Source organism: Diabrotica undecimpunctata, chromosome 3 (genome assembly GCF_040954645.1).
Source record: "Diabrotica undecimpunctata isolate CICGRU chromosome 3, icDiaUnde3, whole genome shotgun sequence".
NCBI lineage: Eukaryota > Metazoa > Arthropoda > Insecta > Coleoptera > Chrysomelidae > Diabrotica > Diabrotica undecimpunctata.
In genome coordinates this window covers 14,562,370-14,850,727 of record NC_092805.1, presented here as the reverse complement: position 1 = coordinate 14,850,727, position 288,358 = coordinate 14,562,370, and the positions used below count along the sequence as shown (strand labels likewise).

The 288,358-nt window shown below is 33.9% G+C and overlaps 2 protein-coding genes across 4 annotated transcripts; both read right to left on the bottom strand.

Moving 5' to 3' along the window:
* Positions 1 to 16,674: 16,674 nt before the first annotated feature.
* LOC140436475 (RNA-binding protein RO60) lies at positions 16,675 to 52,234 on the bottom strand. The gene is made up of 7 exons (XM_072525327.1): positions 52,175 to 52,234; positions 47,514 to 48,050; positions 46,619 to 46,818; positions 45,877 to 46,082; positions 37,564 to 37,907; positions 36,275 to 36,509; positions 16,675 to 31,446 (listed from the first exon to the last, which is right to left on the bottom strand). The coding sequence occupies exons 2-7, from the start codon at positions 48,046 to 48,048 to the stop codon at positions 31,314 to 31,316; spliced, it is 1,653 nt and encodes a 550-aa protein (XP_072381428.1). The 5' UTR covers positions 48,049 to 48,050; positions 52,175 to 52,234; the 3' UTR covers positions 16,675 to 31,313.
* A 6,195-nt stretch (positions 52,235 to 58,429) lies between these two features.
* milt (trafficking kinesin-binding protein milt) lies at positions 58,430 to 231,505 on the bottom strand. Of its 3 annotated transcripts, XM_072525329.1 has the most exons (15): positions 230,957 to 231,114; positions 131,827 to 131,931; positions 120,382 to 120,486; positions 116,008 to 116,084; positions 113,896 to 114,145; positions 98,873 to 98,989; positions 97,132 to 97,262; positions 95,765 to 96,066; positions 95,424 to 95,705; positions 91,998 to 92,126; positions 91,697 to 91,906; positions 91,323 to 91,636; positions 87,456 to 87,715; positions 70,672 to 70,858; positions 58,430 to 68,361 (listed from the first exon to the last, which is right to left on the bottom strand). In XM_072525329.1, exons 1-15 carry the CDS (start codon positions 231,051 to 231,053, stop codon positions 68,114 to 68,116), a joined length of 2,814 nt encoding a protein of 937 aa, XP_072381430.1. In that variant the 5' UTR covers positions 231,054 to 231,114; the 3' UTR covers positions 58,430 to 68,113. The 3 variants fall into 3 exon arrangements, with proteins under 3 accessions (XP_072381430.1, XP_072381431.1, XP_072381432.1); XM_072525330.1 differs by lacking the exon at positions 91,998 to 92,126 and having other exon boundaries at positions 230,957 to 231,196; XM_072525331.1 differs by lacking the exons at positions 58,430 to 68,361; positions 70,672 to 70,858 and adding an exon at positions 76,465 to 81,235 and having other exon boundaries at positions 230,957 to 231,505.
* Positions 231,506 to 288,358: the final 56,853 nt, after the last annotated feature.

Genomic DNA, 288,358 nt, shown 5'->3' with positions numbered 1-288,358 from the left:
AACATCCTACCTCGCTGATGACTTTGAAGAACTAGATACATTTAAAAACCAACTCCAAAAAAATACAAGATCATCGGCAATTACCTTGTCTGTGCAGGAACGGAAAGAAAAAATTAAAAATTGGACCGTAAAGAAAGCGTACAATGCGCCCATTCCCATTGGTCCAAACAAAAAAAAATCTCATGTACTTGGTGAACAATAACTACATTAAAAGAACCTACTACGAATTTTATAATAGTCTTAAGGTATAGGACAAAATTTGTGATGATTTTCAAGACTGCATCGCTTTTTTTTAGAAATGTGTTATTTTTGTACCTTAAGTTTTTATTTAAATTACTCGTTACAAACGACTAAAGTTACTTGTTAAAAGGTATGAAAAAATTGTGTGTTGCCATTTTTTAGAATATTACTGTTGTTTTTGTTCCTCAACTTATATCCATAATAGTTTTTCTGTTTTGTTTATTTGTTTACTTTTATCAAAAAAAAAAACAGGGTGTGGAAGTTACACTTCTATATACGCATTCGCCGTTACAAATTTATTTGGGAGTCAATCTGCACAATCATTACATATGTAATACTATAGGTAAGACATAGCAGAAAGAGAAACAGAATTAATAACAACTTACTAACAATAAACAGCATTTGACCTGTAAAAGGAGTATAGTAAATGAAGGATTGAATCAATATTTTGATGAAAATGTATATTTTTATTTTCATACATGTATGAAAGGGGTTGAATGCAAAAATTTTTTTAAAAATACTCTGCAGTAACATTCATTGTTTATTTTGTTATTAATATAAAAATACAATACAATACACTGTAACATAATTCAATATAATAATACAATACAAATTAAAATGCAATATTCATAAGTATTTAAAAATGACAATAATATACATAACTTTTCTATTTACGCATGTGTTTAATTTACCATGTAATAATATTAATAAAAAAGTCCTTCCCAACTGGGAATCGAACCCCGGTCTCCCGCGTGACAGGCAGGGATACTGACTACTATATTACCGAGGACATGACACAAACGTATTTCAAAATTGACAGTTCTGGGTCATATAGTAATTTATTGAGATTATTATTTTGAAATACAAAAGACTAACATAATTATGAACATTTAATAAATAATACAAAACATATCACATAAATAATAATATTAATAAATGTTTTATTATATAAATATTATATGTATTGTGACGATTGGGGTTTATAGAAAATAATTTATAAGTTATATACTACATAATATTAGATATAAAAAAGTATTTGATTATTTTAAATAAGTTATATACTAGAGAATTTAATAAAAATATATTTATGTGAGGGCATTTTTAATAAATTAGCATATAATAATTGTAAAAAGTTGTATTTTAGTAATTTTAATGTTGTAAATAGATTTAAGTGAGCCATGTGCTTAGGCAACCAACTATACAGTGGATTGACAGATAGAAATTAATCATAATACGAATATAAGTGGGGTTATAATAATAATGTTGGTTTGAGGTGTTTAATTTATATATATTTGATGATTTAAATGTTTATTCTGATCTGAAAAGCCTAAATGTCAACAAAATTATCAATGGAACATTAACGAATTCTTCAGAGTGCAGAGTGTGACCATTGTTTACAGTCGAACATTCTCGAAATAATGATTATGGCGGTGGATCGAACAGATATTTTTTTCGAGAACATCTATATAGAAGTGATAGAACAAATTGGAACATGATTTCTTACCAGATGGTTCTGGAAGATTGAAAAGATATAAATACCCGTGATTTGGATTCAAGATGGCAGTTTTTAAGTTTTTAATCAGAAGTCAAGCAGTTTATTATGAAAGTTAGTAGAAGATAGACACAATTAATTAGTGAAGTCAATTGTTCACAGTTTTAGTAAGTCAGTCAAGCAGTTTTATAAGAAATATGAAAGTTAGTTGGAGATAGTCCAATTGTTTAATATAGTGAGTTAAATGAAGATTAAAAATTATGCATATAATTTAATGCACATTTATAATTATACACAAATAATTATTGAAGATAAAAAAAGGTATATTGGAAGAAATTAAATTATATTATGGTTGGAGATAAGTATAAATCAACTTATAATAATTGGATATTGGTATATTGAAAAGAAGAATAAATATAAATGCTGTTTGCTGGTATGGTTGGTGGTGTATAAATGCTGGTGAAGAAAACTATATCTTAAATTGGTAGAAGCTGATAATTGGAAAAAGAAATTTCACAAAAACAAGGATAACCGAAGTACGAAGACATTCAGTGGTGATTAGAATATATATAGTGGAAAACAGTTCATTTAGGCATTCAGTGAAAGAAAGGTACAAAATTTTGTTAATATAATTTAGTTAGTGTTATAACAATTTCAATTTTGAAGATAGTTTGTTTAAATTTAACATTGTCTATAGAATTTAATTAGTTTTATAAGAACATCAATTTAAAGATAGTTTATTTTAAATTTACATTGGCTAGGTTAGATATATATGTGTGTTCCATAATAGTTATAATAAAGATAATTTAAAAAAGTACTTACAAACTAATTCTTTGAGAACCGCGATAAAAACCCTATATTATTAAAAATACTCATTGCTCATCATTCAAACAAAAAACACATCATAACAATTTGGCACCCAACGCGGTGGCTCTCTATTTAAAAGAATTAGTTTGGGAAGATAAGTGCTCTCATATAATTAAATTAATCATCAGTAGAAAGGAAAAATTATAGATTTTATTTTTAATTATATTTGAACAAGTAAAGTCTCAAAATGTCTCAAGGAAAGAAAGGTACAAGAAGCAAAAAGAATGAAGAAGATGTGGAAGTAGAAACACAACCTATACAAGAGGAGAGTTTAGTTCAAGCTCCACAAGATACTGCAGAAATGAATCCAGAAAGAGAGGAAAATGTCAATATGGCAGCTTTGATGTCATTAATGATGCAGATGAACAAGACAATGGAAGAGAATACGAAAAAAATGGAAGAGAATTCAAAAGAAATCAAAGAAGACATAAAAAAATTGGAAGAGAATTCAAAAGAAGTCAAAGAAGACATAAAAAAATTGGAAGAGAATTCAAAACAAGTCAAAGAAGACATGAAAAAAATGGAACAGAAATTAGAAGAGAATTATAGAAAATTAGAAAAGAAAATAGAAGATAATAATAATAAAATTGTAAAACAAATAGAAAAACAAATGGATAAAAAACTTGAAGCTGCAGAGAAAAAAGTAGCAAATGAAATAAAAAATATAAGGAATGACTACAAGAAAAGGATAGAAAATGAGAGGACAGAAGTAAAGAGGATTATTCAAGATAATAAGATAGATATAGAACAGAAAATAGAGTTACAGAAATGTAACTTAGAAGTAAAAATTAACGAAGACAGGAGAAACACAGAAGAAAAATTAGATGATATACAACAAAATATCCAAATAAATTGTAATCAAATAAGAAATGTGGAACAGAGAATAGATGATATTTCACAAATGAGAGACATAGGGAGACCTTACTTAAATTTAACAAATGAGACTGGGATTAAATTCTCTGGTAATATAAAAAATTTGCATCCTAGAGTATACATAAATAAAATCCACAAGGAAAATAATTCCTGTAGCTGGCTGTATACCACGTATAACAAAAGAGGTTAGTCTTTGTATGTGGGTATATTTTATTTTATAAAAACCCTTAAAAGGGCAACATTACAAGCACGAACGTTTTCGGAACAACTGTTCCATCATCAGGTTAAAATGCAGGTTAACATGCCTGAGCCACCAAAATATTTGGGTAAAAACCCTTTAAATTGAAAAATGTTACCGAAGAATGTACATGATTTTTATAATATTATATGATGTTTAATATTTTAATTAGATTTTACTTCAGGTAACATACACCCATGCTTAAGTGAGTTCCAGTGTCCGGAGAGTAAACCTCTTCAAACGGACTACGGTTGGCAACTGTTGCCAACCGTAGTCCGTTTGAAGAGGTTTACTCTCCGGACACTGGAACTCACTTAAGCATGGGTGTATGTTACCTGAAGTAAAATCTAATTAAAATATTAAACATCATATAATATTATAAAAATCATGTACATTCTTCGGTAACATTTTTCAATTTAAAGGGTTTTTACCCAAATATTTTGGTGGCTCAGGCATGTTAACCTGCATTTTAACCTGATGATGGAACAGTTGTTCCGAAAACGTTCGTGCTTGTAATGTTGCCCTTTTAAGGGTTTTTATAAAATAAAATATACCCACATACAAAGACTAACCTCTTCTTTTATACATAAATAGTTTAAAACATAAATTAAGATTTGTGAATAATATTAATGATATTAAAGATTATATTAGAATGACATTAAATGACAATGCAGCAACTTGGTTTGCTAGTATTGAGAATGATTTAGATAATTTTCAAACATTTGAAAATAAATTTTTAAATTATTATTGGGGTGAATTAGAGCAAGCCAAGTTTAGAGAAATTCTATATTTTGGAAAGTATAATCACAATTTAAAATCAAATATGGTAGATTATGCATTGAAATTGATAACAGTTGCAAAATATTTAGAACCACCACTTAGAGAGGATGAAACAGTCTTAAATGTATCTAGACATTTTGATGCTGATGTTGTGCAAACCGTAACTGTACAAAATATTCAAACAATAGATAGTTTTATTAATTTTATTCAAAGAATACAAAGAGGCAATATGACAAGTAATAATAACAACAGAAAAAACAACAATAACTTTCAATATAATAAAAATGATAATCAACAATATAGACAATCATATAACAATAATACTAGGTATGGTGATAATTTACAAAATTTTAATAATACTAACACTAATCCAAATAGACAGAACTTTAATAATAATACTAATTATAATAGACAACATTTTAATAACAGTACTAATAATAATAGACAAGATTTTAATAATAGAAAAAATACAGAGCGACCTAACTATAACAGACAGGTAAATTGTGTTCGAAGGAATAGAAGCTGCGAAGACAGGGAACGAAGTAGTACAAGGCAGGAAAATGTGAGTAGAAGTAATAGTAGGGAAAGACATAGGACATCAGATCCAAGGGGTCAGATACAATCTGACAATTCTAATAATCAAAATTTTGTGCAGTAAACTTTCTGAATTACAAGTTAGGCCATTGCTATTATGAAAAACCTTCTGAATTTATTTCTTTAGATGAAGATAAAATTATTGAATCTATTAATTTAATTTATATAAATGCTTTGGCCAAAAATAAAATGATTAAAATTATGATAGATACTGGTTCAGAAAGTACATTAGTCTCGGAGAATTTTATTTTTAATACATTAAAACTATCAGATATAATAAAGATTCCAAAAATTAAAATTATTGGTGCAAATAATAAGAAGTTGGGTGAAATTGATAAACTAGCCAATTTTAAAATTAATATTCTTAATAAAGAAATTAATATGCAAGGATTTATTGTCAAGGATTTATGTGTTGATATATTAATGGGAAATGATGAATTGGAAAAGAAGAAAGTAAAGATAGATTTTGAAGAAAAAATGGTAACTTTGGAAGGGCAAATAATTAAATTTATGCAGAAAGATGAGGTAGAAGAAGGTATAAGAGTTGATAGGATATTATTAAAAGAAAATAATGATGTTTATGAAGAAGAAATGTATTTTGATGATAGGGAAATGTCCCAAAAGAATGTAAAGAATAATTATTGTAGTGAATATTTAAGGAATGGAAATTTTAAGCAGATGGATGCATACGTGGCGGAGTGCGTAAAATTGGAAGCAAGGAATAATGAGTACATAATGAAGAATAATTTTATTTGTAAAGAAGAAGATGTGATAAAAGTTTTAAATTGCCCTGAAGAATATAAATCAATAGTCATTTCCATATTGCAACAACACAAGGGACTTGTCAATAAAGAAAATAGAATTGCACAAAATTATATCCATAGTATAAAAGTTAAAGAAGAAAAAGATTTTAAAACAAAATCATACCCAATACCATATAAATACAGAGAAGAAGTAAACAAAACAATTAATAATATGTTAGAAGATGGGATCATTGAGAAGGCAGACACACGTTTTATTAACCCCATAGTAGTAGTACGAAAAAGATCAGGTGAAATCAGGTTATGTTTGGATGCAAGGAATATTAACAAGATTACTGAAAAGCAATTTGAAGCACCAATGAGTATAGATGGAATATTAGGAAGAATTACAGGAATGTCATTTTTCACTAAAATTGATTTACAGCATAGCTTTTGGTTAATACCTCTAGAAAGAAAAAGTAGACAGTATACAGGATTTCAGATAGATGGAGTAGTATATCAATTCAAAGTAGTACCATTTGGACTTCAATCATCTTGCAGTGCTCTATGTAGATGTCTTCATGATTTTTTGGATCAATATGAACATTTTGTAATTCACTACATTGATGATATATTAATTTTTTCTAAAACGGCTGAAGATCATGAGAAACACCTAAAAATTATAATAAATAGATTAGACAAAGTTGGACTAAAAATAAATCAAGAAAAATGTACATTTTTTCAAAAAGAAGTCATATATCTAGGTTATAAACTTAACACTAAGGGAATCGAAATGGATCCAGAACGGACACAAGTCATTCAGGAATATAAAACACCACACAATTTAAGAACTTTAAGAGGATTTATTGGAATAATTAATTATTATAAAAGGATGATACCAGATCTAAGTATAAAAGAAATTCCATTACTTGAACTACTGAGAAAAGGTGTAAAATGGAGATGGGATCAGAGAAGAGAACTAGCATTCCAAGAAATTAAAAACATTTTTCTGTCAAATTTGAAAATATACTATCCTGACTACACACAGCCATTCATATTAAGAACAGATGCATCAATAGAGAGATTATCAGGGGTATTATTACAAATACATGATGGGGTCGAATACCCAATACAATTCATTTCAAGAATTACAAAGCCACATGAAAAGGGTTACTCAGTTTCAGAATTAGAACTAGCAAGTATAATACACTGTGTCACAAAATTAAGATTTTATTTGTTGGGTAATGAATTTACAATAGAAACAGATCACCAAGCTTTAACGTCTATATTAAATAACAAATATGGAAACAGTAGAATACATCGGTGGAGTCTAATACTTAGTGAATACTGCTTTGAAATCAAATACATTTCTGGAAAATCCAATATAGTGGCAGATGCTTTATCAAGGTTAGAAAATACACCACAAAAAGGGCAGCGAACAATAAAAATTGGATTAAATCAATTAGTAGAAAGTACTGGATTATATTCTAAAGAAGAAATTATAAGAGATCAGATCAATTTGAGTGAAAAACAAAAAGTCCTTAGGAAAGATGGGGTATATTATAAAATAATAAATGGCATAGAAGTATATGTAATAACTAGAACTTTAGCAAAGAAAATATTGAAAAATTTACATAACAATTATATGCATATTGGTTCAAGAAAGCTATGGATGCTATTTAGGAACAATTATTTTGCAAAGAATGACATAAGTATAGCAAAAGAAATTACTACCCAATGCCCAATATGTCAACTAAACAAAGAAAAGAATTTAAAAAAAACTTACTGATAGATCCATTTCATAGATAGATGGTAGATTTCTTTGTTGTGAATAAATTTGACATCATACTTGTTGAATTTTGTACATATGGAAATTGTTTGGTACCCTAAAAATCATAATTTGGGGTTAGATACAGAATTGATTGTGTAAATGTCTTTATAAAAAGTGTAAAACTTACCAATTTATATTGATGAAAGTTAATTTGAATAGAAATAATTCCTAGATTTTGTCTATAAATAAACAGAACACAATATCCATTATATTTTTAATTAAAGTTATATTTTATTCTCTGATATATACATAGCATTCATTGCTCCATTTGACATGACAGTTTGACCATAGAATAGCCGAACTGTGATCTGTTGTTCTCTGTTTTGATATAGACAGCGAACAGGGATGTATTTAACACATTTTAAATAATAAAAAAAAATTGAATTATTAATTTATTAAATTTAATAAGGTATGAGAAAATTAATATTTAAAAAAATAATAAGTAAATTATTTATTTTAAATATTATTTTTGGGGTATTGTGACGATTGGGGTTTATAGAAAATAATTTATAAGTTATATACTACATAATATTAGATATAAAAAAGTATTTGATTATTTTAAATAAGTTATATACTAGAGAATTTAATAAAAATATATTTATGTGAGGGCATTTTTAATAAATTAGCATATAATAATTGTAAAAAGTTGTATTTTAGTAATTTTAATGTTGTAAATAGATTTAAGTGAGCCATGTGCTTAGGCAACCAACTATACAGTGGATTGACAGATAGAAATTAATCATAATACGAATATAAGTGGGGTTATAATAATAATGTTGGTTTGAGGTGTTTAATTTATATATATTTGATGATTTAAGGGATAGGGTTTTTATCGCGGTTCTCAAAGAATTAGCTTGTAAGTACTTTTTTTAAATTATCTTTATTATAACTATTATGAAACACACATATATATATCTATCCTAGCCAATGTAAATTTAAATTAAACTATCTTTAAATTGATATTCTTATAAAACTCTATTTTCTGTTCTATATCTATCTTATTATCTTGAATAATCCTCTTTACTTCTGTCCTCTCATTGTCTATCCTTTTCTTGTAGTCATTCCGTATACTTTTTATTTCATTTGCAACTTTTTTCTCTGCAGCTTCAAGTTTTTTATCCATTTGTTTTTCCATTTGTTTTACAATTTTATTATTATTTTCTTCTATTTTCTTTTCTAATTTTCTATAATTCTCTTCCAATTTCTGTTCCATTTTTTTCATGTCTTCTTTGACTTCTTGTGAATTCTGTTCCATTTTGTGTTCTATTTTTTTCGTATTCTCTTCCATTGTCTTGTTCATCTGCATCATTAATGACATCAAAGCTGTCATATTGACATTTTCCTCTCTTTCTAGATTCATTTCTGCAGTATCTTGTGGAGCTTGTACTAAACTCTCCTCTTGTATAGGTTGTGTTTCTACTTCCACATCTTCTTCATTCTTTTTGCTTCTTGTACCTTTCTTTCCTTGAGACATTTTGAGACTTTACTTGTTCAAATATAATTAAAATAAAATCTATAATTTTTCCTTTCTACTGATAATTAATTTAATTATATGAGAGCACTTATCTTCCCAAACTAATTCTTTTAAATAGAGAGCCACCGCGTTGGGTGCCAAATTGTTATGATGTATTTTTCAATAGTATTTTCAATAATATAATATATAGGGTTTTTATCGCGGTTCTCAAAGAATTAGCTTGTAAGTACTTTTTTTAAATTATCTTTATTATAACTATTATGAAACACACATATATATCTATCCTAGCCAATGTAAATTTAAATTAAACTATCTTTAAATTGATATTCTTATAAAACTAATTAAATTCTATAGACAATCTAAAATTTAAACAAAACTATCTTCAAAATTGAAATTGTTATGACACTAACTAAATTATATTAACAAAATTTTGTACCTTTCTTTCACTGAATGCCTAAATGAACTGTTTTCCACTATATATATTCTAATCACCACTGAATGTCTTCGCACTTCGGTTATCCTTGTTTTTGTGAAATTTCTTTTTCCAATTATCAGCTTCTACCAATTTAAGATATAGTTTTCTTCACCAGCATTTATACACCACCAACCAAACCAGCAAACAGCATTTATATTTATTCTTCTTTTCAATATACCAATATCCAATTATTATAAGTTGATTTATACTAATCTCCAATCATAATATAATTTAATTCCTTCCAATGTCCATCCAATATTCTTCTACTATACTTTTATAATCTTCAATAATTATTTGTGTATAATTATAAATGTGCATTAAAAATATGCATAATTTTTAATCTTCATTTAACTCACTATATTAAACAATTGGACTATTTGTATTTGATTCACTGACTCCAACTAACTTTCATATTTCTTCCTAAACTTTTCTGACTGACTTCTTGAAAATTCTGAACAATTTACTTCACTAAATGTGTCTACTAACTTTCATAATGAACTGGCCTGACTTCTGACTAAAAACTTCCTAAAACTTCCATCTTGAATCCAAATCACGGGTATTTATATCCTTTTTGATATTCCAGAACCATCTCGTAAGAGATCATGTTCCAATTTGTTCCATTAACTACTTGTCTGAATTTTCTGGAACAAACCATTTCGCAAACATGGCCATCTCCGGAGATCCAGAGAATTCCATTCTTTTCTATTAATAATTTTGTTGACATTTAGGCTTTTCAGATCAGAATAAACATTCAAATTAGTAACTAACACTCTAATTTAATAAAATATACATTTCAAACAATATAACCCCACTTATATTCGTAAAATTCTTAAAATGACACTTAGGAATGGAGGGTATAGTGTGTTGCCTAGTCACATGGCTCACTTAAAAATATCTACAAAATCATAACTACTAAAATACAACTTTTTACAATTATTATATGCTAATTTCTTAAAATGCCCTCACATAAATAATTTTTATAAAATTCTCTAGTATATAACTTATTTAAAACAACCAAATATCTAATATTATGTAGTATATAACTTATAAATTATTTTCTATAAACCCTAATCGTATCAATATATATATATATATATATATATATATATATATATATATATATATATATATATATATATATATATATATATATATATATATATATAATATTAAATATATATACAAAAGGAACATTTTTATATTCGAGAGAGGAAGAGAGAGAAAATATGTGTACCTCGGAGGTAAAGGACACTATGTCCATTTTTATCGAAATTTAGATTATTGTACTTTTGAATATAACTTTTCTGGCTCTACACATAGGTAAACCATACTATGTCCAGAGACAATTTTACGGCAAGTTACCGACTTTTTAATAAACACCAAGTCCACTTCCAGTCAGAGGTAAACAACACCATGTGGACTTGGTGTTGTTTACCTCTACTATATGTGTGCATCGTCATTTACCATCCGGACATAGTGTTATGTACCCTTCTACACATCCCGTCATATAGAAATGGTACACTTTTTTTTCCCAATGTAAACCAGTGTTCAGACCAGAGATATATAAGAGAGCCTCTCTTACATATCTCTGGTTCAGACTCGAGACAATGGTTCGTGAAACAATTCATTGTTGCCATCACAGATAACGAAATTGCACTAAATCTAAATAAAAAAAATAATGTTCAAAAATGTGTTTAGATAAATATTATTTTTATTATTAACAACAAAAAACGGTATCTAATAAATTTAATAACCAGAGAGACGGTTGAGTTAATGTCCAAAATGTTTGAAGAATTTTTTAATAATGAAGATATGACAAAATACTATTTATTATTTCAGCAGTTTCGAATTATAATACATATATTTAAATTCCAGACTTGTTCACTGTAAAAGTTAGTCATTTTGTATTAATTTCAAATTAAATTTTTAATTTTTCCAGTGTGTTTTATTTATTCTAGTATGCCACAACTCAATACAGTTTTGTGCTACACTTTACGAGAAACGAATGACAACTCTCGATTTGAAATTAAACATAATAATTTAAAGTCATGTCTAATTTTTTTATTTTTTAACAATATTTTTGAATTAAAATATTTTCATAAATTATAATAAAACACGATTCAAGTCCTTCTTTTAGCTGGTTTGTTAGCTGGATATTAATAAAATCTATGAGCCTCTAAGTGGTGAAAGCTCAGAATCGGACGACAATGATATGAGACGTATAAGTAAACCAGCGAAAACAAAGGTAAAAGAGAAAGCTATTATTACTTCTACGATTAGCGATTAGTGGGGCAATAAAAAAATCTTCTTTAGGACGATTTATCCCTAAGCAGTGATGCAGGCAATTTCAATGAACATAATGAAGTTATTTTAGAAGAAGAGAAAAGTGTTAAAAGAAATGTACAAAATATAACTAAGTGCAAACAAAAAGGTAAAAAATGTGTAGTAAATGAACAAAATTTGGCCTGTAATCTTCGCAAACGAAAAATAGCTGGTGGGAAAGAGTATCTCAGTAAAAGAGGCAGACATGCCTGCAAAAATGTTAAAGCCCCCTTGCATGTGTCGCATGAAATGCTCTGAAAGATGGCCAGAATACGAAAGACAAAAAATTTTCAACTCATACTGGACTGAGACAAACGTTTCAGATCTTAAAAAGCAATTTATCTTCCCATGTATCGACATCCAACCTACTCTTCGATCAAGAAAAAAAGATCTAAATTCTATCAAATCTAAAAATAATACACTACACTACCATTTTACAGTGAACAATCAGCTATTGAAGGTGTGCAAGGTTATGTTTGTAAACACACTTTGTATATCTAATTTAGTAGTAGTAAATATGTTGAAAAAAATTGAGCCAGGAGGTTTAATAAAAGCTGATCAAAGAGGTAGACACACGCCAACCAATAAAACTCCTACCGAAACTATAAATAGTATACATCAACATATTAAATAATTCCCAAAATACGAGAGTCATTATTCCAGAGAAAGGAGTAAGAGAGATTATCTGGGCACAGAACTTACAATAGAAAAGATGTATCAACTGTACATTGATGAATGCAATGAAAGACTTCTAGATCCAAAGCTCAGAGCAAAAAAGTGGTTGTACGCAGATATTTTTAATAAAAACTTCAAGTTGTCGTTTAAACCGCCCGAAAGAGACATTTGCGATACATGCAGTACATTCACCACTCAATTAAAAAATAATCTTACTGCAGATGAACTAACCAGTGTACAGGCTGATTATGATGCTCGCCTAATTGAATCTAAAACTCGGTATAACTTAAAACAATTGGACTTTATAATAGCTAAAGAGTCACCAAAATACAAAGTACTATCTGGTGATTTGCAAAAATGTTTGCCTTCACCACTAACAAACAATTGCATTAGTTTCTACAAAAGGAAGCTTTGGATATTAAATTTTACATTACATGATGCCAGCGATTCTTATGTACAATGTATAATGTGGGACGAATCGAAAGAGGCCCGAGGTGCAAATGAAATTGCCTCGTCAATTTTGAAATGGGCTGAAAATACAATTCCAGGTAGTTATGGACAAAATAAAAATATAAGTATTATAATGTGCTATTTTTGAATACTGCAAATAAAGACGATCACTCAAAAGTTTTTACTGAAAGGGCACACACATATGGAAGCAGACACTGTTCATGCTTTATTTTCTTCTCTCCAATTTGGCCATTTTAACACCATGGGACTGACAACAACTAGTTAGGCAAACATCAGGTAAATACACAGTGCACAATATGGAACTTACAGATTTCAAAAACTTCAAAACGCTGTTTGATAAGAAATTGTCATCTAATCCTTCTTTTGTAAGTAGAAAAAAAAATCGGTTGCCTGTAAAGTCGGTTTTACGGGCGAAGATTTTACGTGACAACGTCTTTTTCTCGGTAGAATATTTATTGATATGAATATTATTAAATTGCACAATAGGAACAAGGAATTGAATGAAAATAAGAATTGCACAAATTTTAACTATAATTTATTTGAAAATGTTTTCGATATATCAATTAGTTGCGGAGATATCGATCATTGAAGTTATTGTTTGCTACCAGTATTTTATATATTTATTTTTTTCCGTTATAAAAAATTACGATTTCCAATTGTGTCTACCAAGTATGGTCACATGTATTTGCCTACATATTAAATAATAATAAGTACAGATAATGTTATGTGACGTTCACTTCTGATTATATATATTTTAATATTTTTAATTTTAAAGAATCAATTTGAAAATCAAAACACTTATTCAGATCGAAGGTTCAAATTTTTGCTAAATAAATTTGAAATTAATTAAAATTTGTAATTGTAAATGGTAAAGTTGAAAATTAAAACATTTACTAAAATTGGAATTTGAAATTCTTGCTAAACACAGTTAAATTCTAACTCCGCGCGTGGTGATTGGTCGGTTTAGTTCGTTTGTTTGGTCGCCCTGTTTTGACAGGTTAGAAGTTATAATTTGTTATTTTAAATGTTTGACTAGCAATACGCGCTGTTTCTTCTCAATCGACTGAATTACGATTGATTGTAGAGTGATTTAAACTAATAATTTACTTAACACTATCAACATTTGTCAATAGTATGACATAACCTATAAACTCAGTTTCTCAACTTTTGTGTCAATCTAACAATTAATCAATCAATCATAGTTTACGATAATGAAATATTAGTGTACAATTATTTACCTTTATTGTTGTAGTTGTTCTAAATGACGAATCTAAGCACTCCACATTTTCACTACAGACACAGCTGACGATACTTTAACCACACGTGTGAACTTGTATTATGACGCTTTCTCGGTTTTCCAACGCCAAGCACGCACCGATTCAACGCGCCTAATTCTCTAGTGCCGCGCGCAGCGGACCGATCATGTTTGAGTGGGAGAGAGACGCAAGGCATTCGCCGGTCCGGCGGGCCTCTCTCTCGTTCGGTGACTCACTGTAACAGACGTGAGCGGGCGTTACACTTTTTCTTGAATGACTCCGAGCCACAACCTAATTTAAGACGTTGTCACGTCAAAAAATGTTAATAAAGACCTTGTTCTACTGTCAACATGTATTTTCCTACAAGTCCAACAAGAACACATTGGAAAGTGCTTTTATAAGACCGATTTCAATAATCAAAATATGTACGAAGTGGACTTCATGAGGTATCGAAGACAGCAAGTAACGTTTCCAGCCCAATTAAATCAAGTCTCAGTAATCCCATTACCAATCACAAAACAAAAGTACAATGACTTAATTGCATTACTGCCTTTTGTTCCGTCAGTTTGTCATGCATTTTATCCAAATTTAACACATAGCGATGTAGTCACAAACGATTACCCACAAGAATATGAAATGGAGCATCTTTAACACTTTTGAAACTTGTCGTCTATAATTTTACTTAATTATTATAACATTATAATATTTACCTCTAATAAAATAATAGCATAGGCTGTTTAATGTGTTTGTATTGTTTATTTCGTAAAGACCTTAACATGCAATGCCACATTATTTAAAAAAGTTGTTAGAGGTAGACAACACTATGTCCAACTACACATTTTTAAAATTTTTTTAAATAATGAACAGTAAACCTCAGGTATATAACACTTCATGGAATGAAAAACGATTATACACACCACAATAATAATATATTAATCTTGGTTAAATATAAGAAACATTGGAGTATTTACTTATTACAAATTTAAAAACTGCTCTCCTGAAAAAGTAAGAAAATGGACATAGTGTCCTTTACCTCCGAGGTACCGATATATCTTCTGTCTCTCTCTCTTACTCATTATCTTACATATGTAATGATTTCACAGATTCACTCCCATACAAATTTTCAACGTGGAGCGCGCGTATAGAAGTATAACTTCAATAAATTCATTTTTTTTAAATATCGTTAATTTTTATTACGTCATTCAATGACAGAAATGACTACTATTATTTGATCAATGCGCATGATAACTTAAAAATAAAATAGAGACGTCTTAGAAACACCATAATATCCCAAAAACAAAATAAATTCATTCAGAGAATACTGTAACAACTACGAAATTTGAAATAAATCTGTCAAATTTTATCATTTTTGATTAAAGACAATTAACTAATATTCATTAGCAAACCAAGAAAAGAATAATTGACACTTTAAAATAAAATTCAGGTTAAAAATCAATAACAGTAACTATTATACACCTTAACTAGAAAAACAAAATCTTTAACCTTAAATTGTCTAAAAACTACTTTTTGGAGATGTTACATTATTCCGCGACGTGTGCGATATCTGATGAAGCTAGGACAAACTAAATCCTATATCAGATATGTGTAATGATGATTGCCTACTTTTAATTTAAATATCACATAAACTTGTTACATTTATACATTTGTGGGAACGTAAAATTCTTTGAATGATATATGGCCGTTGCAGAGACTGCGTGACAAACGAATGGAGGGGCAGATACAATAACGAGCTAGAGTCTTTATTCGGAAAAGAAAATCTAATCAGATATATAAAGGCCAATAGACTCAGATGGGCAGGGCATGTGATACGCAGTAACGACAATCGCCTTATAAACAATGTGTTCTGAGAAAGGCCAGAGGGAAGGTCTGTAGGGCGGCCTAGAAAAAGGTGGAAAGACGCAGTCAAAGAAGAACACATTATTGGCTAGTGTTACATTAAGACAGACACCTTCAGTTACATTATACACTACATAAATAAATAATATCAATATACTTGAAGTACAGATAAACGACATAGATGCAAGGTGGAGAACATCAAGGACTGGGTACGAAATAGAAAACTAGAATGGAATGATGATATAAGCCGAATGACAACAAATAGAGTAATAAAGACGACAAGAGACGGTTCCACAATAGTAGGAAGACCACGAAAACGATAGAACGATAACTTCAGACAGTCATGTCTACATAAAAAGAAAAAGTTGAATTTTGTCTTTTGAAATAATGTGTTAACAATCGTGTTGCCGTGTCTTGTACTCTTCTTGAATGTCAACTAGAGAATGGTGTCAGGTAAGGATCGAACATTGTAAAATCAAAACCAATACAAATACATAATCGTTTATTAGTCAACCTACTCTATGTTACATTATTAAAATAACACATACTTGTCCATTAACAAATACAAAACTAAAATATAAATCCCTAAAAGATTAAAAATAGTTACCACAATGCTAAATAACAGCCATAACTTCAACATAACGTTTATTAGTGACATACATATACCAGACCATAATTTTATGCGAACAGGATGATTACAATTAAATTCTAAAACTGTTGTTGAGCAAACGTGTTAATTGACAAAAATGGAATTTGATTTCCTTAAAAATAACAACTCCCTTTTTTTAACAAAAGAGTGAAGAAGAAAATCATCAGAATCAATTACAAACCGTAATTTTTATTTTCTTAATTTCATCAAAGGAGCCGTCCACTAGATGGCGTCATTGATGAATAAGTCCTTGGTTACAATAGTGACATAAAACCAGTTTCGCTTTTAACTATGGTTTTTCATCTTAACCCTTAACCGACGTCATGGAGTCCCTCGGACTCCGCAGTCATATTTTCCCCGCTATTGATCCAAACGAGTGGTATCGTACAGTACCTTCAGGTAGTAGGAAGATCTCCGTTATGCTTATGCGAAATCGAGATCAGTTGCGTAGAAGTTATCGAATAGAACACATTAGAGTCCGAGGGACTCTACGACGTAGTTTGTGATAGTTTTTATTTCAATGGCGGTTTCTAAAAGTAAAAAAAGTGTGCATCCAGACGATGCTAATTTTGAAGAAATTGTTGAGCGATCGCACGAAGAGGCCGATAGTGATTTTTCCGACCAAGACGATGAGGACACGCGAAACAGTAAACACGAAGAACCAATTTTGAGTGACCATAGTTCTGAGAGCGAATTTTATGCTAGCGATACTAACGACGGTCAATCGGACGAAAGTCAGGAGTCTGATGAAGATTCAATGAATGAAGTGGATCCAAACAGACGATACTTTTATGGAAAAAAATAGGTAAAAATGGACATGAATTGAACCTACTCCCAATATTAGAACACCTGCTTCTAATTGATTGAGATTACCTACTATCAAAGGATCTTTGACACAGATGGAACCAGTGGTGGCGTGCTTAAAATTTTTTCTAGAGATGTTGACATAGTTGTATATTACACAAATGTCAAACTGAGGGAATATCGCGACAATGACGGAAATCACAACCGCACAGAATTTAGAGACACCAATAATACAGAGATCAATGGATTTTTGGGCCTTCTGTTATTGACATCAGTCTTCAAGTCTAACCGTGAAGACATCAACGCACTGTTTGCTACTGTTGGTACGGGGAGAGAAATATTTAGAATGGCATTCTCAGCACGTAGATTTGCTCTACTGCTAATATGCCTACGATTTGATACATGAGAAGAAAGAGCGAATCGAGCTAAAACTGATCCAGCTGCCGCAATTTCGCACATTTTAAAGATATTAAACCAAAATTCTTACGTACTAGGTGCTAATACTGCAGTCGATGAAAGGCTAGTCGGTTTTCGTGGGCGACGTAGGTTTAAAATGTATATACCTAGTAAACACGAAAAGTATGGAATAAAGATTCAATGTTTAGCAGATGCTCGAACCCACTATGTATACAACACTTATATCTATTCTGGAAAAGCATCTGATGCATTAGAGGATTTAACTGCAGACTAAAAAAAACTCTCTATTCCCTCCCAAGCAGTGGTTCGCCTTTGCAAGCCGATCTTAGACAGTAATAGAAATGTTACAGGCGAAACTGGTACACTGGTACAAATATATCAGTGGAACTTGTAGATGTTTTATTAAATAATAATTTAACATATGTTGGCACTATAAAAAGGAATAAGAGAGAGAAATTTCTAAAGAGTTCCTACCATCTAGATCAAGATCTGTAAACTCAACTTTATACGGATTTACAAAAATTAAAACTATAATCTCTCGAGTGCCAAAGAAAAATAGGGATGTGCTTTTAATATCCTCGCTGCATCACACGAAAGAAGATGATATCGAAACTGGGTTACCGGAAATAAATGCCTTTTATAACAATACAAAAGCAGGCGTAGATTCAGTAGACGAAAAATGCACAAAATACTCGTGCAGTCGAAGAACGAAGCGCTGGCCAATGGCCATATTGTTTAGAATAATTGATATGAGTGCATATATTATTCACCAGGTTTGTGCCAACAGAACAAAATATACAAGATTAGAGTTTCTGAACATTTTGGCACAGCAATTATATGAACCACTTCTTCGAGAACGAGAAATTAACCAACGTCTTCCAAGAGAACTAAGACTCAGCATTCAAAAGGTGCTAAGAATAAATCCAACCGAAAATGACAAAACATACAGATACCTTACCCAGGAACGCTAGGAAGTACTGCTATTTATGTAACCCAAAATTGAAAAGGAAGACAAGTTTTCTGGGTATACAGTGTAAACAACCGATATATTTGCAATGGAGCAAAAAAATGTGTAAATAAGCGAGAAGAAATGTGATCAACTGGCCAATATTCAGGACTTGCACAATTTTTTTTAGAATAACTTTCTGTATGAAAAATATTATTTTAGTATTCAATATAGTTTTAAAAAAGTGTTTTTGAAAAAAAAAATGTTTATATAAAATAATTTGTTTTTTTATCGACGCAAACGCTGATAGCAGATTTTTCGGTTCATTAAATTTTTATTTTCCTATAAGTTGGCATTATTTTGTATTGTTCAACTTTTTATAATAAATATGCTTTCTTTAAATGTCTTTTTAACTTTCAAAACTCTAACATAACATTCAGAACACAAATTGTAAATTTGACAACATGGACTCCGAGGGACTCTACCACGTTGTTTGTGTAAAATTAATTCACCACGTTGGTTAAGGGTTAAAATGCATTATATACGTGTATTATTTATTACGCGTTTCTATAATAAAACAATAAAACGAATTCAGGTACTACAGAACAAGTTTCAATGAGTATTAAATGATTTTTCGTGTTTTCATTTCTTTATTTTTTTTTTGTAGTTCATAAGAATAAAGAAATTCGCTTAAATTAAGTAAACTTAAATCATCCTGTTTTATTGTATGTTTTTGCAGCTGCATATTCGTAAGTAACATATTTACCATAATCAAGACAGCTTTTTAATTGTTTTGACAAAAAACTTAATAGGACATATCACAAAATAAATGAATATATTAAGGAAAATGAAATAGGTTTATAAAGGCAAGAAAGATACTTAGAAGTTAGAAACGATGGAAACAAAATAAGAAATAAACAGGAAAAAAAGGAGATGCACTAATAAACTTTTTAGCTGTTATAAGAGAGAAAGAAAGAGAGCAAACTACGTATGTAGCAGTTTACTCCAAAGATAATCTCTATTTTTAGGCAAAAAATTATGGTATTTGTTTTATAATGTCAACAATAAGTTGCCAAAAGAATTATTACTGATCATAAAAAACATAAAATAATATAAAAAATAGTAATAATTCTTATTGTGCTAATTGTGTCCTTCGGTCGTAAAAATATCCTTGTTAGACCTGCCGAAAATGTGTCAACAGTTCATTAAACATCACAGTTATCTTTTTATTGAAATAAAAAATGCACCTTTCATAGAAGGTTTACTACAAACTAAAAAAGTAGACTTTTTACGACCAAAGAAATCATAAATGTTAGTTTCTTAATCTAAATCTAGATTATTACATGTTAGCTACATACTTATGAAAACTTGAAAAACATACGTTATGGCCAAAAATCCCTGAAAAATATTTTATTACAGAGAGATCAGTTGTCAATACATTATTTAAACTTGACAAATCTAAGGCGATTGAATTTTAGACGTGCGCTAAAACCAAAATCTTAAAAGGGAGCAAATTGAGCAAATATTTTTCCAAGCTGTAGCTTCTGTTCGTTTTGTCGAGCAATAAATAACCCGAGAATCAATTGAGATTAAAGAGCGTCCTGAGTGGTTTAACAAAAAAAACTAGCCCATCATTTTCAAAATGTAGAACCTTGTTAAATTATTACAATCATCTACCAGTTACATCAAACAATCTAACGCACATATGTGCAATACTTGCTCGCCATCTGTGTTCTGTGCCCAGAACTTTAAGCAGACCACATATCCAAAACCAACGTGGTTTCAACATTTTTTATTAACAGATTTCTACAGGAAGAAAGATTTTATTCTGTCAAGTACGGTTATGATTTAATTTTGACACAATTTCAAGTGATTTGATTTTGTCCCCGTTGCCGCCAAAATTTTTTAATTTTGATATTGATTTATCTTATCTGAGTTGTTTGGATTTTATAAATTACAATTGCTTTTTATCTCGAGACCTTGATCAAGATGTAAATGACTTAAAAAAAACATAAAAAAATTATGTAAATGAAGGACATCGATGTAAAAAAGGCAAAGAAAATTGGTGTAAATGTGAGAAAGAATGATCAGTTGAAAATTGAGTCGGTGGTAGATTGGTATTCACAGTAAAGGGACGAGCATAGCAAGAATAGAAATATTACCATACAAACTATGCTGCTACAATACGAATGTAAATAGGTACATTTTTACAGTGGTGAGACGTGAACTGTCACAAATACAACAATTCAGAGGTGGTAGGCATTCGTTACCAGATGTTTAAGAACAAATTTAAATGTTTATTGGCTAAACGTGATGGATGGTGTTCACAAATGGTAATAAAATACGATCCAGCAATGAACTATCATTCCCATTCGCTTTGTCCGAGATTATCCGAGAAGCGTTTGAGATCAAAAAATATCCTGAGTGTCTTAACCGAAAAATATTTATTATCTTTAAAATAAAGACCTTAAATGACTACAACAGTCTATTTTTTACACCAAACCAACCAGCCTTCAATCCTTGGTCGGTATTAGCGTACCTTGCGCAACCAGAGTGACCAGCACCAGAAGTATAAAAAGGCATTATTAGCACTATACAAAGCAATGTTCCTGTTTTAAAAACGTTTGGATCCAACAAACTAAGACCTCACATGAACTGACTGCCTAAAACCACTCCACATAGCTAAATAAATAGATATATATTCACAAAATACAGATTCGCTTTATTGTGGTTTGTTTGTTTGTTAAGTGTCAACAAAAAACTATCAGAATGACTACCAGATCATCATCAAAATGAATACCACTTTCAATCGCTACATTTACTACACTTAGTTGTTATCGGTTCCTCGCATAACCACAGCGACTACCACCTCTACCTTAAATGTAAAAGCGAGTCTCGATAGGAACGATCGATAGCCACGTTAGGACTGAGATCCTAAGCCAATACTAAGTTTTGAAGAAGATAAAACAGAGGATGTCAACAGAGGATACAGCTAAAATTGAGTTAAACGTGACTATTATTGTTGAATCGATCAATCACCTCAAACGTCTAGTAGATATGTCAAGTAGTAAATAGATTCACAGTATACCAGTTTTGAATTGAACCTTTAAACGTTGTTGAATAATGAAATTTGTAAATATCATGAAACGACAGCATTGTTAATAAAATAAAAAATAGCTAACAGTTACATAAGTGTATTAACCGCTACCTAAATAGTCTTATAGTAGTATTTTGCAGAAATACCTTCACAAATAATAAAATAGGTAAAAAATCATTGCTATTTCTGATTTACGGTATTCTAAATATTAATTTGAACTCACAAACATTATTCAAGTAATAACACCAAAAGGAAACTCATCAGATCATTGTAAAATGTTGGCAGAGAATATCCAAACACAGAGAAGCGACATAACGGTCCAAAAGCGTGTACCATTTTTGTATACGCATGCCCGATTCTGGTTGTTTAACTGTCAAAAACACGTGCTTATTCTTTAATTCTGGTTGTTTTCGATAGTCCTATGGTAAATACTCAACACAACAAGTGCATTTGACCATTTATATAATTTATTTATAGTTAAAAGTTTATAGTTATAGTTAAATATATAAGTTTATGTTATAGTTTATAGTTTAATTTATATTTAAAATGTCTGGATATATTTGTGCGATTCGCGGATGTTCATCTGTGACAGGAAAAGGAATAAGTTTATTTAGATTTCCTAAGAATAATAACAGGTAATTACTATTGCTTTGTAATTATTATTAGTTATTACATAATAGTATTGGTTAGACTTTCGAACAGTAAGCCCACGCCGACGTGTCTGTCCGAGCTATAAAAAATAAACTTTGGTCTGCCAAGGAATCGTTCAAAATGAAAACATTAAATTTGGTTTCAGTGCTATTTCTTTTATTGAAAGACGCAAGTCTCCGAAGGCTCAGGTCAAAAAATCAACAGATGGTGGCCGGGCTCGAAGACAACAATACGAATATAGTATTTTTAGGAAATAAAAATATATAGAGGGTTTTATACACGAGAATATTTGATTTAAGAGCGTAGGCGCAAAATTTCGGGCCAATGCTTTTTAAATGCATTCATTTTTTTAGAATCCTGAAAAAACTAATAAGTATTTTTGAAAAATTTAAAGGCAGAATGAAAGACTACATTATTACTGAGGGCCGAAAGGCCCTGAAAACTTCTATAATGTTTATTTTAATAAAATACAGGGGTGAAAAAAAAAAGAGAAAATTTAATGTAATTTTTAATTTCAAATATCTTATTCAAAAAAACTTTTTGTTTATTCTAAGGGACTTTCGACCCTCGGTAATAATGTAATCTTTCATTCTGCGTTTAAATTTTTCAAAAATATTTGTTAGTTTTCTCAGGATTCAGGAAAAAGTAACGCGCCACAAGACATACCTCTGGGGTGGTGTGGAAACTGTCTTCAAATTTGTTTTAAAAAAATTTCATTGTGTAACTCTTTAAGGACGGGTCACGTCAAAAGACGTTTTAGCGTAACTTCCGCGACAGCCGGGTGGCATCAGTAAATTACCTTTTGTAAATCAAAAATAATTTCCCCATTAAGAATGTCAACAAAAGCCGATCCTGCAGGTAACTATTTTTTCAGTGCAATATTTCATATTTATTGAAAGTCGACATAAATGCTCAATTTTATATAGTGTGATATGCCCACTGACTATTAATTTTCTGGTTGTTAGCCGTCATTGGCGGCTTGGCCACGTAACTTCAAAGGATTGTCGCTTCTCTGTGTTCGGTTATTCTCTGATGTTGGTAACATAATGTACACTCTCTAAATACCTTGTAAAAAGAACTGTTATAAGTGTAAATAAATTTGCAGTTTCATTATTTCTGCGCGTTCTGTTTTAGAATGAATTGATTGACTCGTCCATTGGGTAAGTTTGCTTTATATAATTTTGTCCTTCAGTGTCATTAAAAATTATAAGGCCCGATTTATCAGCGGATTTAGTAGTCAACCATTTTATAGGCCAGTGTATTATATCCGTATTAACCTAATAACTGTTCTTTACATAAGAATATATAAAAAAATACTATACTTCATTCCAACTAGTGATACAGAACATTTAAACATGGTCGATAAAACTTAAAAATCTATAGTCGATATAGGTATGTAGTATATTGTGACAATAAAGCAAACTGTTCTTCAAACAAAGATTCTCAACTGAAAAATCTTATAATACAGACACAAACCACGAAGATATTTTACTGGTCTCGCCAGTAAGGTGAAATGTCCTGCATTTTGTGTTAAATGATAATTAAAAATGGATAACTCATACAAAATAACACTGCAGTCTTGTGGACATTTTGAAGGCACGTGAACATTTTGTTACATGTTTTAATAATAAATTTAAAAGCATATTTGGGTTATTACCATACTTAAAAAAATATGAAAATAGCATTATTGTTATTCGAGTTATCAGATCATCTCCCTAGTGCTTAGTTTTGGACGAATCAAAGTTAACGAAATCCAAAGACCGAGAAGTTTCAAGATTCTTTTATAATAATAATAATACTCTCCCTATTAGTATGCACTAGTATGTATAACTAGACAAGTATACTAAATATAGTCAGAGGAAAGGTTTAGCCCGGAGGTTTCGATATGCAAGATGGCCAAAACATCGAGGTAATGGAAATAAACTAATGAAAACCGAACTAAATTCTGAGTTTGTGCGAAGAGTAAGACAGCTAAATCGGTCATATCTTAACAGCAAAAATGTGTGTAAGGCATTAAATACGTATGCCTGTTCCGCCCTTAGCTACTCATTTGGTATTATCAAGTGGTCAAAAACGGATATAGAAAGTCTCCAGCGAAAAGTAAGAACACTTATCACAAAGGCGCAAAAACACCATCCACGCAGTGCAGTAGAGAGAACAACATTACCGAGATATTTAGGGGGAAGAGGACTTAGGGACATAGGTGAGCAACTGAATAAACAGATTGTTACTTTAAGAACTTATTTTAAGGTGCAGGCTGAGACAACTACTTTGAGACGATACAACGCCGCTTAAATTGAGGGAACAAGAACAACCTCTGCATGGGCGACATCTCAATGAGATCAGCCAAGAATATGTGGACAATAGAGCGTCGAACTATTGGTTGACATCAGAAAAGATCTTTCCCGAGACTGAGGGTTTCCTACTTACCATTCAGGACCATCTTCCTTACTATCAATACGTCCCTGACAGAATACTTGAAAATGACAGCTACAAGCTATACTGGGACCGCACTGTGCTCACAGATCATTCAGTGGCACATAATAGACCGGATCTCATAACTTCCTAGGCAAATAACACTTATTGATGTGGCGATACCTAACACCAATAATTTGCGTGTTAAATACAACGAAAAAATCGCCAAATATAGAGATCTAGAAATACAAATCAGGAGACAATGAGGAATGGAAAGTACCCAGACAGTACCTATTATTCTATCTACTATTGGTGTTATTCCCAAAAACCTCCTAGCGAAAATAAAACAGCTGGGTCTAAATAAACATATCTATAAGGCCATGCAGAAAGCTGTACTCCTCGCGACGTCCAGATGCGTACTAAAATTTTTGGGAGATACTCCAACAAACCAAGTCACCTAGGGCTCGATAATACGGAAAGAGTCCCACCAGAGCTCAATCCTTTTGATACCGTAGGTATCTGGGATGAGTGAAGTTTCCCCTTAGAGGTAGTGTGAGCCGTATGGCTAAATCTGGGGCCTCCCTTTATACAGCCAGCACAGCTTTGGGATTATAGCAAAGTAATCTGCAATCGTTTGTGCCTACGGTAATCAAGGAAGATAACAAGGTCGGTGCTATGCTTCAACCGCCTATTTTTACCTTTAATTTTACCCAAGGTACTGATTTAATTCAGGCTGATTCGACATGGGGCCTGTAGATATTTTAAAAAATATCAAGATGTTTTCGCGGGCGCTGGGGATCAATCCTCGACCTTCTGCGAGATAAGCATACACTCTTCCGCCTGAGCTATCCAGCCCTAAGATTCTTTTATAAATTCTGCAAAAACGTATGTACTTATACTCAGCGAAGTGAGTGAACAACAGTTTGGATTCTAAAACAAACTGGAAACCTGGGAGGGTTGTAAACGTACAATCTACATGCTTGTTCTTCTACACAAAAGTTACGAATTTCGAAACAAAAAATTATCTCCGCTTTACAGATTTCGAAAAGGCGTTTAATGGCTTTAATGCCCACTAACCATAAAAGTGGACAATCTTTGAACAAGGATTAGAATAAAACGAGGAGTGAAAAAGGAGTTGAAGTTATTATTTAAAATTGAAGTTGACAGTGGTAGAGTCAAGGCGAGGGAAAATTTTTTGTAATCAAAAATAACGGTGTTTAATTAGTATATTAGTTAAGAGAGTGATGTAAAAATTGTGAATATTTTAATAAGAGTTATACCAAGAAGCCTACTTTCAGGACTCTTTTTAACCAAATACCCACATTTAAGCCACTCCGTAAACACTAGAGAGATATACCCGATTTTTGTGTGACTAGACGAAATTTTTTGTTTAAAAATAAACAAGGAAAGCATCTTAAAAATGACCCCAATTTTCTTGGGAGAAAACTTTAAATTGGGAATAAAAACTACATTATATCATTAAATAAGTAACAGTAACATAGATACTCATTTTTGACTAACTCGGTAAAGTTACATCCATTATTTTCTGTAGATTTTATTTCCAAGACATTTACAGTAATACTAGCGTAAAGAAAAAATTAAATAAAACTTTTTTGATACTATCACATAACCAAGAGTGTGCGTATAGATAACTTTATAAATATTTTAAGCATTTCCATCAGATTCAAGAAACGGCATAAAAGTTAGAATATATTATTTAATCTCATATTGTTAACGGCAGTATTCCGTCAAGGAACTAAATTATTTCAGGAACTGAAAAAGTGTGTGATAAACAATAATATTCCATATTATTTATTACTTATAAATTCGTTTCTACATGCTGAGAGATAGCGCATAAATTATTAATTTTTCATCTGTTTATCTTTCACACCGATGGACAGATATTTACAAATAATCATCGAGCAAAAAGACAAAAGAGGGAATCTAATCGTTATGAAAAGGAGACCAAAAAAGTGGCCTCTGATGGCGGACATATCCGGAAATGCGAATGCGCCAAATTTAAATTTTCTGACACTTTATTAACAGTAGCTATAAAATAGTTTTCAGAATGTGTCTTAGACGAGAAAATTTTAATTAAATATTAACGATAACAGTGTAAAATGTGAAACAATTGTTAAAAAACTTCAATATAAATAAGATTTCATGTGACAGTTGGGACAAATAATAACATAACCCAACTAAATTTGATTTCTTAAACAAGGAAAGACTCTCTTTCCTTGTTTAATTTGGCCTCTCAATATGGCACTTCCTGTCTAATATTTTTGCCCCCACTACCTTTACATTCCCTCTTTTGTCTTTTTGCTCGATGCAAATAATACACACCTTTAGATCCAACAAAAGAGAACGCCAGAAAAAAATAAAAAACGTGGGATCAGAGGTACAATCAAATATAGAGGATTTCGAAATAGATAGAGCTTTAAAAGATCTAAAAATAATAAAACGTCAAGAGACGGCCGTACAATTGCTGAGCTTTTTAAAACAAGCACGAGAATAACAATCCCACTACTAACAAAGCTATTTAGTAGATGTCTCCATTACAGCATAATCCCTAAAGACTAGAGCAGAGTCTAGTAATACTCCTACACTAAAAAAGGAACAAATGTTACCTAAATAATTATAGGCCTACATCGTTGCTCAGTAAAGTGTACAAACTGTCTATGATAATTAACAACTCAAAAAATGGATAATTGGAAGTTGTCCTCCTAATATATGGGGGACAATACTGGGGAACAATTTGAAACTCAATTTCTGTCGAGTTAGATTTTTTAGCTGTTTTCTATAGAATTAGGCGTGCTGATTTCAAAACTGTTTTTACTTTTAATATTAAAAGTGAAACTGGAACAAACCATGAAGTGGAGATATCCAGGAGTGGCTAGTATACCTTTTGAATACAAAGCACGTGGTGTTCGTGTGTATTAAGGTATAAAAAATGCTTTTTTAATAAGCATTTTTTATACCTTAATACACACGAACACCACGTGCTTTGTTTTTACTTTTCTTCTATCAAGTCACATTCGTTTTCTATGTGGGTGGGGCGCATGTTGGTGGGGAAATGACGTGCTGATAACTGCAACTGGTCTAGACTTGACTTTTCACGTGCTCACTTCACTTCAGTTACGTCTGTTATACCGTGGCGAAACTTTGTGTGTTAGTTACCAGCATTTATTATTTCGTTACTTAAGTGTGTAGAAATACTTAATGAACTTACTTAAGTGACCTACTTAGTGTGTTTGAACTGAAACCTTTCCTTATGGCTACCTCTGCTCCTACACGTCGTAAGTGCGAAAACAGCCCCGATTCGTTTTGTTATATATGTGGCAGTTTTATCATCCCAATCAAAGGACAAACATCAGTACATTCGCCAGACAAGCATATTTTGCCTATTTTAAAGTGAGACTTGGTGATCAAGATAAAGCATGGGCACCTCATAAAGTGTGTAAACAGTGTGTTGAGGATTTACGGGTGTGGACCAAGGGAACACGTGCTAAACTTCCATTTGGTATACCTATGATTTCTCGCGAGCCCAAAGATCATTCAAGTGATGTATAGTGAAAACATCAGGATATAACAAGAAAAACGAATGTAAGATAGAGTATCCTAGTTTACCGTCAGCTATACGCCCAGTGCCGCATTCAGCCGAAATCCCCGTGCCAGTTTTCAATGAATTTCCCTCTTTGGAAGAAGGGGAATACGGATTTGGTGTAAATGAAAGCGACTCCAACGATGAAGATTTCGAAATTGAAGATGAATCCGTACGTAAGGGATTAGAGCAGCAAGAGCTAAACGATTTGGTACGAGATTTGGGACTATCCAAAAAAGCTTCAGAGCTCTTAGCATCACGACTCAATGAGAAAAACTTGCTTGAAAAGGGAGCCAATGTATCCTATTTTCGAACACGAGAAAGGGCATTTCTGCAATACTTTCAAAGTGATGGTGGATTTATGTTTTGCCATAATGTAAGTGGTTTAATGGAGGAATTGGAAATTTCAAACTATAACGCAACCGACTGGCGACTGTTTATAGATAGCTAAAAGCGGAGCTTGAAGTGTGTTCTCCTCCACAATAGAAATTTATTTGGTTCAGTTCCAATTGGCCATTCAGTCTGTTGCAATATCACATGCACCAATGGATCATTTGTGTTGACCTTAAAATGGTCTGCTTTTTTCTTGGTCAACAACGTGGATACACAAAGTATCCCTGCTTTCTGTGTATGTGGGACAGCAGAGCTCGTGTGCAACATTGGGTTGCACAGCCACTTGTCGACAGAAATAATATTATATTTCCACCTCTGCATATAAAATTAGGTCTCAGAAGCAATTTGTTAAAGCTTTGCCAACTGAAGGAGACTGTTTTAAGTATCTCGTATCGAAATTTCCTAGCCTGTCATTTGAAAAGATAAAGGCCGGTGTTTTTGATGGTCCACAGATTCGACAGCTTCTTACAGATAAACATTTCGTGGTAACACTGTCAGAAATTGAAAAGAATGCGTGGTTGGCATTCAAAAACATTGTTAAAAACTTTCTTGGAAATACACGAGCAATGAATTACGCAGACATTGTCCAGCAACTCTTGGATAGCTTCCAAGAGCTAGGGTGCAACATGAGCATTAAATTGCATTTTTTACATAGCCCCCTTGCTAATTTCCCGGACAATCTTGGTGCGGTGAGTGATGAGCAGGGTGAGCGTTTCCATCAAGATTTGAAGGTCATGGAAGCACGATATCAAGGTAGATGGGACGTACATATGATGGCTGACTATTGTTGGAGCATCAAGCGCGAATGTACACAAACTGAACACTCCAGAAAAAGCTGTAAAAGCAAATTTTTGTCTTAATTTGTAAGTACTCTTCACTAATTAAACAATTTTATTTATACGAACTCGATTTAACTTGCATTAAATGTTTCGTAAACTGTAGATTTGGTACGTTTTATTTTATGTTCTTTTATATGCATGATTTTTGAGGATACCCTGTAGTTTAAAAAGTTGACGTGATAGACAAGATCTGAGGTTATTCTCAGATTCAGAGGACACAAATTAGTGAAAAAAAAGTGTCAGATCTAATTCAACAAAAAATGTGTTCCCCAGGGTAATCCTACTCCTCTCTATACTCATTTTTGATTCCTCCTAATAATCCTCCTTACACTCACGTATGGTTCACAAACGTGGACACTCACCAAGTCTAATATGGATAAAATAGTAAAAGCATAAAGAGCGATGGAAAGATCAATGCTCGGGGTGAGACTTATAGACAAAAAACAAACAAATGGATTAGAAGCAAAACCAAAGTAAAAGACGCAGGAGAACATGCTGCCAAATTAAAATGGAACTTGGCAAGACACAATGCCTGACTGAAGGATAAAAGATGGAACCACGAAATATAACATGGTTAGGAAAGAGAAGCAGAGGAAGACCACAAATGAGATGGACTAATGACATTAAGAAGATTGGAGGATATAACTGGAAGCACGTGGCGCAAAATAGAAGACACTGGATTAATTTGGGGGAGGCCTATGTCCAAAGTTGGATTACTTAAGCCTGAAGAAAAAACAAAGAATAAGCTGGCTTCCGCAAAGGATATAGTACATCAGACCACCTGATGACAATGAGAAAATTGATAGAGAAGGCAAATGAATACCAACTACCAATATTTTTTGGCTTAGTAAACTATGAATATGCATTTGAAAGTATCGAGATGTGGGTCATGGTAGAAGCTATTAATAATTGTAGAATAGATTAAAAAATTGAATAGATTAAAAAAAAATGAATTTAGAGATGACACATTTTAAAAATGTTTTTATAAATATTTAACTAATTCTGATGCCATTACCCAAATCTCTCACACTAAAAATAAAAATTATCGATTAAACAGAATGAAATCTAATAAAAAATGTATATTTCTCGGTGCCAGAGTAAATTCTCTACTAATTCAACTACTGTCTGATACAGTAAAGAAAATAGAACGTTACTAAAATAATACACCTGTCTCTTAAATCTCATGGAAATTTCCATATATCACTATCAGGTTTAATGATTATTAAATGTTTTTTCGTAGTAACAAAAATAGAAAAATAATTTATGAACACTTCTGAACGGATGGATGTACTCAGTTTTGATTCGATTTAATCGAGTTAGCAAAAATGTCCACGGCTGAACGCTTCTATTACCTTGGGCATTTCTGAGTCCAATCCTGCGATGTCTAAAATATTGGCAGAGCCATCGGCTATAGTCAGCTTAGTCGACGTAAAGCAAACGTTAATTAACCTGAAATAAAGCATAGAACATATTATCTTATTGCAATTACTATTTTTACTGGGAATAAGCCACAATTTAAGTTTAAAATAAGTTTATTTTTAGCGTTTCGATTTCCAGTTCGGAAATCGTTCTCAAAATATAAAACATTAATAAATTAAACAATTTTTTTGTTACTTGGTCCAAAATTCTTCTAATAATTTAATTTTATCTACTGTCAACGCCACTTAAGTTGGCGAGGCACACAAACACAAAATTGAAGTCCGCTTAGGGTGGATTAGGTGGCTGTCATCAGTCTCCTCCCAGTAATCAGGTCAACAAAAAAGTGAAGTGCGGCTGTTATTTTTCAGACTTCTTTTTATTTTGCATAGTCAAGTGTGTCTGTGGCAGTTTCTTTAAATAATGGCGTTAAAAAGTACAGTAGACTCCCTCTATAACGAGAACTGAAATGGCAGACTAATTACCTCGTTATAAGCGGATCTCGTTATATCCAACAACAATAATACTGTGCATACATATGAATATGTAATTTTCTAAAACATTAACTTTCTATCGTGAAGCCATTCGGAGCAATATAAGATGCCAATAAATATTGTTTGAATGGCGTTTTTGAAAAAAAGTTGTTTACTTTTATTGTCAATGAAATACATTAAAACAAAAAAGAGTTGTTTACTTTTATTGTCAATGATATACGTTAAAACAAAAAATCTGTATTCTGTAAATCTGTATAAAGCGTATTTTCAAGAATAACATAATGCAATTCTGCAATTGGAAGAAGTCTGTCATTTTTGACTGCTTTAAATTGTCCAGTATTCTATCTATCATATTTTCTAAAGATGTGAAACAGTTTTATGCTTCTTCATTTGCGTTTTTTCTTTGGATAAAGTTTCTGACAACCTTTAAAATACTTTCCACATCTTGTCTATTAGGACCTATATTATTAGGTGTGAATGGTCAAACCCCTACAATGACACTTGTGAATCATAAATTGTAAATTTCCGACTAAGAATCATAAATTGTAAGAAGTTTATTGCGGACGGCAATTAAAAAGGGTATTTATTTATAGCTACGGTCGGGCCAAAACGTAAAAAAAACACGTTTTTCAATCTTATTTTCTCTCGTTATAAGCAAATTTACCGCGCTATAGAGGGTTATAGTTCAATAGAAATTTCACGTTACATCTAATGTACCTCGTTATAAGCGAAAACTCGTAATAACCGTGTTCGTTATAGAGGGAGTATACTGTAATAGAAAGACTAATTCTGTTATTAATGGACAATATCGTGAGATCATGTATAATATGTTTAATTATTTCAAAAATTTTAAGCTCGAAGCAAATACCTTGAAAACTGTGAAAGAACAGCTAAAGCAACAGGTAAGTTTGTACAATAAATTAATTTTAATTCGCTATCAAATGAACTGAAAATAATCGAGAGTTTTTAACTTTTCCTTTATATTTTATTAGTCATATCTGCTTAATTCATTCTCTTTTAGTTGTAGAAAGTACTTTCGTGGTTGTATCATATGGCATTCTTCTTTTTCATGTGCCGTGCTCGATTATCGAGCGTTTGCTATCAAATTGGCTATAGTAATTTTGTTGACGGCAGCTCGGAAAAGGGATGCAGAGGATCTGTTAAACCATTCTCTCTACTCCATGACGTTCTTCTTCGACCTGTCCACTCTTCTTCCATCTACCTTGCCTTGTATTATTAAGTGGAGTATATTATATATCTCTGGGTGTCGCATAACATGGCCAAAATATTCAAGTTTGCAACGGCATAGCTTTTTAAATAAACATATTTGCAAAAAATTGTGAAATTATAATTATTGTATGTACATCGGTCTTACTCTCGATAATTGAAAGATATTTTTTAACATACTTAAATTATTACACCTATTAGCACATGAATATATTGTGTACTGTCTTTCGGTATGGCAGTAAATATAGACTTTTTTATACTTACATACTAGATAAAATGAATCACTATAGTTACTTTTACAGGAATTTCCATCAGAACAATCGAAAGGATAACAAGAGAGGCAAAATGTTCTTTGAAAAATACCGATAGAGTTCAGTTTGCCAGTTCAGGCAAAAAACGAGTAAGGAGATAAATCATAGATTTGCCGGAATACCAAACAAGAGACATTCGCAGAATAATCTACGATTTTTATAAAACAGTCAAATGTCGGGTTACGGTAAAAAAAATTAAAACAAAAAATTCATAGCGATTTGGATATTACAATTGCACAGACATCTCTAAGGCGACTTCTACGCAAAATGCAATTTCGTTGGCGGAGAACCGAAAATTGCTTATAGAAAAAAGTGAAATACGAGCTTTGAGAATAAAATATCTCAGGCAAATCAAACATTTTCGTACTCAAAATAGGCCAATTGTGTATGTTGACGAGATTTACTTACACAGCGTGTAAGTGTAGTCATACTTCTTCGAAGAACTGGACTGACGAATCAACAAAGGGATTATTTTCTAATATTTCCAAAGGTCAACGACTAATAATAGTACATACCGGTGGAGACATGTGATTCATTAAGAATGGATTATTAAATAAATATTAAAAATATTAAATAAAATTTCTTTAAGTCGATTATGCTGCACTCTGTCAAATGCCTTCTCAAAATCAATGAAACAGGCATATACTTCCTGATTTATATCTAAGCATCTCTGCGAAAGAACACTTACTGCAAACAGTGCATCTCGTGTTCCCGGTCCTTTCCTAAATCCCATTTGTGTATTACTTATGCCTTCATCTAATTTCTTATGTATTCTATTGTGAATTACTTTTAAAAACAATTTCATGACATGACTCATTAAGGTTATGGTGCGATGTTCATTGCACTCCGTACCATCCTGACTTAAACCCGATTGAACTTATATGGGCTACAGTCAAAAATAATGTAAGCCAGAAAAACGTTTCATTTAAAAAAGAGATATTATAAACCAGTGGCTTTCTATTTAAATTGACTAAAAAAATAATAACAATTTCATCTTTCTAATGATATATTAGCTTGCGAAAAATATTACTACTTTTTTAATTGTGTAATAATTATTTGAATTATACTGTTACGCCACTGAAACTACTTATCAGAAATAGTAAACCAATAGGAGAATCATGGGGCGTAAACATAATCTATTTCTCAGTGCTCAATTACGACGCTATTTTCGTCGCCAAGTTAACTGGCGTTTGCTGTATGCATAGATAAAATCCATGCCAGGTTAAGTTATATATTATGTTTTTATGAGATTAAGCCACAATTACTGGTTGTAATTGTAATGAAAAACACATTTTTAATTAACTAATATTTGACGTGTGGATTTCCACTCCGGAAGCTGTGAGGTATGGCCACTGAAAGAAAGAACACTGGCAACGCTGAAAGCGACGGAAATGGATTTTTGGAGAAGAGCTGCAGGAAGATCTAGAAGAGAAAGGATTATTAACGAACTTTTTTTTTTCTTCATGTGCCGAGCTCGGTTATCGAGCGTTATCAAATTGGCTATAGTAATTTTGTTGACGGCAGCTCGGAAAAGATGCAGAGGATCTGTTAAACCAATTTCTCAGGTTTCTAAGCCATGACGTTTTTCTTCGACCTAGCCCTCTTCTTCCGTCTACCTTGTCTTGTATTATTAAATGGAGTATATTATATCTCTCTGGGTGGCGCATAACATGGCCAAAATATTCAAGTTTGCGTTTTTTAACTGTTTGACGACTTCCGTAACTTTTCCCATCCGATGCAAAACAACTTCGTTACGAACTCTATCCACCCAACTTATTCGTAGGATTCTCCAGATTTCAAAGGCTTCCAGTTTCTTGAGAAGTGTATCCGTCAAAGTCCAACCTTCGACACCATACAAAAGAGTAGAGAACACATAACATCTCACTAATCTAATTTTCAGACTTAAAGTAATATTCGTAATATCCGTATTCTAATTTCTTTGCTCATGTCCCAGTTCTCATTTAGATTACAACCAAGGTAAGTGATACTGTTAGTTCTCTCCAGTGGTTCACCATAAGCTGTTACCACTTCCGGTTGTATTGGCGTTTTACTGACGACCATCACCTTTGTCTTTGCTGTGTTTAGCTTAAGGCCATATTCATCACACGTTGTGGTAATCCTATTAATTAGATGTTGAAGTTCTTCGTAATTGCTTGCAATTAACACTGTGTCATCCGCATATCTCAAATTGTTAATATTGACGCCATTCATTTTTATACCACATTGAACGCATTAGAGAAATAATGGGAATCAAACGAACAATCACAGATGATTTAACAACAAAACAACTTATCTGGTTCGGACACATAAACAGAATGGATGAACAACGAATACCAAAAGAAATATTAAAATCCACTAGGAAACTAAGTTCCTATAGCTGGCTGTATAGCATGTATCACAAAATTTTTATTTCAAATCCTTTATAAAAGTTATATAAATATACCTTTATTTTATATTAAATTATAAATAATTAAAATATAAATTATTTATTATATACTTACCTTTTATAAAGGATTTGAAATAAAAATTTTTTGAAATATTAAAATGGAAAGAGAAATCGAGGCAGAGCGAGAAAAAGTTGGAGCGAAGGAATAAATAAAAAACTGAGAGAGACTTGCGCACCGCAACTCACAGTTGCGGTGAGGTGTTGCGGGTAATTGCAAAACCAATTGACATTAGCCAGAACACGGTGAAAAATAATGTTTACCAATGTAAAAATATTGAAAAAGTGGTAAAAAAATGTTGACACATTAAAGAAATATTTAAGATAAGATCTAACATTAAGATTTTTAATAGGGTTATAAAAGTACAAAAAAGATAAAAACTTACTTTGCATCTGGTAACGCAAGCTTTTGTCTGTACTTCTTTAAAACGTCGACAGGCTTCTTCATCGTGTCCTTCACGTCCTTTGGAATGGTAGAGTGGTACTCGTAGTGATGTATGAAATTGATAAACACATCGAATTTCTTTTTATTTTTACTGGCCCATTCGATTGGAGAGGACACAAGTAAATATTCGTTTTCGTTCTCTTTAATCTTCTGAACATATTCGTGGATTTGCGATTCTACAAGATATATTATAACAGATAAAAATATGACTTAGACTCTATCTTTAAAACGAGACTACTTATGTTTATAAACAAATTAGCTGGGAATTAAAAAAAATTACTACTTTTTACATAATCTTCCCAGAATATCAGTTTTGAATTGACTACTTCTTATCACACGGTGTGCCTATATGTTTTTGCATTGACTCGACTCAATCTCACCCGTCACGAAACGCTTACAGTTTTATATGTACGTAGCCGGCATTTAACTGTGTAAGCTGGATAAATTTGTGGTCCGTTTTAATAGAAATGGGCACACCAATGCACCTTGAGACACTTATTAAAAATCTGTACCAGTCCTATATAGCAACAGTACGACTAGATCAGAAGTTCTTAAACAAATTCAAGACCGAGAGAGGTGTTAGAGAAGGATGCGTGTTGTCACCTAACTTAAGCAACATTTATGGTGAACATGTCATGAGGATAACTTTAGATGGATGGCCGGTGGAGTAACAGTGGCTGGTAGGAAAATCTCCAATTTAAGATATGTTGATGACACTACACTTATAGCAGCAAATGAGCAAGAAATGTTTAATCTCCTGCGAAGAGTTAAGTATGAAAGCAATAAAGTTGGTCTGAAAATCAATAAAGCTAAGACATAAATAATGGTGGTTGACAGATTCCACACTATTTAAGTGACTAACATGTTACAGGAATATCACATCCAGAATACAGAGAGAGAGAGAGAGAGAGAGAGAGAGAGAGAGAGAGAGAGAGAGAGAGAGAGAATAGAGGGAGAGAGAGAGGGAGAATAGAGGGAGAGAGAGAGAATAGAGAGAGAGATAGAGAGAGAGAGCAACAGCAGTACTTCATATGATCGCCACAGAAAATGGAAACTTCTTTCCTGTAGACTTCAAGGAAATTTAGATAATGGAAGACATTCTCTAAATTATTTAAATTAAAAATCAGGTAACGAACTGCACAAAAGTATTTCTATAAAAGGAATAAGTTCCAACTAAAATCTCACTTAAAAAAATACCATTTGTTTTACGTTTACTAAATTTTTACTTACTTTTATCCATGGGAATAACTTCAATATCAGTCTCTTTGAAAACAGCCACAGTTACATGGTTCTCTGTCCTCAAAAAGTACCAAAGAAAAGCGGCAGCAGCTTCCACACTTGATATGTTTCTATTGCCAATACATGCAGTATCCATCTTGTTAGTGGCGTCTACAGTGATCAAGAATCGCTTATTAACACCTTTAACGTTATTGATTGATATGTTCATGCACTTTTGTATGGTATTGATGAAGGTCGGGCTTTTTATTTGAACCGGTGCTTTATATTTCGCTAAATCTTCTTCGGATACATTTTTTTCGGCTACCAAGTGATGCAATAGTTTCGGATCTAAAGGTCTGTAAAATATGTAATTAAGTAAATCATATTTAAATCAAATTGCAAAGATAAGTACAAGGCGATATAAGCAGGGGGATATTAAATACGGCATTTTTACCATAACATCACATTTATCATCATTATAACAAATCTGATCCGGCACAGTGACGTTGTATTGTCATGTACTACATAAAAGTTGTCATAACGCGGTTTTTCGTGAACTTGATTTCAGAAATTTTAGTTGGTATATATGCTTGGTATAAATCACATGTTAATTGCAAATGTCAAATGTCAAATTAATCACATGTTCTTCTGGTAGACTCGACTGTCGTATTGACATTGTTCAAAATCGAATTATTTCTTACAACATTTGCTGGGAATAGACATTAAAATGGATGGACTGGATCTGGACAGTTTACGAAAGATAAGATTACTATGTATTACTCGTGTAGTGACCCAACAGATAGACATCACCGACATGGAGTGGCTATTGCTCTTGACAGGTAGATCAGTAAATCGGTGACAGATTTTGTTCCAATTTCCGAACGAGTCATGTTGATCAAAATGACAGGCAAACCAGTAAACATAAATGTGACACAAGCATATGCACCAACAGCAGATAAGTCAGAAGAAGAAATAACTAAGTTCTATAAAGATCTAGAAAAAGCAATAAGACTAACAAAGAAAGAGGACATAAACATAATAATGGGCGACTTTAACGCCAAGGTGGGTAAAGGAAGATATGAAGACATAATTGGAGAGTACGGCCTTGGAGTTAGAAATGAAAGAGGCGACCTGCTGTGTGAATTCTGCCAGGAGAACGGTTTTGTCGTCATGAACACATGGTTTCAGCTCCCACCTCGTAAGTTATATACTTGGAAATCACCAGGAGACCGTCCAAATCGAATAATTAGAAACCAAATTGACTACGTTTTAATAAACAGAAGATTTCGTAACGCTATCAAAAGAATCGCAGCATATCCAGGTGCTGATATTACATCCGATCATAATCCGCTAATAGCAGATGTGAGGTTAAAACTAGCAAAAATTAAGAGAACAAATACAAACACCAGCACGCCTATAAATACAAGAGAACTGATGAGAGACGAAAATCTGAAGAAGAGTTATGCAAATCAAATTAATAAAAGAATGCGAATAATAGAACAAAATGATGATATCGAAGAGATGGTCAATGATATTAAAGGAACGATTCTGGCAGTAAACAGGGAAGTTAAAACACAGATCAGAAAGAGAAAGCATAACGAATGGATGACGGACGAAATTATGGATCTAATGGAAAAGCGAAGGCAACATAAACAACAACGTAATCAAGACAAATACAAACAGATACACAAAGAAATTCGCCAGAAAATTAAGAAAGCAAAAGAACGTTGGATGGTGGAAAGGTGCAACGAAATATAACAATTGCAGGAAAAAGGAGATAGTTTTGGACTACATAAGAAGATCAAAGAAATATCGAATATACACAAAAGCCACCACAGAACAAGAATACGCAACGACAGAAACGAATACATAGAGTCAGAAGAGGAGATAGCAATGGCGTGGAAAGAATACGCAGAAAGACTTTTTAATGAGGAAAGACCAACACAACCAACGCGCAAACTTCCTTCCGAAAACTTATCAGGGCCATCAATAATGCGAAGTGAAATAGAATATGCAGTTAGAACCACAAAGATGCATAAAGCAACAGGTCCAGATGAAATTAATATAGAAGCAATAAAACTACTAGACGAGGAGAATATCGAAATCTTGGTAAAGCTGTTCAATAGAATTTATGATACTGGTTACATTCCGCGAGAATGGCTGCAGTCATCCTTTGTGATGATCCCAAAAACAGCTAATGCCACAAAATGCAATGAACACCGCTTAATCAGTTTAATGAGTCACTTGCTGAAACTCTTCCTTAGGATATTACACTCAAGAATGTACAAGATACTAGAAGAACTTAGCGGGTCAACACAATTCGGTTTTAAGGGAGGACTAGGAACAAGAGAGGCAATTTTATGTTTGAACACCTTAATACAAAACTGTTTAGATCAACGAAAAGATGTCTACCTCACCTTCATCGACTACGAGAAGGCATTTGACAATGTTAAACATGATATCATGATGGAACTACTACATAGGGCCAACATGGACCAGAAGGAGATCAGAATTATTCAGAATCTATACTGGAACCAAATGGCAAAGGTGAGGATTGATAAAGACCAATATACGGATGAATTTGAAATCCGGAAAGGTGTCCGCCAAGGCTGCATACTCTCTCCGATGCTTTTTAATTTATATGTTGAAAATATATTTGCGGAAGCATTAGAAGACACGGAATTAGGCATGAAGGTGAACGGCATACCAATTAGCAACCTACGCTATGCGGACGACACAGTGATTATAACTGATAATTTGGAAGATCAGCAGTTATTACTTGATAGGGTGAATAGCATAGGTAAAAAATATGGCCTCAAAATCAACATTTTGAAAACGAAATATATGGTCATTAGCAGAAACCCTCCAGACAACCCGATAATATGCATAGGTGACGATCGCATAAAACGCGTGAAAACTTTTAAATACCTTGGCACCACAATCAATGACCAATCGGATCCACAACAAGAGATAAAAACCCAAATACAAATGGCAAGACAAGCTTTTGTGAAATTCAGACCGCTCCTATGTAATCAAAACCTAAATTTCGAAATACGCTACAGAATGGTCAAGTGCTACATATGGTCCATCTTGTTTTATGGCATGGAAACGTGGACTTTGAAAAAAACATCTATCAACAAACTTGAAGCATTTGAAATGTGGTCATTGAGAAGAATGATGCGCATACCTTGGGTGGATAGAGTTCGAAACGATGACGTCCTTAAGAGAGCCGGCGTGGAAAGAGAACTCTTTGAATTAATTAAAAAACGCAAGATTGGTTACCTTGGGCACATATTGAGAGGAGCAAAATATGAAATACCACAGTTAATCCTACAAGGGAAGATCGAAGGTAGGAGAGGAGCCGGCCGCAAACAATTATCCTGGTTAAGGAATATTAAAGAATGGACAGGAATACACAATACAGGCGAGCTGTGTCACGCCGCCAAGAACAGAATTCTAGTAATGAGATAGTCGCCTACGCACTTTGGTGTATGGCATCTTAAGAAGAAGAAGAAGACATTAAAAGGAGTTAAATCTCTGGAAGTGGATTATCTCTAGTAATAAAAAAAAGGGTACATAAAAAATATAATAATGGATGATTAACAGAATTGTCCACAAAATTGTTGAAGCAATTGATTGTATATGTATAGTAGCTGTACTAGCCTGTATAACCTTTCCGTTATACAGGCGGGCGCGTTATTTATAACATCAATTTAGTATTCCGTCTTTTATCACCTGCTATGCGAGGTTTCCACAAGGCGCAGATACTCTTAGCTTGCCTCCTTACCAATTCTCTCTCTCTCTCTCTCTCTCTCTCTCTCTCTCTCTCTCTCTCTCTCTCTTGTAGTTTCCCCATTATTTAGGATCGTGACTTCTTTCAATTTTTCTTCATTGGCCTCTATCTTCAGCTGCTCTGAGAGCTTCGCAGAATGAGTTTCCAGCTGAATTCTTAATTTGGTCGGACCATCTAGTTGGTGATCGTCCTCTTGATCTTCTTCCCAGAACGTTTCCAGAAACAATTCTTCTTCTTGATGTGCCTACCCGTTACGAATGTTGGCGATCATGGTGGCAATCTTTATCTTATCTGCAGCAGCGTGAAAAAGCTGCACAGATGTTGTATTGAACCAGATTCTGAGGTTCTTTAACCAAGATGTTCTTCTTCTTTCTGGACCTCGTTTTTCAAATATTTTCCTTGCAGGATGGCTTGAAGGAGAGCATATCTGGATTAATTTCGCATAATTAGAAGCGAAACATTGCGGATTCATTTCGCATAATTAGAAACAATTAATCTCTCCAAACTATCGCCAACTCTGCGAACCACGTGACCGAAAAATTTCAGAATACGTCGCAAACATATTGTGGAATGCCCTTTTCTGAATCTCGAGTTGCTTTAAAATGGAAACGTTTGTTCTTTGAGCCGTCCAAGGTATGAGCAGCATTCTTCTCCAGCACCACATCTCAAAAGCATCAATTTTTTAGCGCTCGCGTCTGCGAAGAGTCCAAGTCTCTGCCCCGTATAGAAATAATGAGAATACAAGGGCATTCACCAGTCTCATCTTGATATTTTGGGAGATATCCCAATTTTGGAGGTCATGTGAATTTCAACGTGGTCGCTCCAGTCTCGGCAACGAATCCAAGCCAGGACAACCCAAAATAACAGTCACACAGCAAAACATTGATGCAGTTCGTCAGCTAATTAAGGATGACCACCGTGTAACATACCGTGAAATAGAAGACTCTTTGGGCATTTCAAAGACCTCGATCCAAAAGATCCTACACGAAGAACTGGGTGTTACGTAGTTATTTTCTCGTATGATCCCCCATTTGCTCATAGATCAAAAAGCGGTTCGCGTCAATTGGTGTCGAAAAACGTTGAAACGGTTTAACAAAAAAAGCTCAAAACACGTTTACAGTATTGTTAGTGGCGATGAATCTTGGATTTACTCCTACGAATCGGAAAATAAACGCCAATCCGATGTGTGGGTGTTTCAAGATGAGGAAAACCCAACAAAAGCGATCCGTTCTCGAACTGTGTGAAAGGAAATGGTCGCAACTTTACTTCTGATTGGTATATAACCATTTGTTTACGAGAAGTTATCGCGAAACTTCGACAAAGCAACACACAACGGCGAAACATCCTACATCAGGACTATGCAAGTGCTCACACTGCCCAAAAGACAATAGTTTTTGGAGTTTCAAAACATCGAATTGTTAAACCATCCACCGTATAGCTCCGACCTAAGTCCCAAGGACTTCTTTAAGTTCTCAAAAATAAAGAATTCAATGCGTGGGCAGCGATTCCAGTCGCCAGAAGAAATCATTGATGCCTTTAAACCATCGATTTTACAGGTGTCAACTGAAGACTGGAATAACTGTTTTACCAATTGGTTTGACATGGTAATTATGGCTGAGAGTATAGAAGAACTACAAACTTTATTAGATGCAATAAATAGTGAATGGATTCAAATGGGACTTGACATCAACACAGACAAGACCAAATTTATGATAGTATCAAGGAGTCCAATAAATAATGAACAACTAACTCTTGGTGGACAGCAAATAGAGAGAGTGACAAAATATAAATATCTGGGAGCTTACATCAACACAGAATTAGATCCAGACCAAGAGATCAGGGTACGAATAGAAATGGCAAGGGCAGCGTTCTTAAAATTCAAGCAATTGTTCTGTGACAAAAATCTGAATACTGCGCTGAGACTGAGGTTTGTTGAATGTTACGTCTGGTCGCAACTATTGTACGGGGTAGAAACATGGACAGTAAAAGCGCAAATAGTTAAGCTTGAAGCCTTTGAACTTTGGATATCCCGGAGAATGTTGAGAATTCCATGGACTGCCAGGGTCACTAATGAGGAAGTGCTGAGAAGGATGGGTCGAGACAAAAAATTGTTGAGAACAATAAAAGTACGCAAGACTGCATATAAATATGGCCTTCTGCAGGTCATCATGCAGAGTAGAGTCGATGGCAAAAAGGGAATAGGTAGAAAGAGGAAGTCATGGCTGCGAAATATTCGAGACTGGACAAACATGACTGTAGACGAATTATTCCACGTTGCAAAGAGAAGAGAAGCTTTTAAAAATGTGGTCGCCAACCTCCGTTAATGGGGACGGCATAGGAAGAAGAAGAATTGGTTTGAAAGTATGCAACGGTGTATCGATCTTAATGGGACATATTTTGAAAAGCAATAAAGTACTTTAAGTCTATATATTTTTTGGCTTTATGGCTATATGCAAAACTAAAATGACAACGAAACCAACTGCCTGTGTAGGCGGATTCAAGTATATAGTCGGTTCGCTATATTTACGCGGGTTTCGGATTAACAAAATTATGCTAATGACTCATTGAGAACCAGTTGCAGTAAACGACTTCCCAGAAAATTAGGTAAAAACTGCATTAATGATCATATTTTAAAATACATTAAAATAACATTAGGGTAGGTATAAATTTGTTACAATATTGCAGTTGAATTGATTCTTTGCCAGTGATGACATTGTATGTTTGGTGGAAATATTTAAAAATGCTTAGACGTGTGTTAGATGTAGATAGTCTAATTTGTAGTGTACATAAGTATTTTACGGATGAAAAAAAAAATGGCGGTCCTTTAAAATCGGTAATATCTGTTCAACAACGCGTATGTGATGCTCTAGGAATTGGTGAAACCAAACTAGGAGGAGTATTACAAAATCGCAATAATGAACGGCCGAAAGAAGATCACCGAAAAACTCGCCTATCATTGAAAACGAAAGATATTCCAGATGGAAAAAAATTTGAAATTCGTGATACCATTTATCGAATGCGAGCCAACAAGGAACATGTGACCTTAAATACAATTCTCTCGGAATTAAAAGATAGAAAATTTGACGAAATTGGCAGAACAAGTCTATGGCAAGTGATACATAATTTGGGTTTCAAATTTCAAAAGGAGGATAACAGAAAAGCCCTTTGTGAAAGAAGTTCTGTTGTGCATAAAAGAATTAACTTTCTAAGAAAATATTCTAAATTAAAAGAAGAAAGGGCAAATTTTATATATTTAGACGAAACATGGATATTTTCTAGGGGTGCAACTAAGAGAATATGGCAAGATGATAACGTAAAGTCTATCAAACATACTGATGGAGAAGGGAAGCGACACATAATTTTACGTGCAGGAGGGAAATCGGGTTTTATAGAAGGTGCTGATTTAATATTTTCATCTAAATCAAAATCAAGTGACTATCACGATAATATGAACACAGAAATGTTTGTAAAATGGTTACATGAAAAACTTCTCCCAGGTTTAAGTGAGCCCAGCGTAATTATTTTAGACAATGCACCTTTCCATTCTGAAGTATTAAACAAAAGTCCAACGAATTCTTGGACTGTTAATAAAATTAAAGAATGGTTGACAAAGGAACATATACCATTTACACAACATATTTTAAAATCAGAATTATTACGCTTGGCAAATATCCACGCAAAACCAAAAACCTTTGTTGTGGATCAGATTATTGAAAGTTACGGTCATCAAGTTTTACGTCTGCCACCGTATCATTGCCAGTTTAATCCCATCGAATATATATGGGGAATAGCAAAACAATATTATGACAACCGTATTGGGCCTAACGGTTATAGTGACGACGCAGTTCGGGAAACTTGGCGAAAGGCACTTTCAATTGTAACTCCAGAAGTGTGGTGCAACTGTATATTCAAGTGCGAGAAACTAATAGAAGATTGGTGGACTCGTGAAAATAAAATAAACGAAATAAGTCCAATCATAATAACAATTAATGATGATGACAGTGATGATGATTACGATTATGATATTTTTGATGATAATGACTGATTTTCATTTTTGTTGGCAAGTTAAATTTATTTATTTTTCATTAGAAATTCTCTCCATGGAACAAATATACATAGACCATATTTTCTGTGTGAAGTGTAATATAAAATTATTATTAGGTTTATATTAGCCACATTAGACTCCATTAATGAAGTAATTCTCCTTATTATACTGTCAATTATATAAAAGATTTTCCATTATTATTTAATTAAAAAAAGTTATGGATTATTTTTCATTTCATTTGACCAGTTGATATTTCCCGAAAGTGCAGGTAATTAAAACTGGGTACTTACAATAAAATTTTTAATCCGAAGTCCGCGTAAATATAGCGAACCGACTATAGTAACTCAATTGGACAATTTAACCAATAGTAACATAAATCCGGTAACACCACTCTGCAACCGCCATCAATCGACAAAAAAATCACTGGATTAAATTAAGTAGGAACACTCCATTTCATATAATAACAAGAATCTACGGTTCTACTTACTTTCCTCCGCTTTCAAAATTCTTCATCTGGATAAATACTTCAATTGGATGAATTCCGCATTCTATCACCTTGCTGGAGGTCGTTAAAATTTCTGAGACTTTGACATAAAAGGACTTGTCTTTCTTAAGAAATCCATACTTGTACAATTTGGGAAGCATTTGTAGTATCTCTTTGATGGACATATTCGGAACTATGGCGATCCATATCTACAATTTATTTAATAACGAGTCTTAACTAATAAGATTTTTTGTATAAAAAAAACATAATAGGTTCATGTATCTAGAATGGGTGCTACAATGGATTCACAGAGCTTGGGAATATTTTTATAGTCATTGTCGGAAGCATTTAAACAACATAAAAATTCCTACCACTCCTTATAGTCCGACAGCAGGGTACCAATTTTTTCAAGAATTCGTTCTGAAACGAATAACTTTACTTTTTACATGTATTACAATTTTATGTGACTGGTCTAATAATCCAAGATTTATATAATATATAAGAAATTTTGTATATATTTAATTTGTTTCTAAAAACATTGTTATAACAAAAAAGCTAATTTCATGTTCATAATTAAACGTTTTTGCTTGTCCATTTTTGCTGGCACAACGATAACATACAGAATTGGTAAGAAAAGAAAGCATAGATATTAAAAGTACCCTTCTACAATCATGAAAACGAATAAGAAGTTCGGTAGGAAAAACTTCACATTAATGAAAATATAAATTTGATGTCGAAAACTTACCGCTACTGATTTCCGCAATAGTCCATCAACCAACTTCATAGAAGCTTTTAACTCAGTAATCAAAGGAACAGCCAATTTTTTATCGCTAGTTTTCCTTAGCTCGTCGCATTTTTTCATAAGTTCCAAGTTCTTCTTGTCTTCGTCCTCGTCTGTGTCGATACATTTCTTCTTCATGATGTAACTAAGAACTACCTCGTGCGCTAAAATTGAAGATAAACATTGACCGATGTAATGGCAATAACAACAAACTTAAAGAGTTTCTAAATCTCTGACAATAAGGGGTCTCATAAAAAGGAGCCGTCCAAGAAAACTAATAGGAGCAAGGAATAGGCCTTCTACCACAATACTAGTTTTGTACGTTACGGAAAATACTTCCACGAAGACGGAATTTGGTGAAATTAGTAGCTGAATTAGTGTAGTTTATAAAAACGTATTTGTGTAATTGGAAAAAAGATGTTTTAAATCGTTTGTAATATGAAAGCTTAAATTCGACATTTTTTATGCATATTTCATTAAATCTATAAACAATTATTGTTTATTCTAGCCATATAAAACCTAATCGAACATGCAATGGCAAAACTGTAACATCATCGTGAATAGTACAAATGTACAGGCTGCCCAAATCCACTTTGTCTCTGACCTTGAGATGGGCAGTAGTTTTTGATGAGCCAGGGTAGTGAGACTCCTTTTCTCTCAGCAGCTAGAGCTGGACAATATTTTCTATTTTTGTTGTCATGTTCTCTTATTGATTTCCGCATAGTACTACTAAAATGACATTGGGACATCTGTACATATAATAAACTAATTTATTTATCATAAGATATATTACACCACTTCGAACTTCAAGTTTGTATTTGGACAATTAATGGTATATTTATTGTACAAAAAAACTTACCTGGAGATTCAGCTTTTACGTGACATACTGTGATAAGTCGCTTGTGCGTCCAGCCATGAACGCTCATTGTATTAGCATAGTACCGAGCCAGTTGAGAAGGTGTTTTATCTTTGTAATACAAACGTACAACCCGTCTTGCAGATTTTGAAAACCTGTGTTTATTAGACACAGACATGCAATGGACATAGTCGAAAAAATCCTCATCATATTTCATAATTTTTGGAATTAATGTACTTATATCTGTTTTACATGCTTTTGTAGCTTCTTCTAATAACATAGATGAACATAACACATTAAAAATTTGTTTTCGGTATGGTATTAATGGGTCGTCATTGACTGATTCTATTGTCTTAAGCAACAGATTGTAATCACTACCGATGATCTCTTTCACGAATTGCAATTTTGCAGGTTTAATTTGTGTATATTTATCTGGACCACCACAGTAATATTTTGGGCGAACGTTAGCTATGTAGATCAAACGTTTGCATGTATCTTCATTGGAAAACGGAGACAACGTTTGTCTGTCTACCGCCATGTCTACAAAAAAATATATTTTTTATATTCATGTAGTGAAATTTAAGAAGTATTAAAAATATGAACAAACTGTAATTTCTAGTTAGCCTAGACATGTTCCATGAATAGAGAAATTATTGCATTACAAGGGCAACAAAAAACAACTTGGTTATATAGTGGCACTGAACATATAGTGACATACGAGATATCATAGGGCACTATAGATAAAAATAGATTTACTAGAAGACAAATTTTGATTTATTGACTTACAGAAGGCCTTAGGCTGACTACAAAATAAACAACTGGTCGAATCCTAACATGCGACATAGCAAATAAAAGGGGAGGATATAACGAATATATTCAGATAGAAAAAACAAACAAGGCGACTACCAAAAGGGCACTATATTTAATTTATGATTGAGACTGCACACCTTCCCTAGTATGTGGCGTGACAGTTATGTAACTTCAGTATTTAAAGACTGTGACAGACAATATAACAAATTATAGGCCTGTTGGTATGTTATCTGCCATCCCTAAACTTTTTGAACTAATTTTAAACAAATATCTCACTTGGCATTGTAGAAATCTCTTGATTATTGAGTAATATGAATTCAGGCAGGGTAAATCTACATCTACAAACCTTCTTTTGTATCATGACCATATTGTCTGGGCTTTCGAGGGTGGGTAACAAGTGGACATTTATATCAATTTCTCGAAGGCCTTTGACACAGTAATCCATTCTTTGTTCATTTTTAAATTAAGATTGATTGGCTTTCCTGAGTAGTTTATTTCATGGTTAAGCAGTTATCTTGATGAAAAATTTCAGTTTGTTTTTATAAAGGGTTCACTCTTGATTCCTATGTTGTTCAGTTCATAGATCCTACAAGGTTCACATGTGGGTCCTCTTCTGTTTAACTTATTTAGAGTAGAGTAGAGTAAATTTTGATTTGCATAAATTTTTAAACATGATTGAGCAAATAACGTCACATTATTAATTACAGATTAAAAAAATATATAAAATATATTGACATCACACATTAAAATATATTAAATATGCTGATCCAAGGAGAAGGATAGGCCAGGCACTCCGCCACAGTATAGGGCTCAATGTCAACTAGGTGTTGAAAAACCTCTCTCTTAAGACTATAGACAATGTTTGAAGTGGCAAATTCAAATTAAGGCTTCTTGTATTATATTCATGATTGGAAAGCAGGTGATAAAACAAAGAAAAATTTTTAAAAAGGAACATAATACATTCAAATATATAGATGCCTGAGAAAGTGAGTATATTGAGTGATTTGAATCAGCCTCTACAGGATTCTCTCGCCTTTAGTCCTAAGATCACCCGGACTGCCTTTTTTGGACTATAAAGACAGTTGAGCTATCTACTGCAGCACCCCAGAAGTTTACTCCATATTGCATAACAAAATAAAAGTTTGCATAATATACTGATACTAAAATCCCCTGGTCTAGATAGCTCTTTAACACTCTTAATGAGTAGCAGGCTCTATTCAGTTTTTTTGTTGTATTTTGTATTTGTTCCCCCCAATTCAGATTCTGGTCAATATAAATACCAAGAAATTTAACTGATCTAGCAGGTTCCGTGTTTTGTGATAGAAAATTAACTGTATCTGGAAACTATTCTCGTGACTGGCTGGTTCTAAAGTAGACAAAAACTGTCTTATCAGTAATAAGCAACAACCGATTTTCACTGAACCACTGTTCAGCCTTGCTTAGAATTTGCTCTGCCACTACGAGGAGTGTTTCTGAAGTTTTTTCCCAAAAAGCACATTTGAGTCATCAGCGAAATTTACAAGGTTTGAGGAACTACTAACCACCACATTTGGAAGGTCGTTTATGTAGACCAAAAAGTGAAAAGGCCACAGGACACTAGCCTGTGGTATGCCTAATTTTAAATTTATTGGTTCAGAGTAAACCTTACATCCCCTTTTCTCCAGGCATACCTTTTGCGACCTATCTGGGAGAAATGATTTTATCCATTTTAATGCCGGTCCCTGTATTCCATAAATATGTAATTTTTGTAATAAAAGAACATGATCTAGGCTATCGAAAGTCTTAGATAAGTCCAAAAAAGCACCTATGGTTTTTATCTTTGCCTCCAGTTTTTCTAAAATTTTTGATAAAAAATAATAGGTAGCTGTCTCAACAGATCTCCCTGAGAGAAAACCATGCTGTGAACCTCTAAATAAGTTGTTTGTAGTAAAAAAGTTTTGTAGTCTGAAATATATTCCTTCTTCGAATATTTTTGAGAATGATGGACGAAGGCTTATTGGTCTATAGTTCTCCATCTTAATAACATCACCTTTTTTATGTAGTGTATTTATTAATGATATTTATGAAGTAACAACGAAGACCTAACTTCCAAAATGTGGTTTTACAATTTTACGATGCATATTACAACAAAAGACCTAGACAAAGGATGTTTTTGTACCTGGACCGAAGATCTTGCAAACAGAGGAAGTGCCGAAATATGCAGTTCCCTACTCAGATATTATTGAAGTTGACAAAAGCATCACCAAAAAGGATTATCTGATCATTATTTGCCTTTAGCAGTATCTTATTTGAAGCGATACTTCCGTTGTATTGACCACAAATTTCCTGAGGTTGGCCATACTTACTTAGACTGTGACACAGATTTCAGAAGAATAGAGAAGGTTTTACGAAAACATAACACAGTATACAGGGAAATAATTTCAAAAGCTAGCCGAATAAATCAACTTATCGATATGACTCAACACTTTAGAAGGATTGTAGATCTACCTCAAAAACTTCATCTTATTAATAGAAAAAATGATGAACTAAATGAAACAGTCAGATTTAGAGACGGAATTAAATGGATAAGAGTAGATGAGTATGGTTCCTATTTGTATAAGGAATCATATGACGAAACAGTTCCATTTAGAAAAGTAAATATTCTTCAAAATAAGAATAGAACAACAGCGCGCCAGAGAATATTGAAATCGAAAGAATTCGGGAGAAATATTGAACTATCTCTGAAGAAAAAAGAAAAAATCTCCAAGAACAGCTTAAGTTTGTAAAACCAGAATATTGATATTTCTATGAACCAATCTTAGAAAACAAACAATGTATCATTAAACTGTTATTACCTTATATTAAGCAATAATATCTTGTTAACCAGTTAGATAAGTTATTCTTTTAATACATTATTCTTGTATAAAACAGTAGTTGTTGTTCTACTTTTTCTATACTTCTACAGTGGATGAAGGTGTTTGGACTGTTTTTTTTTCAAATTTTTTGATACATAATTTTTTTGTTGATATTTTTTTGTCAATAACATTCCATATATTAGTAACGACAAAGAAAGTTTTTGTCTAATAAAAGTACATGTGAGAAAAGTTTACAATGAAAAACTTTAACCATAATTTTCTCAAAATCTGAATTTTGTAACATAGCTTATTATTGTTTATCAAAGTTTATAAAATAAAAACTGACTCATAGAAAGCATTGTTTTGTCATAGCTGTAAATTATACAGATATTTTATTACAGAGTATGTTGAGAACAATTAAAACACCAATAATAGTGTAATAAATCATTGGTGCATTACAAATCTATATCAAATTGAATAACCTTTTTGCATACAGAAATATTCTACAAATGTCACTTCCTTCATAATCTGATGTTTAAACTTTTTAGAGACAATTTTGAAGAAGGTAAATGACCTAAATACACTTTCAAAAATGTTATGTATCAAGTTATTCAATACTGAATTAGCCACTTGATGTCTACCTACTTTCCAGTTTTTTATATTATTACTATAATAATCTATATAAAATTATGATTAACTGTTTGCTATGACTCCATAAATAGAATTCAGAATTTTATATTTTTTTATTATAAAAAATGATATTCTCGGAAATTTAATACAGCTGCATAAATTCAATTTATAAATATAAAAGTAATTTATAAAGTAAAAAGTGATTATGCTATATCAGCTATTTATTTATAAGTACTTTTTAGGTGATTCACTCCTAAATATTTATCTCATTTGAACTAACAGTACCTTAGATAGATAAGATAAATGTTCAAAACAAATTAATGTCATTATGATAAAACAAATAAATGATTAATCTAATCAAATCTATTAAGGGAAATCACATATATTTACCTGAATATGTTAAAATATTCTTATTATCGTTTACCTCGATATGTCAGTCAGTGTCAGAGTACATAAGCATAAGCACATAAGCAGATAGCTCTCTAGTAGTAAGGTACGTCCCATAGAAAGATTTAGGAGAGTTTCTAGCGCCGAATGCGGACGGGCCGAAACTAATTTTATTTGGCAGCAAATTTAAAACATAGGTTCTGAAATTTAGGAGTGCAATTTAAAAAAATGCTCTGAATTTTAGGCGGCAACATTCAAAAAGTAGGCTTTTAGTAAAATAAATAAAAACTTATTTTATACCAATAAGAAATATAGTATACACTTACGCATTTTTATATATAAATGTATAAGGTAATATCAGATAGAGAGAGTATATAATATGGTACACGAAAGTTTTTACTTATTATTTTATAACTATATCTGTTTTCCATTACATTAACAAACCGGAGTTCCGAAAACAACAAAATAAAACACAGATATCTTGGCACTAGTTTATTTTTACTTTGATAAAATGAAAGGCAGATATCGAGCACAGTTTTATTAATTAAATCTTGCCCAAGTACTTTCGTTTCCTAGAACATCTTCAGGCATTTCGTCAATTATGGTCTAAAAATAGTCGAAGCTACATTCTGGTCGGCAACAGGAGAGAGAATAAGAGAATTTTATCAAAGTTCATTTATTCGAGCATTCAACCTTATATCAACTTGTTTATTTGTATAATTTTCTTTGGTAAAGTATTGGCAACAAATATCCTCCTTGTCCTCAGTAACTAAGACCTTGTCAGGGCGTGGATGGGGACACTCTAAATATTGTTAGCTTGCTGTCTCCATTGGCTGCGATCCTGTACGAGATGAACAACTTCATGTAGGGATTTTTCCACCAATCTTCATTTAATCTTCCAATCGTGTGGAAGATCTTCCTATTGATAAACAAATATAGATACCTCTATATTCATTAGTAGTGGTTTGTTATAAGTTCCATACCTTCTCAAATACTCTTCCTTAAAGGACCATCTGTAGATAATAAAGTGTAAACTCTAGCATTTCTGCGATCTTATTCTTCAGGATCATCACAAATTAATATGTAACTATTGCTCAGAAGTAGAAGGTTCATGAAAGTCTATAATAATGAAATATTAAAATTAAGAATGTATGACTTTTTTATAAAATAAGGCAACTTTTAGGAATGCAATTATAAGAGTTTTAATGATTTTAAAATATATATAGTATATAAATAAAAGATTTATGTTGGTTAAGATTTAAAGGTAATTTAACTACAGAAGCAAAATGTACATTAGGTGCTGTTCTTACCTCGTGCTTGTAAAAATAAACTCCTAATCCTCAGAATGTTTAACAGTCCTTCGTAAAATATCTAACTTTAACTAACTTTGACCCATCCACAAAAAATATGCTTTTGATTTTTGCGATTTGGAATACTATACCATTTTGGTATTGTATCTTCTTCTCTTTTAGTAATGTTTATTAGATTATCTATCTAACGAAAAACAAATGTGTTAGTGGCAGCATTGTAATCCACGCCTTGGCAAACTAAAAGCCAAGGCGTGGATTACAATGTTGCCACTAACACATTTGTTTTTCGTTAGATACCCAAAATTCTTTAAAAATAAGTTATTGTAAATTTAAGTTGTGATTTTAGTAGAATTTGCTACATGCTTTTGCTTTGCTTTGTTTTTTTTTTGGAAAAGAGTGTATGATATAATCATTATTTGGGTAAATATGCAAAACTAGTGAAACTATGGCAACATCACTTACATCAACGTCGTACGCCTCTTGGTATGTCAAGCCCCTACTTAACGTCTAGAAGCGACATCGCCATTACAAACGGCTGGACTTATGCAACTCACTCTCCCCACCTTTCTTATTCCAGTTACACTACTATTTGTGGTATATACTGTGGTTGGTGTCAGATCATGTCAGATGGTGTCAGACGAAACCAATTACGTATAATATCGTCATTGGACGAGTAGAATTCCCTACTCCCTACCAATCCCTATTTTAAGGACGAAACCAAAATAAGTCCTGTCTTGTCAAACAATTGTCAAATTCACAGCACATAACCACGTTGACATAACTCTCAAATTCGTTCAATTAACGGAATGTATGCCTAGAATAGGAATTGTTTGATACACTGACGAAAATATAAATAAGATTTAGTGATAGAATTAGTGTTTTTAAAGAACTGTTAGTCGACCTGGCGAAATTAGTACCGCCACAGAATGAATAACAATCAGAATGCCTACTCTCAGAAAAGTAGGAATAAAATAGTGCATATTATGTCTATGGTTGCCGTAAATAAATTAAACCGGGTTAATTTTTTTATGCACATCATTTAAAATTTCACTGAATAGCACTGGTTCCGTTTAAAACGTGGCTGATTCCGCATGCGCGAACGAGATGCGCGCACTTATCTTGACAAGCAGAGTGGGTATTCTGATTGTTTATTATTCTGTGGTACCGCTTTAGAATTAATATATATTATGTTAAATTATTAGCTATTAACTTTTTTATGTTAAGATCTGGGATTCCCATGTTCAACTTGCGTACCAGCGTTTGAGGAGTCTTCCGGGTGGTCTCTGGTATTCGGTTTCTCTTCCTTTGCAAGTCTATTATCACCCATTCTATTAACGTAGTCTCTCCATGCTCTTTTTCTCTAGAGCATTTTACAACGTTTTGGATGTTACACAGGATATCGTTGCTTCACACTTTATCTCAATATCTCCAAGTATTTTGCCAGTAGGTAAATGATCTTTGGATCTTAATATCTGTAGTTCTTACTATTTGTGTAGTAGTGGTTGTAGTCTCTAAAGATTGTCCTCATCTTTTAGGTATTGTCACTGCATCATCAGCATAGAAAAATTCTGTATCACCGATTACCGAAGATAACTGTGAAAAACCTAATAGGCTCAGTTCAAAACTTAGGATTAAATTTTATGCTTCAGCTCATTTACCACAAGAAACTTCTCTCAATAACTACCTCTTAATCGGCCCCAAGATATATTCATATTTTATTGTAATTTCGCTTACATCGCTATATTCTATACACAGATATAAAACACATGTACCTACCGCATGATTCTTGTTGACCACTCTCATTGTGATTATCAGATAATTCTCGCCGTTTCTTAACTGTTGATGAAATTCGAAATTACCGCTTAACTACTTACATATGGGGTTAGAAGCTCCAAGATTCCCAAATTTTAACGCTCGTTGTAATAAAACATTAAAATTTACCACCAACTCAATGAATGTTAGGTCGTATACTTAACCATAGACCCATAGACAATAGACTTAATATATATATTAACACAGACTGAGCAACCTATAGAGCAAAGTGACGACACCATTTTTTTTGCGATGCTTTTATGCGTTGTATTATTTTCTTTTTCTATAGTAAAATGCAGAGCGGATAGTCACGACACGAAATAGTTCGTGTCGTGACGAAAACGTCATTACTATTTATACTGGCGTCATATTAATTTTTAACGTTAATTGTTAATCAATTCATTTAAAGTATACTTAAATTTTATTTTTAAACATCTTATATTTAGTTTATATAATAATTAAGTTTATAATATATAGTTATAATATATTTCGTCATATATATATATATATATATATATATATATATATATATATATATATATATCAGAGATTCTACAGTATTCACTGTCTTCCATCGCTCAACTGTTTCCATCTCTCTCTGTTGTCCCATTCTCCATCGTCTAAACCTCTCTTACTCATGGCATCGTCTACTTCGTTTCTCCAGGATCTTCGGAGTTGTCCTCTTTTCCTCCTTCCTATGAGGCTCCATTCGGTTATTCTCTTTATCCATCTGCTGTCGCTAGCTCTTCTTACATGTCCATACCAGTTTAGTCTTTTTTGTTCTATATGTTAGTATGTCTGTTTGTATTGATTTTCTTTGCTTTATTTCGTCATTACTTCTTCTATCCATTCTTGTTACTCTGGAGCATCTTCGCAGGGATTCCATCTCTGTTGCTACTATCTTACTGCTGTTTTTCTTGTTTATGATCCAATTTTCAGCCCCATGTCATAATACTTCGCACTAATGTTTTATAAATCTGTGCTTTTGTCTTCATATTTAGGTGTCTATCCCACCATACTGAGTTAAGATGTCGGATTGCTGTTCTTGTTTGTCCTAATCTTTGTGTAATTTTTTCCTCTGTTGTTGCCTTTTTCGTGATTATAAATCAAGTATTTGAATTTATCCTTTCCTTTGATTTTTTCACTTGTAGATAGGTACTCTATTTTCGCGAGGTTAATATCTAGACCAGCCTTAGGGTATTCTTCTTGTAGATTTTTCATCATGTAGCTGAGATCGTCTTGGTCTTGTACAATTACTACTTGATCGTCTGCAAAGCTTAACGTATATAGGTATTCGTTCCGTACCGGTACTCCCATGCCTACGCATTTTCTTTTCCATGTAGTCAAGGCATTCTCGTAAGTATATTTTGAATAGGGTTGGAGATGTGGAATAACCCTGCAGGAGCCCCTTTGTTGTGATGAAGTCTCCTACGATTCTTGTTCCCATTTTAATGGACACTTTATTTTCTTTATACAGAGCTTTTGTAGCTTCTATGAGTTCCGTCTGTATTTCTAATTTGTACATTGCCTCCCATAGTTCTGACCTTGGTACAGAGTCATACGCCTTTCTCAGGTCCACAAATGCTAAATGTATATCTCTAGTTTTTGTTTTTTTCTTTTCCAACAGTTGTTCCAGTGTGTATATGTGGTCTATGCATGATCTTCCTGCCGTGAAGCCTGCCTGATCCTCCCCGATTTTGCCTTTTATCGCTTGCTCTATCTTTTCTCGCAGTATCTTCCCATATAATCTTCCTATTGATGATATTACGCTTATTCTGTAGTTTTTTCACCGTTTTCTATCTCCTTTCTTAAATATAGATGTCATATATGCTTCCGTTCATTCCTTTGGGAGCTGTTCTCCATTTATGACTTTCTGGATTTATGGTATTTTTTCCCATATCAATTTTGAGTTTTCTTTATAAACTAAAATTTGGCTTATATTTGAATGAATGATAATATTTCAATACATGTTTTTGCTTATTAAAGTTGTGTATGAACAGTTGTAAAGTTTTTTCCCCCGAAAGCATAAATTGTCGTTTTCCCACCTTACTTATGAAAAGGCTTATGATTCTATTTGTTATAAACCTATAGGGTATAGAAAAACAATATTAATTTTTGTATATATTTATTTTAACCTGCAACAAAACTATCGATTGTTCTCAATATTTCACTAAAACAATACTCGAAGCAAAATATATATACACAACATTTTAATAGTAATACCACTAAAAAACCTAAGATTTATCTTAAAACTAATCAAAATAAATACTTTATACATCGTTAGGTAAACTTTATTCCTATACTTTATTACAGTCCCTATATATCACTTTTGACGTTCATTGAAATATTTTTGACATCACAGAAAGCTACGCAGTTAACAATTTTAAGATGAATTTTTTATACAGTACCATTAAGACTATAACGAATTCGTACTATTTTTCCAACAAAAATCGTTACTTCAGTTATTGATCAGTTAAAATTCCTTTTAAGCTATGAAGAGCGAAGAGTGTTGATACTTGTCGGGACTCTACAGGAATTATAACGAAAATTATAAAAAAAAAAACATGCGCTCACATGGTTAGGGTCAAATTCAGTCACCATCACGTCTCAGCTGCTGACTATTTTTCCATGAGCTAGAATATGTGCGTTAATACAATACAAACGAGATTTTGAGATGCTTTAATCATAAACAAAATGTTACGTGTCTAGATTTTTACACATTTTACAATCCAACCTTGACTGAGTATGTTATTACTAACAAATCGTTGGTTTTGTTATTGAAATGCACCAGTTTATATTTATATGTATATGAAAATAAGTAATACATAGGTGAATATATACTCCGAGAATGTGTTGTTAGGAATATTTTAGTTTGAAATATATAACCCTTTCAGAACCCAGGTTCGTAAAATGTATAACATTTTTGATTAAGAGAAACAAAGAAAGACCCGCTAAATAGAGAACACTGTCACATAACTCCATTACTCATAGCGATATTGAAATATTTAATGTTAATTAATGAAATATGGCCAAGATATTGACAAGACAATGTAACGTCTAGATCTATACTACGTTCATTTCCAAGATAAGCTAAAGGTCACACTGATCAGTGGGTGTGTCCTGTAGCCGTGTCATCAAGTTTTCGGTCATGCTGTCGAATTATTCATGCCAACTGTTATTAAATATTATCATGAATAACCTCGGTCAACTTTTCACCTCGCTCACATTAATTTGAGAAGAAAGTGCGACTCTGGTTTAATGTTTACAGTTTTACATGTTTTAATCAAAGTTAATTAATATTTCTGAGCCAAAAAGATGAAAACAACTTTGTTTAATTCCCTAACCACTTTAAATAATGAGATCAATCGGTTTAAATACATATTTTTCGCATTGCTTTATGTTGATTCCATAGGGAGATTCTTTTCTATTTACCAAACTGCTCTAAAATTACACTTTATTCTTCTCATTTTCGACTTTTTCACAATCTTCATCCAAACGAGTAGATAGCAAGCTTAAATCTGAAAAAATTTAACGATTTTACATTGACTAAGGAAAAAAGACACATGATCGACTGAATGTGAGGAGAATATCTCGGACCGAGATCAGATCAGAAAGAGAGACATGGACAGCGGATCTCTGGTGTGTACCAACCGGTAATATTACGGTCAAGATTACTTTAATACTTAAAGTAGCAAATATTTATGTTTGTGTTTAATTTCTATGTACAGTAAAACTAATTTAATCAATATTTAATAACCTGAAGACTACTTCACAAATTTTGTTTTAATAAGAAATTAGTAATCAATAAATAGTAACGAACTTTGTAAGAAAAAACTATTTCTAGAGATTCCAACTATAACTATCACTTCTTTTCAACAGACTGTACAAGTCAGGAAAGTTTTCACTTATTTTCAAAAATATTTCAAGGATTTTTCCAACCACCTAATACTTGAAGGAGTAATGTTATTTATATTACTTAAGGTTACACATATTAAAGGGACGAAATGCATTATATGTAATTGAGGTCGAAAGTGAAGAAGCAATTAGTTGTAAACGGTTTTTTAAGTAGTATATCAAGGCATGCTCCAAGTATAGTCTCATGTAATACAACATAAATTATCAATGTATATATATATATATATATATATATATATATATATATATATATTATATATATATATATATATATATATATATATATATATATATATATATATATATATATATATATTATATATATATGTGTGTGTAGATTATATTCCACAGTGACAGTTGAGAATTGCTGAAATAATTTTTTTTGTTAATTTTTTGGGAACTCTATTAAATTTACAAGTATGTAGAAAACATGTGCGGAATTCGTACTTTTTTACTTTATCAGGTTGGTACATATGAGGAATAGTAATAGTAAATGCATCATAATTTGTAACGATCCAAAAAAACGATGTTTTAATTCACGTATTTCCAACCCCATTCTGCACAGGGCTTTAATTTACGTTTTAGAATTTCGAACCAAAAGACATATTATGAGTGTTTTGTTTATACAATATTAAGTACACCGAATAACGATTTCTCTGTAATAAATGCGTCTTAGAATCGTCACATGGAATAATATTTACATCGAAAAAAATGTCGATGCACTTAAGATTAAAAATTGTGTGAATTACACCGCGGAGACGCGCATTTTTGATTTTATTCTCGCTTAAGATCTGATGGTGGACCGGTCAGCGGAGCTGTCAGCTGGTCGTTACCGGCTTTTCGTCGATAGGGCGATGTTTGATCATTTTTGGATATGGACTAAAATAGTACGAGGTAAATCAAAACTAAAGATTAGTTTACTGCATAATGGGTAATTTTTAATTGCAGTGGGTATACAAGCCCACAAGCCACTGTAAGTTTTTACCTTTTTTTATGTATCTTGTAACATCAGATTAAAGTACTATGCTGAATATTTCAAGATCATGTTATCGAAACTATCGCAAAATCTAAGTGAGAATGGGCGGAACATATGACAAGAGAGAGTGAAGAGAAGTAGACAAAGAGACTAATACAATGGCGACCAAGAGAGCATAAACGAAACATAGGAAGACCATAAAAAATATGGATCGACGACATGAAAGAAAAGGCAGAGAGAAACTAGCACCAGATGGCTTAAGATACGCGAATATGGAAAATACAAGGAGAGACTGCCAAATAAAAATTACGTACATGATATTAGATGTTAAAAAATAGTTTGCTTTGTGCGTAGTACTTTTTTTCTACCTATAAAACTATAACTTGAAGCCTACTACGTAAAAATATGAGGTGTTTATAAAAACATACCTCTAAAATATTTAAAAATGTTTTCTAATGTTCTTTCGTTACTTAAAACATGTCTTCTTCAGTTTGGACCCCGTTATTGATAGCTTATATACATAAAAAATTATTTACACTTTTTTATTAAACATAAAACAGCACCAAAAGCAGAGTATAATAATCATAATTTACGTAATGATATTTGTGCTATCTGAAAATGTTGATAAAATACACGAAATTAAAAAAAAAACGAAAACGATAAAAGTGATGATTTTTTCTTATTAAGTACATATGAACAGATCAAAACAAGATCACAATAAATTGCGGATATTTATATACATTGTAACATCTAAAAGTAATCAGTAGAAATGTTTGATAATTATCACTAGTAAATCTCGTCATCCTAATATAGTATATTTGAAACAATTAATCGAGGCTGTAGCTTTTTTCATATCCAAAATTTCGGGAAGGTTTCCAGAATCGACATTGCGTGAATATATGACAAATCGTGCATATGTTATAACATTATAATCGTCACGTGTTTGTTATTTTTTTCAACTAATTATTTTATACCAATTTCTTTTGATTTTATTCATTGCTTTCTCTTTTATTTTACTATTTTTATTCTAAAAATAGTTGGCGCTCAACTCTTGTATCAACTAAATTATTCTGTTTAATCTTTCACTTATTTAGATTCTATACTCCATACTATTCTATGCAATAGACATATATAAATGCTCTACTCCAAAGTAGCGACAAATTGTTTGTCTGTTGTCAATTTTGGCTTCTGTCATTGTCAGCAATTTTAGTTCCGCTTCAATATGAGTGGGAATCTTTTTTTTAACATGTTTCATCTACTTAAGCTGATGTTTTAGTGCATAAATTCATTTACATCGCTAAATCTCTTCTCTGGGGTGAAAAACCGAACATGTTGCCATCCTACAATTATAATTTTGTATAGCCGTCAATTTTGAATGATATCACTGAAGACGGATAATCCTATAACTCATTCGTCATAAACATACGGCCTCTAGTGGGGTTTAGGTATTCATAACATCGTATTGGTGAAATATCCATCTTATTTTGGCACATAGTGACTTTTTTCCATCTATATTTATAACTGATTAGAGAATTAGTTATAAATTATTGTAATATACTCCAAAAACTGTACTTCTATTTCATTCTTTTTACCAGAATTTTCTGTTTTTTGGCTTTGCCGTTCAGGTGGGAGATTATCAAGAATGTAAATTAAAAAAATATGAAGCTTCTAGTGATAATATGATTTTGTATTATTCAAAAATGAATACAAAATGCAATAATGTATATCAAAAAGTAATGTGATGATACCCGCAATTTATAAAATAATTATCAAGTTACATTTGACCAAAACCTTCTCCAGTTATAATTGAAAATCATATAAGTAGTTGGTTAAACCAAAAATAACGATATAATGGCATCACAGTTTCTTGGAAGAAAATTTTGGCGTGATGATGAACATTTTCATTCATATTTTGAAAATATTGATGTGCTTGTACGTGCAACAAAACAGTTAATTGAACCAGAATTATGTTATAACATTTATTTAATTAGGTGACCAAAAATCGTAACAATTCTTTGGTTGCAGCTACATTCTGTGGTTGCAGCTTGAGATTATTTAAAGATAACCAAATAGTTATGTATTTGTAGCTCAAGATTTCATTTCACTTTAGCCTCGATAATGCCTTACGGTAATCTAAAGTTACACAACACCAGTGGCAAGAGTGCTCTTTCCCTTGCATTTTTATTGTTTCAGTTTAATTGGAATTGAGGGAATGAAATTTCTATGCAACCTACAGAAAACGCCAATTTTGACAATGTCCTATTTTCGCCTCGAGTTACTCGCGAAAGGATTCGAAGTTTGGCAAATGCCACTAAAATAAGGCCTTATAAAACCTGCCCAAAAGAATTTCATTATAATTGGCGTTTCCTGTATCTAAATATAAAATACCTCCAGATATTTAACGATGAGAAGTTGCAGCTTATAATTATAATAAGGTGGTAGCCGGCGAAACAATTGGAAGATCAGCATTCCGTAAGTGGCGTACGTGCAAGATGTTAGTGTTATCTGCTATACCAGCAGACTCCACTGTTCAATTTCAACATTTACTTAACTAATGCCGTTAAGATGAGCATTTTTAATACCTGCGCGAGAAGCTTGGTTAATAATTGGGTAGTCAAAGTATTTAAGATATCTTTATATTAGTCATCAAAATATCAGTCTTCTCGAATTTCTTTACGACTTTTTTTTGTTTTTCGCATCATAGACAACACTCGGTTCACTGTCTTGTTGCAAATACGCACAACTTTGTTTTAGTATAAGACATAGATAACAATGAAAAAAATTAACCTTGTCACATCTGAATACCTACGAATTCAAACTTATTGATACAATAAGCAGAGAAAAAAAAATTGACTAAATCATTTCTTGATGAGGTTCACCAAGACTTATTATTGCATTTCTTCGTTGAGTAATATTTAAATACAAGTTGGTAGAAGTTAACATTTAAATAAGTTTGTCAAACATTAATAGTATATAAATACTTTTGTCAAAATTGACTAAATGCAATACTTCGTTATAGGCTTAGCTGACATCATTAGTTTGGGTACATTGTGTAAATATATTCAGATGGGATATAAAATTATTTCACAAACATGATTTGAGAATACAAAAATGGGTGGATTAATCTTTTTTCTGTAGTTAAATGGTATGTTAATAGGTGTACAGTTGATTACTATGAAAATTTACAACAAAAATAATAATTTAAAAATATATTAGAACCCCTGACCGTATCGTATCGACTAGAAGGTAAAAGAAATGCTCCTTTTTGATTTTTTTATATATATTTATCTTTATACCAGTTAAAATTTGATTGGGTCAATGTTATTTTTTAAATATATCATTAATAAATTAATATACCTTAAATATACAGGTAAATAATGGCTAAGTTGATCACTTATTTAAAAATGGTGTACGAGAAGTGCTTAAATTTGAAAGAGATTGTGCGATGAGGTAAATCTGCACCTTGAACATGTTAAACCATACCAAAAGTGGTACCGACATGAAAAATAGTACAGTTTTTGGAAAGGAAATTAAAATAGATTATAATTTGATTCGCCTGCTGCAGATGGACCGCAAAAATCCTACCGTAGATGGACAAAAGAGAATGGCTTTTTCTTGTTAACTTACTCATCAGATGTTTCTGCCTAGTGACTAGAGAGCAAACAAGAAGAGAAGTTATCAGCTATTGCTGAAGACCAAATTCGGAGGAAACATCGGTATTGTTACGATAAATTCTGACCCAAAACCGTAAATATATTTATTACTAATATTTTCATTCATTCACGTATTTTTTAGGTAATGCCTACCTGACACACGATGGGTCCCCCTTTGTAATAAAAACAACAATTCGAACCTTCTGGAGACAAGCCGATTTAACCATACCGGTTCTGAGAACAATTCGCCGCTCTGTCTAGAAGGCCTTTCAGCAAAACAGCGGTCTATGTTCGATGTGTTTCGAGAAACAACTGTTTTCATTCTCGAATAACAGGACTTTATATTTATAGAGGAATTTTGGTTATGGAGGGACAGTTAATAAAAAAGATTCGCGCTCGCGATATTGTTGTTACGCTCGCCTAAATAAATTATGTGTATTATTCGTTTAAATAAATTGATATAAATTATTGTGCCTTTTAATGAATTAAGATAAGAATAAGACATTATAAATTAAATAGACATTGAAATAAAAATCATAACAGTATTGAGAAGGTGGGCCTAAATTGTGATTTGGCAATTACAATTTCCTCATAACATGCCGTATTTCCAGATATACAAAAATTTGGTTCGAATAGAGCAAAATAATAACCATTGTGTGGCGTGAGAATTCTCTTGAAGTAAGATAAATTGAAATCATTCTGGAAAGTCGAAATATAATGTGTAGGGACTCGTACTTGACCCGATTTAGTGCCAATTATTTTTAGAAGCATTTTTCTTTATTATGCAAGGCAGGCAGTAAAGAATATTGAATGAAATTTACTTCCGGCGCCAATACCATGATAAATATAAATGATTTATTCATTTTTGCATACAAAAACTTGCTAGATACCTATTAGATTTAATTATATATAACAAATGGCGAACATTTTGTGGCTAATCAAGTTGTTGAACGATACATTTTCAGGGAAAAATAAGGGCAAAAGAAACAGGAAAAATATACATCTAAAATTGTATCACCTTTAATATGATTCATATCGATGACTTAATTATGTGTTTTTCATTTTTTTTTTTTGAAAATAACAAATATTTTAGTATCCAATGGACAAATTTCAAACCTTCCTACATATTAGTACATTTTCTGTAAATATCTCGTTTAAATCTGACACATTTATGTATTCTCTTTAAGAATTTCGTAGATGAATGACTTCGTAAATAATCGTATCGCTTGTGCTTAAAGTCTACGCTCTTCAAAGAACAAAATACTGTAAACTTTCTACTCAACTTCGACTACTTTCAAAAACATATCAACCTCACAATATATTAAAAGACACTGTTGACGTACTGGCATAAATCACTGGATATGTTCCACAATAACATCAAAAACGCTATGTTTGGTTTATACAACGTCCTTTATCTCCTCGTCCTTTCATTTAAGTAATGAAAGTCAAGTGTATTTGGTTTAAAAACTAAAAGGAGTAAATGTTTCCTACCTGATTCTTCTAATTGTTTGACACATTTGAAATTAAAGACTGAGAAGTCAATTAGAATTTGTATAATTCAATTTCAAAATTGAATCAAGTGTAAAGTTCGAGAGGAAATTGTTAGGTTATGTTTCTGACATTGACAGCAGCTGTCATTCTTTCTGTCAAACCCAAAACTGTTGTATCGAAATATTCTATTAAAAATATAAAACTTAAGTTAAAATTGTTAACTGAAAGGTACAGCAGCTGTCATTATTTCTGTCAAACCCAAAACTGTTGTATCGAAATATTCTATTAAAAATATAAAACTTAAGTTAAAATTGTTAACTGAAAGGTACAGCAGCTGTCATTATTTCTGTCAAACCCAAAACTGATGTCGTAGCGAAATATTCTATTAAAAATATAGAACTAAAGTTAAAATTGTTAACTGAAAGGTAATAAATCTGCGGCTAAAAAGTAGGGGAGCACGGGACACGTTGAAACACACATTATTCGTATTTCAAATTCTGGCGGGTAAATGAGAACCTGTTACTGTCAGTGGCGCTTCGGCCGACACCAGAACTAGTCATCTTTGTTTCGTTATAATCTCAGTTGTAGTTTGGACGCGGCTGAGGAAATTGTGTTTCTGTGTGACAAAACTAAATTGTTACGTGCAGACATCGTTTGATTTTAAGGTAAAAATTGCAATATTTTATCTAGTTGAGTAGCATTATTCGAAACGTTTATATTTACTGAAATGCTTTTATGCATTTTGTATTCTATAATTGTTTTAAGAAGAAGATGTAGTCAATTATATTGAGACTGATGACTACTTGGACGCCATTGAAGACATTTTCATTCATAATGAAGACAAATATTCATAGATCTGGATAGGTCACCCATTAAAAATGATTATGTACTGGTGGAATATACTTTAAACAGCCATAAGAGTAAGTTCTACGTTGGACTTATTATAAAAGAAAAGAATACGAGCGGAGATTTCAAAGTGAAGTTTTTCAGAAAAAAGATCATAACACCTTTGTAGAGCCACCAGTTCCAGATGTATTAATAGTCGCTGAGAATAGCATTAAGATGATTTTGGAGAACTCGGTTTTTGCGGGATTAACCCAATGCCAAAAACAATTTATGTCTTTTGGAATCGACTTCACTAATTTAAATATTGGTTAACTACTATATTCAACGTTTGAATTATTTTCCCTTTGATTTTATATTATTTTTTTATTGGAATAGAACTATAGCATAGCACTTTTATTGGACATACTTCTAAAGCAATCTCATCAGTTTATTGTACAACTTGGTTGTTTTTATATATGTTACATTGTACCCCTATGTATGTTACATTGTGCCCCAGTGGAGGGGCACAAGGAAAATTTTTTTTTTAAACTTGAATTGATTATTACTCGAAATAGTTAATAATAAGGTTTTTGATGCTACTATAAGTCTGCTCCTAGTACCGAAGGGCATCTTTTAAAACACATTTCAAACTGATATACCTACCTGCAAAAACAGGAAAAATAAAAAAGAAATTTGTTTTTCATTGTGCCCCGAGCTCCCCTACTGAGTAGCGACTACGAAAGTAACTGTCGACGTAAAAAACGAGAATCTAAAGAGATTCAGTAAATCTTGGCTGTAAATCAAGCTTTTTTAAATTTATTCCGCTTAGTTTTTAAACCCACTATTCTTAAGTGTGGAAGTTGTAGAAACATTCGATTTAGATCGCATGGATAATTTAAAAACATGTATTTTTTTAATTCCTAACCTATTTACAGATAAAATACAGTTGTGTAATTTTTTGACATCCATATGTACCAACATAACTGTGATTTTTGACATTTCATAATGGAATTAATTTTGTTGTAGTATTACTGTAATGCGATGTTGCGCGTGATATAAAAACGAAATTATCCATACCTACTTTTAATAAAGGCCATATTTACACCAAATTTTAAATGGTATTTAACAGGGTTGATCATTAGTATATTTGTGAAAAAACTTTCTTTGATGAGTTTAAAATTTTATTTAAAATAATTTCACTAAACAACAGAGAACATTATATTCAGTGATAAGCAATCGGTGTAAATGTGACGTACCTTATGTCAGATTCTTCTTTTTTTTCATACTGAAGTATAAGTCAAAGATTTGTCAACAGAAAACAGCCTAAGCAATCCGGAAAGCTTGAGTTGTATTAGTGAAATATTGATTAGTGTTCGGCGATAATGAAAAACTATATTAAACAGATGTTTTAAGTAGGGAAATAAAGGATTTACGACAGATATTTTGAAAAATAAACAAAATAGTCAAAATCCAAATAATACATCGTATATTACTTTAGCCGTTCTGGTCACGGCATTATCTTTGTTGGTACTAGAATGTGAAATACAGACATTATTTATATTTTCCTTTACGGATTTACTATATCAAAAATATTTTCTTCCTTAACATTATGGTTTCCTAAAATCCATTTTAGAAAAAATGGCAAAAAAGCCAAAGAAAGCAAAAAAATGATAATTTTAAAATCTCCGTTAGCTATACCGATACAATTGTTCATTTTTTGTTTAGTTCTGTCTCTCTGATTTAATAATATGCAAGTATGGAAAAATGTCTACATAATTAATAAAATATAATAATATTTAAAATATATAGATGACGATTATCTTACTAACCTCTACAATACTCAAAAATAAAATCAATCACATCGATAATCGAAATTAAATCGTTGCTGTAATCGAAAATCGATGTTCACAAATTTGGCACCAAACGTCAACAGTGTCGAATTATTTAATCACCTAAGATTTTAGAATAAACCTCCTTTTCTTCCGAACAGCAACGAGCTAAGTGTTCCTAATGTTGATGTATGCTGTTCTGTCTTTTCGGCTGGTTTAGATACAGACACTGTGCCCAAATCTGGTCTCGTTATACCTCCTCCCTGTTGCTGTCTTCTCTGTTTCCGTGAATTGAGCTGCTCTAATCTACGATTAAGGGCGCCAGTGCCTGGCTTTCCGGGAACTCCCAAACTTTTCTTACGTTGTGATATTGTGGACGCTAAAACATAAGGAATTTTAGTATAAAGACAAATAAGGAGTAAGAAAAAATAAATTTAACTGTTCAAAAATAACACTTAATTTTGTTTTATTTCGTCTTTCTTTATTCGGCTTCTCGTTCATAGTTTTCGTTTTTTTTTTGAGTGGCATAATCATGAAAACGGGGCCTGCGTAGCGCAAGCGGTAGGATGCTTGCCTCGCACGCCGGAGGTTCGGGGTTCGAATCCTACCGCCGGCAAGAACAACTAGACATTTTTAATTCTTCAGCCTGAATAAAATGAGTACCTTGGGTAAACCCAGGGGTAATAATAGGCGGTTGAAGCGTAGCACTGGCCATGTTACCTTCCTTGTATACCGTAGGCCCTAGTTATAGCAGACTACCCTGCTATACTCCCAAAGCCGCGAAGCGGTATAAAACGGGAGACTATTATTATTATTATAATCATGAAAACCAGTAGACCAGCGCCATGTTGTAAAATTATTTTCAATAGGAATTCATTAGGAATATTTCATTCAGTTTATTTGTTATCACTTTGGTTGTTAATTTTAGTGTTGTGTTTAATACGTTAATTCCTCTGTAATTTTCCGGGTCCGATTTGTTTCCCTTTTTGAAGAGAGGTATGCTTGATCTCCATTCTTCAGGAATTCTGTTTTGTTCTATTATTTTTTGGATTAGTCTTAATAGTTGTTTGGTCAGATATGGTCCTTCGTACTTTAGGAGTTCGTTCGGTATTCTGTCCTCTCCTGGTGATTTTCTATTCTTTAATTTCCTTAATGCTTTCTTTACCTCTTCCTCCTCAATATTTATTTCTTCGTTTGTCGTCACCTCTGGTGTTGGTGGTTCATTATTATCACCTTTAGCAAACAGGGATCGAAAGTAGTCTACCCACGTTTTCTTCTGAATGTGTTTCGTTTTTATTAGTTCGTTCATCTCTTTTCTTTGTCCTCTGATCATTCTCCATATTTCTTTTTGTGTTCCGTAGAAGTCATGTTCCATCTGTTTTCAGAAACTCTGCCAGTCAACATCATCATCAATGGCGCTACAACTCTTCGTGAGTCTTTGTCGCGTTTATTATTGCTTTCCATGTTTGTCGGTCCTGTGCCAGTAATTCCCATTGTCGCACTCCCATTTTCTCTAGATCTTCTTTGACTGCATCTTTCCACCTTTTTCTAGGCCGCCCTACAGACCTTCTTCCCACTGGCCTTTCCCAGAACACATTGTTTATAAGGCGATTGTCGTTACTGCGTATCACATGACATGCCCATCTGAGTCTATTGGCCTTTATATATCTGACTAGATTTTCTTTTCCGAATAGGGACTCTAGCTCGTTATTGTATCTGCCCCTCCATTCGTTTGTCACGCTGTCTCTGCAAGCTATGCCAGTGTTCCTTTTTTATTTATCTAACTAAAGTATTAGTTTCATTTCTGATTCGTTTATAGTGGTTGTATGTCTGTTGTGTTCTGTCTTGTAAAAAGGCTTTCTTCTTTTCTTCACATTTTGTTTTCACTTCCTCTCTAAACCATATTTTCTTTTTTGATATATTAGTGTTCGTTACTTTCCTCTCTCCAAGTGATTCTGTTGCTGCGTTAATTATGTTACTTTTGAGTTTTCCCAGCTTTCCTCGATGTTATCGTTGTGAATTCTCGAGTGCAGTATTCTTAAGAAAATTTTCAGTACACGGTTCATTAGACCGATAGAGCGATGATCGCTATATTGTTTAGCTTTTATTTTTTTCGATATCATTACAAATGTTGACAGTAGCAAGTCTGTTGGTATATGCCCTGTTTCGTATATTGTATTGAAGAGGTTTAGAAAAGAATATTTGCCTTTATCGTCGAGAAGGTTGATTATTTCGTTGGGAATCTAAGATACCAGTCTCATTAAATGTCTTTATTATTGTCGATACTATTAATCTACATTTATGTGTGAGTTTAAATAATTGAAAAAATATTAGAGATAACACTGTTCAAACTTATTTTGTAAAATGGCAACCGTGGCAACACTGTGCTTGTCAAGGTTTGCGCATTGACAGATACAGTATACAAAAGATACTCATTACTTAAACATCAAATGTTTAATGAGTGTGTAAATGCATCAAACCAGTCATGCAACTATTACAATTCAATTACAAGAAGTATATACGGTCCAAGCATTATTTCTATTTTAACCAGCTCACAAACACCATCAAACTTCTAAATCCTCTAAAAAAATACAGAAGACTTTTTCGCAACCCTGTATATTAAGTTACTTTGTAGGACCACTGTAAGTTTACTAAGTGTATGCTTAATGTTGGGTGGAATGTTACTTACCTTCTTGATCTGAAATTGTTGAAAGAGGACTGGCCAGTTTGTGACCGAGAGTTGTATCACCCCCATGGCTGGGCAAGAGGCACGTCAACTGAGCCATGGGGCTAGTTAGCGCAGTTCGGGAGTAAAGAGCATTGGGGTTGGCCATGAGATTGTTGATGCCGATTCTTTCGATTCTGCCTACAAGACTCTGTAAGAAAAGTTATAATGTATAGGTTAAATCAATTTTGAAAAAATTTCAAAGTAAAATTGAAGTTGTTCCGATTTATTTTGTACTTTCCTATCAAGATAAAATTCGATTAGATAGTAGTTAAGAGCTTCTTATATATTTTGTGTATTTAAGTCCCTTATATGTTATCTCATAATTATAATGACCTGATATGGCTACACAGTCAAATGAGGATATTTAAATAAATTATAATATCTAGGCAATATTTAAATATTGCCTTAACATTCTATAAATCCTTAAGATTGATACTTTGTCGATAGGCAAGTACATAACACAATTTTTGTTTATTTGAACATAATTTTGTTTGTATAGCAAGAGGACGAAATCTTGTTTGCAATCACATGTTTTGATATACCACGTGATCTGAAATTAAAGTTAGTAAAATGTATAATAAACGAATACATGCGGGGGATAGACCACGAGAAAGAACACCAATCCAAAACAAAGGCCAGGTTTTTACGCAAATTGTGAAAGAAAAGTATCATTATACTGTTTAACGACTGAGGTGGATCTGTTCGTAAATTTGGCTAAATTTAGTAACTGACTTTAGTTTTCTTGTTGTTATAGGTATTGCTGTTTCTTGGAAGTACTTAAGTTATTTTATACAATTTTTATTCTACCGTAGTGGTGTGAACAAACTAAGAAACTGACCAAGCACATATAATACTGAAGAAATGAGTAGTAAGAGTAACAGTTTGACAGTAAACAGGAACAAGATGGCCTACCGGTTTGTATGACAGAAGTGGAATAAATACTAGATGAATGAAACACTAGTACCCTAGAACATTTGTACAAAAACAAAGGATATTTGTTCAATAAACAATAAAGAAGCAAAAGATGGCGATGACGATTGACATCGTCCCAAACTTGACAATACTGTCTGTTGACGTACTCATTCATTCAAAAAGAGCCCCATCGTTGAAGGCGATTTATCGATGAAAATTGCTGTAATGCTGTAAAGCCCATTCAGACAACACCCTTCGTTGTCTTCCAAAGGTCGTTTACCTTGAGCTTCTGGTTCAATTGAATTTTGTACAGTTACAGGCGACGCAAATTTGCAAAAGGTGGTGTGTGAAAGGCCAAATTTTGTAAGCGATGGCATCTTATTATAAATTCAATATTTTATATATTTTATTTTATATAATTCATCGAACCATTCTTCATCTTCTAGTAATTTTTCATCCACTGTTCTCTCAAATCTTTCTTGTACCTCAAAGACTTTTAGGTTGTCTAAGTTTAGTTTTTCTTGTTTTGTATATTTTTCCTTTACCTGTCGACTGATTTTGCATCTAAACCGTGCCTGTACTAGCAGATGGTCTGAGTTTCCTCATTACTATTAATAATTTCTAAGAGCTCATCATCTACTTCCATTTCACATGTTTCTGTGTTGCTCAATATTGTGAAAAATAGACATTGTAGATTTACCGACATTTCTCGGTTTTTTAAGGAAATGAAAATTCCTGGGAAGGTCCAGTTATTAATATTTCGTCGAGTTACTCCTGTTTAAAAAAAATGAAGGTTTTACGTTTTCCAGAACGAGAGATATTGCCAATTTTTCAGTGATTTCCAATTTGAAGTTCAAATTTTAAAATCTGGTGGACTCCCAGGCACCTCTTCCTTGATAGGAGAACCTTCACTTTAAGGGGCTACTACTTATTGCAAATTATATAAATAGCATACTTATCAATTGCATAATAAAATATAGGTAGGTATTCATTGATAATCTGCGAAAATTTTATCTTTTAGTTTTTATAAACAAAAGAAAATTACTAATTTGGCTTCTATCGGTCGTAGAAGGTACTTTTTTTTGTTAAATGTGTGCTTTTTTACTAATTTTCGGTCCACGAAATTAGAAAGATGTACCATAAAAATTACAAAGTTATTCTATTTGTTGATTAGCAAAAAAAAACAATATTTTTAACAGCTTATAAGACATTTTTTTTAAAAATAATTTATTTTTTTCACTTTTCTTTTAATTCTTCTCATTAAAACTATAGTTTTAATAATCAAGAATCCATTTCTCTCTGTTAAATAATTGTAGAAGCATTCCGCATATGCAACAAGTTTTTAAACACTTAACTAACAATCCGATCTGTTATGTTTTTCCAATCCAAATTTTGCACACTTATGTAGACAGATAATACTATTAAGCTATTATATGTAACTTACGGCCAATATTGAAAAAGTTACTAACATTTATTAAGCAATTTACTATTTTTGGCTATTCCGATAGTCCATTTTCATTTCCGGCCCCAAAAATCTTTCGAAGTATTGTCACCATATATGTTATGAGATTGGACCTAATGCGCATTTTGGTGCGCATCGGTCTCCTCTCGACAATATTAATAATTGCTATTGGCGGTTTTACTGAAAGTGTCCATATATCTTTGTTTTTAAAACAGATAAACATGCAACACCTCCAGACAATCGCTTCTTGTCAAAACCGAATATAACCGCCTGTCTGAGGTAATCAAACTACAGATTAATAATTTGCAAGCCAATCAATGGCAAGCAGCCACCTCTAGTCTTGATTATCGTTACGGCGGTACATTCTGGTCCAAATTTTAAATCCTAGCAAAACAGAAAATCAACAACCCTTCTCACCTTGTGGTGAATAATCAAATTATCAACTCAATGACCCTAGATTTGACCACGATTTCCGTGTAAGAACCGAGAAAGACATAGCAAGAAGACTCGCGACCCCCTTCGATCCACAGTAACCGCATGAATATCCAATCATGACACACAGATATTCGAACAATTCTGCCACATCGGCAGTTCGAATTCACCGGGACCTGACAACATTGCCAAGTACTGCGTCAAACACGTTCCGCCGAGCGGTACACTCTACCTGACAAACATTGTCAATGCCACTCTCAGACTCTGCTACTTTCCATCTCCATGGAAAGAGGCAAACACAATTATGCCCAAAAAAAAGGGCAAACCCAGGACCGATCTAAACTCTTATAGGCCGATTTCATTACTAAACGTCTTGGCTAAGGTCTTCGAGAGGATCCTTAAGGAGAGACTCGTAGATTTTACCACAGAACATAATATCATCCTTACATTCCAATTCGGTTTTCTGGAAGGTCATTCCACCTCAACGGCATTGAGAGAAATCGTCACACATCTCACTCAAAGTCTAAACGACGGTAAACTAGCATTAGGCATTTTTCTCGACGTTCAAAAAGACTTCGACCAAGTCTGGCATGCTGGACTGGTCAAGAAATTACTGATCATCGGCCTGCCATTTCCATTCGTTATTCACTCAACGTAAAATCACGGTAAAGATGAGAGGTCATTTCTCAGCCTCTTTTACTTCTACAACACGAGTTCCGTAAGGTTCTGTGTTGGCACCTATACTCTACAGAATATACAATAGCGACTTCCCTAACCCACAAGACACTCGCACTCTCACTTTACTCTACGCAGACGATACTGCTCTCGTAACATCTCGAGGTGCAGATGCTCCATGTTGGTTTGCTCAAAATCACCTTGCCTTGGTCGACAGGTGGTGCGGGAGATGAAGAGTAACACCTAACCCTAATAAAACACAATTGATTCTCTTTAGACACCCCAATCTCAGCAGACACACTACACACAATTTAGTAGCAAGAATTGACCTCGGACTTTGGGGCGATCGACTCCAGCTCCGTAACCAGATTGAGTACCTCGGTGTGGTGTTCACAGAAACACTTAACTGGAGGGCCGATCTGGCTGGAACCTGTAACAGGGTTGAAAAGAAGAGTCGGTTTACTCAATGCCCTTACCCCGTACCCTTACACACGTACAAAACCTTTATCAAGCCGGTGATTGAATGTAGAGCAAATCTTTATGTCATGTTCACCGCCTTACACAACAACTGCTGGGATTGAAACGGGGAATCCTGCGTAGAGTAAACAACAAACGACACGACTACCCCTCCGACCTTATAAATCAACTGTCGAATATCCAGCCCATCAATGAGAAGCTCTCCTCTCTGAGCAGGAGTTATACAATCAAAACCATCATGGCTATACATTTGGCAATATATTCAACAGACACCCCAAACGCAAACTCCCCATTCCTACCCACTAAATTGCTGACCCTTGCAGCAACAAACTCCCAGATGAATATATTGATATCCTGGAGGCAACTCCACTTTATTTTCGCCTCAACAATTATACCTGTCTATTGTTGAGGCTACAGAAACAGCTGCCCTCTCCGCGATTCATAACTTGAATACATTTATAATTAAATCTATCCACAATTCATAACTATATAATTTTTATAATACACCACCTCCCCCGCAGGACTACAGTCACCGACGCGTACCACCAGTGGGCACAATGCAGCGACGCAGCCGACACCAAACAAAAACAAACGACGTCCTAAAGAGGTGTCCCACCTAAAGTAGGACAACGAAACCAACCATAAAGAGAAACACCAACAGAAAAAGAACAACCAGACAACGATGGACAATCGCTCTTTTCAGTCTCGGAGCACAGCGTATCCATTGCCTGGCCATGCACCCTCCACCATAGGGCTTTGTGCCCTGGAGGTCTCCTTTCGGGACTGCTGTTTATAGCAAGTGCTACTTTACTTTCATTTTCTCGTTATGGGCTTGTTAGCCCGAGAAATAGACTCTTTTTGGTGGAATATGGTTGTCCACGCCAAATACAGTGTTTTCTTACCATCTACTCTTCCTCCACCTAAGAAGAAGTAGTAGACGATGGTTTGATGCTGGCATTCTCATTGCGAGAATGTATATTTAAACTTTTTACATCGAATACAACTTGGAAAGAATATAATAACAATAATAACTTTGAATGAATAAATAAATAGATAGAATGGAAATAGAAGATAAATGAAAATGGGATTAAAATATGGAAATGGATTATTAAAATAATAGCTGGATGACTTAGTGTCAGACCCAACCTCATCGGCCTGAACTACTCTACTTTGGATTCCTCCCGGTGATGGACCTTTAAAACACCCTCGAGGATGAAATTAATATTTTGTCCGAATGTTTATCCACGACGTGGTAATAGTATTTTCTCTCACATATACTCAAAAATATGTTGAGTTAATTCTCTATTTTGTCGTCATTTTCAATATAGTTTAAATTGAGATGATCTCGAAAATGATGTGTCCATCCAAGCAGTTTGTACTATCAATAAATAAATATCTTTTTTTAAGATTGCATCCTTGAAAATTATTGTTCTCTTACTTTTCCTTCCATCCACAAAAAGTAGCAAACATGCCTACATGTTGAATCTACCTAAATATTCCTAAACTTATACTTTTCTCCCACACTATATACAGTAAATGATAAAAACATCGCCGTAAACAATTTTTCTGATAAATCGTTATCTATAAATTCATAACACCGCTACGATTTTTTTAATTATATTTTCTATATTTAGTTCAAAGGTAACGGTTGAGTTGTTGTCACGTTTTAACAGTTTCTGTATCTAAGGTCCAAAGTCCAAAAATCTGTTAATTAGTTTATTCCAATTAGGTCTAGTAACCGTATGGTAATTATGCTCTCATAATTAAAGCAGGAGTGAAATAAAACACAATCAACAGATCTTTGAACTCTTTATTCGAGACATTTAAAGTGCGTTACATATCCACCATCATATAAAAAATATAAAACTTTTACGGTAATTATTGACTGATCAAGATCTGTTTCGAATAATCAATGTAAATAGGTGTTTCTTCGTTATCTTTGGAGATATGAACTTTTGTTTAAATTCATTTAAAACCTTTCAATAAGTGTATATAACAAATATGGTAAATTATTTGCATGTTTAAATAGTTATAGATTTATACTTGTAAACAATACAGTAGCCATATCATATCAATAAAATTTAGTTACAATGATTGTTTAGTGATAAAAGATTCTTTTGACGATTTAAATTTAGGAACTGTGTCATACAGAGCGTTAATAATGAAGAAAATGTTTCTGAGCAGTTTAACCTATAAACCATTCAATGTAGCCAGATTATCAAGGAGCTCCTTGGGTCAAAAAGGAAAATGAGATGCACCTTTTGTTTTTACTTCGAATAATCGCTGGAAATGTGCTATTTTTGTCTCTAGTTATATCTACAGTTATTGAAATTTTAATTTATTTTTCATTAAAAACCATCTTTATTGTAGAGCTTTTAAAAACACATAAAACAACTTTTAGCTTTAGTTATTAATACAATTTATTTTACAAAACTTTTCAATAAATGTCAAGCTATTGTTAGCTTTATGAACTGATGTCAAAATCTCAGAATTCTATATTTACTGAATTACTTCAAAACTATTTGGCACTGAGAAGTATTATTTATTTAAGACCTTCCTGACTATGTTACAGTCAAACCTCGAAACTTCAGCGCTCCTAGGTTTGACTAGTCAATCCTCAGGTCTGATTTACGGTCTTAGTCAAGCCCCGAAATAAATTCCATTTTCGGCCTTTGACTAAAGAATTTTAGTCGAAGTGAAACTTAATTTCATGAACTCGAAGTTTGACCGGTCAAACTCCGATCAGGTATTAAAAACGTCCAAGTGTTAGATATTGTTGAACTCGTATTGAACTGAGGATTCCAATAATAACACAATATAAAGAGTGTTGTATTTCAGATAGATCAGAAAAATGGTAAAACTGGCAACATTGCAAGCATAAAAAATTTGAAATCTTTATATTGCAGAATAGGTGTATCCCGGTTTTTGTACAATTCGGACCATCCATTTAAGAGATAACTAGACCTTTCCAGACTTTTGGTCGACTTTGTATTCATATATAAACAGGGTACGATGGCTGTAGCCCTGTTGCGAAAATTAACGGGATGGAGTCTTCAAAACTTACATCTAAGCCAACGCCAGATGGACGAAAATGAGAGGTAGACTCAAAATCGGTACTTACGCGACACGCCTTAGTCAGATTGACACACACACTACACAAAATAATTGCACTTAAAAGATCTTATTGGATGGTGGAGCAGAAAGGCTGTTAAATAGCCATCAAACCCATTAGTTATAGATTCCAGGATGATGATGACTTTAACCTTTCAGCGCGCGCGCCTTCTTAAATTTTATGACAATTTAACAAAATAGTGTAAGTCACTGTTATTCTAAATTTAGTTGCTGCCTAACATCTCTCTATTCTTTGAATGTTCCGTTAGGTACGATGTGGCAGTTAAATTTGGTTGGTTGGATACTGAATTTAGTTTTGAGATATTTGAATCAAGAGGAACGGTCATCATAAATTTTATAGCGCACGAGTTTTGGAGTAATTATTTTTATATTCTTCATACCCAGGTACTTGTATTCATCACAGTTTGGGTATGAAGTGGGTATGAAGATAACTCAAGATGGAACACTCGATGCTGCTATAAAAGACAGAAACATACAGGGTAGAAAAGCCATATCCATGATGAACGGAATTCTGTGGGACCAAACAATATCTAAAGCGAACAAACAACTCATATACAACACCATACTTAAAAGTGTAATCACATATGGCAGCGAAGTTTGGCAAATGAAACAAAGAACAGAGAAACTGTTACTAGCAACAGAAATGGACTTCTGGAGAAGAGCAGCAGGAAAATCAAGAAGAGATCGGATACCAAATGAGAGAATACGTGAAATGATGGGAGTCAAGCATACAATAGTTGATGACATAAAAACAAAACAGTTAATATGGTACGGCCATGTACAGAGAATGCCAGATGACAGGATTCCAAAACAGATTTTGACGTGGACACCACAAGGGAGAAGGAAAAGAGGAAGGCCGAGAAAAAGCTGGAGAGAGGGAATTAAAAAAGAACTAGAGGAAAGAAAAATCCCTCCAGGCCTATGGCTGAATAGAGAAGAATGGCGGTTAGGAGTCGGAAGGCGTCGGAGAACGCTGTAAACCGATAGTAGTAGTAGTAGTATTTTTATATTTATGTAAGTATAATGATTTTAAACAGTGTTATTTCGCTTATTTGCATTATGTATCAGATTCTAAGTTTAGAAATTAAATAATAATAATAATGTCGATATTTAATTTTGTTTTGTCTTTTTAGATAATCACGGAAAATGTCTAAACGTCCTTTTTCAACAGAGAGATTGCTCATTTAGCTGAGCATTTATGGGATGAAAATGAAAACGAATCAGATCACGCTGTGTCTAGTGATAGTGATTTGTCTGAAGATTATAGAAGAATCTGACTATTATGTAGCAAAAGATAAAACTGCCAAATGGTACAAAATGAGAACGGCAACTTCATCTAAGACAAAAAAATTAACATTGTAAAAGAGCAGCCTGGTCTCACTCACAGAGCCCGAAATATCAAGAATGAGCAAGAAGCCTTTTTCAAAATTATAGACACTAACATGATCGACAAAATTATGAGCTGCACTAATGGATATATTGCGGAAATAAGATTACGTCAAGTGTATTCTAGAGAATAAGACTGTAAGGATATAAACAAAAACGAGTTTATGGCGTATTTAGGGTTGCTGATTTTGATTGGGATAAAAAAATCGCATTTTGCAAATCTCAGAGAAATTTGGACAAGCGACGGAACAGGAATTGAGATAACAAGGGCTGTTATGAGTTACAAACGATTTTTGTTTATAACAACTTGAGATTTGATGATTGCACAACCAGATTTCAGCGCCACAAAATTGACAAATTGGCTGCAATCCGTGACTTTTTTGATGCATTTGTGATCAATATTCAAACATCCTTTAAACTTGGTGCATACGTTACAATATAAGAAATGCTTCACCATTTTCACCATTTTATGTGATGCAAAGACATGTTATACTTCAAACTTAGAAATATATTGCGACAAACAGCGCGATGGTCCGTACATTACATCCAACTCACCAACTGACATTGTAAATAGACTTGTTTCTTCGATAAAAAATAGCAATCGAAATCTTGCCACCGAGAACTACTATACTAGCGTTCCACTTGTTAATTATTTACTGCAAAAAAAATCACCATAATTGGAACTTTGATAAAAAAAATAAGGCAGAAATTCCAGCAGAATTTTTACCTAACAAGGAAAAAATTAGTAAACGTTGTCTTTTTGGATTCCAAAAAGACATGATGCTCGTGTCTTTTGTGCCTCGAGCTGTAATCCTGCTTTCAACTTTACACGTTAATGACGAAATTCATCCCGACAGTCAAAAATCACAAGTAATTATAGATTATAATGCATCTAAGGGGGGTGTTGATACGGTGGACAAAATGTGTGCAACATATTCAGCGTCTTGCATCTCCAGGAGATGGCCTTCTGTTATATTTTACAGTTTATTGAACATAAGTGGAATAAATGCCCAAGTTTTATATAGATTTTCAAGTCCTGATAGTTGCCCAAAAGATCGAAGAATTTTGTTGAAAAATTTGTCGCTGAGTCTAATGAAAGAGCACCTTGTTTCAGGGGGTCAGCTTAGCAATTTACCCTCAGATGTGGGCGCGTTTCTAAAAGTCAGATATGAACAAACTGTAAATGAACACGAGGAAACAGTTCCCACGTCTTCCAAAACGTGGAGTTTGTCGTTCGTATAACGCGGAAAGAAAAAGGACAACGGCATTCATGAAATGCATTAAATACATTTTTTTTTACTTGCAAAGAACATTCAATTACTACAATTATGTGTAACTAAACAAAATTTGCAAATAAATTAAATATGTTTAGTCATTATTATTTGTAATATATTTATGTTTTAAGATTTACATTCAAGAAATATGAGATAACTCACATTTATCCAAAATATATAAAAATATGTCAAGCGCGCTTTGATGTAAAAAATATGGGCGCGAGCGCTAAAAGGTTAAAGCTCGATCTGAAAAATATGTAGTATTTGGTACTAATAGTCTTGAGACCAAATATAATTCATAAAAGAATAAACTAAAAAATTGCGGCAAAAGAAGCAATGGTAGGCAATGTAGCAATGTGATCCAAGGAGTACATGGAATAATGCCAATCATGAGATTTTTTTAAGAAAACGAATTAAAGAAACAAAATAATAAAATTAAAAAAAAAAAACAAATCAATTATATATTAAAACTTATCACGAACAATCTGGTTTGAGGATACAGGATTATAGGATGGAAGTGCAAGCAGCAGTAAGTTTATTTACGATACTTTTCATATACGCATTATTGTTAATTTTTAATCTAACCTTTATTTATAAAATAAAGTAATAAGATAAGTATCTACAATAATATTTACAAAATAAAAACAATACAAAAACCGGTATAATATAAAACGTAGCAGTCAAAACTTATTTAACATCAAAATTAATAAAACTACACAAATATCATGCAGTACTGTATATCTACTTGTCGCCATTATTGGATAAGGTCCTCGTCCTAAAATATTCAAAGAAACAACACAAACATATAATTAGTTTGTTATTACACATTAAACAAAAATCGTTCGGGTTATGGCTTAAAGCGACTTAAAAGTTTGAACTTTTATCTAAGATACGGAACAGATCTTGATCATACTATTACACAAACAACAATAAACCACTTCATATTAAATTCAGTCGATTTTGAAACGTATTCTTTATTTTCGCCATATTAATATTCAATAACAATAATGTACAAGATTTATTTAACAAAAAGTATACAATATACATTTAAGATAATGACTCATAAAATTCTGTTGCCAATTACATTTAAGATAATGACCCATAAAAATTAATTTTTTTGAACAAAATTTTTTTTGTTATTTCTTAACATAAACCTTGCACTATTTTTTAAACATAAATTGTAAATGTTAGTTTATTAGTATAAAAATTTTGGACACAGTAAATTAATAAAAATATGGCTTTCTTCATCACAGATAGAATTCACAATACAAAAATTGAATAAAAAATCTCAGAAAATATGTTAATTAAAGAGGAAATAAACTTAAGAGAGAAGGGTAGATATATATCATAGGGTGAGTAGATTTTTGTGTCGCTTAGTGTTTTATGTAGTGTGTGAATATCGAGTAAATACCTTATTACTATGTAAAGTTTGTCGTTTCCTATGCAGTGCAGTTTATTACATCCGAATGACTGAGGCGCCTCGAGATATAGACAAATCACGTGCGCAAGAAGGCTTCGATTGGAAAACAGTTTAGCGACTATGCTATTGAGGCACGGCGAAAGAAATAAAATCGGGAAATAAACGATAAAATGGGTAAATTAAACAGGTACTTATCATAACTCATAGATAGCCCCGGTACAAATGAAATCAGACTTCCTCAAATAGAAAATACTAAATTTTGATCAAACAAATACTCACTGTCTTTATCGTCGTTATCGAAGGAAAAAATGGGGAAAGTTGTTGAATTGTCGTCATATATCGATTAAAGATGGTCCATGTACAGTGGTTTATGTAATGCACGAACTTAAACCGGATTTTCATTGAGAAATAATTGTTTTTTTTAATCAAAAACTATTTTTGATACTCTTAGACTAATAACTGTTCCAAGTCCTAAATAAATATACAGCAATCTGGTACTAGCTGGAAATGGCATTCATTCAAAAAACTCACTTTTTGTCATTAAAAAAACCTCTTTATCTTACTATTATGGATGAGACACACATCATGCATTTAAGAAAAGAAATACCATTGATTCACGTCGTTAGGAGGTCAGTTAGAGTATCCCGCAGAGAGTGAATTGACACTCTGAGAAGAAGACACTCTGAACGATGACGAATGGAAGTTAAATATTCAATAACGACATATGTGGGGAGAAGGCAACTGATATGGTACGGACATGTCCAGACGATGGAAAATACAAGACTTTCCGAAAAAGATTATGGAATGGGTCCCACCAAACCGCAGAAGCCTAGGATAACCTTAAAAATCCAGAAGAGAAGGAATAAGGAAGTTGATAAGCGCAAGAGAGGGCCGATCGAATGATCGAATATATATATATATATATATATATATATATATATATATATATATATATATATATATATATATATATATATACATATATATATATACAGTTAATTGTGGAGTAGCAGTCAATGGTTTTGACCTAGGAATTTAGTAAAACTCTTGGACGTATTGTCTAGCTTTCGAATTTACTTAATTCTTCTTCAAGACATCTGAGAAAATGATTATATTAGTAAGCAAACTCACTTATATAAAATTAATAGTCTCTGAACTTAGGTGGCGAGATGGTAACTCTCTCATTTGACTACAATTAACAATTTGTTAAGAACATAATAAGGTCAGAGTCAGAGAATATAATGGATAAAAAATTTGAGACAATGGTTTGGCAGCATTAGACCACTTACAAAGAGGTAAGAAAAGTATCGACCTGTTTACCCTCTGTCGCTCATAGGCAAATTATAATAGAGGCTTCTAAGAGGGCGAATCGACACAGTCATTGAAGAGTCAGGCGAGCTGTCACCCAGGCAGTAAAATTTCAGAAAGAACAGGAGCATTTCAAAGGTTGATGCGGTGATGGAAGTCTTCCGAGAGTTGCGCAGAGTGGGGGTGGACCAGAAGTGGACGATCCTACTGGGAAGACCCAGAAAATAAGAACTAAATGGAGGAAAATTCCAAAACCAGCGAAAAAGAAAACCTAGAAGAAGACAACATTGACCTCAGCAAAAAAACTAATTCTGACACTGAATGTGATTATGATTTATATTTCTTAGGAATGGACAAATGTACAATATGGTTTAAGATATCAGCTGCATCAAGAAAAGCTGTAAAAACTGGTTCTGACATAATTATTCATTTGCCAAGTGTTCTATCTAGGAAGTTTAATAAAACGAAGACACCTGGAATTTGTCACAGACGATATGATACAAGAAATTCTGCTTAGGACTAATGAAAAAATTGGGGAAACAGCATCAGCATTATTTTGGTCTGCTATATTTGGCCGGATTCACTCGTTCAGGAAGGCAAAACTTAGATGATCTATGTGCTACAGATGGTACAGGTATAATGTAATTTAGAACAGCAAACGTAAAGAATAAATAATCTTCCAGTGCATCAAGTGCATATCTGACTCTGGGGTCACATATACCCCACCACGGGTTAGATATCGCTCCATTTTATGTGTGTGTATGTGTGTCGTCTAGAAATCTCATGTATTTTTGTATAATTTTTTTATAGTTATGATAAAATTGTCGCAAAGAAGTTTCGTTAAAATCATATTTTCTGAGATTTTCTAGCAACTTTAATTCAATCCTTAATTCCTCTTATTTATCACCGATTACTAATTTATATTTTGATATATTTTCAATAAACCCCACTAACAAAATAGTACCCCGAAAAAACTTCACTGGTTATTTTAACAAATAAATTAAATCTGAAAATATTTAAATATATTTAAGATTCGGTTCCATTTTTCATAAATTATATAAAACTGTTAAATGAGTATAGAGAACGAGCGAACTAATTCTACTATTCGAAAAAGGAGATAAAACACAGCCAGAAAACTACAGAGGTTAAAAAACTTACAACAAAAATTTTACAAGTGCTAATAAATCGGAGGATAAGTTTAGCAGATGAACAACAGGGTTTTCGTAGTCGAAAATCGTGTACAGATGCAATATTTGTTATAAAGCAAATTACTGCGAAATCACTAGAGAATAGTCGACCAGCATGTCTGTGTCTTATTGACCTAAAGAAAGCGTTTGATAGAATAAGACTCAAAGATGTGATCCACTTTCTGTATAATAGAGATTTAAGTTCCCTTAAATATTATAAAAACTATCGAAAGCATCTACCAAAACAACAAAATAGATGGACAACTTACAGAACCTATAGAAATAACCAGCGGAATAAGACAAGGGGATTCATTGAGCCCCATGCTCTTCAATTTAATCATGGATGAAATCAACACAAGCATTAACAAAGGAAGAGGGTACAGAATGGGAAACAAAGAAATAAAAATAATCTTTTACGCAGACGACGCAATATTGATAGCCCAAGATGAAGATAGTCTGCAAAGACTGGTCCATAAATTTAAAATAAGAGCAAAAGAATTTAATATGACAATCTCACCTCACAAAACTAAAACAATAGTAGTCAGCAAAGAACCAACCAGATGTAAAATAGAAATTGATGGCATCGGTATTGACCACATAGCAAAAGAGGTCTCAGCAAGGATGGCTGCGGGAAATAGAGCATTATACTCCCTTTTAACATTACTAAGTTCGAAGCTGCTAAAGAGAAAATCTAAATTAACACTGTACAAGTCGATTATTCGCCCAATTATTACATATGGCAGTGAAACATGGACTCTCAACCAGCGGGAAATCAATAAGCTTCTAGTATTTGAAAGAAAGATTCTCAGAATAATATTTGGCCCTCAAAGAGATGAATTCACAGGGGATTGGAGAAGACGCCGCAATGCTGAATTAGTGACTCTGTATGGAGCTGAAAACATAGTTAGGTCATATCAAGGCAAACCGAATAAGATGGGCAGGTCACGTGGTACGATCAGAGGATGGCAGAGTGTAAAGGTGCGTTTTCACCAAGTGCGCAAAATGTTTGCAAGCGTTTGTAAATGATTGCAACTGTTAGCAAACAATTTTATTTGGTTGGTGTAGACAGATTTCAGAACGCTCCCAAACAATTGCAAACGTTTGCAATTGTTTGGCACGGTTCCGTCAGCTGTCGGTACTTCAAAGGGATTCGTTGTTCGTGCGTGTTTGGTGGAGACACTAGGTTTTATAGTCTGTCATAGTAGAAAGGAATAGTTTGTTTTCGGTGAGCGATTAGTCGAGACTTATTTGTTTTTTACAAAAAAATGGAATGAGATAATGGGAAATGTTTAGAATTAATTGAATTTTACAAAATGAAACCAGAAATATGGAATGCCAGTCATAAGCTATACCTACTACAATGAATTTAAAAAATTCGTCGCCTGGTGTGAAATAACAACAGAAATAGTGTGAACGAATCATTTAAAAGTTCTATTGAACTTCTACTTTTTAAAAAATTTGACATCCAAAATCTACGATTTCTTCTTTTTTTTATATTCTCGTTTTTTACTAACTCAAACATGATTATAAAACTAGTCGCACATATAACTTCTCTTCTCGGAGCCATTTTGTACAAACAAGACGGAACGATGGCAAATGTTTGCAAACTTACTCAAATTATCGAGTTCTTGTTTTTGACAAACTATGCCAAACATGTGTTGGCAAACGTTAGCAAATGTTTGCTAATGTTTATGTGTAGATGTTTGTAAATGTTTTTTGGTGAAAACGCACCTTTAAAGACAGTGTTTTTTTGAAAGACCAGATGGTATAAGATCAGTAGGTCGACCGAGAAAAAGATGGAAGAAGATGTTGAAGCCGATTTATCTAGAATTGGGGTACAACAATGGGAAATAGAAGCGCAAGATCGTAGAGGATGGAGGGCGATAGTGGATGTGGCAAAGACTCACCCCGAGTTGTAAAGCCAGTGAAGAAGAAGAAGAAGCATCAGTATTGAACAAGTAATGGAAATAAAATGTCCAGCTATGGAGACCTAGACAAAGAAGTGAGATATCAAGTACAAAAATAAAATAGACTGGCAGGATCCATTAATAACACTATATGGCGAAACAGACACATTAACACTGAGATGAACTCAAGAATTTATAAAGCTGTAAAGGTGTAAGACCAATAACGATATATGCCTCAGACACAAGACCCGACACAGCAACAACGCAAAGGCTGCTGGAAACGGCAGAGATGAGAGTACTGAGATGAATTACAGGAAATACGCTGAGAGATCGAAAGAGAAGTGAAGACATTAGAAGAAAATGTAACGTACAGTGTATAAATGAATCAACACAAAATAGAAAAAGAGAATGGAATAACCACATAAGCGGAATGGAGGAGACCCGTGTCGTCAAAATAGCAAAAGATAAGTCACAAATCGGTGGAGTAAGTATCGGACGACCGCGCAAAAAATGGAGTGACAACATTCCATAGAGGTATTAATCCGCCAATGAACAAGCAGAATTGCTTATAAAGAGGAAGAAGAAGAAGAAGACCAATTGAGTTGTAAGTTTTTTATTTCGTTGTTTGTTTCGTATAGTTTTTTTAAAATATAGTATACAGCCAACCATTGAGAATTATCCCTTTACAAGTCTTTTCTATACGTTGCGTGTTCAGTTTCTATTTTTTTTTTTCGTTAGATGTTCACAAAATATGAAATATTCTCGAGCTTGTAAATAAAATAGAGAGCAGATAATAATGAAAGATACGGGAAAAACAAATAATGCCTTTAATGTATGCTAGCTTCAGCTGTATATATTATTAAATAATCAGTACAATTTTAAAGTAATCAATTCAATGAATATCAGAGATTCAGCAAATAAAACAATAGCTGCATAAACAAATAAAAGTCAATATCACTTTGTTTAAATTAGTATTTACATCATTCGGCAACGGTCAAAGTTTAAATGATAACAAGACTTACACTAAGCTCAAATTTATCTACTACTTTATTAAATTAAAGTGGAACCGAATCTTCAAAACACCAAAAACAAAACAAATTAGCAAAAAAATCTAGAAAAAAATTATCAAAAGAAATAGAAATGTAAGCAACATCTACTCAGATCCATTATTACCTCGTTTTTCTCAAGTTTTTCCCTCTTGTGCTTTGGAAGAGGAACTTTCTTCTTGGCCCCTCCGCCGATAGTGTCCCTGAGGAACGTCGGAACCGAACTCAAGATAAGTTGTGGCAGGCTTAATTCCTCGTAAGGTTCCGGAGAACCAGATCTTGTTGACATTGGGCTACTATCAGGGCTGTTGTGTGGGGTGGCTGTTGGCGTAAAACTATTGGGGCCGCTCGGAGTCGGCACGCATGATGGGGTTATTGCTTTTATACCTGAAATGGGGAAATATTTTTTTAAATGAGACTTGTATGAATCATATTGTTGACTTTTAACTTAAACTACTATAAGTATACAGTGTGTCTGCGTAACTTAGAATCATATGGGAAATTTTTTTGTTATTAACTTTACGAAAAAAAGATATTCTTCATGAGAAGATGTACAAGGTCTAAACCTAAATGAATGTAAAATACAATATCAGTTTAAACCGTATTTTTGTTGGTCTTCGACAGTGCTTCAAATGTTGTTAGAATTTGCTATTAACTTTAACAGCACAGCAGTGGACCGTTTAAGTTCAAGCTTTCATCCCGAATCCATCCCTAATTAGTGATATATACTATAGGGTAGTTGGGGGTAAAAACACGCACGGGGCAAAAAAATACACCTCATTTGAATTTGCCGCTAATGTCCAGTTTGAACCCATTTAAGTTACAAACGTTTGGCAACAGTGTGCCATATGTGTTGTTCCAAAGTTCCAAGTTTAAAGCTGATTCAAGGCGTCGTTTACAAACTATGAGGTAAATATTATTTTTTTAAATCATGAATGTTTTGCTTGTGTGAGTCCATTTCAAAAGGTAAAAGAAATAATAAATTAGACTTACTCACAATCAATTTAATTTAACTATCCAGACGACCGGTTTCGCTTTCTACAATATGCAAAGCATCTTCAGGTCTCGATACAAAGTTAAATAAATGCTGAAATAATAAACCCATATTAGGGTGTTGTCTAATAAAGATAAACAAAGATAGATGATATAAATTATATAAATTACAGTAATTATGCCAATATTACATGTCTGTGGTTTTTCAAAATAAATAAAAAGTTTAAGCAGACAAGGCAAATTGGTAAAATAGTCTATTAAACTGTAATAAATTGTAATAATTTATTACAGTTTAATAGACTATTTTACCAATTTGTGGGTCTTACCTTGTCTGCTTAAACTTTTTATTCATTTTGAAAAACCACAGACATGTAATATTGGCATAATTACTGTAATTTATATAATTTATATCATCTATCTTTGTTTATCTTTATTAGACAACACCCTAATATGGGTTTATTATTTCAGCATTTATTTAACTTTGTATCGAGACCTGAAGATGCTTTGCATATTGTAGAAAGCGAAACCGGTCGTCTGGATAATTAAACTAATTTGATTGTGAGTAAGTCTAATTTATTATTTCTTTTACCTTTTTATTATTTTTTACTATTACACTGTAATATTGGCATAACAAAGTTAATTTGTGATAAAATCAAATTGGCATTTTTCGTTGAATTAGTTTATTCGGATGTTTTCTTGGCTTGATTATGGGTTATTATGTTAACAGTTTTCGATTGAGGTTAGGTCCTTAAAATCTCAACAGATGGTTTTGACAGTGTTGCTGAATGGGGCAAAAATATGCGAGAGTTATGGGGTAAAACTACGAATTCGTATTTTTCCCTCATAAATTAATTTTGTTTCTACTAATTTCGGAATTAAATATTCAATTCATCTAAATCTTGGTTTACAAAAGAAAATCAGAGCGCAAGCCTTTGACAGAAGTTATTTTGTGCGAAGCTCGTGAACTTATTAATACTGGCGTTTCTATACGTCAGACAGCAAAAGCTCTGGAAGTGTCCAGTCTTTAGACAGATTTAAAGCAGTTCTAATCAAGATCCAAGAAAACGAAATAGTTCAGCATTGCAACTCAACAAACGATTTTATGGAATGACGCTGAAGTCATTGCGTTTTTTAATATACTCTTATTGTGTAAGAAACCGTATTGGGCATCCATTTCCACGAGGGTAGATTTTATGCGAGCGGAAATAACAGAGCAATATTTAGGTGAAGATTCAGACAATGAAGGTCATATTTTTATCCAGTTTCAGCAAGAAGAACTTGTTACTGATGCTATAGAGCCCCAGCCGTCATCAAAATCAGAACAGTCAGTAATTTCACCTTCACGACATTATTGCCTTCCCAAAAATTAAGATAAAAAGGAAACGAACCAGGAAAAGTTTGAAGCTACTAACATCGACACCTAAAAAGGAGCGACTTTTAGAAGAACAAGAAGAAAAGAAGGAAGCAGAAAAACAGAAGGAGAGGAAAGCATTACTGAAGAATCAAAAGATATCTCAAAGTGCTAAAGTTCTTGCTGCCAAAAGGAAAGTTTTCGACGAATCATCATCTGATGAATCAGTAGCACTCTCCTAATCTGATGAATCAGTAGCACTCTCCTATCAAGAAAGTATTGACTCTTGTGGCATTCATTTCTCCGATAACGATGAAGAGCAAGACATTGATGTTGTACCAAATATTTTAGCTGATGACTTTGTCGTAGAGAAGGTTTTTGGAAAAAAATCATACAGATTATTTGTCGCCAAAGTCCGCCAAGTAAATGATGATGGTTATGAAGGCGTATTTTTTAAGCGACTACCCACAACATTTCGTTTTCGTGAGACAACGGAAGCAATAAAAACCAGCTCTTTCAGATTTTCAAATTCAGTAGGATTCTCTGACGACCTCGCCAAATTAACTTCTCTTTTAGATTAATGAACAAATTCCCCTTCGTTGGCTCAGTGAAGATGTTCGTTCAGTTGTAATGGAAACACCAAATAATAGTAGCAGAGTTTATTGATGAGACGTACACTATGGGTGTTGACCAAATGTGTATGTAACCTGATTAACTACGTGTGTGTATTTAATAACAAATAAATTCATTCGGTCTACTGGGTGATAAAATTATACTGTCCAATTTCGGATATGAATTCTGAAGATTTGATATTGGACAATTAACGTTTTGTATTTTACGTTTGGTTTTTTTAATACAGATTGGTTTCTTTTAAACGCCTATCATCTCCTTTTTTATTTGGGGTTTTATACATTTTAGGTTTGGGGCAAAATACGCACTTGCGTACTTGTAGGGGCAATAGTACGCAAATGAAGATTTTTTAAAGTTTTTTTTTCATTTATTAGTGAACTTATAGAACTACTGTCGAGAAGAAAACGGTTGGATCCATCAATGTTTAGGATCTAACAATTTTTAATTATAGGAAATATATATTTTGTAAATATAATCATCCTCAATCTATGGCTTCATCCCTAAAACCTTAAATATAAAGGGACATTGTGTGACTTATCACTTAAAGGTTATTTATTTATCTTTTCAATGGCACCTTGTATTTTAATTTTTAGATGTTCGTTCATCAGTAAGAACAAAACCTGGTGGTGGAGTTTACGATGACCACTCTGTAAATTGTCATTTAATAAAACTGTCGATGACGTCACATTTTTGACAGATGTCAATAAATAAACAGAATATATAAAACTGGTAAAATAAATTGACCTGTTCGAGCATTTACAATAAAAACTAAACAAAATCATATTATTAGTACTGCTATACTTTTTTTTACACAGTCTTCATTGAATATTGAACGGTTACCATTTTGAAATAGCACTGCAGGATCGCACAAAACCCTTGGAAAATAATGATTAATACAATGAATGTTGAATGAATTCAACTAATAAATTTATTGATTAAATATAATGGTTCAGAATACCATTATGGGGGAAACTGTATACTGTATCAGCTGAAATAATGACGGATATAAAATAAACTAACCTCTTTCATTCAACATCTTCGCTAGTCCCAGAGTGGTAGAGAATGTGCTACAAGAATTGCGCCTACTCGAAGCCATGGGTGTTTGTGGAGGCGATGGCTGAACGCTGGAACATATTGAAGCCATCCTGCTGCCTCTCTGGCTGTGCGTCACCGACGTAGTACCATCATCGGGATGCATTATGGTGCTATTAGTATAGGTGTATGTGTGCATTGACGTATCGAAGAGTTTACCGGGATTGGAGTATTCCTCATCTTCTTCTAAATCACTGAGGGCGTACGATTCTAGGCCGAGTTCTTCTAATTCTTTTCCTCCTCTAAAAATAAACATGTATAAGTAGATATAGACACTCTAATTTCGTTAAACTTTGTGTTACCTTATTTTAACACCGGGTCTTTCGTCTAAAATACCACCGAAGGTTGGTTGAGCTAGCTGCGACCACTGGTGTAGCGTCTTTGAACCTTCCATTGGCTTAACGATCTGAAGTTTCTCAGGTAACTTCCAACCAAGGTAATGACAGGAGCCCGTTGACATTAAACTGTCGGGTGTTCGACAACCGAAGGGAAGGTACGAATCGCCTTCGTAACTGGAAATAAAAAAATATTTTAATCAAGAGATAAACCTTAACAAATATGAAATTATAATATAAACTAATATAGTTCTATGAAATAATTTACCCTCCATATGTAGGTCCATGTTGGAGATTTGCTCGTCGCGCCAGAATCTCTGCAGGCGTTAATCTCTTCAATGCAGCCTCCAGCTCTGTAGCACCAGGTACTCCGGGAATACCCTTCTGGGGGCCGCCTCTATGTAAAACAAAGATTTCTTTTATAGCACAGAAATATACATGGCCGTTAGACAAAGCCAAGCAATTATACGTGCAGTTGGTTAGTGCATTAGTTGCCACATTTTTTGACAGTTAGTAGCTGAAAAATATGTTACAGCAAGTGTGATAATATGAGCAAGAAAAATCAAAATAAAGGTAAGTGTAGTAAAAGCAAGAGAATGCAGCTTATGAGATGATGTACATAATAGTATGAAGATATTAATCAATAACTCATAGTGAAGAGGGAAATTAAAAAACCACGACGGTCTAATGAAAACAAAAGGATGTGGGACAACACATATTTTAGAATATATGTTTAAAGAAACCGAGAAACGGAATCAATTCATCAATTAGAAACATAAAAAAAATACAAATATTTTTGGAAAGACTGAAAATATAACTAATCCTTAAGAATACTAAGGCACAGCGCCCACTGTAGGGTATCCTCCACGTGTTCCCATAATCGGGAACAAAGGATTGTAAAATGAGGTAGTTACATAATAAAAATGCTAAGTAAGAAATAGTTAAAAGACACGTGACATTGAGTTCATAAACACATGTATATAAATTTGATACAATCCAATTCGCAAAGGTTGTTATTTTTAGAATTGTTGAGGTACTGCTTGACTGTTTCGTAGCATTCAGTATTTCTTTGTTTCTTTTTGGTCAAACTCTTATCTTTCTATTATCCATATACATACCCACTCCCACTAACACTCCCGATAATGAGCAACGATCCCTTCGTATTGTTCTTGTATTACGACCGGCTTATTACCACCTGAAATCTCCTTTTTTTGCGTTACAAGGTCACATCCAATGAGAACCAGATGACCGACGACCACGCAATAAGTGGAGAGCTAACCATATCGCTTAATATCTCAATACCATGGCCTTAGAGATGGATAAAGACCTCATAGTTCTATACAGTATGTCAATTTTAAAACTTACAATGGGCTATATCTCACGAACAAAAGCTGATATCGAAAAATGCTTGAAACTGTTTCCAAGATAGTACGGGGGAACTAAAATGACATGAAAGACAACTCACCCCTATAAACCTCTTAGGCTCCACTCACCACAACCTCCTCCTTCTCTTAAGTGCCTTCTCTGTTGAGGTTAGCGATCAATAAGGCAAATTTCTCTCTCTTCTGGGCTTGATGAATTAATTCATTTCCTCTTGTGTGGATCCAATCTCTGACGTTTCGTAGCCAAGATTTTTTCTTTCGTCATATGCCCCTTTTACCTTCAATCTTGCCTTCTAATATTACCTGGAGCTGCTCAAACTCCCTATGGCGCATTATGTGTCCTTTCTAATTTTGATAGTATTGACCAGATGAGGGCGTGTGTTCACCACAAAAAGTTTAAATTGCCAACCCCTATTTGTGATACATCATTGACTATAAAAAATGCTATCCAATGGTATAAATAATAATTATACAGGGTGAAGCAATAATTGTGAAACTTTCTTTGAACGGAAAATTTAATGAGGTTTTTGTTGAACTACAAATTTGTTAAAAATGTCAATTAAGTAAATGTTCCGTTGTTTTATAAACAATAATACAGCCTAGTTTCAAATTCTGCACGAACTTTGGCAATTGTTGTTCTAGTATATATATATATATATATATATATATATATATATATATATATATATATATATATATATATATATATATACGTTCTAGTAACATGCTTGCGTAATTCTTTCTTGCAATTCCCCAAGTGACGCAGGTTGAGTTTTATAAATAACTGACTTGAGGTAACCCCATAGAAAAAAGTCAGGTGGCGGTAAGTCTGCTGACCTAGGTGGCCACTTCCAATCCATTTGTTCGGATAATTAGTATCCAACCATAATAGTGAGGAAGTGTTGCATCTTGTTGGAAGTGCAGCAAATCTTCGTCTAGAGCTAGGTTACCTTGGTCGTCCCTTTGATTCTCTAATTCATGCACAATTAAAGGTTCGATGACGTTTTCCAGCGTATCGAGATAAATGTCGCCACTTGCCTGGTATGAACAAGGGGCCAATTATAGCATCGCCTAATATTCCTGCCCAAACATTCATTTTTTCAAGATATTGAGTGTGACCTTCTCTGAATCGATGCGGGTTAGCATCACTCCAGTACCGACAGTTTTGTTTGTTTACATTATCGCTCAGCATAAAAGTACATTCATCAGTGAAACAAATATTTTTTAACATTCTCGGTTCAACGCGCATTATTTCAGTCATGAGTTCAAAAAACTCAATTCGTCGGTCTGGATCATCATCGTCTAGTTCTTGAAGAATTTGTGTTTTATACGGGTGAAACTTATTGTAATTTCAACACCTATCTAACCGACTCATGTGAAAGTCCTGTCATTGCAGATACTTGACGTGATGATACAACAAAACCTCATTAAATTTTCCATTTAAGCCAAAGTTTCACAATTATTGCTTCACCCTGTATAATTATTATTTATACCATTGGGTAGCATTTTTTATAGTCTTTTCACAAGTAGGGGTTTGCACTTTAAACTTTTTTGGTTGTGGTGGGTGGGGCCTAGGGGGTTGATGGGGATGAGTTCTCTTTCATGTCATTTTAGTTCCCCCTTACCTACTATCCTAGAAACGGTTTCAAGCATTTTTCGATATCAGCTTTTGTTCGTGAGATATAGCCCATTGTAAGTTTTAAAATCGACACACTGTATAGTCAGCAAAGGCCCACGATGGGTTATAGTGCAAAAAATAAGAGTAAGTAAATAAGACCAGGCTGATGCAGTCATCTCCATCTTTTGTTTTACTCTCTGTCAGGTAGTCAACTAACCCTAAAGTCCCTAAAAATCTCAATATATCCTATTCATAAATTTTCTACCCAATGCAAATCTCTTTACGTTAGTTACAGAGACATCTGCCTACTGGGTTTTTAGAATTAATTATATTAATCGTAGCAAATTGGAACAAAAAATTGGTTGAATCCGTCGTAAAGCAACCAACAATGAATTTTTCTTGTAAATAAAAAGTCGAAAATGAAGAATTAGACTAAAAAGAGAACAAAACACTTGACATTTACTTTTTAAAACAAGTGTGCCAACACACTAAACTAGTATTTCGTTTTCGATGACAGTGCCACCTATACAGCGTATTTCCCCTCACTCTCGTGTGTAAACCGTTTATTTTTTATCCTGAAGAAAAAGACAGTTAACTAAGTAGTGGCATACTGCGGAGAAGAAGGCAGAACAAGCAAACAGTGATATATGTGATGTAAATATTTAAATTAAAAATAAGCATAAACGCTACTTACGGATATCCTTCTTCCGAGTCTGTATGACTAGAATCCGTATCGGAATATCCCGTGGAATCTATACTAGGATAGCCTAAAGAACTGCTGCTATATATAGAACCAGAAGATCGTCTTAGATCGGCACCAGTTTGCATCCTCGACGACGTCCGAGGTCTAGAGTTAGCACCAGTACTGCTGACGTAACCGCCCATGCCAGAATGGAAGCTACCGAGGCTGTCACTGCCGCTTAAGGAGTTCTGTGAGGCACAACGTACTGTTTCGAAGACTTTCTTGTATTGGGGCCTGAAGATACAAAATTTGTTTAAAATGTTCGGTGCTAATTTTATATAATCTATACTTACATCATATCGGTACTGGATATTCCGGAATCAGTACTGGGTTCAGAATGCATCGACATAGACAGTTCGCTCTGTAAACTGTCAAATGGTCCGAGGGCCGTCTGTCCGAGAGAGGAAAACATGTTAATTCTGGCACCGGGCGTTTGTTTCTTTCTGAGCTTGCGCAGTTGCTCTTGCGCATCGCGGAACAACGCTTCGACTTCATAGTAGCGCGCTTTGAATTCTGACAGCTCTACCGCTAAGCTACCTTGATTTTCTTTGGTGATTTGTAAAAGGCCGTTGGCTTCTTCATTTTCAGCTAATACCTAAAGGACAAGAAAAGCACTATAAAATTAATTGTCTAAAAACAAAATACGAAACAAGTGGAAGAAAAAATATGTGAGCTTAGTTTACATATTAAGACACAACTTAAGTACTATTGGAGTTACTCAATTTATTATGTTCCAACATGGCATCATTTCTTGCCATCAATGTCATTTACTTAAAATAAAAGTCATCAATGACTATAATTGCAAATATTACAGAAAACTGGCTGATTTTTGTCATTTCGTCGGCAAAAACGATCCAGTTTTGCGGTTCTTGTCTAGTACCGAGTGGCGGTCTTGGGTGAAGGATCCTCTGGTATCAATTCATCTATGGATGGATGTGTGCTTTATTTTATAGATAATCTTAAGCAAGACTATCTTTTCTCACATTAAAAATAAAACAAAATTTGTTAATACACCCAATCAGCCTCAGAGTCTTGGGTGAACTGGAAGATTGGACCCGAGTTGGAATGATCCCAGAGGGAGACTGGATCCGAGTGATGGTGATGAGTCAATGGTAACGTTTTCGAGGCGCAGTGATGCACATCGGCGCACGTATTAGTCCGCCAAGATGCCATCTTTTTTGAATGTCCCAAATTTCATCTGCATTCAAAGGCTTTCTAACAATATATAGTATAATTATAGATTTTTTGTTAGACAAATGTATAGTTGTGTACAAGTTGTTCACTTTGTGTATCTTAATTATGGACTTATCCATAGACCAGTATTCTTTGTCTGTTATAAATGTATTCATGGGTCCCTAGACGAGAACCGAGTAAAATTGTACATTCCTTTGAGTATATCATCTATTAATTATTATCACTCATTCACACTTATTCCAATCGCCTCTTAAATTGAATCATACAGCCGGAAACTGATCCGAAATAATCTAATTGTAGCAAATTACTTTAATAGTTATGTATTCTAACAGTTAAATTAACATACAATTTACTGTTACTCTTCAGAAAAATAGCCAAAATCAGATTAATTTCCTAAAGTTATAGTGTTCGTTTGAACATGTTTGATTTTAATTCGGACAATTGAATTATAGTGTTTAAACCTTACCTTCTGTAATTTGCCTTCAGTATCTTGTAGTTGAGATTGTAGTGCCAAAATTTGCTCGTGCTGGAGTCTGGTTTCTTCTTTTAATCTGTCCAATTCGTCCTCCAAGTAATTCATACTTGAATTGGCACAAGCTGTAACAGAAAATGTAGCCATGAAAAGATAGAACGCCTAAAAAATAATTTGAATAGTGGAAAAAGTTATGGTTGAAAATTGTAACAAAAAATGGTAAAATTAAGAAAGAAGTTGCTAAGGGAAATGTACATGTGAGCTGGGGCACATCCAATGTTGCTGCAATGAAAATTGCCCAATGCAAAGAATTTCTGGTGGAAAATTCTCAGAAGGGCTGAGTAACTGAGAATATTTTGAGAATAACACAAAAGGGGTAAAACCAAAGGGAATAATGAACTAGTTATACTTAAACATCGGTGTGAACAGTTCATTCTCTTGTTCCAGATCTTACTAAGTTACAAAATACTACCATATAACAATCGCAGTCAAGAAATAGTATCCGTGTCAATCTGAGACTGTGCGGGATGAGGATGTTCTAAACTGACTAAGATTCCGCCAAGAGGTGGCGAGTTACTTCTCATCTCCGACACTGTGCGTCACAATGGCTAACAGGGAATATCCTTCGGATATATACGCAGATGTGAATAAGGTGTAATAAAATAAAAACCCGCGGATCAACTGAGAACATGACATTAATGGTAAATTAAACATGACACACACTTACACATAATGTCAAGCAGAAACACAAAGTACACACACATACCTAGACGAAGAAAGAAAAGAATTATTATCGTTTTAAAGCTGATAATACAATAAATGGAATCTATAAAATAAGGCACTGTTTAAAAAAAATCTAAAGATGGCAAGTTCTTCTTGCTTCATTAATAGACGATGATATACAAGGATATTACCGTTGCAAAATTACATAAATATGTAAAAAGCTATACACAAGGGGTGTGATTTATTTGAGCGGTAATGCTTTCTCCCAGAAAGGGTCTCGTTAATTGATAACTTTTTATCTAGGTAGACGAATTCTTAAAGGACTTAGTTGGTGAGATCCATGAGAGATGTATGGGTAGATCCAGAGGAAGAGACTCCATCATGATGGTCGAACCAAATAAAGGACACGATTGGTTATTCATTCTCGGAAGCAAGGCAACATACATTCGAGAGAGACAGTATTTAACCAAATGGCTTGATACCTCTATATCCTTACGAATCATAAAATTGTGAAGTATGTTCAATGAGATTGTGAAGTATGTACGTGCCTCTTCATTATCGGGACCAAGAAACCTTACATAATTTTCTTGTTATAAAATAATTGTTTGTGTAAATTATTTATTAACCCACTTATAACACATTTCACAGTGACCTAATCGAAATCTGATAACAAAGCAGCAATATGTGTCTACAACCGTGATCCAGTTTGTTAGATATAAATTGGACTTTTTGCATTTGAAGTGAATCGCTGCTATATTTTTATACTTTGTTGGTGTCAGGTCGACGGACCTGCCTCAATATTTTGTAACGAGTAATGTACATAGTCGTATTACCAATAAATATATCCTTTCAATAGTGTGCTAAATCAGTCTCCGAAAGAATGAATTAAAGAAGTTCTAACCATATGCCTGTGTCAGATTTCTCCATAACTCTAGTACCAACATCACAAAAGACAGAGATGATTGCTTAAAATTAGAAATTCGTAAATAATTTAACATATATCTTCACTTACTTAATTGTCCTGTAAGATCTTTGAGTAACCTGGCTTCTTGAGCTTCAATATCGTCAGCACAGGATGCTAACCGGCAATATTCAGCTTTTAAGGCCTTGTTTTCATCTTCCAAAGAAGCTGGAACAAAAATATACAGTTATTAACGAAAAGATAACAACAAAAGTGAATAAAAAAATATTGTTGTAGAAATCATTGCTAGCTAGAACCACTTACTACGTAGTAAAGATATTTGTTTAGTGCTTGATATACCTCATGTAGTACAGAAAACACCATCACTGGTACATTTATTAGATGAAAAGCAGAACTGAATTCGTGATAAAATGTTGTTTTCAACGGGAAAGGGCGTAAGTGGGGTTTTTATTAGTTTCTCAATAATTTTGGATAGGACCGGTAGTAAGGTAATACGTCTATAGTTGTAGACATTCGATTTTTCACCACTCTTATGAAGAGGAATAATAATTTCTGTCTTTAGGCACACATATACCTTTTTCAAAGGAATCATTAATTAGTGAGACCAGGACTTCCAACACATTTTTTGGTAAATTTCAGAAAAAATTTATGGATAGTACATCAGTACTACAGGAAGATTTACTTTTGATACTACTGACTTTTGGATCAGTTCAGATTTATCAACTGGTCTTATAAAGAATGAATTCGAGACCTTTTTTGAATTGGGGAGATAGGAAATACGATCTTGTTGTAACAAAATAGTTGATGTTATATTTTTACTCATATTAACGAAGTATTCATTTAGATTTTCAGAGTTTGGAAGTAAGTTTTAGATAGGTTCCTCTGTACTTAGAGGAGATATATTCAGTGACAAAGACGTTGGTAGTAAATTTCTTGATGTACAGTAGTGAACGTATATTCTTGACTGATATGCGGATACCTTTGGTAGTCCAGGTTTTGTGATGCTTTGACTTAATTGTAATTAAAGGAAATGCCTTATTGAAAACACAGATAAGCCTATCTAAAAATCACTGAAATTATAGTCCATGTTCACAGAGGGAAAGTGCCACCCAGAAGTCAAGCACAAATTTTGAAATTTACGAAAGTTCTGAGCGGAAAATCCTACCTAAATGGTGAGAAATCTGAGACAATATAATTAATTATGGTAGATGTTGTTTTAGTAATTCTTGTAGGAGAATTAACGTGCATTGTGAAACCATACGATTCGAATATATTGACCAAGGATGAAGACTAGTAGGAAGAGTCCAATAGGAAGAAACTAGGAACCGGAAGGCGTAAGACAGTTTTTTGAAAATGATTTAGCTTTACCAAAAGATAGATAACCTCATAAATATTGGATTGAATTTTTGATTGAGGACGCCTAAAATAAAGAGGAAAGAAAAAATCAGATTTATTTTTAAAGCTGATTGTGCTTTTAGCTGTGTTAAAAACAGTTTTTTGGTTTTAGTCAGCATAGATAGAAAATTTCTTAGTCTCTGTAATTTTTATAATCCGATACCCTAGCAGGTCAAAGGAGTTTAGCGAAGGAAAAGAATAATTAATTTTTATATTAAACAGACTTATACTTTATATTTCATTTATTAATATCGTCAGAATATACCAAAATTTAAAATGATAATTTTTAGATATGTTTTGTGGTGCAAACTATCAACCCAGTCGCTGATATTCTGATATATTTGTTTTTGTTAGCACATATCCTAGACCCAATTTTATTAATAAATATTTTTCTTTCAAAAATCGTTTTGATTACATCATTAGATCAATTAGAAAAAATTCCATTGAAAACATGGGTCATGACACGAACGTATTGAATCATTATAGAGGCAATAAAAAGAACCAGTATTTTCCTACCTCAACTGGTGCAATTTATGATAAAGATCTATTTATCTGAGGAAATTTTAGTTATTACAAAGTGTCAAACATGAAACATTTAACCTTGAATAGAGTTTAAATATAATAGTAACTATGGTAAAAGGTATATTGAAAGAAAAAACACAGTGTAGGCAAGGCAAGTGAATGATTAAACACAAAACATTCAGCAAAGTTCTGAAACTACTTGCTTGTGGCATGTTTAATGCTACATATATGTTTATTATAGGAGATTAAGCCACAATTATTGGTTGTAATAAACGTCACAATTCAGACCTAACTAGTGTTTGACGTTTCGACTTCCACTATGGAAATCGTCCACAAAAGATTATTAGATTAATTATGCGAAAATGTATAACCAAAGTTATTTGTTATAACCTAATACCTAAAAACAAATAACTTATACATTTTCCCAGAAATGGTTATACATTTTCCCAGAATTTTTTATAACAATCTTTTTTAAGAACGACTTCCGGAGTGGAGTATAAACATACTATTTAAAATAAAAAAGTCAGTGTAGCTATCTTATCTCATAAATTGTAGATCTTCAACGATAATAAAACAGGCCGACATGATTTTTGGTGTTTTGAGTTTGACATGTGTCCTTAGCTGATTCTGAATATGAATTTGGTTTAAGCCCATCACGTAAAAATTTTTCACAAAATTAAAAAACCTTGTGAGATATTATGTACCAGCGCAAACAAATACCTTATTGATATTTCGTAAATTGCATTAAAATTATTTCTTTAAAATACTTATATTTCGAAAGAAAATATTTTAATACATTATTTTAATTTCACTGCCGATACCGTCAACTTGACTTGACGGCAGTGTCAGTTGTTTGTAGCATCGAGTTGTATTTTGTTTTATGAATATTTATCGCGCCATAATGTCATCAACAAAAACGAAACATAACAGACTTTATAAAGAAAGCTTTCAAGCTTACTTCAGTGTAAAGCTTGCTGATCAGGACAAACCTTGGGCTCCACACAAAGTGTGAGTTCTGTGTGTCGAACTACTGAAAAAATGGACAAAAGCTACATGTAACTCTTTACCCTTCGGCATTCCTATGGTATGAAGGAAACTAAAAAACCATGGAGACGACTGCTACTTTTGCTCCTGCGATATCAAGGGTTTCAATTCAAAAAATAAACACAAAATTCAATATCCTGATTTACGTTCTGCTAAACGACCTGTATCTCATTTCACTCCACCTTTTCTTCACACCATCCAACAGTAATCATCAAATGAAAGTTCAGACGAAAAAAACCAATGAAGACGAATTCAATCCTGAAGTCAAACTAAAACTTGGATAAACTTCAAAAGTTTATCCAAGCTAAATTAAATGACTTAGTGATAGACTTGGGCCTATCGAAGGATACTGCACAAATCTTACGATCACGACTGAAAAATAAAAATCTATTGGCTCCAGATACCGCATTTTCGTGGTATAAGCATCGTGAAAAAGAGTTCGCGGAATATTTTTCTCAAGAGGGCTCACTGGTGTATTGTCATAATATTCCTGAAGTAGTCATGAAACTGGGAGCTGACAATTACGACTCCACACCATGGCGTTTATTTATTGATTCTTCTAAGAGAAGTCTGAAGGGTGTCTTGTTATACAATGGTAATACCTATGCCTTAGTGTCTGTTGCTCACTCCGTGCATCTCAAAGAAACATATGAGAATCTTGAGCTGTTGCTAAATAAAATAAAGTATAGCGAATATTGTTGGCAACTCTTTGGAGATCTCAAAATAATATCCATGCTTTTGGATCAGCAGTCTGAATTCACAAAGTATCCATGGTTTTTGTGCGAGTGGGACAGTCGAGCACGAAATTTACATTACGTTAAGAAAGAGTGGCAACTCAGAAAAAGTACCAAGACAAAAAAATATAATACACTAGTTGACCCAAAATTAGTTCTTTTCCCTCCTCTTCACATAAAGTTACGATTGATGAAGCAGTTTGTCAAAGCTTTAGATAAACAAGGTGACTGCTTTAAATTTCCGTCCGACACATTTCCTGCACTTTCTGAATTTGTTGTCTCCGGTGTAATTAATAAACGTATGAAAATGCTGATTGCAACTTGGTGCAAGTTTCCATGTTTATTAATTTGTCCAACTATTGCGCAATATGGTGTAATATTGCGTAGTTGGCCGGTACGCTCTTATTGTGGCATTATCTTGAAGAGACAATGCCATTATGGTTTTATTAGGTGGTTGAAATAAAACACATTCTTTCTAAGAAGAAAAAAACTCAGCTTCAGAGTCTTAGAAAGAAACAGAGCCCTTCGAGCAAAGTGCTCTAGGGAGCTACCCTACACGGGTAAAACCATGAGTTAGACACTACTATCACAACTGTCACAACTCACTTGAGATCCGAAAATGTCCCATATTTAAAGATAAATTAACTTTTATATGAAACTTTTTCATTTCTCAACCAATTAAATTTAGTTATATGTTCCAGAAGGAAGGGCGATGAACATCGAAGTGCGTGATTGGTGGCACTTGATGACAAATTAAACTTAAAGAAGGAATTTTTGTAGGCCCTCAAATTCGAATTTTAAATTCCGACAGATTGTTCCAGAATACAATGACCCAGGATGAATATGAAGCATGGAGTTATTTCTTAGAATTCATAGACGGTTTCCTTGGAAACAAGAAGTCTCCAAAATATAAAGACATTGTAGCCAACATGGTCGAAAATTATAAAAAACTGGGATGCAATATGGGCGTCAAACTTCATTTTCTGGATTCCCTCGTTGACTATTTTCCCAAAAATCTTGGAGCTGTCAGCGAAGAGATGGGAGAGAGGTTCCATCAAGATATAAATGAGATGGAGAGACATTACTAAGGAAAATGGGATATAAGAATGATGGCTGATTACTGCTGGACAGACTTGATCACAAAAATCCATAAAAAGAAGACCATAAAACGCAGTTTTCATGGAAAAGAGAACGGTTTTATTAAAAAAAAACCACATATTGCCTAACTGTAATTTTGTATTAAATAAAGTTTCAATAAATATTTTCTCAGTATTTTTGCAGTTTCTATGAAAAATTTAAAACACACTTTTCTTGAAAACCTGACGTGCTTGAAAAAAACTAAGTACAGATTCGTAATCAGTACATCCCATTCACTACAGGACACCTATTAACTTACAACGACTACTTATTACTTTTTCATGAAAAAAAAATTTAGGCCTGTGATAATTGTTAAAGGTCCTCTAATTTTTTTAAGGAAAAACACTATTATTTTTATATTTTTAATAAAATCTTCATTTTTAAAGGACAAGACTATCTCAAAGATTTATTCAGACTATCGCTCCGCTCTCGATTCGACACCGTTTCGATATAATCTCCTGGTGGTCACATTTAAGACACGTTTACACTTTACGATGAATGCTAGGAATTTATCGTAACAATTGAATTGTTATGATTTATCGTTGTGTAATCAGGTCATTGTAGCGATTTGTTGGAATTAGATTGGATGGTTGATAGCGGTCCCCATCGACATCGCCGGGCCCGATTTGACTCAGTTCGCATTGACTATTCACGGGGCTAGTTTATTTATTTGCATTAACTTTTTTTTTATTTATTGTCTTGTTTTTACTCAATTAATGAAATTACAACATGACAGTTAGTCCTTGAGAGAACTTGAGTGAATTTATTAAACTATAAAAAACTTTTCCCTGCTTGTGGCTTATTAAGAGCAAAGAATACTGCGACAGTAATAAAAAAGACTTTGCTTATACAGCACTCGTCGAAAAATACAATTGGTGACCTTTCTAGCTACATAAAACTACAAAATGTTACACATTGGAACACCATTGTACGAGAAATTTCCGCTTATTTTTCCGATTATTAGATCGAATATACGAATCTCGCTTATCATACAGGTGAGATATTACAACTTCTCTCTTTGACCACCCAAAGCAGTTTTTTATTTTTTTCCATTCGTCTAAGAATCCCTACATTGATATTATGTGCTACGAAGTATCGTCTCTTGGCCTAAATTTGAAACGCGCAATTTTGTTTCCTGTGTTAGTGCGCAGAACATCCAGATCTAACATTCTTAGTGAAAAAGGTTAAATAACAACGCAATAATCGAAACCTAAGTTCCAGGTGAACATCAATCATCATTACCAAAAGCCATATAAAATAAAAACTTTTATAACATCTAAAGTGCTTTACGCAACATTTTAAAATTATTCGTAATTGATTTACTATCTTTATCTTAACGTTTAGATTTTCCCTTCAGAAAACATTCTCAAACTACTCGAGAAAATGCTAGAAGAAAATGGCTTACGAACAATATCTTTGTTGTAGTTTAATCGAAAAAAAAAAAAAAATTATATATTTGAAAATAATGAGTGATTCTCATTTTCCTCCTTTCGCAAAGCACGGTCAAATAAAAAAAAACGCCTTTTTTGTTTCAACAAATTAAAACGTCTATAAAGTGAACGGTCAGATGTACCTTTAGGTTTTACTATATTTATAAGTAACTTCTTCTGCACTGTAATCTGGAAGCTTAAAAATGTATCTACGAAGCTCTCAGTGCAATTGATATACCGGAAAAGCAAATAAAACAAAAATTAGAGTAACCGTAAAGAAATGTCCGCGAATTTGGTCAAAACCAATTCAAACCGGCGAATTTGATGTCAAAATTATTCTACCTATGTTAATTGAAGGATAATTGGAATAATAATACAAGGAATTGTCTATGATAACAGAAATATTTGCCTACAACGATGACTAACTACTATAACGAGAGATGAACTCTTGAAAATATTAAAAGTATTGGACGTAAAAGCTAGTGAAGACAGAATTATTATAATAAACATCTTTAGCAAAGAATATATTTTTATCTACGTACAAGAATTCGAATAGTTCGTGGTAACCGAAACTGAAGAAAGTGATAAAAAATCAAGATTAAATAAGTTTTCTCTTGTTTTCGTCACCAACTGTTGGAGGTTTCCGCAATTTTTTTAAATACAATACCTAAAAGGCCTCATAACTGAGGTAATACTCAATTGTATTTATGTTAGTGATAAATACGAAAGACAAAAAGTAAAAGGGGTCAAAACTGGACGAATTAGTGGATAAGTAAAATTTTTTCGAACACCGCAAATAAAGAACTGTGTGGAGAGTCCGTCATAGTTAAGACAAAATACTCCGGGGGTTCACAGACTTGTGAAGAATCTCAGGAAACAGGCTATAAGATATATTCTAAGGTGAAAGAAGTAAAATAAAGAGACTACAACTAAAAATAGCTAGAATCGTGCAACAATAACCTACAAAGAGCAGTAATTGTGTAATGTACTACAATAGAGACAAACAAGTGTCCAAGGCACTACAAAATATTGTAAACCTAGGTTTCCTAAAGACATCAAAACTATAGTTACAATGTGAAAATTATTAATTTTCTTAAAAAAAAAAACTGATTTATTGAGCAGTGTTTTTTTAATAACTTACCAAAAACTACTTTAGTAATAAATAGGTCAAGAATAGTACGTTCTTTAACTAAAACACAAATTTTAAACAAAACCAAGCACTAAATTCCGGTAAAACACAAAATTAATAGCGGCGTCGCAGAAATAAACACACCAAACGGTTTCACCACCTACATTCAAACTTTTTTACGACTAGAAAAACCGGCGAAAACTCAATTTAAAATACATTAACCAATATATCGTTAACGGTGATCGAGATATATATTATATAGTGCATACTACAACTAATTTTAGACCGAGAAAATGTTGACTGAATCGTTGTAGATGTTGAATCTCTTATAAAATCGAGCACAGGCGCATAGTATATCGGGTTTATGTAATTACATTGTCATTCGAAGACGATGTAAACAATATATTTAAGGCTATCTTATTTACATACGGTGGCAGTTTATTTGCTAATAAATCTTTTATATCATATCATAATACAGGACTAGTAAACGTCTGTTGCTTAAGATAGGTCGATTACGCAGACATTTTTGCTTAGAGATAAGATCTATTTTTAGAACTCGGATGTAATTATTGTATTTAATATTGTAATGAGAGAAATACATTTTTCATTGACGGTTCAATTTCCTGTCACGAAATCGCTTTCAAAAAATTCTGAAATAAAAAATTATGAATTTACAACAGAAAATTCACAAAGTAATGTACCCTTCAGACCAATTTGCAGCAGCAAGAGTTCTCCCTGGAGCAAACTGTCTATGTTCCTTCTAGATCTAGATCATATATTCCCAAAGGGGTTTATATGCACTTCTAGGTATCCTTTTCGACTTAAAGGAGAGGGTGTCCACGACAACGAGAAAAGAAATTAGGGGATATACTTAAAAAAGGACCATTAAAATTATTTAACCCTTGAGTAGTCGGGTGGGGCCTGTGAGACCAGCGACAATTTATTTCTAATGAATCACTGCTTATTTTATGTCGGAGTGCACTGCGTTCGTTTTCGTCAGTACCTTTCCGTCCACATGTCGATCAACAGTGAACAACGGGGTTTGCATTAGTGTATAATAGTTCGCTAGTTATTTGCACTTCTGGTATGTCAGACTCTACCCGACTATTCGAGTAACTTTTGTGAGTTCGACAAGTAAATTTATTTTCCTATTTTTTGTGAAGTACCTATAACCTACATAGAGTAAGTATTTTAATTGCTATGGTTATTTATAAATATAGTAATTTTCCAGCCTTTAATTTTTGAAGAAAGTGGCCACAACACAGACACAAAAGAAGAATGGGAGGAAGAATTGGAAACAGAATTGAAAGAAGGATTGGCGGAGAAACCTGCAACTTCAAAATATTTTGGAAAACCGGCGGCTCTTTTATTATGCAAAAGATGGGGTATCCTGGTGAAACCATGCGCCTCCAAAAAATGTTCGGACAAGAAGTTCTAATTTAATTTCATACTTACCAGGTTCAAAAGGAAATTCTTGTCAAGTAGTTAATTCTTTAGAGTGTTGGAAATATTTTATTGATGATAATATTCTCGAAACTATTGTACAGAACACAAACATATTTATTTCTAAACTAAGAAACAATTATGCAGATCCGAATGAAGCTAGACCTACAGATACTGTGGAAATTAAGGCGTTAATTGGTCCATTATACCTAGCTGGGGTTTTCAAAGCAAGCCGCCGAAATTGCAAAGAATTGTGGGCTACTGATGGAACAGGCGAAGAGGGGTTTCGAGCTACTATGGCTCATGGGCGATTTGTATTCTTGCTACGTTGCTTGCGTTTTGATGACGTAAATACTAGAGAAGAAAGAAGAACCATAGAAAAACTTGCACCAATAAGAAACGTTTTTGACCAATTTAATTACGTTCATGGATCTTACTTGACAACTTAACATAAGCCAGCCAAATATGGCATAAAAGTATTTTCCTTAGTGGACGCCAAATGTTTGGTAAATATGAAAGTATACTTTGGAGCTCAGCTTCCAGGGCCTATCGCGTTAGTACTAAAACCACCGATGTAGTGAAAAGAATGTGAGCCTGTGTTTGGATCGTCTAGAAATATAACCATGGATAATTGGTTTACAAGTTACGAAATTGTAAAACGCATGTTGGAGCAGCACAAAATTACAATTGTTTCAACAATTCGCAAAAATAAAAGGCAGATTTCAAAGGAACTTCTTGATCTCAGCAGACCTCATTACTCGTCTATGTTTGCATTTTCCAAATCCATTACTTTGGTGTCGTATATCCCAAAAAAAGTCGTGACGCTGTTATCATCTTTTTACTATGATGACTCGATTGATGAAGATTCTGGAGATGCTTGTCAGCCCAATATTATTACTTTTTATAACATTACAATATCGGACGTTGACTGAGTTAATCAGAAATGTGCGGCTTATAATGTAGACAGAAACATCCGAAGATGGCCAATGGTCATTTTTTATAATTTGCTCAACATAGCAGGCATAAACTCTCACGTCATACATGAATGTAATGCAAATGAAAACGACCTAATTCCGGAACGAAGATTGTTTCTGAAATCAATTAACTTAGCCTTGACAAGAGAGAACATGCTAATCAGAATAAGAGACCCTTATTTACAAAAGGATATCAGAAATATCGCCCAAAAATTAGGCGAAGTACATGCAGATCCAGAGCCTCCGCGTCCAAACACACGAGGTCGTTGCGTCTATTGTCCAAATCGTAAAACACGATATTTTTGTGTCAAATGTCAAAAATTGAAATTAGGATTAGAATTTTGTTTATTAAATGTAAGAGAAGTACATTTTTGTTAACTTTTTTTTGCATTTTCTTAAAGATGTTGTTTATTTTTCATTGGGTTTAAAGGTTAAGATGTATTAAAAATGAAATAAAAAAAAAAGATTGTACATATATTAAATAGTTTTATTTTAACCCTTTCTAATGTATTGTGTAAAATAAAAACTGGGCCTCACAGACTCCACCCGACTGTTCATGTAATTAGCATGTTTAGGAGGCATTGAGTATATCTTACATGAATATGAATTGTCATTCATGAAATTGTTCGTATTATTGCTGTATTGTATTCATCCCGTTTTATCTAAATGAAACTTTATCCCATCCACGCCAAACCAACATCTGCCCATGTGCCTTTTTTACACCAAAATCTTGTACAAGCTATGGAATCAATCAATCAAGATGGATGATCCATTAAGATGGTGCCACCCACCATCATAAAGTAAGTAAATATTTATTTAGTACTTTAAAAATCGGAAAGAAAAACTTTAGAAAAGAAGTACCTACGGAAGAAAACATATTTGCTTCAATTTCAAAAAGATACAATAATGAGCTGGTTCACTTCTCCTAGCAAAATCAGAAAAATTTCATAATACCGGAGAACAACTGATTTTGCAAGCAAGTGACTGGGTGTTAAAAACTATTTTAAACCAGCCTATACATTCCTTTGGGAATATTTTCTGAACACGGTTTAAAAATGTACTGATGAAATGAGCATGATGTTGAAGATTTCTTGTTAGTCCTATGTTCGTTTTGGTATTGATCGAGAAATCGAAGAGGAACTTCTGTTTGCGAGAACTTTGATAGCAGACACAAAAGGCGAATCAATGTTCAATGTTTTGAAAGACTATTCTACGGAAAAAGTGATTCCTGTATCACGTATAATATCGGCAGCAGCAGATGGAGCACCAGCCTCGTTTGGACATTATCGCGGTTTTCTAAGCTATTTGAAACAAAATGTACCTGGGTGTCTGAAATTTATTGAGTCATTCATCGACAACATTCATCATCATCATTCTGATCAAGGAATCTTCTCAGACCCATTCTGGGTCTTCCATTTCTTCTCTGACCAATGGGTCTATCAAGGAACGTTTTTCTAGCTGGGTCAGTTTGTTCCATCCGCATTACATGACCCCCAGACGTCCTATCTTAATGTGTCTTAAAATATTTCGTAAGTAATAGACCAGCACTTCTGTGTCTGATTGACCTAAAAAAAGCGTTTGACAGAGTAAAACTCGAAAGATGTAATCCATCTTCTGTATAATAGAGAAGTTCCCCTAAATATTATAAAAACTATCGAAAACATCTACCAAAACAACAAAATGGAAGTCAGAATAGATGGACAACTGACAGAATCTAAAGACAAGGGGATTCATTCAGCCCCATGCTCTTCAATTTGATCATGGATGAAATAATCAAGAGCGTTAACAAAGGAAGAGGATACAGAATGGGAAACAAAGAACTAAAAATACTCTATTACACAGACGACGCAATATTGATAGCCCAAGATGAAGATAGTCTGCAAAGACTGGTCCACAGATTTAACATAAGAGCAAAAGAATTTAATATGACAACCTCATCTTAGAAAACTAAAACAATAGTAGTCAGCAAATAACCAACCAGATGTAAAATAGAAATTGATGGCATCATCATTGAACAAGTAATGGAAATAAACTACCTTTAAATTACACCGTCTAGGTATGGAGACCTGGACAAAGAAGTGAGAGATCAAGTACAAAAAGCAAATAGACTGGCAGGTTGCCTTAATAACACTATTTGGTGAAACATACACATTAACACTGAGATGAAGTCAAGAATTTATAAAGTCAGTGTAAGACCAATAATGACATGTGCCTCAGAAACAAGACCCGACACAGCAACAACGCAAACGCTGCTGGAAACGGCAGAGATGAGAGTACTGAGAAGAATTACAGGAAATACGCAGAGAGATCGAAAGAGAAGTGAAGACATTCGAAGAAAATGTAACGTACAGTGTATAAATGAATGAACACAAAATAGAAAAAAAGAATGGAATAACCACATAAGCAGAATGGAGGAGACCCGTGGCGTCTAAATAGCAAGAGATAAATCACCAATCGACAGATATTTCGTAGCTAAAAATCTAAATGCCAAATGAATCTCTTCAATTGGTCATAAATGCAGTAAACAAAATTCGTAGCAATGCATTAAATTCTAGATTATTTGCTCAGATGTGTCAATAAATGACGAGGAATTTCATAGATTCTTCATACTGAAGTGTGCTAGCTCTCAAAAGAATTATTTTTGTCAAGATTTTTTCACTTCTTGGAAGTGTTTAATAGTTTTTGGATACTAAAGGTCTCTGGTAAAAATCTGGCAAACCGGAAATGGCTATTCTTTGCAATTTCTTTTTTCGACTTGGCCAAAAAAGCGAAAAAAGGCTTTTTTTATGAATTTTTTTTTCGGAAACTAAAAAAAGTACAAAAACTTTTAAAAAATGAAAAAAATTCATAAAAAAATCGGAAATTACAACAAAAAGTATTATAAAAATATAAAACTGCTTACAAAATAATATGAAATCCAGTTAAATAAATATAAATATCAATATTTATGCTGTTAACCATGCAAAAATAAAAATATCGGAAAATGTTTACTACATGGCAAAAAAGATTTAAGAAACACTGATCTAAAGGTTTTATGTCAGTACCTACACAACAAAAAATCTACTTACATTATTGTTATATCTCTGGATATCACAAATAAATCACGTTATTCATAATACTTAATACTAATATTAATACACAAATAGCGCTACATTAATATATCTTAACGAAAGTAATTTCAGTTTCAATGAACTAATTATGTTACGTATTCTGTTCTATTTTTGTTGGTTGCTAATCCATCCATCTATGAATGTTTTGTTGTACTAAATTTCGGGGAATTCCTTGATACCTGTTGTTAATTTCATACCACACAGCAGTGAAAACTGTGGTATAAATTAGATACCTTCTTGTTACAAAATCAATATTCCACGTCATTTTAAGGTTTTCATCAATAGATGGCACACCAGTGTATATTGTAAATTTACATTTTACATTTTATACATTTTTGATTAATTGAAGAATAGTTGAATTTTTTACCACGAACCATGATATTAGATTACCCTTTTTAAGCAAAACACATCACTCACTACACTTTCATCTACAATTTTTGTGACATTAACAAATTCTAAATTCTTGATCCCGAGTGTATGTTAACAAGTTACAGCGACATCTCGAGATCACTCCTCCTACTATGGGGTTGACTAAAACGCCAAATATATATAACAGCTATAACGATAGATGGCGCAACATACGTATGCATTAAATATTTAAATATAAAATCAAAATGTATGGCATCTATGCTTTCTTTGAGTTGTGATCGATCCTTTTTGTGGTGATTTTGTATGGTTTATATGGGTTTTTATGGTTACCAGTTTCACGCTACCTAAAGCTTTATAGTAAGCTATAAAAAAAGGATTTTTCGAATTTGTTGGTAGTCACGGGTTTTATATCGCTTTCTAAATCCAGTCTGTTTTTCTAGTTGGTATTCATACAATTTTCTTCTAAGCAAAACTATTTTTAATTGCATAAAATCGTGTATAAATCTCATCCTGATAGATGATTCATTAGTGTATGTTCAAACACCAATTAAATTGTTTCATTGATCTCTAAATCATACATCTCTCCCGATTTCTTAAGATGCTGTACATTTCTCCACTTCTGCGTAGGCGTATACCATTCGTCTTCCTGTCAGCAGAAACGTTTTGTAGTCGGGAAATTTCACAGATAATTTAAATTAAGAATAGAAAATTTTAGCCGGACAACTATAAAGTATGAAATACCGTATTAACAATGCCGGAAATATGTTATACAGGCTTTCTATTAATAACTAAAAAATATTAGGGAATATAATCATCGGATATAAATATCATAACTATTTAACAAAGCAGTATATATTTTATACACTGTTAGATAAAAAGATAACGTGAAAAAAAATATTAAATCGAGAATGAAACTCATAGTATTTAATCCTTTAAAATAATTTATCTACTGCAACTGAAAATAATAAAATTTATATCTAAATCCATACATTTTTGCAGATCATGCCTTCCTCTAACGATTAATTTATGATTTATTACGACAGTATTTACTGGCTATATTAGGTATAATTGTGTTACATTGAACCAAATTTTGCATTTGGATTATTTTATTAAACCAAATTAGTTAAATGTAGGTAAGTGAAAAGTCAGGACAGTTTTTTCACGTGGCAGAGGACCATGAAGCTTTGCTAGAGATAGGAAAATCTTGTGTGAACTTTTCAACAAAATTTATGACATCGGGCATCATTTGTTATTATTCCTAAGAAGCCAAATGCCAAAAGTGAAGAACACAGATTTATTAATTAGCCTCATGAATCACGTTCTTAAAGCATTTCTTACAATTAACAATCAGAGAATATATAAAAGATGTGGAGAGGTTAGTAGAGAATCGCAGTTTGGTTTTAAGGGTGAGTTAGGTACCAGAGAGGCACCATTTTATATGCAACTCCTGGTAAAAACGTGCTACGATCAGAGAAAAGATGTATTCATTTGTTTTATCGACTACTAAAAGGCTTTCGATAATATGGAACAGGTGTCGACGAAACAGACATTTGGATTTTTAAATCCATCTGTTATATTATTATATAAATATTCGGCAATTTGAAACCAAATGGCGTCTGTCCCAGTTGTTGGACAACATGTTTCCCGTAGAAAAGCTAATAAAGTATTGAAGTGTATAAATAATGTATAATAGTCGTAAGTTGTAACCCTAACTTAGGTAATCGCTAATAACCATAGGTTGGTACAAAATTTTCGTTCAATCAAAAAAATACAGAACAGAATCTGTTTTAAAAAGACACGTCTACTGCTGTTTTACAAATACTTACATATTTTTTTGTTCATCACGTCCAAATTTACTTTTCCCGATGATCCATTTTCGAATCCAGTATCCTCCATATCATTGGTAAGTATCTGAATGAGTTCCGTCTTCTTGTGAATTTCATGACTAAGTTGGGTAATTTTCTCGTGAGCCGCTTTCAAGTCCGTTTCTAACGAAGCTACCGTATTTTCTAGCTTGTTGTTGTTTACCAGAAGTTCCTTACCGATCCTCGCTGTCAGTTCTAGATCCTTTTCTTTCTGTCACACATATAATTTGTCATTAGATACACAGAAAAAAATTAGAAAAAAGTAAACAACATATTTTTTACAATTCTTGCACCTCTTTCAGCCTTTTCTTTATCCAAATTGGAGACTGCAGTCAGGTTAGCACCCTACGATAAACTATAAACTAATTAGGCTCAGAAATAGGACCCTGTCTCGGGATAAGAAATATTCAACGATGACTACCAACGCGAGAAAGGGGATAACCAGTTTATGGAAAGCGAAAAGCGTATTTCAAATCGGTAATTTACAAAGAAAAATATACACATATATGCAATAATTGATGAATTCGACCGTTACTTGATGGAAATTCATTTTATCTAACAATAAAACACTGAAAACTTTTGTTTTTAGCATTTCCACAAAATTTACTTTATTTTTGTTTGAAATCTTGTCTGTTATGTAATAGAGTAGAAGGTATTGGGTTTTTTCTCCGGTGGGGGAAATGCAAATTTCAGAGCTTTCTTATGTAGTTTTTGATTTAAAATTTTATTTATTGTGTGTTCGTTGTACCCACTGTTGACTGTTATTTGCTTAATGATATTCAATTCCATCTTGAAGTTGTTTTTACACATAGAAATTTCTATTAATCCATGTAATATACTATGGTAGACTGCTAATTTATGATGTGTAGGATGGGATGATGAATTATGTATAGTCGTGTCAGTATGGGTAGGTTTATGAAATACGGAGAACTCATGTTTGTTTTTAAGTCTGATAATTTTTAAATCTACAAAATTTATGGATTGATTCTGTTCTGTTTCTATTGTGAATTCAATATGACTATGGAGTGAATTTATTCACGATAAGAATTGGTCAAGTTGTCTGTTAGTTCCTGTAAAACATACTAGTACATCGTCTACGTATCTCGACCAATATAAAAACTGTTTGAATACGGGATATTTTGAAATCTTTATTCCTAGATGATATATTATAAGCTCAAGGTTTATGCAAATTTCAAGATGTAAAATTTCAAATGTAATGATTGGATTTGTAATAAAGATTTTTTACTAGAACAAAGCTTTCTGCACGAGGAATACAACATTTTCAATTATCTAACAACTCCAAATTAATTTCATTTGACGTAAAAAACCTTTTTTGTGTATTTACACGACAAAATATAATTTTCAGTGTTTTATTGCTAGATATATGCCCTACAAAAGAAACACTACTATGGTGTTGTGAAAGACACCACAGCAAAAGAGGGAGTGACCCTGTTAGTATATAGAAAATTTATACAAGTACAAGAATATAATTATCTCTGAAAGAATAGTTAAAAATTAAACTAGATGTCAAACCTGTAAATGTGATAGCAACCTATGCATCTGAAATAACCGAGATGACAGTACACAAGAAAAGCTTCTATGAACGCCACCAAAGTACAATAAATAACACCTCTCAAAATAAATATACAGTGTGCCCAAGAAGAGAAACTTTTTTATAATAATGGAAAAAAAACGCCAAACAACTCCATAAGAAGTGCCGATGGACAGGCAGTTGTTACAGCTACTTAAGTCTTAGAAAATGGAATGGATTTTAAAATGAAACAATTAGAGAAAGAAAACAAGTGATGAAAAAATAATTTTGAAGACTTTGGATTTGATAATATTCCAAAGTACAAAAAGAGTGAGATCACAAATAAGAAAAGTATACGATGAGTCAGTTTGGTACCAGATGGATGAAATCCAACTCTAGACAGAAGAGATACAGATCGAGAAATTAACGTACAGAAATTGATGTAAAATTCTACGTATCTAGTTACATCTACACACAAACACACCAAACAATGTTTTACTTTTTGACGTTAATAAATTAAATAGAATGATCTTTGTACTCACCTCTTCCAGAAGCCTAGTGACCGCTTCAATGTCATCGTAGGTCTTTGTCATTTGGCTCACGCGATTGCTACATAGAACTAAAACAGATATCGGTTAAGGGGCTGAAAGCCAGACAGACCTACGACTAAAAGATGACCACCACGTCAAATGTACGTGTACTCTGGCAAAAAAATACTGAGTAATAATCAATTCGCACATATTGTTTTTTCATAAACACTCAAGATACTTATTATTCGATAATATTGATAAGATAAATGGATTTTGTACGAAATTTACTTTAAAAAATTATAAAAAGTACAGTCACATTCGTGTGATTTAAGTACAGGTATTTTTTGTGGTAGTCAGATATTAGTTGGTGATAATGGCCTGCTCATCCACCAACATTGTATAAACTGGCATCAATCAGAATTTCCAAAGCATGTATTTCATTGTTTACAGGTTAAAATAAATAATAACAATCTGTCCATTACAGCAATAGATAAAAATGGTGTTTAGTTCATACTTTTTTATCTAGCACGTTTAATTTTTTTTGTGAAAAAAACCACTTCAGTTATCGTCTATATTTTTTATTATACACGTATGTCTCAGACAATCAGTCAATCAAGAGAGTCAAATTATAATAAAATATGTATGTTGGAGTTGATTCATATTCAAAAAACATCAAAAATGCATGAACAATAAAACAAATATATATTCTTGTTCTTCTTTCTTTACGTAAGCAATTTTGCTTGTTCATTGGCGTGTTGTTGCCTCTATGGAAGATTGTCACTCCAACTCATATGTTTGCGCGGTCGGCTGATACTTCTATCACTTGGTAATTTGTCCCTTGCTATTTTAACGATTCTTTTATCCGCCATTCTTCTGATGTGTTTGTTCCATTCTTTTTCTGATCTCGTCTCTCCTTATTCGGTCTTTCAGGCGGTGTCTTATAACTCTTGAGTATTCACATTTGTGCTGTTTGCACTCTCTGTTTTTTTACTGTGTCAATTATTATATCTGATGTATACCCCATTATTGCTATTATACTGGCCTTAGAGTGTAGCATTTGTAAATTTCTTGAAATCCCCTTATATATGCATTGTAATGTAAGTTTTTTAATGTTTCTTAGTTCGTATCTTTCAATTCAAAACCCAAATAATATTTCGTTCTTTTCACGTCGCCAAGTCGATAATAAACCATTTTAGAGTTGTTTATTATTTAACAGATGTGTACTTCCTCAGTATTTCTTTTAATGTTTTATTCGAACTGCTTGATATTGCGTTTTCTAATAAATGATTTGCGTTTCAACCATGGTTTGTTTATTCCAACTTATGCGATCAATTTTTAAAGATAATTTCGTCACTCTCAGTGGAGCCGCTGTCAGAGGCAGTTGGTTTCGGTGTTGGTCCGAATTTTCATCTAATTCTTAATGGTTTTTCCTTATTGTTTTTTTTATCGGAATTAGTGAAGTTTTTTAGTATGTAGCAGTTCAATGTGTAGTTACAGAGGTTAGGTTTGAAGAGACCATCGAAGGGAACGGGTCATTGTTATGTGGTGAGGAGAAAGCCGGTATAGTTTGCCAGAAGTAAGTGGAATTTTACTTTATGTAATATATCAAATTTAGAAGAGTAACCACTTGTTTCGATGTTCTAAAGATTTGTGTTAACATCTGAAAAGTGAATGAGATGGTTCCGGTTTCCAAGGTTTGCATAAATGCCTCTTCACCTCACTTAGTTTGTTCCTGGAGCAGTTTTGTATTTGAATGTGCCAGTTTCAACCTCAAATAGATCTAGTTTTTCTTCGATCGTGTCCAGATAGTTCAAGCCAGAAATGTTAGTAAGTCCAGTACCTAAACCTCGTTTAATCCTCAGAAGTTTCAGTGCAAAATTTTATGTGAATTAAAGGTAACATTTTGTGTTTAATTTTGTGCATAAACCAAGGCGTGGTTATGCTGTCAACCCATTTGTTCTTTGTCATCAAAAATGAATGTTGACATATGACAGCTAGCTTTAATTTGTTTTGTTGTGGCATATTTTTGTTTTTGTAGAAAAGGTAAAACCTTACGATATTTTCATTTATAAAGATACCCTTAATTTCAATAATCTAAATTGGCCACAGTTATAAATAACCTAGTAACAATTTTGAAAGATTTTGTAGCAAATTTTTGTATTTTGCAACTATTGTTGTAACATTTTTGCATTGTCTATTTTGTAACTGTTTGTGGTGACACAACAATAAATGTTAAATTTTGTTTCTTAACATTTTGTTTATTTTTTTAACTAACCCCTTTTTTGAGTTTCATGTAAAAAGATATGTTTTGCATTTCTAATAATTATTTAGATAGTTACAACTAGCTGTTGTAATGGTTATAATTAGGCACCTCTAAGTGGCGCCCTTTCTAATTTACTAGAGGTGTTTCCTGTTTCCTTTCTGTGTTTTGTTTTATTTATCCCAAGAGATATAAGTTTATTTTAAGAGATATAACTTTATTTCATATTTTTGTGGTTGCCTCCATCCGACCCCTTGTCACTTACTTATCCACGACCCCAGTTCTCCTAACAAACTCTGAGTGCCGTTCGCACAAGTAGCGTTTATTTTGCTTGCCCTATCTTCGCCCCCATAGTTTCTGTAACCAATTTTCTACCCCTAATAGTAATACCCCGGTGGTAGGCAAAATATATTTGCCTACCACCACCTACTTGAAATTTTGATTAATAATTATACTCTTAAAAAAGTTATATTGACTAATACTTAGTACGATCCGTGTAACTAGCGCCCTCTATGAGAATCAGATATAAAAACAAATTCATGGGATGTATCAGCTTCCAAAACATATTCGTATAAAATTTCATTACAATGTTGCCAGTAGTTTCGGCAAACTCGTAAAAAATGCGTAAATTCGTATTTTTTTTTTCTTCAACGCCCTGTATCTTGAAAACGGATGGCGTTACAAAAATTTTTTACTAAGCAAACCCCAATTATTTTTCAGTTTTTTATCTACCCTAGAGACGGGGTTACCTTTTTTTGAAACACCCTGTATAAAACAAAATCCTTAGTAAATTTTTAATATTGTGACAAAATCAGGACCTGCAATGTAATATACCTTATAGGAACTTCTATGTTAATTATCATCGGTCTCGAATACGCAAGGCGTGTCAACACGTTACTAGAATTTCCTCAAATATTTTTTGGAAGCCTATAAAATCAGTGCGCATCATGCATAACGTGACCCACAGTAAATTTCCCTTTTCAACAAGTTATCAAAGACAAAGTTGTAATGATTTATTACCATAACAAAACATAAAAGCGTACAAATGCGGATCTACTTTTTAAACATAATGTTGTCCATATAGCCCTCTTGCAAACATCTACATAATAGTTGGATTATAAAATTTAAAGCAAAATTATGGCTTATTCCCAACAAAAATAGTAAATTGGCACAAAGCAATTGAAATATTGTTGGTTTTATCGCGAATTCATTGTCTCAGCTGAGCGATGGTAGCAGGAGATCAACATAAACGTGGCTTATTAAGTATCCGCACAAAAATAAATCAAGAGGCGTGAGGTCAGGCGATTGAGGAGGCCATTTAATTTCGCCATGTAACAAGATGAGTTTGTAAGTTTTAGTTACTGTAAAAGCTGAATTTTGTTCGAATGAGCAGCAAATATTTCTTTAAAATGTGTTACACGCTTAGACGACTAATTTGTAATGTCTGTGTAACCTTACGAGACGATATTTTCGCATGTCGAGTCTCTGCCCGGCGTACTCCAGCAATATTCGCTGCTTTTCGAACCGACTTTGAGTTACCTGGGTGTTTCTGATTTTCGGCTGAACCAGTGTTTCGAAACTTGGCTACCCACGCTTTTACAACATTGCCACTATATACGAATCATTTTTCTTGAAATATGCTTCGAATATAAATGCAGGTTGTTCGCCTGACCATTGCTCCATAGCACACTCTTGACTACCTATGACGTTCGTACCGTTCCTCCAACTGCATCTACAGCTTAATGCGGTACGACTAAAAAGGGAAATTTCCTCTGGGTTACCTTGTATAAAAATTTGCACTTAAATATAAATAGGACCCTTAATAGTTGTCAACTACAAGAAATCAGGAAGTTTTGATTGATACCAGATTATTATATTTCACTTATTGGCCTTCTATTATCAACGAAAAAGTTTAAAAATCTTAATAGCCAAGAAAATTATCTGATTGTTTCGAAAAATCAATCAAAATATAATTTGTTAAATCTAAATAGCTGATTCCATGAAATGTCATTATACACAAGAAAAAGATATAAAGGTATAGTTATTTATATATCGAGGATAAAAAGTAAATAATATAATACAGATCGATAATGTATTCTAAAAATAGAAACATATTTAATACTTACGAAAATAATTCAAAGTTTCCCGGATTTGATCCGGCGACAACTTGAGGTCGGCCTCGTCAACTTCGAGAGCCGGTGACGGTATAAACCAGTCTTGATTTTCGTAACCTGTAACAAAAAAGGGAAGCATTTTAAAAAATTCAAAATATTTAGCACTGGTTAAAATTAGTTTTGGACGCGATACGTGAAAAAAAGGGATCCTGAGTAACTTCCTCGGGCGTGTATGTAAGAGATGAAGAGTGATTCAAGATATTTCCCAATTGGAAGTTCCTAAGCCCATTACATCAGTTGTGGCGGTTTCTCTACTCGATGATTTCAATATGTTTCTAAAAGCGGCAAGTATCTTCAGTATACTCCAGTCGTCAGAGACAAAAATGCCACTGAATCTCTAAAAATCATACGGACAGGGTGAATTTTGACGAGAATGCATTTTTAGGACCCCAAAAAAGATGCAAAAAAGTTTACCACTTCTATACTCCCCGGGCTTCCTCCTAAAACCACCCTAAAGGGGGGGGGGCGGGCGGAAAAATCTATTTCCAAGAAACTGTACGTCATAGAAAACATTTTGAACACAAATGTTTATTAGCACATTTTGTGGAGAATGTCATCGACTGCTATAATCTGTGGACTAGTGCGCACTCCGATCCGCATCGCTCTAATCTAATCGCATAATCTAACGACGGTAAACTATCACATTTTTCTCGATGTTCAAAAAGCTTTCGACCAAGTCTAGCATGACAGACTGGTCAAGAAACTACTGAACATCGGTCTGCCATTCCCATTCGTTAGACTTATCCATTCGTATGTCACTCAACGTAAAATCACGGTAAAGATGCGAGTCATTTCTAGCCCCTTTTACTCCTACAGCTGGAGTTCTACAAGGTTCCTTGTTGGCACCTATACTTTACACGACATACAATAGTGACTTCTCTAATCCACGAAACACTCGCACCCTCACTTTACTCTACGCAGACGACACTGCCCTCGTAACAACATGTAACAACATCTCGAGATGCAGATGCTCTATGTAGGTTTGCTCAAAATCACCTTGACCTGATCGGCAGGTGGTGCGGGAGATGAAGAGTAACTCCTAACCCTAATAAAACACAATTGATTCTCTTTAGACACCCCAATCTCAGCAGACACACTACACACAATTTAGCCGCAAGACTCGACCTCAGACTCTGGGGCGATCGACTCCAGCTCCGTAACCAGATTGAGTAACTCGGTGTGGTGTTTACAGAAGCACTAAACTGGATGGCTGATCTTGCAGCAACCTGTAACAGGGTGAGAAGAAGAGTCGGTTGACTCAATGCCCTCTGTGGTAAATATGGACGGACACACGTACAAAATATTTATCAGGCCGGTGATTGAATATAGAGCAAATCTTTACATCATGTTCAATCACCGCCTTACACAACAACTGCTGGGATTTCAACGGGAATCCTGCGTAGAGTAAGCAACAAATGGCACGACTACCCCTTTGCCCACATACATCAACTGTCGAATATCCAGCCCACCAATGAGAGGCTCTCCTCTCTGAGCAGGAGTTATACAAACAAAACCACCCGTAACCAAAACTTCAGAGCACAAAATATCATTAAAACTACCTGCTCAGTCTTCGGCAATGTATTTAACAGACACCCCAAACGCAAACTCCCATTCCTACCCATAGCTCACTTCGAGCTTTGCTACGGACAGGGAGGGATCGGTTTTCTGTGGTTTCCGGATCCCATTGCACAATTATACCTGTCTATTGTTGAGGTAACAGCCACAGCTGCCCTCTCCGCGATTCATAACATTTATACATTAATAATTAAATTCATTCAAATAAATTTCTGAAAAGGACTGTTTTAGCTCAAGCCCTTTCACCTTTGACCACCCTGGATATCACCTCCTCCGCAGGACTACAGCCACCGAGGCGTACCACCAGTGAGCACATTGCAGCGACACGTGCCGACACCAAACAAAAACAAACCACGTCCTGAAGAGGTATCCCACCTAAAACAGGACAACAAAACCAGCCATAAAGAAAAACAACCAATAGAAAAAAAAACAACCAGACAACGATGGTCAGCGAGGTCAGTCTCTCGCGGGCACTTCTAGAGTCACCTGCACTCTAGGGGCTCTGCTCCAGCTACCACTTCCAGACTCTGAGGCTGATTTATTCAACAACTCAAATTGGTGTTTTTATTTTACTGGGTAATGTCTATTTCAAGACAAGATACACCGAACCAATTCCGCGAATAGTCCATAGCGAAATATAAACTTAGCAGAGGATTCTTCACCTACGCTACGACGGTCGAAGCCCTCTGCAGAGCGTACGAGGATGCTAAGGCGGTTCGACCCCTTATTTCCGACGAGACGACAACAATAAATCGTTATCTCAGAAACAATGCTTTTGAATGTCAGTAACGCGCGCGAAATCAATATTTCAATTTCGAGTTGATTTCTATTAACTCGATGGTAAAAATTAGATATCTTTTGATCAGAGTGTCCTATCGACAAAAATCAAAATGCATTTTAAAGATGAAGAGTTTTTACCGTCGAGTTGATACATATTTTATTTGAAATTAACTTCGCGCGCGTAACTGACATTGAACATCGCCGGTCACTTCAAGCATTGTTTCTGAGAGAACGGTTCATTCTACGCAAAAGGTAATAATAAACATTTTTGTTCAAAATTATCTCAGCTACATTTGAAACATTTTTGAAACATTTTTTTCTAAGACGTACAGATTCTTGGTAAATCGATCTTCCCCCCTTGCGAAGGAAAGCCGGCGGGTAGTGGTAAAACTTTTTAACATCTTTCTTGGGGGATAATCGTAACAAAATTCAGCTTCGTATAATTTTTAGAAGTCAAATCTCTGAAAACTGGATAATGTAGAAGAGAAATAGCATAATTCTATCATTATTGGAGTCAAAAAATTAACAAAGAATTGGTAAAAAAACCCAACAGTCATTTTAGTACCGAAGAACTAAAAATTGACTTTAAATAGTTTTGATCCTCTGATTTCAAAAATATATTTTATCTGGGGTCATTAATGGACTACAAAAATAATATGTTTAAAGAAATAAGGAAGCGAATATGCGCGACTAATCGCTGCTACTTTGGCCTAGACCCGCAGCTAAAAGCGACAAATATGTCAAGAGCAACAAAATCTATGCTTGATAAAACGATATTACGCAGAGTTCTTACTTACTACTTATCGGAAATATGGGTAATAATGATGCGAGAGGAGGAGTTGCTGCGAATATTTGAACGAAAAATGCTGAGAACCATAGATGACAGGACAACTATGGAGAAGACGATATAATTTGTAACTCTATAGACTTTTTGGTAATGCAGATATGGTTAAAACCATCAAAATAAACCGTCTACAATTGCGGGCAGGTGAGGCCATGGATGGAATGACCCCGCCAAAATAACTAAGCTAAAAAGGCCGGTCGAATGGAGAAAAAGGAGACGACCTAGGGAAGATTGTAGTGAGAGAATTGAGAAGATAAGCACTTACAGGGAAGTATGGAAGGATGTTTTGAGTCAGACCAAGGATCACGAAGGCTGTAGCGCAGGAATCCTCACTAGGATTTCTTAGAGAGCCTAATAGTTTGAATGAAATTTTCCTCAGGGCCGCAAGTACAAGTGGTGGTATGAAATGACTTTAACACTATATGACTATAACATAAGTTTATTACAAGTTACGCAAAAACAATATAATTATAAATTATGTAGACTGTTTTGCATGTAAAAAGCAGGAAAATGTCTTTTACTTGACTCCAGGAATATCAAGTCCTGAATTTGTTAATTCTTTGAAGTCGACGGGCGAAATCCTTAAGAGCTCTCGAGAATGGCATCTATGTTACCAGGTTGGGAAGAAACTGAAATTCTCAAAATGTTTTCAACGTTCTCACTAGTTAACCTAGATCTGTACTTGTTTTTATGAACTTCAGCTGATTAAATGTAGATTAACAGTCATATATGTAGATGCAAAAATACACAAAATTTTCTGAGCACAGTCAATTAAGTTAGGAAATTTATCATTTTCAACTGCTTCAAAACTTATAGTGAGCTTTTTCCTTCTTTTTTTCTTCAAAAATACTTTTGAGCTCTGTATCATTCTGAAGATTAATTAACTCATTTTTAAATCCCTAGCTTCGAATCCAAAAGTAGAAAGATGAGCTATATTTGCTGTTGTTATTGCCCATGGATTTTCCTCCAAGTGAAATGGTTCTTGGAACTTCCTCCACTAAACCTCACAGACATTTCATCCTTTAGGTCTGCTAACAGCTTTAGTAGGTCAGAAATCTCTTGACCTTCATCTGGATTTTCTTCAAACAATGCTTTAACGGAACGAAAGCTGGAATAATCTCCATTTGACAATTCTTCAATATACATATTTAGCTTCTGCTCCAGTGAAAATACAATATTCATCATTTTCGTTACAATGTTATTGTAGTCTCCTTGCAATTTGGTCAATGTTTCATTCATAATGCTCATTGTATCAGTGAGAAACGCTACTTTAAGCCACCAACCAAAATTATGAATATCAGGAAACTCTTTATTCTTTGTAGCCAAAAACAGATTAATCTCATCTCGAATGCTGAAGAAACGTTCCAAAACTTTACCCTTACTCAGCCATCTCATTTCTGTGTGGTAAAGAATGTCCCCATATTATCATTTCCCAAGTGTTTTTTCAACAGCTGAACAAACTCTATATTTCGCCCCAACATTGATGGGCAACCATCAGTACACACAGAAAAAACGTTTTTCAAATCAATGCTATGCTCGTTAAAAAAATTTACAGTAAATGGTAAATGTTTTTAGGGTCCATTTATTTTTTGGGGCATGCGTATTTACGAGGTTCATATGGTTTTGAAACATCTTTACTGGCCGGCCAGTTCCACTGTGGTGGGGGTAAAGATGACTAATGCGAAATGCGGTACAATGCATGGCGCCGCTCTACACTACTGTAATCTCAATAAATACATAAATAGAAACATAATTATATTATAACTCGCAAATTTTGTTTTACTACCTAGCAGTCTGAGGGCCGCGAAAAATCGCTCCGAGGGCCGCGTAGTGAGTATGGCTGCTGTAGCGCCATGTGATATGATGATAAACAAAAAATATAGAAAAGTAATTGAAAATAAAATCGTCACAAAGGGAAAAGGATAAAAAGATTTATATCTATAAAAAAAAACTCCAGAAGAATGGAATAGTTTGAGCACTCAAGCGAACAATACAGTCCTTTCATAACATAAAATAATTCTAACTATATATAAATGTATTTACCTGAAAAACAACGACCTATAGGTAGCCATTCTACGAACAAAACTAAATATTATAGGGTCGAAATTGGTGTTGATTCAATTGTTATGCATCGCTTAACAGTTAAATTACTTTCTTGAGTATTAAAATACCACCAAAGTCTTAACTACTGTGTAAAACTTGTGAACTGACATGAAACAACCGAAATATTAAACCATTGGAAACACAAAAAATTTTTGCGACTGTTTACTTCTACGATCACGAGTTTACATTATATGACACTCTCATTCGACAACGTTCTGCAAATACTAAAATAATAACTACTCACACATAAAATTTTATGATTGTACAACAGTTTACATTTCATATCATTTTTTTTTAACAAGAAATTGCAGATAGGTGTCTGAATTTTGATAACGTTCACATGTTTATTTTTTGTAATAGGTTAGTGATGACGACAAAGTTGAAACCTTGAATTTAAAAACCATTATAGTGACAAATTGAGTATCGTTCAAATTATTAAATTCACAAAGCGTGGATTAATAATAAAAATACAAAATTCAGTTTGATTTCGCAGGGTCAAGGTCAATAGACCCTCGTGTGTAAATAGGTCTATTTTTATCTGGCTAACAATCCAACTCTTTTTCCTGAGAAATTTTGGTTTTCGTTGTACAAATCCACTGCTTCGTCTCTTGTCATTTTGTCCAATGTATGATAGCGAGGTACTGTTATTTGATTTAATACCTCTATTAATTAGTTACTTACTTACGATAAGTCTTGGTTCCATCCTCAACTTTCTTCTCTTGATGTGCTTACATATAGAGTTGACCTTGTGTTATCTTTTTCTTGCTAATTATCATGAGCTCTGTCTTCTTTGCATTTATATTGAGTCCATATTGTTGACTGTATTATAAGGTCTTCTAGGTTTTCCACAAATACTATGGTCTCATCTGCATATCTGATGTTGTTTAACTGGTACTCGTTTAGTAAAATGCCTTTTTCAGTTTCATGTAAGGGATTCTTTTCCAGGGAGAAAATTCTAGGTCGCCTTGGTTGGGTTGGGAACCGAATTTTTTTATGCTACCTCCATTTTGAGTCCTTAAAATTTGGGTTTTAGTTTAATTTAGTACTAAAGATAGCAGTGCAAAAGATTCTCTCCTACTTGTGTGCAGTTAACTGTCGCATGTACCGGACTCCGAAAGTGGGATGGCCGCTGTAAGGCTGACCTGGCTGACGACATTTTTAGAACACTACCTTCTCTTATCTAGATCTTATCTCTGTCGTTGGTCCGGTTGGTGTTTCTCTTCTTCTTTCTTTTTAATTACTGTTCGGGGATGTAATTGTGAACACTATTCCATACCTCTTTACTTCTCGTCGTCTTCACGATCATCTCTCTCACAGTCACAGGGTTCATACCTATTTGTCTATACATTCTGTTTCTCTCCACTGTACATCTATTACACTCCAGCATTGTGTGAGTAAGAGTGTCGGAATATTCGCAGAAAATGCATTTATCTGTATCTGCCTTTCCGAACCTCCGAACCACAATAAAATACCGGAAGAATGGAGAACGAGCAAACTAATTCTACTAATCAAAAAAGGAGATAAAAAACAGCCAGAAAGCTACAGAGGTAAACTTATTAAATACTACGCTAAAACTTACAACTAAAATTTTACAAGTGCTAATAAAGCAGAGGATAAGTTTATTAGATGAACAACAGGGTTTTCGTAGTGGAAGATCATGTACAGATGCAATATTCGTTATAAAGCAAATTACTGAGAAATCACTAGAGTAAAATAGACCAGCATTTCTGTGTCTGATTGACCTAAAGAAGGCGTTCGACAGAGTAAGTCTCAAAGATGTAATCCATCTTCTGTATAATAGAGAAGTTCCCCTAAATATTATAAAAGCTATCGGAAACATCTACCAAAACAATAATATGGAAGTCGGAATAATTAGTCAGAAGTCAGAACAACTGACAGAATCTATAGACAAGGGGATTCATTGAGCCCCATGCTCTTTAATTTGATCATGGATGAAATCATTAAAAGCGTTAACAGAGGAAGAGGATACAGAATGGGAAACAAAGAAATAAAAATACTCTGTTAAGACCAATAATGACATATGCCTCAAAAACAAGACCCGACACAGCCACAACGCAAAGGCTACTGGAAACGGCAGAGATGAGAGTACTGAGAAGAATTACAGGAAATACGCTGAGAGATCGAAAGAGACGTGAAGAGTGACAACCTTCCATAGAGGTATTATTCCGCCAATGAACAAGCAGAATTGCTTATAAAGAGGAAGTAGAAGAAGAAGAAGGATTATCTTTAGGAATAATTTTAGGAGATGACTCACGAAGCTTATCGTACGGTATTCTTCGCCTTTCTTTTCTCCTGTTTTTTTTGGAAGTGGAATAAACTCTTGCTTCAGCCATTCTGTTGGTATTTCTTCATAGTTGGTATAAGTCCATAGTTGTCCATAAGTTTGGTAGTTCTGCTTGTATCTTTTGCTATTATTGCACAATAAACTTCCTGCTGCAATATTCTTGGTCCATCATTTACCTCATCTTCTAGCTAAAACGTGTTATCTCTTTGGTCTTTAAGCAGTTTCTGTAGGTATTCTTTCTACGTTCTTATTTTACTCTGTTTGTCCAAGATGATGATTCCGTTAGAATCAGTTAGATTTCCTCTCTGTCTCTGTCTTAGTCTAGCTGTGAGTCCTTTAACTTTCCTATGTATGTACATTGTGGTTATCGTACTTTAACTGTAGAGTCTCAATTTCTTCGTATCTTTCCATTGCTTCTTTTTCTATCGCTTCTCTGATCCTCACATTACTTCCACCAAAATTCTCTTCCAATAGAACTTGTCGTTGTTGCCTTACGTTGCTCTGTGTTCAGAAGTCTTCTTCTTCTTCTAATGGCGCTACAACCCTTTGTGAGTCTTGGCCTGCTTAACAATGTTCTTCCATTCTGCCCTGTCGGATACTTTCCTTCGCCACTGCCTGATGTTCATGGTTTTAAGATCCCTCTCTACGTCGTCTATCCATCTTTTACGGGGCCTTCCTCTTGTTCTGTTTCCTTGGGGCTTCCATCTCTGGACTACTTTTACAGCTTGATTATCTGGCATTCTTTCTAGGTGACCAAGCCAGTTTAGTCTTTGTGACTTTACAAATCTGACAATATCTGCGCTCTGCATTAGTTCATCCAGCTCGTGATTCATTTTAATTCTCCACGAACCATCGCTGCATTGGGTTGGTCCAAATATCTTCCTTAGTATTTTGCGCTCAAATATTCCTGTGTTCAGAAGTATTTTATATAATATTGATACAATACTTTCTAGGCCTTTTCAGGTCTCGGAAATCTACTTCCCTCAACAGGGAAGTAGATCTGGTACTATCAGAGTAAAACAAGTTGTTCCAAAATATTTTTTGCAATTGTAACGTTTAATAATGGCGGTTATATTATTTACATTTTATCATTACCTATCTAGACATTTGACATGACATAGTTTATAAAAGATTTTTGAAGTTAACTGATAACACAGATAAATGATAACTACATACACTACATAGCATTATTTAGAGAAGTCTTAAATTGGTACAAAAATAATCTTTATTTACTATGATAAATTATGTTGACATGGCCCACCTTGTTTTTACAAATGCCCACCATGTTTTTACAAAAACTATATTAAAATCCAAGATTAATGTTTTCCATATTTGTATGAGTTTAAATTTTCGAAGGACTTTTCCACTTGTAATGTGGTAGCTCTAGTATTTCAAAAAAGCATCAACCATGTTTGAGTATATCGAGAATTTGCAGCAAAAAATTATTTTTTGCCATTTGGTACAAAATCGGGACTGAATAATGGATTATCAGGTCTCTAATAGCCCGTCTTTGGTTGTTATGTTTCTTTAGTTGTTTGAATAGTTTAATAATTATTTATATTTTTATATGTAGACTTTTTGTCTACGTATTCATTTTATTTCTCCGAGTTGAAAAGAAAGGCTATCAGGTACAGGTCTCCAGCTCTCTGAAGCATCGCTTAGGCAACACATTTTCCCTTGTACCATTCAACACTTAAGCGGGGCATTCATCCGATATCACCGGATATCGGATCCAACGGTACCGTGTTGGAGTGCTGCAAATCTAGTTGTTCGAGTCATTTAGGGGGATGATTCGAAGGTCAAACTTCCGACTGGCAACGGAGTGGGAGCATGAATGGAGAATGGAATTATTGATATTAACAGATATAGTCCCTGTTGTGGGATACTAGTAGTAGATACGCGAACCGAAATGTGCGGAAACTGAATGTGATGTTGAAGTACGAAAACACTGCCAACATAGCGTTCTGCGGTAGTTTCTGTATCTTCTCATCCTCATCAATGACATAGACCATATTCGTGTCTTAATAGTTCACACGTTCAAAAAATTATTTTTTCATCCAACATTTTTTTCCTTCATGTCGAATGGTGAAGATAACAAACACAACGCTGGTGTCACTTTCTTCCTCCTGATTAAATTTTGCGAAGACTTTACTAGATACATTTTTTGCCTGAGCGATGTACACCTTCTGAAGACTACTGAGATCATAAAAAGCATCAAGCAGAGAAAGCTGGAGTATTTCGGACATGTAATGAGAGGTCTCAGATATAGGTTGCTACAAAATATCATGCAAGGAACCTCATGGTTGAAAAACTTGAGACATTGGTATGGTGTTGATACAAGCATGCTATTTAGGGTGGCAGTGAATAAAATTAAGATAGCTATGATGGTAACCAACGTTCTGAAAGGACATGGTATATGAAGAAGAAGATGTACACCACCGTGACAACAGACTAGGACTGAAGTCAGAGCGTGAGTTCAGCCGACTATCCAACTAGCAGTCCTACCAAGTGGCGCTTCAAATCGGAACGTGAATTACGGTGGTGTTACACCTTCAGATTGCTGAGCGCAGTAGTCGCAGTACGAATCTCAAAGTATGAGCCAGTTTTGGTGCGACTGTCTGATGATTTTCCGATTGAGCATGGTGTATGTGTGCATTAAATAAGTAGATGAGGATTGAGGATAGGTTAAGTTAGGTTAGGCGAGCGAGTGAAGTGAAAGATATTAGTGTATGTTAGGTTAGGTGTTTAGGAGAGGTTTTGATAATGTTTGGATAGGCCTGCGAGTGAAGCGATTGAGAGTATGTAACTAGGCGATGTATGGTAAGGTTTGGTAAGGTTAGGTTAGGTTAGGTAACCTAATAAATTAGATGTTATAAATGTATAACATCTATAAAAAATCAACAGCAAGTGTGTAACTCAATGAAAAAAAAAACTAACGAGTTTCCTTTGGAGATGGGTGTTAGAAAAGAAGACATGGTATCAACCAAGCTCTTCACAGCAGTTCTGGAGTATACTTGTCGTCATTCCCGATGATTTACACAAAGATGAAGTAATGCTTAATGATTTTTTACAGACAACCAAAGTCGGATTGCAAATAAACAAAAGTAAAACAAATTTTATGACAAACTTAACAGATTTTATGACAAAAAAACACCATAGAAGAGGTTACACAATACAGATATCTTGGTTATGACTTAAAATTACCAGAGAACCAGGCACAAGAAATATGAAGAAAGGCAGATTAAAGGACACATTCAATAGTGAAACCCGTATGAGCTTTAAGAGAAAGATATAAAATCAATGCACGATTCCAGTGATAACAATATTGTTATTATTAACAGCGTACATTTTTAAAATAATATTTTAAAACTTAACTGTAAAGTTATGCAACCATTAAATACAGAGAAATTTAAAGAACTAGCGTTAAAAAAGCAATAAGAACCCTGACAAACAGGTAAAGAGAAGTGGCAATCACCAATCAGATGGACTAACACAGTGGAAATCGAAAACTTCCGTAAGTGGAATATGGATAATCTAAAAAAAGAAATATGGGGAAAAGCCTAAAAATATTGAATATATTTAATACATTACTATAGACTAGATTTTTTGACGCCGAAAGTTTAAGTTTATAAACATGTCACAATTCATAAAACATTAGTTGTCGGTTCCCGACAATTACATTACTTATTATTATTATTACATTAAACATTATTTTGAACTTCCTACTTCACGACCACAATATACATATAAAAATATAATCAATTTTAAATCTAAATATTATTTAACTTACCTCCGAACTTGGTCAGAGTATCAGTTCTCAATTTGTACTTCGGAATCTGCTCCTCTAAGAGGCTGATCAACTCCACTTCAGGCAACGATTCCGCACTGCACAATTCTGAAACAAGAAGAAAACGCGCCATCAACTCAAGCTCGTCGTATTCACTTGACAACGGTTTATGATAATAATGGTAATGGTAAAATCATTGAATAAATGCGTAAAGATACACATACGTTCACTCACACGCACACTTCTGTGTGAAATATGCATATATCTGCATACAGTTAGAAAAACAGAATCTCGTTGATAGTACAATGGAACGGCGGGAAATTCGTGTGAAAATATGCAGGTATTGAATAAAAGTTCTAGTTTTGTTTTTAAACTTTAAACATGCATGTTCCACTTTATCTTAAGGCGCGAGAAATATAGTTGTATTAATTTGATTCACTTATGCAGATGCATATCCAATTTTATCTTGATTGAATAAGATTTTAACGATGGAATATACGAAGGTAAGGTGAAAAGTTCTCGGCCTAAACCATAGATGGTATCGCCGCAAATAGAATTATTGTTAAATCTTGCACACTTAAAAAAGTGAATATGATAATTTCGTTCTCTCTTTCTTTGGAATAGAACAAATAAACTTGAACTTCGATTTGAAACGCTTTTCTAACAGAAATTTATCTGAAGTTAATGAAAGTATCTCAGGAGTTTGTATCTTACTAACAGTAAAAAGAGGATTGTACTGTATCAATTGAATGCAATCCATGTAAAGATAGACCAAAAACAACAACCATCGAAAAAATATCGAGATAATACACAATAAGGATTAAAGGGTTATTATGAAATAGAGTTATGGAGGGGGAAAATTTATTTCTGATATCAATAGATATTCAAGGAAGACAGATATTAGCATATGAAGTCGTAAGACATTATATGTAATGCTATGGAAAAGAAATTGACCAAAGAGAGAAAAAGGAAAAATAATAACAAACATTTAAGCTTAAATTAAACATTGTATCAGTATTATGATTGGCCACCCTGTAAAAATACCTGTAGTGACGATATTTAAATTTTGTTGTGAACGATTAAGTCTTTAGGTTTTTCTAATAATCTTTAGTCATTATATCTATTGTAATCGCTATTAATTGTATGGATGTTCAGATAATGAACGAATTAGGATTAAGAATTTAGTTTGAAAGTATTTAAGAAATATGAATATTTTGTTTGGAATCAAACAATTGACCTTTTTTATCAATACCACGAATTTGGGAAAACAAATTGACCAATCAGATGGACAGACAAAAAGATAAGAGGAGAAAGAAGTGATTAATAGAAGGTGAAGAGATGAGAAGAGCATCGAATGATAAGCAGAAGATATTGGTGGTACGTCAGTTATTAAGTTCTTGAGTTCAGAAAAAGTATGGCACCGGTAGATTATTTTTTTAAATAAATAACTTGTTCTAGTGTGACAAGATTATATTGATCCCAAGTAGAGGTTATATTGATCCCAAGTAGAGGAGAAAGAAAATATTTGAAGTCTTGGGAGCTGTGAGCTGTGCTGTACTCAAAAGTTCCTGTTTGTTTTGCCCGACAAGGTAATTCGTATTTATTTTTGGAAAATTAACTAGAGAAAGGAGGAACAACGAGTTGTAGATTGCCTTTGAAACAGACTCTTAAAATTCAAAAGTGTTGTAAATTCAGATAAATTATTTTCAACAAAACATGCAAATAAAAATAATTATTTCTAGTTTCTATGCTTTTCGATCTTGTGGATTACATGTAGCCAACTTTTTTGCTGCTTCATGTATATTGCCTTTTATTTTTTTATATATTTCTTCCACTCTCCTTTTCAATTTCAAATTTATTTTTTTTTAATTTTCCAAGAGGGTCGGAAATTGTTATTAACAAAATAACTTTAAAAAATAACAAAAATTGTTATAAACAATTTCTAAATCGCTTCTAGTAAATTTTATTTAGACGTATCTCATCGAAGTAAATACTTTTTCTCTATTTGTTTTTTTTTTCAAAAAACGCTTCCTTTTCGAGTTATTTGCAATTTTTTGTTGAAAAAATGCCTTAATTGTAATGTTGGGTTTTTTTTTCTAAAAAACTTCTAAATCAATCACAATTCTACAAAAAGCTTTATATTCTTTAAATTTACACGTATAAGTAAGAATATTTTGATATAGATAAGTTTTAAATTTAAACAAAGATTTCTAAGTGCCGCGATATTCAGCGATAGATTATATTATTCGAAATGCATATTCGAAATATTTGGTTTCATGTTTTGAGCAAGATAAAATCCATTTATCCTTGTCAAAATATTCTTACTTGTACTTGAAGGTTTAAAGATTATACCGCTCTTTATAGAATTCCAATTAATTTAGTAGTTTTTTAGAAAAAAAATCCCAAAACGTACTAATTAAGGCATTTCTTCAACAAAAAATTGGAAATAACTCGAAAAGGAAACATTTTTCGAAAAATTAAAATAGAAAAAGTATTTATTTCGATGAGGTACACCTAAAAAAATTTTACTCGAAGCGATTGGAGAAGTTTTTTTTTGTTTTGTTAATAACATTTTTTGGCTCACTTGAAAAAAAACATTTGAACTTGAAAAAATATATAAAATCGAATAAGAAAGGTTTTGCGCTGTAGAAATGCAAAAAAATTTAGTCGGTTTATGCTTGCTTGCTTACAGGGGTAAGCCGCTTGCCTAATTGTATAAAGGCTAGACATGATGACATGGAATTGCCATACTGGTTTTTAATGAGAATGATTTCATCCACATATTGTTTCTCAGACGGCGAAAAACTTAACCATCTCCGTTTCGCAGATGACACTGTCCTTATCACAGATAATTTAGGAGAAGCCACAGATATGTAAAATGAATTGGACTTTGCATATTCGAAGGTGGGCCTCAGAATGAACTTGACCAAAAAGTTTATAACAAATATGGTCCCCAATAACCATTCAACTATTCAAGACAAAGTGGTAGAACTGTTGGAGAAATATACGTATTTGGATCATGAAATAAGAATCAGCAGGGATAACCAAACATGCGAAATCCAAAGACGAATTACTTTAGCGTGAAAAACTGCGAGAAACATTTAGGGCCAACATACCAATTAGCCTCAAAAGAAAAGTATTTGACCAATGCGTATTACCGGTCATGACCTATGGAGAGGAAACTATGGCTCTAACCAAGACTACAGTTTCGAAATTGAGAGTGGCACAGAGACGAATGGAACGGTCTATGCTGGGAGTGACTTTACGGGACCGAGTAAGAAACGAATTCGAAGAAGAACGACGAGTATTGCTGATGTTGTGGAACGCATCATCATCATCATCATCATCCAGCCTTCATTTATCACGTCCACTGCTGGACATAGGCCTCCCTTAAACTCCTCCATTCTTTGCGATTTTGTGCTCTTTGTGGAACGCATGGCGGAACTAAAATGGAATTGGGCAGGCCGTGTAGCGAGAATGCATGACTCACGATGGACGCGCAAAATTACACATTGGAGGCCAAGAGCAGACAAACGTAGTAGAGGAAGACCACCTACACGTTGTGCTGACGACATTAGGCGTATCACGAAAAATTGGCAACAAAGAGCACAAAATCGCAAAGAATGGAGGCGTTTAAGGGAGGCCTGCGTTTAGCAGTGGACGTGATAAATGAAGGCTGGATGATGATGATGATGATTGTTTCTCTGTATACTCTGACATCTAATGCTTTGATGCTTGCCTGCTGTTTAAGAATTAAGCAGTTAATAACCGATTTGAGTTTCTTTGTTGGTTGAGTGCAAGCAGGCGTGTGAATCTTATATTAATATCATTTACTACTTCCTCTCCATAACTTCCTACAACCAGATCAAAAGATGAAAGGAGAAATCGTTACAAAACATATTAGAATAAACAAAGAGCAGGCACAAATAATTTTAATTTTAAAACAGATTTAAATGACAGGAGTGAAGTCGAAGAAGTCCACAAAATATCAATGAATGAACTAGAAGCCACTCGTAAATATATGAAAAAAAGGCAAATAAAAAAGTAGGATATAAGGAGATTGGTGCGAATAGTATTTGAAGACAATTAGGAATACCTTCCAAAAAGGTGGAGAAATGTGTAGAGAATTATACATCGCAGAAAAGTAGAATGAACAGTTCATGCAGGACTAAATGGCGAAAAAGAAAAATTACAGAGACAGAGAAAGAAAAACGCAGAATTATACATGCATGTACTTTGTAAACACCTAAAACACTTTTTTTAATATGTAATGGCAGAGATACGAAATTCCAGACCCGTGGAAAACAACGAAGGTCATATCTCTATTCAACAAAATACATTCATGATAGGAAAGCTCCTAAATAACCACAAGAAAGTTAAATTGAAACCCACACCTTTAGCTTTATCTCTTTTTACGTGAGTCACAATAATAATAAAACAGAAGGAATAGGTTAGAGACTCTATAGGTTAAAGGTAATTTTAGTGACTCGTACGGTTTTCATTAGTGGTTTTGGTATATCAATGATATGTATAGATATGTAGATAGTAGTTTTCTTATTTTTTTTCTACAATTTTGGAAATACATATTGCTGTGACATAAGTTAGCCATGATGTGCAATAGTTTATATTTTGTATTAAATATAAAGTAATAGATTTCTATTAATCTTAATATACAAAATTAAAATAAAAATTAAATAATTCTTTAAGCACTCACAGAACATGAATTTTTTAATAGAACAACGACAACTGTTAATAAATAAAAATCGTCAATATTACGAATAAAAACAGGATATTAATTTAGAAAACAATCAAATAGTTTGTTTAAAAAAAATAATTATTGTGCGTTCGAGTAAGTAGTAAGTATTAAAACATTTTTAATTGTATACTTTTTTTGTATATTTATAAACTTGATAGCAATTTATATACAACGTAATGTAAACATTCAGCAATAGTCAGGACAAAATGTTTCTCTGTTTGAAGAATTGGTTCTGAAGGTTGTCAATCATTCACGCTAATTTTTTAACCAGAAGAATCTTTTTCTTCTTCTTTATCTTCATCCATTATCTTTCCTTGCATTATGAATGATTGCTATTTGTCTCCTATTACAGCTTACACATAACGCAAAAGTCTAGGGATATTTTTATAAATAAACGTATTTCGTTTATCTGTAATCAACTTAAAAAAAGTAATACAAAATTTGTAGTTTAAATTATTGTTTAATATGTCAAAAACCATAAATTGCAAAAAAAAACAGAAAATTGGAACAAAAAAAATATATTGCAAATCACCCATGTTTCACATACTACCATAAAATGTCAAATATACTAAATATAAACTTAAAATGAAGTATGGCCACCACGTTGGTTTATCACAGCTCTACATCTACTGTTCATGCTCCGAATCACATTGATAATGTCTGCTTGAGGTATTTGTGTCCATTGTTCTCTCAGAAGCTCTTTTAATTGAAACTCATTGTAGATATTGCCCATATGTGGAGTAATTCTTTGTTGGAGCATGTCGCATACATGCTCAATGGGATTCAAGTCCGGTGATTGTGCTGGCCACGGCAATACAACAATACCCTCGTTATCCAACCAGTTTGTTACAATATGCGCAACATGTGGTCGGGCGTTATCATGCATAAAGTAAAAATTTTCTCCAACAGCAGCAGCAAACGGGTGCACAACAAGTTCAAGAATAGTGTCCAAATATTGCTGACTTGTGAGAAAACCACGTAGGAAAATGAGGTCAGTTCTTCCGTCAATCATGATTCCTCCCCATACCATTAATGTACCACCTCTGTATGTATACACTTCTTGAAGATGTCGTAATCGTTCTCCATTTCCGGGTCGTCTCCAAAATCTTGTCCGACGAGAATCTGGATGAAATCCATATCTAGACTCGTCACTGAACAAAACTGTGGCCCAGTCATTGTCAGTCCAATTCTGAAACTCTTGACACCAGGTTAATCTTGCAGCGCGATTGCCTCTAGACAGAGGTGGACATCTCAGTGGTCGCCGACTACGAAGATTGGCTTCATGGAGACGATTCCTCACAGTACTGCTGCTAATTGTTACATTATATGCAAGCTGTAATTCATTAACCAGCTCGGGTGCTGTGATTGTTGGCTCATTTAAAATTAAATATCGGTCTTGAGCGACGGTTGCAGAGCGACCACGTCCTGAATGTTGCTCGGCTGGACTCACCCAGTGTCTCTACACCGACGCCACAAACGACTTACGACGCTTTGGGAGACACCCAGCTGGTCAGCAACTTGAGTTCGTCGCATATCAGCTTGATGGAGGTCCACGGTCTATTCATCTCGTCCAACGTTAAATGTTGTCGTTGCATGGTAAAAAGACAATATCTTTAACTCACCTATTAAGCAAGAATGATATAAAGTGACTAAAATTAAAAATAAACAAGACTTAAAAATGTCGATTTTTTTGTCCCTCATAAAAACATTCTAAAACACGTATTGCTATCAGTTTTATAATTTTTTTTTGATAAGTGAGTGTCTGTATCAACAATTATAGTACAAGCAAATTTATATGGCCATGAAATTTCTGTCATTGGTATGGTCAAATTATTAAAATATCGTTAGGACTTTCGCGTTGTGTGTATTTAATAGTCAATTCACCTTCCTTTTTTGACTTATTCGTCATAACATTTCGGTATTCATGATTTTTCTCATACAAACAATTCTTAAGAGTCTTCTAGACACCCGGAGCTCAAAAACTTATATTTTCCTTACATATTTCTTCTTTAATGACCGTGATTCCGTGCCATAGTACAGTACTGATAAAACATACACCGTTTTTTTATGCTCTAGTCTAAGAACTGTATATAGAATACTTGCGGTTTAAAACTATTCTTATACTGAATAACTCTTGCGGATTATTCTTTCATCTATTCGTAGCACAATATTGCGATATTTATAAAGGGTTTAGAAGTATTCTTCTTCTTCTTCTTCTTCATTACAGGGGTTAAATATTTGTTGCTTATTCACTCCTTTTCAAGGGAATACCTACTCTTCTTCTTCCTTTCGATTTGTAATTTAATATTTGCTTAGTTAGTCGATGTCCATCCATTGTATGTATGTTATTTCTATTATGTTCCATATTCTTTTACTTTCTCATGAAGTTCTTGTCTTACTATTGTTCTGAAGCTATTTTCTTGTGACATGTTAAAGTAATTACTATTTAAATGGGAATAGGAATTTAAATAGTAATTTCTTATCTTACATTTTAATTTCTCTGCCTATTAAATTCTGTAATGCTTTTCACTATTCTAAGAAATCTCATTTCTCTGGTTTGAATTTTAGTTATATCTTTATTTTTTTAAGAGGACATTTACTTTCAAATGCCATCACTTCTGTCTTTTTTGTCGATATTTTCATATTGAAACTCTTATACATTAGCTATATGATGAATTGTTTGCAAATGTGAGTCTATTTTCGATAGGTAAAAAAAACAAGAAAACACTGAATTAGAATTGGTTTTATTATAACCTTGATTTTGGCGAAGGAGCCAAATTACTACACATAGTTATAGAGACAGTGTCTTAAGGAAATGTAGAGAGTAAAGATATACACCATACCAACATAAAAATATACAATATATACAATATCTATATTTCCTTATGTCTATGTGTAGTAATTTGGTTCCTTCATCAGCACTGCCCTCGCAAAATCAAGCAAATACAATGCTTACTTTAAACCTATTGGCATATAGCGTTATTATATTATTATATACTCGTAACACATTTATATTACATATAATTTTTGCTCATCATAGGCTTACTATAACGCTTATTATAAAGGCTTGGCATAACTTATACTTAGCAACCTATCACAACTGTAACATTTTTTCTCTTTTTTTTTTAGTGGTTAAGTAACTTTTTATCGTGGACCTGATGATGAACTGAAATTATAGAGATCGAAACCGGTCGTCAAGGTTATAATAAAACCAATTGTGGGTAATCCATTTTTTTTTCTTTTGCCTACATTAGATATGTCACCTATAATCACATGGTCTGTTTGAATGCATTTGCTATTTTTTTAAGCGATCTCTGTATCTATTGTTTCTCTGTTATCTCTGTATGAATTCCCATTTAAGTTTTTGTGGATCCCAGAAGTAATTATTGTTATTAAAGAGGAATAAGACGAAAAGTACCATTTGTTATTTGTTAACAAATTATCTATTAACTCGATGGATACCTTTAGTAATAATTTATATAGCAATCATCTTTTTAGAATTTCTTGTTTGCAAGTTCTCAAAATGTAAACAATTGTCACAAAATCACTTATTTCACAAAACATCTTCAACTGAAAAAGAGGAAACGTCTGTATGCCATCTAGATCGAAATATTGTCAGTATTCCAAGATTAAAAACTTATTGTTCAATTTGGTATTATCAAATTGATATACTGGCAGACAGAAAAGACTTGAATGTTCAAAATCCAATATTTTTTTGATTTCATTGTAGTTCTATTATAGACACTGACTAATAACTCTATTAAAGTCTAAATTACAATTTTTTTCGGGATTACTAATGTTAAACAAAGCCAGCTTTGTCAAACAGTACTGTAGTTGTCTATGATACTTATTTTAAAATGCCAGTGGTTTCTTTATTAATTGATACTGAAGTCTATTGCCTAATTATATACCTAATTCCCTAAAACACTTAAGAAATGTACTGTTAACAAAGAGTAGTAATATTTATACATCACAATGTTCGAAAATCGCTGATATGTGTGAAAATAAATTAGAGTCCATTGGTGCAGTAAACAATCAACCAGCACCGGACGTGGATGAAACGCAAGATCTGTCGAAAACATAGCTGATATCCGTGATAGTATGCAGCAGAATCAGAGGCAGATGATTTCACCTCGCTCACAAGAACTCAACATTGCATAGATCATGACTTAGACCCGAACTGGTGCAAAATTCAACTAGAGACCGACCTGTTTTCACTGAATGAGCTCTAAGCAGTTAAAAGCTGAACCTAATTTTCATCGAAAAATCATCTTCAGTGGTGGGGCCTATTTTTGGACGAATAGGGTAAGTAAACAAACGGAATTGTCGAATTTGGGACGATACCAATCCAGATGAGATCCAAGAGCGTCCAACGCATCTCGAAGTCACATAGGTATATCTTTGAAGACGACATTGGCAGGCCATCACCGACAATGGAAAGCGCTAACTTCTGTTGGTCTGAATTGGATTATATGGACACCAACAATGTTGCTTTAACCAGAAATGCGCTACGTGCTATACAGCTCATTCGATAGTGGATATTCCGCACGAGCGATTTGAGAGCATGGTCATGTCACGTGGAGGTGATATGAACGAATCACCGATAACGTGCGATTTAAAACCACAAAGACCTGCGATATTTTAGACCTGTTGATTTATAACAACCTTATATATTTTCTATTTTCAGAATTTAAAGCGAGTAAAAGCCGTCAAACAAAGCCAAGATATTCTAAAACATAGTTTAGGCTAATTGGAGCTGGCTAATTTAGTTCTGGCTAAGTTAGTTACTTCAGCTAATTGGAGTAACTAAAGGTGACATATTTTTTATAGCTGAAATAATACAAACACTGACTTTAATATTTTTAATTATAATGAAATGAGAGTTTATTTGACCTACTACAACTGAGTAGTAGAAATTTTTATGTTATCAGACAATGATTTTGTCAAAATTTTCCCAAACCCAATGAACTATACCAAGGTGCTCATAAAAGTTAGTTTAAAAAATGTCCTTCTCTATTTGATCTTACTCCAAAATATTTAGGTTTCACCTTGAATCGAACTCTTCCGTATAACAAATATTAGACAGCTTTTGGAAAACTTCTTCTTTTGGGAAAAAGTATTCAATGTAGGGGATCTGAACTAATCTGGAGGTAAGTTTTAGGTTTATTTTCGGAAAGACAGAGAAGGCTAAGGTAACCATCCAAGAGATGTGTTGTTTGCAACTTAAAAAAAAGGAAGGAGATATGATATTGGTGCATTGACTATTACGTGCCGTTGTTGTGGTGCCATGCTTTAGGTTGTACCACAGTGTTAAAAAAATGTGTAATTTTTTTCGGGAAAATTTTTAATTTTTTAATTTTATGTATGTCTGAATAAAAATCATTAGAAGAAACATTATTCATCTTCTGATCATTTTTGCGGTTATATACGTCTGGAGCAGTTTGAGAACGAATTACCGTTTTGAAAATTTGGCCCGTTTTGCTCAAGAGAAATTTATTCGCATGCGATGATTTTTTTAGCATTTAACAGCGAAAGGGTTAAACTAAACAATATAAATAAAAGTAAATAGTTAAATTTCTCGATATATGAAACTTAAATACTATTTTCAGATGAACATCACGAATTTTCATTGTTATCAAATTAATACATACGACATAAAGCACACGTCTTGACAATCACTTGCTTTTTTACTAGTCCCGTTATTGAAATCAGCCGTTCTTATATTTCAATGGACCAGTTTATAAAATAATAACAAACCACGTTTTTGTATTGTCATTGAAATAATTCTGTTATAATACTCTACTTACCACAATAAAGTTACCGTCGTAATTACCATATGTAATAATTATCTATACACCCAATTTCTAAAGATCTAACAGTTTTTACTCATCGACCCATGTTGTGCCATTGTTCATTATTTATAAAAAATGCTTTTCAATCGATAATACAAGCAGTTTACGTTATTCTTGGTCTTTAGGTGTGAGGACAAGTTCCTGTATATTTAAAGATAATGTGTATACATGGTGGGCCAAATTTATTTGGAACCCATTTTGACATTAAATAACTATTTTAGTTTTGTTCCGATTTTAATCTATATTAAGAGCAAAGCTGTACAAAGCAAGAGATGCTTAGAATATCGATTAATTATCCTAATGATTTTCGATTACGATTTTCTATAACATATTTCATAACAGAAGCAGACACAAATGCGAAGAAAAACGAATTCAGTTTAATTTAAGGAATAGATACAGGACTAGAGAAGCACAAAATCTTTGCCAGTGTTATAAAGTGAATAGTAGGCATGTAGAAAGTGGATAAAACTATATAAAAACTTCATAAAAACATTGTGGTTGGAGTTTATAATTTTTTATTATAAATGATGCCTCACCGATATATTTGTTTTTTTGTTTGTAGCAATTTGTTTCATTTAAATAAAATGAGAGTAGTATTAATGTTTCACCTAAATAAATAAATACATCTTGATTTAACGAAATTGTATTCAATCTTCGACAATATAAACCGGTTTAGATAATTATATAAACAATCCCGCTAATAATATCGAAAAGAAAAGTAAATCTTTAAAATGCAAGTTTGCACCTTATTACTAGATCAGTGACCTTTCAGTACTTTGTTGTTCGATTTCTCGCATTAGTCTCCAGGCATTAGTATTCCATGGGTGTGATCCGCACCGGGAAAATACCATGAATGGATTAATGGTAAATAGCATAACCTCACTCACTGTCTAAAAGCAGATGTATGATCGTGAATGTATTCTAGACGAAGGAGAGTAATACCCTTTGGGAGATTTATTTCTTTTATACGATATGCCTTTCTCTTCCGTTGATAGTTGTTCGAGAAGACGATGTTTTTTGTAGACCATTATCGTAAATATAACACAACAATCATTTATTATTTAATTGTTACGTAAGATTCGTAAAAGTGAATTATATTTATGTTTCCTTGACTTTGAAATATTCTTTTGAGAAAAGTACCCAGTTCAGAACTCCTAATTGGTAAATTTTATAATATTAAAAAAAAACGTATATTAAAAAAATTGTACCAATAAAACTTTTGTGTCAAAAACACTTCGTCATGGAGATGATAAGACTATCCTTTTTTGTTAACAAAAAATATCATTTTTTGTTTAACAAAAAATGTAGGAAATTAATAAACTTTATGTGAACTTAAGCGTTTTAAAAAAAAAATAATAAAAAATTTATAAAAAATATTATCAATAAATCTTCTTCTTAGTCGTTGACCTGATGCAGGTATCGTGATATCATGAAGCTATTATCTAAGTTTCCCAATGTTCCTCCACGTTTTTCTATCTTCTGCCATTCTAGCACATTCTGACAATGGAGCGCCAATGGTAGCAACAATATGGTCCGTGTATCGTGTGGGAGATCTACCTCTATTTCTTTTGCCTTCTACTTTTCCCTGGATGGTAAGTTTTTCAAGACCATTTCTTCGAAGCACATGTCCAAAATAGCTTATTATTTGTTCTGATATTTGTGTTCTTAGCCTTTTCTTTATGTTTAGCTGGTCCAGTATGGATTCATTTGTTCTTCGGGCCACCCATGGTATTCTCAGCATTCGTCTCCAGCAGTACATCTCAAATACATCTATGTTCTTTTTGTCTTTCTCAGTAAGGGTCCAGCATTCCGATGCATAAGTAAAAACTGGAAAAACTAGACTTCTTACTAGTCTCATTTTTGTATCGGTAGTTATTTCATGGCTTTTCCAAATTTTTGTTAATTTTGCCATAGCGCTTTTTGCGATTGCTGACCGCCGCTTTATTACTTCAGTACAGCCTCCTTTGTTGGTTATTAATGAGCCCAGATACACAAATTTATCTACAACAGCGATATTGTTTATCATGACCAGATGATTTTGATTGTTGTTAGCTCTGTCAATTATCATGATTTTCGTTTTATCTCTGTTTATTTTAAGGCCCATCGTTAAGCTTACGTCTTCTATCCGTTGTAGCAGGTGAATCAATTCAGCTTCAGAGCTAGCGAGGATAGTAGTATCATCTGCATATCTCAAGTTGCAAATCTTCTTCCCGCCAATGGTGATGCCACCGTTCCAGTCCTCAGTAGCTTTCCGCATTCTCCATTCACCATAGATGTTAAATAGAATTGGGCTTAGTATGCAGCCTTGTCTCACGCCCTTTGTGACCTTGAAACTATCGGTTAGTTCCCCATTTATTCTAACTCTGGCATAATTGTTATTGTACAGGCTTTTAATTAGCAGTATCAGATGATTGGGGACTCCCATTTCAGACAAAACCTGCCACATTTTACTCCAGTTGACCAAATCGAAAGCTTTACTATAATCTATGAAGCACAAATATGTTGTGATGTTGAATTATCTGGATTTTTCTACAATCTGCCGTACGTTTAAAATTTGTTCTCTAGTACCACGTCCGGGGACGAAACCTGCTTGTTCTTCCGCAATGTTAGGTAGTAAAAAGGGCTTTATCCTCTCGAGAATTATGTGTAAGAGTATCTTACTGCAATGCGCAATTAGAGCAATTGTGCGATAGTTGCTACATAAATCTTTCGCTCCCTTTTTATGTATGGGAATATATAGTGATTGTGTCCAATCCTCAGGCCATTTACCTGTCTCCCACACTCTTTGCAAATTTGATGTATTATATCCACTCCAACGTCATCTAGATCCCAAATCATTTCAATAGGAATGTTATCTGGACCGGCAGCTTTCTGACTTTTTTGCCTCATAATTGCTGCTTCAACTTCACTTTTGAGTACGTCAGGTTCCGTCACAAAACTGGCATCTTCTTGTTGTGATGGGGCGTCTGTGCTTTCCTCCATCATCAGTCGTCCACAGTATTCTTTCCATCTGTGTAAAATATCTTTTTTAGAAGTGAGTAGAGTTCCGTTATCATCTTTGATAGCAAGGTAGTTTGGTGTAAAGGAACGTGTTATCTGCTTTATTTTTTTAAACATGTCTCTGGTCTCAGTTTTGGTTTTATGCCCTTCTATTTCCATGCAGATGTTGTTCAAGTGTGTGTCCTTGTCCTTTTTGCAGAGTCGTTTTATTTGACCGTTCAGCGCTTTATAGGCCTCTTTATCACTTTCACTGTTCATCATCAATATCAATAAATACTTACATACAAAGTAAGTACTTTTCTCAAGTTAAACGTTCATAATTGCCACTGAAGTAATTCACTCTTGATTATTGGCCGGATATATTGGTGCTAAGGTTCTTTTTGTCTCGACTGTCTTAAGCCTATTTTTACATTCTTCTTTTAACATGCAACATTTTTACCATGTATAATCTTTGTATATGGACTACCTACGTCACAATGGGGCGGGGGGGGGGGTGGGGAGACGGTTTGTTAAAAACCTTTCCAAACATTTCCGACTTGTGCATTTTTCCCATAATAAGAAGTTGGAAATATTGGTTTTTATAATTGTTTGAAGAATACACTTAGAATAAAGGACTTTTGGTTATAAACATTCATTCTGTGCGATTGGTATTATTTATCGTTCGTGAATGTATGAAATGAAATCCTGAAAATTATAGAGGCATTAGTCTGATGAATAGTACATTAAAATTGTTAATGACAGTCATAAAAGATAAAATCGAGGAAAAAGCGAACATGGGAGATGAACAACAAGGCTTCCGGAAGAACCGCAGCACAACAGACGCAATTTTTATTATCAGACAAATAATAGAGAAGTCTATTGAATATGGAAAACCAGCATACATATGCTTTGTAGATTTAAAAAGTGCCTTTGACAGGGTGAAGCGAAATGACATCTTAAATTTATTACAAGCTGAACAAATAGACCATCAGATAATAAAGACCATTAATGAAATTAACAAGAACAACAAGACCAGAGTTATAATGCCAACAGAGGAAACATAATGCATAGAACTAAAAGGAGGAATCCGCCAAGGAGACTCGCTCAGCCCATTGTTATTCAATATGGTGATGAATAAAATAATTTACGAAGTAAGAAAACGACACGGATACCATATGGGAGCGCATAAAATCACGATACTATGCTATGCCGATGATGCTGTACTAATTGCTGATAACGAAGATAACGTACAAAGGCAGCTCCACACCTTCAATATCACAGCAAACAAACTTAATATGAGAATATCAGTAGAAAAAACTAAAGGTATAGTGATCAGTAAAGAGCCGCGTAGATGCAAACTAGAAATAGACGGCAAAATTGTAGAACAAGTAATGAAATTCAATTACCTAGGAGTAGAGATCACTAGTGACAGGGATATAAGAACAGAGACCACAAGGCAAGCATCAAAAGCGGCAAGAGTAAGCGGTTGCCTCCGAGAAACCATATGGAGAAACAAATATCTGACCATGGAAGTATACAAGACAACAGTAAGCCCAATCCTAACATATGCAGCGGAGACAAGGACCTATAGAATAAAGACGAAACAACAAATCAACAATATCGAAATGAAAGTATTAAGATCAATAGCGGGCATATCATTAAGAGACAGACAAACCAACAGAAGTATACGCGAACAATGCAAAATTCAAAATATTAACAGGTGGATAAAAACAAGAAAAAAACTGGAACGAACATGTAAACCGAATGGGACCAGATAGATTAGCGAACATCTGTAAAAACAACAAGCCGTATAGCAGAAGACCCGTTGGAAGGCCACCAAAAAGGTGGAAAGATAATGTACAGTCAACAACGACTGTAACATAATAAGAGACAGACAAACAGGAGTAATCCTAGTCGCGCGAAGAAGAAGAAGAATGTATGAAAGAAGAATATCAAAGAATTAAGATATTCACTATGAATGTTCATATTTTAATATAATGTTATAGTTTGATTAAAACTTTAATTATTTTTTTACTGCATTTCAAGATATTTTGTTGTTTATCTTTTGATATTTCAAACCTTTATATTGCAAAATTTGTGTATCCCTATTTTTGTATGACTAAGACTATCCATTTAAGAGATAATTAGCAGAATTTTGGTCCACTCTGTATAATAGAACATTAATTTCATTTGCAGAAACGCCACGCCATCTATTATTTAAACCTGAACACTTTTCAGCTTGCCCTCCCTCGTAACTGCATATTACGAATAATTTTGTAAACCTTACGTGTAAACTTAATATTTAATCTAGATTTTAGCTAATGATTATATTGTATGCAAGATAAGGATCATTAAAATCGCAAATAAAATTATTTATGGTGTGAAAAAGTGTTTCTCGCCTTATTCAGTTCGTGAGAATCGAGATATAAAGCGATTTTCTTTATTTTTTTAATCAATTAAAATCTTTTCGTAATCTATCAGGCGATCTAATTCGTTCGCATAATGCGTTATTTCCCACATTAAAAAAAAGAAAATTTACAAATAATTGCCGTCGATGAGTAATTTACATTCCTCTGAGTGATTACAGGAATATTCGTGAAGAAAACGATTTTCCAAGTATTTAATTGTGGATAATAACAAAGATTTTATCTATTATTTCGTTAGGCTTGAGTTCCGAAATATTTTCACCGTCGAAGATAGTCAAATAAACATTAAAAATAGTATTTTGTGCAGCAAGTGCATAAATTAGCAAGTTTATTATTAACGGAGTGCAAGAATTCCATGTGTGATAAAACAACACTTTTTATATAATATATGACGAATTCCACAGAAAATATCCACTTTTCTAATGCCAAAAACATTGATTTTGAAATTTGAGAGCACACTCTTGTGACCATTTTTTTATTCTTTAGTACTCAAAACTGAAGAAAAACATAGTGCAACTACCCGGAAGGCTAAGGAGGAATGGATGAACAAAGAATGCCAGGAATTGGAAGAACTCAGCAACAAACATGACACCTCAAACTTACATAAAAAAATGAAAGAACTTACAGGCAACACCAGACAAAGAAGAACACTCATAACAAGAGATAATAATGGAGAAATACTTACTGAAGAGAGCAAAATAAAGGAAGTATGGGAACAATATATAATCCATCTGTTCCATGACGAGAGAGAAAATGAACAAGATATAGGTGAAGAAAAACAATACCTACAAATTTTACCCTCAGAAGTAAAGAATGCCCTACAGAATGCAAAACAAGGAAAAGCACCGGGTCCTGATCAAATTCCAGTTGAACTGTTAAAAGCCTTAGATGACGGTAATATAAAGAGACTCACCCGAATTCACCACATATATGTAGAGGGCAACATCCCGGAAGAATGGCTTAAATCGATATTTTTACCTCTACCAAAAAACAACAATCCCAAATCATGTAATGACTATAGATTGATAAGCCTAATGTGCCACCCTTTAAAGATTCTCTTGAAAATTGTTCAAAACCGTATTTATAAGAAATGTGAGGAGCAGATAGATGAAACTCAGTTTGGCTTCAGAGGAGGCATGGGTACAAGAGAGGCATTATTTGCGTTGACGGTACTCTTGTAGAAATGTCGGGAATATAACAAGAGTGCATATGTATGCTTCATAGACTTTAGGAAGGCCTTTGACCAAGTGCAGCATATGAAGTTAATAGATGAATTAAAAAACATCAATTTAGACAAAAAATACATTGAGTTTATTAAGGCTATATACTGGAACCAGAAAGCAGTAGTAAAGGTGAACGATATAGAAACAAATAATATACCGATTGCGAGAGGGGTTAGGCAAGAATGCGTCTTGTCTCCGACGCTTTTCCACGTGTACTCACAGGTCATATTCAGAAAAGCCTTATGGGAAAGAAAAGAGGGAATAAGAATTGGTGGAGAAATCATAAACACCATGAGATTTGCAGATGACACGGTAATTATGGCTGAGAGTATAGAAGAACTACAAACTTTACTAGATGCAATAAATAGTGAATGTATTGAAATGGGACTTGACATCAACACAGATAAGACCAAATTTATGATAGTATCAAGGAGTCCAATAAATAATGAACAACTAACTCTTGGTGGACAGCAAATAGAGAGAGTGACAAAATATAAATATCTGGGAGCTTACATCAACACAGAATTAGATCCAGACCAAGAGATCCGGGTACGAATAGAAATGGCAAGGGCAGCGTTCTTAAAATTCAAACAATTGTTCTGTGACAAAAATCTGAATACTGCGCTGAGACTGAGGTTTGTTGAATGTTACGTCTGGTCGCAACTATTGTACGGGGTAGAAACATGGACACTAAAAGCGCAAATAGTTAAAAAGATTGAAGCCTTTGAACTTTGGATATACCGGAGAATGTTGAGAATCCCATGGACTGCCAGGGTCACCAATGAGGAAGTGCTGAGAAGGATGGGTCGAGACAAAAAATTGTTGAGAACGATAAAAGTACGCAAGACTGCATACCTTGGACACATACTAAGAAATAATAAATATAGTCTTCTGCAGGTCATCATGCAGGGTAGAGTCGATGGCAAAAAGGGAATAGGTAGAAAGAGGAAGTCATGGCTGCGAAATATTCGAGACTGGACAAACATGACTGTAGACGAATTATTCCACGTTGCAAAAGACAGAGAAGCTTTTAAAAATGTGGTCGCCAATCTCCGTTAATGGGGACGGCATAGGAAGAAGAAGAAGACTACCCGGAACAAGAATAATCGTACTATTTTTGTGAGATTTCAAAAATTGAATTGAGCGAAATAATAGTAATTTTGGAGTATAAAAATTTCGTGACTTAAAATCACTGTAGAATCTGTTTAAAAGCACCTACAAACATTTTTAGACTCAAAAATCTTGAAAGCCATTTCGGAGACAATTGAGGCGTTCCATACTTAAACCTCACCCTGTAGATTGCGAATGATGAGAAAAACAAAAGCAATATTTTAAAAGTGTAAAAAAGGCATTTATTTTTGTTTTTTAAAAAGGTTTGTATGTGCTTTTTAACAAATTCTACATTGATTTTATTTCGCGACATTTTTACATTCCAAAATCACTACACTGGTGGCCAAAATTCTGGAATCTTTACAAAAATTTTAGTTTTGTTATCAGCATTCCTCTTTTTCACAAGACTTATGTTATTTATCTATAATTTTATTGCATCGTTTTATTCTTCTACTTAATATTTAACATCTATTTTAAGAGGAAAAACTCTCTAAAAATTTAAAAATAAATAAAACAACAGCCGTTAGCTATTAGTAAATATATTTTTTAAAAATGGTACAATGGTTATTATCAATAAAATTAGTATTTGGTGGGATAACCTTTGTTTTTTAGGACATACTCGATTCTGCGAGGCATGGAGTTCACGGGACAAGCCAAATCTTCTGGCGTAATAACTCTAACACTTTCAGCCTTGACCATAAATTTTCTATTGGATTTAGATCGGGGCTATTTCCAGGCCAAGGCAGGACAGTAACGTCATGGTTTCTCAACCATTGCATGGAAAGGCAATACGGCATCTTAGCCGTATGACAAGGCGCTCCATCCTCCTGGAAGATGCATTGTTGGGCATCCCCTTCAAACAAATCTCTGATAGTCGGCAGCAGTTTGGCTTGTAGTATCTCTTCCTGATATTTTTCTGCATTAATATTGCCCTCTTTTACTGCTAAACGTCCAACTCCATTAGTGGTCATACAAGCCCATACCATGACACTCACAGGATGCTTCATAGTGACCGTAGTACACTGAGGCAAAAGGTCTTCCACCGGTCGGAGGCGAACAAACTTCACTCCGTCACTCCCAAAGATTGAGATTCTGGTTTCATCAGTCCAAATTACCTTACTCCACTGTTCTTCTGTCCACCCTCTGTGTGTCAAAGCCCAATCAATGCGATTTGCCTCTGTTTTTTGTTCAGAAACGGCTTCTTTCTAGAAGTTCGTGCTCGCAATCCATTTTCATACAACTTTCTTCTTATAGTGTGGTCCGATATTTGTGAGCCAGTTGATTTGACAATGGCATTAATTTCTTTTGCGGATCTGCGACGATCTTCTAATGATATTCTACGCTCATCTATTGACTAACTTTCGGTTTTCTGCCTGTTCTTTTTGCTGATTTGTTATGATAACGTTTACAAACTTTCATTACACCTGATTTTGTGGCGCCACCACCCAATTTGCTTGCTATTTCTTGATATGTGTAACCTTCTTCTCGAAGTATAATTGCTTTGGCTCTCTTTCATGGCGACCAGTCAACACGTTTTGGGTTTTTTGGTGCCATTTTCGTTAAGTCGACACTGATGTATTCCTCTCCGACAATTAAATACCTTCGTAAGTAAGTTAGTAAGGTGATACCTATCACCTTAGTAACAACTACCTGAAGTCACTAATAAACACTGGAAGTCGCACGAAACTGTACCATACGCATCCAATTGGGTCTTTGACTGACTAGCAAAACCCTGACGCAATACAGTATTGCTAATGTTGCCATGCAATGAATTTTCGACGTTTCGCTTGAATCTGTTTCCATATTTTATTAAATAATTACGTTAATATATAATATATACATGAAATATAAAGCAGATATATAAAACAATAAAATAAAAATGTAATTGTACTGATAAACTATATAAATCACGATTATGAGATGAGTGTTGCTGGAAAAACGATAATTAATTTTTGTAAAGTACAGAATTTTGGCCACTAGTGTATTATTTCGCTCATTCAATTTTTGAAATCTCGAGGAATTAGATTGAATAACAATTAAAATAACGATGAATTTTTTTTTTAAACTTTTAAACAGCTTTTGCAGATCTTCTTCTTCTTAAAAGTGCCCTTTCCTCAATAGATGTTGGCTACTACAATTGCAAACTTCTCTCTGTCTTCAGCTGTTCATATTAGCAGTTCAAAATTTACCTGTCCATTGTCGGATGTTTCTTAGTCCAGATAGTCTTTTCCTTCCTAGTCCTCTCTTTCCCTCCTCTTTCCTTTCATTATTAGTTGAGCATATTGGTACTTATTATTTCTCAGTATGTGGTATAAGTATGATGTTTTCCTAACTTTCAGTGTTTTTTGAAAAGTTCTCGTTCCTTGTCTACAATAATTGTCATTGTATCTATATTTTTTTAGATTTTTGGTTTCAAGAATTGAACACAATATTTTTTAATACTTATATTTAGACCCCTTTGTTTCTTTTCAGTGTATTTTTAAATTTTGTTTGTCATTTATAGTTTCGTTTTCTTCTAAGCAGAAAATAATCTTTCCCTAACTTTCAAATATCTTTCTACTGGACTAGCATTCACTAGTTCTTTTTTTTCTACTAGTGTATCAACCATATGAACAGGCAGGTTTTAGAAAAGGCTATTCAACTTCCGATCACCTGTTAACCACAAAAATATTAATAGAAAAATGTAACGAATACAAGTTTCCAGTTTTCCTAGCATTTGTAGACTACGAAAAAGCTTTCGATACCATAGAACACACGGCCGTAATAAACGCAATGCAAAATTGTAGAATAGACAGCAGATATATTAACTTAATAAAAGAAACTATGAACCAAGCTACAGCTACATACTACCTAAATGAAAATGAACACACGAACCCTGTACCATTAAACAGGGGAGTCAAACAGGGAGATACTTTATCACCCAAACTGTTCACCTTAGTTTTGGAGGACGTTTTTAAAAACCTAAATTGGAAATATAAGGGAATTAACATCAATGGCCGCTACCTCAGTAATCTACGATTTGCAGATGACATAATCCTGATAGCTACTGACCTACAAGAAATGCAAACCGTGCTTTTAGAACTAGATACCGAATCTTCTAAAATAGGACTGAAAATGAATTTAAACAAAACAAAAGTCATGCACTCCGAAGACACCGTGACAATAATAAACGATAAAGTTATAGAAAAAGTTGAAGAATATATATATACTTAGGACAAAAAATAATACTAAATAGGGAAATTCAAACTGAAGAAATAAAAAGAAGAAGAAAGTTAGCTTGGGCAGCATTCGGTAAACTGAACTATATACTCAGAAATCAACAAATTCAATTACATCTTAGATCTAAAGTTTTTGATACATGCATTATTCCGATATTAACTTATGCGGCACAAACATGGACAATCACAAAAAAGAATATGAATATACTTAGAGTCACTCAACACGCGATGGAAAGAGCAATGCTAGGTATATCACTTAAGGACAAGAAAACAAACACATGGATAAGACAGAAAACCAAAGTCACCGATGTGGTGTAAAAATCATTAAAGTTGAAATGGGAATACGCTGGACATGTAGCTAGGAGCGATCTAAACAAATGGCACAGATCAATTTTAACCTGGAGACCATACCAACACAAAAGACCCAGAGGCAGACCTCCTATGAGATGGACAGATGATCTGAAAAGGACTGCCGGGAAAAATTGGCTACAAGTACCGTACAATAAAAAACAATGGAAAGGAAGACTTGAAGAGGCTTATGTTCAGATGTGGCTAGACGAAGAAGAAGAAGTGTATCATTTCCAACATTTCTACTGTTGTAATCTTTAAGATATTCATTCGTTCTAAAAATCTGATATAATATCTAAGCTTTAGATTGCATCTAACAGCTTTTGCATCTTAGACAGCACAATAACAGGTTAACAGGCGTTGTTGATTTTTGGTCGTATATCTTGCTATATTTATTTTAGGGTTATCACAATTTTTTTTCAGTGTATTTTAAAATTTTGTTTTGTTTTTGTCATTTAAAGTTTTGGTTAAAGATATATCATAAACATAGATTACGGGAAAACCATATCTATATAAGATAGAAAATAAATAATTGAAAAATTTATCGCAATATTTTTTGTCCTCACTTTATATATTTGCGAAACGAATATTTTGAAAATTTCTATTTTGAATTTAGAACAATGTTTGTAGCACTCTATAAATTATAAACAAATCTATAAATAAAATAAATTACACTAAAATTTCGCACCGGACAGTCGACTTTACCGGGGTTCCTAACCTAACCTAATTTTTTGCGTGTTATTCTGACCTATTTATAAATTTTTATCACTTTAATTGAACATTTACTACTTTTGATGTTAAGCAATGTATTTTTAAACATAATTATGCGGTACGAGGAAAAAATAAAAATATAAAAGGGCTGAAGGAGTAACAATAAGAGAAATAAGTAATGGATGTTACTTGCTATTAATATAAGCCATTGATTATGCCCAAAAAAAAGAGGGCTAAGAGGAACTATAAAGTTAAAGAGGTTTTAAACCGCGTTTATCACAGGCAGGCTCTGAAAATAGTGTAATGGGGGAAATTTAAGTTTTTTTCTGTACTCAAATAATCGCCGATTCTCTAATATTTTACATTTTTGTGGAGATTCAACCTGGAGTCGAAACGTCTTTGGAAGTCCGATCACCAGTTTTATATTTGTAGTTAATACCCATTGTGTACTAATTACAAAAGTAAAGTACCACAATAAAGTAGCTTGAGAACTGTATTAATGCAACAGAAGACCCAAATAAATCGTAAATTGGTTTATGCCTAGCAAGCATTAACGATAAAAAAAGTATATTTTCCAATATAACTGTATACCTATTTAATAGCAATATAACTTTAATTGTGGACTTAATGTTGTACATAAACGACTAATAAAATTATTCTAAAAATATTGTTTCCTTGTGAGACCGCAATTTAACTATTCGAGTGCATCGTGAATAGAAAACCGAAGGTAATAAATTTAAGGTGACCTTGTGACATAGAAATATTAACGTTAAACACTTTTGAATGGATATTATTTAAGTAAATTATAAACCATTTTGGTCGATTCCCACAATCGTCACGTCAATGTTATTATGGCTTTATCAACAACCACAATGCTCTTTATTATTTCTTAAAGTGGGTTATTGACTTGATATTTCTTAAGGTGGATTGGAAAGAATCAATCCAAAAACTTCAAATGGGGAAAGGTTTTTACAAAAACGATCACAGACCAATAATTCATCCCGGCGACACTGCTTCTTTTTCGCCGATTAATATGATGAATTTGTTTAAAGATCATTGGGACACTGGGACCTATTCTGTCCAAAACCAAATCTAAAAACCAACAAGAGAGATCAAGGAATTTCATCTATACAATACCCTGTGAGTAAAACAATTTCTACGTGGGACAAACCGAAAGATCACTAGGTGTCAGGATAAAGGAGCATGAAACATACATCAATAACAGAGACTTCTACAAATCACAGGTATGCCAACAAGCCTGGGCAATGAACACAGAGTGAAATTAGAAGATGTCTCAGTAATTATGAAAAAAATAGACGAGAAAAAGAGAAAAATCAAAGAAGCAGCTCTGAAAGCTCAGAAGCAGCAAAAAATGTGTAGCAAACTGAATGCCTTATGTTTAGGTTGTACGCAGAATGGAAAAACAATGGAAATATATGGCTTGTTGCAACTCGTTATTCAGGGATAGGTATATATAAAAAAAGAGGACCAAAGAGAAAAATAATACCTTGGACTCAAAACCTGAGAAAATGATTAACACGCCTACAACCAGAATATTCCGAAAATCTGCCAGCGAAGTATAGATAGCCATGTTGATTGCCAACATTGAAAACAAATCTTCTTCAAGTGCCATCCATCATATGCCAAAAGTTCATTTGATATACATCCATGATTCTCTTAGGTTGCGCAGCCATGAAACTCTACGTCTTCCTATGTTTCGGAAACAAATAGGAAGCGTAAAAAACACTTTATAATTAGGTTTAAAGATTAATGCTATGTCCCAATCTTCCTCAACGGCTCTTAGAAGTACTACTTCATTGGAGCTTTAATTCACACCAACAAGCTCAAGAGTGACGTTCAGTTTGAACTCCAATCCATATACCAGACAATTAATTGAGGATATAAAGTTAGGTGCGACAGAATGTTCCCAGTACAGAACAATTTCCTTAATAAGCTACACACTTAAGATATTTCTCAAAATAATACATGCAAGACTATACAAAAAAAAAGAAGAAGATATAGATGACACCTTGTAGTTTGGATTCAGAGGAGGACTAGGAACGAGAGAGGCTCTGTTCGCTTTTAACGTTCTCGCGCAAAGACGACTAGATATGAACCAAAATCTCTATGTCTGCTTTATAGATTATCAAAAGGCTTTTGATAGATTACGACATCAAAAACTCATAAAACTGTTAAAAGAAAAGAATGTGGATAGTCGAGATATACGGGTTATTGTCAATCAGTACTGGAATTAAAAAGCAAAGGTTAAACCATTTTATCGGCGTTTTAAATTGAATTTGCACGTGTAAACTTTTGTGTTTTGTGGTTATCTTCATCATCATCATATAACGGGGGTCCTACGGCGATTGTCGCTTCCCGCATTTCAGCCTCCATCTTTTCCTATTTCTCCAATCTCCCTCTTCTAAGCCTCTAGATTGCATTGTTTTTGTAATTTCTCTTCTCCAGGAATTTGGTGGTCTTCCCCTTTTCCTTCTTTCTGGCGGAACATACATTAAGGCTTTCTTTGGCCACCGCTCCTCCTCCATTCTCATCACGTGACCATACCATTGTAATTGCCTTCCTTGTATTCTATCTGAAAGAGTATCTCTAATTCCTGTACGGTTTCGTATTTCCTCATTCCTGATTCTTTCCATTCTCGATACTCGATATGACCTTCTAAGGTAATCCATTTCCACAACGTCTACTTTATCTCGTTCATTCTTTGTCATCGTCCAACATTCGGCACCATACGTGGTAATTGGTTCTACAATTGCTCTGTATACGCGAAGTTTGGTATGCATCTTTATTTTATTAGACCACAGTAATGAATTCAGTATTCGGATGCATTTTTTCCCTTGGGTTATTCGGTTTTGTACATCTATCTTAACTCTGCCATCTGCTGATATGATGCTTCCTAGATATTTATACTGGTTGCAGCCTTTGATGACTGCGTTTTCAAGCCTCAGATCTGTGGTATTTCCTCCAATTTTTAAATATTCTGTTTTGCTTATGTTTACAATAAGCCCCCATTTGGCATATTCCTCAAATAATTTTCGATTCATATAATTTATATCTTCCTCATCGGTTGCAACCACCACCTGATCATCTGCAAACAACAATGTATACAGAGTTTCTTGTCCCACTTCGATGCCCATAAATCTACATTTATTTCTCCAATTCCTCAATGCTTCTTGGACGTATATTTTAAAGAGTGTCGGTGACAAACAGCATCCTTTAGTGACTTTAAATTCATTTGAGGTTCTGGTTCCAATTTTTACACAACTAACTGCATTTTCGTACAATTTATATATCGCTCGGATATACGTCGAATCCAATCCGGACCTTTCGAGGACCTCAAACATTTTTTTTTTAACGGGACACTATCATATGCTTTCTCAAGGTCTATAAATACCAAATGGGTCTCTCTACTTCTTTCGACACGCTTTTCAATTATTTGTCGTAGGATAAATATATTATCAAGGCAGGATTTCCCGGTACGAAAGCCGCTTTGTTCTTCAATATCTTGTATCTGTCTTTCAACCCTCTTCTTTAATATTCTGCCGTACAACCGGCCCACAGAGCTCGTCACACTAATACCTCTATAATTGGAACAGTCTCTTTTATTCCCTCTCTTATATATGGAGCTTATATAAGATTTATTCCAATCTTTAGGGATTTCCTGGTCTCCACACATACATTTATTGAAAAGGTCTACTATTAATTCTAAAAGTGCAGTCGGCCCATATTTAACCAGCTCTATGGGAATGTCTCCAGGCCCTGCGGCTTTTCCGTTTTTAACCTCTTTTAAGGTTTCCGTCAATTCAGATAATGTTATTATAGGGATTTCCTGTCTTTTCTCTATTCCATTTAGCGTATATTTCTCTGTCTTGAGGATCTTTGGATTGAAGCCATATTCGTTATATTCAATTATAATATTTTTTATAATTATTATTACAATACACAGAATCCATTTACGTATGTTTTATAGATTTCGAAAAAGCCTTTGATAGAGTACCTACACTACTATTTCAATGCTTGGACTCAGTTAGTCTGTACACGTATGACATTAGATTCCTTAAAAATCTTTACTAGAATCAGATCGCTTATATTAAGGTTGATCAAGAGGTTTCAGCTAAAGTTTCTATTAAGCGAGGTGTCAGGCAGAGATGTGATATGTCACCGATGTTGTTTAATGCCTACACTGAACCAGTTTTTGATTTTGACCATTTAAGCAGGTTAAATGCATTGAAAACATCGACTATTCAAGTAGATGATCCCTTCGTTCGTGTAGAAAATATAATTTTAAACATGAAAGATCTAGAAACAGATGGTATCCGAAAGTGAATGATACCAGTATCTTTTGAATACCAATAAAAAATATTTTGGAAATGCCTGCTTACAATTTCATTATTTAACAGACGACTATCGATTTTTATGTATATATTATATTTTATTTAAGTATAATTAGAATAAAATTAACTACACAAAACACAGCTGAAAACTTTCATGAAGCCAAACCATTAGCAGTTGTTGTTTTTAGGAATCTAAAAATTTACGTCAAAAAATATTAGAGTTGGGCAGCTGTTAGAAAATCGGCAGTTCCGTTTTATCTTAACGTTAAATGATATTATACATTAATTACTATTTAAATGGGAATAAGCCACAATTAAAGGTTAAAATACGTTTATTGACGTTTCAATTTCCACTTCGGAAATCGTTCTCAAAATACAAACATTAGTAAATTAAACAAATTTTGTTTTTGTTACTTAGTGAAAAATTCTTCTAATAATTTAATTTGATCTGACTCATCTATATTGACAATTCAGACATACATTATACATTTTAAAGTAGACGACTTTAAAATGATATTGCCAATATTGTTGAGTTGCGTTCCTGGGACGACTTTACTTATAAGAGTTCATTCGATTACATGAAATCAACTTTAACTTGAGAATATCCGTCAGAAAAGATCATAACATGTAATTCGTCTTTAAAAAGACAAATACATGCCATGATGACAGTAAAATTCTCCTGTTAGTGATTCCACAGTAAATTATGAGGGAAAAACCAGGAAAAAAAAATCTCATAATACTATCCCGACATGGTAAGTATTTGATCTTGCATTTAGTTTACCTTCAATAAATACCAAATTCCGATTTTATATGTTTGTTATTTAAAAAATATAAATGATGTATTCTCCATATGTTACTGACTTATCAATATTGGTATTTTCTTTTTAATAACTTCCTCTTTCAATATGGGTAACCAGATCCTACTACATTCTGCCGAGGAATTCGCGACACAATTGGTCTCATTTAGCATAATTAGAGCCGCTTCTTTGATTTTTCTCTTTTTACCATCCGTTTCTGTTAGGACTATATTTGAATCATTCCATTGAACCCTATGTTCATTATCCCATGCATGTTTACATATTTGAGATCTATAAAATTCTCTATTTTTAATATAGGATTGATGTTCACTTATTCTAACATTTAATGGCCTCGATGTTTCACCTAAATAAAACTGATCGCATTCACAAGGTATTTTGTAAATGCAATTCTTTGTCCTTTCTTGTTCATTGTTAGGTTTGGTTTTGGACAAAATAGATCTCAACGTGTTTGTTGTTTTGAATGTTGTTGAAATGTTGAATTTATTTCCTATCCTTTTAAGCTTTTCCGATAATCCTTTTATGTATGGTATTGATTATATAATACATAAATATATAATAATAATATACAATACCATACATAAAAGGATTATCGGAAAAGCGTAAAAGGATAGGAAATAAATTCAACATTTCAACAACATTCAAAACAACAAACACGTTGAGATCTATTTTGTCCAAAACCAAACCTAAGAATGAACAAGAAAGGACAAAGAATTGCATTTATAAAATACCTTGTGAATGCGATCAGTTTTATTTAGGTGAAACATCGAGGCCATTAAATGTTAGAATAAGTGAACATCAATCCTATATTAAAAATGGAGAATTTGATAGATCTCAAATATGTAAACATGCATGGGATAATGAACATAGGGTTCAATGGAATGATTCAAATATAGTCCTAAAAGAAACGGATGGTAAAAAGAGAAAAATCAAAGAAGCGGCTCTAATTATGCTAAATGAGACCAATTGTGTCGCGAATTCCTCGGCAGAATGTAGTAGGATCTGGTTACCCATATTGAAAGAGGAAGTTATTAAAAAGAAAATACCAATATTGATAAGTCAGTAACATATGGAGAATACATCATTTATATTTTTTAAATAACAAACATATAAAATCGAAATTTGGTATTTATTGAAGGTAAACTAAATGCAAGATCAAATACTTACCATGTCGGGATAGTATTATGAGGTTTTTTTTCCTGGTTTTTCCCTCATAATTTACTATGGAATCACTAACAAGAGAATTTTACTGTCATCATGGCATGTATTTGTCTTTTTAAAGACGAATTACATGTTATGATCTTTTCTGACGGATATTCTCAAGTTAAAGTTGATTTCATGTAATCGAATGAACTATCTTATAAGTAAAGTCGTCCCAGGAACGCAACTCAACAATATTGGCAATATCATTTTAAAGTCGTCTACTTTAAAATGTATAATGTATGTCTGAATTGTCAATATAGATGAGTCAGATAAAATTAAATTATTAGAAGAATTTTTCACTAAGTAACAAAAACAAAATTTGTTTAATTTACTAATGTTTGTATTTTGAGAAAGATTTCCGAAGTGGAAATTGAAACGTCAATAAACGTATTTTAACCTTTAATTGTGGCTTATTCCCATTTCAATAGTAATTAATTTAAAATGCCACAAGAAAATAGCTTCAGAACAATATAAATGATATACAATTACATGATTTTTGTAAATATGTTAAATGATTATTCCCATTTGCTGTTTTTTTACTTTTTATTGCACCTTCATCTCTACAAGGCCCAAAGATAATCACAGTAGTATCTTCCATTTCAATAACAGTATTTTTGTTGCTTCACGCTCGTTCAGCGTCCATGTGTCGCTTTCACACGTTATTGTGCGGCGCATTATGGTTTTATATACTCTTGTTTTTGCTGCTCTTGTGAGTAATCTTGATTTAAGCACCGCCGCTAGAAAATAATAAACCCTGTTTTCTGAAATGACCCTAGCCACGTCATTTTCATAGCCGTTTTCGGCTGATATGATCGCTCCCACGTACTTAAATTCCTTAAAGATTTATGGATACTTTTGTAACAAAGTTAATGGTCATCGTCAGGTGACCTGACAGGTTACTTAAATGCTAAAATTACAAAAAGCAACTACATATTAGGGTTCTAAAAGATACTATAAATTATGCTAGTATTATGTATACGTACTGTGGTATAAGGAACTATGCAAATATAACGGATATATAAAAAAGTACGTAGATTTATCAAACACTAGAAAGAAGAGAATGACAATTACAAATTTTGGAATGAACGAAAAAATTTTACTAAAAAGGACACTGCAAGTAAAAGAGTAACGCCAAAAGAATAAGTATCAAGTAACGGCTCTTAAAATATAAAAAAGAACGAAAAATGCTTTTCATTCGATTTTATAATTGTTCCAAAATAACTGTTATAGAGTACATGTCTCACCTCAAAAAATGCCGGCTTTTGACGAAAGATAATCACATTCACATGACACAGACACACACTCAGTTTGTATATATAAATAAAGATTACTTCAACGATGTTTAAATACTGATTAAAACACAGATTTTGCTAAATTTACAACAAGCCTGAGGCGAATACATTATTATGTGGTATATAGGTAATTGTAACACGGTTTTTCAAAACTTTACAGGTTTAATCATCGCGAAAACTAACTGGTGCTACTGCCGAATGAAAGGATTGCGAACTTTTAATTTTGACAGAGTTCTAAAATTAGATCCTACCTAGCAGAATCCTTGCTATTCTTTGTACGCTTCTAAATAATATGATAAAAAGTAGATAATATGAGGATAGATTGCTTGATAGTTTGATAAATTCAGTAAAAAGTTGTAAAATAACATTTGCAAGATAATTAAAAAACTGACCGTCATGATTTTATAAACAAATGACACATCGCGTTATAACCGAAATTTCATACAGCTACCATAGATCAAAAATATCTTTGAACGCTATAAATCAATTAAGAAATTCTAGAACTTAAAATTGTGTGATAAAATGTGCCTAAATTTTCTTCTACTGTAAAATCTCAATGTTAAAGACAGAGACAATCTGCACAAATATAGATTTATATAAAATTTTTTTAGTTTTACATTCTAAACACACCGGTCTAATTATTACGAGCCCCTTCCCGTATCAGTTGAACCAACGTTAGATTGATAAGAAAATTAAATTTTAGAGAACAAAAATAAAAGAGCAGAATAAGTAATAGAATAATAATAAATTAAGAAAAAACGCAGAGAATATCTAATATTAACAATAAAAAAAGATGTGAAAGTTTACTACTGAGTTACATCCCCTTTATTTTTAATGACATCCACAATTCTTCGAGGCATAGTTTTTACCAAGCTCTAACAAAATTCTAATGTAAACGAATCCCATATTTGCAATTGCAATTTTTCCTTCAATTCGTTGGCGGACCTGGCAGGATGTTTTCTCAAAGCTTTTTTCATTTCGCGCCACAAAGTCTCTATCGGGGACTGTTAGAAATCCATTCCAGAAGTGGCATGCCACGATCTTCAATCCATTTTAGACTCTTTTTTGAGGTATGACAACCTGTACCGTCCTGTTGGAAGATAAAATCTTCCGCTGAAGTTAAACGGTGTTCCATAATCGGTAAAAGAGATTCTTCTAAAATATTCCAGGGCTCAATACTTGCACCAATATTATACACCGTTTACAACAGTGACATCACCCGCCCACAGTAAAGATCGGAGTCCCTTCTGATCGGAGATCTGTATTCGACAGAGCACAAAACTACCTTGACAGAATTATTAGGTGGTGTAATAAATGGAGAGTGACCATAAATCCCTCCAAAATACAAACAATTTTATTTAAATCTTCAAAATGTCGCAGTGTCCAGGACCTTATTCTCAGAAATTCGGTTTCCTATTTGGGAGTTTATTTTCATAGGACTCTCAACTGGAAAACCGACATTCTACTCTAGACAGGGTGAGAAAGAGGTTTAATCTCCTGACAGTGTTGTCCGGTAAACTGGGCAAGACGTCTTCCAAAACTTTATTGCACACCTATAAAACATTCATAAGACCCATCATCGAGTACAAGGCGTACTGCACGGCGTACTGCACGCCAAAAACGCTGATAAAGAGCCGTTCCTACTGTATGGATTGTGACCCCTGAAGTACCTGATCTGACATGCTTGGCAAAGCTCTCCCAAATTCCTCATGTGCGCTCCTACAATCGTCCACACAGACACGCCACCTTCTTCTTAGTAGTCCACTACTTCTCCACCAATACAATACTCATCTCGTTTCCCACACTACCATTACTCCGAAAGGAAAACAAAGGAGTACCCCATTCCTAGAAGATGCGCACAAGGTTAAAACTCCGGCTCCTAAAATATTCCAATATTTGTCAGTGTTTACAATCCCATCGATAAAATGTAACTTTAGACGACATGCTGCCCCAGATCATGACAGATGCAGTGAATTTGACTTTTCTCTCCAGACAGTCGGGATGGAAAACTTCATTTTTCCTGCGAATGAATTTTCCTGTATCTTTTCTTGTTTGGGTGCTCTGGGAGTCCTTTTTAGGCAACTTATTTGTACGCTGTGGATGGCGGCACTGATTTCTGGTTTCCGGCACTAACAAAACAAGCTGAAGCTTAAATAAAAGTCAAAGGGAGATATAAGCTCTATTGAATATTATTAAACTATTTATAGACCATTATTATTTGCATTTTCTTTTTTTAATAAACAATATTTCACGTAAATCACCTGTGTTCACATTAGTTCCTATAGATTTTTTTAATGATACTATGTAGTAATGTACTATATCGAAGTTAAAAGTGCTCTTAAATACATACGTAGAAAAAACAACGAAAATTTTTAAATTACAAACACAATTAGCATTTTTAAATATCAAAAAGCCTAAAAACATTGCTAATAACAAAAAATGAATAAATAAAATACTTCCATATCCATATTTAGAAAATAATATTGAAAACTTAATATATTAATAATGTAAATACTATTGAAACTTCTATTATTTATTCTGTATAAATATAGAATATAATTATGTTACAAACCACATTACACAGATTCGGAAAATTCAAAACAAATATTTATAAGCACTTACGTTTCTGGCAATCGCCGCGTCAAAACTTTTTAAATACTTTTTAACTGGGAATACAACGTTGTATTCAACGGTGTTACAAGCAGGAAGTGAATGTTTAGAGCATGTAGAAACAGAACACTTATTATTTTTGTAGGGATTCTCAATATTATGCAAGCTTTGTCCATGTTCGCTTTCGTGCTAGGTCGGGCAGAAATAATAAATTAAGGGCAATCCGATTTTCTACGGCCTATCGACCACTAAATATAGTTTTTGCCGTTTCGTCGTTTAATATTCCTATATAAGCTGAGATTGTAGCACATCGGTTCTATTTTTATCTTCTTATATATAATAAATAATAGTTTGCGTCCGCTGAAGCTGAAATATCTATTTTTTTTTGTAACCTACATATCTAGTTTTTTCTTCCATTTTGGTTGAACATTTTCTCTTGACACTCCATAAATATTTTTGTATCACTCTCTTGATTATGTCTTTTATTATGTCTTATTATATTATAAATGCGACGTCTTTTCGTGATTTGATCACTAATCAGTTCTATATTATGTTCTTTTGAATATTTATCATTTCTTTCTTCTAATTTTTGTCTCTTTTCCCATTTACAATAGAACCAAAATATGAATAGACGTCTCTAGAACTTAGAACTAGCAACATTTTAAAACTACTCGTATTCAATCTCTAAACAGTATTGGAAACTTATCGTTTTCAATTAAAATCTGCAGCTAGAACAAATGGCTGGATTGGGAAAAAAATGGCAGCTTCCTCGGTAGCGTCGCTTCAAGGACAGGCAACAGATGTCTTGCAATTTCTTCTCCAGGATGCACCTAGTGATACCTCTATCGTTCAAGCTTTAGAGACTACATATGACCAGCAACATCTAAAACAGGCTTTCCAAAGTCAGCTGAAAGTTCGATATCAAAAGCATAACGAAAGCCTGCAAGAATTTGAAGTCAATACTAAAAGATTATTGCATTTGGGGTACCCTCAGACACCTAAAGATTCTCTGGAACAAATTGGTATACAGGTATTCTTATATGAATTACACGATGTTGAAATGCAACAAGGTCTTCAATTTATTACATCACAAAGCGCTAAACGGAACACTAATCTAAGCCCAGAAGTACTACCGCTGATAACCAACAACCTATTTTATCCCAAATTTTAAGAAGATTGCAAAAGCTTTAATAAAAAACTCAAAATGAAAACAGAAGATGTTCTCATTGCGGAAGAAGAAGAATGCAAAATAATTTCAGAAGCCGATCCCAGGCAAGAAAAGAAGAACCAAAGAATGAGGTTAGAAGGCTGCCTAGATCGACGACCAGAAGCCTGTCACAAAGTCCCACCAAAAATAATAGTATTTTCTATCTCTGTCTGTCTCTAAGAAATCAATTTCCCACAACTGACCACAGAAAGAAAAAAGATACTCTGGAATGTGAAATTGCTCATTTGAAGGAGCAACTAACGATTAGTAAAAATAAAATAGAAAAATAAAGAAAACAGGTGCCAATTTTGCAAGGGAGTTTGTAAGGTAACTCGAACTAATGCAAAAAATACACAGTTCAGGTTCAGGTCAGTAATACAAATGCGAGAAATTGGCGAAGGAGAAGAATGTGTTCAATGAACAATTACCAGAATTCCAAGATGTTTTGAACGAATTAGTTTCAAAGTAAGTGTCAGATTGGAGAAAAAGAAAATGTAACCGACGAAGTAAGTCACCAGATGACCACAGTTAAAAGGAACAATATAATGCTCAAACTTCCCTGGAAAGCCTTAAAAAAGTCAAAAGAAAGACAATGATGTAAAAGCCATAAGAGAATGGCTTAAAAATTGAGTAAGACCTATTTGTCAGGAAATAACCAAACATAGTGGAAACATAAAGCCGTAATGGTGTGAATCTCTGTACCTTTCCAATGGTGTATTATATCCTTAGATTAAAGAAACCCTTTCTTTAATCTAAGATTATATCGGAAGTTGGAAAGTCCCGATGGAGTAAGTCCAGTTCAACAATTGGTACTGCCAAAATCACAGGTTAAAAGCGTGTGGCAAGAATTTTGTAGCAGCCTTTCTGGAGGATATTTTGGAGTCAAAAGAACAGTTAACGGACTTCGAGACAGATTTTACTGCATCAATTGTCGCCAAGATAGATTGGTGAGTAGAGGATTGTCAATCTTGTCGTAGAAGATTGTTGCAAGAATTATGTAACGGTAGAAAACGTTCTAGAACAAGAAGTCGTGGTAAAATGGCACAATATCTTTCTGGAGAACCTTTTGAACGACTTGCAGTGGATATTTTCGGTCCACTTCCTATGACAGATAGAGAGGAAACAAGTACTTATTGGTTCCAATGAATTATGAATTTGCACACCTTCCTAATCAAGAAACGACAACAATAGCAGAAGCATTCATAACACACGTATCAAGACCCGGAGTTCCTTAGAGTTACATACTGATCAAGTACGATATTTAGAATTATGGCAAGAATTAATGAAAATCTTGGGTATAAGAAAACTGTGGCATTAAGCATCTCTATCAGCAATCGGACGAAATGGTCGAAGGACATAATAGAACTGTTTGTCAATACCTTTAATGTTCGTCGCTGATAAGTATCTATAGGTATTATATAAATATGATTTCTATAGGTGTTATAACAAACAGTTCTATTGTGTTTTCTAATGTCGGGTCCGACAAAGATTTCTTCCTTTAGTTTTGCCGGGGATAAACCAGGAAACTGTCCACAAAGCTATCTGAAATACTCCCCTTCTTTAGTCAATGCCTTGACAAATTTTTTTCATCCGTCCCAACTTAATGTGAAGTGGTGAAGTAACACCTTTTTGGGATCCACAAGGCTTTTCCTCTCAACATTTTTGAGAAAAAGTGAGCTTTTTCTCAAGGGTCAAGCTTTTTTATGTAGTGATGCTTTCCGTCTCTACTGTCCATTTAGAGAAAGCAAGGGAACTTTGTATAGCCCCTTTGTTGACCAAGCAGCATTGAAATCGCTTTAAAATCACCACATAGTGTCCATTTGTTGTCTGAATAGCAGAGATTGCTTAAAACCAGTTCAAGGTTTTCGTAGCATTCTTTCAAGTGAACTGAGTGTCCACCTGGTATAGAAGCATACTTATTGCCACTGTGTAGAAGTACTGCTTTAAAGCTTCTTTTTGAAGAATCAATAAAAAGTCTCCACTCATTAGGAGCATATTCTAGTTTGAAATGTGCCATAAGTCCAGTATCATCACTGCAAAACACCAGGTCATCTTTTTGTTAGAAAAGAGATACAAATTGCTTTTCCATACATCGATACCAAGGATTGTTAATGGCGGGGAAAGGGGCAGCACGACAGATAGGCACTGACCTAAAAGAAGGCGCAGTGAGTCAGCAAGTAAATAGGGAGGGGATACGGCATAGAAAATGTAGAATGGACCAACAACCAGGAAATAAGAGCGCGCATCGGAAAAGCTAGATTTACCTTTAACCGAATGGTGGTTTTATTTAGGAGCCATAACCTCCCCCTTACTATAAAAGTAAGAATGTTGCGACGCTACGTCTTCTTCGTCCTTTTTATGGTGTTGAATCGTAGACTTGAACGAAGATATGTGCGGAAAATTGAAAGCATTTGAGATGTGACTATATCGGAGAAGATCCCGTGAACTGACCGAGTCGCAAATGAGGAGATCCTCAGAAGAATGACGAAGAACCGAGCGGTACTGACCACCATCAAATTGCGAAAGCTTAAGTACTTCGGACACATTATACGAAATATTTGGGAAACGAGGTTCAGGAAGAACATCCTGGTTAAAGAACCTCAGAACCTGATTCAACACAAAATATGTGCAGTTTTTCCGCGCTGCTGCAGACAACATAAAGTTTGGCATGATGATCGCCAACATTCGTTACGGATAGGCACACCAAGAGGAAAAAGAACAAATATTTCCATTATTTATACCATTATAAAGGGGTATAGAAATGTGTGGTATATATAGTTGAAGTCTTTAGGAGGAGGATAAAGGAGGAGTAGTAAAATAAAAAACTATCCCTATGGTCGCTTTATTTATTTCCATAGTTTTATCCCATTTTGCTCGCCTCATATATTTAATTTTAATCTAGTATACTAAAAATAAGAAATTAAAAAAGGATTTTTTTATTAAACAGGAGCCTCGTATCAGATTTTTTAACACAAAATTTTATTTTTGCAGCTGTTATCTGACAAAATTGTTCATAATTTAAATCATACCTATCATTCGTTATTATTTATTATCAAAATATAAAAAAAAACTCGTGACACCAATTCCACTTTTAAAAAAATAGAGCTTAACATATTCATCGAAGATCAATGATATTTTGAGTCATTACGTGTGTCTCCTAGATACGGTTGCCAAAAAGTGCGCCCCATTGGCATCAGCTGTATTTTTATGTTAGATAAATAACGAAGCGACTAATCATCTTGTTTTAGAATCACAATTAGTCCCGATAATTATATAATAGCTTGTTAAAATAGTCAAGGTCAGGTAAAATATTATCGGTGGTTAAAGGATGAATTTTTATATAGGTACACTTCTTGGTTGCATTTACACTGATGGGATTTAGTGGTCAGGCTAACCAAATGCTGTAAGAACATTATTGGGAAACCACTAATTCTGATGATGATGTGAATCAATATTTTGTTCGATGTTAAATTCAATTTTGTACATATGTAAATTGAAAAATTATACTCGATGAAAATTTATCTCACAAATTACGTTATTTTTTAAATAGTTACAAAATGGATTTATTAAAGTCGCGATATTAGTTTCTGTGGTAAAATAACCTCTTTAGATCTTACTAGGAGTTCAGTAGTGTGGTTTATGCGGTGGAAATTAAGAATTATAACATAACAAAGATATAAAAGAGATATCGGCTATATAAGTAATACGTATTACTTATATATCCGATATATTACGTCGGTCAATAGATCACAGACCTAACTAGTAAAACAATATTTTCATGCAAAAAATATTCTTTATTCAACAAAGTAAACTCCTTTAGAGGCGATAAAATCATTTCAACATTTTTCTAATTTGTCGATGCCGCTCTCGTAAAACGATTTATCTGCCTTCAAAATAAGCTTCAGTTTCGACGATTATGTCCTCATCGAAACGATATCTCCTGCTACGAAGCATTTTTTTTTTTAGATCAGAAAGGAGGTTATAGTTACTGGGAGGCAGATCTGGACTATATGGTGGATGCGGAAGCAATTCAAAGCCCAATTCGCGCAGTTTTGGCATTGTTTTCATCGACTTGTGACACGGTGCATTGTATTGGTGAAACAACAATTTTTTCTTCAACAAATGACACCTTTTCTTTGCAATTTCGGTCTTCAAATGCTCCAATAACCCAATATAGTAGTCGCTGTTGAGTGTTTCTCCTTGTTAAAAATAGTCAATGAAAATAATTCCTTGTGGGTCCAAAAATGAAGAATCCATAACATTTACGGCGGTAAAAAAAGCGTCTTTGGTAGCTTTGGACGGCTTTCTCCGGGTGCTGTCCACTCAGATGACTGCCCATTTGATTTCGGAATGAAATGTTGTCCATGTTTCATCCAATGTGACATACCGATGTAAAAACTCCGACTTATTCCGACTAAGCATACCCATTTTGTTTTTGCTCTGGTGTGAAAAAACGCGGCACCCAGCCCATTTGGAAAATAGCTTCCTCACAATCAAATGTTCGTGTAATGGTAAAAACGCTACCCTTTGATAATTTTTGTGCCAACTATCTCTTGCAACTTCACTTTGCGGTCTTGAATAATAATTTTCAACGTATTTTCGATGTTTTCGAGAATAACTGCCTCATTTTTCAGAGTTAGCATCATTAGTGTCTGTACGACCTCGTTTGAATTCAGCAAACCATCGTTTAATGGTTGTAATTGATGAGACAGAGTCTCGGTAACACTTTTTGAGCCATTGTTCAGTTTGGACAGTATTTTTTCCCATCAAACAATAGTGGTAAATCAACCCACGAAATTGCTTTGAATTCATTCTTTATAAAAATAACAACAGTAGAATCACTTCAAGTACTGTTACTTCTTCTTCGAGTGACATGTACTTATAGTGCGTTGGCAAATTATCTTAAGGCCATATACAGTTTCTTGGAATGTTGAGTAAATTATTTTGTATGGATTTAGATCAATGGAATGTAGAATATTCTTATAGATTACAACTAGGGCAGCTCTCAGCAGTGCGACCTTTATGGATCTATTGTACTTTCTTTTATCACTAAATCTCCTTATCCAGCCTATTCTAGCGCCGATTATTAAATTAGAAATTATCTTCAGATTAAAAATAATCTTCAATTAAACTTACAATATTCAGAAAAAATTTTCCAATAAAATCCTTTATAAAAAGGTATATAAAAATCCCCGTCGGGCTATGTTAAAAAGACAAAACGTTTTCGGAATAAGTATTCCATCATCAGTGTCAATATGGAATGATGGATGATGGAGATGATGGAATACTTATTCCGAAAACGTTTTGTCTTTTTAACATAGCCCGACGGGTTTTTTTATATACCTTTTTATAAAGGATTTTATTGGAAAATTTTTTATTATATGGTATACAGCCAACTACAGGAACTTAGTTTCCTTGTGGATTTTAATATTCAGAGTCTGCGTCTCTCTTTAGCGGCATGAAAAAGCTCTACAGTGTTATTCATGCCTACCCAGTTCTTTATATTCCGTAGCCATGATATTTGTTTACGACCTACTCCTCTCTTGCCCTCAATATTTCTGATATCTATATCTGATAGGGATTCTGTATTTTTTTTTCTCAGGGTATGGCACAGGGGCACTGTAACTAGGTACCAACATAATAATCCAAATGACATGAAATTTTGACAGTAAGCTTTTGAAGGAAACCACCGAAATGTCATGGATAATTCGTTAAAGTCGCCACTTTCTTATTTTCCATTTTACGATAAAAAGTACAAGAAATAAAGTTGTAGAGAATTTAATTTGCTGCAAATGTTTAATAAAATTTTCTGTAATGTTTCTAGTTTACGAGATACAGCGCGAAAATCTTTTACCTCTACTTTTTTCAAGATGGTGACAGGGGGACAAGGGCGACCCCACAAACTAAGATTATACTAACCACGCCACAACACAAAGAAAATAAAATGGCGTCCTCTCAAAAATGTAATCTCAATGTAACTTTTCAATTGATTGATTGGAAAATACTTTGAGATTTTGTTAAATGAAGAATTTTTCTTTATTTATTTATCTTTATATTTAGAAACAAAAAAAAAATCAGTTAAGATAAATAGAAAAGTACCGAAATGGTTACCAAAATAACAAACGAGGAGGTTGTTTAAGCAATTCAAAAAATTAAAAAAGGTAAAGCAGTTTGACCAGATGATATTGCTGGGGAAGTGTGGACAGCTTTATTATTATTCTGGAAGTGAGGCTGTTGGATACATGAAACCTTAGACCAAGAACAAGAGGTTAAATGTAGAATAGAACAGGCAAGAAACACCTTCTTAAAGATGCGACAGTTACTCACTACCCGTAATCTTGATTTGTCCCTACGATACCGCATGATAAAGTGTCATGTATATAGTGTACCATTACACGGCGTGGAAGCTTGGACGTTAACAGTCAACTCGTTACGACGTTTAGACGCTCGTTAGACGTATATGTGGGTATTTCGTCGTATGCAGAAAATTCCATGGACCGACCGCGTTAGAAATGAAGAAGTTTTAAAGTGTATGAATAGAGAACGTGAACTCACAGAAATTGTCAAGAAGCGTAAAACGTCTTATCTTGGACACATATTTAGACAAGACAGGTATAACTTCCTTCAGCTTATTATAGAAGGGAAAATAGAAGCCAGGACAAATGACCTGGCTGCGCAACATCAAAGATTGGACAGGATTAGACTTTCAAAGTTTAATAAGGAAAGCCCAAAATAGGGAAGACTTTGCAGAGGTCATCGCCAATCTTCGCTAAGAAGACGGCACCTAAAGAAGAAGAAGAAGTGAGACTTACCACTACTAAGGAGTTCAATTCTGGCTTAATCCTGTAATGCTTGCTCATTTGCATTTAATGTTATATTGTATTTGAAGTTTGTTGGGGTGGTCATATTATTTTTATAAATTCTTGTGCAAAATTGAGACGCATTTCTAAAGCAAGTATAAAAACTATATAAAATATACTCATAACCAAAAGTTATTGGGTTTTCTACAATATAACCAGAACAAAACACCTTTTGTTCCAAATTGCAACATTTTAAGAGGAAAATGATACTATACGCTCCCTTCATAAAAATAAATGTTGTTTATGTTTATATTACGCGTTGCAAACATTTACATAGGAGAAATAAACAACTTTTTACAAAACGTCTGTTCGAACATGATACTAATTATTGAACATTTAAAACAAAAGATATATTCCAGGTACTTACTTCAAACATTTTATTCCAAATGATCAACGATACAACAATACAAAGAAGATAATTATATTCTTCCGAAATCTCCTACTACCAAACAATAATTGTAAACATGTTAAAAGTTGATATAATAAGAAAACTGAGTAAGTTTATATTACAACTGATAAATTTTAGAAACATTTAGAATCAGTTCAAAATTAGAAGCAACATTTGTCCGTGTTTTGTATGATTTAATAGTTTTATTTTAAATAACTCACTACTTACAACTTACATCGAAAATACTTCCTCAGACATGAATCCTATTAATCGTCAATAAGTTATAGAAAAAAACAAGCAATTAAAGTCCGAAACCGAATTACGCGGAAGCGTCAGATGCCAGGCGCGCGTATCTACCGGTCAATAGCACTATTAAAGAACTAGCTAGTATCTTTATCTCTCCAATAAAAAATGACATTACACGAGAGGAGATTCCGAGATTTCACAACGTACCATTCAACAGGTTTCGTATCAGTTGCTTAAGGCCTTTGATGCACATTCTAAGACAGTGTAGTTTGTGGGTATGTAACGCGTGGTGGGGTGAAGGAGGGCAATACCCCACACGATTTGTTGTATTTTTGCATTGTAGATTTGATTTGCATGTAATTGTGGCTGGGGATGAACTCGACATGATTTAAATGTTTTTCCCAACCATTGATTAACTTATACAGAGTGAGTTTGAAGTTTGGAACGTCTCAATTACTTCGGAAACGGTTTGCACGATTTATATAAATTTTTGTCAATCTGAACGGACTAATTTGAATAATATTTCTGTACTATCAGAACATTAGTAACAAGATATATAACGCAACTGGTGCAGTAAAAAGTTTATCCAATTCATGACCCAGAAAAACTGCAACCACTCAAGGCAAATATTTAGGTATAACGTTTAAGTGATAAACAAATAAGGAGCTCCATAAATTATAAAGTAAAGGTGGTTAAAGCAGATGCATAAACGCTGTTCGTTTACTTTATGCGATCTTTAAAACTTTACCGTACATCTTGTAACGTACTTAACTGCATAATTGTTCTTTTATTCCTACGGTAATCCAATCTTTTAGTTCCCGAATATTGGTAGGCTTTTTTATAAACGGTATTTTTTAGTATATATATCTAGGACATGCAATTAAAAACGAAAAGGAAAATCAAACCCTAGAAATTAAAAGAAGGACACAATTATCATGGGCTGCTTTTGGGAAGTTGAGCTTCATTTTAAAAGACAGAAAAATCCCAATACACTTAAAACGAAAAACCTATGACACTTGTATACTACCAGTTGCAACTTATGGATTGGAAACTATGGCAATAACAAGAAAAATGGCAGAACAATTAAGAGTAACTCAACGGGCCATGGAGAGGGCCATGTTAAATATAAGCCTCAGAGACAAAATTCCTAACACCGAAATACGTCGAAGAACTAAAGTAACCGACATCATGGAAAAAATAGCGACATTGAGATGGCAATGGGTAGCACATGTAGCAAGACAAGACACCAACAGATGGTCTCATAAAGTGACATTCTGGAGACCTCGAGAAACAAAAAGAAGCGTGGGAAGACCCAAAAAGAGATGGATAGACGATATAACAGCTGTAGCTGGAAAGCAGTGGATGAGAATTGCAAAAGATAGGGAAGCGTGGAAAGAATTGGAGGAGGCCTATGTCCAACAATGGATGAATGAAGGCTGAAGAAGAAGAAGATTTTTTAGTACTCCATAGAAATAGTCTAGATGATTCATATCGGGTGATTAAGGGGGCCGTTCGATATAACCACGTCTTCCAATCCATCAAATACATTACAATCCATTATTATAATTCATCAAGATTTCATTCATCAAGCTTTTTAAAGCTTGTTCTGATGACTGGGTGATAAATATATTTGTATTGTGTTTCTATTTACGCATATAGAACCCGTGTCATCTCTTAATAAGTAAAATAATTGAGATAAGATAATATTAATAGCAAATAAGTAATAATTTGCATTAAAATCTTAGCGAAATGTTATAAAATATGGTGAAATAAGTTGAATTACGTGTTTTGGTCAGACCCAATTTCCTATACACCTCTAATTTAAAAAAAAATCTTAAAGAGCCCATTTTGCACATTAACATACGACGAATGTGAAGAAAGACAATGACATATTGATTTAGATACTCTATAATTGTTTGTCCAGATTGTCCAGATGAAAAATGAAGATATTGAACAAGTGGACAAATTTAAATACTTAGGAGTCTGAATTACGGAAGATCTGAATCAGAAAACAGAAATTTGCTCAAGAATAGAGCAATCAAGAGCAGCCTTTTTGAAGATGAGGAAATTTCTGAGTAACCAAAGACTCAATCTGCAAATCCGATATCGGATGGTAAAATGTTATATCCACTCTATTTTTCTTTATGGTGTCAAAGCCTGGACTGTTAATGTTGACTTAATGAGAAAACTGGAAGCTTTTGAGATGTGGCTTTTTAGGACAATTTTGAAGATACCATGGACCGATCATATTACGAACGAAATGGTGCTGCACAGAATGGGAAGAGACATAGAGACATAGAAATGATAAGTACGAATTGTTGCAGCTGATTATAAAGGGTAAAATCGAAGGAAAAAAGGGTCCTGGTAGACGATAAATATCCTGGTTGAAAAACATTCGCTACTGGACCGGGTTAAACACACAGACGCTCCTAAGAAAAGCAGAAGATAGAGACGAATTTGCAATGGTTATAGCCAACCTTCATTAGTGGAGATGGCACTAGAAGAAGAAGATGATTGTTTTTGTTAATTTTTATTTGGATCCAAGAGGAATATTAATTATACACGTTCGCAAGTGCATTAAGGATATCACATCGCTTAAAGCAGCTCAAGCATTACCATTATTGAGCAGTACCAAATTAACTAAATTTGAGCCAATCCGCTGTGCCCAAGTGTATCGTCGGTACCAAGATACTGATGTCCAGCCGACAAGGAATAGACCATAAAACAAATAACAACGGAGATAAATGATCGATTTCTTGTATCGAAATCTCTGACAAATCGACATTTTACTGGTGCTAATCTTAAAAAGAGCTTAGAGAGGTCCGAGGTGTGATTACCAGCGTTTGGACAGTCAGAAGGAGACTGAAGGCAGCAGCTAATCTGACACCAAACGGGTTCCAAGCTAACTGCTGCCCAGAACCAAATGCGATTAGAATTTGCTCTCGAACATCTGGATTGGCACAACTATCAATGTAGTCAGGTATTCTTCTCCGAGGAAGGTAGGATCTGCCTACACGGCAACAAGAGGCGTCAAGTCTATAGAAGGCCAGGAGAGCGATTTGCTCAATGTTGTATAAGAGAACCTCTGTCATATGGAGGCAGTTCTTGTATGTTTTGAGCAGACATTTCCATGGATATGAAAACCGAGTTGGTTTTTGTGCCGGGAAGAGGATTTGGATCGGATCGTTACATCAAAGACATTTTGGAAAAACATATGGTTCCATACGCGAGATTTATTGGTGTAGATTATTGGAGATCGGTATACCTAAAATAAATTCGCCCTCGTTGAGCCAATAGAGCATGTTTAGGATGAGCTTCAACGAAGGGCCCGAGACAAAAATCATGCACCAGGAACCATAATGGAATTGAAAGCAGTGCCTCAAAAATTTATTAGAAAAGTCATCCTATCGAGGCGAAATCGATTGGAAAATGTAATTAGGAGTAGGGGTGGCAATCTCAAATACTGAAAAATAAAGAAATTCATTTTGTAATTGATGATTTCTCTGTTCATAACGTCTTTTTTGCGTTAATTCCAATGATGAATATTTAGGAAACTCTGTTCGTATTGCATATTGTTTTTATAATGCGTCCTCCAAATAATGCAATATCAGTTTTTGTAAGTTTAATAATAAAGTTATTGTTTGCACATTACAATTTTTATTTTCAAATTTCGTACATTGAAACAAGAGGTGTAATCTCAAATCTCGCTTTTGAGTTGATTGTTTTGCACTCAGTGTGAAGCATGTTCATAATTTCTTTAAATTATTCCCTTTAGTAAATTATTTTCACGCCGCCCATGCCTGCATATCTTCCTCAAATAACCGACACTACTGAGCGATTCGTTACGCCTTTTTTTAACAAAGAAATAACTTCGCCAAATGCTCCTTCTTCTTTTTATCTTGTTTTGGTACATAAAAATCTTTCCTAATAACAAAGGAAAAAGGACCTATTGTGAAATCTCCGAGCTACCTTCTCAGAAAAACAGAAGAGTTGTTTTTCGTAGAAAGTTTACTTTCCATTGGTAAAAGCTATGAAAATGAACCCCAGTAGCCCGGCTATTTAATGTCAATTTCGCGTGGCATCCTTCAGCCAATATCCCCTCCCTATTTTCAACCTTCGCTTGTCTAAGCCCTTCTAAGTTCACAATCCGATGTATTTCCAAGTTGGTTCCTGTGGCAAGCGGTCTTATCTTCGACAATCGGCGGTAAGAGGATTTTCAATTCACCCTTATTTATCTTTACACAGTGTCTTATATTAATTATTTTCTCTTTTGTCAAACAGACGTCTTCCAATTGAAGTCACTTCTGTTTGCCGTTCAGATTCTACGCCGTTCAGATTCTACACCGTTCAGATTTTACACCGATTCATATTCTACACCGTTCATATTCTACACCGTTCATAGTTTACACCGTTCATACGTGTACACTATTCAAACATTCACCGCTACGTTCGTTCACCTCGATCATCAGTCATCTTCATTTTATCTCAACTACCTGTACTACTCCGGTCTAGCTGCCTCTTTTCGTCGGCCTAAGACAATCTAAGGGATTACGTTAGGAAGACCGCAATTTATTGTGGGCGTGTCATCCCAACTGCGAAGTCAAGTGCCTTATTGAGGGCGTAATACCATTATTTGAATACACCTGTTTCGTGAGTATAAGTTTTATTGACTAAACTGTGATAACGAAATCTTTAGAAGTTGATTTATGACTCCAGTTCAGTGTACCTTCTTATTTATGGAGGTTTAGTTTGACTGAGTATAAAAATACAGGATAATATATACGTATAAATAACGTACAATTTATTTTATATGTAGATTATATTTCTGATAAATTCTATTCTTAGATTTGAAGTGATCACGATCAAAAACCTAGTAACTTCATGTTTAGGTATCATCAAGGCATAAAATTCACTTGCTTGCCAAATATTGACGTAGATATAATTATAATGTTCCTTGCCTTTTTTCTAATTTTTGAGGATACTAAATTATTTATAACTATTTTTCAAAGAGATATTTTTTGTTTGTAATTAATAATCAGTTACGCAATAATCATGCCATTTAACTGTTCAATCAAATTTGGTATAGTACATTTACTTTAACAAATATACCTAAATATAATTTTGTTAAAGAACTATTTGCTTTTTATTTCTTTTATATTTTTTTATATAATTTGAGCTTATATTTTTGTGTTTCTCTTCCAGGCATTTTTTATTGAATTATATTATTATTTGTTTGATCGTATATTTTGAGTATATGTGTCGAAATATTAGGAGTGTAATAATTCCGATACCTTTTCTCTCACGGTTTACTTTATTCTCGCGTGAGTTCTCTAGCTGTACCTTGCCTTTCTCGTCATCCTTTTCTATGTGCCTTAAGGTTTCCCTGTTCCTCTAAAAATAGGGTGGTGCCCAAATAGCTTTTCTTCTCTTATCTCTTATCTTCTCTTCTAACTTCTTGTCTTTGTGTTGTAAGTACTTCCTTAATTGATCCGTGATATTTGAGCTGTAACAAGAACCCCGACCAAGATACCTCTACCAGACTGAAGCCCGAGCCTATTACCGTTCTTTGTGTAACCTCCAATCAATCATCTAGAGGGTACAAGTGTTTATTAAAATATTTTTATTTAAATTGTGATTTATTTCCATTAAATATACTAATTCAAAACACCTGTTTCTATTAACTCTGGCCATGAATTCAAATGTCAAATTGAAATTCAACAAATTGAACCAATATTTTATATCACAATCTCTTCGAATAAACCATCCACGTTCTTTAAAATTCAATGAACGATTTCCGTTGAAAATTAAACGGGCTTTCTATCACGACTTTATTCTGTAATCATTATTGATACAACTATAAATACCAAAATCATGACCGAAATGTTGGACTTTTTTATTTATATCGTAGCAGGTCGATATAAATTGTTCAGATACCGTTCATGTCACAATTAAGCTAATTTATTTAATAACAATACCTTCAATAAAACCTATAAAACGAACACAATGGAAACGAACATTTTTTCGATGTTTAGTATTATTGAGATCAAGGTTCCGTAGAGAAATTTCTCATATTTAGTGAGAACGTCTACAAAATATTACATAGATTCATTTTTAAATGAACAAACAATGTAATACAGTACAAATTCGTGATTATTCGAACGTCCTTTTCATCTATGCCGCCTATGTATCCATGGAATTGCGAAATCTAAACAGCAATTTTGTTGATCAGGGGTTTTCGAGGTCGCTGAAGACGAATATTATAACGACGATGGTCCTCGAGTTACCTGGTGCCCAAGGTGGATCTCGTCTCCTGGAGTATGTTAATTTCACTGTAAATCAGTCGACAGTCATAACTGGTGGGTTTTTGAGGCCGCTGAATACAAATATAATAACGACGATGGTCTTTGAGGTATCTGGTGCCCGGTGTGTACCTAATCTCCTTAAGTTTTATGATATTTTTATTCAAAATTAGTCAAAACTCATTACTAGACTTCGGCAAATATGCATATTGCATATTTTGCATATTGTGCATATTTTATGCAAATATTTCATATTTTGGCATATTTGTATAAAAGTTTGCATAAAGTGCATAAAAGTTCAGATTTTTATACTGTATTTGAAAATTTTTAAACATACCAATGTATTTCAATTCTTGTATAAAATTTTGTAGTCATTTTAATCAAGAAATGATCTAAGTACGTAATCTCTACAGGTACAAAACATTTACAATTTCAAAGAAGATCAATTTAAGTAGCCCTCAACATTCTTAGAAAGTCTCGGTCACTGAGGCATTCAGTTATTGGATAATCGCTAAGGGTTCGCTCATTTGCATTTTATGATCTAATCCCCAAATCTATCTACAATTTATTGTATCTTAACAGCAGGTAAACGGCTAATAGTTTTGTTCCTAATTTAGGGATTTTCCAAAATCTCCCAGTTTATTGAATTAGGTACCTAAACATTTCTAATTTGATGCTCAGATTTGTAAATCATTTTTGTTTTGATATTCAAAGCGTAAACACTCGTTGTGCGTAACAAAAAGGAAGATTGTGATTTTATAATGCCTAAAACAACCAGTGCTTCAACTTGGATTAAACCTTATAAAGAGCTGTCTATGGATATGGGAAAAATCTACTGTTCAGTCTGTGGCAAAATTGTAAGTATCTAATATTTTCTATTAAATATCTAATATTTCATACATACAGGGTGTTTCCAAATGACACTTACAACGTTTGACTGTAGATACTTCTCGAAAAATTGAACAAAACGATATAGTTAATGAGGGGTCAAACTTATTTACTTTTCGAGATACAGGGTGTTAAAATTTAAAAAAATTAAATTCTTTTAGTTAATAACAACAATAACTTTAAAACCAATAAACGTATTTACTTGAAATTTAGTACTCGTAGGTTGTTTTTAAATGAAAAATAGCTTCCTTTAGTGAGAAAAAATTGTCCATGGTACAATACAATGGTGTGTATTTAAAAAAATTTTTCACCTTTACTTTTTTTTATGAAGTCAGCTATTCTAAAACACAATTATTTTTATTGTAATTGAATTAACAAAAAAAAAACTTTTGTTGAATTTTAAAATAAGTTATATGATGTACTAATGGTTAGTAACAAAAACTAATTTGTGGATTAATACTGCATTTAAAACACTTAGCGAGTGTTTTTTTTTCAAACCAGTTATTTGATTAACCAAAAACACCTTGTATATTTTTATATTTTAAAGGTTGGGTTAAAATAAAGGTTTTTATTTTTATTTATAGATAGCATGTGAGAAGAAATTTCAGATAGACCAACATGTGAGAACTGCTTCACACATTGCAAAAAAAGGAAAAATAGGAGGAAAACATCAAACTTCAATGGCTAAATGTTTCCAATCTACTTCAAAAAAATTAGATGAGCAAGAAACTTTTAATGAAGACTTGTGTCGCGCATTAGTGTCTGCAAACATACCGCTTTCAAAATTAGCAAATGTAAATTTTAGTTCGTTTCTAAAAAAATATTGCAAACTTAATGTTCCAAGTGATCGGTCTCTAAGAAGAAATAATGTGAACGGGCTATACTCGTCGGTGTTAATTAATATTAAGGAGGAAATTGCAGATAATTATTTTTACATATCTGTAGACGAAACCACTGATTCCTCAGGAAAGTATATTGCTCATTTATTGATTGGTGTTCTTAAAGAAGATACCTTACCAAAATCTCATCTTATTTCATGCCAGCAACTTGAGAAAACAAATGCTTTAACAATTTCGCGTTTTATACAAGAAACATTAGCAACTTTTTTTCTTCCGACAACTATTCCTTCTAATAAATTACTGCTTATTTTATCGGATGCTGCTCCTTATATGGTGAAAGCAGGACAAAATTTAAAAATATTTTTCCCAGATTTAATACATGTTACTTGTGTAGCGCATGGATTAAACAGAGTTGCAGAGGAAATACGAAAAAAGTTTCCTCTTGTAAATACCATGATATCCAGTGTCAAAAAAGTATTTCTTAAATCTCCTATAAGAATTCAACTTTATAAAGAAATGCTACCTAACATTCCTCTTCCACCACAACCTATTTTAACGCGATGGGGAACATGGTTAGAAGCAGCTAATTTTTATGCAGATCATTTTGTTAAAATAAAGAACATAATTGATACGTTAACAGATGAAAGTTCCCAATCTCTTTTGGATTCTAAACAAACTTTTCAGAGTAACTTGCTTCAACAAGAACTTTCATTTATAAAATCAAATTTTAGTTTTGTTCAAAAAACAATTACTCAGTTAGAATCACCAAAACTGTCATTGTTCGAAAGTACAGCATTAATAAAAGAATTTGCGTCATGTTGTCGGAACGTTAGAGGTAATATTGGAAAAGATATTTTAAAAAAATTTGAAGCTACTATGGAAAAAAATAAAGGTTACCATATTCTTTCTGAAGTAGTCAGTGTTCTAGCTGGAAATATTTCGGAAACAATTAATTTAGAACCAAATGTTTTGGTTAGTTTGAAAAATGCTCCCGTTACATCAGTTGATGTTGAACGAAGTTTTTCCATATATAAATATATGTACTCAGACAGAAGCCACAAGTTTTTGTTAGAAAATTTTGAACACCACTTGGTCATTTATTGTTACCATAATTCTAAATAAGTTTATTCATACTTAAAAATGATGTAGTTACTTAAAATAAACGTAAATCTTAATGAATAGTAGGAAATATTTAGTTATGTACACTTTTTTTTTAAATAAAATTGTTACTATTTTACGATTTTTTTATTTATTTGTATGCATATTTTGTAAAATATTTGCATATTTTCGGGTAAACACGTGCATATTTATGCGCATATTTTCTACATTTTTATTTGCATATTTGCCGAAGTCTACTCATTACTTACGGAGTTTTCGAGGTTGCTCAACACGAATATTATGACAGCGATGATCCTCGAGCTACATGGAGCCCTGAGTGAACCTCATCTCCAGGAGTTATATGGTATTTTTATTCGAAATCAGTCAAAAGTCATTAAATGTGAGTTTTTGAGTTTGATGAATAGGAATATTACGATAACAACAGATCTTTGGGGATTAGACAAATTTGGGGACTAACTGTTTTTTCAAACATTTTTCGTAATTTCCTGAATTCTTGTCATCATGCTAATATCCCGACGTCATGTAAAAATCAAGAGCATTCGGTATTAAACACTTTTGCCCTTCATCGTGTAGGATAACTAACTTATTTCGTTTTGAAATATTTTTGAACAATTCGCTACCACTATCATCTGTCCATCTGTTCGGTGTGGTATGTACACAGGTTTCATCATCATATACAGTTAACTTACCTTCACTTCTGCAAAATATGAAATACCATTCCGTTCATTTAATAAACGTCGATTATCCTTCGTTTTTTTTTTAAAATTAAATGTAAAATCTTTTAAAATCCTGTAGAGAGAAGTCACACTTCCAATCCACTCGAACGACTATTTAAGCCTTTTCTGCAAAAGCTTCAGTGATACGCGACAACAGTATTAAGTATTTTTCATAAACAGTCTCGTGAAAATGGTAAATTGTATTTCTAATAAACTGTTTCTCGTAATTCCTTAAGTCTGTCACAATTTCTTTCCATTTAGGTATTAGGAACTTCTTGTGAATTATTCGAATCTGCATTTGCTAATATATTCGCTTTTTGAATTATCCTTTCTACTGTGTATACAAATACTCCAGTACCTTCACTCACACATTGTTTATTATTGGTTCGATTAATAATACGCCAATTCGCACCTTTCTTTATGAGACTGGAAAAGATAATGAGACTGAATTACAAACTCATTTCAAAAATAGTGGTTAAAAATTCTTACTGTGAAAATGTTTACTGTTTTTAAGATAAGACAATATTTGTAAAACAAATTTCTTTTATTGTTTAAGTAAGAATACAATATTTTGTGGATTCAAATATAAAATATTCTTTTCAAATTATTTAATATCGGTATTTAGTCTAGATTCGTTGCTTTTGGATTTTTGCATTTTTTAGTGCATATCTTAGTTCTTCTGGAAGTATTGATAAATTTGTGTCGTTTTTGTTCATTTCCAATCATTCCTTAAAGTACAAGTTAAACTATGGAGTAGAAATACTTTAAAATAAATTCTTCTCTTCTTGTCGTAGCACTAAAACCCAAGGTGGGCCTTGGCTGACTGCACAACTTGTTTCCATCTCACACGGCTGTCGATTACAGTTAGATCGGTGTGTAGCATCTTCTTCTTCTTCTTCTTTTGGCATCATAACCCTGGATGGGTCTTTGCCTGTCTGGCTATGTCCTTCCATTCAGATCTCTCTTGTGCCCTTCTTCTCCATTGTCTTATGTTCATTGTTTTCAGGTCGTCTTCCACGTCATCCAACCATCTCGTTCTGGGCCTTCCTTTTTTTCGCCTTCCTATGGGCTTCCATTGTAACATTTTCTTTGTTGTTTTTGCATCGTTTTGCCTCTGCACATGTCCCAGCCATGACAGTCTTTGACTTTTCACAAATCTTACAATGTCATAACCTTCATTTAACTCATTAACCTCGTCGTTTCTCCTGATTCTCCATGTGCCATCTTCCTCTTGTACCGGGCCATATACTTTCCTCAGTATTTTTCTCTCGAATGTCCTGAGTTGGGCTTCATCTTTTTTCGTCATTACCCAAGTTTCACATCCATAGGTTACTACGGGTTTAATCAGTGTTCTGTAGATAGTCATTTTGGTTCTTTTGTCTAATAATTTCGATGTAATCAATCTTTTATTAGCATAGTATGTACGATTCCCGCTGGAAATAAGTGCATTAATTTCGCTACTTACGGAGTTATTCTGATTGATTTCTGTGCCGAGATATGTAAAGGCATCCACTCGTTCGATAGTATAGTTGTCTATTGTGATATTATTTTCATTGTCAGTTATTCTTTTGACTGTCATATACTTCGTTTTTGCTTCGTTTATTTTGAGACCTCTTTTTCTTGCTTCAGGATCAATTTGTTTGAACACTTCCATTAGTCGTGGCTTATTCCTACTAATGATGGCTACATCGTCTGCATATGCAGTAATTTGTACTGATTTGGTGTTTATATGGCCGGTTATATTGGTTTTTCTGATGACTGCCTCAAGAACTAGGTTGAATAGCATGGTTGATAGGGCATCTCCCTGTCTTACTCCCATGTTGATGTTAAACAAGGGAGTCAGTTCTCCATCTACTCTGACTGCGGCTTTTGAACCCTGCAAAGTCATTTTTATGAGGCTGATGTATTTCTTAGGTATACCTAGATTACAAAGGTCTTCCAGCATTTTGTCTCTTTTCACACTATCAAAAGCTTGTTTAAAGTCTATATACATATTATATAGGTCTGTAGCATCATTATTCTTAAATCTGACCACCGCTTCGTGAGCATCCTAAGGGCCTTCCCCCAGCCAGGGTCTCCTCCCAGATTAACTTGGTAAGTCGATTATTACGGAGCCTCTGGACATGCCCATTTTAGGCGTTGGTATTTAATTTCTTGAGCAACATCGCTAGCTTTATATATCTGTTTGACCTTGGCATTTGTTCTCATTCGGTACTGGTTAGTATTTGGGTCGTGATAAGGTCCGAAGATACTTTTTCATTGATTTTGTTAGTGTACACGCCTCACACTCATACATGAGCACCGGTCTAAAGCTTGTTTTATATATATCGTGAGTTTTGAGCTTGTGTGGACTATACATACATCTATTTGCTGCCTGAATTCTCACCTCTCTTCTGTGATTTCGTTATCTGCGGTCATTGTCGCTCCAAGATATTTAGAACGCTCCACTCTTTTCAAAATAAATGACAGAAAACAATATTGCTTCGGTACGTCAATGGGAATATGAGACATTGTCAATCAGTAGCTTCCATAATCATTAAAAAGAGATAATCACCACTCTTTAACAACAACTGGAAAGAATGGTATATTAATTCCAAAAAGAGACTGTATTATAAAACTATCCAAACAGAGATCCCATCTAAAAGCTGGTTTAGTGACTATCAAGGCAACAAGGTCTTAATATCATATATTTGTAGACTTAGGCTGGCCACTCATTAGTTCCACAACATAAACATAAAATAGGACTGTCAGACACAAACTGTTGTGAATGTGGAGAATAAGGATCCGCAGAACATATGATATTAGATTGTAAATTAAAAAAAAAAGAAATAGATTATTTTATAGTTCAAATATATATTACACAATATATAATAAAACCTTTTAATCTACAAGGTTTGATTGCTACTAAAGATAAAAGTATCTATGAGATCCTAATTAAACAGATTATTAATATAAAACTAAAATTGTGAAATTTTATTGTGAAAATTAAAATATGAAAAGAAAAAAAAATAGGTACATTAAAAAAAAAAAAAAAAAAAAAAAAAATTAATAGCTATTAGTAGTATTAGTATTTAGTATAGCATAAAAACAAACAAAAACGCTCACCAAAATATATATGTAAGTACCTGTATAATATATGTGTGAATTACTATTGTAAATCATTATTATCAAATAGGTTATAAATATAATGAGTATAAGAGATATAATTATAAGAGTAATTTTAGTTCGGCTAATGGATTAAGTCCACAGTCAAAAGAAACCAACAGCACACACACACACACACACACACCACTCTTTAAAATCTACAACATGCTAATGTTATTCACTGTCATGCGATACCGCTTTACACAGATTTATAGCCAATACAATAACTTTAAAGAAAATTAGTTTTTAACACTATTCAATTTTCTTGAAAATGGTAGAAATTAAAACTTACAACGTTACACAGTAATTGCATTGCAATTTTATACCATCATTTATATTAACAGTTATCATGTATACTAATCGACAAATTGAAACTGTATAAATAACTACAATGCCACAATTTGCGTAAAACGCTCGTGTGAATCATTAATTTAAAATTACACACAGCTCTTTTTTTACTTAATACAGTGTAAATTCTCAAATAACTCATTTCCTGCTATTCATCTCGACGGATTAATCACTGCTTGATTGGTGTGAAGCATGCCATAAATGCAAATTAGAGAAATTCGCCTCATTCCATCAGAGTTTTGAGATTTTTGTGTCAGAAGGGCCAGAAAATATAAAAATTACAGGATCACGGGTTATATTTTATTTCTTAGTTCCCATCTTACGTTTTTTGACGTGACAACGTCTTAAATTAGGTTGTGGCTCGGAGTCACTCATGAAAAAGTGTAACGCCTGCTCACGTCTGTTACGATGAGTCAGGCTCGAGAGGGAGCCCGCCGGACCGGCGAATGCCTTGCGTCTCTCTCCCACTCAAACATGATCGGTCCGCTGCGCGCGCAGCACTAGAGAATTAGGCGCGTTGGAAATTAGTTAAGTTTAAGTTTACATGTACAATGTTTTAGTAAACAAAATATATTTCTATAGTTAAAATTTGTGCAATTCTTATTTTCATTCAATTCCTTGTTTCTATTGTGCAATTTAATAATATTCATATCAATAAATATTCTACCGAGAAAAAGACGTTGTCACGTAAAATCTTCGCCCGTAAAACCGACTTTACAGGCAACCGATTTTTTTTTCACACATTTTTCACTAATTTATTAACACCCTAATAATTTTTCACCACCAAACGAACCTTAAGGGAAGCGATTCTGCTGGCTTAAAGTTCAAGCTAGCAGAATTCGGCACAAACATTTTTTTTTTGTTTAGTTTAGTTTTAAAAGTTGTAACAGAGAAATTTTGCGACTCTTATAATCATCAAAATCACATCAAAATAATATTAGGCGATTTAAAGGCAAAAGTAGGCAACGAAGAGTACGCAATATGGTACGTCATAGCCTACATGTCAACTAATCACGTTTGATAGATTTTGCGACAAGTTGCAACCTGGTTATTAAAAATACTCAGTTTGCTAGGAAAAGTATGCGTAAGGTAATATGAAAATTAAATGATGAAAGAGCAAAGAGTCAAATAGATCACGTATTGATTTATGGAAGGCATACTAGCAGCATAATGGGCATAAGAATATAAGAGTGCCAGATAACGACACAGACCATTTCCTCGTGGAGAAATATTAGCTGTGGCCCTGAAAACCATCAGGGTCTTCTTGTACTGATGACGACAAAATAGTCAGAAATACGTATATACGGTTGCCTTCAATCGATAAACCTATTTGTTTTGTTTTCCTGTTTTGCGAGAAATGCCATTACATTTTACCTTTATTATTCACTAGCATTAACCTTTTCCATTTGTTTTAAACGTTTTAACGTTTGGCATTCCTTTCTCAGGTAGCTGTAGCTTCCTCCGTGGATATTGTTAGGAAACTGCAAACCATCAGGGTCTTCTAACTCTATTGCCACAAATTAGTAGCATTGCTCCTGTAGTGATCCTTTCCCAAGTTAACATGCTTCTTTTATAACTTGACTGCATCGTACTGATGACGACCAAATAGTCAGAAATACGTATTATTTACGGTTGCCTTCCATAGATTTACTTATTTTTTATTTTGTTTCCCTGTTTTCCTACATTTTACCTTTACATACCATTACATAATACCTAATATTAAACTGAACAGGCTTTCCGGTTAAACTGCCTCGATTATCACTGCGCCAAGCTTTCGACATCCTCCCTCAGGCCTTCCGAGGTCTCAATCTACCGAGCCCTCAATACTACTCGACACGGTTCAACCCGGAAGCATGTTAAGTTTAGTATTAATTCTTGTTATAGTATTAATCGTAAGTTTAATTTTACTAACCGCGGAAATCTTTCGGAACATTTTACTCGCCTCTACGGGAAGGAATTTTATCAGCTCACTAAATCATATAAGAATCTGCTGCTGTGTAAAAAATCGCCTTCTTTGTGATTTAACATTTCTTAAAGCCTGCCGAGACCATAAAGTCATTTCCAAATTTCTAAAATAGTAGTGTCTTTAGGCTCGGGAGACTGAGAACTCGGAAGCTCTGAAGAAGACATCAGAGAGGATGTCGAAAGCTCGGCGCACTGATAATCGACGCGGTTCAACCTGTAAGCCTGTTTAGTTTAATATTAATCATTGTAATAGTATTAATCTTAGCACAAAAAAAGAGTGAATATCTGTCGAACCCACCAGATGAAAAACATACACATAATAACAGGGAGAGATCTGCAGCTAAGAGAACATAAAGGAAATAAAGAGACAATACCTGCAACCACAAATTATAAAGGTAGAGATAGAGAGGGATAAACACATTCAAAATGAAACATTCTACAGGAAAGTAAGGCAACACAAAAAAAGCTCATATCTAAGGACACCAAACTTTGTCAAGAGATAAAAGTGAAACATTGCTTACCACCGGTAATCAAATAGTAATATAAACCAAAGATGCGCCGAATACTATTTACTATTTTTAGTGGAAAATAGCCACAATGTCAATCCAAAATACTTCAGTTTGACATTTCAGCGCTCAGCACACTTTCTCCTCTAAGGGCTCTGGCACAAAACTCCGACACAGATATCCGACAAAATTCTGAAAGCCACACAAAACATAAAAATATCCTCGAACAGCCTCCAAGAATACAATCATAAAGCTCAACGTAAAAAACCCTCCAAAACGACCTGAGCTGCCACAAAAAATAGACACATAATTACAAACCCCAAAGAGGATTAAAGGATCTTGAACAGAGACAATTATTTCGACATGTTCCATACCCATATTAATAAAGTTCCCTACCCTTCTATCCTAATTAAGCATTGTACCAAGATGAACACGACATGTGATACGGAGTAGGGACAGCCGACTTTTAAACTGTGTGTTTTGGGAAAGACCAGATGGAAGAAGACCTGTAGAGCGACCTAAAAAGGATGGAAATATGTAGTCAAAGAGGAACTGGAGAAAATGAGGGGGAGACAGTGGAAAATAGTGGTACACGACCGATAAGAGTAGAAGGCAATAGTAAACGCGACAAAGATTCACGAAAGAGTTGTACCGCCATTGATGATTGTGATTATCCTGCAAGGCGGAAAAATTTATTTCATAAAATTTTTGAACATTCTTAGAAAACATTCCAAGATTACTGATAAAGTCCATAATAACATGAATGGCGGAGATTATGGATACCGGTACGACATACTGGAAATTGTGGTAGCTCTTCTTTTAGCGATATAGTTAGAAGTATAAGTAGGATAGCGTCTATTACAAGTACTGAATGAAATAAAAAAAATGATAAAGGGAGCAGCTTTAATAGTTATTTATGATACTGCGATGAAGAAAATAACGGAAAACCACTTGGTGTCATTTTCTCGTAAAATCAATGAGGGCTAAGCATACTTTTACAAAGGCTTTCAATCCACGGCAGGTCTTAGACGGTCAAACAGTACTAAGAATCTCCGGGTTAGCTATGAAAGATGCTACATTTTTGGGGGTTCGCTGTACGCCAATTTATTGTCTAGATTTAAAGTCAAGCCTAAAAAATGTAACAAAGCAATCACCGAAAACAGAACTGTATGTCTACAAAAAGAAAATCAAAGAGATGACTGAATCAATAACTCATAAGCAATGTACAATGATCAAGCTATATCTTGTCCAAATCATCAGCTAACTCTTTGGTGGGAGTATATAAAAGATCTTTTTCATGATAATGGTAAAGGTACGCAAAAAACTTCAACATTCAATATAACAAACGAAGAGGACAAGGCAATTTCAACAGTTTCATGCTGTACCTAAGATATTTTGTTGCATGCTTGATGCTGCTGGCGTGAATTAAACTTTATGTGTATTAATGACGTTTTTTGCGGCATTTTTGATACGTGTGAACTGCTCCATCTCAGGTTCTTCCAATTATCACAATATCATCAGAATGGATCAATATTTGTAGATTTTATAATTTAAAACTGACTAATAAGTTAAAACTGACAAAAAAATTTACATCATTGATATAATTATAAAGTGTAAATTAAGCCAAACTATATATAGGAAAACATATAGTGTTAATTTTTAAAGTCAGACTTGTTAATATAAATATACACATTCCAGCACAGTTTATCTGGTAGATTTGCACTTCCATTACATAAAATCAAGTTCAAATAAACCTTATGTAACTGGTGTTTACAAAATATGTCAGGGTGATTGCTGTTTTTTCCCATGTTTTCACTGTATTGTTTATTGGAAATGCCTTCCCAACGCAATGTGTAATTATTGTTTTTATGTCAGATGCATTGGCAAACTTGGTAAATACGTAGTTTAAGGAATATTACCTAATTATTTAATTATCTCATGTCCGTATACTTTTCGCGTTTTTTTTTGCATTAAGAAGGATTCCCAAACAGCCAGAATCATTAATTACATTATTTTAGAAAAAAGCATCGATCGGGGCATTAATTAACAACACGAGGGAAACTTCAGGCAGTGTATAGCCCAGTAACTCGGGCGGAAATATTACCTTACCTCAAAATTCTGTCGGACTGTATGTAATTAGCTGAAAACTTGTATTTCATCTTGTTTTACCCTCGTTTATAAAAGTCTGCCAAAGACATATATGGGCTAGGTGTGCTTTTTTGTTTGTAAGCGGTTAAAACTACCTTTAAGTGAAAAAAATAGGAAAATGCGTATTTAAGCGTTTCGTGCGTTAAAATCTGACTATAGTACAAATTTTCACCTCTTACAAACCACCGCTTATGACATAAACAACAAAATCTGATCTGACATTGATCTATTAGCTCTAAAACCGGCCTGACACTCATTTAGTTTATCTTCAGCAAATCTGTTGAGTTTCTATCTTAGCATTCTGGCTAAAAGCTTGTAGAAGTATCTAAAAATAACAGAGTAATATCTCTGTAATTTTCACACGCCAATCTATGCCCATTTTTGTATATGAGCCACAATGAAGCTTTAGTCCAATCCTTGAGCATATTTTTCTCTTTCCATATCCTCCTGATGTTATACATCCTTATTTCGTTTTCTCTAGGTCTTTTCTTATTTTTGAGACCAGAGGATTATAATTTTAATCTCTTCATCACTAGCAATTCTATTATTATGCCATCATCATCATCATCAGTGGTGCTACAGCTCTAGTTGAGCCTTGACCTTCCCCAGTCTATTTCGCCAGTCGTTTCTGATCATCGCCAACCGTTGCCAATTTGTCGCGCCGATTTTCCTTGCGTCCTCGTCCACACCGTCCCTCCATCTCAGTCGTGGTCTGCCTCTACTCCTATTTCCCACTGGGACCGATAATAGAGTTCGTCTGGGTGGGTAATTTTCATTTGCTCTTGACACATGTCCAGCCCATCTAAGCCTACCTATTTTTATGAAGGATATTACATCTCTACCATTTACTATTTTTTTTATACTTCTCGTACAATTCGAAATTATATCGCCTTCTCCAAATACCATTCTCACAGAATGCGCCCATTATTCTTCTTAGTATCTTCCTTTCGAAGACGAGCAGAAGATTTGCGTCTGTTTTGGAGATGGTCCATGTTTCTGACCCATATGTCAGCACTGGTAGGATGAGTGTTCTATATATTATTAGTTTGGTTTTCTGGCTTAAATTTCTGTTTTTTAGCTGCTTGCTTAGTCCAAAATAACATTTGTTTGCTAGCAGTACCCTCCGTTTTACTTCTTCAGATGTGTCATTATCGTTTGTTATGAGAGAACCCAAATATGTAAACTTATTTACTACCTCAAAATTATATTGGTCTATACTGAAGTTTTCTTCGGCGTTTCTAGCTCTATCTCTGTTATTTGGAATAGATGCTAACATTTTGGTTTTTTCCTCGTTTATTTTAAGGCCCATATTTTGTGCGGCTGTCAAGAAGGTGGAAGTCATCTCTTTAAGTCCTCGTGTAGTACGTGCGATCAAATCCAGATCGTCAGCGTAAGCCATAATCTGCGTTGATTTATTAAAGATTGTTCCCCTATTGTGTAACTCGGCATCTCTTATAGTCTTTTCTAACGCTATATTAAAGAGAAGGCACGCCAGCGCGTCTCCCTGCCGTAACCCTGCATATGTTTCAAACGCTTGTGACATATCGCCTTGTATTTGCACTCTGCAGATCACTTTACTCATAGTTGTTTTTACGAGCCTTATTAATTTATGGGGAATGTTAAGTTCATTCATGGCTTCGTATAATTTACCTCTTAGGACGCTATCATACGCTGACTTAAAGTCCACAAAGAGATGGAACGTGTCAATATTAAATTCATTGGTTTTTTCTAAGATTTGACGTAGCACAAAAATCTGGTCAATTGTTGACCTACCTGGCCTAAAACCGCTTTGATACTCACCAAGGATTTCTTCCACGTATGTACTTAAACGGCTGTGCAGGGTGTTGGAGAATATTTTGTACATTGTATTCAGAAGAGTTATACCCCTATAATTTTTACATTCCAACAAATCTCCCTTTTTGTGCAGTGGACATATGATTCCAGTGCACCATTCCTCTGGCATTTGTTCTTCTTCCCAGACTTTGACTATTATGTTGTGAATTTGGTGCATAATGTTGTTACCTCCATGTTTGATGAGCTCTGCGGGGATACAATCCACTCCTGGGGACTTGCTATTCTTGAGTCGTGTGATTGCGTCTTTTACTTCAAATATTGAAGGAGGTTCTACGTGAGTGTTATTTCTTGGTTTTTGGGGTGACGCATCATTTTCCACTTCGGTACCAAGTAGTTCTTTGAAGTGCTCAACCCATCTGCTTTGTACTGCGTCAGCGGTACTGACTATATGTCCATTTTTTCTCTACACATTGTCAGCCGTGGTTTAAATTCTTTTCTTGTCTTATTTAGGATATTATAGAACTTTCTAGTTTCATTTTGCCCCTTTAATGATTGAAGCTCTTGCATAATCTGGTTTTCGAAGGTCCGCTTTTTCCTTCGATGTATGCGTTTTTCCTCCTTCCTAAGATCTTTGTACATTTGCTCCTTATCCCGTGTTCTTCTTTGTTGCATAAGTTTATATGCATAATTTTTTCTTTTAGTGATATCTTCACATTCATCGTCGAACCAACTGTTGCGTGGAGGGGATTCTTCTGGTCCTAGGACGTTGTTTGCCGCTTCCTTAATTGTTCTTCTACATATATCCCATTGCTCGCTAGCTGTTAAATTCTCATCTGTTGTGCTTTCATGTTCAAGGTAATTTTGATACCTTTCTAGTGCACGGGGCTCTTTCAAGAGTTTTAAATTGTAGCGAGTACTTTTCTTGCCCTTTTCTTTTTTTGCATTTGAGATTCTTGCTCTTATTTTTGCGCCTACTAAGAAGTGGTCTGAATCTATATTAGCTCCACGATAAGTACGTGCATCCATTATTATGCCATCTATAAGGAAATTTTCATTATTATCTGTATTTTTTTTATTCAGTAATTCACTAAAATGCCTCTCCCATATAGCCATGACCTTTTTCACTCGTGAGTGTTCTATCTTCTTTATTCATATATGAATTGTAATTCTGGTATTTCCTTTCACTTATTTTAACTTTTTGATAAAACGACCGTATTTCTTTTTTCTGAAATCTTTCCTCTATTTATTGTATTTTTTTTCGTTATATTCTCTTGAATTTCCTCTACATACCCTTCTCATTATTTGAAAACAGACTGCTCACTCATAACTCATTACCAAAATATCTTAGAGTGATTCTGGATAGAACATTAAGTTTTAAAGAACACCTACAAAGAACGGCAGCAAAACTGAAAAAGCGAAATAATATAGTCCAAACCAAAAGCTGTGTTGCACCACATGGGAGTCCTCAGCCTCCGTACTCGGATCATCCATATTAATCTAAAACTATGCATTTTGGTTTTTATTAATATTTTATAATATATTATTAAACTACGTCATTAGTCAATTTTAATAAACAAATGTTCTCCTGGAATTAATATTAGTTTAATTGCACCTTGTATTTTTTGAATTGTTCAAAAATTGAATAATGTTAATACTATAGTTATGCGAAAATTGTACGTTTATATAAAATATAACTTCTTCTTGCAACAGAATGTCTTATTATTTCGTAGCCCCCCTTAATGAAACATATTCAATGTTAAATTATTGTTCTCGGATGACTTATTCCTTTGGCTCGCTTTAGATTCAGGGGTCAACTGTCATTTAGCAGGCAGATGACAGCTGTCATTATTTAAATCCGTCCAAGACTGGCACTGAGCATTAACAATCTAAGATCAGGATTTGCATAAAAAATACAATAAAGTTGAGATTCATCGATGACAAGAACATTCAGATAAATAATAGTTACTTCACTCTGGTAACTAATTAAGAGTCATTAACAATACTAATGCTCCAAAATAGTGAGAGAAGATAAATGAAACGATTCAAGGAACTTTTAAACTTTGGGGTTTTCTAATGTTTAACGGCTACTGGGTCGTTTAATCCACATTTATTTCTTATTTCTATCTACTTTATTCTGTTTCTAAAAATCTTTTCGGTTCTCATTGTTAGACTTCAGCTCAGGTATATTAGGCGGTATGACTCAATAGCAAACCCACGAAGATTATTGACAACCAATTAAACCAGACAATGCAAATGATCTCAGGTACAATTAAACCCACACCGAAATATTGGCTTCCCATTCTGAGTCACATTCCACCGCCGAAACTGCAAAGAAGTGATTCTCTTCTCAGAGAATATCGAAAAATAGAGGCTAACCATTAACTACCCATCCACCATGAAAAGCTTGATATCGAAATAAACAAACTGCGCTCCAGATTTCCTCCATCGTTAAGAGCCAACTCCTTACATCAGGAAGATTTCAACCTCACCAACACTTGGAGAAGACAATGGGGGAGCGACTCACCACAGAAAGCACACCAAATGGCCTGTATCGATCAGAAACCGCCAGGCAGAATAAGAAAAAGCAGCGGTAGATGTGCTGACAGCTTATATAGATGGGGAAAAGCCCTTACTCCTGAGTATGACTGTGGTGCGTAACGACAGACCGTCCGTCACATTGTTGAAGAATGCCCCCGAAGGCGATTCCCTGGAGTTTTTGACGAGTTCCCGAATGCGACCGAAAATGTTTTACATTATATTAATAATACAATAAAATACATTAGCATAATTTTATAATTTTCAATAGTTATCGCCTGTCTTGTAGTATGCCACACTTGCTCTATTCCTAGTTTTTTTTTTTCGTCTTTCTGGGATAATAGCCATTTAGTTGTTTCATATCGATTCTTCCCCTTTGAATTTGTTTTTCTCATTTCTTTATCTTTTCGCACAATTCCACATTTAGCTCTAACCAGAAAATGGTCCGAATCCGTTTCGGCTCCTCCCATACTTCTTATGTCTCTTATAAATTTTATATATCATCAATCTGGTTAACCGTCCTTCCATCAGGAGACATCCAGGTTCCTTTGTGTATTTCTTTTCGCTCTAACTGGGTGGTCCTTATCACCATATTTTTTCCATCGCAAAACTGATTGGTCTTCGGCTATTATCATTTGTCACCTCATGCTTGCTATATATTTCAGCTACTACGATATACATAGCTCCTTTCCCCACTTTTGCATTGCAATCACCGATTAGTAATTTTATATCATGATTTGGTAAAATGCTCACATTGATCCGTCAGTTGCTCGTAGAATAGGTCTGTTGTTTCATCATCTTTGTCCTCGGATGGGGCGTGTATGTTAATACACTTATATTTCTTTGTTTCTCTCTTAATTCGTATTGCGCAAATTCTATCTGAAGGACATAACTTTCTCTTTAAAATTTTTTGCAACTGCGAAACCTGTTCCCGCAACCTGTCTTTCATTTATTTCATTTCCCATATATTTAGTTTAATACAGATTTTTATAAATATTAAAATGTACAGTAGGAATTCCACTTCGGTGCCTGAACGAGTAAACATCGTTTTTGCCGTTCTCGTAATTTACAGTGTTTATAATAGTTTTTAAACTTGTTTTGCGATTTATACTTGTTCCAGACAATAACAAAGTGCAGTGTAACTATATACGTGTACTTTCGCGGGTGCATATAATCGCTAAACTTGTATAAACAATATTTCATTAAGTGCATTATAACCTTACAAGAAAATAACAACATTGTTGGACATTACACTAGTTGCTCCATATTTAGGCAACTTCCATCACTATGGTGTATGATAAGTTGCCGCCTTCTGACACTCAACAATGAATACAAACAAATTGCAAGAAGCTGTCTTTGACTACGAGGATGCTTCAAATCCAACAATGTCAACAAACCAAATTGTAACCAACACAAACCCAACCACCAACAGTAACATATCTTACACGGCTGCAGTAAAATCAGCACCTAGACCAACGTTCCCAAAAAAGGATCAGGCTGTGGTTCTTCATGCCGAGAACAGTTTAAAGCTATACGATTATGTACATGCAATCGGAACTATCATTGGGGCCAAGAACATTTGCTTCGCATCCAGGATATCGAATAATAGGGTATGTATTTACTTATCTAATTCTGAACTTGTCGAAAAATTGATAAAGTCTCATCCATTCATTCAAATTAATACATTTTCACTAAATATTCGGAGACTTATATCTCCAACCAAAAGAATTGTTATTTCAAATATATCACCTTTTATTCCTCATGATCTAGCTGAAAATGCTATAAAAAGTCTTGGCTTACAACTAGCATCCCCCATATCGTTTCTAAAAGCAGGTATCCCTGGAGATGAATACAGTCATGTTTTAAGCTTCAGGCGCCAAGTTTATATATTTTCCCCTTCTGATAACTACGAACTACAAACATCAATAACTATTCCATATGATGGTCATGAACATAGAATTTTTCTTTCTACAGATAGAATGGAATGTTTTATCTGCAAGCAAACAGGACATGTTGCAAATAACTGCATTAATCCCCCATCGGTCATTATTCCTATACAGTCAGAAACCCGAGCTCCCATTTCTAACAATGAACCTAGCACGAATATAAATGAAAGCGTCCAATCATCTCAAGACATTCCAGTAATAGGCCAAAAAAGACCTCCTTCGGAATCACTTAATGACGAATCTAGTCTTCCTACAACTCCGTTAGCTGAAACCTCTGAAATGCAACCGCCTTATATCCCTAATGAATTAACTAAAAGAAAATCCAAAAAGAAAAAGCGAAAAACGGATGATACCAGTATCTCTGATATTACTAAACTTGACATTACCGAATATTACAACAAAAATCCACAAAACAATATACTCTCCTTAAACGATCTTTTTGCGTTTTTAGAAAATACTAAAGGCAGCAGTGACCCCTATCATGAGGCCCTAAAGTTTACAAACGACATCAATACACTCCTTACCAATTTGACTTCTATCTACCCGCATCTTTCTCAAAGAACAATAAAAAACAGATTTACACGATTAATGAAAAAAATCAGACATCAATGCAATGTTAAATCTGCAGAAAATAACGATACAATAACATTACCATGTCTTTCACAAACAGATCCCAGTGACGATGAATCTTACTCTGATACTTCCCTTGCCTCCCAAAACTCTTTAAAATAATCTTTCTCTTTAATACAATGGAATTGTGATGGGTTTTACGCCCGTCTAGAACGCATCCAACAACTTATCCAAGAGACCGCTCCAGATATTCTTTGTCTACAAGAAACAAATTTAAAGGAAACCCAAAATCCGTACCTAAAAAATTACATAGGCTATCATCAGATTAGATCCACACCCCTACGCGCAAGTGGCGGTACTTCTATTTTTATATCGTCAGATATATATTCCGAAAAATTTAACATCACTTCTAATTTAGAAGTAGTAGCTGTTTCACTCTGGTGCCCTCATAAAATCACTATTTGCAATATATATTTACCACCTAATAAGGGGATAAATCATACAGAAATTTCTAAACTAATAGCAGAACTCCCACCCCCATTCATCCTCGTAGGAGATTTTAATGCTCACAGCACAATGTGGGGATCTAACAGCACATTTGGCAGAGGAAAAATTATAGAAAACATAATTAGCAATGAAGATATATTTCTACTCAATACTGGTTGTAGCACCCACTTCAATATATCTTCAGGAACTTTCTCAAATATCGATCTCAGCCTTTGTGATCCAAAACTAGGTCCATCTCTAACATGGTGTCCTCTAGATAGTCTTTTCGATAGTGATCATTTCCCTATATTAATCTCAGACAATAAACCCAAATAGTACAACCCAATAAGTAAATGGCGTATTGCACAAGCGGACTGGATGAATTTCAGTCTAAACGTCCGAGATCAAGTCAATTCAATTAAATATGAATATAACATAGACCACTTAGTTGATCAATTCACTAATTGCATAATTAACTCCGCTCAAAAATATATAGGAAAATATTCTGTTAAACCTACACGAAAATCAGTTCCTTGGTGGAATGACTCCTGTGCTGTAGCAGTTCGTGTATGCAAGAAAGCTCTGAATAAATATAGACGAACAAGAACTAATGAAAATCTTATCAAGTTTAAATTAGCTAAAGCTAAATCAAAACGTATCATAAAGGAAAGCAAAAAGACTTCATGGAACCTTTATATCAATTCTATTTCTTCCGACACACCTCCAAGCCAAGTTTGGAACAAAATTAAACATATGAAAGGTCAAAGCACCGCCTACAAAATCCCCGCCTTAATTCATGACAACAAAATAGTGACTCAAAGTCAAAGTATTGCCAAGATCTTTGCGCATCACTTTCAATCGAAAACGCTAAACCAAAATAAGTCTCCTTTACACTCTTTTAACATCGCAAGTGGTAAAACTAACGATATTTCCAACCCAATAAACCTACCCTTTTCTAAACAAGAATTGATTCTAGCTCTATCCACTACAAAAAACTCAGCTGCTGGCCCTGATGACATCCCCTCAATTTTCCTCAAATATCTCCATGAAGAAACCATAAACAAATTGCTTGAGTTGTACAACCTAATCTGGTCCCGACAAGAATTTCCTTCCAAATGGAGGGAATCCATTATATTTCCTATCAAAAAAAGCAGCTCTCTTCCCAACTCTCCAAACTCGTTTAGGCCAATCTCCCTAACATGTACCCTTTGCAAATTATTGGAAAAAATGATCAATAAGCGATTAATATGGTATCTAGAAAAAAACAATATCCTTAACCCTGCTCAATCAGGTTTTAGACCTAATAGAAGCACCACTGATAATTTAGTGATCCTACAAACAGATATAGCAAATGCTATGGCCTCCAAGCAAGACGTAATTGCAGTAATTTTTGATATAGAAAGTGCTTTCGATACAGCATGTAAGTCGGTTATCCTTAAAAAACTGGTAGAAAATGATCTTACGGGCAACATATTTTGCTTTATAAACAACTTTTTAAATAACAGAAATTTCAGAATCACAGTTAACGGAGTATTATCCGACAAATATGTCACTGAAAATGGTGTACCTCAAGGTTCTACTTTGAGTTCTACCCTCTTTCTGCTAGCCATCAATGATATTTGCTCTCATATAAAATCTCCTGTTAAATTTGCCCTATACGCAGACGACCTTATTGTATACTGCCAAGGAAAATCCACAGCTGCAACCTCATCTTTATTACAAAATTCTGTCGAGTCCCTTACTACATGGTCCGAGAAAACTGGCTTCAGGTTCTCTTCCAATAAATCCAAAATAATTAAATTCACCAGGAGATACAACAGCACAGAAATACCCAAAATAACACTAAACGGAGTAAGTTTAGAGTCAATTGATCATTACAAGTTTTTAGGACTAACTGTCGACAACAAACTCACCTGGCGACGTCATATCGATGAAATAAAAGGCATCTGTTTAAGCAGAATGAATTTGTTAAAGACATTGTCCCACCATCAATGGGGTGCCGATGAAAGTGTACTACTCAAAATATATCGAGCTATAATCCGATCCAAATTAGACTATGGTTGTATAGTTTACTTGTCTGCATCCAATAATTTATTACAATCTTTAAACTCTGTTCACAACACTGCTCTCCGAATTTGCTTAGGAGCTTTTCGATCCAGTCCCGCTGAAAGTCTCTATTGTGAATCTCATGAACTCCCCCTTTACCTCCGGAGGCAGCAACTACTCCTATCTTATGCTAGCAGAATTTCGTCGAATCCGACTAACCCTGTATTTAATCTTCTGACTTCGCCAAGACCTGGACTCGTAATCTCGCCCAGATGTATACTTTCAATCCCACAGATCCTACAACCCTTGTGCCAAGACACAAAATTATCTCAAACAATTGCATCTATAAAATCACAATCCCCGCCATGGTCTAGAACACCTCCTTTTATAAACACTTCTCTCTGTAAATTTAATAAGCAACAAACAAATAATATCTTTTTTCGACAAGCTTTCAAAGATATTGTGAATACATCCCACTATGATAAGGTGCTTTATACCGATGCATCCCGAAACGCAGATGGAGTTGGCTGTTCTGTCACTACAGTTGATACAGTGCTGCGACAATACCGAATATCAAACGAATGTAGCGTATTTTCAGGAGAACTCTTTAGTATTTCAAAAGCTCTCGAGTTCCCTCTTGACAATCATCAAAGTGTAGCTCTGTGTACCGATTCCTTATCCGCAATTCATTCGTTAAAAAATATTTACAATCAACATCATTTAGTACAAAAAATATTAGAATCGATCCATCTCCTCACTTCCCGAGGGACTTCAATAACAATAATATGGGTGCCTTCTCATATCGGCATCCAAGGAAATGAGATGGCTGACAGCGCTGCAAAAGAAGCATCTACATCCAACTTACCTGTCTACAACATACAGCTCCAAGAAGACTTAAAATCAAAATTCAAAAGGAATATCCAAGACAAGTGGCAGAAACTTTGGATCACCAAAAACACAAAGCTCAGAGAAATACAACCTAATGTTTACAGCTATTTATCCCTAGCATCTCTGAACAGAAAAGAAAAGATAGCAATACGAAGATTGAGAATAGGACACACACGTTTGACACACGGTCATCTTATGTCCTCTACAGACCAACAGTTATGCTCTCACTGCAACGATATTCCTATCACCGTCAAACACATCCTCATAGAATGTCAGCACTACCAGGCCACCCGCATTGCCAACAATATAACCCATAGTCTAGAAGAACTTCTGAACTGTTCAAGCCGACTCAAGAGCATAATAGACTTTTTAAAGACTTCTGAATTGTTTAACAAATTATAATTTACATAATATTTTTATTCTTCAAAATTGTAAACTTTGTATCATAACTTTGTAAGTACTATTGTAAACCTTTGCTCCCGTGTCAATGACCTAAGATGTTGAGACACGTTAATTCTAAAAAAAAAAAAAAAAAACAAAACATGTACAGTATGCGCTAAAAATTTATAACATCCCAATGAGGAATTGACCTTCTCTATAAGTTTTGTACGAATTATTTTCAAGAAGAGTCCAATTGATTTTTTGCGTGAAATTATTAAAATGATTCAACTGATTTACAACCCAATAGAACCAACCATCCAAACAACGAATAAAGGGATCGGCGCTGTGTAAAGCAAATACCATCGACTTAAAAGATTATAACATACATAATATTTTTCTAGGTATCCTAAAAGAATTTTTTTTAATAATATACTTTCCAAAGTGCGAAAAAATTATTGAAGTATTTACACACATCGATTTCAAGAAACAGAAAATTTGCAAAAAAAATCCTTTTTAATTATGAGGTCGGACAAGTGAAAAGGTCACATTGAAAGATAAATCTTTGTTTTAAATTCCTCATTTTTTCATCACTACATCGAAAACTTTTTACCTTACCCTCATAGCTGTACTTATTTATACACATCCATACAATTGAAGCTGATGAGTCCATAAAAACTTACCTGAAACAAAAAAGTATAATTAATATATCTTAAAAAATATATATCATGTTGTTTACAGTTTCAAAGAAAATTTTTAAGGATATTATTTTCAAATAAATTTTGAAGGTGAAAATGACATTGTTGAATAAATTGTTTATTGCATTCTCGAGAACTATAAAATGGATGATAATAAAATTATATTTGTTATGTATAGTATAATTAAATATTTTTATTCATTCCGATAATTCTTCACGCCTACAAGCACTCACAATTCCAACAATTAAAACAATTTATAATATAAAAATATTTATTAAACTAGAGAATAATCGGAACTCGGATCGAGGGAAGAACTTTTTAGTTTGTAAGTTCTAATACACAGAGCCAGGGATGTCAACTGCGATGTGTATGCATGTTTCATTGGTTTCGAGAAGGCATTTGATAAAGTCCCACATAGGAAACTAATCGATATCTTAAAAATATCAGGACTAGATAGTAAGGATATAAGACTGATCTCAAACTTATATCTCCAACAAAAAGCAACAGTGCAATTAGAAAATGAACTGTCCCACAGTCGAAAAAGGAGTTAGACAGGGTTGCAAATTGTCACCGGGGAGCTGCGCAGGATAGAGGCATATGGAGACTCATTAATAGAAAACGTAAACGTATAAATTATGATGATAATGGACATAAATTTGGATAGTTTTATAATCATATAATTTTTACGAAGGCAGTAGTATAATGTGTTAACTGTATATTTATCAATAATTGCTTGATATAAATAAAACATCTTTAAGATAAAATAAAAAATACATTGGTCACGCCGATGCCGAAGTATTCGTTTTTGCCGCATCGTTCCCAAGAAGCGTGAATAACATCTATAAGAACTATAATACCTGTAATAAATTGCTAGTGTTTTATGTAAAAAATAGTTTAAATACTGTAATCAAAAGAGGATTCATGTAATATGGGAAGATGTTAGCAAGCAACCATTTTCCAGTGGTTGAATATGTAGTACGGCCGGCCTATCTTTTGTTATTAAGGTACTCTTCTGTTCTACCATAAAATTGGAATTGAAATAATGTTTTAGCGGTTTAGCAGTTTATGGCTTTACTTAGAATTAAGTCGATTCCATTTAATGTAAACTTATTGCTGAGAAGAGAAGATGGCCGAGACAAGACCAACCTATTGGCAATAATGGTTTCAATATTGTTACAATATTGTAAAATATGTCTTTTTGGCACGAGAAAATACGAAAAGTGTTACATACATGGCCGATAAATACACACCAAAAATGTTTTTTTATATTTACAGCATTCAATAATCCGCATCCACCATAACGGTCGGCGGCTGCAGAATACAATAGTAAATTTAAAAAATTTACAATATTATTCGCTGAAAAATAATTACCCAATAAATTAATTATACCATTGAGTATGTTAAAATCGACACGATAATTAGCAAATGCGTAAGTCTCTTGTGTCCAATTCGTAACAGAGTTATAACCAACTTACTGTTCTCTTCTGTTCCTAGTTAAGAGTTCCCAAGCTGTAACGTAATTTTTAATTTGCATCAGTGGCGTTTGAGAAGATTGCGACGTTTCTCCACTTGCACAAAACTCGATTCTTGATATAAGCTTTTATATCAGTGGCGGTATTTCGATACTCGGCTTTTGATATATCGGCAAATACAGCAATTTCATTCAGAATCTCCTCAACCAGGTCTCTCTGGAATCAGTGGTAAAATATCCTTGCACGGTAGCCCAAACAAGTCATAAATTACTAATAAAGATAAAGCTCCCGGAAAGGCTCTTGATGAGGTAACGCCCGTGCCTGTATTGGCAGCAGCAGTAAAGAGAGTTCGTAAAAAAATAACTGGAGAGAAAGCCAAGCGAATCGTTACTATATAAAGATGTTACTCTAAACAAAAGTAGTGGCGATGAAAACATGAGTGATATTGAAAATGAGTGTGTTGGGTGCAACGAGGACTATCGCTAAACATGTAAAAAAGATGACTGGTTACAATGTATTTTTTGTAAGCGTTGGTTACATAAAACTTGTACTGGCTTCGCTAATCTCTGTAACAAGTGCGAAAAGTCTCTTGCTATTAAAAAGAAAAAGGTTTAGCTTGGTCCATCTCTCCTACTCCTAGTAGGCCATCTCACCTCCACAGTTGAGGAGAGATGGACCGATGACATGCCAGTGCATTATATATTTTTTTTAGGTTTAAGAATTATAATTTCTAGCTTTTACTTATACCCAAACAAATACCAATGTTAAGTTATGTTATACATTTTTTTCTATTCTGATGTTCATTTAATAAAGAAACAGGCTTCAGTTTTCTAAACAGTGGTCCATCTCTCCTCCCTTTACCATATTTAAACTCCATCACTTGTATTATCTGACTTTCCAACTCCAATTTACATCTTAGTAAATTTGCTGTTGTAAACATGCATTTTATCTTTTTTCGGGAAATTAGCATGTTAAATTTTCTGGCGGTTATATTATTAAATTGGTGCTGCATACGTTGTAAATCATCTTCACTCTGAGAGAGTAGTATTGCGTCGTCTGCAGAGCAGATTAGTTCAAGTTGTTTTTCTCCCCCGTTTGGTATCGTTTTTTAGTTCTTACTTTTTTTATTATCTCATCCATAATCAAGTTGAACAATAGAAGACTCAGGGAATCTCCCTGTCTTATCCCATTGCCAGCTTCAACAGGGTCGGTTAGTTCTTCTTCTAGTTTTACTTTTATTGTGTTGTTTTGGTAGATATTTTCGATTGTTTTGATTATTTCTAGAGGTATCTCTCTTGCATACAATAAGTGGATAACGTTCTTTAATTTGACCTGGTCAGCCATTTGACCTAATTCCTTCTTAAAGTCAGCGAAACATAGATATGCCGGTTTGTTGTATTCTAATGATTTCTCTTGCACTTGTCTCATTATAAATATAGCGTCGGTGCATGATCTTCCCGACCTAAAACCTTGTTGTTCTTCTGCTAGTGTTATAATTTCATTCAGTTTATTTGTTATCACTTTGGTGGTTAATTTCTTATTAAATTTTCTGGGTCCGATTTGTCTCCCCTTTTGAAGAGAAGTATTAGGATGCTTGATCTTCATTCTTCAGGAATTCTGTTTTGTTGTATTATTTTTAGGAGTTCGTTCGGTATTCTGTCCTCTTTTGGTGATTTTCTATTTTTTAATTTCCTTAATGCTTCTTTTATCTCTTCCTCCTCAATATTTATTTCTTCGTTTGTCGTTCTAGCATTGGTGGTCCTTTATCAAATAGGAATCGAAAGTAGTCTAACCATGTTTCCTTCTGAATGTGTTTCCTTTTTATTAGTTTGTTCATCTCTTTTCTTTGTCCTCTGAACATTATCCATATTTCTTTTTGTGTTCCGTAGAAGTCGTGCCGTTACCTCTCTAAACCATGGTGTTTTCTTTTTTGATATGTCCTCTCTACAAGTGATTCTGTTACTGCGTTAATTATGTTATTTTTTGGGGTTTTCTCAGCTTTCCTCGATTTTATCGTTTTCTAATATTTCATTCCCAGCGATCGATGATTTAGGGAGTTTAAAAAAGCATAGAAATAAAATTGATAATGCAGAATTTGTAGAATTATCTGGTTTGAAGGTTTTGAAATCCCTTTTTTTTCTTCACACTATTTAAACATATACTTAAACATTTCTAATGTCGAATTTACTGTATACTACTAGCTACTAAAAGCAAAGAATCTTTATCAAAAGTTAAATGCACATAATAATAATCATTACGATTTCAATTATAGCGTAAGTTCCAATTAAGCAAAAAATATGTTTATTAAATTTTATGATACATAAAACGTATTATTAGTTAGACAAATTATTATCATGCCTGAAGGCGAAAGTGGTCACGTTTCAAAATAACATAAAAAACGGATACTGGTTGCCAACTTCAATGTCTTCGATTTGCGTCAATACCGTTCGGTTGCCAAATCCTTCATAAATTCGTACTGAGTGAGAAGAAAACAAATCATATGACAATTACTTAACTAACCAAATAAAAATCTAAAACTAAATTCCTGTAGTTGGCTGTATACCATGTTTCACAAAAAATTTTATGTAAAAAATTTCCTTTATAAAAGGTATATAATTAAAAAAAAACCCTATCTGGCTACATCACATCAAAAAATCTCATGGGAATATTTTTTCGAACGAACCCGAGCTTTTTCCCTGTCTAATCGTTCTGTTTTGTATTTCTCTATCCATTTCATAAAAAATGGACTAAAAAATAAATAAAAATATGAACGTAACAATCAGTGTTAGCAATTAAAAGTATGTAATTAAAATTTAAGTAGAATGTTATTAATGGTTTTGTTTTTACACGGCAATGTAAGTAAATTTCGATACGACTGGCAGTATAGGCATTATAGATTTAAAGCTATGTCCTCAATGCACTTTTCATTCGTTCTATCAAGAAAAACCAGCAACATCATTCACGAACTTTTTAACATACTTTTATCAACTATTCACTATTACCGGTACATTAGACAAAAAAATGTGTAACCTTTGGTGTAGAGTGGAGTAGAGCTGGGTGAAACGAATCGAATCCCTGGATCATTAAACTGGTAAATCTTTTCTCGCAAACAGAATTTTGTTAGGAGAGTGATTGCAAACCATTTAAGCCCCAACTTTATATATGTAATAAAATATGCTCATTTTTATCATACAAAAATACTAAACAACTGGAGAAATACATTTAAGATGGTGTTGAATATGAGAATTTTTGAATTATTTCATAGTATAACATAAAGATGAAGAGCGAATTCGAAGAAATATTTTTTTCATTCAATAAAATAAGTTAAATTTGGCAGTAAAGAACGCTGCGTTAATTTGTCTGTATTTAAGAGGATGTCAAATTAAATTGGGAACTGAAGAATCTGGTCGAAGAAAATACTACTGAATCGGAGCCAAAACTGAATGGTTTGAGAGTTTTTCGCGACATATTCGTACGTTTTCGATACAATTCGAAGGATTTGTTTCGCCATTTTATATCCTTACCATAAAAATTGTCACCCCGGTCTTTCATTCTTTCAAGTCCGAGATGCGGAAACATCAACATAAAAAGATTGTCAAACTTGGAAGTAATTAGAAAAAAATAAGAAATTATCTAGAAATAATATTCGCTATCAAGAGATATCTAAGGTTTGCAGATGATATTGTACTAATAGCTGATAGGATAGATGAGGCTAAAGAACTTTTAAATCAGCTCTACCTTTCCTCGCTAGAAGGGGGATTGAAAATAAATATATCTAAAACCCAGATGATGACAAATCTTGTAGTCAGCGAAGATATATGCGTAGGAACAAGATCCATAGACCAGGTAATGGCCTATAAATACCTAGGTCATGAGATTCGCATAGGAAAAGATAACCAAACCGTTGAGCTTCTCCGTCGTATAAGACTGACTTGGGCAGCCTTCGGCAAGCTGAACCATATTTTCAAATCGTCTGATATACCAATATGCCTTAAAAGAAAAACGTTTAATCAGTGTGTTTTGCCAGTGTTAACTTACGGTGCCGAAACGTTGACCATGACAAGGAGAACAGTTCAAAAGATCCGTGTGTGTCAAAGGGCGATGGAGCGTGCTATGTTGGGCGTTTCACTACGAGACAAGATCCCAAATCGCCAGCTACGACAAAGAACAGGAGTGGCTGATGCAGTAGAGAGAGTAGCAACACTGAAATGGAACCGGGCAGGTCACGTGGCTCGAATGACAGACAATAGATGGACAAAGCGGATACTGGAATGGAGACCAAGAGATGATGCCTACCGAAGTAGAGGTCGTCCACCAACACGTTGGACTGACGATCTAAAACGTTGTCATAGGAATTGGATGCAAGAGGCACAAGATCGAAATAGATGGAAAATTATGAGGGAGATCTATGTCCAGCAGTGGATAAGCAAAGATTGAATGATGATCAAGAGATAAAACATCGACCTTGAGTACGCAGAACCTGTGACGGAGAAAGGAGAAATATGAAAAGACGAACAATATCCTAGGTTAAGAATCTAAGAGAATGCAAGGAAGAAATAATATAATCTATCCTACCAATACAACGCGACAGTGGCGCACCCAGGGGGAGGGGGTTTTGTGGGTTAAACCGCCCCTCAGGGCCCTATTCCGACACTGTTACTTACACATTTTAAGGACACAAAATGGAGGTAACATCATAAAAAAAATTTCGGTGACCAACCAAAACCCCACCCCAGAGGCAAATTCTAGGTACGCTACTGCAACGCGAACTACATAGATTTATTGAAACAAGTAACTTTTAAAATATTGTTATGGTATGGGAAAACACAATTGATTGTAATAAAAATTACATTTTACATTTGAAACATTTTGAACACCAAATATCCGTTCTCAATTATCAAAACATTGATTGATTATATCTTGTCTCAAAGATCCGTTCCTAGTTTCTGCTACGCATCTCTATTTCTGGTGGAGAACGGGACATTCCTCTCGTTTCATGAACTAACATACTTACTCCTATCAAACTCGTTTGTTTATGTCGAAGATGTCGGTAAAAAATATTCTGCGTGCAATTAGGTACACATACTTTTGAGATGCAGCAGCCATGATTTTTGGGTCAGCACATGTCGAATTAATCAGCCTAGACACAATCAGGCAACTTTACTGTTATATGAATTTATTAAATTTAAATTCATAGAAATGACTTTTAAGAATGATGTAGCAAAGTGTTATAAGTATAGTTAAGTAATAAAAATATAATAGCAACTGAAAAATAAATGATTAAAGTGATTCATTCATACGTCGACAATGGGAAAGAAATTATTGTTTTAGCTGAAACGCTTTATAAAGGAGCTTTTTTAATCTTTTTATTGCTGTAAAATGCAGTATTTTAATATCTGTTGATAACTTAATTAACTAGAAGGGGACCTAGATAGACTAGATTCTTTCAGTATCTAAAATAATTTTTGATGTTGCACCTTGTCAAATGCTTTTGCAAAGTCTATAAAGCATGCTTAGACTTTGCAATTTACGTCTCGAGCTCTTTGTATCAATACTTGTATGGAAAATAGGGCCTCTCGCGTTCCCAGTCCGCTTCTAAACCCAAAGTGAACACTGCTAATGTTTTCTTCAAGTTTTCTATATATGCGAGAGTGAATAACAGAAAGACGGATTTTGAGTACATGGCTCATTAAACTTGTGGCATTTGCCTTTTTGGAGAGAGGGATGAAGGTGGAAACTAGCCAATCTGTAGGAAATTCTGCAGTTTCATAGATTTTGTTCAGTAGATTCGTTAGGAGTTTGAGTTGGTTGTTTTCAAATAGTTTCAATATTTCAGCTTGTATGTTATCAGGTCCAGGTGCTTTGTTGGTTTTAATCTTTTTATTGCATATGTTACTTCAGTGAGCGTTATTTCTGGTCCTGAACATCCAGAAATATTGACTTCTGTCTCTTGCTCTTCCATGTATTGCCTCCATCTCTCAAGTATTCTCTCATTTTCGTAGAGCAGATTGTTGTGTTCGTCTAGTATTAAGTTATGACTTCGTGATCCGTTTCCTCCAGTTAAGTTTTTGATCTTTTTATATAGGTTAAAAGTGTTATGCTTCTGTTCTAGGGATTCTATTTCTATGCATTGATCTTATAGCCATGATTTTTTTTGCTTTTTTAATCTTTTTCTTAATGATTTTGTTTATTTCTGTGTACCTTTGCTCATTCTTATTTGTGTGTTTTCTTCGTTCTTCCATTAGCTCTAATTTTTCTTGTCTCATCCACGGCTGCTTCTTTATATTGTTTTCTTGTTTAAGTTTATTATCTACTACTGAATTACAGATATTTTTGATTTTATTTTTTTTTTATTTTTTTAGCTTAGGCTGCTCTAATAAACAGAATTGACGGATAGTTTGGTACTCAGGGATCGAAAGTATCGTTAGCTTTTGCTAATATTATTGACACAATTGCACAATCCACCAGAGGGATAAAGGAAGTTTTCTGTCCCTTCGAAAATGGTGTCAAAGTAATTGATTCTAAGGTAAATGAGGATAAGATCAATTACATTCTGTTAAAAAATGCCGACACCATGAAACAAACAAAATTTCACCAGAAGTATAAATATAACTATAATTTCGTCGTTAAAGAATCCAAATACCCGAAAGCAGCGATAACAACATTAACAGCCGAAAACAGTTATGTAAAAGATGTGGAAGATTGAATCATTTCAGAGAACCGGGCATAGAAATCAAGATTACTCTCAAGAAAAGCGAAGATAAGTGTTTATAAAACCATAATCCGCCTTACAATAAGAAATGGAAGCGAGGTATTTACTCTGAATTGTCTAATAGGAGATCACAATAGGGACGCACAACATCGGCAAAAGTGTAGGAAAATAACTCTCTCTAATAAGAGAAGATTCTCTTAAGCCGCGATCTGAAAATAGAAATAGAAAAAGACAAAATTTAAAGACGGCAACCAACGTAACGTGGAATACCGTTTTTACCCTCAATATTTATGGTTTACGACCCCTGGGCTAGGGCAAAACTGTCTATTTACGGTGAACGACTTTTGTCTTGTCGTTTGTTGGTAAATAAACACGGTTCAAAGAAAGATGGAAGCTGATGTATAGCTATAGAACGTACTCACCTCACCAAACCTTTCAGTTTGTCTTTTTCTCTTATGTATTTTCTATTTCTCTTCGCCGATGAAGAACGCAGCACCACGTTTTGTCAGATCGCGGCTTTACAGATCTGTAGGCTTGAAAGATTTGGTCACTACAATTGTGCCAACTAATACACGATAGTAATAAATAAATAGAACATGTTTACACGTGCTGAATTACGATTGCCAAGAGAGATGTGAAAAGGTGAACGCTACTAACTGAAACTCACTGCTGACCGAATAGAGGCTTACCATCACAAGTATAAAAAAACAAATATAAAAATATAGTAAAGGCAAAAATAAAAAAGTTATAATAAGGGTATATAGTACCGAATCATAGAGACTTCAAAGAGAGTACCAAAAACAACGTACCAAAAACATAGTACAGCAACGGTTTAAATAATTTACTGGAAAATTAGCCGTTGAATCGACTGTATTTTTTTTAAGAATTTTGTGACAAATTACGACACTTTACAGTGTTGTTATGACTTATACATAACTTTAAATCTTAAAACTATAAAATTTATTTAGTACGTAGTTAACAACGATTTTTTATACCACTTTTGTAATTTTTAATTGTTTGCTTGAACGATCATAAACATTTAACATTGTTTATTGTTTATTCACAAGTACTATTTAAAGCTTTCTGTTCATAGAAATTTAAAGTTTAATCGTTTTTATGTAAAAGATAGAAACACATATAATGCTAACGTAGGGCATTTATACCCATAGGTTGCCAATTCCCTTCTATTCTCCTCGATATTTGTCCATCACTCTCCAGTGATGAATTTTAATGTCTTTCTTCTCTTAGGTCCTTCTCCATCTCATCGTGCAATCCTTAACTAAGACGTGTCACTATTGTTTTACTTCCCAACTTTGTTTTCTTCTATTTTTTGGCATCCTTTCTTCATTCATTCGTGTCAAATGTCCTAGCCATCTTAATCTCGTTGCTTTGGCTACTCGGGCTATTACAGGTTCCTTATATAAATATATTACCTAAGTATTAGTTCTTCTTCTGCAGATATCTCCGTTTTTGATTTCTAGGATTATTGTCTTGTTAGTTTTCTTTTCCAATTCTCCCCCTTCTGCTTACATTAAAATCCAGGTCTCACTTGCATATAACACCAATGGTCTCAACATTGCCGTATCAATATATATTTTTGCTTTTCTTGAAAAGCTATTTGATATAACTTATTTAATGCTCCTGCTTTTTTATTTCCTATCTGTAAATTTTCGCTTACATATTGCTAGGTACGTACAATAATTGCTAACTTGTTCGAATTTCATTTGTAGCTTTGTATTTCAACTTCTGCTCGGTGATGTTGATGTGTACTTTTTATACAGTTGTTGTGGATGTTCTTTTCCTCCAACATAAGACGAGAAAAAAAACTTCTAAGGGGTTGTTTATGAAAGACTCCGATTAAATTGGAAACAGTATTTTTATTTTATTCGAGTACAGTTACTTTTACAATTTGTCTTGAAAATAACTGAGTTTAAATGACCACTTTGCTACGTCCAGTATGTACGTTTAATACGTATAGAGAGAGTGAGCTGTGCACTAAGGCGAAATATGGTTCTATTAACTGAGAACTGCGTTATATAATGCGTATAAGGCGACGAAATGAGTGTCCTACTAAGGAGGAAATATTGTGTAATAGAGCGTCGAGATAATTGTCCGACTAAAGACCAGAGTCTAGAGACTAGACTAAATTAAACTATGTATTTAAATCGGATCTAACCATATGCCCCAAAAGGAAAATCTTTGACCAATGTATGTTACCTGTACTCAGAAAAAACGTAGTGACTAAGATTCGCGTGACTCAGAGGGCTATGGAGCACCAGATGTTGGATGTATTCTCTGAGAGACCAAATCCCAAATGAAGAAATACGTCTTAGAACAAAAACAACAGACGCTATCGAAAACATCGCGTCGCTAAAATGGAATTGGACAAGACACGTCGCCAGATTATCAGACAACCGATGGACAAAACGTATTTTAGAGTGGAGACCAAGGCAGGAAGCAATACCGAGCAGAGGACGCCCACCAACTAGTTGGACTGACGACCTGAAGCATGTTAGCAATAACTGGATGCAAGCCGCACAAGACAGAGACAGATGGAAAGAACTGAGGGAGACCTATGTCCAGCAGTGGACGCATACAAGTTAATGCTAATGATGAAAGATTAGAAATTATCGCTTCAGACAAAGAACCAGCATTTTATAGAGATTTTAAACAAGGGGAGATTTTTTACGATATTTTTATGGCTTGTAATTTTTTAAACTCAAAAGCAATAAAATATATTACGACCGACCATTAACAAAACATTTTAGTGCGAATAGAACGATAAAAATACAGGTGTACTGTTCAAAATATTTTCCATGGCCATAAAATTACTGACACCTAAGATTAGCACTTCGGGTATTGTGTAAATAAAAAGGTCTCATTTAAGCAGTGTGTAAAAGGATCGGTTCGTATTGTTTGTTTTGTACCTATAATATTACGTCGGATTGACCGTTAGATGTAATGCAAATAATTCTTTTTAGAATATATATGAAAGAATCCGCGATTTATGAGATAAAAACTTAAAGACATTTAACAAAAACTCGACCTTTTTGAGGTAAAGTAAATATATTTACAAAGAAATATAGTAAACAGGTGTACTCTGTACTTGAAACTATTATTAAATTATAATAGAAAGAATTCACTACTAATCACAATCTATCTATATAAGGATTTTTACAGCTGTCGTCGCCTTCCTTCTTTCAGCCAACGTCTCCAGTCCTTTCTGTTCTGCCATTCTCCATCTCTAAGGTCTCGTCTTTCATGGCCTCGTCTACTTCATCCCTCCATGATCTTCGGGGTCTACCTCTTTTCCTCCTTCCTATTGGGCTCCAATCCGAAATCTTTGCTATTCACCTTGTATGATCTGTTCTTCTCACATGTCCATACCAAATTAAACGTTTTTCTTCGATGTAGCTGAGTATGTCTTGTTCTACTGCCATTCTTCGTTTTATCTCCTCATTTCTGATGCGATCCATTTTTGTCACTCTGCAGCTTCTTCTCATGAACTCCATTTCAGTTGCTGTGATTTTGGACCTGTTTAGTTTATTTATTACCCAATTCTCTGCTCCATAGGTCATTATACTGCGTACCAAGGTGTTATAAATTCTCTTCTTTGTATTTCTGGTAATCTGTCTATCCCACAGTACCCCGTTCATTTGTTTAATACATGTCCTTGTCTGTGCTAATCTGCTGGTTATCTCTTGCTCGGTGGTTCCATTTATTGAGAGTATGAATCCTAAATATTTGAATTTGTCAGTGCCGTTAATTTCCCTATTATCGTCCATTTCCAAGTTTCTCACTGGTTCTTGCTCCGTTGTTAAATATTCGGTCTTTTCTAGATTTATTTCCAGTCCATTTTTTGTGTATTCCTTTTCTAATTTTCGGAGCATATAGCACATGTCTTCTTCATCTTGAGCCGTTACCACTTGGGTCTGCAAAGCTTAATGTGTACAAGAAGTTGCCCCGGATTGGTATTCCCATCCCTTCACATTTCCTTTTCCATGGTTTTAATATTTGTTCGAGGAATATCGTGAACAGTGTCGGAGATGTAATAAGCCTTTTGTGGTCTTAAATTCGTTGGAGTATTTATTGCCGGTTTTAACTCTTACCTTGTTGTTGTAAAGGTTTTTTACGGCTTCTATTAACCTTTGAGTTATTCCGATTTCCTTCATCGTGTTCCATAGTTGTTTTCTGGGGACCGTGTCATATGCCTTTTTTAAATCTATGAATGCCATGTGTACTGGTCTATTTTTTGCCATTTTTTAAATTAATTCACTACTAATATGTTTAACAATAATTAATCCACTGACCCGAGTTGGAAGTCGTATTATTGACCTAGACATAGGCTTCGCTTCATTAAATAATAACATCCAAGCTACCATTGAAATGACACAGGTATTTAGATATTTATAGGTATAAAAATGGAAATCTACAACTAGACCCCGACAAAATAGTTAGAATCTGGGAAACTTATGTGGAACAACTGTTTAATGATGACCGTCCTAGTGGGTATACACTGAGCAATGATGATACTGGCCCTTCTATTCTAAAATCAGAAGTGGAGAATGCTATAAAGGGTCTTAAAAATAACAAAAGACCAGGCAACGATAACGTATACGGGGAAGTATTGAAAATGCTGTGCGAAACAAACAGTCAATTTCTAGACTCACTCGTCAGACTCTTTAACAATATTTATAACAGCGGGGAGTTTCCTGAAGACTGGCTAGAGTCAACTTTTGTTGCCATACCGAAAAAACCAAAAGCAAAGTCTTGTGATCAACATCGGATGAGTCTAATTAACCACATTTCGAAGGCATACACCAAGGTTATTTACAACAGAATAAGCAAAAAATGCGAGGATAACATTGAAGATTCGCAGTTTGGGTTTCGGAATTTTCTTGGGACAAGAGAAGCACTTTTAGTCTACAGGTACTCATCCAGCGCTGCAGAGATATGAACAAAAACGTGTACATATGCTTTATAGACTACGCAAAAGCATTCGATAACGTAAAGCACGAAAAGATAATTGAAGTTCTCCATAAGATCGGAGTCGACTACAGAGACATTCGAACAATAGCGAGTCTGTATTGGGGCCAAACAGCTAAAGTGAAAGTAGGATCTACATTGACCAATAAAATTGAGATCAAGAAAGGGGTACGACAGGGCTGTATCTTGTCTCCTATTGTCTTTAATATATACTCAGAAGAAGTATTTAAGACAGCGCTGGAGGAAAGCACAGAAGGCATAAAGATAAATGGAGAAATAATTAATAACATAAGGTATGCTGATGACACTGTGATTCTAGCAAGTAGCATGGAGGAACTGAGTTGCCTAATGAGTAAGATACAAAAAACAAGTGCACAATACGGACTCAAACTAAATATCACAAAAACCAAATGGATGTTAGTAAGCAAAACCCAACAACCACCACAGCAACTGATATTAGACAATGAAAGAATTGAACACGTGGATTCGTACATCTACTTGGGAACAACAGTTAACTCAAACTGGGATCAAGCAAAGGAAATACGTATAAGAGTAGAAAAGGCAAGAGTATCGTTCACTAGCATGAAGCAAATTTTCACCTCTAAAAGCCTCACCCTACCTCTCAAAATTCGACTTCTGAAATGTTATGTATTCCCGGTTTTGTTATATGGAATGGAGGCGTGGACAATGACCGCAACATTGATGAAAAAAGTAGAGGCCTTCGAAATGTGGGCTTACCGACGTATATTACGTATATCCTGGACTGAGCACGTGACCAACGAAGAGGTATTACGCCGGATAGGTAAAGAGAGAGAGGTAGGAATAAGTATAAAGAAAAGAAAGTTGGAATACTTGGGTCACGTTATGAGACATAATAAATATAGAGTACTACAACTGATCGTTCAAGGGAAAATAGACAGCAGAAGAGGTCCAGGTAGGAGAAGACACTCGTGGCTCCAAACCTGGCGGCAATTGTTCGGATTGTCATCAGCTGAACTATTCAGATCTGCCGTAAACAAAGTCAGAATAGCCATGTTGATTGCCAACGTTCGGAACGGACAAGGCACATGAAGATGAAGAAGGTATAAATACGGTACATATCGGATCATAGAGATATTAGAATATTGTTTCACAACAGTTAACGTAGGTCAGCGTATAGAGTTATTGTTTATAATATGTTCCGGCTGATAATGTAAACACAGTCGTTAAACCTAATGTATACAAATAAATATAGCGTTAAATGGAAGAGTGACAAATAGTTAATAAACCCTCTAACATCCCTTAAATACCACTTTTATTATAATACAAACTCCCCTAATTTGCATCTATTTACGCAGCCGAATTAACTGCAATAAATTTTGTGGTAGAAAATATTAAAAACCCTGTTATTCGGATTCCTTCAAGTTATGTAACTGTCTTAAATAATCTTCATCATCAAAGTCTACTACTTATCAAATTAGCATTAAACAACTGCAAACTAAGAACATAAATATTGTCTTTTTATGAATTCCTTAATATATCCGAATCGATGGCAATGAAGAAGTAGATTTCTTAGAAAAACTAGCTGTTTTGAGTCTAGAAGTTGTAGAATAGAATCCAGAAGCATTTCACATGTAGATATAAAGCCTATAATCAAGAATTTAATACTTAAGGATAATGGCAGCCGATACTAATGTAAATATATAATACCCTTGGAAATCAATCCCAATAATAATAGGCCACACCGCCATCACTCCTAAATATTTGCTGGAGGGTGAGTCGAAACCGCAGTGCTACTTATGTGATAATATGCTTGCTCAGTGTTCTCGCCACATTTTACTCGAATGTCATCCAATAGTCATCCATTAGAACTGATATAAAAAATGTATCATACGAGTAGTTATATTCCATAAATGTACTTATAAAATATAAAACTTTGACTACGTCAATGATCCTTTAAAGTTGATTCATAAATAGATAATAAATAAAAAAAGTTTAAACAAGCAACTATATATTAAGATAATAGACAGAAGAAGAATAACTATGAACTTACGGTACCAATTACTAATGCTTATACTTTCCCACAATTAGAATATTTATCGTCATTACCCAATTAGAAGGACTCACCAATTTTCAAATATTTTCTTTACACATATAAAACCACACACTCTAGCACAAAAATCCTCATCGACGTTCAGACGGAAAACACCAAACACCGACTACCGACCAATTAATTTGTTTATATCGGCGATACCGGCGAAAATTATCTAATTACTGTTACTAAACGTAGCTAACAGGTGAAATTGTAGTAACGATCACCTAAGCGAGTCTTGGATGCAACTGTCCGCCATCGAATCGTTAAAATTGTTCCACAACAAAAAGTGAAAGAGAGAGGACAATCAAGTTTATATCATTAGAATAGATCTTACAGGTAATAGTTGTTAGTTCGTACAGAGAGAAAAGAAAACACTAAAAGCGGAGCCTTTTCGCAGTGGATACAGGTTATTGTATCGATCGTTATGTAAATATTTATCTATCTATTTAATAGCTAGGTAAATGGTATGATATAAATAAAGACATTCAAACTATACTCTCAATGGCACTCCTATGTGCGGGAGGGGCAATCAAATAAGCCTTGACTTTTATATTGTATGGTCAGTGTATGCAGTATAAGATCTTTTATTGTAGTAGGCTTAAAATGTTTGTTCCTATCATATTTTTTGAGTGAAACCAAAAAATAGATACAATTAAAATCGTTTGTTTGTCATCCCAAAACGCGAAGAAGCGGAGCTGATACACAGGCATAAACTACACTCAGGTGCAAAAAAATCGATCCATTCCTTATTTCTTAATTATTTAAAGTTGTATAATTTTAGAGACATTAAATTACGTATGTAAATTTAGGTGTAACCTCGTATACGAGAAAGAAAATAATATTTTTAATATTGCTTTTTATATTTCTTAAAACAAATTGGTATTTCAGGTTTTTGTCAAAAAGGGTCTGAAGCAAGTAGATATTTATTGAATGTTGTTTTTAATTCAACAACCATACTAGTGTAGTGATTTTAATTTCAAAACATGTTATATTTTTATTTAATTATCCTTCCTAAATGTCTCTAACTCCGACAGATGCTGCAAGGGCGGTGACTTTAGTTCATGATGGTCGTAGCCAATATTATGCAGCTGAAATGTTGGGTGTTAATCGATCTTCGGTTCAAAGAGCAGTTCGGCGTTTTAGCGACACCGGTAACTTCACAAGAAGACCAGGATCAGGTCGTAGAAGGGTAACATCCGAAAGATAGGATCGATTTCTGGTCTCATCATGTTGGAGAAATCGGCATCTAACTTCAGTTGAACTGGCAAATCGTCTGAGCGAAGTGAGAAATGTGGATGTAAGCAGATGGACAGTTCATCGACGACTTGTAGAAGGTAATTTATTATCCAGAAGGCCAGCCCTATCTCCAATACATAGAACATCGCATAGCTCGCCTTGCTTTTGCAAGAGAACATGACAACTGGAGTGATGCAGATTGGGGCAATGTATTGTTCTCAGATGAGTCCAGATTTTGTCTAAGGTCACCAGACGGCCTAGAAAAGGTTTGGAGAAGACACGGAGAGCGATATTTTTAATGTAATATTGCGGAAAGAATAAGTTATCGGGGGGCTCCGTTATGGTTTGGGCTGGTATCAGTTCAGAAGCCCATACTGATTTAGTTATTGTAGATAGAGGTCCTATGACTGCTGCAAGATACATAACAAGTATTTTAGATCAACATGTGGTACCTTTTGCTCCTTTCATTGGACCAAATTTTATTTTTATGGACGACAACGCGCGTCCTCACCGTGCTAGAATCGTCAACCAATATATAGAGGAGGTGGGAATTGTCCGTATGAACTGGCCAGCTTGCGGTCCCGATCTCAATCCCATAGAACATCTATGGGATATGATGGGAAGACGTCTTCGAGCACGAGTACCCCGTCCAAACAACTTGGCTGAACTTACAGCGGCTCTTCAAGAAATATGGGACCAATTGGATCAATTTGATATCCAGAGGTTAATTACCTCAATGCCTAGACGTGTATAGGCTGTTATAAGGGCCCGAGGGGGAAACACTAGATATTGATTTATTATCAATGTTTTTCTTAATTTCAGAAAGTTTTGAATATTCTTGTATTTTTGAGTTTTGGCGTATGTCTCTATAAATAAATGATTTTTTTGGATAATCTGTAAAAATTATTTTAATCTAACATATACTTTTACATATATACCTGATTTAAAACTAATATCGTCAAACATTTTCTTTTTTCAGCAAATAATACCCATGGATCGATTTTTTTGCACCTGTGTGTATATAAACTGTTTTCTAGCTAGACTCTTAATAGTGGTTTACACACGACACAGTCAATTTCTGTTAATGAGTAAGACCGGCTCCACACATGGGATCCAACGTTGGGTTAACTATGTTTCCACGTTCGGGTGAGTATTGGGGCGATATCAGTTTGTTCCCTCTAGAGCCAACGTCAAAATGTCCGACGTGGAAATTTCAGCGGCTGTGACCGTTGTGATAATGAGTGCAATGTCATTAATTTTACGCCATTTTGTCTACATCGTTACTTAAAGCTACTAGATCTTTAGATATGCCGTATTTGGCAACTGCAGACTGAATAATGAGTGTAAACCTGACGTCGAGGCTCTGAATCGCATTTATTCTTTTATTAACTCAATTCCCAAATTTCTTAGCCTTCTATTTTGGCTATATTCTGCATCAAACGTGACTTTAATCCACAGCCAATATATGGAAGTACATATTTTAAAAGTTACATGACCACACGACGGTGGTCTATTAGAACAAAATGATCTATATTTAAAAATTAAAAGCATGTACTTTTGTAAAATATTTAGATAAGTACATTTTCTTGTGTGACTGAAAGGTACTGAAAAACCAGATATGTATATTATTTATTTATGTAAGAAATAGCCTTTTGAGCATAAATCCCGTTCTGATAGACCACCGACGTGTATCGGAGTATTAATCCTAAAAAACTTAACGGAGGTGGCTCAGGTGGCCGAAGATCGATTTTTACATGTTGTAAATTTGTTTTTTAATTATTGTAAATTTTTATTTTTTAAAAAGAATGCTGTGTAAAATGGCAGCGCAAGCGTTTTAAAAGAAAAAAGAAGACGAGGACTCTTTATAAACTGTGGCTTGTTATTGGTTTATTTTCTTTTGGTTTGCTAGATTGTGCTAAATTAGATACTGAATTTTATGTAGGATGCGAAAATTACGCGCCAACAACTAAATTATGCGCAAATAGCATAATTATACGCCGATTGGAACACTGCTGTAGAGCCAATGTGTGGTCGGCATCAACGGCAACACCAGTATTGGCGCCAATCCCTTTGATGTGCACGCAAAAACCGACAGTCCACGGAAAACTCCCAACGTTGGACCAAGTCATAAAAACGTCGGCGCTAACATTGGCTCCAACACAGTTTTGTCGGTACACACATTGGACGAACGCTCTTGGGGTCAACGTTGGCACCCATGTGTGGAGCCGGCGTAGGAGAATACTTTATTTTCTCAGTAAATATACACTTTTTTTTAGATATAGGTTTATAAATTTTTACTAATTTTCTTAAAACCGGAGGGAACGATAATAAAATTAAAGGATTGACTTTTTATTTGTATTTTCTTTATTTATTTTTGGTGGTGTTTTCGTGCCAGCTTTATACGTTTTTATTCATAGTTTTACACCTTTGAACCCACACCCCTTTTATTTGTTCTTTCTATCGTCGTGCGTCGCTTCATATCCTGATAGTGAAACCTACGTCCATTATTATACATATTTACTGAACCAAAGAACAGTCCAAGTAATGGACAGGCAAAGGATGTCCACCATCAAAAAAGACAAATGCAGGAATGTTGTACAATAGCGAAAATTATGCCAACCGTTTTCTTTTGAAATCCTTATGGAATTACCTTGAGAAAAGAAAAAATTAATGATGAATAATACATTAATGATGCGGGGTGAGAAGTATGGCATCCTGCGACTCATAATGTAAGGAAAGATAGATGGCAGAAGAAGCATCGGAAGAAGACCAATTTCATGGTTTAAGAACCTGAGAGAATGGTTTGGATGCAGCTCAAAACAACTATTTAGAGCTACTGCCTCAAAAATTAAAATAGCTATGATGATTGCCAACCTCCGTAGCGGAGATGGCACCAGAAAAAAGAATATATTAATTTGTTAAAGAAGAAAGTACTTTTCCAAACCAGAGAAAATGGTTGTACAGAAAGAGATTTTTATTTAGTTCCGCATCATCTTACAGTACTGTAAGAGTTAATGGAATCATAGGCTGTTTTAATGAAAAAACAGATTATTTAGAAAAAAAATTATATTTTGACAAAACTATAAAGGTAAACTTACATCATTTAGTAAGAAGTATGTCGCCCTTTGGCTGTAATGACTAGTTTTACCCGTTTTGGTATAGGTTCTACGAGCTTCTGACAGTTCCCAGATATACTTTCATCGAAACCAAACCTGAATGACCGCTTCTATCATTTTTATTTTTGTAGTACAGTCGATTTTGTGCAAAATGGCTCATAAATTTTCAATGGGGTTGAAGTCTGGCGAATGACCGGGCCAATCTAAAACATTATTCTTCTTATTTTTGAAAAATTCCATCATTTGCTTTAACTTGTGACAGAGAGCAGAATCGCTGCTCCTTGGGGCTGGCATTTTTGGAATTCTGTCTCCAAACGCTGTTCCAACATGGATCTGTTGGCTGATTGATGTTTTAGTGACACTCTTGAACCAAATTTATAGTTCAGGCGTATTACCCAAAGAGTGGTTAACGTCGATTTTTATTTTTCTCCCCAAAAAGAAAAACGCAAGAGAATGCAGCGAATACCGCACCATTAGCTTGATGTCTCATGTGCTAAAGCTACTATTAAAAGTCATCCATAACCGAATATATCACAAACTGGACATAGACGTTAATGATACACAATTTGGTTTTCGCAAAGGCCTAGGAACGCGTGAAGCTCTTTTTTCACTGAATGTACTGATACAAAGATGCCTGGACGTCAATCAAGATATATACGTATGTTTTATTCACTATAATAAAGCATTCGATAAAGTACGACATAAACAATTAATGAATGTCCTGAGATCAAAGAAGATTGACTACAACGACCTCAGGATCATATCAAATTTATACTACAAACAGCGAGCAAAAGTACGTGTTAACGAACAGCTGTCAGAAGAAATTGAAATAAGATGTGGAGTGAGACAGGGATGCGTATTGTCGCCAATTATTTTTAATGCCTACTCCGAAGAGATCCTGAAAAACGCTCTTGAGGGTGAAACAGCTGGAATAAAGGTAAATGGAGTTCCCATTAATATCATTAGATATGCGGACGACACTGTGATCTTAGCCGAAAACATTGAAGATCTTCAGAGACTGGTGACCAGAATAGCAGAGTATGGAAAAGAGTATGGTCTAACAATGAATGTCAAGAAGACGAAATTTATGAGAATATCGAAAACTCAAAGAAATAACGAGAATCTTCTAATAAACGGAACCAACCTCGAACAAGTGGACAGATATGCATATCTGGGAACAATGATTAATTCCACAAATGATTACATTCAGGAGATCAAAATCAGAATAGAAAAGGCTAGAGCAAATTTCAACACAATGATAAGAGCGCTATGTAGGGCTATAGAAGGGATTTAAAATTGGAACTAAGAGTTAGGTTGGCGAGATGCTATGTTTTTTAGACTTTATTTTATGGAATGGAATCTTGGATCTTGAATGGGACATCAATGAAAAAACTGGAATCATTCGAGCTGTGGGTGTATAGAAGAATTCTGAAAATATCGTGGACAGAACACGTCACAAACAAAGAGGATCTGAGAAGGATGAATAAAGAAATAGAAATTTTAAATATAATTAAAACAAGAAAATTGGAATATCTCGGACATATCACACGTGGAGAGAAATACACCTTGTCCCAACTGATTATGCAGGGAAAGATCCAAGGAAAGAGAAGCATAGGGAGACGTAGAATGTCATGGCTGCGCAACCTAAGAGAGTGGTACGGATGTACATCAAATGAACTTTTCAGAGCAGCCATCTCAAAAGTCCGAATAGCTATGATGATTGCAGACCTCCGCCGCGGAGATGGCACTTGAAGAAAAAGATCAAACCTTCGACGGGAAACTACTTTACATTGAATAAATATGTATCTACAAAAAAAAACGTGAAAATTTTCAGGTATAATCAAAAATAGCCAAACAATATACTTATTGAAGAAAGTCACGCTGATACTAAGTAAAAACATATCGATGACGTAATTGAGAACGAAATAAAACATACATACACTTTGAAGATTCAAAAAGAATTTTAAAAAGAAACACGAACAGAGTAAATTATAACCAATATAGAAAACCAATGATAAACAAAACCCATTAATAAATAAAAACCTGGAATAAAGGATAGAAAGCAAACAGGAATACTCCCAAGGATGCTCCGTCATTGCGGAAGATGAACTTTTACCCCAATTCTATTCTGCGATAATGATTTTTTTTTATAATAAAGTTATTACGACTTACTAGGTAATTAGTACTAATTTTTTATTCTATTACTAATGATAGAGCCAGTTCTACCAGAAATAAATACAATAAATGAAATATTAGTGATTTCAACCAAGTGAAGAATAACGGCATCTTAAAGAAGAGCTAGAAAATCAGCACATATATGTATTTTATACCGGTGTGTAGAGGTAAAAGTATTTTGCTGCTAAATTAACCCAAATATCATTGAAGCATGTTGGTAATTAGCTAATAAAAAAAATAAATATACGATTCCTTCATTCTACTTTAACAGACTGTTTTCTCCAAATTTATGTACACATTTTTTAATATCTACAATAAAAACCCTCACCAGTACATAAGAGTTGTATGTATGTATATGGTTCGTAGAATTTGTACAATCTCACAGTTTGAACCGAAATATATACGAGCCCCTTCCCATATCAGTTGGCGCAACGGTAGATTGATAAAAAAATTAAATTTTAGAGAACAAAAATAAAAGCGCAGCATAAATTTTGGAACTTTTAATTCATCGAACAACATTTTTAAGTGTCCTAATCATAGAAAATATTTTATAACGTGGACCTCTGATGACATGTTGATCTAGAAACGTGTCTTCCAATAACGTCACTCCATAAAACGCCTAACTCCATATAAGTTGCTCGTCGATTTTTCACTATAATGCGTCTTAATGCCCTTCGATCTGCTTCGGTTATTTTACTTTTTCGTACATTTCTAGGTTTTGTGACGACCGAAGCTGTAGTTTTGTATCTTTTGACTATATTTATCACACTATAGCGTGACAATTGCACCATATTCGCTATTTCCGAATTGGATTTTCCAGAATTAAAAAATCTAATAATGATTGAACAAATTTTCTCATCGATAACTTTACGTAGACCCATTGTACAATCCACAAACGGCAAAAAGCTTTACAATACTACAAAATACATTTAACATTAACTGACAATATTATTGTTTTGATGTCATTTTTCGATAGCTACCCTCTGCATTTAACGTAATTATGAAAAAATCAACGTATGTTGACATAAGTGATTGCATAGCAAGGGTTTAGTGAATTTTTTTTATTGTTGGAAATAAATGAAAGACCATAAGTGTAATGTTTTTAATAAATATTAATAAAAATGCAATATTAATTAATATGGGAAATTATAAAAAACATGGAGAGTATAATTTGTTTATGGTAATCGACTTAATTTGCAAATTACATAGGTGGGCCAACTGATATGGAAAGGGGCTCGTAGTGTGCCCCAAAAGTAACGCTTAACATTCATAATTTTATTCCTGATATAATTTGGAAAACATACAAAAACCGGTCGATTTTTATTTTCAAATGGTAATGTTTTTTTAATATTTATCGAAGTTATGACGTCATTGACCTTTTATTAATGGGACACCCTATATTTAAGTGAAGAAATAAGTAGTCCTTTCAGAGACAAAGTCAGTTAAAATGACCACCACAAACTATCTGACGGTGGTCAATTCGATGTTCGAATCCATCAGTGACATTTTGAATGATATTAGTAGTGATGTTTAAAATGTGTTCTCTAATACAGTGGGTGATCAAATTATTAGACATACATAAAATTTGACTTTTTGTTTAATAATGGTATGAAATTGAGATATAAAACATATTTTTGTGCTTAATTCTGTTATAGTGTGATTTAGAACCTTATAAAGTTTACAATTATTAAAAAAGAATCGAGTAATTACATAAAAACACTTAAAATTATGCCTTAAGCCTAATACTTGGTGGTGTCACCCTTTGCAGCAATGACTGCCTGGAACTTTCTTGGCATAATTTCTATACATTTCTAGCAATTTTGTTGAATTGTTTTAATTCCTGTACCATACTGTTATTAAACGCTCGATCAATTCACGCTTTGTGGTCATAATTTCATTAGAAATTTCTTTCTTCGTGAGCTTCAAAAGATTTTCTATTGGATTCAGATCTGGCGAATTACCAGGCCACTCGAGCACCTTTATCTGGTTGTCAGTAAGGAATTTTGGAACAGTTTTTGTCTTGTAACAATGCGCCGAGTCATGCATAAACGTGAATCTCTTATTCCGAAACCATACCTGGACCTGGGGAAGCATTTTTGTTTAAAGTACTCTCAAGTACTGGTCCTGCCGCATTGTTCCTTCGACAATATAGAGTCTACCAGTTCTTATGATAGACCAGGCTTATGATAGACCACACCATGATGCTCAGGGGGTGCTTTACCGTCCTTACAATACAATCCGCTTTGTATTTTTCCCCTCTTCTCCTTAGAAATTCAGCTCTATCCATGAGGATCTGCACGGTAGATTCGACCGAAAAACAAATTGATCAACTGTAAACCACATAAAATAAAAATAATGTTAAGTAATGTTATTTACCTAATTCCAATCATCAATGGTCCAATCTTTATGATCTTTAGTCCATTGAAGCCTTTTTTTCTTCATGACTGGTGTGAGTAGGGGCTTTTTTGCAGGGCGACAGGTTGAAAACCCCATAACATTTATTCGCCGACGAGCTATCATCGGTGAAATATTGATGCCAGACTCCTGCATAATTCTCGTTAAAATCCTTCGCGGTGGTTTTCTGTTTGCCAAGACAATATCTCGAATTTTTCTTTCATCTCGTAGTGCAATTTTTTTTTGACCACATTTTTGTTTGCGCCGTGGGGTCAAATCCAAATTTTTGTTAAATTTTCTTCTTTATCCGGTCCACAGTTGCCCTTGAAACTTTGGAAATGGATGCTGCCATTTTTCTGGTAGAATGATTAGTGTTCAATAATAAAGTTTTTATTTCCGCTGTTTTCCTTGGTGAGGTATCTTTGGCTTTTCCCATGATATTGGGAATACTTAGAGTGTACTATTGGTGTAACAAGCATGCAATGTTTGCTAAATTCACAAAAAATAGTATACGATTGTCAGAATATCACTAGAGAGTAAAGAAAAACTATTTATTATAACTTTAAACACCAATAATATAAAATAATATGCACACATGTTGCAAGCTAGGCAGGACAGCGCTGACCCAAAATAGTATCTGAGTCATGTATTGCCACGCCAGCTGTGTTGCCACTGTTGCCAAACTATTTATTGTACTTTTATAAAGTGTTACAAGATAATAAAATGGAAACAAACGCATTAATATATTATACAGCTCAATTATATACCCTTTTAAAAAAAATTGAATATTACTAGGTGGCTCTAATAATTTGATCACCCACTGTACATTGTTTCAGCTCTGTGATACAGTCTGGACCTAGAATACATATTTTGCTTTTTAAATAACCTCAAAACCAAAAGTCTAAGGAGGTTAAATCTGGAAAAAGAGGTGGCCATTCAATAAACCTAATCTATGTATCCATCGATTTGAAAATATTTCTTGAAGATAATTCCGCACATCATCTCTAAAATGAGACGGGTCACTGTCTTGTTCAAACCAACCACTACCTTTGTAGTGAAAATTACTCTATGAAAAGCCTCTATAATATTACTTCGTTATCATTTGATTGTAAAATGACCAGAAAACAGTTATAAAGCCCAAACAAAAAATTGTTCAAGCATTTTTAGTTATTTTTGTTTATAACTTTTTTATTTTAAATTTTAAGTATGATAAAAAGTAATAGAAATAAAGTTGTAATGTTTTATACAATTTTCTGTAGGGTTGTTAATTTACGAGATACAGCGAGAAAACCCTTTGCCCCCCTAAGCTTATACTAACCACACCCTCACATCAAAAAAATAAAATTGCGTCCTCTCAAAAATGTAATCTCAATGGACTATAATGGGCTAATTAAAAATTTAAGCGTTCAAAAATGTTAATGAACTTCAAAATACCGTATGTTTCTTTATCCCTGTTCTAGTTGATAAATTTTGATCTTTTTTTAATTCGTTTGTCCTTTTTACGTACATTACAAATATGCAATATTTTAATAATAGGTATTATTATAACCAGCTGTCGGTCTCCAGATCTCTTACCCGTTGGATATATATATATATATATATATATATATATATATATATATATATATATATATATTAGAAGTGATTATTTCGACCAAAAAATAATTTATAAATAGGTACGTTAGAATTATCGGGTAAAGTGGTCTGTAATGAAAATCTTTCTTTTTTCTGAGATACTAAATATTTCGCCATTTATTTAATAGCTTCCTCAGGAGTAAACTAAAACAATTTAAACATTACAAAAAATGGCGTACAAATATAAATAAAAAATGTTAGGGGAATGCAGTTACCAAATGATTATGTTTTAATTTCTTTAGATGTGGTGTCGCTATTTACAAACATTCCACTAAATATGGTCACGGACATTATAGAATCAAATTGGAACCTTATAAAAGACTACACGACATTATCAAAAGACAATTTTCTACAAATTCTAAGGTTCAATTTTAACAACACTTACTTTAGTTTCAATGGTAAATTTTATTCTCAAATTTTTGGAACACCGATGGGTTCCCCGATTAGTCCAATCCTTGCAACTATTGTAACTGATCATCTCTTAGATAATGTGATTACGCAATTACCTTTTGAATTACCGTTTATATATAAATATGTCGATGACATCATATGTGCAGTTCCATCTTATCACATCAATACCACACTAAACATTTTTAATTCGTTTGATAAACATCTTCAGTTTACAATTGAAACTGAGACAGATTTTAGTATACCATTTTTAGACACAAGAGTAATAAGAACAAATGACAATATTTTGACATTGGATTGGTACCAAAAGCCGACAGCATCAGGCAGGTATATAAATTACTATTCAAACCATACCACCCGTCAAAAATATAATACCGTACTAGGTATGAAAAACAGGATAATGTCCATTGTTGATGACAACTTTTTACAAAAAAATCTGGACATAATATACAACATTTTTCGTAGCAACGGATATCCTAAACAAATTTAAAAAAAAACTGATTTACAGCACTAATTTCTATGACGGTCCCGTCCATGATTCTAACAACAAATCAATCAAATATAAAAAACTTCCCTTTATTAATGGTCTAATTCATTCTGTCATATCCATATTCAAAAATGTTCCTAATATTAGTATAGCTAAATATAATACCATGAACAGCAAACAACTATTTTCAAAAATCAAAGACCCAGTACCAACCTTATATAAAAGTAATGTCGTTTATGAAATACCGTGTTTAGGATGTCAAAATATCTACATTGGTCAAATATCACAATGGCTAAAACAACGCATCACACAACATAAAAGTGATTGCCGCTTGGGAAAAAATACTTGCGCAGTAGTTGAGCACTATAAAAACACTGATCATATGCTAGATTATAACAAAGCTCACATTTTGGCACAGACTGATAACTACAAAAGTAGATTATTTCTTGAGATGTATTACATTAACAAAAATAAAAACACTTTAAATTATAAAACGGACACTGGACAGTTAAGTAACATATATTGTAACATATTGAACAAAATTTATAAATATTCAAAATAGCCAACATTCATCTTAATAACAACTAACCTTAATAATTCATCAAAGAAATATCATTCTTCTAACGTTTCTTTTATTGTTATTTTTATTTTTACATTTGAAATAATTTTAATTTTTTATCGTATAGTTGTAACGAACGTGCTTAAGACAATTTAATCTTGACATTCAATATTTCAAATACTTCAATGTCAGTTTTTATTTGCGAAATCTTTTAAATACTGTGAGTGTTTTAAAATGTATTTGTACGCCATTTTTTGTAATGTTTAAATTGTTTTATTTTACTCCTGAGGAAGCTATTAAATAAATGGCGAAATATTGAGTATCTCAGAAAAAAGAAAGATTTTCATTACAGACCACTTTACCCGATAATTCTAACGTACCTATTTATATATATATATATATATATATATATATATATATATATATATATATATATATATATATATATATATATATATATATATAGGATAGGATAGATAAAACTTTGATCATTTGGCGTATTACATCAAATGACATAAGTCCTTTCATTTACCAAAAATATATTGTTTTATAAGATTATTGGACGTTAATTGGCCAAAAATTTATTGATATTACTAGAGGATACATGTTCAATGTTAAACTGTATAAAAAACGTTACTAGCAAATAGGCGATACCCAAAAAACAGCATTTTTCAAACACGTGGCCCTATTAACAATTCTAAAACTATTTTTTGTTACATATCAGACAAACTTTTACAAAACGTTAAAACCATAATTACACAATTAACTCTTCATTTGAGGTTTCTGTTTGTTCTTGTTCTTTTCGAAGATAAACCAATATTTTATTAGTTACAAGATTCGTTTTGCAAACAGCTTCAGATGTGGAAGCCGAAACGTCAAACAAAGAGTTAATTTTATAATAATTATAGTTTATTCCCAAAAACATATTTGATATAAGTTAGCAACTACTGTAATAGTGAGGAGTATTTACCATTATTCCATTCTTTGAGCAACTCTCCTTGCTTCTCCCAATCTTTGACGTTGATAGATCTCCCACCCCGCACCCTTGGCCTTCCTCCGCGATGCATCTTGAGTACCTGCTGTCAAGAAACCGAGCATTGTTCAACACAAAACACTAGCACTTATGCATCTGCATTTTCAGTTCACTACACGCACAGAAAAACGATATTTTTCTTCCCGATATGATCCAAGCTGGCGAGACAAAAACAGCGATTCGGAGTGTCCCAAGGTTCTTTACGCAACCGACGGTCACTGCATGAATGAGAATTAATAGAACGGTGTTTGAGGATGTTGGTTTTGAGATTTTAATAGTTTCTGGCCGGTTGCCAGTCCGTCAGACTTTTCGAGTTTCTTTTATCCCGATCGACTTTTATCACTAATATCGAAAATCTTGAAATCTGGTTACGTCACAATCTGGAGGTTGTTCGTTATCTTTTGATAAAACAGAGACGATAGACCGACGTTTAGTTTTTTAATAAGTACTTATTATATGTGTTTAGAGGTCGACGTGACACTTGAGGTGTAGCTATTGCGATGACTGATGTAAATGCAATAAAAGTACATTGGCTACTAACTGATTTCACAAAACACAAATTCATATTTTAAAACATTTGAAATGCGAGGACAAATTATGTATGTAAATAATTGAGAAAAGATAATTACTATCTTTGAAAATGAGGTTTGGAATAAATTTTAAATTTTCAATTTTTTTGTTCGAAAAAGTGTAAGGTATAGGTAAAGTGTATGTGGAATACATTATGTTTCATTTTTTGAAACAATGTATACCACATTTCTTAATGTCTGAGAGTACAGTACTCTATTTTATTTATTATTAATTTAATAACTGACAAAAAAAAACCTATTGTTGTGAATTTATTAATTGTTATGTCTTTAATTTATAATGTCTTTACTAATTTATTATATTGTTCCTACTTTAATTTATTAAAAGGCACGATCATTTATATAAGTTTATTTATCACTACATATACAATAATTTATTAGTAGGCGAGCGTAACAATAATACCACGAGCGCGAATCTTCTTTATTAACTAACTGTTTTCAAAATAAAAGTTCCCTCATATTTATACGAAAACAGCTGCTCTAGAATCCCATGGATTTTGACCTCAATTGACCTGGTTTCGCCTCGAATGGACAGGCCTAATTCCGGAAGATTCGAATGGAACCAGTTTTTTTTATTACTTGGAGTTTATGCCAGCTATTCGAAAGGTCTCGTATATTCTAAAACAGAACAGCATTAGTCATAATATAATACGGTTATTTTAGGCCAGGATAATTATCGTAACATTGCCCCCCTCTTAAAAGATGGTTCCTCCTGGAACCTTGTCGGGACTGGAACCGGAACTGTATGCTGGTATCGGCAACTGGACCCTCTTTTACAACTTCCAGTTGTATAAAAATGACAAGGGACGGTTTTCTCTCCGCACCAGTAACTATGCGGATTGCAACAGACTAACACCTGGAATTCGGTGTCTTTAAAGATCTCTTCCACCATATTTCGGATGACCCTCCAATCTAATTGGCGGCACTCCAACTTTGGCATGGCTAACTTTTGCACGTCGGACTCTAGTACGTGCTCTCTCAATTGAAGTAAAGCTTCCCACACATCTCGGTAGGTAGGTTGGTCACGGGCAGTGTCTTTTGTTACCAGGTAGAAAAGGTAACGTGATGCATCTTGGAGTTTCAAGGTTTTACCGGGAGCTGGCACCTGGCATTGAAGTTCTGCAACTCGACCAAACTTCCTTCGAAAGACGGATGCCAACCCTGGTGCGTCTTTGATACTGGCCGGGATGGTAAGGGCCAGCGAGTAGTCATCGGGGAGCGCGAGTAGATCTTGCTTTTCTTCAGTGGTAACACCATGTCTTGCTTTACCGGTACCTCCATAGGCACCCATGAATTCCTCAAACGTGAGGTCAGACACGTCTTGGACTTGGTTTACTTCCACTTCTTCATCTACGTCGTGGTCACCTTCGAAAGACGCCAGCCGGTTATGGTGTACTATCATCGGCTTTCCCCTCGGAATCTTGCTTATTCGGTAGATGACATCGTTGATCTTCTCCATGATGAGGTATGGACCTTCCCAAAACTGCTGCAATTTGGGAGAACAACCTTTTCGCTTCTTGGGATTATACAGCCAGACTTTGTCGTTCTTCTTAAAGCAACCCTTTTCGGCTTGTGTATCGTACCGTTTCTTCATTCGGTCGCTAGCGATCTGAAGGTGGGAACGGACCAACTCATGTATATCGTCCATTTTTCTTCGTAATTCGATCACATAATCCTCACCTGCTACATCTTCTCCAGGTCGACACCCAAATTCTAGATCACAAGGTAGTCGCATTTCGCGTCCGAATAGGACTCTGGCTGGTGTCTGACCTGTTGATTCGTTAACAGCAGATCTGTAGGCCATTGTGAAGAACGGAAGGTATTGGTCCCAATCTCGCTGATGATCGGACACCATCTTCGTCAAATACTTGCCGACTGTCCTATTCATCCGCTCTACCATACCATCAGATTGCGGATGATATGCTGTAGTTCTTGTTTTCTTCATGCCTAGTCTATCACATATTCCTTGGAATAGATCGCTTTCGAAGTTCCTGCCTTGGTCACTATGTATCTCCAAAGGCACTCCAAATCGGCTGATATATTCTTGGATCAACTTATCTGCAACGGTGGCGGCCTTCTGGTCGGGAAGTGCGTAAATCTCGACCCACTTAGTAAAGTAATCCATTACTACCAACATGTACTTGCCTCCATTTTCACTTTCTGGAAATGGTCCAGCGATGTCCAAAGCTATTCTTTCAAACGGGCTTCCAACATTATATTGTCTCATAGGAGCTCTCCTTTTCCGGTGAGGCCCGTTACTCGTAGCACAAATAGTACATTTCTTACACCAGTCTTTTACGTCGTCGGAACTGTTCATCCAATAAAACCGTTCCCGAATTCGCTGAAGGGTTTTCCTTACACCAAAATGCCCTCCCGATGGACTGTCGTGTAACTGACGAAGTACTTCGGCTATTCTGCTCTTTGGGATCACCAACTGTCTTCTCTTCTCTGAACCGTCATCATTTTCCAGGACTCGTTTAAGCAAGCCATCTTCCATGATAAATGAGTCCCACTGGGCCCAATACGTCTTAACTACTGAGCATAGGTTTGATATTTCTTGCCAAGGTGGTCGACGGTTTTCCTCTTTCCATTTTCGAATTTTCTGTATAACTGGATCTCTTTCTTGTTCTTCTCTGATCTTAATAGGCGTCCAGTCGTCGTTGACCATCGTTGTTCTTAGCACTGCTGCTTCCTTGGATTCCGTTTTGTTGCAGTGGGAACACTCTACTGGGCATGGCCTTCTGGAAAGAGAATCAGCGTTTCTATGGCTAACTCCGGCCCGGTGCTCAATCTTAAAATCGTATTCTTGGAGTCGTTCGATCCACCTGGCTATCTGACCCTCTGGATTCTTAAACTGCATCAACCACTTAAGGGCGGCATGGTCGGTTCGGATTAGAAACTTTCTGCCATAGAGGTATTGATAGAAGTGCTCTACTGATTTAACTACTGCTAGAAGTTCTCTCCTCGTGACGCAATAATTCCGCTCAGGTTTTGAAAGAACTTTACTAAAATATCCGAGGACTCGTTCCTGTCCTCCTTGAATCTGAGACAGCACTCCTCCAATTCCCACATTACTTGCATCTGTATCTAAGATGAACTCTCCTTCTGGCAGTGGATACCCTAAAATTGGTGCTGTTATTAAATGCTTTTTCAAGGTCTCAAAGGCATTTTGGCAGTCTGTATCCCAGCGGTAATCTCTTGCTTCCTCCGTAAGTCGCGTTAATGGCTTAGCGATATCTGCAAACTTCTTAATAAACCTCCGGTAGTAAGTACATAGTCCAAGAAAACTTCTCACTTGATGTTTGTCAGTTGGTTTTGGCCATTCCTTAATGGAATCGATTTTTCCTTTATCCACGGCCACTCCTTCTTTACTGACTATATGACCCAGATAATTGACTTTACCTTGAAATAGCTGGCACTTCTTGGGGTTTAGCATCAATTGGGCAGCTTTAAGTCGATTAAAAACGTTTTCTAAATTCCTCAAATGATCTTCGAATGTCTCCCCCAAGACGATTATGTCATCCAAATAAACCAGGCATGTTTTCCAAGATAACCCTCTCAACACATTTTCCATAAGCCTCTCAAATGTCGCAGGAGCATTACAAAGTCCAAATGGCATAACGTTGAATTGCCACAATCCAGATCCTGTGGTGAAGGCTGTCTTTTCTTTATCGACTGGGTCCATTTCTACCTGCCAGTATCCAGACTTCAAATCTAAAGTAGAAAACAATTTACTTCCAGCCAATGTGTCCAATGTGTCATCGATCCGAGGCAGAGGATAACTATCTTTCTTGGTAACGTTGTTCAGCAAACGGTAATCCACACAGAACCTCGTCGTTCCGTCTTTCTTCTTAACCAGGACCACCGGAGAGACCCATGGGCTCGTAGAAGGTTCTATCACCCCGTCTTTCTTCATTTCCTGAACAATCGTTTCAGCTTCCTCTCTCTTCGCCTGTGGTAATCGTCGAGCTGTTTGACGAATTGGCTTAGCATTACCAGTATCAATTTTATGCTTAACAACGGTAGTTCTTCCCGTCTTTCCTCCTTTCGGTACGAAAATATCACGATACTGCCGCAGAAATTCCCTTAATTTCCTTTTCTCCATCTGATTTAGAGACTGTCCTGCAACTGCAACCATTTGGTCGAATTTGTCGTTGGAATTATCAGATGTTGTCGCCTGACGGATTATGGATGTCACAGGTACACAAGTTCCTACTTTTGTCTCTTTCTTTATGGTCACTGGGTAGTCGTTGACATTGATAAGTCTCACAGGAATTTCTTTAGCCGAAGTCACCAATTCCTTTCCAATTATGATTCCACGGCCAACCTCATCGTCGTGGTTCCAAGGCTCCATCATAACAGGTCTCCCTTCGTCTACAATTCCCTGTAGTCGCGCTACTATGATCGTTTCGCTTCTCGCAGGCACGACTGTATCTTCTGTAATGGCTGCTTGCACAGTGTTGTCATTATGTGGATGGAGAAATACCTCCTCGTTGCCAACTTTGATTACCTTATTCTTAAAATCCAATTGGAATCCATGCATATTCATTACGTCCATTCCTAATATAACATCCTCTTCGATGTCAGCAACTATAACAGTATGGACAAACTTTTCTGCCCCAATTCCCAATTGTACCTGGATTTCTCCATGAATGTTGGCATTTTCACCTGTAGCGGTCCGAAGTCGTAACCTCGTTGGTAACAGTTTCTTTCGGCTGTTTATAACTGTCGGGCGTATAATGGTTCTGGTCGCTCCGGTATCCACCAACAACGTACGCTTTTTACCATTTATGTCTCCATCTACATATACACTATCTTCACGACATTTCAAAGAAGCTATTAGTATGAGAGGGTCTTTGGAAAAGTTTTGGGTCGAAGCTGCCCCCCTAAGGCTGACCCGTTCTAGTTTTCCTGATGGTGAGTTTCTTGATTTGCGTCGTACCTAGGGTGCTTACAGGAGCTTCGTACGTGTCCTATTTCGCCACAATTCCAGCATCTGATGGTCTTCGTTTTCTTGTATGTCATGCTTTTCATCATATTAACGAGCTGGTCAAGTTTATCTTCATCTCCTTCCTCTTTTACAGTCCTAACTTTACTGTACCCGCCAGAGGCCTGCGTAGCTGATTCGTATTCGAGGGCGGCGGATAGAACATCAACCAGCGTCTTGTGACGAGCTAATCGCAGTGTTCTCTGCATTTCATGATCACGAAGACCATCAATAAACGTTTGAACGGCCAATTTTTCCATCATGTCTTCGGGAGCTGTTGGATAAGCATATCGTACTAATCTGGCAATATCTACCTCATATTCTTGAAGAGCCTCATCTTTCTTCTGTCTACGATTTTTAAGCTGTGACTGATATACATGCTCCAAATGTTCGTGGCCATATCGCATATTTAATCTCTTCTTCAGTTGTTCGAAATCATCGGTCTCCTCTACGGCTATGGTCTGAAGCACATCTAAGGCATCTCCTCGAAGAGCGATAGTCAGGTTTACAGCCTTTTCTTTTTCAGACCATCCATTTGCTCTTGCGGCTGATTCGAACTGTTTCATGTAGTTGTTCCATGACGATTTTCCATCGAAAGTTGGGACTTTCACATGGACAGAACCTCCACTTCCTTCAAATTTCGGCCGTGTTTCCAACTTACATTTCGTCTCGTCTTCTTTTGTCTCTGCTGTAATTGGATTGTTTCCTCTCTCTGCTGTCCCTGTTTCCTCCATCTTCCTTTCCATCTCTTTCCATATCTTTTCTTCGAAGGCCAACATATCGGCAGCAACTTGGTTTTTTAATGAAGACACTCTATCGTCAAGAGCAGACATCTCAGAAGTGACTTTAGAGATGTTAGCAGAAACTTTACTTTCCAGAGAAGAAATCTCGTTAGAAACTTTGTTTTCTAATGAGGCGATGTCGCCGGAAACTTTCGAAATATCGCCAGAAACTTTGTTCTCCAATGATGCGATGTCACCGGAAACTTTGTTCTCTAATGATGCGATGTCACCGGAAACTTTGTTCTCTAATGATGCGATGTCGCCGGAAACTTTCGAAATATCGCCAGAAACTTTGTTCTCTAATGATGCGATGTCACCAGAAACTTTCGAAATCGACGAGAGGACAGCATCTTCAAATATATAAGTCTCTGGATCTAGTCCTTCTTCTAGCAAAGCGTTCTTTAGTCGTTGGACTAACTCAGCCTTTTTTCCGGTAGAAGCTAATTCTCTGTCTTCAAGATGTCTTCTTAAATTAGTCACTGTCAGCTCATAAATCGTCGTCATTTTCACAATTTATAAATATTCACTTGTATTATTATTATAAGTCTAATTTATGTTCGATCTCACTCTGACACCATTTGTTGTGAATTTATTAATTGTTATGTCTTTAATTTATAATGTCTTTACTAATTTATTATATTGTTCCTACTTTAATTTATTAAAAGGCACGATCATTTATATAAGTTTATTTATCACTACATATACAATAATTTATTAGTAGGCGAGCGTAACAATAATACCACGAGCGCGAATCTTCTTTATTAACTAACTGTTTTCAAAATAAAAGTTCCCTCATATTTATACGAAAACAGCTGCTCTAGAATCCCATGGATTTTGACCTCAATTGACCTGGTTTCGCCTCGAATGGACAGGCCTAATTCCGGAAGATTCGAATGGAACCAGTTTTTTTTATTACTTGGAGTTTATGCCAGCTATTCGAAAGGTCTCGTATATTCTAAAACAGAACAGCATTAGTCATAATATAATACGGTTATTTTAGGCCAGGATAATTATCGTAACACTATTGTCTGTTTCACGTTCTATATTCAGTGCAGGCTCTTATGAACTACTATATGCTTCTCTTACTATTCTTTGCATTTGTCAATGATTATATCCTTATTTACCGTTGCGTTGTTGCCAGTTCTTTTTTCTGTCAAGTGTCTCAATCTTGTGTTCTGTGTTATCAGTTATTCCGTTAACTACACTGTCACCTCAACGTTTCGCTTGTTCTTATTATTTATTTCATTATTTCTTACATTTCATATTATTTTCCATGATACAAATCCATTCAAATAATTCTGAAAAAAACTATCTTTACTTAAATAAATAAGATTATTGTACTAAAAATGTGGAAAATTTATTCCAGCTTGATACATTTTTTGTTGAATACACTTTTACATATATTCCAGTGATGAAGATACTTTTCGCTTCGCTGAATGAGTTTAATGAGCCCCAATAAATTTACAATGTGAAATTTAAATGGGGTATTTTTAACGAATCAACAATAAGTAACAACATAACATATAATTGCATTGACACAATTATAATACAATAAATTATTAGATGTTTTAATTCTGGAAAATCCAATTCGGAAATCAAGAATATGTTGCAATTGTCACGATATAGCGGCACTTCCGCACGAGGTGCAACAGTTTCGGCGATTGCTTCCTCATCGGAGCGAGATATCTTGCCACAGAGCAGTTTTTTATACTGGAAAAAAGGTGGTAGTCGCTGGGGGCAGATCTGGACTATACGGTGGGTGTGAAAGCAATTGAAAGGCCAATTCGTGCATTTTTGCAATTTCATCGACTTGTGACACGGTGCGTTTTCTCGATGAAACAACAATTTTTTCCTCAACACATTGTCATCATTGTATACAGCACGCGAAGCCCCTTTGCAGAGCGCACGGTGCGAGTAGACAATTTTTTAACTCTCCCGAGAAGACAAAATGAGGCCTTTTATTTGCGATTTTTGTTTTCAAACGCTCCAATAAACCAATATAGTAGTAGGTATTGATTGTTTCTCTATCAATTTGCTGTTATTGTTGTTCTGGTGTGAATACAACTTTCTTATACCCAAATGTTCGTGTATAATAGTGAAAATACTACCTTTCGATAACTTCAAAGTATTAGCTATCTCTTGCAACTTCACTGTGAGGTGAAAAAGCTTTCCATAGCTTTTTTTCGATGTTTTCGGGAATACCAGCTTCATCTGGCATTCCAAAGCGTTCAGCATCATCGGTGTCGGTAGGGATGCTCCTAATGTTTTTTTTTTTAGGGCATATTATTTCTCGAAACGGGAAAAACAATATCTTCTTCTTCAAGTGCCATCTCCGCGACGCGGGTTGGCAATCATCATGGCTATTCTGATCTTAGATGCTGCTGCTCTGAATAGTTCAATTGATGTGCATCCGTACCATTCCCTCAAGTTACGCAACCATGAGATTCTTCTTCTTCCTACACTTCTCTTGCCCTGGATTTTCCCTTGTATAATCAATTGAAGTAGGTTGTATCTCTTATTACGCATAACATGCTCCAGGTATTGCAGCTTTCGTGTCTTGATGGTTTCCAATACTTCCATTCTTTTGTTGATTCTTCTCATGACTTCGTTGTTTGTCACATGCTCGGTCCATGATATCTTCAAGATTCTTCTATACACCCACATTTCAAATGCTTCCAACTTTTTAGCAGTCGACGCGTTAAGTGTCCATGCTTCTATCCCATAAAGCAGAGTCGAGAAAATATAGCACCTTGCCAGCCTAACTCTCAAGTCCAATTTCAGTTCTCTTGCACAAAGTACCTTTCTCATTTTATTGAAGTTTGTACGTGCTTTCTCTATTCGAACTTTGATTTCTTTGGAGTAATCGTTTGTGTGATTAATTATTGTGCCAAGATAGTGGTAGTTTTCAACTTGTTCTAAAACACTACCGTTAAAACAATATATATATATATATATATATATATATATATATATATATATATAAAGTCAAAAGTGTTTGAAAGTGATCCACCCGAGACAACCCCAGCCCCCCAATAAACGGATTGTTATGCAAAATTTTCACGCTCGACTCACCTAATACATAAATAACGGAAATCATTTGGCGGATTTGGTGTTCAAAAAATATTTTTTTTACATTGGAATTCAAATGGCTTTTTGCTTAAGTCCTATTAATGTATAAAAAATTATTTACTAAAATAGATTTTCTTGTTATACCCAGTATAAGGCTCTCGGCAGGAAGCTAATTTCATGAATCATGGTAAACTTTCAGTTTAAAAGCTTTAATGGATTATCACCTAATAATTTCAGTATCTCATCTCATATGTTGTCTGAGTAGAGTGTTTTGCTGAGTTTAATTGGGTTGTTGCACTTCCTGTAAATCGTTTTTATATTTTAAATTTATCCGTAGGAATGTTGTCGAATAGTTTAAAGTGCCCTCCTCAATCTCGATACATAGTTTTCCATTTTGAATCGATGTAGTTACATTTATTTATATACGATGCTAATTCTGTGTAAATTGATACTTTCTTGGCAAAGACAACACTATTCTTTAATTACATAATTAGGTTCAGGCTTAAAAATAATAACATATATGGACATTTACTATTTTTATTTGGAATAAGCCACAATTTTACTAAAATAGCTTTATTTTGACGTTTCGATTTCTACTTCGGAAATCAAAATACAAAAATACACATTTTTTGTATTTTGGTAACGACTAGATAGAAGCGATCTAACAGCTGCCTGCAAGAAAAGTGTAAAACAAAATTGGGATATTGAGTGCTACGCTTTCTGCAATCGAAACAACAATCTCTATACAAAAATTCATCCTTTTAACCTTTCAGTAGACGCAGCTTGTCTAGAAGACCGGTGGGAGTCAATGACAGTCAATTCTAAAGCCAATCGTTGGCAAAAACCAAGTGAGTGGTCTATACTTAGACACTAGTACCAAGACAGTGGCGGAACGGACCTGTCAACATCTCTACGGATCTAAGAGAAATGTTACCACCGATAATTGGTACACCAGCGTTGATATTGGTATAAGCTTGAAGGAAAATGGTTTAACTCTTTTGGAACAATAAAAGTAAATAGAAGAGAAGTTCCTGCATATTTATCTAACAATCAAGGACGACCTATTGGCTCTAGTACATTTGGGTTTGATTCAAGAGGTTTGGTCGGGTCATATAAACAAAAAAAACAGAAACGTTCTGTTACATTCCACTATGCACCATGGGGACGACGTTGATCCTGTAACTGGAAAACCGGAAATCATATTAGCATATCATAACAGCACAAAAAGCGGTGTTGATACCGTAGATAAATTATGAGCACAATATGATGTGGCACGTTGTAGCAGAAGATGGCCTATGGTTGTCTTGTATAGCCTTTTAAATGTTACAGCAATAAATTCCTTAGTTATTTACAATTGTAACATTCCAAATTCCACATAGACCCGACGAGAAGTTTTGACAAATTTAGCATTTAGCCTTATGTACAACCAGCAAAAGAATTGAAGCCAAAATGTCTATATATCCAAGACAATAAGGATTCGACTAAAGGAGATCTGTCATTTGGATGAAGATGTCGCGCCAGTTCAAAGAACTCTGAGATCGTAAACTCGATTTGTAAAAAGTATCTTTGTTTGGAACATGTAGATCAGAACAATATTCTGGCTTAATTTTATTGTGTTTTTTGCCATCTCTTATATTTATATACTCTTTAAATATTTTTTATGATAAGTCTTAGTGAAATAATGTTTTATTTTTGTTTAAGATCGTTCTTAAATATATATTATGTTCTAATTTTAAATTAATTGTAATTTGTTTAGTAAAAAAAAGAATAAATCAAACTATTACAAAAATTGTGGGCTATTTTTTGTGCTACGTAAATAAGCATTTTAAATAAACAAAATATGTCAATAAGAATAGATAATATTAAAAAAAACTATACACGGTTCACAATTTGTTGATAGCTCACTACAAGTTTAACCCTAATTAGAAAACTGAAATACAGAGAGGATAGGTAATACGATATAATAGTAAAAACCAACCTAAAACTGATGGTTTAAGACGTTTTCGACTAACCCACCTTATATCTGAAGGAATACAATACCTTATAATCCTATTACGGGGGTATTTTGAATGGTTAGAAATGAACGACCAGTGTCGTAGAGTATATGATTGAAACATTTATTTGAACTAAATAAATATATTTTTTAAATTGTACTTATGTAAATTGTATTTTTTAATAAAACTTATTTATTTCATTCAAAAATAAAAAGTTTCTTGCCATTTGTAAAAGATACATTTATTTAATTAAGGAAAAAGGCGCCAAATGTCGCCTGGCAAAATTTCCAATGTGTTTTAAATATATCTATTATTTTCGAATCCGGAGAAAACTAATAAATATTTTTGAAAAATTTAAACGCAGAATGAAAGATTACATTATTACTCAGGGCAGAAAGTCCCTGAAAACTTCTACAATGTTTATTTTAATATGTTATGTAACAGGGGTGAAAATAAAAGAGAAAATATAGTACAATTTTTAATTGAAAATATTGCATGCAAAAGAAACTTTTTATTTATTCTAAAAAATATTTCATTCTGCCTTTAAATTTTTCAAAAATGCTTTTTAGTTTTCTCAGGATTTGAAAAAAAAAAAATGGATACATTTAAAACACATTGAAGATTTTGACAGGCGACATTTTGCGCCTTTCCCCTTTAATACCTTACGATTACAACTACTATTACTCACCTTATATAATTACGATTAGAAAACTATTCAAATTCAAAATAAATAGGATCAACTTCGGAATCCGAGTCGTCTTGAGGGTTAATAATTAGGTTAATAATATCTACGGTCGCATCAATTATGTTATCAAGATCCCACATTTTTTGTTCTTCTTCTATTACATGTCTTACTGCATCTTTCCAGTTTTGTTTTGTAATATGTTATAAAGACTCGTATAACAATTCACGTACAGCTTGTATTTTATATGACGTATTTTTTCTAGCCACATAACTTTTCATTTGTGCCCAAATGAGTTCAATTGGATTTATTTCGCAGTGGTAGGGTGGAAGTCTAAAGACTGTGATGTTTCGCCTTTCCGCCATTTTTTGTCAACTACGTATTTCTTGAACTTAGATTTGTGTTGCCGGGCAATTTTTAAAAGTTCTGCTTTTACCATTTCATCTTCGTAAGGCACATACTTATTCCGCAGCCAGTCAAGAATATCCTGTTTCTTCCACGCATTCGTTAGAAGTCTTTCTACTAGTTTTGAATGATAAGGTGCATTATCTAATACTATAATTGAATTTGGTGGTATGTGTTCAATCATTTGCTCAAAATACTCTTCGCAAACATCAGCTGTCATCTCCTCGTGATAGTCTTTTGTGCTTTTGGAATGAAATTCCAACAAACCATGCTTAACAAATCCTTTTTCACTGCCAATGTGAGAAATTATTAATCTACTGCCTTTACCAGAAGGTGGGGAGATACCAGTAGACCAACCTTCCATAAAGGCTTGCCTGGAGCTTAATATATTTGTATCTGACCAAATTTTTTTTAGAGTATGACCTGAGTTTACCCACGTTTCACCCTGGTAGAAGATGGGCCTTTCTTCAGCCCGGAATTTTCGTATGAATCTTAGATAATTTCTTCTCCAACATCATCTTCTCCTCCCGGTCAATCAAAAGTGATTTTCGGTCTGATTTCTCCCACCGGAAATTTAATTCTTTTAAAACTTGCCACAATTTAGTTCGTCCGATATGAGGCAAATCCGGGTCGTCTCTAACTTCTTGTAAAATTTTTTTTAGGTTTGGTATTTCTTTACATTACATTACATTTACATTTTAATACAAACAATACATTATTTTATTGAAATTTAAACAAAATGCATCCAGACGACTATTTTTATGACCGGTGTAGTAGACCGTGTGCGACTATTGATACACAAAATTAACCTGCGTCTACTGAAAGGTTACGTACTGAGCCTTTTGCCGTCATTAACCCTATAGAAATATCTGTTCCATGTTTGTTAGATGTCTCTTCAATCATGCCATGTAATTATATACAGATTGAACGAATTTAAAACGGAACATACAATTTAATATAATATGTCTCTTTGAACTGCATTTGAAATAGTGGACCAATATAAAACTTGGACAAAAATAAATCCATACCCGGTGATAGACATTGTATAAAATATCGTTCAACTATCTGTCTCCTTTAAACGAAAGAGGTGCTTGCCTAATAGTCGGAGAGATAGAGCCGAAATTTTGAACGGATCAGTAATATGACATTCCTCTATTGGAATATATTCATTGTAACTGGGTTAAGACTTTGCCTTACAGGCGGACGCCCCTCGTGGTACAGGGGGTTGCTATACATGGATGAAGTTGTAATTTTTTTCGAAAAAATTAACGATCGATAATATGGCTGAAATTTTGCCCACAGTAAGATCTTGGTATAACTAGACGAAATCCCAAAGGGCGGACGCGAGAGTGGATACATAAGGGGTGGCGGACAGGGGTGAAGTTGCAATTTTTTGGGGAAAAATTAACGATAAGTAATATGTCCGCCATTTTCATGGCTCATTATTTAGCCCCTAAAAACTCTAAATCCAAAAGAGCGGACAGCTGGGTTGGTACAGAGAGCCATAAAACGGGGTCAAATGTACCACTTGCCGGCGCATTTTAGGTCTCGGTAACAATTTTCAAACTGATTTTATTATGATATTTTTATACCGATTGATTTGAAAATTTGTATGCTCACTTCTGTTACTATTCTGAAAAGCGTCAAGTAGAGTTTTCCTCAAAATTTTCCAAAAAAATTTCCGTAAATGAAAATTTTCGTAATTTTTTGAGGTAAAATCTAATTTGTAGAATCCTTTCGATTTTCTATCAGTTATACCATGATTTTTTTCCAAAAATTTTCTAACGATTTTTCCGATAAGAAAAAAAAATTTAGAAAAACTTTAAAAATTTCGTCATTTTTCTCACTCTCATTGATGTCATTACATTTATCATCTTCGTCACTTTCACTTTCAATAATATCACATTCATTATCTGCTTCATTTTCAATCACTACTTCTCGAACTGATTCTGGCATCTGAGGTCCACTAAACCATTTGAATTTATATGTTTCATCTTCAAGCTCCCAACCATGTTCTTCAACAATCAATTCTGTTGGTACTTTTTTATGAGCATTTGTCCAAATATTTAAAATATAATGAGCTCGCAGTAGATGTTGGTGTAATTCATCTTGACATGGTGGTAAGCTTGAAGCATCGAAATTTTTTAGTTTTTTTTAAAAAGGCTCGTTAAAATCATGCAACTTATACTGCCGGTTAAATAGTGAAAATCTGACATCGTTTATTTTTCTTTTTGGAATAATTGTTCTCGTCAGTCCTGTTCCATATAAGTGACATATGAAAGTTTCTAAGGGTTCAAAACATTACAATCGAAGTCAGTTTCACCAAGTTGGATAAAAGCATCTTGATACTTATTACATTTAGCGCATGCGTCTAGAATTACTGATCTAAATGATCATTATTATTTTAATCTTTTAAAATAATAATGATGCAAAATTAATGTCCAATCAGAATTTGTAAAATTATAATTAACTAACGAAAAAAAAAATTCAATCAATTTGAAAGTTTTAAAAAGAAAATTTTACAAAGTAAATTTCAAAATTTAAAAAATTGATAATTCCACTATTAAATTGATTTTTATGAATAATTATTTGTAAAATGTTAAAGGAATTCTACAAATTGAATTTTACCTATTGATAAATAGAAATAATATATTTTGTATTTGATTATTAATGTAATAATAAATCCAATTTTTCTTATATCTGAACAACCATTATTTTTTATGCAATATAAATTTAAAAACCTTTTTATTGTAATAAAAAATAAGTAAAATTACTATTTGTTATACCAAAAATATTTAATAGTTAACATTATAAAATTACTTTAATTTAATAAAATATCAAATATCAAACATTTATTCAATTAAAAATTAATTCGTAAAATATTTATATTTAAGAAAAAAATGTGATTTGTAAAGTAAATATGACTTTAGTTTGAAAAAAACATTATCATAATATCATTTTAAAACTACAAAATATTCTATAAAAGATTCAGACGATGACGTAGTTTTATCAAATGTTTTAGAAAAGTTTTTCTAAATTTTTTTTTCTTATCGGAAAAATCGTTTGAAAATTTTTGGAAAAAAATCATGGTATAACTTACAGAAAATCGAAAGGATTCTACAAATTAGATTTTACCTCAAAAAATTTCGAAAATTTTCATTTACGGAAAATTTTTTGGAAAATTTTGAGGAAAACTCTACTTGACACTTTTCAGAATAGTAACAGAAGTGAGCATACAAATTTTCAAATCAATCGGTATAAAAATATCATAATAAAATCAGTTTGAAAATTGTTACCGAGACCTAAAATGCGCACACAAGTGGTACATTTGACCCCGTTTTATGGCTCTCTGTACCAACCCAGCTGTCCGCTCTTTTGGATTTAGAGTTTTTAGGGGCTAAATAATGAGCCATGAAAATGGTGGACATATTACTTATCGTTAATTTTTCCTCAGAAAATGACACCTTCATCCCTGTATAGACACCCCCTGTACCACGAGAGGCGTCCGCCTGTAAGGCAAAGTCTTAACCCAGTTACAATGAATATATTCCAATAGAGAAATGTCATATTACTGATCAGAGTTCAAAGTTTCGGCTCTATCTCTTGGACTATAAGGAAGCGAAAGGTGGTTTGACAGCATAATAACTGCTTGTTTAGCCTAGTTTTTACAGTGATTCTAGGCAACCTATTTGGGTGGAGTTTTGACTTGTTCTTGAATGAGTTCAAAATCCAGCAGCCCGCTGAAGTATTGGATTTTTATAATATAATTATTTGACAACCTTTTGTTGGCCAACCACCTAGAGCGGAGTTGAGCCGAAATACATTGATTTCGTATGTTCCGTTTTAAATTCGTTCAATCTGTACATATGTATAAAAAGTTATAAAGCTATATAAAGTTGTTTTATAACATGAAGCCAAGTTCAGCAAAAATGGATTATTTAATCGACATATTGCCATTTTTGGTCTAATGAAAATCCATATGTTAGTATAAAACGTTATTTCCAAGATAGTCGGAGTTTTAATCGAAAAGTAGTTTAGAAGTCGAAAGGTCAAAAATATGTAATTTTAATTATTATAATTGATTCCCAAAAAAATGTACATTATTCAATGTAAAACATGACACAAGAAAATAGTTTCGTCACTTTATTAGAGATTATACGTTTTGCAGCATCCCGAAGTTAAATGTGGATACTAGTTTACATACACTATATAAATAGTGTATGTAATATGACATATACTTCGCAAGGTGAACTTTTAATCATATTATACAGCCGGTGATAACAAGATTTCAAGATTTCAGTACGGGTAAAAATATTTTAACAAAATCTTTTTTGTCGTTGACTAACCACAAGATAATTAGTAGAAGTTCTAGGCATTAGCCAGTATGAGCAATATTTTGGCTGACTTTTGCTCGTGGATTACTTTCAAAATGTCAAAAAATCTATGCTAAAAGCTGGATGTAAAAATTCGAGAACAAAGATGTGAGTTACAGAAGAAAAATAATATTTTTTCAAAACAATGAAATGAAGAGAATGCGAAAGGTGGGTTAGCTTTGCTAGTTGACCAGAGGAAGAACCGCCAGTGTTACCAGATATACAAGATTAGTGAACGGCTCTTGGATTCAGCGTTTTTGGCTTAGTAGATTATTATGTGGGATATTTTAGAATAGCCTCGAGGACGTTGTAGTACCTACTCAGCAAGAAATTCGTGGCCAGCTAAGTTCAGAAGCTTAGCTGGAAGGAATGGAACTTTTTGGTTAGGGTTTCTCCTAAGAGTTTTTAGAACCTCTTTTGCTCTGGGGTGGAAGCTCTCTATGGTTCTTAGTACATATCTCTTGCTGAGAGACCGGATTCGGCTTTCTATTGTGAGGATGTTGGTAGTTTGAAGGATGAATGCTGACGGAAAATGTAAATGTTTGTTCATAATTCTCCTCAGGATTTTTCTTTCAGTAGCCAAGATGGTGTTAATTTTTTCTTTGTTGAGTGCTACTTAGAGGCGGGTTCTGTATTCTACTATTGTAAGTTTTATATGTGTGTAGGAAATTGCGTGGGTGAGTAGTCACCAGTTTACCACATAGGGCCCCTATAAGAATGGCTCTTCTTCCTATTCAGGATGTTTTTAATGTCAATGTCCTTGAAAGTTTCATTAAATTCAATTTCCAGATAGGACACTGACGGTCTGAAGTAAAGCTTTCTTCCATGAGTACTATCTGGTTCCCATCCTCTACGTGTCGAGATGAGCCACGGTATCTTAACAAAATTAGTTTTAGCGGGGTTAAGTGTGGCTCTCCATTTATTACACCATTTGACTATTTTGCCTAATTGTGCTTGGGCTTGTCGAACACAGAATGAGTACTATCTGGTTCCCATCCTCTACGTGTCGAGATGAGCCACGGTATCTTAACAAAATTAGTTTTAGCGGGGTTAAGTGTGGCTCTCCATTTATTACACCATTTGACTATTTTGCCTAATTGTGCTTGGGCTTGTCGAACACAGAATGACCTCTCACGGTACGATTAGCGCTTTCTGCTTCTTTAAGTTCCATCTTCTATCGAAGGTTGGAAATCATCATGGCTATGCAGACTCTGTTGACTGCCGCTCTAAAAAGTTCTGCACTACGGCATTCAAACCATTCCCTTAAGTTCTTAAGCCAGGATATTCTTGTAGAAGAGTACAGTACGGTCAGGATATAGTAGGATGGAATCGGATCTATTGGTAGGAAGGGAAAGGTCACTGTTGTAGTCTGGTTAAAAAGAGAACAGAAGAAGTACGTGGTGGAAATGAGAATTCTTAGATAAACGAGTTGAGTTATAAAAAAGGTAGTTTTGTCGTAATTGTTGTCAAAATGAGGTAGCATATGTTACGATGCGATAGGGCTTGTTTAATATCGAAATGATAATTATATATTATTGAAAGCAGCAGAATAGGAAGGCCAAAGAAGACTTGGTGATAGGACAACTAGTGAGTGACGGGGATTGATATCCGTATGTCTCACGATATAAACTTAGAGACTTAGGGAAATGTTTTTAGGTCCCAGTGGGGATAAAAGCAAAGACAATCTTGATGAAGATTTAATATTTATATTCAGTGAGTAAAAGTAATTACGAAAATTAAAACAACTCTATGAAACGTATGTCACAGCTGTCACAAAAATACCGATATATGACGGAAAATCGTGGTATTGAAGAAAGATTTTGTGCACTTCCCAAATATCAGTTCCCATAGAAAGACATATTCTCTTTTCCAATAAACATTACAAATTGTCAGCGACTTTAATTGGGTGGACCACCAAGTGGATCAAACTTATAATGGTTTAATCTAAAACAAATAAATAATTTATAATCAATTATTGTAAATCAAGCCAGAATTGGGATTAAGAAACCGTTTTTCTACTCGAGTTCGTTTACTATTATTGGGGTTTCTAATAATAAACTGTTCCATATTTTTAGTGGAAAAAGTGACACCATAGAAGACACCGTACTGGTGACAGATAGTACAGAAGCACAGCAGAGAATTAAGGATAGTGTTGTAGAAGCATGCAACAAATATGGACTATTTTTTTTTAAACTGAAGTGCAAAAAGGTCCAAATATTGATTAATATTAAGAACTCTCAACACAAATGCATAATTTACAAAAAACGACACCATTAGAAAGAACAATACATTCCAAGGCTATTTCTAATGTGAAGTAGACAATATATGACGCATACCTGGTAAGATACTGGTATATGTTACCGTTACATTGAACGCACCCTTCAGAGATATTCCAAACAAAGCATTTCTGTATCACCCGCCATTTGACGTATGAACTCTCGCACATTTTCACGTCTTTTTATCAGTCAATTTCCACGACATATCGCACCAAACATTCCGAATTACACGTAACTGCTAATAATGTACACCGAAAATTAACTGACCGCACTGTGGATTACGATATGGCTAGATTATGAAACTGTATTGTAAAAGCGGCAGAAAGCAATATCCACTTCAATAATTATTATTTGCATTATACGTTAGCTGAATTAATTAAAGAATACCAAGAACACAGACACTGACTCAACGTTTAATTTATTTCTATTTTAATTGCCGGAAAAAAATAAAAATGTGTTTTGTATGTATGTATGTCTAAATAAACCGTAAAGTTTGTACATATGTAACGATAAAAATTCGTATTTAAGAAACCGGAAGTTAACTTTGCTAAAATTCGACGTTAAATAAAATACATCCTACTGAGACATTACATTAAAAATAAGCTAACCAACTTTATCTATATTTTAACTTCTGAAAATATATAAACAATTTAATAATGTTTAGTATTTATTACTTTTTTTATTTTAATTGAATCAATTAGTTTAAAAGTTTGGACTTTTAAAAGCAAAAAGGAAAGGAATCTACACAAATGAATGAAAAAATAAATATATGTAATGGACAGACTAGAAGTATGTATGACGACAATACCTTGTAATAACAACAGTAGATGGAACATCATACAGGTTTGAAGAGGCAGAAAGATTTAAATAACTAGCGGCATTCACCAAAAGAACCGATAAACGAGAAAAAATCCAAAAGAGAATTATGCTGAAAACCGTTGCGTCTTTCCTCCGGTCAACAACTTCTTCTTAGGGTAATTGTCCGTTCCGAACGTTGACTATCATTCTGGCTATGATGACTTTGTTGGTTGCTATACGAAATAGCTGTGTTGAGGTCTTTCTATACCATGCTTTCGGGTTAGCAAGTCAGGATATTCTTCTTCATCCTGGGGCTCTTTTTCCTTCAATTTTACCTTGCAAAATGCATTGGAGTAGCTCATATCTGCCTTGATTTCAAGGTCATGGCTCTTGAACACAGAGCTCATAGTCAAGAATGTACTTTTTGCCTTTCCGATGCGACATTTAATCTCTTGGGTATTCTCCCACGACTCATTGATTATAGTTCCCAAGTAGTTGTACTGTGAGACAAGTTCAATTCTCATTTGGTTCATATACAGATTTACCCCAGCTATGTTTTCCTTACTGATGATCATTAGCTTGGTTTTGCTGGTGTTTATATCCTGTCGATATGTTCTACTTGTTTCCGTTATTTTGTTCATTAAGTTTTGCAGCCCTTCTATGGTATTGGAAAACACTATTGTATCATCGGCATATCGCAGGTTATTGAGCCTACATTTATTGAGATGCCTTCATCAATATCTTTTAGTCTCTTCAAAAATGTGCTCCGAGTACAGATTGAATATCAGTGGTGAAATGAAGCAATAACATTTATGTCAACAAATAAAAAGTAAAAAATGTATCCAGGAATGTGCAAAGAAGGCCAGAAAGGATACTATAGACAAGAAAAAAATTATGCAAAAGGTGGTTTAAAAAATACAGAAGAATATTTTCGAACATTAGACAACCGATCCTTCTCTGTCTTCACGCAGTTCCGGTGATTTGTAGTAAGAGAGTATCCTTTTTCATACTGTTTAAGCGATTCTTAAGTCATTGAATAACCAAGCACGATTGTCATCCGGCGCCTAAGAACATCAACACTACGGTTAACTATATTATCGACAATGACTTCTTGTCTGCTCGTCAATTCCACTTAACTTTAAGTTTAACTTTACTATAAAAGTGAATATGCATTATTATTGACTGGTAAAAAATTGTTGCAATTGTAAATTGACATTGTAATATTTGCTATAACTGCAATAAATAATAAGATTGGCCAAAAAGCCAAAGGTTGGATCATAATAGAAGATGCGCTTAAAAAAAATGAAAAGGTACGAGCTACGTTGCGATAGAAGAAGATAGTAGACTAGTTTGACGGGTAAGTGCGTAATGAAATTGAGCTAATTACCATGAAGAATTTTAAGACTATATGCAGAAACAACAGAATCTCTTTAAGGTGAACAAGACGAAAAGTTCTGAGTATTACATCTCCTGCAGACACACTTCAAAAATGTATCCCTTATTCTTCTTAATCTTTGATCTAAGGTTGAAAATCATGCCTATGCGGATCTTGTTAACCGCCGCTCCAAATAGTTCTTCACTACTGCATTCTCTCAAATTCTTAAGACAGGATATTCTTCGTCCTCTCATATTTCACTTTTCTCGAATTTTGTCCTGCATAATTAGTTGCAATAATGAGAGTTTTTGTCGTCCAATCACACCCCCTAAGTACTCAAAATCTTGTCTTTTGATATTGAATATTATTTCTGCTCTATTTTTTATCCCCCCATTTTACTTCCACATTTCATATTCTTTGATAACATATTGAGGATATAACATATAGCATATCCATGATAACTTTTTAAGTTTGAGGAATGATGTATGAAATGAAGAATGCTCAAATAAATCCAATTTTTTCATTAGTGTCTCTTTGGGGATCCAGTTTTCTATGTCATGCAGCAATGAGGATAATTATGAAGCAGCTATTAACCTGATTTTAATTTTTAGTGTAACACCTCTATTAATGAGAATTTTCTTTAGTTTTATAATATTAAATTAAATTGTTATCTGGTTAAGTGGGTCATAAATGTGGCAAATATGTCAATGTCTAAATGGATTGGCGATACTTCTTAAGCAACAACATCTTGCTTTGGAGGATGGAAATAATAACATAGAGTTAAGCTTGTGATGTAACGATTTATTAGTTATTATATACACACGGATAACTTAAAAGACAGTACTTAATATATTAAATATTTACAAAACACGACTCAACTGAAATACGAATAAAGAATGAATGAATAATGTGTAATCATAATGACCGACTACTTGTCTGTTTACCATTATATAACATTGAGCGATGACGCTTTGGGTTCTCATTATTTAGTTCAAAGTATCAGTCAATATTGCTGAACGTGTAAGGTTGTAATTCAAATATTTTGTAAGTAACACACTGTTATTAATTACGTATGCCCCAGTTGTCCAATTCAAAACAATTTTAATTAGAAAAATATTTATGATCAGATTATTTACAAATTCTAAAATCTCATCACAGTTTATAGAAGGCACAGTTTATTCATTGCGTTTTTTTTTGTTTATATTCCAGTTATCGTTAACGTTGGCGCCCAAATAGGTGATATTATTGACTCTTTCTAACTTTACTCCACACGCTCTGAAGTTCATTGGTTGCAACTTCATTTTGCTGACAACCATAAATTTTGTCTTAGAAGTGTTAAGTTTTAGTCCATATTCATCACATGTTTCGGTCACCCTGTTTACAAGTCGTTGCAACTCTTTTTCATTGGAAGCAATCAGTACTTGACAGTGTCGTCTGCGTATCTGAGATTGTTGACATTAATTCCGTTGATTTTAATGCCTGCCTCTTCATCTAAGGCTTCTTTAAAGATAAAAGTATATTGTTACGATAAATATGACTCATATTTAAGATGTAAACATATTTTTCTAACAAGTATTATTTAGTAGGTAAATATCCACGGGTCCCTTCCTATAAAAAAACCTGTCTAGCATCGATGGCATGCGAGAACGTTCAAGGGTCACCACGGCCGAATTCTAGGGAACTCCAGAACAACGGGTAATAAATATATATAGAGGAATTTTCGTTGTAAGAGTTAGTCTGAAAAGAATAATTGTATCGAGTCGAATTTGAATTGTAACGCGGGAAATAAATGTTGTAAATAAATTATATAAATTAGAATAGTGTCAATGAAAAATAAATTAGTATAATCTTGTATATAAATTAAATAAAGACTTTAATAAACTAAGTGTTAGAACATTTTATAATAAATAAAGATAATACATTAGATTTATAATAATAGTTCAATATATTAAAAAGTAGAGGCGATAAAATACACTCTTACCTCACTCTACGTCGTATATCCACTGCTTTCTTCGTGTTCTGATCAATTTGTATGTTTGCATATTGATGCCAATACAAATTTTTGATAATGCGGAAGTCTTGGTCATCAATTCCCACCTGTTACAAACACATATCTACCGGTTGTTCGATATCCCTACATCTTTGAACCATGACCTGCAAACTTTTCTGGTTTCAAGTTTATTTCTGAAGCCAAACTGTGTTTCGCTTAGTTGTATTTCTATTTTGTTGAAAATTCTTGAGTACAGTACTCTTAACGTGACATTATCTTTCTACAGTGCTTCTTTTTTTGGATATTTGCTACTGTACCATTTTTCTTTTGCATCCTGGGTTTTTTTTCTGATTTCTTCATTGATGTTGTTGTATTCTTCAGTGTTTTTATTTTTCTGCTTCAAGATTTCATCAGTCATCAGCTGTTGTTTACGTTTATTAATATTTTATACTTTTTGGTTGTTTCTTGTATGGCGGTTTTGATCTGATTCCAGTGGTCTTCGACGTTACGTGTTTCTTCTGATTTTTCGAACTTCTTTTCCATCTCGTGTATATTTTCTTGGCTATTATTTCGAATATAGCCAATGTTTATTCAATTATTCGGTTGTTGGCGTTTTACTTATTTAAGTTTGAGTTTTATGTCACTGATCATGAGTTATGGTCTGAGGGGACATCTGCTACAGGTAGTGTTTTAGATATCTTGATTGAATTTCGGTATCTTTCAGTAATTGTTATATAATCGACCTAATTTCTTATGATCTTATCTTTAGTATCTGCTGGTGACTTCCAAGTGTATAAACGATACTTGGGTAGTTTGAAAAATGTATTTGTCACATATAAATTGTTCTCTACGCAGAAATCTCCTCCGATCTCGATATCTGTCGAACGATCTCCTATGCCATTATGATCTTATCTTCAGTATCTGCTGGTGATTTGCAAGTGTATAAACGACGTTTTCTTGCCTACCTTTTCCTACTTTGGCTTTGATGATGATGATGATGATAGTGTGTTTGGCATGGAAACTAGTCCATTTGCCACAGATTTTTGAATGATTTATGTTTATATTATATATCCGGATGCATATAGTGATTACATAATTATGAGTTCGTATATTGATTTCTGATTCAGTGACAGTAGGTGGGTTATGTTTACTGGAAGTTGCACATTACTTTTAACCAGGTTGTTATAAAATGTAGATGAGTGTGCTATATTTTTAATACATCCAAACAGGATAATCTGTTGTGCTCTAATAATTTCTCGGTAGTTTGTTTTATGACGAATATTGCATCTGCACTCGATCTTACAGAATGAAAACTTTGTTATTCTTCTACTAAGCTTATTCTATAATTTATTCTTTAAAGGAAATGATAATGACTATATTTATTTATCAGTAAGTGGGAATAGATACATCTTTTCATTTGTGGTTAAAATTAATATTAATTTACATCAAAGATATCATAATTACTTTTATTAAGATTGAAATCATCGCATATTTGTATATTTTTTAAAAAGTTCGCAAAAAATATAAAATTCTTAGATATAAGATAAGTAAATATAAACTTTGATTATGCTTGCTATTGTTTTTGTAGTTAAAACGTTATTTTTTGTTTAATTTTTATATGTTAAACATTACCAGATGGCCTGAATATTATTTTTAGAGAGCGTATCTTTATCTCAGTAATTCACATTATATAACATGTATTCAAAAGTTTAATTGAACATTTATTTTTTATAGAAGAGGTATATGGGCATATAGAAGAATGCTAAATGTTACCCTTTTTTGCAAAAAGAGCAAATTATATATCGATGGTACATTTAGCTACTGTCCAGATCATTTCTTGCAGATGTTCACACTGCTCATATTGGAAAATGGATATTATATGCCACTTGCTTCTTGTTTACTACCAAATAAGAAGAAATATTCCTACAAAAATCTTTTTAAACTTTTGCAAATTAAATGCGTAGGTTTGGGATTAAATCTGAACCCAGAAATTATTGTGGCAGACCTTGAAATAGCCATTCACAATGTTTGGCAGACTTTGAAAGAGCCGTTCACAAGATTGTGTTTTTTCACCATCTTTTCAGTGAGCCTATTTACAAGCGCGTGACTTAAGAAATATTAAATATCATAAATGTTTATAAGCTAAAAAGTCAGTGCTTTTTCAAACAGTTTTTTTTTAATAACAATTTTGATAAAATGTTGAATTTTTTTTAAAATATCTTAAAATATTAAAGCCTCAAAGAATCGATTTCGATATTGGAGTATCTAATACCTTAGTATATAACAGATATTTCAAGTTGCAAAAATGGGCAAGCGTTTAAAGAAGAGATCTTCGTAAAGAAGAACGCAGGCTTTATAATTGCCCTAAGAAAACTAAATAATACTTTATTCGTCATTTTAGAGTACCGAGATCGTCCTAAAAAATGTGAATTTTAATTTCAGTCATCGCGACCTCAATTTCCTCTAAACTAGTTTTCAACAAGATAGATCTCATTAAATGTTTTTAAACCTTTTTAAAAGCATTATGCAGGCATGATGGACGGCTTCAAGGATCATCAAGAAAACAATGTTAATGTTACAAAAAAAATATGCGATGAAAATAGTACGAAAGGCAGTTAAAAATACGAGGATGTTGAACCTCGGAAAACCGTTTAGTCTTACATAATACGCCTTCGACAAAATTTAATTTTGGAAGAAGGTAATCGCTTGTTTCCTTTTAAAAAACAATAAATTTCAAAACAAACGCTTTAAAAGAAAAATGTATCGATAAATAAAAATGAGATTAAGATTAGATTATGTTGCAATTTTACTTTTAAATGCATTGAAAAATTTTAATTACCTTCATTAATTTTGAATCATGTTGTTCAATCTTTAAATAAAGTACTTGTTCAATATTAAAATAGATCAGCTGATTGATAATGCACACATGATCTCGTTAGAAAATGACATAGCAATATTGCAAAATCAAGAAGCAATGACGAAAAAGTGGCGAAAAAATCATATGAGAGGCAGTTAAAATTATAATTAATACCTATTGTTCTTCTTGAATCAGCCTTTCTTTAATCGCACTTGGTTGTAGGCCTTCCACTCTTTTGGTGTCCACTCTTTTGGTTGTTACCAATGTTTACCCAATCTTGCTTTAACGCAGTCACCATTTCTGTGGACTTTCTTCAGTACGTTGGTCTTCTGGTGGTCTCCAATGAACAATGTTTATTGTCCGTCTCTTATTGTACTGTTGTGCTACATGTTCTACCCAATTCCATATCTTTTTATTTGGTATAAGTATTTACATTGTAGCATTTTTTAGTTCTGAACTGTATAAAGTTTAAATTTACGTCTTACAAAATCATCGAAAGAGAAATACTTGAATTTCGAACAAGAAAGCATACTTAAAATGTTTATTTCACAACCCAATTTGCCTCGAATAAATCGCATCCTTTTTAATATTTGGAAACTTCAAAGAACATTAAGGAACGACAGAAAACCCATCCCTCCATTACATGGAGAAAATGGCATCGTCTACACCATTGAAGAAAAAGTCGAGGTGATAAGGAGGACTCACGAGAAAGTGTACACTAAATTATCACCAAGATGAAGACGTAGACTTCATAGAAGAAGTCGAAAAATACCAAGAAATGCCCGGATAAGCAGACGAGATAATCTCACTCACATCTCCACAAGAAATAAACGAACTAATAAAAAATAGTTCACCGAAAAAAGCACCTGGTCTAGATGAAATTTCAAACAGAGCTCTAAAATATCTGCCAGCGAAACCAATTGTATTTTTAACAAACATCACAAATGCGATACTCAGATACATTGCTATGAGTGCGTGCCCTCCAAATACTAAGACCTGGCAGGACCCTGGGCTACCTATCTTTCGACATACGCCCGTAACGAAACCTCTGCCCCTACGAGTCCGACACCAAAGTGAAGGTGCCACGCGGCGCGTACCAAGACGTCCCGTGGGTCCCCCCGTGGGGGTACCCCGTGGGGTTACCACGACACGTCCACTATACGCGGCCCGTGGGGGCTCCACCTTCCCCGTAGTACCTGTGTTGTGAGTACCTTGCCTACCCGTTACTCCCACACCACGGGCGGGTAGGTTCGGCAGGCGGAGGAATTTCCACCTCACACGTAGACAGGTCGCCGCCGAGGATCTCTCCTCTACCACTCTTGGATCTCCTGGTGGGTACGTGCCGGGACACCCACACCACGCCTGACCGAGGTCAGGAGAGGTATATACGGGCCCAGCTCGTTCAACCTCATCAGGTACTTTTGGAATGGGAGTAGAGTGGTCCCACGAGAGTCTCGTCTCGGATACTAGGAGTGTAGACCGGTGACCGTGTCGCCGAAGCGACCGTGTGCGTTTCTACCAACCCGACACCTCAAGCGACGGCTCTCCACCTCCCTATTCCTACCCATTAGTCGCCTCTTACGACAGGCAGGGCTTTCTGACCCCGGCCGTATTCTTATCTCCGCGAGCCGGACGGAGGATACTCAGATACAGGCTCTTCCCAAACCGATGGAAGGAAGCCCACGTTATTAGGATTTCAACGCCAGGAAAAACCACACGTTTCCGCAAAACTAAAGGCCGATAAGCTTATTTCCAGCAGTCAGCAAAATTGTAGAAAGAGTCATACTAAGCAGACTCCAATCAGGAACAGACAGGTTAGGAATAGTCACAGAAGCTCAGTTTGGATTCCGAGCAGAACACTCCAGCGAACTACAAGTACTAAGACTAACAGAGGACATAACAGCTGGATTCAACGACAACCAGTATACAGATGCAGCCTTTCTGGACGTAAGCAAAGCCTTAGACAGAGTCTGAAATGAAGGACTGACTTATAAAATGAGAAGCTGTGGATATAGTGGAGCCATGACAGGACTAATCTCATCGTACTTGGGCGGCCGGAGGTTTAGGCTTTGGATAGGACAAGTCCTGTCCAAGCATGGGGCTCCGGAGGCCGGAGTGCCACAGGGAGCGGTCTGTCACCTCTACTGTATACATTATACACCGCCGATGTAGAACACCAGGAACACTTCTCAGTCTTTATGCAGATGACACAGCAATTGCGGCTAAACACAGAAACATTGATATAGCTGTAAATTAATGGAACAACGTCGACTGATAAAATCTAATGAAACATAATATAGACACCTGCAGAGAAGAATAAAAAAGGAGATCAAATTAGCCAAAGAAAAATGGATGAGAGAAAGGTGCGACGAAATGGAAGATGTAATATCTAAACACGACTTATTTAATATGCACAAAAAACTAAAAGAAATGAGTAACATATTTAAAAAACGAGTTCCATCTGTATTCGTTGACAATAATACCAAAATTATTGTAAATGAGCACGAAATAAGAAAATAATGGCAGCTGTATATATCAGAATTGTTTGAAGATGACAGGAATAATATTGCGGATTCTACCAAAACCGTACTGACGGCCCACAAATTATGAAATGCGAGGTAGAACACGCTATAAATAATGCTAAAATTAGAAAAGCTTGTGGTCCAGATGATACACCAACTGAGTTGCTGAAACTAAAACTAATAGAGGATGATAACATAAAAGTAGTAGTAAGACTTTTTAATTCAATATATAACACCGGAGTGATTTCCACAGATTGGCTCAAATCCATCTTTGTCGCAATACCTAAAAAACACAATGCGAGAAAATGCTCGGAATATCGATTAATTAGCCTAATGAGCCACACTCTTAAAATTTTCCTAAGAATACTTCACAACAGAATTAGATGCAAATTCGAAGATCTCGAAGATACCCATTTTTGTTTTAGAAATGCTATGGGAACCAGGGAGGCACTTTTTGCGGTTAATATCCTATTACAAAAATGCCGTGAACAAAGAAAAGATGTATTTGCATGTTTCGTGGACTTCGAAAAGGCATTCGATAAAGTAAAGCATGTAAAATTAATGCAAATACTGAAAAATATCAGAATAGATGACAAGGATATTCGTGTCATTAAAAATTTGTACTGGAATCAAACTGCTATCGTAGAAATTGGAGATAACTACACCGATGAAATCTCCATACAACGAGGAGTCAGACAACGTTGCATTTTGTCGTCAACATTGTTCAATGTTTACCCAGACCAGTTATTTAAAAAGGCACTTGAGAGACAACCATATGGAATAAAAATCAACGGGGAACTACTTAATGTGATTAGATATGCAGACGATACAGTAATTCTGTCAGATAGTATTGAAGGTCTCCAAATTCTGCTTGATAGTATTCACGAGGTAGGAGGAGAAATGGGCATTAAAATAAACTCAAACAAAACCAAATTTTTAGTGTTTAGTCGTGATTCACATCCCAATGCAAAGCTTCAATTAAACGGAGTCCAAGTTGAGAAAGTTCACAAAATGACATATTTGGGAACTGTGATAACGGACCAACTAGATCCAGACATAGAAATAAAACGTAGAATAGCAATGACTAAAACTACTTTTATGAAAATGAAGTCATTTCTTTGCAATAATCATCTCAGTTTAGAACTAAGACAAAGAATGGTTAAGTGCTATGTTTGGTCCGTACCTTTGTATAGTGCAGAATTGTGGACGCTAAAAGTATCGATCATGAACAAAATTGAAGCATTGGAAATGTGCGTTCATAGACGAATGCTGAAGATACCTTGGATAGCAAGGAAAACTAATGAAGAAATACTAAGGAGCTTCAACAAAGATAGAGAACTGCTAAAGACTATTAAACATCGAAAAATGTCTTATCTGGGACATATAGTAAAGGGAAGTCGATATAAAATATTACAACTGATCCTTAAAGGCAAAATAGAGGGCCGTAGAGGTATAGGAAGAAAACAAGTTTCTTGGTTAAAAAACATTCATGAATGGACTCAAATATCAAATGCAGGACAATTATTCCATACTGCAGAAGATCGAGAAGCCTTCGCAATGGTGATCGCCAACGTCGGATAATTCTGATATGGCACGCGAAGAAGAAGAATAATGATAGCTTAAAGCCTTTATTTTGTATGTGAAGAATTTGAAATTGGTTATTAAAAGAATGATCATGATCTAGAATGTCTGTTTTTCTATCATTAAAAGCCCTTTTGTGTTCTGTTATCCGTTTGTTAAAGGTTCTACCCGTTTGACCGATATAAGTTTTTGGGCAGTCGCCACATGTAAGTTTGTATACGGTCGAATCCATCACAAAATAAAAAAAAAACGACAAGTACGACATATAAAACGGACAACTGGCATAAGCGGTTGATATAACGGGCATAAAAGAGGTGCCACAAATACAGCTATAAAATATGTTAACAAAAAATGATAAAAATTCATGAGGAAATCGAATTGCGTAACACTAATTTTATTGTATACGTAAAGGTAGAATATATCTAAACAACAAACGTAACGTTTTACGATTTGTTATGGTAACAAAAGATTATGGAACCAAATAAAAACAACAAAAAACACTTCAACAAATTTCATTAAAGACAAAAGTCCCGTAATTATGCACTCATTTGTTAACTTGCTTACACATAAATAGCGGAACTTTCTTTTTTTTAAATAAGGATCTAACACATATTTCATCCCAAAGTTAAAACAATTTCCCCTCAAGTCATTACTCTCTTAGCGTAATCGTTATTTTTACAAGAAATAGTTGTGAGAAAACACTTTTTACGACAATTGTTTCACACAATTGTTAATGCGTTGTTATTATTATTCAATTATTTGTTATAGCACTCCATTGAAACGTCAAAATGTGTGAAAACGGAACTGGTTTGAATAGAGGTGAGGATAACTGTAGTTTTGGAAGCGTTATTGTGTAACAGTTATCGGAAGTCGATGACACAATTACGTCGTCATAGAAAAGCGATGCACAGACCTTGAGAAACTAAGAAACATCTATCATTCCATTTGCATTATCTTTATGCAGGGTTGGCTCCCCTAATTACATGTTTCTACAAGTTTTTGTCTTAAGTCATAACAATATTAATGTCATTCACAGGCATGTCTTGTCTAAGCCTTTTCCAGCAGGTCATTTTTGGTTTACCTCACCTACTCTCTCAAGGAAATTGCAACTCATAGATTTTTTCTAATAATAAAACACTGAAAACTTTTGTTTTTAACACTTCCACAAAATTTATTTTGAATTATTATCATTATAACTGTTTCGGCCACAGTGGCTTTCTCAAGTGATCTATTTTTGGTATGTGTTTACACTTTATAGTCTTTAACAGAATGAGTTGAGGAGGGGAGAACTATTTGTCTCAAGTTGGTCATTCAGAAATATGTCTGTATTTTTTAATTTGTTGATTTCCATAGATTCTAATTAAAAATAGCTTAAGGCCTTTATTTTGAGCGTGAAGTACTTGAAATTCGTCATCAAAAGAATGATTATGGTCTAGAAGGTAAAGTGCGTACGTAGAGTCTGCTTTTCTATAATTGAAAGCCCATTTATGTTCTGCTATACGTTTGATAAAAGTTCTACCAGTTTGAAGGATGTATTGATTTTGTACAGTCGCCACATTTAAGTTTGTATACACCACTGTGTAATTGCTTTTTCTTTGGGCTCTCGTTGTTCTTAATATATTTGCCCAAATTGTTTTTTTCTAAAAGCTGGTGATATTCCTTTCTTTTTTATGTATTTGGCTGTTTTTTATATACCCACTGTTTACTGATATTTGCTTAATGATATTCAATTCTATCTTGAAGTTGTTTTTTGACATGGGAATTTCTATTAATCTATGTAACATGCTATGGTAGGCTGCCAATTTATGTTGTGTAGGATGAGATGATACATTGTGTATAGTCGTGTCAGTATGGGTAGGTTTATGAAATACGGAGAACTCATGTTTGTTTTTAGGTCTGATAATTTTTAAATTAGAAAATTTATGGATTGATTATGTTCTGTTTCTATTCTGAATTCAATATGGCTATGGAGTGAATTGATATACGATAAGAATTGGTCAAGTTGTCTGTTAGTTCCTGCAAAACATACCAGTACATCGTCTACGTATCTCCACCCATACAAAAAATGTTTGAATACGGGATGTTTTGAAATCTTTGTTTCTAGATGATCCATAAAAATATCTGCTAGCAATGGTCTTAGAGATTTACCCATTATAAGTCCTGCACTGCTATTTGTATATATTTGATTATTAAATTCAAAGTAGTCCTGGCTTATGCAAATTTCAATATGTCAAATTTCAGATGTAATGATTGGACTTGTAATATTATAGTCTAAAAGGTCTTTTACTAGAACAAAACTTTCTGCAGGAGGAATACTAAGGAAAAGGTTTTTGACGTGAAATGAAATTAATTTGGAGTTGTTAGGTAATTAAAAAAGTTGTATTTTATTAACTAGTTCTATTGTATTTTTTACGGTAAATTGAGGTGAAAATTTAGTGTGTTCTAAAATAATCTTTAACAGTTTTTTTGATAGTTTATATAACGGAGCTGTACAAAAAGAAACTACAAGTCTTATTGGGTGATCGGGTTTATGTAGTTTAATAAAAGAGTATAATTTAGCTGTGGGTTCATGATGTTTCCTATGCCTGTAAACTACGCCGTAGTTACAAGTTTCCGGATAATTTTTGTCGAATGTATTTATTCTATTAACATTTCGTTTTAAGTAATTTGGTTCTAAGTATAAATAATATGCAGACAACAAGATTTGAGGCAGAACGGTCAACAATTTGCAAACATCACTAGACAGCATTGGAGAATGAAGTTTCCAGTGGAAAATTGCCATCCGAGAAAACGTAAGCGGTGCTCTTCAAAATGAGAAGAGAGAATCCACAGGAACAGCTGACGGTGCAAAACAATCCCATTAAATGGAAAAGAGATACTTAATACCTGGGAGTCATAGTGGACCAAGGATTGACGCTCAAAAAACACGTAGATGTAACGTTACAACATGCATCCATGTCAAAAAAAACTCACATAGAACGTAAAAAAATTTAAAAAAAAATTAAATTCTGGGAGTGAGGGCATTTCGCCTACCTTAACGGGGTACTCTTTGGTATATTACCAAAAATGTTTTGAAACTAAAAAAATTACTTTAAATGTTTTTAATTTTTTCCGGACAGTTTTTAATTTTTTTTTCAAAGTACAGATAAAATAATGACCCGATTTTTTTTCTAATGTAAATTAAAAAACTGAGTACCACAAATTAAACTACTTTATCTCGATAACTTTCCCATCTCTGCCTCTACATTAGCCATTTCCGAAGACCATTTCTAATTCTAAATATTAAGAAAGTTGATAGTTTGATGCACAATCAGTTCGACTAATTAATTTTTATAAATAATTTAGTTCATAAATTAATTATGAATTATTTACAGTTATATACTTTCTGATGCAATCAAATTATCGTAAATTATTAGTTATTGTTAAAAATTTCTCAGATATTATTATGCCGAAATTATTTTCGGTTTGTTTACAAGTAATAAACAAGATTTTTTCTTGTATTATTAAAATCATTTAGTAAATAGACAGAATTTATTTGGGACTGAGAACCCAAGAAGCTGATTTTTCCTTAAACGTACAAGACACAAAGATGCTGAGATATGTAAGCATCAATAGGTAATTGAAACTCTAAGAACAACCAGTATCGACCAATAAGTCCTACGTGTTATCTTAGAACTCTAGTGGCGCCAACAGTCGAAATAAAACAACAATGGAAAATATACGGATCAGACTAGGAGTCAGGTATTATAGTGTTGTGTCCTTTCCCCATTCCTGCTTAATTTGTACTTGGAGTCTACATTTAGGAAAGCATTGGACAAGGTCATGAGTGGAATCAAGATCAACGGAACTGCGACAAACAGAGGAAGAAATATTCAAACATTTTTAAATATTTCACAATATTTTTTGAAATAATGCTTCTTTTGGGTTCTGCAACCAGGAATACTCCTATGAAGACTCGTATAAGACTATGTTAAATAATGGTGGGAGGTGAGAGTACCTATTATCTTATAGACGACAGCAGTTGTTAGTTCAAATCTAACACGCGAGCGAACGCGTTCGTCGGAGGTCGGAGCGTTAGAAAAAATCTTAACTACGTGAGTGTTGGCGTGTGTTGATTTTTAGAGAGATCACTTAAGAAAAGTTATAATATTATCATAAAAGGTAAGATTTTTAGTGAAATACCTACAGATTGTTGAACATCCGTTATTATAAGCGCTATTTTGGTTTATTGCAGGTAAATATGGACAAGAAAATGGAAAATCAGTTACTAAAATGGTATGAAGAGATAAACAGCGATGTGGAACCACTAGATTCTGATAAGGACTTAAGTGATGTTCGTTCTGAACACAGTATTCACAATACAGATTCTGAGCAGTCCACACAAGATCTACCCAGTGATCCTGAAGATGCCATGGAAGAAAGCGGCCAAGACGAAGGTTATCCAAGATTTTATGGCAAAGATAAAACACCATGGTTGAAACATAAGAAACACACTCCCAAAGGTAAGACCAAAGCTTGTAATATTGTTACGGGGTAACAATATTACACGATGGGGTACTTAACTGGGGTAAAAGCAAAAATAAAAGACGCCAAAACCATATTAGAATGCTGGAAATTGTTTTTCTCGGATGCTATGATCAATAATATTGTAAAATATACAAATCAAAAACTGGATATGATGAGAGTGTTTTATACTCGCCCTAGAAATTGTCCTGCTGTTGACTACGAGGAAATGCAAGCATTTATCAGACTTTTGTTCCTTGCTGGGGTAAAGAGTAAATACTGACTAACTCTGGAAATTAGATGGCACAGCTGCAGATATTTTTGCAGCTACTATGTACAAGAAAAGATTTCACTAAATAATTCAAGCTGTAAGATTTGACGACGCCACTAAGAGGCAAAAAAATTCGGCAGTTGATAATCTTCACCCAACACTAATATTGTAATATCTCGAAGAAGCTACATTGCGGAGCTTGGCAAGCAACTTTAATGTCCCATCTTCAAGGACGTTCCAATATCCCAAATATGCCTTTTCAGTTGAGACTCAGGTTTCTAAATATAACCGGAGAAAAGCTATCAGTTTCTCAAGGGGCAACTTCAACTATAAAACCAAGATGTTCTTTTTGCCCTGTAAAGGTCGTGGCATATTATCGTGCACGTTGCGTTTCCAGCACATAGCGTTTAGTTTCCGAAAAATATAATTTAAATGGTTTTAAATATGAACAACGCACACTGTCCGGAACATAGCGTTTCAGACACTTAAAGTTTCCGTTCAGTATATTTGAAAACAATATTTTACTGATGCCGACGGCTACGTAACGAGTCGTAACCGGTTGGTACGAATAATGTGAATTAGATGTACGCGAAAATACAATTTTCTGTACAAAATGTAAAAGTGCCCTAAGGATACAGTTTACTCCTGATCTTAATTATTACTACATTATTATTACAGAATAAGAAGGCTCCAAGACTTTTTTTAAATACAGCTGAATTGATTATTTTTTTGAAAAATTGTATGTATAATGGTTTTCTGATAACTAAAACTAGTAAATTTGCACTTAGATCCCTTTTATTCCAAGCTCCTTAATTCAGACATATATATTTTAAAGCAGACTTCAAAATTATATATAAAAGTATTTTTGAAGTGCGTTTCTGGGACGACTTTATTGGAAGATAGTTCATTTGATTACATGAAATCTGAAATCAATGTATAATTTACAAATACCCGTCACCCGTCACAAAAATGACAGCATGTGATTTTGCTTTAAAATCGCAATCCCACCCAAACACGACAGTAAAATTCTCTCGTATTGTACATCATGTGGAGAAACCCAGGACAAAAACTCATGATACTTTAAAACAAAATGATGTATCCTCGATATGGCATTGACTTATTAATAGTGGTATTTTCTTTTTAGTGATTTCTTGTTTTACTATTGGTAAACAGATCCTACTGCATTCTACCGAGAAATTTGCAACGCAATTGGTTTCATTTAACATAATAAAAGCAGCTTCTTCTTTGATTTGTCTCTTTTTACCGTCTTTTTCCTTGAAGACTATACATGAATCGGTCCATTAAATTCTGTGTTCATTTTCCCGTGGTGTTTACAAAAAAAAACAATCAGAATTTTATACACAAATGGCCCGAATGTGATGCTTTGCGATATTCTGCTAAGAATTCCATCCACGCGACAGTCGCCGACGCGGTGGCGTTGAACGGTGACGTCCAAAATAAAACTGAAAAAAATCTCACGCCGAGTTTATTCCAAGTTCGTTCCCGATGTCTCGGATGGATGAACTTGATGTCTAAATTTAAATATGTGCGAGATATAAAAGACATAGTGCACGATGACACTAATATGTTTTTCTTTCATTAATTCTGCTCTCACTGCAAGTTAAAAGAAAATAAAGTATCTTTGCCTTTTGGTTTTAATAACGGGAAATCGTTAGACGTGGTTCATTATGTTTAACGAGATAAAGATGAAATTGCCAGGAAGTGGTTTTATATTTTCTCATCTCAATTCTCTAGTAACAAAAAGTATAATATGCAAAAACGGAAGATTCAACAAATAGGAGAAAGGATTCAGAGTTTTATTTTTATGTTCAAATTTATTATTCCATGTTAAATTCACTTCCTTCAAGTTTTTTAACTAAACATGTTAGAGAGGTCTCAAAATTTTATTTGCATATACTGTGTGTTCAAAATACAGCAAAAACAAAAATATCCACTATAACTATTATAAAATAACTAAAAAAGTCCGAAAACTAGAAAATACTTAATGGAAAAATAATTTTAATTATACGAATTAATAAGAAAAAACACGAATCTAATTAAGACCACGAGTAAACTGTTCTGATGACATATATTATCACATATTATTATCATTAGCTTTTAAAGAAAAAAAACAAAGAAAAGTTTGGATGGTAATAGAATTCATCGATGTAATTGGTTAGAATAAAAAGCAACATTAAAGTCAATAAAAATGGCAAAGTAGCAGCATACGAGGACAATGTGAAAAGTTACAAGGCCATAGAGGGTATTGCTACACATAAATAACGATTGCTCGAACAACAAATATCTATGCCTTTTTCTAGTTGGAAAATAATATTAATTAATATACTGATTTTACTGACAATTGTAATCACATCTTTATTAATTTATATTTAAATAATTATTTTATTTTAATTTCTTTACTAATTTATTAATTCCTTTGCCTCCAGCTTCGTTTTTACTATTTTTTCTTCAAAAAGTAGTTGGCGCCCTCTGTCTTTCTTTTCTCTCTCTTTCTGTCCCGTATAATAAATATTCGCCCTCTCTCTTTCTGTCCGGTAGACTAAATATTCTGTTCGGTGTTGACAGAAGAGCTAATCCCATTATAGGCATACGTACTATGTCATCTGTGCAAACTTCACTTTAGTCTCCCTATTCCCTGTCAATCAACTTTTCTAACGTATTGGGAATATAATTTTTTGTTTGTTTTTGAAATTTATAAAAGAAGGCAAAAATTATTATAAGCTTCATTTTATGGTCTGCAGAATTCTCTTGGGGTGAGTACTTTCATTGTAATCTATATTCTATAATTCTGACAGCATTTTCAATATTCATAACCTCACTTCTTTTTTTCAAAGAACGTTTTTCGATTATATGTATTGTTATGATTGTTTATTTTGAGTTCAAACTTAGTTTATTGAGCCAATAAAAAAAAAATTATATCTTATTTGTTATCAAAAGTAAAATAATCCTTAATTACCTGTGTTCGATGGATTCAAAAGATTTTCTAGTTGTCTTTTATCGGGATAGAGAAGAAAGGATAAGAATAAAAATATATTATATTACAAAGATTTACGTTTCTTTATTTTATATGAACCAATAAAACAATTATTAAATTCTGTCGTTATCTTATCAATCAGCATACAAGAAAATAAATCAAATTATTATGATAATAAGATTATAAAGCTACATACATTTATATTACGTGAAAAACCAATTTTACTTAAAATTTTCTTTACTTGAAAAAAAAAAGAAACCACAAAACTTTAAACTTTTGATTAGCCTAACAAAACCTCAGTTCTTAAATTTTAATGCTAATGACCATGATGTCGAAACGATCCTTCACAGATATAAAATTCAATTGTACAAACACTTACAGTTTATTTTCTTCTTGAGTTGTATGTTGGAACATACCCAGACAAGTCCAGTCTCCTCAAAGATGTGATCTCCCCTCTTTGGCACCTCGGCTCCTTCTTTACGTCTCTGCAAACCTCCTTCAGACTACACAAAAAACACCTGATTCACTTCTCCAAACTCCGCTACTTATTTATGACACCAGGACCTCCTTTTGTCAACTTGATGCCGTAAGAATACTTTCACATATACTTTATAAAATGCCCACGGTAGATACAAGGACCTCTTTTAATCTACTTGTTATCTCCTTCTTCAACTATTCACTTCTTTTCGTTACGCCGGTATCCAAACTCACGAACCAACACCCTATCTTGAGACAAACGACTGTTTCCTTTTGATGACCAAAATATGACTGACCTCTCCTGTCTCATCATCGACTCCCAAATTCCCATTTAAAAACGACCGTCCAATCAAAAAGCTTAAATTGTGTTTACTATGATTTTGGAAAAGCCTAATTTCGGTTTCAGAGAAAACTAAATAGCTTACTTTAAAATTGGTTTTTTTCAATACATAATTTATACATATTTCAAAAGATTAGAATTTGGTCATTTAATACTCGACTATACAAACAATGAAAAGATTAACTTACAGGTAAAATGTTTTCTAATTCTAAACAAAGGTTTTTTGATAATTTTGTTTGCAACGGAAGAAGGTCGTTTGCCAAACAAATTTCTATTCTTATCTACACTAAATCTTATCTTAAATTAATATATACATTTTTGTTAAAGAAAAAGTATGACAGTATGTAGGAATCTTAATAAAATTTAGCTAAAGTTCAATAATAATCCTATTTCATTTTATCCTTGCCATCTGCTATTTGTTTAATTGTAATTTGGTAAAATGGCAAGGAAGTTAAACCCCTTTTGATGTTTCTCTAATACAAGCTATTCCTTGTATTATTACGTTATTGTATTATATATTTTGTATTATATATTTTAGTTTATTGAAGATTTTATTGGCTGAATTATTGGTTTTATTGGCTTTATTGGAGAATTTATGGAATAACTGCAGCTGTCAGGAGGACCTAATCACCTAATTGGAACCACACAAGTATAAAATGGAACAACTGCAGCTCAGGAGGACCTAACCATCTAATTGGGAGGCCACACAATCACCCATCGATGCCATAAGGATCGCCAAATTTATTTATGGTAAAACCTTGGCAGGGTTGATTGTTTTTTTTATAAATATGATTAGTTAAATAATTGTTTTATTTGCTATCAGCAAAGGGTTCATGGTTTAATTCCTGGTTTAAGACAAGACGAACTCACACTTGAGATACTGAGCTAGGCGAAGCATATACGATAAGCTCCCATGGTTGATTGAGGTATTATTTTTATAATAGTATTTCAATTCTCTTTGGTAGTCTTATCGCTACAATATTTATTTATGGAAGTATACATTATAATATTCTTATTATTTAATAACATTATAAACAAATTTCCAACGTCATTTTCCTTAAAAAAATAATAATGAGTGTCTCCTCCTTGATTTTCTATACACTCAGTTACTCTATGGGGCATTGATCGAATTAAGTTATCTATATCATATTGCGGAATACTCATCTAGATTCTTCTTACGGCATGCCACAGATCTTCTAAGTTTGCCGGAGGACGTGGCAATCGATTTAGGTTTCGACCTAGCATATCCCACACATGTTCGAAGGGTGACAAATCAGCTGATTTTGATGGCCACGGTTTCACCGGCAATATGATTTCTGGCGTTATCCTGTTGAAAGATCGCATTTAGATGGTTTGTAGGTAAAACCGGTTGCAGTACTTCACCAAAATAACGTCGAGCTGTCAGAGTGCATTTAGTAAGAACTAGAGGTGATCTGCTTCCCAAACATATAGCACCCCATACCATAATGCTTGGTTGTCTTGCTGTATGACGTTCAACAGCCAAGTCTATATTGAGTCCCTCACATCGAAAACGTCTTACCCTCATGTGCCCATCAGAGCCACTCAAACAAAACTTATTCCATTGGTCATTCCAGTTTTGCCGAGCTCTGCACCATTCTAAGTGTCTAGCCTTATGTTGTGGTGTCAAAGGTAACACTAAACGCGGACTGCAAGCTCTCAGTTTCATTCCAAGTAATCTTTGATTAACTGTTCTTTTTGGGACTGCCCTTCATGTAGCTCCAATTAAATCATCTCTTACTTGATGTACACTGTCCCGTCTATTTCTGAAAGCAAGAAGTCTAAGATGCGCAATATTCTAGGGCGTCCAGACCCCCCACGACGCCGATAAGTGTCATCATTGGACCAACTCCTTCAAACTCTTAACACCGTTGATGGATTAGCTTCCATTCTTCGTGAAATTTCCCGTTAACCAGAACCGGCCTCTTTGATGGCTGCAATCACTCCTTTTTCGAAGTCGCTTAAATGACGAAATTGCCGATGACCGTGGACTTTTGGAATTTTAAATTTTTTGGGTAAATCAAAAACAATCCAAAATTATTAAAAATTACAAGTAAACTAAATTAAATTCTGTGTTAAATACGCAGAAATAAACGTTCTTATCTTTTATTTTGCAAAAAAAAAAGGAAACAAACTTCAGTTAAAAAAAACTCTTACAAAAAAATAATTTTGATACAAATAAATAACCGTATACAAAGTGTTGCATTTTTTTGGCCATCAGTATACATAAATACGTGACAAGCTACTTGCGTGCTAGAAAGTGTAATGCTTGCTTCATTAAATAGTACGCTATATTGCAAATCGATGCTTTATGTGAAGGTTAACAAAGCCAATTCATTTTACATTTTATTTTTCCGATGCTTTTAGAAGAATTAAAAGAAAGGATACAATCTAACAATAATGTCATTATAAAACTCAACGAGAAGGTATACAAACCAAAATTTATGAAGAGAACTCAAGCGACAACATAGTGGTGAATATTTAAAAGCAAAACTAAGGAATGTTTTAGTCTTTTATTAGGAACAAATTTGTAAGATTAATTCAAACGAATGATAAAATTCTTTGTCTTTTTAACCCATTCACTGCCAAAGACGCTAATTCGCGTCTTCTGTGTTTCATTTGTAACGCCAATACGCGTTTTCGGACATTGTAAAGTATATTGCCTATAATATTGGCAGCGCTGAATATGCAGGTATAATATTTGGTTGGCGTGGTAGGGTGACCTTAAATTATATTACTAGATGGTTGGTTGTTTGTTTGGGTCAGTTGTCATTTTGATAGAGGGTGAAGAAGATAACTGTTAAGTGTTCTAATGGATCGTCCAAGCACATCTAAAGATGCTTATAAAATGGAACATTCGGAAGGAGAAAAAGCAAAAAGGTAAATTTTAAAACCGCTATAAATGTATGAGCTTCATTGATACAGAAATATTTGAGGTTATGTTCGGTTTTAAATTTTAGGTGGCAATTCAAAAGAAAATATACGCCTGAGGAGGCCATGGAGTTGCTGTTTTCTGGGGAATTAGATTCCGATGAGGAATCTTAAGACGATGAATCAACATCTGATGTGACAGAAAATGAAACGTCTTCAGATGAAGAGGTTACGGTTGCTGAAAACCAAAATTCTGATACTTGGCATCGGACAGATAACGAATATTTACAGCAAATAGACTTTACGGGTATGCAAATTCCATTAAATCTTGAGAATGAGGAACCGTATTCGTATTTTAATTTATTCGCTACACATGAATTTTACAACCTCCTTACAGATACAAACAAATTTGCAGAGGAGATTTTTTTAAGAGGTGTTGCTGAAAATTCTAGAATTACTGCATGGAAAGATGTGTCTCTAAATGAATTTAAAGTATTTTTGGGACTATTGTACCACACAGGTACAATAAAGCTGAATAGAATAGAAGATTATTGGAATACCACTTTTCTGTTCAATATTCCTGTATTTAGAAATTTTATGTCCCGTAATCGATTTCAAACCATTCTGAAAGCAATACATTTTGTAGATAATCCTGTAGATGGCGAACGCATACCCAGTGACCGTCTGTTTAAAATACCACCTCTTCTTAATTTGTTTAACCAACGCATGGAAGAAATCTACTATCCGGAGAAAAATTTGTCAATCGATGAGTCAATGATGCCTTGGAGGGGAAGGCTCATTTTTCAACAATATATAAAAAATAAACGCCACAGGTATGGTATTAAGCTGTATATGTTGTGCGAGCCTAATGGGATGGTTCAAAATATATTAATTTACACTGGTGCCAATGATACTGATATTGGTGGAGTAGGACATTCGTCAAAAGTTGTGATGAAATTGTGTGAAAACATATTTCATAGGGGACATGCCATTTATGTAGATAATTTTTATACAAGCATTAGTTTAGCACATGACCTGTTACAAAATGGTACATATGTTACCGGTACATTGAGAGCAAACAGAAAATTGTCTCAAAATATTCAAATGGAATCAACATTTTAAAATGGAAAGATAAGAGAGACATTTTGATGTTATCAACGGAACATAAGGCCCAACAAATTCTTTGTGAGAACAAACGAAAGCAGCAATTTGAAAAACCAAGATGTATTGCAGAATACAATACCCATATGGGTGGTGTTGACATGAAGGATCAGATGTTTTCTTATTTCAGTTGCGATCGAAAAAGTATGCAATGGTACCTTAAACTTGGAATACATATTTTCCAAATTATGTTATTTAATGCATTTAGCCTTTATAATAAAAATCATCCTAGAGGAGATAAAATGTCCTTCTACGATTTTAGGCTGAAGGTAATACAATATTTATTGTCACATAAAGAAAATACAACCGGCGAAACAGCTTCTAAACAACAAAAAACAAAGCACTTTTCGCAAAACGTAAAAAGAACCAAATAAAGATGGAGATTTTCGTTCTATAAGAAGAAAGTGTAAATTGTGTGCCTCCAAAAAACAACGAAAGGACACCATGTACTGCTGCCTGGAATGTGCAGACAAACCAGCTTTGTGCCTCGATTGCTTTCCTGTATTCCACAAGAATTTACAATAACCTTTTTTCGCTTCTACTTTTCCTTATACTTTTTTGAAAGTGAACATTTTGTGTTAGTTTATGCAATTTAACAGTCCAATACAGCAATATATTAAAGTTAAAAATACACTCTTTTTTTATTTATTTAGTTTTAATGTTAATAAAGTTAACTTGTCACCAAGTTATAATGATACGCCAAGGACGCGAATTCACGTTTTCATTCCACACGCCAATGACGCGAATTCACGATTCGAGCATTTCACTTGAGTAGGCGACCCGGTGCGCTTAAGAGGTTAAACTGACTACTGGCAGTGGATGGGTTAAAAGAATGACGAAGGACAGTTCTTATAAACAATAAAATCTTCAATTCGGTTTGCAAACACGGAAAACTGGTTAGAAAAACAGATTATGTGTATGAAACTTATTTATAGACTACTATTTTCCATTATATTACAGAAAGTCATGGAGTCAAAGATAGCTGGGAAAACGGTAGGTCTAATTTTAAGACTCAAATATGAAATCCTTTTTTTAGGTATAGGACGACAGTTAGAAGTTTGTTGAACGTCACTTTATGTTTAAATGAACTACCACTGTAGTAGAGATAGAGTCTTAATAAAACATTTTGTATAAGAGTATAATGTAACTGTTTGTATTGGAAAATAAAGCCGTTGCTTCTACTATTTTCCTTATAATTTCATCACATTTTCTCACCTAGACCTTCCTAGGATTTCATATATTTCAAAACCAAAATTGGCCAAATCAATTTAGTCGTTCTTGATTTATTATAAAAAAAGTTATAAAAACATACAATGAAGTTAGTTATACGTCATTTTATATTTTATAACTATTTGGATCAAATGAAGTAAAACTGTAGAGGTGAAGTCGTATAAAACAAAAAATATTGGTCATTCGTCGAGATAAAAAATATCCTATATCCTAAGTTGGACCAACAAATACACTTTTACAGAATTTTATTGCAATCGGTTCAGTGGTTTTGAACATTCGCTTGGACAAACACCGTGCCAGATGTAGTGCCGTGTCTTCAGATGTCGATTTAATCGTCAGTTTTGTGGTGAAACCTGCATTTTATGTGGTAAGATTGGTCAATTTATTGTTAATTGATTCGATATAAAGAAGTATTTTCTTTATCTTCATATAGGGTCCCTCTCTGGAGCCGATAACGGTGCCGTCAACTTTTTTTTGCAGTCTGTTCTGATCACAAGGGCGATATACCGTTCTTATCTATTTTGTGGTTTCTCAGACTAACCAGAAAAGAAATTCCGGTGCGGGGCCGAAATGCACCTGTTCCTCTCCGACTACGGCATCTGTTAATTTTATGCCATTGAATTTTTAATGTGAGTTTATGAATCTATTGACCATTTTTTTCTTTTATGTTTAGTTCGGAACTTTTAAAGAATTATCATACAGTTAAATTATTACTGTATAATTTTTGTTTTGAGTTATCTTCATTTATTTATAAGTAAAAGGAATGATGCAATGGGAGTGCAATCAGACATAATCGACTATATAGAGGAGACTATCCTGGTACGGCCAAGTCAGAAGAGCGGACAGAGGACGCTGGATAAACAAAATCACAGAATGGAGCCCGATTGGAAGAAGAAAGAGAGGAAGACCCCGAAGGTCATTCAGAGATGAAATCGACGAGGCTATGGAGAAAAGAACCCTGCGAGATGGAGACTGGAATGACAGGGAAAATTGGAGAAAACGGTTGAGTGAAGGAAGACAGTGAAAACTGTGGAAATCCTTAGTAGTAGTAGTAGTAGTAGGAATGATGAACATTTCTATATTTAATGTAATTTAATTTTAGTAACAATGAAACAAAGGCCTTTTTTGATTCGATCTCAGGTTGTAGTCAAAATTTATTTATTTGTCATTTTGTGTTAGAGATATTTAAAGCTTCACTTAAATTAATTTGCATATTTAGTTTTATTTCAGTTCATTTAAATACTGCAACCTGTTTTAGTTATAAGTTTATTGACGACAATATTATGGTCTTAAGATAATTTTTTTTTAGCATTTAATAAATACATGTTTGCTAATTTTTGATAGTAGCAGGTATTTGTTTATATTTTTTTGAGCATTTAATAAACATATTTTATAAATAAAGAAAACTACAATATTTCGGACATATAATGTGCGGAGAAAAAGATGGTATCTTGCAATTCATAATCCAAGGTAAAAAAAGGCAAAAATAGCGTGGGAAAATGAATATAAATCTAAGAGAAAGGTATGAGTGCTGGTCAAAATAACTCTTTAGAGAAGTTAAAGTGGACATGATGATTGCCAACCTGCCTAACGAAGATGGCACTTAAAAAGGAACTAGAAACATCCATCTAGACCAGAGGACCATTCTGTCAAATGTATTGCTTCTATTATGAATTTTTTTATAATGTTATCGTGTTGTGCAAAAAACTATTTTACTTGTATGATTAGTACACTAATATTTAGAGCAATATTGAAATAACGATCCATTGAATTCGTTTAACCTATGATTGAAAATACAAAAGCGCACATTGCAAACTAACATACTGTATTACCTTTAGTCGCACTACAACTGCAACGTCTCCAAAACACACCAGTCTTTTTCAAGTAGAAAATGCAGCTCGTAGCTTTATGATTACGTACGAAAAGATTTACAATATGTTCGTAAATATTGGGGAAGTATTGACGCATTTTTTGCATAGCAAAATTCATGTATAACCTTATGGGTATAAAAGGATTTAAGATATTGTCATTAATATTTTTCTAGTTAAGCAATTTAAAAAAATATTTTTATCTCAACAGAATGAGATTTTGTCACAACGAAGTCACAAAAAAGTTAAGATAGAAGAGCACCTTTTTCAAATGACTCAATTGGAATATATTGATGTATTTTACAAGCTTTTACAAATAAAAATAAACGAATTAATAACCCATATTAGAAAGAACTGAAAAACTTGCAGTTAATTATTGAGATCACTAATAATTTTTACATCACTATATTAATTTTATGTTGTTGCAATTTTCACTTTAACTGTTTCAGTACACTACATTGTGACGGGCAAAATTTTTTTTATGTATATTAGGCGTAGAAATCCATATTTTTAATTCATATTCGCGATATCGGTAATCATTCTAGCGCGCGGTTATAATATAAACTGGGGTAAGTTGAAGTTCTATTTTATTTGAACAAACCCATTTTCTAACTAGAAGCGAGGTTAAACTAACTGGTCGATAAAATTCTGCCTAAAATAGAAAATGAATCCTAAAAACGTGCCAGTACAATCTGATAAGTATACATAATATTTATTTTAAACTTAAAACAGGTAAGATTGTTTTTTAGTATGATTAAATTAAAATAAATTGAAATCAAAGATGTTGTCGCTGATATCGATACAATTTCAGTTAAAATGGCCAAATTATTTTGGAGAAAATAGGGGGAAATAGCACTAAAATCTACAAATAGTTAATAAAAGCTACATTTTTAGCTTTTAATAATAATATAAATTTAAAATATTGAATTATAATAATTTTTTATAATCATTTAATTAATATTTTCACCATCACCAACTTCAACATCTTCTATATATTTTATATCCGTTTTTGATAAAAGTGTCCTATGTTCTTGCTCATTATATTTCCTTTTTCTTCCATGTTTATATTAAAGAAAATGGTCTCTTTTAAAGGGTTTTTCTCGTGGTTTAGTTCCTGTTAATCTTATATCTCTTGATATTCTATCTTTTAGTCTTTCCAATCTAATATCATATCCCTATCATGATGACACCATTTGGACATCCTGAAACATAAGCTAGTTTCTTGCTTGTTTTCTTAAACACCCTAGCTGGGTGTTTTTCCTACTAGATATTAGAATGTCGAGACTTATTCAATTATTTCGTTCTCTTGCTATTTTAAAAGAGTCCGTCTTCATGTTGATATTTTCCATATTGTATGTTTCAGCTAAAGTTTTATGTTTGTACCATTCGCTTTAGGTTATCTTTACTTTAAACATTGAAATTGAAAGACACTACCCGTAACCCTACATTAAAATGAAGTCGAAAAGTAACTCCAGCTTCAAAGCAGAAAAATTGAGAATTTGGGAGAGCAGATATACAGAAACCCTCAGTGGTTTTTCATCATATTTCAGGACATCGACGTAATATTGTGGCTGAAGTATGAGAATCCATTCTAAAATATCTATAAGGGATGATAAAATACTGAGATAAAGATATTAATAAACTACCAAAACGAAACGCCTACTTATAGGTTTAGGGGGTACATATACGTTAGTTTATAAATTTAATATATTGCTAAGAAAGCGTCCGGCCTATTACATTGAAATTTTACACATACGCCAATTTATCCCAGATTAAAAGCAATCGAATGACCTCGGTCGTCCCGCCGCTTCTCGTTGATGCGTAGTTCTGAGAAAATCGTCTGGCAGCGCGAAGTTTCTGGGAAATTAGAGATTATTATTTAATTAGGCGTACCGTAAACTTTACTCGCAACACGCTCAGTATTTTGTGTTGCTCATAGACCTTACAAAAGCTGGTTATGTAAAGTATAATTTTTAGCAGACGTCTAGCTAACTTTATTATTATTTGAAATATTTGAAAATGAAACATTTACTGAATTGGTACAATGTGAGAATGATCTGCGAGAGACTTCTGAATCTTACTTCCTAGAAGAATATAATACGAATCATTTTTATAAATTTCGTCAGGCATGGAAACATGGCATCATCACAACTTGCCACAGAGACTTTGAATGTTTTTCTGTCGTTGAATAAAAGGTCAGTAAATGATAAGTGGGACCCAGACGTAGAGATTAAGATCCGAATTGAAATAGCAAGATCCAAATTCATCAAAATGAGAAAGCTCTTAAGCAACTGCCACCTAAGCGTTAACCTCCGATGGCGCGCCACGAAATGCTACGTACTCTCTACGCTACTTTACGGAGTTGAAGGGTGGACGTTAACAGCAGCAACTATAAAGAAGTTAGCGGCTCTAGAAATGTGGCTGTATCGACGCATACTGAAAATACCTTGGACAGACAGAGTGACCAACACAGAGGTATTAAGACGAATGGGTAAAGAGGTGGAATTGTTAACAACTGTTAAAAGGAGGAAAGCGTCATACCTGGGCCATGTGCTTAATGATAAGTACAGTCTGCTACAGCTTATCGTGGAAAGCAAGATTGAAGGTAGAAGAGGTCTGAGCAGAAAGAAGAATCCTGGCTGAAAAACTTGAGAGAATGGTTTCAAATACCAGAAGCTGCGAACATAATACATGCGGCACAAAATAGAGAAACCTATCGTTTGATGGTCGCCAACCTTCGGTAGAAGACGGCACATAAAGAAGAAGAAGAATAAAAGGTGGAATAAAAAACAATTCCATGCCTTTTGTTAACTGAACTTTTATCTACCTTTTTTTGTATGATTATTAATAAACAAACCACATATAACAAATTTTGCTTTTAGTTTAGGGCTTTAGTATTTAGGGTTACATTAAAAATTTAGTTTTTTAAAAGGGTTCCATCACAAAAAAAAAGTTGAAAACTGTTGGATTAGACAGTGACTAAATTTCATTTAAGTAGATATTGCGTAGATATAGAAACCGTTCTACTATTATCGAAATTGGACAAGTTTTAGCACATATTCATAAGAAACGCAGGAAACGAATGAAAAGCATATTAAAAATTTGATCCTTTAACAATTGTAGAACGACGTAATATAAAACTATAACAAATTCTAAAAACTTACACAATTATGAACGCTGAATACCATATTGTTCCTGTTTATATTCATTGTTTCACTACCCACTCACATACTGACTGCTTCAATACTCGTAAATTCTAACGACCGTTTAAAATTAATTATACACATGATTTCGTGTTCTTAACAAATTATGTACGATATCTAAAATATAACCAGCTGCAATGTTCATATCGATTGATCCATATAGTGTACGTAACATTGCGACTATTTTCCGATTGTTTCCGTAGGTAATCAAAATACTTTCATTCAATGCTCCCTAAAGAAAATATCTTTGAACAAGTCGAATTGGGTCATCGATCGTCGGCGTCGGTCGGTGTTTATGCTTTTAGCACACTATAGGGTAATTACACACCTTCGAAAAGTTAAGAAAATATTTTTATAATATCAAAGAACTAATAAGAGGTTTTTCAAGTAATACATATATACGCAATAGGAAGGGAGGAAAAATTTCATTACGTAATACTTGAACGTCCCCTAAAGTAGATAACGAAGCCTTAAATAGCATTAGATATGCAGATTATACATTACAGCTAAGCGTCCATAGGCTCGCATCGTATGCATCGGACGCATCGTACGCATCGGATTAATTTTTTATATTGCGTCCACTGTATTGGCAGCGATCGGATTTGCCGACGCGAGTATCGACAATCGGATTGCCGATGCCACTTCATTCAGATTTTTGTAGTGATTGTAGGTACCTGCAGAAAGTGTTTGTGAGAATGAAAGAAGGCGATGAAGAACAAGTCATTATTGCTTGTTTGTTAGCAGAAGAAAAAAAATCTAGAAAAAGGAAGCATAATTTTTGGATACACAACATATTCAAGAAGAGATTTTAACGTGGAGAATATCACACACTATTTCCTGAGTTGTTAAAGGATGACATCAAGTTCTTCCAATATTTTCGTATGTCTCAAGCTAAATTCACTTTTTTTGTTGATATCCTGAAACCATATTCACTGAGACAGAATACTATAGTCCGACAAACTTTAGTTTGGGAATGTGACGTAGTATTTCGCGCAGACGGGCGGACCATTTCTACCAGTGGCGGACGGAAACCGGTAGCTTTAAAATAAATTTTTATTAGTATACTCAATTAAAGTGAGAATGAATTTGTCAATTTTTATTTTTATAGTTTTTAATATTTACTTAGTTTATAGACAGGCATTCGATAAAATAATGAGTAAACTATTAGGGGTACTTTAATAAATAAAAAATTGGTCAATACTTACAATTTATTAACATTGCCAGGAAGGAAGGGTTTCAATACCACAAAAAAAATAAGTAATATATTTTAACTAATTAAATAATGTATTTATTTTCTAAACAGTAATGATTATAAAGACTTAAATGTTTTGTTATATGACAAAGGAATATCACACAAAAACACGTCTATTCCGGAATTTTAATCACTATCTTCACTATCAGAAAGGCTTTCTTCGGATGAACCAATATTAATAAAAAATTGTAAGTGGTCCAGCGTAGAGTCTAATAAATGTTCTTTTGCGATTTGAGTGTTTTCATATATTTGTACGTGTTTACATATGTTAGCCCACTCTTCTATTAACACTTATGAAAATTTTATTCTTGTTATATTTTCAACATCATTTATGTTAAATTTTGTATTATGAGTGGCCACTCTACCTTTTACCAAAGCCCATATTTTTTCGATAGGGTTTAACTCTGGATGATAGGGAGGCAAGCGAAGTACTTGATGTCCATGTTGTCCAAGCTTATATTCTAATACATAAACTGGTGGAAAACGTGGTTTATTGGCTTGTATAATTTTATATAATTCCGGTTTGGTTAGTTTTTCTTGAAAGGGAATACTTTTTTCTTGTAACCACTTTACCATAATATCCCTACGGGTAGCAGACGTCACATTTTTTACGATTAGTACATTATGGTAGGATGCGTTATCAACTACCAGGACCGAATTTTTATGTAAGTTAGGTATAAGCTGACTTCTGACCCACTTCATAAAATTAAGGTGGTTCATATCGTCATGATAGTTGCCACTCTTGGATCCTGAAAGCATAACTATCATGAAATTATTGTACAAATTATTTTAGAGGAATTTTCGGCAATTAAAATATTCATTGTATATTTGTATTTTTAGTAAATGTTGCGTTATCAAAAACTTTTTGCCGAAAAACCTTTGCCTCGATATTAGTTTCATAGACGGCCCAATAGAATGTGATTTATTATGAAAGTAATTATGGCTTACATTATTGTTATTAAAATTGACTTTTTAATTGTCTAAATTAAATCTCATCTGTAACATGTACCTGATTTAAAAATTAACAGAGCATTAGGTACAAATCCACTCTCTCGTCCAGCTTGAACAACAATCAGCATTTTACCCCTAGAAATTGGTTTCTTTAAAGTTTTTCCGCTTTGATCTGCCCAGTGGTATGGTGGAGTATGACTGCTGTGTATATATGTTTCGTCGGTATAAACTATAGTTCTACCCTCAGATCGAAATTGAATTAGCTTCTTTAAATATTCTATTCGTTTTAAACGAATTTCATATTTTTCCATTAGGACACTCCTATTGTCTTTGGTTTTTCTCCACCTGTAATTTGTTCGAGATAATTTGAAGAATATATTTTCAAAAGTATGATGGTTTAAATTTCAAATGTATCACAACATACAGATGTGAGAACAATTCATTTGTTAAAAACAAAAATTATGTAGAATCGTATATAACCTTGGAGGGATTCATTTTTTGTTTACAGTTTTTCGGAAACCGGAATCGAAATAAATTATCCAAATATTTAGTACTTTTGAAAAGACACTATTCATATTTATAATAATTCATATTCATCATAAGTTTAACTAAAACGATGCCAATAAAATATCAATTTAAAATACATTATCCATTATACAGTTTTATTTGTTCACCTGAATAATTATTTGCCTGTGTTACCTAAAATCTAATCGAATTATGGTTTTTCTTAATGATACCTTTGACCCTGGAAATCCCATTTCTTTGTTCTTTAGTTTTTGATAAATACCTTATACACCCCACACATATTCCCAAACTAAACTTTGTCGGACTTTACACACAGGGAGGCTATAGGACCAGAAGAAAGGCTTGCTGTATTTATTGAAGGTATTTATTGAAATTTAACATTAGATACATACTTAGTTCTTATTTAAAATGTAAATATCTTATTTAAAATGTCAATAGTGATCCATATTCTGCGTATTTGCGTAAGAGGAGAGCATACGTAGTGTTCCGCTATTGAGACATGGAGGCATTGTTTCATCCATGGGTAAAGGTCGTATTTATTTAGGTGTAGGTGAACGAGAAAACATTGGAAAACAAGTTACCGGAGACAGATTGTCTGGATTTTCGTGCATGGATGGCGAGGATGATTGACGAATTATTGTAGTGGACAGTGAAGGCATCGTATGTAGAGGTTTACTCCCAGAAGGTGTTGAAGACATCTCGTTATTGGTTGTGATTCTATTCACAGCAGGCGAAGTAAACATCGTTGTATTTAAACGAGTAGGTGCTGAAAACATTTCATTTGAAACGTTCTCTCTTTGACTTGATCCAGATGCCATAGGGTGAGAATCAGGATTGATTGGAGTTGTCGCAAGTCTCTCATCTCCACGCTGTTGACCATTTGAAATAATTCAGACTTAATTTGAATTTGATCTTTTAAAGGAAAAGTCTTTAATGTTTTGACCATACTGATAAAAAAATCAGTACATTACGATAAAGTACGACATAAACAATTAATGAATGTCCTGAAATCAAAGAAGATTGACTACAACGACCTCAGGATCATATCAAATTTATACTATAAACAGCGAGCAAAAGTACGTGTTAACGAACAGCTGTCAGAAGAAATTGAAATTAGATGTGGAGTAAGACAGAGATGCGTATTGTCGCCAATTCTTTTTAATGCCTACTCCGAAGAGGTCCTGAAAAAAGCTCTTGAGGGTGAAACAGCTGGAATAAAGGTAAATGAAGTTCCCATTAACAACATTAGATATGCGGACGACACTGTGATCTTAGCCGAAAACATTGAAGATCTTCAGAGACTGGTGACCTTAATAGCAGAGTATGGAAAAGAGTATGGTCTAACAATGAATGTCAAGAAGACGAAATTTATGAGAATATCGAAAACAAAGAAATAACGAGAATCTTCTAATAAACGGAACCAACGTCGAACAAGTGGACAAATATGCATACCTGGGAACAATGATTAACTCCACAAATGATTACAATCAGGAGATCAAAATAAGAATAGAAAAGGCTAGAGCAAATTTCAACAAAATAAGAAGAGTGTTATGTACCAGGGATTTAAAGCTGGAACTAAGAGTTAGGTTGGCGAGGTGCTATGTTTTTTCGACTTTATTTTATGGAATGGAATCTTGGACCTTGAATGCGACATCAATGAAAAAACTGGAATCATTTGAGCTTTGGGTGTAAAAGAGAATTCTGAAAATATCATGGACAGAACACGTCACAAACAAAGAGGTTCTGGGAAGGATGAACAAATAAATGGAAATTTTAAATACAATAAAACCAAGAAAATTAGAATATCTCGGACATATTATACGTGGAGAGAAATACACCTTGCTCCAACTGATTATGCAGGGAAAGATCCAAGGAAAGAGAAGCATAGGCAGGCGTAGAATGTCAGGGCTGCGCAACCTGAGAGAGTGGTACGGATGTACATCAAATTAACTTTTCAGAGTAGCCGTCTCAAAAGTCCGAATAGCTATGATGATTGCCGACCTCCGCCGCGGAGATGGCACTTGCAGAAGAAGAAGTTAAAAAAATCAAGTAGAGGATTACTCTGGTTTCTGTTTTGTTCCGTTCTTGTTAAGTATTGCTGTAGAACGTTGGCTACAGTTGGACCTTGTGAAGCTGGCGGATTCTATGGACTGTGCACTTGGCACATCGCTTGTATTATATAGATGACTTCAACCAGATAGTGTTTCAAGCTGTGATAGCAAATTTGCTTACGCAAACGCAAAGCCTTCCTGTTGTTGTCCCTAATTCTGGTCCATCGCTCCTTGCATACATTGCCTACAAAGAAACAATAAAAAAAATAATTCATGGATTCGACCGTTACTAATTTACCATTTTGACTTAATATTCTTCCAATTTCCTCCCATATATTATCCCTTCTTTGTTGATTCGCTTAATTAGGGTGTGCTAAGTTATATAAGGTAAGTCTTCATATTCTTGCACAACTGTAATTAATCGTGATGTGTCCATGATGCAAAAACAAGTGTTGACAAGACAATCGTCAAATGCAAATAGCCGTAGATTAGCTCATACTGGACCTTGCAACCATGCGAACAGAGCGCGCGTAGTGCGTCCATTGATCGGCACTGATCAAAATTCCGTATAACGTCATCGGCACGATTCGCAAAAGTTTCCTCTGGAAACAACGCTTCGGCATTGCCAATGATGCGATCCGTACGATGTGGATCAGTGGACGCAGTTAAGCACATAAGCTTTTATATAAGGCAAACTAAAATCCGATGCGTCCGATGCGGACCTGTGGACGCATACCTGTAGGCGATGAGGTGTGGATCTAGTCCTAGTCAAGAGGATTTTTCCTTGACATGGATCATATTTGGATTCTAATAAAAAATTTAAAGATTGCCAATGACCGGAAAGGATGAAGAATCCCAAGAATAATAATAATACAATTTTAATTTAATTAGTTTTCATTCCAGAAACAAATATAATATTGGTGTTATCGCTCTATAGCTCTATAGCTCTATAACTTAATCGACTGCTGTGTTTTTTTGAGCCAGTCACAACAATTCTAATATAAATCTTAAAAAAAAGGATCACCATCACCAAGTCTTACAATATTAGTGATAAGATATGAGTTACGTATTAAAGGTTTTAATGTAGGAGTAAGATATGAACACTCGCTTCTAGCCTAGAGAACCTTCAGGACATTTTATTTAGACCCAACTAGACTAGGTCACGGATAAGATGTAAATACAAATGGAATAAAACAAAGATGAAGAATTATGGACAATGTTTAGAGGTTGATTTTACTTTTACAAATAAATTCCATTAGGCAGTCATATTTGTTTCCTATATAGTGAAAATATGTAACACAAATTGTAGGGTAGAAATATATTACATTTTTTTATTAAATTTTCTATCAGTTTATTTGTTTGAAGAATGTATCATAAAATATGGTTTAGAATCAACTGCTCTTATTACATACAATCATATGACCAACAAGTAAAGTCTACAAAAGAGTTTTGAACACAACACACAAAATGTACTTACCGGTGAGGGTTTCTTGACTCTTTGTTTCGATATTAGGTTGGAGTGCGCGCTGGGCGCCACTCGCACCTTCTTGGGCTGCCAGCTTGAAGACCAACACTACTCACTCTTCCTGAAATCAACAAAATAACATTTTAAAAGCACATCCACTAAAGCTATGTCTTCAAAGATATTAAGAATATAATTTTCCAAAAACTCAATTTTTTTTAACAGTATATGTTCATTTTGTCTAAGATCACGAGACTATAATCACGAAAGTATAATGTACCTAGAAAGACTGAATAGTTTGCCACAACTATAACTAGTCTTCAGCAATGTACAAAGTAGCTTTTAATCAAAATGTTTAAAATCAAAAAGTTCTGTTTAGCTACTTGATTTTGGTGAAAAATAATGTCAAAAAAGTTCAAACGTGTTACCTGGACAAAAATGTTAATAGATATAAAAAATAAACCATTGAGCGTTGTATCATTTAGCTAATGACACTATCAGGAATGATTATTTATTGGGCAAACGTCAATTGCTTTGTAACCGATTCAATAAAGTAATTGCGTACCAAATAATCTAGTACTATTTATTGTTGTATTGGTTTTATAACCCAATAAAACGCTAAAATTGTTCAACATAAATAAAACAGTTATTAAAATGATAGACAATTGGAAAATATTGCAATTTTATTAACGCTTTGAGTTTCAGATTGAAAGTTGTGTGGACACTATAAAACTAAAATCAACAGATCGTTTTTACATAATTTATCCATCTAATTATTTTTGCCACTAGCACGAAGTATCGTTTAACCACCCTTTAACAGTGAATTGTGTCGAAATTGCTGACCACGTGTTGAGATTAATTACTCTGGAATTAAATCGAACTCGGTTAAACCGAGAGGTCAACATTCAGTTGGCGTTGACCATCATAATTAAATACACAAACAATACAGTGGTCGTGGTACTTGAGGGACCCGATAACATTGCAAAAGACACGACTATTTTGATAAATAGTTATATAAATATGAAGTACGAAAAGACGACTCATTATTATTAATATTGTTGCGATTCCAGTGGGTGCATTCGGATATTATTATATCCCATTACCATATACCATTCATCAATCCAGGTATATGTTCCATAAACGGTTCTTGTTTCTTTCAGACTTTTACGACCGCTTCAAGAGCCGTAAGAACTTGTCGTAATGGGGACCAGTTCATGCTTGGCCGTGGTTGCTAATTCTGTAAGGTGAGCACGATCAAATGAAGGTAAAGACGGCTTAACTTCGGGTGTCAGATTTCATTAGCCCTCTCCCGCTATGCGGTATTTTTCCGGGAATGTCCATCCATTCCTTAATTTCTCGTCGGACAAGAACACAAGCTAAGTCATACGAAAACTGTGAAACTGTATCTCGTTACAAGTCATACTTCCGAAGATAAAAAGGAGCTACTGAAAAGTGGTTAGATAGACCGCGATTAAGCTCACTAATGAGAGAAATAGGTTTAGAAGGTCAGCATTGAAGGCGTATAGAGAAAATGGTTTCAAGTAGGTTTGAATCAAGGCTTTAGCCCAAAAGAGACTAGATAAAAGGTGCTAAAGCCAATGCTACAGCTAAAAACATAGATGTAGAGTATACACTTTAAGGTCACAGTGTGGAAAGCTATATAAGACCAAATCAACTTTTAATCTACAATCCACAGATCTCTTACGATCAAGGTAATGTTGTCCCTTAAGCGAAACACAAATAAACAAAAAGGATACCTATCAAATAATAAGATGCTCACTAAGGTCTAAAAATAAAGAAGAAAGCCGCCGAAGTTAATTTAAGTAAATTAGAGGTTATGTAATAAATTAGCATAAACTACATAAGGCTACAAAAGACAAAAT

What these genes read in the sequence shown, in the direction of transcription:
- LOC140436475 (XM_072525327.1), bottom strand. Translation starts at nt 48,048, where the DNA reads ATGGCGGTAGACAGACAAACGTTGTCTCCGTTTTCCAATGAAGATACA. An exon ending in AATTTTGAAAGCGGAGGAAA is followed by an intron (nt 37,908 to 45,876) that starts GTAAGTAGAACC and finishes CATATTTTACAG; the next exon opens with ACCTTTAGATCCGAAACTAT. An exon ending in AGTTATTCCCATGGATAAAA is followed by an intron (nt 36,510 to 37,563) that starts GTAAGTAAAAAT and finishes TATATCTTGTAG; the next exon opens with AATCGCAAATCCACGAATAT.
- milt (XM_072525329.1), bottom strand. Translation starts at nt 231,053, where the DNA reads ATGCATCGCGGAGGAAGGCCAAGGGTGCGGGGTGGGAGATCTATCAAC. An exon ending in ATATCCAGTACCGATATGAT is followed by an intron (nt 95,706 to 95,764) that starts GTAAGTATAGAT and finishes TTGTATCTTCAG; the next exon opens with GCCCCAATACAAGAAAGTCT. An exon ending in AAAAACTTGAGAAAAACGAG is followed by an intron (nt 70,859 to 87,455) that starts GTAATAATGGAT and finishes CTTTTCTTACAG; the next exon opens with AGTCTTGTAGGCAGAATCGA.